At 38.8% G+C, this 285,000-nt stretch overlaps 16 protein-coding genes across 17 annotated transcripts in view; 6 read left to right on the forward strand and 10 right to left on the reverse strand.

Annotated features, from left to right (window-relative positions):
* LOC310937045 (polycomb protein SCMH1-like) overlaps positions 1-3,196 on the reverse strand; it is a gene marked incomplete at its 3' end in the record, with an annotated part of 27,954 nt that extends 24,758 nt beyond the window's left edge. The window contains exon 1 of the mRNA XM_083901237.1: positions 3,127-3,196. The remainder of the gene's footprint in view (positions 1-3,126) is intronic.
* Positions 3,197-10,930: 7,734 nt separating this feature from the next.
* Positions 10,931-56,274, forward strand: cdkl5 (cyclin dependent kinase like 5; the record flags this gene model as incomplete). The annotated part of the gene is made up of 20 exons (XM_083900825.1): positions 10,931-10,973; positions 18,112-18,146; positions 29,178-29,223; positions 29,313-29,449; positions 30,871-30,991; positions 33,245-33,304; positions 34,111-34,201; positions 35,753-35,855; positions 39,151-39,237; positions 41,139-41,219; positions 41,849-42,024; positions 42,840-43,693; positions 45,975-46,324; positions 48,874-48,975; positions 49,322-49,427; positions 50,346-50,481; positions 51,284-51,389; positions 52,164-52,325; positions 53,723-53,971; positions 55,864-56,274. The coding sequence occupies exons 1-20, from the start codon at positions 10,937-10,939 to the stop codon at positions 56,272-56,274; spliced, it is 3,450 nt and encodes a 1,149-aa protein (XP_083756951.1). The 5' UTR covers positions 10,931-10,936.
* A 5,204-nt stretch (positions 56,275-61,478) lies between these two features.
* Positions 61,479-67,545, reverse strand: LOC310936558 (retinoschisin-like; the record flags this gene model as incomplete). Its single annotated transcript, XM_083900631.1, has 6 exons — positions 61,479-61,631; positions 62,743-62,938; positions 63,459-63,600; positions 66,437-66,557; positions 66,735-66,793; positions 67,491-67,545. The coding sequence occupies 6 exons, from the start codon at positions 67,543-67,545 to the stop codon at positions 61,479-61,481; spliced, it is 726 nt and encodes a 241-aa protein (XP_083756757.1).
* Positions 67,546-72,649: 5,104 nt separating this feature from the next.
* On the forward strand, positions 72,650-84,176 carry ppef1 (protein phosphatase, EF-hand calcium binding domain 1; the record flags this gene model as incomplete). Its single annotated transcript, XM_083900632.1, has 17 exons — positions 72,650-72,704; positions 74,477-74,604; positions 74,733-74,793; positions 76,736-76,899; positions 76,976-77,090; positions 77,441-77,487; positions 78,400-78,566; positions 78,663-78,699; positions 78,799-78,948; positions 79,507-79,676; positions 79,763-79,976; positions 80,915-81,100; positions 81,197-81,339; positions 82,700-82,806; positions 82,890-83,053; positions 83,800-83,884; positions 83,983-84,176. The coding sequence occupies 17 exons, from the start codon at positions 72,650-72,652 to the stop codon at positions 84,174-84,176; spliced, it is 2,187 nt and encodes a 728-aa protein (XP_083756758.1).
* Positions 84,177-85,952: 1,776 nt separating this feature from the next.
* LOC310936829 (lysozyme g-like) lies at positions 85,953-87,827 on the reverse strand. The gene is made up of 5 exons (XM_083900985.1): positions 87,776-87,827; positions 86,950-87,027; positions 86,518-86,732; positions 86,256-86,406; positions 85,953-86,176 (listed from the first exon to the last, which is right to left on the reverse strand). Exons 1-5 carry the CDS (start codon positions 87,777-87,779, stop codon positions 86,037-86,039), a joined length of 588 nt encoding a protein of 195 aa, XP_083757111.1. The 5' UTR covers positions 87,780-87,827; the 3' UTR covers positions 85,953-86,036.
* A 3,710-nt stretch (positions 87,828-91,537) lies between these two features.
* On the reverse strand, positions 91,538-113,060 carry LOC310936370 (phosphorylase b kinase regulatory subunit alpha, liver isoform). The gene is made up of 33 exons (XM_083900421.1): positions 112,996-113,060; positions 112,472-112,564; positions 109,045-109,203; positions 108,284-108,331; positions 106,369-106,537; positions 106,191-106,273; positions 105,051-105,131; positions 104,850-104,948; positions 104,615-104,761; positions 104,024-104,077; positions 103,714-103,836; positions 103,518-103,613; positions 102,683-102,790; positions 101,579-101,657; positions 100,805-100,939; positions 100,591-100,700; positions 100,348-100,492; positions 99,258-99,336; positions 98,998-99,149; positions 98,715-98,888; positions 97,954-98,063; positions 97,722-97,858; positions 97,473-97,635; positions 96,894-96,973; positions 96,665-96,743; positions 96,444-96,573; positions 96,252-96,353; positions 95,883-96,001; positions 95,372-95,395; positions 94,612-94,665; positions 92,533-92,766; positions 92,188-92,388; positions 91,538-92,098 (listed from the first exon to the last, which is right to left on the reverse strand). The coding sequence occupies exons 2-33, from the start codon at positions 112,547-112,549 to the stop codon at positions 91,925-91,927; spliced, it is 3,726 nt and encodes a 1,241-aa protein (XP_083756547.1). The 5' UTR covers positions 112,550-112,564; positions 112,996-113,060; the 3' UTR covers positions 91,538-91,924.
* A 1,139-nt stretch (positions 113,061-114,199) lies between these two features.
* Positions 114,200-118,578, forward strand: LOC310936924 (AP-1 complex subunit sigma-2). Its single transcript, XM_083901086.1, has 5 exons — positions 114,200-114,320; positions 115,176-115,354; positions 115,525-115,633; positions 115,757-115,894; positions 116,601-118,578. The coding sequence occupies exons 2-5, from the start codon at positions 115,176-115,178 to the stop codon at positions 116,646-116,648; spliced, it is 474 nt and encodes a 157-aa protein (XP_083757212.1). The 5' UTR covers positions 114,200-114,320; the 3' UTR covers positions 116,649-118,578.
* Positions 118,579-118,875: 297 nt separating this feature from the next.
* zrsr2 (zinc finger (CCCH type), RNA-binding motif and serine/arginine rich 2) lies at positions 118,876-124,987 on the reverse strand (the record flags this gene model as incomplete). Its single annotated transcript, XM_083900633.1, has 11 exons — positions 118,876-120,567; positions 120,653-120,762; positions 121,204-121,259; positions 121,920-122,133; positions 122,643-122,773; positions 123,220-123,258; positions 123,716-123,802; positions 124,131-124,239; positions 124,356-124,437; positions 124,537-124,616; positions 124,947-124,987. 11 exons carry the CDS (start codon positions 124,985-124,987, stop codon positions 119,717-119,719), a joined length of 1,800 nt encoding a protein of 599 aa, XP_083756759.1. The 3' UTR covers positions 118,876-119,716.
* Positions 124,988-126,462: 1,475 nt separating this feature from the next.
* LOC310936774 (transmembrane 6 superfamily member 1-like) lies at positions 126,463-133,485 on the reverse strand (the record flags this gene model as incomplete). The annotated part of the gene is made up of 10 exons (XM_083900916.1): positions 126,463-126,654; positions 128,665-128,784; positions 128,878-128,970; positions 129,063-129,167; positions 130,637-130,755; positions 130,916-130,998; positions 131,899-131,998; positions 132,082-132,183; positions 133,172-133,275; positions 133,394-133,485. The coding sequence occupies 10 exons, from the start codon at positions 133,483-133,485 to the stop codon at positions 126,463-126,465; spliced, it is 1,110 nt and encodes a 369-aa protein (XP_083757042.1).
* A 2,292-nt stretch (positions 133,486-135,777) lies between these two features.
* LOC310937035 (BTB/POZ domain-containing protein 1-like) lies at positions 135,778-141,256 on the forward strand. 2 transcript variants are annotated; one of them, XM_083901225.1, is made up of 8 exons: positions 135,778-136,357; positions 136,826-136,982; positions 138,766-138,871; positions 138,960-139,157; positions 139,345-139,537; positions 139,671-139,758; positions 140,210-140,356; positions 140,455-141,256. In XM_083901225.1, the coding sequence occupies exons 1-8, from the start codon at positions 135,930-135,932 to the stop codon at positions 140,611-140,613; spliced, it is 1,476 nt and encodes a 491-aa protein (XP_083757351.1). In that variant the 5' UTR covers positions 135,778-135,929; the 3' UTR covers positions 140,614-141,256. The 2 variants fall into 2 exon arrangements, with proteins under 2 accessions (XP_083757351.1, XP_083757352.1); XM_083901226.1 differs by having other exon boundaries at positions 139,408-139,537.
* Positions 141,257-151,323: 10,067 nt separating this feature from the next.
* Positions 151,324-154,129, reverse strand: LOC310936784 (RNA guanine-N7 methyltransferase activating subunit-like). Its single transcript, XM_083900930.1, has 3 exons — positions 154,031-154,129; positions 153,706-153,876; positions 151,324-152,833 (listed from the first exon to the last, which is right to left on the reverse strand). The coding sequence occupies exons 2-3, from the start codon at positions 153,873-153,875 to the stop codon at positions 152,632-152,634; spliced, it is 372 nt and encodes a 123-aa protein (XP_083757056.1). The 5' UTR covers position 153,876; positions 154,031-154,129; the 3' UTR covers positions 151,324-152,631.
* Positions 154,130-154,639: 510 nt separating this feature from the next.
* homer2 (homer scaffold protein 2) lies at positions 154,640-203,465 on the forward strand. Its single transcript, XM_083901065.1, has 9 exons — positions 154,640-155,077; positions 170,183-170,339; positions 178,528-178,659; positions 178,837-178,929; positions 179,752-179,891; positions 183,122-183,278; positions 198,267-198,377; positions 199,171-199,251; positions 201,774-203,465. Exons 1-9 carry the CDS (start codon positions 155,073-155,075, stop codon positions 201,960-201,962), a joined length of 1,065 nt encoding a protein of 354 aa, XP_083757191.1. The 5' UTR covers positions 154,640-155,072; the 3' UTR covers positions 201,963-203,465.
* A 6,189-nt stretch (positions 203,466-209,654) lies between these two features.
* Positions 209,655-227,038, reverse strand: whamm (WASP homolog associated with actin, golgi membranes and microtubules). The gene is made up of 11 exons (XM_083900861.1): positions 226,333-227,038; positions 223,003-223,176; positions 221,838-221,988; positions 220,917-221,086; positions 218,075-218,282; positions 215,820-216,007; positions 215,594-215,680; positions 215,420-215,515; positions 214,927-215,326; positions 213,352-213,494; positions 209,655-212,978 (listed from the first exon to the last, which is right to left on the reverse strand). The coding sequence occupies exons 1-11, from the start codon at positions 227,017-227,019 to the stop codon at positions 212,823-212,825; spliced, it is 2,460 nt and encodes an 819-aa protein (XP_083756987.1). The 5' UTR covers positions 227,020-227,038; the 3' UTR covers positions 209,655-212,822.
* A 922-nt stretch (positions 227,039-227,960) lies between these two features.
* fsd2 (fibronectin type III and SPRY domain containing 2) lies at positions 227,961-242,487 on the forward strand. The gene is made up of 13 exons (XM_083900643.1): positions 227,961-228,099; positions 228,672-228,943; positions 229,725-229,820; positions 230,206-230,439; positions 231,685-231,707; positions 232,888-233,009; positions 233,247-233,411; positions 235,539-235,673; positions 237,586-237,739; positions 239,366-239,499; positions 240,510-240,642; positions 240,744-240,920; positions 241,773-242,487. The coding sequence occupies exons 2-13, from the start codon at positions 228,683-228,685 to the stop codon at positions 242,023-242,025; spliced, it is 1,887 nt and encodes a 628-aa protein (XP_083756769.1). The 5' UTR covers positions 227,961-228,099; positions 228,672-228,682; the 3' UTR covers positions 242,026-242,487.
* Positions 242,488-243,255: 768 nt separating this feature from the next.
* On the reverse strand, positions 243,256-251,202 carry LOC310936572 (KH homology domain-containing protein 4-like). The gene is made up of 14 exons (XM_083900645.1): positions 251,061-251,202; positions 249,327-249,603; positions 249,108-249,227; positions 248,956-249,029; positions 248,733-248,785; positions 248,426-248,631; positions 247,863-248,071; positions 247,578-247,638; positions 247,261-247,318; positions 246,173-246,408; positions 245,967-246,071; positions 244,379-244,464; positions 244,149-244,276; positions 243,256-243,683 (listed from the first exon to the last, which is right to left on the reverse strand). The coding sequence occupies exons 1-14, from the start codon at positions 251,087-251,089 to the stop codon at positions 243,553-243,555; spliced, it is 1,773 nt and encodes a 590-aa protein (XP_083756771.1). The 5' UTR covers positions 251,090-251,202; the 3' UTR covers positions 243,256-243,552.
* A 3,379-nt stretch (positions 251,203-254,581) lies between these two features.
* The window catches only part of pde8a (phosphodiesterase 8A), a 78,802-nt gene continuing 48,383 nt past the window's right edge, over positions 254,582-285,000 (reverse strand). Inside the window, exons 3-22 of the mRNA XM_083901215.1 lie at positions 282,955-283,145; positions 280,890-280,946; positions 280,747-280,801; positions 279,468-279,556; positions 277,253-277,331; positions 276,776-276,916; positions 273,514-273,602; positions 273,383-273,434; positions 273,243-273,285; positions 269,600-269,677; positions 268,634-268,704; positions 266,451-266,615; positions 263,585-263,633; positions 263,251-263,386; positions 262,938-263,136; positions 261,186-261,403; positions 258,697-258,829; positions 257,514-257,678; positions 257,270-257,399; positions 254,582-255,339 (exon numbers count right to left, since the gene is read on the reverse strand). Of these exons, the coding sequence (XP_083757341.1) occupies positions 255,233-255,339; positions 257,270-257,399; positions 257,514-257,678; positions 258,697-258,829; positions 261,186-261,403; positions 262,938-263,136; positions 263,251-263,386; positions 263,585-263,633; positions 266,451-266,615; positions 268,634-268,704; positions 269,600-269,677; positions 273,243-273,285; positions 273,383-273,434; positions 273,514-273,602; positions 276,776-276,916; positions 277,253-277,331; positions 279,468-279,556; positions 280,747-280,801; positions 280,890-280,946; positions 282,955-283,145 (2,247 nt within the window). The 3' untranslated portion in view covers positions 254,582-255,232. The remainder of the gene's footprint in view (positions 255,340-257,269; positions 257,400-257,513; positions 257,679-258,696; positions 258,830-261,185; positions 261,404-262,937; positions 263,137-263,250; positions 263,387-263,584; positions 263,634-266,450; positions 266,616-268,633; positions 268,705-269,599; positions 269,678-273,242; positions 273,286-273,382; positions 273,435-273,513; positions 273,603-276,775; positions 276,917-277,252; positions 277,332-279,467; positions 279,557-280,746; positions 280,802-280,889; positions 280,947-282,954; positions 283,146-285,000) is intronic.

Genomic DNA, 285,000 nt, shown 5'->3' on the forward strand with positions numbered 1-285,000 from the left:
CTGCCATAAAAAGCCATTAAGACGTGTGGATGTGGGACATCTGCAGGCCGACATGAAAAGGATTCCTGCTCTGCTTCTCTGGGCTTCAGACTGCCTCAGTGTTTGCTCTGGTCTGTCTGTCTCACTGAAGAGGGTCAGACACAAAAAAAAAACGGCCCGGCCGACGGAGGAAGCACTTAACTTTTACGACCTCCATTTCCACTTACGCAGCCACTGATGTGGGATTAGAATGATGGTCACAAACGTGAGCAGCGAGAGGATCTGCAAAAAAAAAACACCCCGAGACCTGGTTTCAGAGGAACTGGTTACTGTTTGATGTGAGGAGTTACTTTTTAAACCATTTACGTTAAGACAATTAATGATTTAACTAGAGCTGAAACGATTAATCGATGAATCGATTATTAATCGATTACTAAATTAATCGCCAACTATTTTGATAATCGATTAATCGGTTTGAAGCTTTTTTCATTATTAAAACAAGATTTCTGATTCTTTTAGCTTCTTAAATGTGAAAATTTTCTTGGTTTCTTTGCTCCACATAAAAAAGAAATAATTAAAACTGAATAATTTTGGTTTGTGGACAAAACAAGACATTCAAGAACATCGTCATTTCCAGGTTTGACAAACGCTGATCAACTGTTTTTAACATTTTCTGCCATTTTATGAACCAAAAGATTCATCGATTAATCGAGAAAATAATCGACAGATTAATCGATTACGAAAATAATCGTTAGTTGCAGCTCTAGATTTAACTGTACATTTTTTTGTTTTGCTGTTATTATCCTCAAACACATTGGGCTGCGTGTAAATTAGTTTTTATGTCCAAATAAAACCAGATTTACGTTCTGTACAAATCTGTTTAAGCGGAGTCACAACTTTGGGTTCTGTCTGTGAAACATTGGTGTCATTCCATTAACCACGTCATCATTTGATTTGGGGATTTGCACAAACAAATACACATGAAACCAACCAACAACCAACTCGTCAACAAACCAAAACATGAAATTAACAATAAGTAGTTGTCATTAATACTGTATGTGTTCTGGTAAGTGATAAACCAGAGGCAACACATGCTATAATTTGATTTGAGGTTAATATTCAATATATTTTTATTGTCATTATATATGCACACACAATACAGAATTTTGTTTGGTAACTTTCAGCTTTTCAGCTTTGGAACAAACAAAACACTATAAATTGTTGAGATAAATACACAGAACAGTATAAATAGTGAATAATCTGTACAATAAAAATGTATTTAAAAAAAAAAAAAAAGGTCTGTGAGCAGCAATGTTGTTGAAAAACAGACGGCAATAAAACATTAGTAAAAGTTAATCTGTACGCGCCTGTTTTTCTCCAAGGAAAGAACGAAAGAAAGACTAACTATCTCTTCAACAATCCAAAACCATATTTTAGCAGCTTTTATGTTTTAAGACAGTTAAAACAGTTTTATTATTTCATTTTATTGGACAAAGTACTTCTTGTACTTCATACGTAAATCATATGAAGTACTTTAACTGGCTATTTCGGTGTAATCAGGGGTCAAAGTGCCATTTAGGAAATATTTGCCTTTCTTTGAGGTGGTATGAAATGATATATTATAATTTAAATGGACAAATTACTTTTAAACACAAAATAGTATGAAGTTTTTTTAGTGTGTATTTTTGTAAATAATCCAGGGTCAAAGTTCCCTCCGATCTTTTTTTTTTACTGTGATTTTCCTTGAATCTGACTGAATACTTCTTGCACTACTTTTAGAAATACTATGAAGTAATCCAGTCAAAAATGTTTGATTATTATTAAGATTATTTGTCCAGTTTTGAAGTGGGATTAAAACCACAGACTCTTTTAGATTTTACTTTTTACTGCTTGAAAATAAGTACTTAAGTAGGTATTTTGGTGTAATATTGGGTCAAAGTTCCCTTTGAAGTGGTATGAAATGCACAATTCTACTTTTATTAGTTGTTTATAATTTTATTGGACAAATTACTCTAAGCATAAATAGTATGACATTCTTTTCAGTGCGTATTTCTGTAAATAATCCAGTGTCGAGTTTGTGATTTTCATTGAATCAGATTTAATACATCTTGTACAACTTTGAGAAATACTATGAAGTACTCCATCGTAAAAAAGAATCGGTTATTTGTCCAGTTTTGAATTGGGATTTAATCCACAGATATTATTAGATTATATATTGTGGAGGAGACTTTTACTGGGTCATTTTGGAGTAATCCAGGATGAAAATACCCTGTAATGAGATGATTGGTCTATCTCTGAAGTGGTATGAAATCTACACATTTTTTTTATTGCTAGTTTATGATTATCATTTTATTAGATTAAGCCTCGTTTTCACATGGTATTGGATCTATTTCCATATTTTGCAGTAATGTCACCCAGCGTTAATCCCTGCTGTTACTGATGCTGCTGCTGTGAGCGGCTGCAGGCAGGGCGTCACCTCCACGATGACACCGTCATTCACCGTAATTGTATTCACTCACTCATCAGTGTGTGTGTGTGTGTGTGTTTCATAACAAAATACCAGCACTGTAGATGCTTCATGTGACGCAGAGCTGATCACTCAGATTATTTTCGTTCATATTTAATCTCTATCTACATATATATAGAGAGAGATAGTCCAGTTTTTGGTGGTTAAATAAAATAATATAGTAAATAAAAAAAAGCTGATGTGGCAGAAAAAAAAAAAAAACATTGAATGTGGATAAAAGTGCGTGTGACGCATTTTCGTTCGGGTGATGGTCACATTTTGTGGGCGGGACGGCGCCGATTGTTCAGAGGCGACGCGAAAACAACACAACAAGGAGGCAGCGACACAAAGTACACGTCTGTGTGGTAACACTGTAACGTCCTGCAGGGAAACAGGAAACACCGGGAGCAAAACTGCAGAGTTACACGAGCTGCACGGGAGAATTCTCCATAAACACGCTCCTGTTACACACACACACACACACACACACACACATACACAGTGTCTGCGTGGACTGTACACACTCACTCACACATACACACGCAGCAAAAAAAAAAAGGAAGGTGACCACGTTTCATTCCCAGCGTGGAATGAAACACACACTCGAGGATAATAAGAATAAGAAGGAGACATAGACGTACCGAGCACCGCTGCAGCAGGGCTTTGATGGGAGAACCCTCACTTTCTATCAGATGCAGGCCGCCATGTTCGCTGCAGCACCGCGCATGTCCACAACGCAGTGCTGTAATTCATATTTTTACTGAAGGGGAAGAAAAAAAAGGAAAAAAATACACACAATAATAACAAGAGAGTAAAAAAAGCGAGAGGAATAATGAATCAGATCTAAATTATTATTATTATAAAGAGTAAAAACGATACTATATTCGTCTGAGGTTGTCTCTTAATGAATAATTTAAACTAATTTTTGAAAATCAGGACATGATCCATTTGTCCTGATGCACTTTGACAGTGAGCTGACTTTCTTCTCAAAAACAAAAAATATCTCTGAATGACTTGAAATTTACCATCATAATAGTCGGTATGACCCTGAACAAGGATCAGTTGAAAATATTTGCATATCTCTTAAAGGGACACTGTGTAGTATTTATGGGTTTATATAACCCAAAATCCACTTTTTTATACATATTATGTGCTCCTGCATTGTCTAGTCGCTGTATAATAGTTTTGTTTCATTTTCGTAGTGTTTCAAAAAGTCATGTAAAATAACATGACCGCGGACCGCGGTTGCATAGTCACTGTTAGCAGAGAGACGCCATGTTTCTACCGGAGCCTGTAAGGACAAACGCGAGAGAACAAATCAAGCGTCTCTTTACTTGTAGCTGAAGTCCCGCCTCCTCTCTCTCCGCTTCGTCTGCTACGGCCGCGGTAGCTCCGCCCTCTCCCTCGCCTCACGAACCTCATCTGCTGACACGGAGAAAGACGACGAGGACGACATTTGACCAGCTGCGGATACCGTAGCGCTCAGGGAAGGGAGGGGGTGAGCAGAGGAGCAGTTCTTTGTTGTAAATTCCAGCCTCTCCTCTAGATGGCACAATAAACTACTTATTTCCCCTTTAAAGGTACAATATGTAGTATTTATGGGTTTATATGACCCAAAATCCACTTTTTTATACATATTATGTGCTCCTGCATTGTCTAGTCGCTGTATAATAGTTTTTGTTTCATTTTCGTAGTGTTTCAAAAAGTCATGTAAAATAACATGGTCGCGGGGCCACGGTTGCATAGTCACTGTTAGCAGAGAGACACCATGTTTCTACGGGAGCCTGTAAGGACAAACGCGAGAGAACAAATCAAGTGTCGCTTTACTTGTAGCGGAAGTCCCGGAAAAATAACTGACAGAAAATTACACATAGATTTAAAACTGAAGGTAACAAAAATAGATAATCATATATATATATATATATGATTGTCGATTTTGAAGATTAAAGATAAAAAAAACCAAAGTGGGATTAGGAAAAGGGGATTACAAACAGACAGTTTTGATTTAAGGTTAAAGATTACAAAAAACGGAATTAGGAAAACACAGTAAGAAAATCACATATATGTTGATTTTCATTTAAGCTTGAATATAAAAAAAAAAAAAGAAGAAAGATTACAGTTTAATTACAGAGTTCCAAGTTTGCCTACAGTCCCACCCATGTTCACCCACTTTAAGCCTTCATGCCAACTTAAAACCCTTTCCAGGCTACCTGGGTACTGAGAGGACTGAGTGGACATAGCCTTGAAGTGGGTAAGTGATCAATGTCCCATGTGGTTTCAGTGACATGCACTTCCCATGTGGGGCCAACACAGGTGAGGCCACCATGGAAACCATGGACAAACCCACTATGGACCCATATTGTCAGCCTGAAGTCCACACTTATGAGGCCATTCTTACTTAAAGTAACCTGTCATACGATAAGCGTCAAATTACAACAACCCACAGGTTTACAAAATAAAAGCATGACAAACAAATAAGAGAAGATCTTGACCTGTGTTGACCTGGGCGACGTCAAGCAGAAGCTGGTTGGACGACGGCAAAGCTCTGTTGTGTTTGTGAACAGTTAAGATGTCAGTTAAATGGGCTCAAAAACAAGAGTGTCAAAAATGGCGCAGTGTTAAAGCATAACAATTCATAAAGTAGCCCACGAATAAATATTATACCATCAGAAAAGCAGCTTGTATGTTATTTCATCAACATAGTCCAGTACACTGTGTTAACAACACCGAGGAAAAAGGTCGTTCTTGCATATGGAAAATGATATTTACTTAAATGTCATGTCACTAGTGATTTGAATCCGTGGCCTTTACTGTGTGATGTTGCTCCCTTTACTTAAAGACAGTCATTGCAGTTTGATTGACATACTCATGATATCTGAAAGGATGAAGGATAGTTTTTTTTATATATATATAGCTGTACATACTGTACGACAAAGCAGCCGCAGTGATATGGTGTTGAAAGAATGGAGGTCAAACACAGCAGACGTGGCCTCTGGGAGAAAGGCGGCTGTGGGTGATGCATTAAAGGTACAATGAGATGCTTCCAAGTCCTCTTCACTGAGAAGCAAACCCAACTCCACTGAGAATCTAGTGAGTACATACTGTATGGTGAACTCACTCTGATTTTAGATCATGGAAAGAGGTCGATCAATAGTTTTCCATCAGCAGATGATGATCTTTATAGAAATAAGTGCAGCTGATGGCCAACATACAATATGAGGCCACTTACTTTACCTGGTGTTTTAGGGCAGTTTTCTTTTTTTGGGTCAAAATTCATTCATTCATTCATCTACTGCTTTATCCCCCACATGAAGGTCATTCTGGGCACTAATGCCAATCCCAGTTGACATAGGGTGAAAGGTAAGTAAGTAAATAAAACCCTTGTTAGTGTCTTCTCGCACCACTACACCCAGTACAATATATTAATCCTATAAATACTGCCCTAAATGTCACATACTGTATACACACTGTAAACACACAAAAGTAAAATTTAAATTTTGTCAAATGAAGTTTTTAAATGAAAAAAAATACGTTTTAGTGCAAACGTTATTTTTGTTTTATCATTTTATAAACTTAACTTACGCAAATAACAGTAACAATTGACCAACCGAGTAGGTTATAATTCACCTGGATATTTCAAAATAAATCGGTCCAGATGACAATTGCATGAGGCAAAAGCAAATTAAGCTTATTAAGCTGCTTCAGGCAATAGAATGTGGAGGGAAAAAAAACATTTTGTCAGAGAAATCTAGATAAAGCGTTTACATAATTTAAGATAAGATAAGATAGTCCTTTATTCATCCCGCAGTGGGGAAATTCACAGTGTTACAGCAGCAAGACAGTAAAGATAAGGATAATAAACAATAAGCATGCATTAACAAAAATAAAGTACAAAATAAATATATATATAACACTACGACTATATAAAAAAATAAATAGAGTAGAATGTATAGTGTACATAATAATACATTTCCAGATTATATACAGTATGGACTAGATATTTAAATTAGACAGAGATTTAGCATGGGATATGCACATGGGATGAGGAACCTGATTATGTGAGGTCTACTGAGAGCAAGTGCTTGTTGTACAGTCTAACAGCTGCAGTATCTACATCGTGTTGAGCTTTTTTGGTTTCAAAAACCAAAGTCCTGCCTTCTAAGGTTTAAAAACAACAACAGTGACACTGGTTGTAAATAACACAACTATAACTAATGGAATTCATAGCACAACTACATCAATAATAGTCAAGCACTGGCTACCCCAAGGTGGTGTGAGGGGGGAGGGCAAATCAAATTCAGCTTAGGGCCCCATAAAGGCTACGACCGGCCCTGAATAACTCTACCTCTAGCCATGAAAACATTATTATTATTATTATTTTATTTTTTTAAATAGAAATCAGAGAAACAAAGGTAAGTAACAGTATAACATATCTCATTTGGAGAGAAAATGCGTCCATGGTTTCGATTTTACCGAGCAGGACTTTAATGGATTCCACTGAACAAAGTTTGAGTGGATCTCTCTCCTCACATCAGTCCACACACACACATCCATAAAAAAACACCGCTGGATCGCGCCGCCGACGTCCGCGCTCCCATTGGCTGCGCGCAGCGTCGCTCAGGCAGAGAGTTGATGACGGTTTTTGCTGCTATAAGCAGCTGATGCTGTGATGAGCACGGAGCCCGTGAGTGAGTGTGTGTGAGTGAGTGTGTGTGTGTGTGTGAAGGAGCGTTAACGGTACATGGATAACTCCCTCATCAGCGCCGTGCGGGTGGATTCACGCTCATCCTCAAGACTAAAGTGAGTAGGACATTTGCTGGTGTCACGACGCGCACACAGGCCTCCTCCACCGACACTGTCACACCACATGATGCTGCCTCGTCCTCCCATATCATCGTTTTCCACGCATGATGTTTCACGGGCTGAGCTTCCTCCACCATCACATCTGCAGGTAAATAAAAAAATAAAAAAAAATAACGGTGCGTTGGTTTCATGGTGGTCAAGCTGCGACTGGTGTGTGTTTTTTAATCTGTTTCATCTATTTTCTCGCGTGGAATTTTGGGTCCGAATGTGTGTGTGTGTTTGTGGGTAAACGCTGTTGTGCAACCCTGTCATGGACATTGGTCGTGAACTGTGTTGTAATGTGCGTGCATTGGTTGTGCTGTGTAGGCTGAGAAACGCGTGGAAAGCGCTGATGGACTGGTTGGTGTTGGTGGTGTTGGTGTTGGTGTTGGTGTTGGTGGTGGTGGTGGTGGTGCGCTCCGCAACGCAGCGACGATGGAGAGACGCAGTTTCGGTGCAGAGACAGAGCAGCATTACAACCCCTCTCTTTATCACACACACACACACACACACACACACACACATACGCACACACACGAAAACACACTCACACCTCTTGTACACGCGAACGAATGCCCTTGCGCACGCGGACGCACGCACCTGCCTGTTAAATTCAGCCTCCAACACACACATTCCCTGATTTTGACACCAACAGGGGCATTTTACTCCATTCCAGGTCTTAAAACTGTGCTGTTCCCTTCTTCTTTCCATTTACTAGCAGCCTGCAAGGACTGTACCAATAAATTGCCTCTGTGCTGTCCTCATTTTATTATAATAATGCATCCTATAGCTTTCTCCAATCGTGGATGTAATCATACCCCCGCTGTGGCAGCTGCATGATGGTCCTCACATGACTAGCCACGGATAACCTCAACTTCCACCTTACCTCTTCCCCTGGAAAGACTTGGCTGTGTGGAGTGTACACTGCATAGGAAAACGCCCACACAGACACATGAGCCAAATCAACATTAAAGTGTTGTGTGCAAGCTGCTGCTGCTGGAAAAAAAAATAAATAAAAAATCAAGCGTTATAGCAACAAAGTTGGACTGGTAACTGCGAAAAAAGCTTTGACTGTTCCTCTCCAGCAGCGTCCACATCACAGAGGAGGCATTTCATAACTGTGGCTTGTTGTGGATGTGTGACAGGAGGAGATCTGAGCCTTTGGATGCAATTACTCGAGATGTTTGAGCTCCTAAAAACAAGAATACTGAGTTTGTCACGTTTGGGTAAAGCTGCATTGCCCAACTTTTAAACGCAAACAAGTGCATGTTACATTCAAACCGTCGTAAAATGAGCCGATCAATCAGCTCCGCACGACCGTCTTCTGTGTTTTTTCAGTATGGCAGCGTTTCGATCTCGTGTCACCCGGTGACACTCCCATGCTGCGCGCAGGAGGTGGTTTGTTTTATGTCAAGACAGACTGAGGCAACGGCAAACACTGAGCTACTAAAAGCCAGACAGCTGCACACATGCAGAGCTCTCGACTCAGAAGTGAATTCTACTGCTTGACAAACAATTTGGAAGGACAAACACCTCTTGTCTCCACCCGCCCCTGCGCTGCCGGTGTATACGCACAGACGCTCCCTCAGTCTGGTCTGATAGTTTTGCGTGACAGAGCCTGTTTTCGGACGAAGGACACATCGTACAAATACTCATTTCCGTTCACGACGACCAAACGGAGGCAGAGAAATAGCATCAATGACAATCTTCAATGACAGTTTGTTAAATTGCTGTTGTGGCATTTTGCCACAAACCACATAAGTCAGCTTCGCTGCAGGAAAGTCACGGGGTCTCCAAAAATATCAGTAGGACGTAAAAAAGTACGTCCTTTGTGCCAACCCATCTAGGAAATGTTGAGACATTTTACTTTGATTTAATAAAAACTTGAGCAGCTGCTTCAGGTCATCAAAGTTTGGCCGACTTAATCCCATTTCATGAATATGCAATACATTTTACTGCAGTCCGTCCAAGATCTGCTACACGTCACTTTAAATATGTCACCGTCAATGTCAACGATGGAAACTCTGGGTACTTCACTGGTTTATGGCGTATACGGTGTTTTTCAAGTCTCTATGACCACTCAACGCTACTTTACACTACAGATTTTTCACCCATTCACTCACACTCTCATACAACACATTTATGTGTCTATCAGTCGTCAGTCATGTCCATTCACACACTGTCAAACTGGCTTTAAACTTCAAAGTTACCTGGTCCATGACCTGAGCCTCCTCCTCTTCTCCTCTCTCTGTTTGTTTCTCCTTCCTTGTTGCTTATGAATAAGGTTTATGTTCCTCTTTATCTGCTGCGTAATCTCATGCTGCAACACATTAAACCTGGTGGCACAAGATGACGGCCTCCACAAAGCAAGGCCAATTTCCTAAAGTACCTATAATGGCGCTTTTCCACTATACAGTTCCAACACAACTCGGCACAGTACTCGGTTTGGTATGATTTTTTTACGTGGTTGGAGTCACATTGTTGTTTATGCGTGACACGCACAAACTAGTGACCAGTGACTTGTAAAGCAGTTGTTTTCGGTGACATGATTCAGTTGGTTAAAAAAGATTTGTTCACAGAATCGTTCATTACTTCCTGCATGACCGGAGCACTGACACAGTGACTGAACTCGCCGCTTGCAATTCCCTAAATGCAGCAGATTTTAGACATTTCCTATTTGTAAGAGATTAACGCGTGTTTTCAGGATTTTTAAGTCTTTTTAACTGATCTACAGTTAAGCATTGTGCAATTTGATTCCCGTATCAGACGTCACACTCATGACTCTTCCATTGACGACACCCTACGACCAATCAGTGACATTTTAGTATTGGCCCGGAACCTCACCAGAGCAGGTACTAAAAAAAGTACCAGGTACCAGGTTTTATCGCTATTGGAAAAGCAACAAAAAAAACAAATAGTGTCAAGCCGAGTTGTGCTGGAACTCTGTAGTGGAAAAGCACTTTAAAAGGCTACGAATACCAAACAATATTTTCTTTTAACGTGACTATACACTTGTACTTACATTCTTATTGGTGCTGCCATTCCAAAAGTTACACACTGCCCCTTTAATACTGCTGCCTGCCAGTGATGGTCACTCCTGGTTCAATAAGCAGCTCATTGGAATAGAAGGGATACGATGAGTGTTGGGAAATAATGCATAAGTCATCCATGATTTAAACATGTCCTGAAGGAAATGCCTTCCTGTAGATGTACATGTCCTAGATAGCGTCTGTGCCAGGAATACCCCCGGCATGCTGCCGCCTGTGCAAAGAATGATGGGAAGTTGGACCTCTGTGTGAACCTTTGACGGCTCATTTTAACATTTTTGCTTCTTTGTTTTGCTCTTGCAGGCACAACCGTGTTGAGGTTTGGATAGACGTGCCCGTTACACAGCATCAAGACATGGAATGAAGGGAGTTGGAGGAAGATTTTTCAGCGAGGGATAGAGTAGAAGAAGAAGAGGAAGTGAAGATGGAGTGTATCTGGGCCACATTTCTCCTGGACTCTACAGTTTATTCCTTCAGCTGCTGGTCAAACCTGGAGCCTCCACACTAAAATCCGAGGCAGCTCATTTCACCTGCTGGAGGAGATTCCACCCTTGGTGATGTGATGAATAAGTTTGAAGTCCTTGGCATTGTGGGAGAAGGTGGGTGTTTTTTTTTTTGTTTGTTTTTAAGTGCATGTTTGTAGAACATGAGGACAACATGTACAGTTGTTCACCTACTGAGCCTGTGATCACAGCCACTGAGGTCATATCAACTTGCATGGTAATGTGAACGTGGGCGTTTCAGCAGCCCACAGACCAAAGACATGCAGACTGTAGATCAGAATCTTAATTGTCCATAGGTGTGAAGTGTTGTTGAGTGTTGGTCTCTGTATGTTGTGATGATAGGCTGGTGAAATTGTCAGGGTGTATCCTGACAATTTGTACCCCAACTTTCCCCATTCCATACAAGATTATGAATGAATGAATGAATGAATGAGAGAAAGTAATCAGAGATCACAGTTAACAATTCCTGAGTCTGTGTCTTCAATGGATCATAGCTTACAAAAATGTATTCCAAATTTCTTTTACTTTATGAGTTATGCTCCTTACAGAGAGACTGATGCTGTGTTTCCATCATGGTACGGTTTGGAATGGTAATGTCCTGGGTCAGCCTCGCGTTTGATTGAAACCTTTACTTGGTTCAAGATTTAAGAGTTTTATTTGTTGAACAGTTGCTTGTACAACCAAATTTAGATAGCAAGGCCACAAAGGTGCAAAGTATAAAAACAAAATTATTAAGTACAAAAGTAAATAATAACAACAAGGGGAAGGGCTGTGTATAATAGAATAATACTAAGAGGTAGGTGGGAAAATATTGCACATTATGTTGTAGGTATTGGTGTGCGGGGTGTGGGTCATAACAGAGGTCATCCAGCAGCTCTGCTTGTCTCCAAAAGACAAATTCAAGCGCAAGGGAGTGACATTTTTCTGTCGCCCAATCAGCTAACTGTTGGGGGCTCCACCTGCACCATACAATCCCATTTACTCTGCTACCCCAAAGGGAAAGGTACCAAAAATGGAATGGATGGGGCCAGTTATTTTGGTACTATACCCAATGGAAATGCATTAAAAAAAATGCATACCGTATCAAACTATTTCGCTCAACAGACACACGTGTTTATAAACCTTGGCAGATGGTAATGAATCAAAGAATGAGAGATCCATTTTCTGCCACTTTGTCCTCCACGTGAGGGTCACAGGAGCAGCTGGAGGCAATCCCAGCTGACCTGGACAGGCCTTTAGTCCATCACAGGGCAAACGCACAATCGACAAACAACCGTTCACTCTCACATTCACACAAGTTAGAGCGCGTTCAATTAACCTAATCTCATCCTTGTCTTTGGACTGTGGCCAGAAATGCCCTCAGTAAAACCGAACTAGTGACCTTGTTGCTGTGCGGGCACAGTGCTACCCACTGGACCTCTGCATGACCCCAAAGATTGAATGAAAAATACTTCAGTTTGCCATATTGGATGCTTTGTCTATCTGCTCCAACAGAAATGCCAATTTGTCTCTCCAATTTCTTTTCAATTTGATATTTTCGTACAACCATGGTTTTGTGACTGTCAGTGAAATCCCTGAATTGATGTTTCATGTTAAAAAAAAACCCTTTGTGCAGCTCAAAGGGCATGTCCCTCCCTTATCCTGACAGACTATAATCTGCAGGATGTGTCGCACTGTAACTGAACCACATGCAGCAAACCAGCACAGCAGAACGGGACAAAATTAATCAGTGAATTAAGACAGAATTTGGGACACCAGAGTGATGAGTTTGACCGGAATTAGTGCAGTGGAAATGCACATCATCGCAAGCTGCCCAAGCACTGATGACATGAGAGTTTTACACAAGAGAGCACTTCTTATTTCACATTCTGGGTCAAAGGACAGGACACTGTTTGGATTTAATCCTTCATTAAGGCTGCACTTTCTCACCAGAGCTATTTGGTCCACTTTAATCTTTCCTCGGATAGTCCCCTTGGTTTGGGCAGACGTGAGAGCTCATCCGAACTCCCGGTGCCGACCAAACAAGCGAAATCTGGTCCGCCTGAAAAACGTGGATCTTTGTTCGCTTGCACTGAACCCCGGTGCGGAGACGAAGTTAACCCAAGATTGGGAGAGACTGAAACGATTTGTGTCCATGTATGTGGTCGGAAATCTTTTTAATCCTCGCTCGGTGTCTGTGTAACCACAGCAGCACATTGGAGTTTCTGGCTCTCCGCCGTCTTTTTTCGGCACAGCTGCATTAATTCGTCACATGTTCTTCACTGCTGCTCATACCGGGCAGCTTCTTGTGCTAGTTTTCGGGTGAGCAGCTGTTTGGTCCACTTACAAAAGTAAATAAAAAAAAAAAAAAACGAAATGAAAGGGTGAACATTTTTCGGCATTCCCTGTCCAATCAAACCAAGTCTCCCAGACTATCCTGGTATGAAAGCGCCCGAAAATAACCAAATATTTGGTACACATTCTATAATGATTCAACCAGCTGATTGTTATTAGATCAGAAAAGTCAGTTGGTAGATTACTTTGGAGGATATAGATAAGAATATGACTATGACGTGTTTGTATTTTACCTTTATTTACTGTAATTTGTGTTTCTTATTCACATGAAAACATTCACAGAAACTTGTGTTTTGTGCTTCGGGGTAAAAGGTTAGTGCACTTTTCCGGTCAGACAATGAAATAAATTATAATTTAGACGCAAATGACTGTTAGATATTCCACATAAATGTCCGTCACAGATGAAACTGCGTGACCTTTAACTCGTTCAGACAGCAGCGTCGTCATTAGCGGCTGAGAGCAGTGAGCCGCACTGACGTACGATTCTCCGGCTTCACTCTAATGAGAGAAGACAGAGTAACCGAGAGATTTTTGTACGGTTGATAATTCTCACAGACTGTGGTCTAATGTACATCAGCACGTGTCAGGACACAAAACACATATATAGTACATACACAAAGGACTGCGACTAAATCATATGTTTTACCCTACTTTTGCTTTGTGAGACCTGGCTGCCAACAAAACAAATGAATGGTGCTAATTAATAAGCGTTGACAAATTTATCTTAGTGGTTCGCTAACTTTTTTAAATATTGAGCTCTAGAAGTAACACCATTATCACATTAAACTGGTGCTGGGCACGTTAACGGCATTAACGGCGTTACCAGCGTTAACGTTAGCGTATGACGTGTTTCCATGACCGGAAAAAAGCGCATGTGACTCCCAATTGTTAAAATGAGTCTCTAAAACAAGGCCATTCAACTTAAGGCCCACGGGCCAGAACCGGCCCTTCAAACAATTTGGACCGGCCCATTACTATGACGGGGAAGATGAAAGGACTGTGTTCGCGAATGTCGGCTATTGCCCTGAAAATACAGTCCAATACATCAGCTGTCAGCTGACCTAACTGACCTTCTTGTAGGCAGGACGACTCACTGCAAAGGGTCTGTGATTTAAAAGATGAGATTATAACTGTGTGGCATTAAAAACCTAGACAGAGTACTTTTTATTTTGTTTTTGATCTCCTTGTCATCTCTCTGTCAGCATGACATCATCAAAAAATGTCGCAATTGTACCTGAACATTACATTACAACAGTACTGTTACTCATATTTCTGCAAAAAATAGCCTATTGTGGCCATTGCACCTTAATGTTGTTCATATTGTTACCACTTAAATTTTTTGTAAGAGCCAATTGTGACTGTTATACCCAAATGTTGGTGGTACTGTAACTGTGACCTTTTTGCACTATACGCAAATTGTATCTTACCTGAATGTTGGCGGTTTTGTTACTTAAAAACTTGAAAAGCTGGCCCTCTGGAAATTTTAGTTGAATAGTCCTGCTCTAAAGTAAGGCTAAACTTTTAAAACTGAGGTGGTTATTTAGTAGCTGATTTTCATCAGTACCACCAGGAGGAAGCTTGCGTACCACTGGTGGTACACGCACCACAGTTTGAGAACCACTGCTTTATTATGTTAGCTAAAGTCTTTCAAAAGTGACTTAAGGGAAAAAAAATGTAATTGATTTAAGCCACTGGCTTTGCTTTCAGCTCATGATTAGTTGACCTCTCTTCATCCTTAATGCTTATAAACTCAAAATTGTACTTGTAACCTGTGACAAATGCAGTTCCTCATCTGTACATTGATAATTCAACCAGCAGCTCCACATCCGTCCAGGCCGTGAACCGTCACAGCTCCCCATAAATAAGCAGAAAATACTGCAAACTTGTTTTTTCCCCGAATATTTTTGGGAGCCAATTTCAGCCAAAGCTGTGATTTGTGAAACATGTGGTCATTTGTTCTCATTTGTAAAACCATGCACGAGTGTTTACGTGCTGTTCGGCACGCAAATGTGTTGTGCAATTTGCAAAAACAGTGTTTGTGTGAAATTATTCCGCACAGATGTGTGATGGGCTCCCAAATCACCAGTGCACACAGGTCCCTGAATGTGACATTATAAAAAATTGGTTTCCTCGTCCATTTTTCTGAAAAACAATATGTTCTGTATTATGTGATGTTTTTTTTCTATACATAGAGGAAAAAACAAAGATTGTTTTTGCATTTAAATGACACAGCTCCCACTGGTTGTAAGTATTATTTTGAAATTCTGAAAGTGCGTAACTTTTAAAGGCGCCATATGTAAGAATGTGGCCAAAAACGTTTACTACATTCAAATTCAAAATACATAGGCCTTTTAAGTTTGGTTTTCTGACGTAACTGGCAACCCGTGGTAGCTCGGCAGCTGAGACTCTACTGACTGCAATGATTGGTAGACGGCGGTAGGTGGCGCCACATGCCAAAACATGATATCAAAACATAAATATGATTTGCAGTCTGCAAAATATTTTTTTAAATGCAAATATTTTGTCTGTACTGTTGTTGTTGGTGAGTTCAGTTTGTTATATGAACATTATTCCTGAGTCTCTGTGACATATTAGGAGGATTTTATGATTTATTACATAATGAACCTTTAAATATGAGCCTTTACATTCAAACTATTGACAAATGAGTTCACACAGTTGTCGATTAAGTCTCTAAGCTTCGCACCACTCGCCGTGTGTTTCCTCAGTATCGCAGATATCGAGTTACCTGGCAACATTCCCACACTGCACACAGGAAGTGATTTGTTTCACGTCAAGACAGACAGTGTGTTTGTAAAGGGGCTGCACACAGGTTTGTAGTATGACAATCAGTTATTAGTGTGACTAAAATGTGAAGAAGAAACGAGTTCCACTTCGTCATCCAGTAGTTTGACGCTCCCTCTCTCAGTTCTGATAGTATTGCATGACAGAGATGAAGGAGTTATTATACAAATGATGTTACATCACTGTGGTCAAAGCAGGTCGACACCACTGTGCCAAGGTGGCCTCACAAAACATCCTTTTTGGCTTCTTTTCTATGAGTAAACCCCTGTTACATGACTGGACGATGCAATGTGTGAAATTGAGGACGCTGTTGACAAGTGCAATTTAGCATATTCATGAAGAGAATTAGGCACAATTAGATTCTGTTCTTTTTCAGCCCAGTTTGCTCAGTTCCCTTCTCTCATTATTTCAGTACACACGGAGGTGCATCGCTCACTCATTAGGGAAATACGAATGGAGATTACGTGCTGTGCTCCCATTAGAGGCGGGAATCACAGCGTACATCACAATACGATATGTGATACCTGGTCCACGATACTTGTAATATCACGATTCTGTGATAATCGATATATTGAAAGACAACATCAGTCCAGCCGTTCTCACTGATAACATGGCTGCCAGCAGCTACAGAAGGAAAACACATATTTTAGCCCCTGAGAAAAAAGGTTAATTAAATAAAAGCATAAGCATAAGTCTGTTATCTTAAAGGTCACATAGAGTGGTCCTGTTGCACATATATGTGAGTTATGGAGGTCTACTTACATATATTAAGTTGTTTTTATGGTCAAAATCCTCCTAGTTGCTGTAAACGAGCCGATTGAAATCTGTCCTTTTCGAATCGCTTGTCAGTCGAGCTATTTTTAGCCATAAATCTCGCCCGAGAAGACAGAGTGTGTTGTGATTGGCCAGCCAGCGTAGAGCCTTCCCACCTGTGTTGTGATTGGCCAGGTATCTGGAAGTGACGTAATCTATCACGTCAGCTCTCAGAAGCGCAGCTCCCCCCTCTGGAGCGGTGGATGCACTGCTACTCATTATCAAAACATTGTTTAAACAGTGTTTAAAAATAGCTTCTTCACGACTCCCCGCCGCAGTCCCTTTTATCTTTAAACCGGAGTCAGACCCAGAGTCAGAAGACACTGTTGCTCGTGAAACACCTCCACAACGGACGTTATTCTTCTTCTGCGGTTCAATGTACGCAACCGGATGTGCCCGGACTAGTGCCCGGAGCAGGACGATCGGTTGTTCAGGAGAACCGCTGCTTACGTAACGTTAACGGGATTTTCAGTGATCTCGTTGAGCCCCGAGATTACAATAAAACACAACTTTCTCAGCAGTGGCTAAACTGTTTGTTTAGAACCGTCAGGGCTTCATAAACAAGGTAATGACGCAGATACACACCAAAAAAAACAGCGATAATAGGAACTTCCGGTCTAGTTCCGCTTTAAGAATATGCTTCCTACTTTATCTTAGCATTAGACAGCTTTTTCCCCACTGCAAATTTCAGTTTGTCTACAGCTCACTCTCTCACACCAAAGTCCAAAGACCAAATCAGTGGTTTTTTTTTAGCTCAGGGGAACACAACAGTTGGTGGTCTTTGAATGCCTCTTTTCAAAGTGTGTGTCACTTAAAACTGAACCAAGAATTTACAATAACATATTTGAGTTACTGATGGCTGCAACAGTGGATTTCCTCATCTGTGCCGTGATATAAAATTGTTGATTTTCTCTATGGACTTTGGTGCCGGGGTGCTATTTTAAATTCTGTTTCAAGGTTAGGAAATAGAGGGAAACCTATTCTTAAGATATGAGCAGGCAAATGTTGAATTAGATTGAGCTTCTTGTTAAGTGGTTGAAATCTGTTTTTCCCTCTGTCTCTGTCAGCTGCTGTGTTCTCTGTGAGACCAGCTCTCAGATGGGTTTGTGGAAATGACAGTGCCATGTGGTGAAAGTGTCTGAATAATATATTATTTTCCTCATCATTTTAAAAAATGATGAACTATCCCTTGAACTGTTTCAGTGGTGGCTCAATATAGCTTTACATTTTGTTCAAATCTTGGGATTAAAATATGTTTAACATCCTTTTTTCTCTCTGTGTGCAGGAGCATATGGAGTGGTGCTTAAGTGCAGACACAAGGTAAGACTGTGTTTTTCTGTAGATTATAATGTGTATATTCTGTATAATAATTAAATAACTTCATCTTGTGATATGCATTGTGTTCGGGGGTATTTTGATTGAGAGGTTATGGAGATTATGAATCAAAATTTGAATATGTAGACTGTGAAGAAAAGAAGACTTTTTTTTTGAATCATCTCCGAAAAATACAATGACTATGAAGACGTTTGTTACAAAGAAATCACACAACCTGTTTCCTCCCTAAAAGAGTTTACACAACAACAACAACAACAAAACTCTGCTGGCAACCTGTGCGCCCATGTGATATGAACAGCGTTTTATGGTGGTTGGCAGTGGGTGGTGCAACAGAGTTTGTGGCCCACAAAGGAGGATTAAACCCTCTGAAAACCATTGTGATAATCAGGCCGTCTGGATTTATTTTGGTTTTATGGCTGTAGAATTGTCAAAAAATGTTCTTTCTTGGAAATTTGTCTTGGTTAAGTTGTCTCGGTTAACTTGGAAACTTATTTAACCATTTTGGAATCACGCTACTAAGACGCTGACGTCACAAATGTGTGATGTGCTGGTGAATCTCGTCTGTGATTGGACGGTCGTTCCGTGGAAGTCCTGAGGGGCTACCGTAATGACAAGTATATGGGTGCAAAGCTGTATTAGCTATCTATCTATCTATTAGCTTAAAGTTAGCTAAAAAGAAGGCATTGCTAGCCAAGAGAAATACTTGCTATCTATCTATCTATCTATCTATCTATCTATCTATCTATCTATCTATCTATCTATCTATCTATCTATCTATCTATCTATCTATCTATCTATCTATCTATCTATCTATCTATCTATCTTCTACCACTGTATCTTCAAAGACTGTACTGTGCCAATCTCGGGTCACATTGACAGATCGCCAGTCCATATATTTTCTTTTTTAATTTTCTAGATATCGCAAACAGTCTAGGAATGACAGCAATTGGAAGTACGCATGCCAAATCTGTCAGCGATGTCATAAGTGTTAATCCATATGCCATATAATATTCCATTAATATTAACATTAATATTGACACATCATGGTCATTTAATGACTGAATACAATACATTTGTTAAATAACCTGTCCCTCTTCCCTAAAACTGTGAATATTTGAACCAGTGATAATAAGACAAAGCGTTACGAGGGTTTGTTTGCTCAAGATCCAAAATAAATCAAAGTTACCCCAGATACGCCGAGTATAAATAGAGAGAAATATTGCAGTTATTTAAGCGCCATGCCAGAAATGTGCCAAAAACACTTGTACTGTGTATCTGTTTTTCCAATATAAGACTGGAAAAGAAAACTCGATTTAGGCCAGAGCTGAGAGTTCTCTGCATTTTTTTATTCAACAAGTCTCAAAAAGCCGAGTTAAAAATTGCCATTGCAGGTCATTTTAGTTGCCCTTTACTGGGAGGAGAATTGAAAAAATCCTGTTGAAAAGTGAGCTATAAATGAATCATTTATCTGATATCAGTCTAACAGATGATAATCTCAGTCTCATCATCACCATCATATACCAAGGCTTTAAAAATAAGATATCACTGGCATATGTTCAGAATTACTGCAATGTTGCTTGTTTCTGAAATGATACAACATATTTTTTTTTTACCATGCAGTAATTGGTGTGCTAAATTAAATCTTTGAGGTGTTTAGACAACAATGTTTCATGGAAATTATTCTTACACGCTTCTTTTTTTTCTCTACCAGCTGGAGGAGATTGCTCCTCTAATATGCATCCCCCATTATTTTCGGGTCCGTCCTTTACCTGGTTCCCCACCACAACAAGGGGACGCGGAACCAACATTATGTTCCGCTAAGAAAACAAAAGACTAAAGTGATAATAAAAATAATAAAAAACATTATAGACTAAATAACATAATTAAGAAAATTAACAATACAACTTAAACACATAATAATTCAATAACACGTAATGTAAAAATAATATTAATGGTGACAACATAAATTCCACACTTAAAATAATAAACACATAACAACTACACGGTTACACTGCTGTGACGTTGCTTTACAAACACAACAAACCAGTTGTTTTCGGTGTAACTGAATCATTAGAATCAGTTCATTAAAAAGAATCGTTCAGTACTTGACATGACACAGTCACTGAACTGAAATAAGGCTGAGCGGGTTGTGATTGGGGCTCACCTATTTCATCCTATTTTCTTAATTATTTGGACAATATAGAACATTGTAAATGTATATTTTTACTCCATATTATACATTTTACCGACTTTACTGTGCTTCTTTTGTCATGTGGGACCAGTGTGGAACAGGTTGGACGGCCCTAGCGCCCCCTATTGAAGAGCCACCGCTTGTGTCTCACTTAAACAAAAAGGGATAACTCTTAATTGATTTGTGGTCATTATTGTTCTTTTCCACACTCACCAAATGATGTGAAACTGAAATATTCAAACGAATCAGCAGATGAAAGATGAATCGCACAATACAGGTCATGCTTATTCACGACTCTGAATGATTGGCGTTTGTTCTGTTGTGCGTTTTCCTCGCAGGTCCCATTTGTGCACGTTTCTTTCATTTAAGTCCTTTCAGAGCTCTGCTTCATGAAAATTTTAAATGAGCTATAAATTATAGACGGCGAGTGAAAATTCTAAGTATTGCGCGCATTCTGTGGCATTGTAGCCACGAACAAAATGACACGGTAAGCAGAAACACACGTCGGGTAGAAAGGCAGTTGCAGGCTGACATTTCAGCAGCCCGAGAGGCTGACGAAAGCTGAATGAAAAGCTGCAGCGTTTGCGCAGAGGGTAAAATACAAAACGCAGCCGACAGCGAATGTGGAAAATTGTTTGACACCTTACCTTTGTTTCATCTCCCAGAGAACGCGCGATGTCGTGTGAGTGTTTGTGCTCTGACTAAGGTCACTGTTAACAACTGTTCAGCGCTGTGAGACGAACACGTGGAGTCACAATCTTCTGATGTTTGCAGAGTCGACTATTATCTGCCTGAACACGAGACCAATTTGTCTGAACACAAAGACAAAAAGTCAGTGAACCGTTGCCTCAGGTCAGAACAATTCAGGGGAGAAAAAATATCTAATTAGGATTCTTTCTGTGAGATGTTGTAGCAGGATTTGACGTGCAATCACTCAAGTTGCCTTTCTACCATCAATTTAAAATGTGATGGAGCACGAAGTATAACATTAACTAATCTATAGCGTACAGAAAATCCTTTTTTTTATCCATTGACATTAGGATCTATTTTACAAGAGACAATACAAACAAAGACAAAACTGTCACGCACTGTAGAATAAATCAAACTAATTCACAAAGCACAATATTAAGAACGATAACAAAGAAATTTAAAAACCTTTTCTTTGACCTAAACATTTTTTTTTTTTTTTTTTTTTACCTGAAGCCTTTAAGGTTCTACCAACCAAATGGTTGAGTACTCAACCGACTTGTTCTGAATTATGCAAACAAGTTTTATTATGAAGAGACATCTCAACCGTTTGGTAGAGGCCTGTATCTGAAATACTGTAGGGTCTAATTTAAAAAATAAATCAATATTGATTGTCGTTATTGTTATAATAAGTAAAAAAAATAAAACATTAAATCAAAGAAATCATTTTTCCTTTGCTTTTTTCTTGGTGTGTACCTTAAAGGGTTAAAATAAGTTAAGCACTGTTTTAATATTATATCAGGAAACTTAAACACATAAAATGCCTCTTAAAAAAACAAGAAAATATAACCACTATAACACAAAAAATACCTTGAAACAAGTCAAATTATCTTAAGTATCTTCAGCCTTAATAAGTAAATAAATCCAAAATGGTGATACATTAGAATCTAATGTATCACCATATCTAATGATGAGATAAATACACTGAATTCAAGTCAATTAAAGTACACATTAGTACACATGTTTTGCAGTGACATACTATTACAAAAACACATTAACAATAAAGTATAAACCCTTAAATATATGCTGCTTGTCATGATTTGTTTTATCTGTGTGATTCATGATGACACTATGGTGATGCTTTTTGTAAATGATTTCTGTGCAATAACTAAAGAAGATTTTTTTTTTTTTTAAGTAAGAGAGGGAGAGAGAGCGACAAGTGCAAACGACCACTGAGAGACAGAGCGGGCAGGACAGTGAGATTGTTGCTATCGATCGGGCCTTTACTGTTCGGACGTCACACTGTTCTGCTGCTGCATGAAAATGAAAAAACGAAAGACGCAGCAAGGGTAGCCAACAAGTGAAGGGCTACTTAATGTTAAAACACAACAAAAAAAAGGAAGCAGGGATGGTCTTAAAGCTCCAGTGCGTAACTTCTCTTGCCAAAAAACTCTGCCAGTGTCGCTAAATGCACCAGACCTAAACCTCCACCTCCAGAAAAGTCCATATTACGACGGAACAATCGGAACACGGAAATAATCCGATAATAAGCCCCGAAATATATGATTTAGTCTCTGCACGTAATTGTTCAATACTGCTCCATGTCAGTGGGTGGCAGTAGGGAGCGTAGTAATTTGTTAAAACGGCAGAATTAGTGAGTGTGAGTGTGGGTGAGAAGCGCGATAGCAATTGATAGATATTTGAAAATGGAAAAAACGCAGACGTCGAACTGGTTCCTGGTCAGAAATCTAACCCGGTTGAGACGCCGAGTGATGATTTGAAATACGATTGGAGCAGTGTTCAGACCGAGCATTCAGACTTCTGTTTTCTGCAGTCTGAACAAGGCCAAAGACACGTGTCCTGCAGTTTGTGGGGACAATACAGATCTATTCTACTCTGTTCTGTACCATAGGGGTCACCCTGTAGGTTTGGTTTTACGTCTACTGTACTTTCTTAACACTAAAGCCCGATTTATACTCCTGCGTAAAGTGCTCTGCGTAGGTTACGCGGAGTCCTCTGCGTCGACGGAGAGCCTGTCGGAGAGTCTCTGCGTTGTCTCCGACTGCACAAACTACTTTTTAAGTGTCTGTCATTCCGTCAAGGGACAACGGAGGCGGCAAGAGCTGCGATTGGTCCTCAGGACAGGCAGAGATAATGCTGCTCTGTGCCGGCTCACAGTGCGCACCGAGCGTCCACAGAGGGTGGAGCTGATCACCGCCGACAACGTTGCTGCCAAACTATAAATATGTCATATCTTAACACACACAGCACATGTTTAGACTCTAAATGGCTAATTTCTCGTCTCAAATGATTTTAAAACTGCGTTCTGGGACAGAAAAATATTTATTTCAGGTGAGAAACGACCACTGTTTCAATGTTATTCAGCTGCAACAACAACAACAGTCTTTCTCTTTCAGACGCCATTGCTCACTGTAGCCAAAAGCACAACAACCTTGCGTAGCGACCCCTACTGTTCGGGCGGGAAATTGCAGTGCGTATCCGGCACCACGACGGAGAACTATGAAGGCTCGAGGGGTCTCCGTGGTTACGCAGTCGGATAACGCATTACGCAGTTGTAGAAGTATACTGTGGCCTTAAGTGTTTTTGCATGCATGCTTATAGTCAAGACAATTATTTGGTTTTCTTAATGTCATGAAAACAAATCCGACTAGTCCGACTAAAATCGAGCTAGTCTTAGTCGGACTAACAGGGACCGTATCTATGTTCCCCGGGTCCTATGTTCCCCGCTTTGTATGTGACCGGGGAACATAGAACCCTTTCTCTAACCCTAATCCTAACCCTACCCTGTTTCAAAAAAAGGGTAGGACCCGGGGAACATAGGTACGACCCCGGACTAACATACCTGGATAATGCCATTCATAGTCCAATTACTCCGGCAAATTTACAAATATTTCCTCCCCGGTCTTTGACCCGTTAGCAGAAGGAGACGACGTATGGACGTCTTTCATCGTACAACACAGCAGCCACAAGATGACATGCTACATCTAATTTAGCATGGCTAGCACGATTAACATATACAGCAGGTACGAAAACACACAGAACCACAGCGCCATCCATCTCGCTGTTAACCGTTTATTTTCCTGTGACGTAAAGTTCAAACTGTGCATGTGAACGAGTGTTTTGCACTGATTTAATTATTTTTATTTGAACACAGGGTCCGTTTGTCTTATCGTTGAGTCTCATTGCTCGTCGTCCTCAAACAACAGCAACTGTTTTCAACGCACAGCCACTTAAGTGCAGCATGTTTTCAAGCTCATAGCATTAATAAACCTAATGTCCCCCTCAGAGTTACTTGGAAGTGACGCGTGACATGATTCACACTTTACATAACATTGTCTGGGCTTCATTTTAACATGTTGTGTCAGACACTTAGTCCACGGCAATAAAAGCTTTTTAGCTTTGCTGCAAGAGAGCAGTTATTTTTACTTTCCTCAGCTGGAAGCAGGGCAGAGGAGACAAGTGTGGCAGAGTGTGTGTTGTGTGTGATGGGGAGGAAGAGATACAAAGGGAGCTATTGAATATGGAGCCTGTGTTGATGGTAAATGGGTCACCCTGTTAGGAGTCCTGCAGACCTGTAGTTCAGGTAATGAGAGGACGATGAGGCTGGAGCTCCAGGAGGAAACCTGGTCATAAATGTGAATGAAATGTTTCCCATATACATTATGTACACACACACCTCAGTACACGTACGTATACTTTCCAGTGCTGTGTGTGTGTGTGTGTGCGGTGGAAGATTTTTAATTAGCAAAGCAAACGTGTGCCAGCGTTTGTGCAATGTTCTGCCACTTTAAGTGTTGTATTAGCGTATGTGGGTGTGCGCATGGAGGCTTATGTGTTAACTCGAATTTGTGTTTTGGGAGTCACAATAGCACAACCTACACGTCAGCCAGTGTTTCCTATACAGTACATTGTTGCGTGGTATTGTCGTCCTGACGTGACTCGCTAATTAATTATCGCTGTTACTCGTTTGGCAAGGAAAAGTGAGCGGAAGTGACCTGATTTAAGTTTAGACGACGTGCTTAAGCTTGTGACACAAATAATTAGGTAACACTTTATTTTGATAGTAATGCTGAAGGGTTTGTATTTATATTTAGCACTTTTCTAGTCTTGATCTAGTTTTGCCATTCATCCGTTTATACAGTCGTTCCTCTTTCACAGCAACATGGGTTAAGTGTTCTTGCCCAAGGACGCATTGGCATGTAGAATATAGCGGAGCTGGGAATCTAACCCACAAGACCCACATATAGTCTACTGCCAGTAGACTATAGGTTGTTTTAAAGGTCACATATTATACCCTATTTCTCCAAGTCAAACTCATTCCCTGGTGTCCTAATGAACATGTCTGTGACATGCTTTGGCCAAAATACCATCATTATGAAGCACCACAGCAGTTCAATCACAAAATTAAATCCTTATAAAAATGGTTCCTAGTGACGGCAGGATGTTTTTCCGTGTGTATTTTGTTGTCACTTCCTAGGTTTATATTTCATATTTGCTTGTATTTTGTGTTGGTTAGTTTCACTTCCTGACAGTATTGTAGGTCTCTTGACGCTGACCGAAGTTTTCTAATTTCTCGACTCAACTCGAGTGCATGACTTTGACTCGATCATTAACATTCACACTCGGAAGTTGGAGGCGAGGATTCCGCTGTAATATAGCGGTTATATAAGCAGAGACAGGCAAAAATGTGCTTCACTGCTCTCTGCCCAGTAATAAATAATACCCATGCTTCCCATTTCTAAAGTCAGGGCTGATGTTCCCGTGGAGAAAAGTGGAAAAAGTCCAAGCTTTGTTCTTTCGTGTAATGTGACAATCAGGACCTGCTCATTTGAACATAAGCAAGTCTGATGCTATTTTGAGATTTGCGGACTTGGCAGGAACTCAATAGGTAAATCAGTAGAGGTCGGAGATGCCACACATGAGCACAGGCAGCAACTTTGCTGCTGTTACTGCCAAGGAGTTGAAATAGGCTCCATACACACATTCTGTATATTAGGGGTGGGAACCACAGGGTATTTAATGTTACAGGGAGTGGATCCCTCACCTGTGCTTCTCCCTAAGGTTTCTACCCTTTTTTCCTTTTACAAGGGTTTTTTTTGCCTGGTAGTTTTTCCTCACCCTGGTCGAAGGTCTAAGGACAGAGGATGTTACCAACCCTGTGAAGTCCTGTGAGACAAACTATGTTTTGTAAACTGTGGGCTAGACAAATAAAGATTGATTGATTGATTGATTGACAATACACGATACATGGTCCATGATACTAATCATATCACAATACAACGATTCTGTGATAATCAATATATTGCAAGAGAATTATACACTACTGTTCAGAAGTTTGGGGTCACTAAGAAATGTCCTTATTTTTGAACACTTTCATTTTCAATGTATATAACATTAAATAAATCATAAATAAACTCTATACATTGTTAATGTGGTAAACGACTATTCTAGCTGCAAACGTCTGGTTTTTAATGGTATATGTACATAGGTGTATAGAGGCACATTTCAGTGTTCTAATGGTACATTGTGTTTGCTTATCACGTTAGAAGACTATTGGATGATTAGAAAACCCTTGAAAACCCTTGTGCAATGATGTTAGCACAGCTGAAAACAGTTCTGCTGGTTCTCTCATGAAAGAAAAAGTTTGGCTTATCTATATTTTCTATTCATTTTGCAACTCTTTTGATGAATAAAAGTGTGAATTTTAATGGAAAACAAAATAATTGTATAGGTGACCCCAAACTTTTGGACGGTAGTGTATAGCGATACATCACGATATCTGTCTAAATTAAGAAAACAAAAACGTCCATGAAAAGTGCATAAAGTCTGTATTGAACGTGGATGCAGCATCTCTTAACATAGCTTTTCTCCGCCATTATCCCACTGTAAACTTCTCCCTCTTCTTCAGCCAAGGTAACTTCCGCTCAATTTTCCCGACACCCGGCGAGCGAAACTTGCAGGGACTGTTAACTTTACAGCACCTTAATTTCATTAAAATACCGATATTTTCCCTGGCATGTCGATTATTGTATTACACAAGGAAGGACATAAATATAGGAAGTAAATTAAACATCCCCAGTTTGTTATGAGCTACCATATTTTCCTTCATTATAAAGTAAACTCTCAGGATTATGTGCTGCTAAAGCGTGGGTTTCATTGATGCTCATGTGTAAACACACAAAAAGTTGGTAAAAAAAAAAAAAAAACGAGTAGAAAAAAATACCAGCCTAACAATGGGCCGCGTGAGAGAGAGAAGTGAGAGCGCCGCCTGTGACGAGCTGCTCCTCATCGTGTGGCCTCACTTGACACTGAGGCTGCCTCTGTTCTGTCAGCCTCCATGAGGAAAAAGCACAATACAGGAGCAAAATGTGGAGTAGAACAGGCAGAGGCAGTGCAGCAGCAGCAGGGAAGACGAGGTTGGCAATCACCTGGGGCTCCAAGTGGAGGAAAAAAACAAAAAACTGATTACGATAGTCCAGAGTAACTAGAGCAGGGGGTCAGATGTGATCATGTGAAGACTCTCAGGGGTCGATGGTCGTCGTGAGGCAGGTTAGTTTTACCACACTGATGATGTGTTGTTGCCATCTGTGTAACTGAAGAACGAAGTCTTCGTATCGAACAAGGACGGAGCATCTCTTAACGGAGCTTTCTCCGCCATAATACCGATGTAAACTCCCTCTTCTTCTTCTGCCTGGTAACTCCCGCCCCAAGTTTCACTCATTCATCTGAGGGAGAGATATTTTATATTTGCCCATTTGCTTATTTTTAAATGACAATGTAACCAAATAAGCCACGCAGGAGTGAACAAATGGAAAAAAATTCTGCCTTTCTTTAACATCTGGAGTCAGATAACATAATATGAGGTGAATGAATGTACCCGTCTGTCACGGCTGGGTTGCAAACCAAGAACTCCAAGCACAACTCCTTACCAGCTGAGCTAATGGGGGATGACACGACATGTGACCAGGTCCCATTTTCTGTCCCCGTCCATAAATAATACAGTATAAAATCGAAGCTGCGGGTCGTACAAAATCTGACACCAGCGGACCGGACTTTGGACAACATGCCTGAACTGGAGTGCTGTCAGATCCAGCCTCTGACTCTGTAACGCAGTAAAGAGCCACTGGTGCTAATTAACTTAGCCTCGTCGGTGGCACGACAACAATAAATCCAGGCGTCTCTGCTGTGCTGGAGCGGCACTTTCATTGCCAACATGAGAGATCACACACTGTCCATTCCTCTGTTCTGTGGCACAGTTACACAAACTTCTCTCCGTCACTGCTACAAACATCAACACGCCACTAACATCATGTCTCCAAGTGAATAAAAAAAAAATAACTCTGTGCTCGAAAGAGCAATATGACAATAAAACGTAAATCTATCTTCAATGTGACTTTATTTTCTCTGGGAAATCCTCACAAAATAACACACTTTACACTCAAACCACAGTTTCCTCTCATTTATCAAAGTGTATAGACCCACACACTTTAACTCTGTTCATTAAAAAGTCATAAACGGAATGATTTCACCTTTTATTCTTCATTAGTAAATAATAACAACAACAAAAAACATCCACAACATCAAAGAAAGCTTCTACCCGACTGCTATATGTAAAGTATTGTTTCTATATCTGGGAGGTGGCTTGAAAATGATAATATCCATCATTTATACGCACAAATCAATCAACTCTCTGCCTGTTATTTTGATAATAATTCACTTTCTGACTATAGTTAAACACAATCCAGCGTAGTAATAATTTATGGCATATTATAATCATGTTATACATTTTATTCTCACTTAAGGAAGCTCACAATATTTAGCATGTACCATCAACAGCAGCTGCCTGACTATGTTCCAATGACAGCTGCTGCTGTTTCCTTCACCACGCAGCTCCAAATATCCTTGGATACAATCTTTTTTTTTAAAGTGTGAGAGTGGGGAGTGTTGGGGAGGAACAAAACGAGGTCACAGAGACTGCACTGTTTGGGTCATAAATTAGAAAGTGTGCGAGGGGTGACAGAGGCTACACACAAGTGTGTAACGCTGGTGCATTTTGTTTGACTCTTAAGTTGTTTTTCTCTCTTCTGAACTCAAGTCACGTCCTTGTGTCTTCACAGGAAACCAATGAGCTGGTGGCCATTAAGAAGTTCAAAGACAGTGAGGGTGAGTGAACGTTTGAAAGGTTTTCAGGAAAGGGAAGAGACAGAGGAAGAGCCAATCAGCTGTGTTAATGCTTTTTTATTTCTCCACAGAAAATGAGGAGGTCAAGGAGACGACGCTCCGGGAGCTGAAGATGCTCCGGACCCTGAAGCAGGACAACATCGTGGAGCTGAAGGAGGCTTTTCGCAGGAGAGGGAAACTCTACCTTGTCTTTGAATATGTGGAGAGGGTGAGTCGAGTGACGCTTATTATTTCACTGTGCTCTGTGCACATACTGATTTCTTACATTACTATTCTGCTGTATCTAGTTTCAGGATGTTGAGGCTGCTTCAGTTAGACATCACCATGGCAACATATGAACTATGCAGTTGGTGAATAATGGAATTCCCCACTGTGTTGCCAGGGTTTCCAGCCAAGTGTTTATTTCATGATAGGCTTTATTTTCATACTGTGCTCAAGTCATTTAAGTACGGCGTCTCCACTCGCTCTCCTGTCAGGGTAAAAAAGAGCAGGGAGAGGAATTCCCGCACTAAATATCTGTGCTTATCAAAGACGACTCGAAAAAAAGGCTGCACAAAATGAGGAATGAGAAATGGGATTTCATCACATTAATCGCAACCTGATTAAGTGAATAAATGATCAGTAGCAGAAACATTGGAGAGCAGATGGAGTTGGAATCTAGTGATGCTCAGCTGGAGCTCAGTGATTTTACTTAAAAAAAATTAAATCCAAGGAAATAAGGGCATTTCTGCATGGAGTCTGTTGTGTGCATGTTCTCCTTGTGTGTGTGTGTGTGTGTGTGTGGGGGGGGGGGTTCTAAGAGTTCTCAGGTTTCCTCCCACAGTCTAAAAACATGCAGGTTTGGGTATTGGGCAAATTGGACGCTCTAAATTGACAGTAGGTGTGAGAGTGAATGGTTGTTTGTCTCAATGTGGCGACCTGTCCAGGGTGTACCACGCCTTTTACCCTCGGTGAGCCGAGATTGGCACCAGTGTGGAGAATAAAGCGGGAGAAGATGGATGGATGGATGGAAACAACCAACTCCATTTCTCCGCCAAACAGTCTGCAAACAGTGCACAGACGACTGATCCACATACAAAGACAAGTCTGAAAATCCTAGTTTTTGTCTTCATCGGTTTTATCTGGGTCTGGGTCATGGGGACAGCAGTTTGAGCAGGGAAAAGCCAGACAGTCCTCTCTCCTCTTCAACTCCTCCAGGGCAGATACTGAGGCGTTATAAATCCTGCCAAGACATAGAGTCTTTCGAACTTGTCCTGGGTCTGCACCAGAGCCTCTTTCTGCTGAGAACACACTCCCATGGACACATTTGGGACTGTTCCATCTCACCTTTTCCTACTTTTCATTCAGCCTTTCCTCATTTTGACAAATAATTACATGTTAAAGAAAATTAACCTTAATCTAATCAGGTTTATTGTCATTTTTTCCCAGTGCTCTTTTGATGCTCTGATCATCTTCTTCCATCATATTATGAGAGTGAAGTCGTACCAATCGTGACGCTAAACTAAAGTTGATCACTTCAATTCCTCCAATCACCTGGCAACCCCGAGAATTCATCCTGTGACCCTAAATGGTTTTTCCCAAGGTTCTAAAGGTTCTTTAAAAAGTGAATGTGTTGTTGTTTCTTTGCAGAACATGCTGGAGCTTTTGGAGGAACTGCCCAATGGTGCGCCACCCGACAAAGTCCGCAGCTACATCTACCAGCTCATCAAAGCCATCAACTGGTGTCACAAGAATGAGATAGTTCACAGAGGTGAGAGGAGTTGGTTTTAAATACATCATTGTGTTGTTGTTATGGATGTTTGCTCCCACTTTGTTATCCCCTATAACATAAACATCTATTATGGATCCCTAGAGAATCACGTCCTCGTACAGAAAAATGACAATAAACCTGATTAGATTAGATTAGATTAGATTAGATTAGAAGTGTATCCATGTCTCTTCCGCAAAAATATCAATGTCACTTAATGTGGTTTTCAAGCTGACTTCCTGTCTGTTGCTTCCAACTCTCCCTGCTCCCCATCTGTTCTGCAGTTTAAAAAAAAAAAAAAAAAAGATATTAACATATAAATAAATATGTCTACAAGGAGAGTTGGTGTCTACCTGTGAGGAGGTTTTTCTTTTCTCATGCGACCTCCCACCACCGCCGTCTCTGCCTCAGCACAGCGAGACCACCGACTGTTTCACCACAGTCGCCGTCATTATCTCCTGTGTGAGTGTGGCAGGCTGACACACTCACACCTGGAGACCTTTTCATAGTCATGCACGCAGGCCTCCATCGTCAGCCTCACCTCTACTGCTGCTGCAGGAGACACTGTTGTTCCAGACGGAAAACGTGTTTACCATCAGAAAAGGCTGATTTTTTTTCAAATAAAACTGTTGAATTAATTATATCTCTAACATGCAGGTACATGGTGTGCCCTGGATACACTTTAGTTTTCTTACATTTCTTTTATTACAGCTCTGACGGACATTTATTTTAGATTTTTTTTACTTTTTACTTAATTTCATTTGGTTTGATTTTTTTTGAGTAATTATTTCTGTTTTTCTGAATCATTTATTTCCATGGTTGGTTTTTCTGAGTAATCTTTTTCTGATTTACTCAATAATTTAGAGATTATAGAGCATTTGAAACAGTAAAAGCATGAATTCCTTTATTGAGAGCTCGATTAATGTTAACAACATGGACGGCTTGTTTAGTTTAATCAAGTTGTACTTTGATCTGGGTTTAAGACACTGGGAGATAGTTTTTAAGTCACATGGTATTAGTTTGTCAACTTTACGCAGGCATGGGAGTCACTTGCAGGTTGGAGTTTCTCTTAAAAAAATTACTCCGGAAAACGTACTCAGAAAAACAGGAGAAACAATATTCCGAAAACTGAAAAAAATATCTGAAAAACAGGAAAATAATAACTCCGAAAAACAGGAAGAAATTACTCAAAATAAATTCCTTAAAAAAACAGGAAAATTACTCTGAAAAACAGGAAAGTATATATATATGTTTATATATATTTATAAATACTCAGATTTTTTTTTTATGAACGCAATGCGCTGCCATAAAAATTAGAACCCAGAAAAATACAATTAAATTCTAATTGATATCCATCTCTTCTCACAATCACTGAGGATTGGTTTGAGTGTTGTGTGATTCATGAAAAGTTTCCAGAGCTTTTTTGAGTTTTTAAATAAAATACTGACGTAGCTGAACAAGTTGTTCCTTAAAGGGGAATTCCAACATTTCTCAACCTGGACCCTATGTTTATAAATGTGGGCGTGTAAATGAATGGCACTTGTATTATTAGAACAATAGACAGTATCTGCTGCGGCAACATGGAGGCGTTGGCTGCAGAAACTGTTGTTGTGCATAACTTTTAAATATTAACACACCACTTACACAACTACACTGCACACAGGAAGTGATTTGTTAAATTAAGACAAAGGCGTGTCCCACGACAAAAGTTTAACAAGTGACTTCTATTGTTCAAAAAAGTTTTTTGTTTTTTTGAGGATAAATAGACATAGACACAGATTCTCTCCCCAGAGCACACGGAACACAAATAATGTGACAGTGTTTCCGTTGACAAAGACCAAACCGAGGCAGAATACTAACAACAATGACAACAAAAATCACTAAAGGTCACTGTAGCTTTAAGGGGCGACTGCGTCAGTCCACAAAATGTCAACCAAAAGCCAATTAAAGGTTGTTGTTTTTTCCCCCAACAATATTAATATTCTGTTAGTTATTTAAAAAAACTGCAATGTGTGTGTGTGTGTTTTTTTAGTATTACGTATAACAATGAATGTCAGTGCATTGACACATATGAGTATCAACACATTTGTGCCATTTAATGCTATTCTAAAGCCACAATTCTCCCACTGTGTTACACATATTCTTTTATGGTTATATTTTTAGAGGATTTTTGGATTATATAGGATTTTATCGTATGGGCTCATCCCAAAGGTCAAAGGTCTTGTTGATAAACTTGTGTCTGTGTCTTTGTCTCAGATATCAAACCTGAGAATCTCCTCATCAGCTCTGAGGACATTCTCAAACTCTGCGACTTTGGTGAGTTTTTTTTGCTCTGGTGTTATATATATATTTTACAGTTTGAATTGTGAAAATGGAGTTATTCGATCACCTTTTCCAACACTCATCCATATGTGCAGATTACTTCTTATGCAGTGATCTCCTTTTTTTCCCCCGTGTGCCGTTTGCTTGGTTTATTTTTATCAGTGATTTTGTTTTGGCCAGTTTAGTTCTTGGGCTCAGTTCACCGTGAACATTCACACCTTTAATTTGTCACCCTGTAAGTTGTGTAGCAGACAGATCAGTTCTCTCCCAGTGGAGCCAGGACAACACTGTACATGTTTACTCTGTTGACTCTCATCACAACACGAAGACACGGAGACTATATTTCAGGCACGTCAGGTGAATTTATAGGCAGATGTTTACGCAGAAAAACATTAACTTTGCTGAGTGTTAAGTCTACATTTAGATGAGTCTTTGCAACATCACACAGTTATTTAAGTTTATATAGCTGGCCGATGTATGCCCACTGAGTCAGCTGGGGTGAGATTTGTTTATTATTCTCCGAGCCGGATTTCTGTTTGTTGTGATATTTCATGCTTAAAGTGGATTCTCTGTCCACCACAGCAACATAAAGCCGCCAACTTGTAACAAGGACAAATCAATAAAAGTGAACACCATGGGGCGAGTTGCCCTCCCTGTCTTAAGCTGTGCCAGCACATTCGGTCCTTGAATTTAAGGAAATCAATGGTCTTGGAAAGTCCTTGAATTTGATTGTGGGAACCCTGATGTTATTTGTATATTCATCACAGTCTTGGACGTAATTTCATGTTTCGCTGCATCAGGTTTTGCTCGTAACCTGTCTGAAGGAACCGACGCCAACTACACCGAGTATGTGGCCACGAGGTGGTACCGCTCACCTGAGCTGCTGCTGGGGTGAGTCTGCGAGTGTGTGACATTTTTACGGAGTGAGGACATTTTGGTCGGTCCTCACTTTGTTTTCATTGAAATCACTTCCTTAAGTTGCTATAACATGCTATACTCTGTTTGTCAAAAAAAATAAAATAAATAAATTTGGACGACATAGTATATAGTATGACTTTTTTTTCCACATTTTTGACCAAAAATTTTTTTGTCAATTTTTTTTTCAAATTTTGGACCAAACATTTTGGGTCAAATTTTTTTTCAAATTTTGGACCAAACATTTTGGGTAAAAATTTTTTTTTCTAATTTTGGACCAAAAATTTTGCGTCAATTTTTTTTCCACATTTTTGACCAAAAGTGTTTTGTCAATTTTTTTTTCAAATTTTGGACCAAACATTTTGGGTCAAATTTTTTTCTTCAAATTTTGGACCAAACATTTTGGGTCAAATTTTTTTTCAAATTTTGGACCAAAAATTTTGCATAATTTTTTTTTCCACGTTTTTGACCAAAAATTTTGCGGCAAATTTTTTTTCAAATTTTGGACCAAACATTTTGGGTCCAGTTTTTTTTTCAAATTTTAGACCAACAATTTTGCATCAATTTTTTTTCCAATTTTTTTTTCAATTTTTGGACCAAACATTTTGGGTCCAATTTCTTTTCAAATTTTGGACCCAAAATTTTGGGTCCAATTTTTTTTTTTGTCTCGTCTCTAATCTGTAAAATTTGATTATGTATTTATTAATAAAAGCCTTTATAGTTCCATACAATATTTCTGAATAATGAGTGTAATAATCATGTTTTAACTTATCCTCAAACTCTTAACTGATGCACGTTCTATTAAAACAAGCTCTATGTTTTAACACAATCATATTATTGTGCTTTCATTGTCTGCCAAGTTGAGGATTTGATGTGCTTTGCATGTTCATGTGATTCATTCTCATTGTGTGAATTCAGATCAGTGGGTGTAACAGGTGTTTGGCGTTTCCGACCAAAAAAAAAAAAAAAAAGTGTCGATGATTCACCTGCTGCAGACTCTGAGCCCGAGCCTTTGTCTACGCGCCGCGTCCATCCCCGAGATCAAATTAGTTTTTTTGGTCGTCTCCTGTGATGTGCCTGCTGCAGCAAATGTCCACTCCAGCTTGGAGACAGCCGAACGTCATCTAGCTTCGCTCACGCTGCTGTAGCCTGATTTAGTAAATGCCCTGGAACATTTATTGAGACAGCGTTTGAATGCCACCCACTCAAATACTCTCTCTCCCTCCAACGCCACAGCTCCTCTGCTTCTCTGCCGCCAGTTCCTCACCATCTCTCACCAGAACTCCTCAGCTCCGTTTCCCTCAATATTGACCACGTTCCTCAGGAGCTTCTCCATCAGAGACACGCGGCAGCCAGAAATACCGTGTTTTATTCAGGAACATCATCACAGTCGCCATCTTGTTTCCTCTTCGCTCCCATCGTCGCCATTTGTTTTGTTTTCTTCCTTCACCGCAGAGATTAAAGCACAAGGTTGACAGGCAGCGTCATTACACACATTATATTTAATCTCTTTCTGTGTTGTTCTAGGGCTCCCTATGGAAAAGCTGTGGACATGTGGTCTGTGGGATGTATCCTCGGGGAGCTGAGTGATGGGCAGCCCTTGTTTCCAGGGGAGAGTGAGATTGATCAGGTCGGTGGCTCCCAAATAGCTCATTAAGCCGTTGTTAATTCATCATCCAGACGACACACGTTCGTGCAAGTGTACTTTGCGTCACCATAATTACGCGGCGGTTTATGCTATGGGAGGAATTGAGACGGTTTCTGAAAGCTGAGAAGTTGCACGTTAAAGCCAACGTGTGGTTATTACGGTAATTTGACTTGCGCTGTTGCGGGAAGCCGGCAAATCAGAGTCTTTGTCGCCAGAAAGGGATAAAGTGGGAAAGACTTTTCTATTTTTGGGCCTGATTTTGGACACTGAGAGAAAAACAAATGCTATTTAAATAAGTGTTATACTGATCAAATTTCATATTTAGCACGCACATTCCATGTCTCCGTGTTCACGTACCACTACAGTAAAACTATTTGTTTTTCTTGATTTTAAATTGTCAATTCACCATTTTAACATGCAATAACTTGTAAATAACTGCCAGATATTGAAAGTTGTTCTGCAAAATAAAACCTGTAATGGTTAAAATAAGCAAAAACAAAATCCAGAGGGAGATTTTGAGGCTTAGCTGTTAAAGGCTTAAGGGCAGTTTAAGGTATAATATGTGAGATTTCTGCTTTGAAATAGCTAAAATTTGACACTAAAGCTGGGGTGTCCAGTGTTTTTTAAGGGCCAAGATTATAATTATGTCGTATACAAATGCACTGCATTGAAAAAAAAAAAAAAAGATTTACTGCATAACAATGACCTTTGTTTAAATGACTAATTAAATGCAAGCCACTTGCATTTAATGACCTCCCCTCCTCTATGTCCTACTTCATCCAGGAAGTAGTGGGCCCTCCTTTCCTTGGCAACCTTTCTGTTTTTAATTGCAGTGGCGACCATGACACTGCCAAGAGTGAAATAGCAACTTGGACTTCAGTGATTTATTCATTCTGTTAGATCTCTCTGGCAGCTCCTAACAATACATTTAAAAAAAGGGAAAAGTTAAGGGGTCACATAAAGCCTGTCCAAATGCTACGATTGGACTTTGGACACCGGACTAATGTAATATAGTTTTTTAGTTGTGTACTTACGTTAGCCAAAGTCTTTCCAAAAACTCTACAACTTCATAGAAATCAGTATTTCTATTTAGGGAAACAGCATTTCAATGACCACTCTCAGAACAGTGTGTGTTTAATAAATAATTCAAATCAACCCAAAAGGACACATTTTTAAATGCGACTGTCGCTCCACACTTTTAAAGAACTGGCAGCCTTTTCTTAAAAATGATTCTTACATTTTCTGACATTGTCCATTCTTCCGTTTGAGAACGAGCCAATTTGGATTTGATATTTGTTTTTTTTTAGTGTTAAATTCTTATTTTTAAAGGGAACATTTAACAGCGTTTTGTGTCCTTGTGAAGCAAAAATCACACTTGGAACTTTTTTAGACTCGACATCTGCAGACAAGGAGAAATGTGCTTGTTTTGTATGTTGATGGTTTTGATCAAAAGATGTTCGTTTTTGTATTATTATATTATTATATCATATGAAATAAAATGGTCCAGTAAATTTCCTTTATATTTAAGTTTACCTTTATTGTCATTGTGAGACGAATAAAGCACAGCACGTGAATTAAAGAGGCAATATATCTACCTGACGACAAAGTGCAAGACGTTTCTACAGTAAATAAAAAAGCATTAAGCATTTCATACAAATAGAAATTAAGAAAATAAGACAAAACAGCTCATACATTTTGATTCAAATGAGGATTAATACGTCCAATCTTTCATCTTGAACAGTGAAATGTGACATTAATGGAAACAGACTCATTTGTGGTGACATGTTCCCTTTGGCTTACTTCATTATCACCACTTTCCCTGATAAGATAAACTGTCAAAAGAATGAGGAACATATTACCACGTTTTCATAACATTAAATTCCTTTTCCGAAAAAGTCTTTTCATTTCCGTTTGCACTCCCCTGATTTTGTACAATAACGAGAGAAAGAGGTCAGAGTAACACAGATTTTTTAAAATAATCAGATAATCATAATTCATAAAAGAACAAGTCATGATTCGTGCTCTAACAAAATCCATTTTCATCTTTTAAAAGTCCCCTATTGTGCAAAATCAACTTTGTAATCTTTTAGTACTTATATTTGGGACTCAGTGGGCCATACCAGTCCCCAAAATGTGAAAAAACAAGACTCAGTCATGTTTTAGGGGTTCCATAGCCTTCCTAGTTTAACTTGGGTTAATAGGGTATAATATGGGACCTTTAAAACTAGAAGCTCCAGACATTGTAGTTTCCAGGCAGTCGCTAATCCTTACATACTGGATATTAAAATAGATATATATATATATATATATATATATATTAAAAGTTAAAATACAGTGGTGTAAATTTAGGTCGAGCAAAGTCAGCTACGGACTTTTCACAGGAGGCAGATTTATTCCCAATCATCAACCTCTTCTTCCTCACATATACTTCACACACTGCTATAGTGACATTAGGTCAAGATGGAGCGAGAGATAAGCTGACTCTAATTTATTATTATTGACTATATAAATACACTAGTTTCTGATTTTCCTCCCAAGTACCACCAACGGATGCTCACAGGTACCACTGGTGGTACATGCACCACAGTTTGAGAACCATGGACTTATTACAGTCCACATGACAGTGTTTTCACAGCTACAGGATTAGAGTGTATGAGCAGTGGATCGTGTAAAAAAAACAAAACCGAGTCACTGTCGATGACCAAGCACACAGACGTGGTCACTGTGTCGACTCTGTGGAGCATCATTCTCACTGTGGAGCGAGTGTGAGCCAAAACAGAGCTAAAACTGCACTGACATTCACAGGTGGAATGTTTAAGTCATACAGGAGAAGTGAAAGCCTTAAGTATAATAAATACGGTAAAAAAATATATATATAGAAAAATTGCAGTTAATTATTAAAGTTGATCAAAACAGATCACGGTTTTAGTTTTTTTTTCCCCGTGGCTGCTCTGTTGCTTTTGATCACATGGTCCTCATCAGCACGGTTGTCATGGATACAGATGTAGTAGACGATGATCACATTTCACTGCATTTAGCACTTACAGTAAAGGGAACTCTTGTCCACGTGAAGTCTTGATTTCAGGGTTCAGATGCATTTGACAACATCGTCTTTAACCTTGACCTTGAGGTGAGACGACCGTGTCCGAAAAAATGAAATTTCACAGCTCAATATTCATAATTGAAGGAGGAGGTTAGTCATCAATTGTACTAATGGTGCAGCAGGAGTGTCAACCGTCACGGGGTTAACTATGATGGTGCTTTATTTCATCATCAGCTCTTCACCATCCAGAAGGTTCTGGGTCCACTCCCTGCAGAGCAGATGAAACTCTTCTACAACAACCCGAGGTTTCATGGAATCAGGGTAGGAAACGCATATTCCTTTTCTCTCTCGGCTCTTTCTTTATCTACCTCCTCCTCTTTGTTTTCAGTCTCTCTCTCTCTGTCTCTCTCTCGTGGCAGTGTTCCCAGCACCATGACTGAGTGGATTGCTGTGACTCATGAGTTAGGGTGGTTGGCGTTCAGTTTAGTAGAGAAACAATGTCCCGAGAGGCTCAGTAAGACCTTGCATGTGTGCATTATGTGCTTGTGCTCGTGTTTGTTATCTCTGTAGGAACTTCTCCAGGTATAATGAGTGACCTCGTCAGGACCAGTAGTCCTCATCAGTGTGCGAAATACCCATTAACAATCGGGGGGGGTCCCCATCTCCCATTTGTTGCACAACACTAATAAACACAGACCCCCCCCGTATTTCGCACCGTCCTCTTAAGGAATAATTTCAATGAATTTTTGAAAATCAGGACATTATCCATTTGCCCTGATGCACTTTGATAGTGAGCTGACTTTCTTCTCAAAAACAAAAAGTATCTCGGAATGACTTGAAATTTACCATGATAATAGTCGTTATCATCCTGAACATGGATCTGTTGAAAATATTTGCATATCTCTTAAGGAATAATTTTAATGAATTTTTGAAAATCAGGAAATAATCCATTTGCCCTGATACACTTTGACAGTGAGCTGACTTTCTTCTCAAAAACAAAAAGTATCTCAGAATGACTTGAAATTTACCATCATAATAGTCTTTATCGCTCTGAACAAGGATCCGTTGAAAATATTTGCAAATCTCTTAAGGAATAATTTTAATTAATTTTTGAAAAACAGGAAATAATCCATTTACCCTGATACACTTTGACAGAGAGCTGACTTTTCTTCTCAAAAACAAAAAGTATCTCGAATGACTTGAAATTTACCATCATAATAGTCGGCATCACCCTGAACAAGGATCAGTTGAAAATATTTGCATATCTCTTAAGGAATAATTTTAATGAATTTTTGAAAATCAGGAAATGATCCATTTACCCTGATACACTTTGACAGTGAGCTGACTTTCTTCTCAAAAACAAAAAGTATTTTGGAATGACTTGAAATTTACCATGATAATAGTCTTTATCGCCCTGAACAAGGATCTGTTGAAAATATTTGCATATCTATTAAGGAATAATTTTAATGAATTTTTGAAAATTAGGACATTATCCATTTGCCCTAATCCACTTCGACAGTGAGCTGACTTTCTTCTCAAAAACAAAAAGTATCTCGGAATGACTTGAAATTTACCATCATAATAGTCAGTGTTGCCCTGAACATGGATCAGTTGAAAATGTTAGCAAAACTCTTAAGGAATAATTTAAATGAATTTTTGAAAATCAGGAAATAATCCATTTACCCTGATACACTTTGACAGAGAGCTGACTTTTCTTCTCAAAAACAAAAAGTATCTCGGAATGACTTGAAATTTACCATCATAATAGTCGGTATCATCCTGAACAAGGATCCGTTAAAAATATTTGCATATCTCTTAAGGAATAATTTTAATTAATTTTTGAAAATCAGGACATGGTCCATTTGCCCTGATACACTTCACCATGACATTCACCATGATAATAGTCGGTATCGTTTAGACCCCCCTAAAATGTTGCATTTGAGGCTTTCAGGGGGTCTTGAATGTTAATCAGGGGGGTCTAACCCCCCCAGACCCCCCTGTATTTCGCACAGTGGTCCTCATGGAGACCAAAACCTGGTCCTAATGAGGGAGAAGCTAAGTTTAGAGCTAAAGGCTAAGGGTGAATGGTTTGATTCTGCTGTCAAAATGGAAAACTGCGTGTGCGTTTGTTTGTGTTTGTTTTGAAGGAGCCGGTGATAGATTTCCGCATACTATGCATACTATATTGGAAATCCTGTGTGTGTGTGTGTGTGTTTTCTCAGTTTCCCTCAGTTACTCATCCTCAGACTCTGGAGAGAAGGTACCAAGGCATCTTGACTGGTTTGATGTTGGATCTGATGAAGGTAAAATAAAGATATACAAACACAATCTCTCCCTCAAACTAACCGACCCATGCACTGAGGAAACAGAGGAAGCTCATTTCAGGCCCCAGTTATTTTTACATACATTCACAAACTCTGTGTACATTGTGTATGTTTCAACAACGCTGTCAATCAAAAAGTGTTTCCTCCAATCATTATGCACCCACTGATCCCGCCCACTGCTCCATGGACTCCCAGAGACCCCGAGCTTCCCTGGAAGTGATGATTTTGCCGCATTAATCTAATCACCGCCTCGCTCATCACAGGGAAATAAACATTTCCTGTTACGTCTCATTGAGATCAAGGGAAGCTGAGCTTCTACGAGAAGAACGAGTCAGACGATCTGTGATAAACAGCCGATTCTGATTCTTGTCATATTTTCATTATCTTTTTTTACTATGAACTAGGAATATTTGTATTCTGCTGCTCGGTTTTCCTCAGTGTCAATACGCTCTCCATACATGGTTAACAATCATTTGAAAATTCCTGAATCCATATCACCATCATCAATTTGCCATAACCTACATCCAGAAAATTCCACTCAACTCTGTCCCTTACCTTTTTAAGTAGAAGGAAAGACTCCCTTCACGTTCATCTCTTTAAATCCTCAGAATCTACTCCTGCTCAATCCTACCGAGCGGTTTTTGACGGAGCAGAGTTTGAACCATTCCGTCTTCCAGCCTCTGAGGCAGGTGGAGAGAGAGAGGCCGACTCCTGCATCTCCAAACCCGCCGCGATCCTCCAAGAGGAAAACACACCATCACGGAGAGAACACAGTTCCTACAAGGTCAGACCGTCACTTATTATATATCATATTATGGAATTATTGAGCAACATCGTGGGGACATTGTGCATTTAATGAGTGTTGCTTTGACCTTGTTGTAGAAACACTGATACTCCATGTCGTCCATTATCCTGATTCTCTCCTTTAGATTTCCTTTAGCACATGAAAGCCAATTCCAGTTTTACTCTGGTTTCTGAAAGTCTTGTCTGCTCAGTGTTGAGACAAACTAAACTTTTGTTTCTTTGGCATTATCGCACCTTCTGATATTGAGTAATCCCCCTTGCTGTTATTGGCTGGAGGACGTAAACAGGAACATTGACACCTAGAAACGTCCCGACCTGAAGCCAAACAGTGAAGTGGAAACAGCAACTGCCAGCAGAGGGCAGCATATCCGCATATAAAAATAACACCACACACTCCTGGTAGTTTATTTAGGATGACCGACTGGGATTACTAATCTTTACTTTGCTAAGTGTTGGGTCAAACTTGCTGCCATCTGCTTTATTTTGTAGACAATCTCTTGAAATTCCAATATCGGAACACCACTGGCCTCAGTTCTTAACAGCCAGATAAAGATTTGAGGTTGAAACATGTGGGTACATATGTTTTTTGTTTTTTTTAATGGTTTTACAGCAAAGAGTTTTCTATACTTTGATTTTTAGGAAAATGCAGGCAAAGCTTGGACTCAACTTCACTCTGGAAATATTTAGAACATAGACTGTGACTATGAAAAGTACTATGCTGTTCAGGAAAGGTTGAAATGAGTGGAAAACTGATACACTATATAACTTTGAAACACAACATCTGTGCCTCTGCAGGAGTCACAGTAAGAGCTCAAGCCGTCGCACCAACAGCAAAGAGTGTTCGAGCCTGCCTCGACACGGGGACCTCCATCACCTCGGCAACGAGAGCTTCCTCAACGGTAACAAACCCACCCCGTCCAGTTTAAGTCCCACGCTCCATCCCAAGGCCCAGTACATGTCCCAGACCCTCAATCGCTCTGCCTCGTCCAGCAAAGACCTGGCCAACAACAACCTGCCACACCTCCTCAGTCCCAAAGAACCCAAGGGCAAAACAGAGTTTGATTTCAGCATGGGACCGTCTCCAAAGACGTCAGACCATGGGATAAAATATGGCCACAGCAAACCCAGCTCCTCCCGCTCTCAGCAGCAGCAGCAGCAGCAGCAGCAGCAGCAGCAGCAGCAGCAGCAGCAAGGCCGCCACACATTCTTAGAAAACAAGACCAACACACTGCAGTCTGGAGCCGAGAAACAACACGGACGACATTCTCACAGCATGGCCGACTCTGCCCACGGGTCCATGTCCTCGTCTTCTAAGAGTTCGGCCTCCTATCTCAGCCTGTCCAAGAGCCACAGCGCACTGAGCGACGCCAAATCTGTCGGGAACCTGAGCGACGGCCGACTCCACCCGGACGACCCCAACGCCAACGCGACGGCGGGGGTGGGACCCAGCGCCCGCTTCTTCCCCGCCAGCTGTTTAGACCTCAACGCCCCCGCGGGTCCCCAGGTGCCGCCCGGCAGCCCCTCCACCCGACACAGCGACCGATCCGGGCACAGTCCCGCCTCCCGTAGCAGTGGCAACGCCCGGATGGAGAGCAGCACACTGGACTCATCGTCCAGACACAAGTCCAGACATAAACCCTTAACACCAGGTAGGACTCCGTCTGACACTGTGACTGAACTGAAATACCAATGAACGGTTGTGATTCAGGCTCACAATCTTTCAGCAGTGCTGTCGCTAAATACACCAGATATTTTAGACATATCCTTTGATAAATCTTGGAGATTAAAGGGGACATATTATGCAAAATAAACTTTTTAAATCTTATAATACCTATATTTGGGACTCTGGAGGCCCTATGAGTAGGCGAGTGTGAAAAAAGATGACTGATCACTCATGTTTTTGTGGTCCACCTCAGTCTAAGTACAGGAGATGAAACACGCGATGTTGACTTCCGCACTACGTCACAATGATAAATTACTGGAATAGTTGTCTCGCGGAGCTCCGCTTAAGCCCAATTCATACTTCTGCGTAAAGTGCTCTGCGTAGGTTACGCAGAGACTCTGCGTCGACGCAGAGTCTGTCGAAGAGCCTCTACGTCGTCTCCGACTGCACGGAATATTTTTTAAGTGTCCGTCACTCCTTTAAAGGACAACGGAGACGGCAAGAGCTGCGATTGGTCCTCAGGACAGGCCGAGCTAAGCTGCTCTGTTCCGGCTCACAGTGAGCACCGAGCGTCCACAGAGGCGGAGCTGATCCCCGCTGATAACGCCGCTGCCAAACTATAAATACGTCATATCTTAACACACACAGCACATGTTTAGACTCTAAATGGCCAATTTCTCGCCTCAAATTATCTTAAAACTGCGTTCCGTGACACAGAAAAGTGAGAAACGGCCACTGTTTCAACAACAACAGTCTTTTTCTCTCTTTCTTTCTCGGACGCCATTGCTCACTGAAGCCTGAAGCAGAACAACCTTGCGCAGCGACCTCTACTGATCGGGCGGGAAATTGCAGCGCGTGTCCGTCACCACGACGCAGAAGTATAAAGGCTTGAGGCGTCTCCGTGGTGACGCAGACGGATAACGCATACGCAGTCGGAGAAGTATAATGTGGCCTTAAGTCTCTAAAAAATATGTGAGTGCAGACGTGCTGCTTCATCCTTAAGGTATTTTGACCAAAGTATGTCACAGACATGTTCATTAGGACACCAGGGAACTGGGTTAACTTGGAGAAATAGGTTATAATATGAGTCCTCCCTAAAATACCAGTTTTCTGAATGTGATTTATGACATGGACGTTGAAGTAACTGCAGTACAAGTAAGTTATAAACCTCATTAATGTTAATTGGACATCACACGATCTGTTAACACTTTGCACTTTAAGTGCAGTAAATACGGAGGCAGAAGTTAAACAAATCAGATCTTGGACACCACAGATGTGTCACTGATTTGTCAAGTTATAGAAATTTAATTGGCAATTTTCAAACCGTCTGACATGGTTTTTACATGATTTGCGTAAAGAGCACAAACCTCGCTCTTCACACTCTTCCGTCTCGCTAAGGTAAACAACTGTTGTGCCACAAATATCAAGTGTCATCTAAGATGAGGACTTTAAATGCACAACTCAAACACAAAAACAATAATTCAGGCAGAGATAGGTAGGAAAATATGACATGTTTGTTTATACCAAGCCAAAAACCAAAAATGAACAGCACCAGTGACAGTTTCATGCTGTAAGAGATCTATTTTTCCCAAGTATGGACATTATTCCAGACCTGCAGTAACCTGACATCTTTCAACTCTCTGATACATTTTCATTTGTTCTTCTCAAAAGAAAGCTTTAAAATCAGAGCTCTTTAGATGATTAGATTCTGTACCTGATGTTTCGTGGTCGCGGAATCCGTTGTCTGTTGTTTTCCCATCGCTCTGTTGTCACATCCTGTTTGTTTGTCCACCATCTTCACTTTTTATGAAAACAACCAACAAAGAGAGTTTGTCGACATATTATTTTATATAAATACTGCCTGGTATACATGTACTATGTCTGTTGGTTTGTAGAACAGTTGTTTTTTGGTTCCACCGGAGTCAACGAGACACAGGTGAAGCGCATTAGGGAAGGGCAGCTAATCACACGAGTGGGCGTGGTTAAGTGACAGGAAACATAACTAAACAGGAAGTTTCAAAAATAAAACAGGGAATGAGGAAATGAAACTAAAAAAAATACCAAAAAGATTCTTAAAACCTGGAGCTGCATGTAACATCTAATATATTGGGCTATAGTTTACAAATACACTTAATTATATACTTTATATACTAAAATAGGCAACAAAGAGACAAAGTCAGTATTTGTTTGTTTCAAGGCAGTTAACATCTGTAATGTTTCCTCGTCATCTTCCTTTTCTTCTTCTATCTACAAATCAAATCACTCAGAAGATGCCGGTCCTCCAGAGCTCCTGGACCCCGGAGGAGGAGGAGGAGGGATGCCGTCCACTCACACGCTACCTTCTCCTCACGAGTCGTATCACTACGGCCTGGGCTACACCTCGCCCTTCTCCTCTCAGCAACGGCCTCAGCGCCACTCCATGTACGTGAGGAGAGAGCGCCACCGGGCCCACGGCGTGGTGGAGGGCGGGATGGCGGGCTTGCCCCCGCCGGGTCAGGTGATCCCGACGCGAGCCAGTAGCCTGCAGCTCCTCTCGCCGCAGCTGCAGCACCGGACCACGCTCACCGGACACTCAGTCAGCTCCTCAAGAGAGGACTGCACGGATGACATGACCAGGGTCAGTGACTGACAGACACACACACACACACACACACACACACACACACACACACAATGAAACACTGTGATAAATCAAGAGAGTACACACAGCAACATGTTTTTATTTGGGCTTAAGAGAATTATCAGTTTAAATTAAGTAGTTTTGTAAGAGATAAATGAGTTAAATCAACTAATTGCAACACATCATATCTCTGATACTAAAACTCTGAGGTAATGTCATGTGAATAATATTAAAGGTGCATTATGTAATAAATCATAAAATCCTCCTAATATGTCACAGAGACTCAGGAACAATGTTCATATAACAAACTGAACTCACCAACAACAACAGTACAGACAAAATATTTGCATTAAAAAAAAATATTTTGCAGACTGCAAATCATGTTTTTGTTTTGAAATCATGTTTTGGCATGTGGCGCCACCTACCGCCGTCTACCAATCATTGCAGTCAGTAGAGTCTCAGCTGCCGAGCAACCACGGGTTGCCAGTTATGTCAGAAAACAAAACCTAAAAGACCTCGGTATTTTGAATTTGAATGTAGTAACCGTTTTTGGCCACATTCTTACATATGGCACCTTTAAATATCTTTTTAAAAAAAATACATTTTGATGCGGAGAAACTATAATATAATGACTTTAATTAATATAGTAATGCGGGTAATATCTTAGTTTCTAGAAAGGGATTTAGCTTAAAAAGAACTTGAAATATTAAAATTAGTAATGAAAACATTTTATTTTGCTGGCTTGGATAATATATTATTTATTATTATATAATATTTCTCTGAAAATCTGGACGTTGCATTTTAAAACTCTGAAAACTGACTCAAACTCAATATTATATTATATTATATATAACAATATTCTTTCTCTAAGTTTGTCAAGTTGCCAATACACTCTTAAAAAACAGATTTTCTAAGACAACATTAGTGTAGCCAGAGTCAGAGTAAAACTATATATACTATATACTACTATTAAAATGATGAAAAATTTCAACAATTACACAGTTATATCACTTTAAATCAACTGAAGTTGATACATTCACCATATCAAATATTGAAAGGGTGGGTTTCTCTTCCCGGTAACACTTTAGATTAGCGAACACATATTCATCATTAACTATGTGCTTACTAACATAAGTAGCATACGAGCCATTTATTAGTAATCAATAAGCATGTTATTAACACCTTATTCTACATAACCTTATTCTACCTCTATTATGACATGAATTAAGATTTTTCCTACATAAGGTGTTAATACGTGCTTAATACTCATAAAGGGATAGTATGCTACTGTTGTTAGTAAGCACCTAGTTAATGGTGAATGTGTGTTCCCTCATCTAAAGTGTTACCCTTTTTCCTTTACTATATATGTATATATATGTGTGTGTGTGTATTTATATATGTCTGTATATTTGTGTGTGTGTAAGTGAGAATATTGTGTATTTGGCGACATGGTGGATGTGTGCAGGGACTGTATGGAAGTAAATCTGTGCCATCTGAGTTTGAATTTCGAATTTCTAACACTGAATTTTTTTGCATCGAAATTAGACTTTGAATTTTAAAAACCATCAAATTTCAAGCACTGTTTTTTTTTTGCCATTCATTTTTTTTTCAACGTTGAAATAAATTCAGTTTAAAAAAATTTGATGTCTCAAAAAATTCAGTTGCAAAAAATTCGATGTCTCAAAAAATTCAGTGTAAAAAATTAAATGTCTCAAAAAATTCAGTCTCAAAAAATTTGCTTGCAAAAATTCAGTCGCAAAAAATTCACTTGCAAAAATTCACTTGCAAAAACATCAGTTAATATCCGGGTCACCAGAGAGAAGCAATCGATCCCTGTCTCAATTCATCCAAGTATAAGTTAAGTATCTCGAAGCAGAGCCAAGTCTCCTTTCTAAATATGGTCATCCTAATTAAAGTCCAGTAACTTTTATCTGTATAAAACATCATCTTTTTGCTACTGGTTTGTAATATCCTCATTTTTCTGTGCTGTTTGTGATGACAGGGTCGTCAGCATGATGACATTTTGCAGTCAGCCAGGCGCTTATTGCATTTACTCAGTTCGTCTGATAGACAACAAGGAGCAGCCAGTGGTGGCGCCACAAATCAAGTTATGAGGTTTAGTATTAAACTGTAATTCATGTATGGCCAATGGAGCGTACGTTGATTGGTGTTGGATGAATTGAGACAGGGATCGATTGCTTCTCTCTGGTGACCTGGATATTAACTGACGTTTTTGCAAGTGAATTTTTTGAGACTGAATTTTTTGAGACATCGAATTTTTTGCAACTGAATTTTTTGAGACATCAAATTTTTTTACACTGAATTTAATTTCAACGTTGAAAAAAAATCAATGGCAAAAAAAAAAACAGTGCTTGAAATTTGATGGTTTTTAAAATTCAAAGTCTAATTTTGATGCAAAAAAATTCAGTGTTAGAAATTTCGAATTCAAACTCAGATGTCACAGATTTACTTCCATAGGACTGTCTCTGTGTCTCACGTGAGCGTTGCCACTGCTTCATGCTGCGTCTGTCCATCTTCCCCAACAGAGTGAGCAGTCCCCTAAAGACATGAGCCACCCTTGCGCCTCCATCAAAGACTCTACGAGGGACAACACTGCTGCTTTTCACACACAGCGCTCTAAAAACGAGGTCCGAGCCCCTGACTCCACACCCACCTCCGGCAACAAGTTCACAGACGCACACACACAGTAGCTTTGTCTGGTGTCCTTAGGCTTTTTTAAAATAAATAAATAAATAAATACTACTCAGGTCGACAGCTTCACTGCACGCTTGTCGCTGATGTAAATGTTACCTGAGTGAGAAGCTGTAGGACTGTCCTGATTGTCTTGTGATGTGAGACGGTGAGGAGTGTGATAGCTTAGTGAGATTAAGTGGCTTCAGTCGTCAGTCATGACACTCAGGATTCTGAGGCGTCTGTAGTCCCATGTGTCCTGTGTGTGCGCGTCTGCGTCACGCCTGTGTTTGTGTTCCGTAGGTCGGGATGTATCACGACCCTCATGTGGACGACGGAGGAGCGTCCAAGGAGAACAGGATGATCTTCACCGAGTCCATGCCACGGAGAGTAGGCAGCTTCTACAGAGGTGAAAAAAATACATAAAACTGTTTAAAAATGTTTCAAACAAACCGTGATTAAAACTCATTGAGAATGCAAATATCACACAAGCAGCTGTACATAAAGGTTTTAGATCAGACTAAGTTATAACTATTTAAACATACAGAATACAATATGAAAATATAAATAAAATAAACAGTGCTTACCAAGTTTATTAGATCACCACCCAAAGCCACGACTGCCCTAATTTAACAGAATTGGTAATTATCAAAGTCATTTTTTTTTATGTTTCTGTATGTTTCTTTTTTTTATTTCTTTTTTTTATTTTAATGCTAAAAAATTATTATTATTATTATCAGTTTCAAAAAACAGACAAAAAAGTACAATATTTTTCCTAGATTAAGATGTCAAATTATAATCATTTACTTTTACATTCCTGAACAGAAAAGTTTGTTTTAGTGATAAAATGCTACGCTTGATTAATATCTGACTCCTCAGAGAAAAAGCCCAGCGCACCGGCTCAAATTTGGGTATAAAAAGTTTGATTTCAGTTTGTTATTTGCCAAATAAATAGCAATAACCTTTTTAGTTTTAAACAAGTTTAAAAAGACTTCTGAAATATTGATGTTTTCTCTTGACAGGTGGTCTAATACATTTGTTAAATACAATTAAATAATCAACACATTTTCAACAAAATCAATATAACCTTGAGTGTCATGAAAGGCAAAATATAATGAATTATTATAATTATTATTATAAAATGCAATCAGGCAAAGCATCAACTTAAAATGTTATGTTTTACTGAGGAAGAGAATAGTTTTCTTTCTCTTTGTGAAACAGGAAGTTGCAGAGATCCTGAGCTAAAGTCTAAACTGACTGATCTAAATGGATTATGGGAAATGTGAGTGCAGATATTTACCTTATATTTATTTACCTTTATCTTCAGTTCCTTCGCCAAGACCGGACAACTCGTCCTCTTTCCATGACGGGGTCGTGCAGGGTCGAGGGCCGGTCGTACCCGTTGTGCCCGTTGACCCCGTTGTCATGGGCAACCACTCCAAACGCCAGACGGCTTTTGACTGGTGAGAGTTACTTTGTTGTTGTTTGTTTTCTTCAGTGTAACATGAACGTTTTTTTTCTGTTTTGTATAAACGTGGTGTTTAAGACAAAATGTTTCCGAGGCATACCTGAAAAGATTCTGTGTGTGTGTGTGTGTGTGTGTGTGTGTGTGTGTGTGTGTGTGTGTGTGTGTGTTCTTGTACTTGCGGCATACTGAGGACCAGTGAGGGTTTTTAACCAACAAAGTGAGGTCATTTTTACGGAGTGAGGACATTTTGGCCGGTCCTCACTTTGTTTTCACTAAAATCACTTCCTTAGGTTGCTATAACATGCTATACTCAGTTTGTCCAAAAATAAAGACGTCATAGTATGTTTGACGTTTTTGTCAAATTTTGGACAAAAAATTTTGGGTGAAATTTTTTCTTCAAATTTTGGACGACATAGTGTAGTATGACATTTTTGTCAAATTTTGGACCAAACATTTTGGGTACATTTTTTTTTCAAATTTTGGACGACATAACGTTTTAGTCATATTTTGGACCAAAAATGTTGGGTCAAATTTTTTTCTTCAAATTTTGGACGACATAGTATAGTATGACATTTTTGTCAAATTTTGGACGAAACATTTTGGGTAAAAATTTTTTTTCAAATTTTGGACGACATAGTATAGTGGGGCTCCACCTGCAGACATTTTATGGTGCTGCAACCAGTAGATCTTTATAGATGTCATTCATGAAGTAGATATTTGTAATTGTGTTGATTTATAATGTGGAAATGCTGGTGTGTGTGTGTGTGTGTGTGTGTGTGTGTGTGTGTGTTCCAAAGGACCACGGCAGAAGCGATGGTCATGAATCCTCCGGAGCCGACCAAAGAGAAGGAGAAACAAGGCTTCTTCAGGGCCATCAAAAAGAAAAAGAAGAAGACACAGATAGTGAGTTCATTGAAGTCTCCACCTGTTTATTTAACAGAAAAAGTGATAGATCAGGCGTCATATTAATCATTTATTTAAGCCAAAATGTCAATCATTTGCTGAAACTTCTCAAAAATGAGGATTGATATCTTCATTCCTACGTTGACGTCATGTTTACGTGACTCCAGATTATTAAAAGGAGTCTCTAAAGTAACGCTAAACTCATACGCAGAGGACGCTAAAGGAGCTAATGGAGCTAACTGGTAAACGGTGCCTGGACTTCCGGTAAACATGACGTCACGTGCGTCTTGGAAACACACCATGCGCTAATGTGCATTAACCACCGTTAGCGCGTTAACGTGCCCAGCTATAATTGTATTTTTTTATATCCACATTATTGCACCATTGTTGGTTTATTTTGCTATTTTCTAGTATTTTCTAGACAAGTGATGACACTATTTGTTTACGCTGTAATGCAGGGACGTGTCAACTGTGTAGTCACCGTGAGCCGATCATTTTAAATGTCCTCAGCCACTATTTTCTAACACAATATATGACGTGTGAAGAGGAGAATCTCTGCATTTTTGCTTTACACACACTTTAGTCGAACGTTATGATGACGGATATGAAACAGGAATATCCTTTAATGCCCGTCTACCACCAACAAACATTGATTCTTATGTGTCTTTTATACGCTGTGGTCTAAATTGTAGAGGATTTAGTGGCTTTTTTCCTTCAGTTGTTACATGTCTTTGCTGTGCTGAGAGTTGTGGCTGTGCATCTTCTGCTCCACAGACGGACATAGAGGACGGGAGGAACCCCAGCATCAAGAAAAGTCTTTTCCCCCTCTTTAGCTCTAAGAATAGCTTAAAGCACAACTCCGCTGTCAAAGTCCTCCCTGTAGTCGCCTCGCCTATGGTGCAACACCAGCCCAGTGCGGCCTACCCTGCCTCACCAGTAATCTAACCCTCGACACTTCCGGCTGCATGTCAACCTCACACTGCACTCTCCACTCAGAATGGCACGCTTTGAAATCCTCTCAAGCTCTCGTCATGATTTTTAAGTGACAGATTGACCGACGCAGACCCCGAGGACCTTCTCAAAGTTGAAAGGATTTCAAATAACGAATCTAATACCGCACGCACGCCTGTGCATCCATTTTGTCTTGCTGCAATGTTCGTCAAACGCATTCTTGTCGTCGCAGTGTGTTGTTTGTCGGGGGCCGAGACCTCTGCGCGTCGAGGGTTTTTTAATAATAATCACCATCAGCCGATCATTATTATTATTATTAAAAAATGGTAGATGAAAATGTCTCTGCGTAAGTTTAGACATTTTTCTTCTTCTTAGTTTATTTGCCAAAGTTGATCAAATATTATTTGGTCCATGCATTATTTTTCATTTTAAATATATAAGTGCACGTAAGAGCAGACACAAAATGTAGAGAGACGGAACATGGGTGTTCAAAACATGTCTTTTCTTATCTTTAAATAGTTTATCTGTTTTTTTGTAACTGTTTATTCAATCAGACAGAGGGGAGACAACAAAGAAAAAGAACATCATATCAACATTATACACTATTAGAAATAAAAGTGCGAAGTAGAACTATATAAGGTTCTTCGGCTTGTCCTCATAGGAGAACCCTTTTTGGCTTCAGGAAGAACCTTTTTATATAGGTTCCACCAAGAACCCTTTTAAAACCTTTTATTCAGGAAAGGGATTTTAAAGGGTTCTCTGTATCAAAAGGGTTCTTACTGGAACCATTAGTGTTACCAAGAACCCTTTCTTCGGGAAACAGTTTTTCCAGAAGCAAATGGTTCCAGGTAGAACCTCAGCCCTTGTAGAAGCAGGACCCTTTTGGAACCCTGAGTGTATGTCACCTATTGACTGCCTGACCATTTCAGCCTTTAACATAACAAAACTGGTCTCTCGACAGTTAATATGGGAAGAGTGAATAATTGTCAATAAGTGAATTAATACATTATATAAAGAATTTGCCAATTTCGGCATCTCAGAAGTGACTTATTGCTGCTTTCCTTCAATTTAAATGTCATCTATTTTAATGTGTCACGTTGTGATTGGACAAAAGACGCACGTCGGAGACGACAGCTTCACTTAATCGCGGAAAAATGTGATCTAAAAATAAGGCAAAAGAGTGCGACACAGTGAAAAGAACGAGTCGTTGCAGCTTCGCTGTGTATTCTTGTATAAAGTCATCACTAATGTCACCGTTGCTGTGTTTTTGTCTGACGCTGCCAGAGGCCTGCATGAAGAACCTCGTGAGGATTTGATTCAAATGTGTCGTGTGATGTGTTTGGTTTTTGAACTAATCACGTCTACCTGTGTCTATATTTTAGGTCATTGGCATCGGACAAGAACACCTGTCCCTGCAGAGGAGCTCCAAGTCGTCCTCGCACCACAGCAGCAGGCGGAAAAACCGCGAGAGATCCCGCGACAGAGAGCGAGAACGAGAGCGAGAGCAGAGCCGCGACCGCGACAGAGACAGAGAGAGAGAGCGGGAGAGGGAGAGAGAGAGGGAGAGAGGGAGGGAGAGAGAGAGAGTCAGCGACTGGCCACCAGAGAAACCCGTGGATTCACTCTCACAGGTATCTGTGCGAGCCTTCACGTCATCATCTAATATCTGACATTACGTTGATTTTAGTCACTACTGGTGATTTTAAATCATTCCTAAAACTGTAGTCTATAACTAAAATACACTATTTAAAGCGGAACTAGACCAGAAGTTCCTATTATCGCTGTTTTTTTGGTGTGTATCTGCGTCATTAACTTGTTTATGAAGCCTTTATACAAACAAACAGTTCAGCCATTGCTGAGAACGTTGTGTTTTATTGTAATCTCGGGGCTCAACGAGATCACTGAAAATCCCGTAATAGTTACGTAAACAGCATTTCTCCTGAACAGCAGATCCTCCTGCTCCGGGCACTAGTCCGGGCACATCCGGTTGCGTACATTGAACCGCAGAAGAAGAATAACGTCCGTTGTGGAGGTGTTTCACGAGCAACAGTGTCTTCTGACTCTGGCTCTGACTCCGGGTCAAAGGTCGTCAAAGGGACTGCAGCGGGGAGTCGTGAAGAAGCTATTTTTAAACACTGTTAAAACAATGTTTTGATAATGAGGAGCAGTGCATCCTACGTTCCAGAGGGGGGCGCTGCGCTTCTGAGAACGGATGTGCTGGATAGTACTGGCCAATCACAAGACTCTGTCTGCTGGGGGTGAAAGTTCACTCTGAAATCTCGCAGCAGAAAAACACCGTCAGAAAAGAGGATTCCTATCGGCTAGTTCTCAGCAACTAGGAGGTTTTTGACCATGAAAACAAGTTAATATATGTAAGTAGACCTCCATAACTAACATATATGTGCAACAGGACCACTCTATGTCACCTTTAAACAAACCACTGTCAAATTAGTGCACACAGTGTCGATGAAGCCTATCGGGGGATGAAATCAGCATCTTTTAGCAAAATGTCTGTCGCTTTTCCGACCGATACCTTTTGCGTTTCTTATCCAAAACTGTGTCAAAGTCGCCACCGCACACACTGGTGCTCGGGGCGAGTGGCCTGCTAAATTTGAAGACCGTGACGCGAACCTGCTGGACAGTTACGCACGATAGATCGTGGTGTTTTGCATCCAGTGCTGCGCACACAGGAAGTGAAGCAACAGTCAACATTGCACGGGTAAAGCAAGATGGCTGCAAACAGGTCGGAGAACGCATGGCGACACAAAGCAGTGTCCATGAAAAGTTTGAAAAATTAATACTACTGCTCAAAAAAAACCCACTTCCCTACCCACCCCTGCACTGCTGGTGTATACACACACATGCTCCCTCCCTCATTCAGGTGTTATGGTGCATCGTGCTAAGTCCTATTTTTTATTATTATTATTATCCAAATAATACACCTTACATATCTGGTATTAATTTTTAAACTCCATCTAGTGTGTTGAATTTGTCCATTTTATTTTATCTTAACTTTTTGTATCTTTAACTTTTTAATTTGTCCTTTTGTGTGTCTTAACTTAACTTTTGTCTTTACTTTTGATTTATCTTCTCATATTAAGACCTTGTGTTTGAAAGGCACTAAAATGTATTGTTATTATTATTGCTATTATTATTATTATTATTTAATCGGTGCCACCTGAGGACGCTTGCGTACCACAGTTTGAGAACCATGGCATTACATCATTTCAGTTCATATAGAGGCAGAGTAATAGCAACAGCAAAAATCACACCCTGCAGTTTTTCAATAAAAGCCTGGAAGGAAGTTGCTAAATCTATTTGGTGACCCCCCAAAAAACCTGCGTGTTTTTGGGCATAATTGTGTTGGACGATAACAACCAGGCCACATTCCTTACAAGTAGCTGTCTGCAACCATAGCAACAGTGTCCTCAATTCTTCACATGCATTGTTTTTTCAGAAACTGAAATAGTTGCAGAAAAACCTGTAAGAATCACAACACTGGATTTTCTCTTTCTCCTCCCAGAGCCAACCGCTCAAGTCACTGCGCCGACTCCTTCACCTCTCCCCTTCTTCCTCGAGCCAAGGACAGCCTCCTCCTCCTCCTCCTCCTCCTGACCTGCGCTTCCAAGCCCCCCTCTCCAACCCTCCTCAGCCCTCCTCCAAAGCCGGCTACGCCGAGGGTCGAGGGCACCCCGAGAGCAGGGGGCACCCCGGGGTGAGCAGCACCGCCCAGGCCAAGAGCCGCAAGACCAGCTACCCGCTTCCCGGACAGATCGAGTCCAGCTGGCACGTGTCTGCTCTACAGCGGGCGGAGGGCGCTCAGTTCACCCCGGAACAGCTGGGCATCAAACCGGGACAGAATGGACCCACGTTTACCCGAGCGTCCCGCAACAGGATGCCAAACCTCAACGACCTAAAGGAGACGGCGCTTTAAGATAAAACAAAAAAATTAAAATAATAATAACAATATACCCAAACCACACCACCTTCAATATCCTGGTTCTGTCGTAAACGTTTAAGTGAAACTTCAGAGGATCATTCAGAAACGTAAGTAACCCGTCGACGCTCGTGTCTCTGAAAAACCTGCAAACACTGGAAGCTAAACGCAGACAGCAGGGGGCGCTGTCGTTCACAGGAGACGAGGAAAGGGCTCCGTCGCCAGCGCTAAGTCCGTCGTACGTTGTGTCAAATCTCTCTCTCGCGATCAAGGTCAGAACGTCAAGATAAGCTGATCTTTCCTGTCGAGGAGACACTGCCCACATGACGGCACCTTTGCTGCCATCTTGTGCTCACAGGACAACACTACAACACACACACACACACACACACCGAGAACAGCCACTGTCGCAGCGTGGCCGACAAACTGGACGAAAAAAAAAAGTTTTTTCAAGCTCTGATATTTGATAAGAACAAAAGAAAAAAAGTATTTATATCAATATTATTTATTAAATATTTATTTGTTTTAAATTCAAGGATATAAGCTATAAAATGACACAGTATGTAGACTATATGGGAGTATTATAAGGTAACGTAGAATTAAATGTGTAACTGCGAGAGCTTTAGTTTCGACACAGAGAGATGCATAGATATTTATGATGTGTTGATAATACAATATGTCACAAGGAGTATTTAATAATGGTGAATGTCCTTTTTTTCTGTTCAATTTGATATGTTATTAACAGATTTTCATATTGTTAATTATTATTATCATTTATTTTTACCCTTTTTTTCATGATTTCCATCAATATGTAAAAGGAAAATATTGATAAATCGTGGGGGGAAAACATTACATCTATAAGAAGAAACATTTTGCCCGTCATCCTCGTCGTGACGTCATCAACGTGATATCGCTCTGGCCATTTGTCAACAGGGGTTTGGTAGCAGAAGAGCCACAGTGAGACTGTGAGACTTCACACTCAGTCATTTTCACTTCACTCTATGACTCACTCAAAGTGTCATTTCTTTTTAAAAAACGAGCTCCATCCTCAAGTCATTCCGTTCTTTTTTTTGTCCCAGCTCCGTGCTGCCATGTTCCTTTTAAACACCAACCAAGAACTGCAGCCACTCGGGGAAAACACGTCCACTAACTGTAACCCTAATGTTTAAAACACTGATCGGGATCTTTCCATGGCAGTGTTTTCCTAAAGCAGGCCCCAAAACCTAGATGAATTCTAAAAGTTGCAGCTCCTTAATCTTTATAATGTCTGCTTTGCAGTTGTTCGGATGACCACATAGTGTAATGCACTGAAGTCATCGTTGTTTTTGATCAAACAAAAGACAAAATCCTGAGAAAGCACAGATTAGACGATCCAGTCGAGAGGCGGCACCACACACACACACTCATTCAACACACATTTAAGGGAGGAGATTCCAGGGATTTGGGATCTCACATATAGGGCTTTCACACCAGCAGGGCCAGTCCATGCCAGTCCTGGTTCCCAGAACCCAATTTGAATCAGAAAAGACCGAAAAAAAAAACAACAGGTTTGGAACCAGAAAAATTGGTTCTCGAGGAAACCAAGAAATACCTGGTTCTTCCCTGTGAACCGTGACATATTCTAGGTTGTGAAGACGAGCGTAAAGTAGAGGTAGAGTAGCGTGGATTAACCTCCTCCCACTTTGGTTCCTCTTAAACTGCGGTGAACTTGGGCTGGTTTGCCAGTAAGCACCAAGGTTCTCAGACTCCAGAACGGAACCAGAGCCGGAACCAGAACCGCGTCCATCTGAAAGCCCGAACAGAACTTGCGGAGACGATGATGGAGGACTGTTGGCGTTGTCAGTTATTAGCCGTCGTCATCAGTTATTAGCTGTCGCGTGTGCGTCATTGATTTGTGCTGAGAAGACGGAATCAACTTGGCTTGTATCAGTTAGGGTCCTAAACAAAAGTACGCAACAGTGGTTCTGCTCATGCGCCCCAGTCGCTGTTCAGTCGTAAATATCAAACAATATTAAATACGGGAAGATTCTGATGCATCCCTCACACGACACGATAATATACGATAATATGTCCACATTATCTGTCTCAAATCAGCCTAAAATCGGAAGACACCCACGATTGTGCGAGGCAGGATTTAAGTGGCTGTGACTGCAGTTACATGTGTACTTTGCACGACCCCACAGTAGCATTAGCTTCTAGCGGAACATTTTAAAGGTCCAGTGTGTAAGAATTAGTGACATCTAGTGGCTGCAGATAGTAACAAACTACAAACACAGGACTCCTCCCACTCTCTTTCCCAGGAGTGTCAAGGCAACGTCTGCAGCCTTCACATACCAAAGAGGATCTTATTATTTATCTTCATTTGCAGAGTAAGCTTCGGCTGGTTTGTTCTCGCTGGGCTGCCATAGAAGCAAAGCAAGGCTTTTGGCTGTAGTGCATATGAAATGATGGGTTTATTTTATTTTAAAGTGATTACACTATAAATAACCTCCATCTTTTCTGCCTCCTGAATGTTACACATTGGACCTTTAAGTGTTTAAAGACAGTTACGACCTTTTTGCACCTTTAACGAGGGGTTTATATAGTGAGTCACACACACACACACACATACACACACACAGTGGGGAGATGGAAATCACGTCAGTGGTGGAAGAAGTACCAGGTTCTTTAGTTTGAGTGAAAATACTGTTTAACCGTCTCAAAAAAAACGAATGACAAACGATGCGATGTATAAACGTCAGATAATTAAAATACTATGTATCTGCTGCTCACTTCACTGCAATATGAGGTCATTGTTATGCAACATTTTTACAGTAAAAGTGCTCATTTTTCTGATCGAATACCATCAGTAATGGGATTATCTGATCTGTTTCGTCGTAAAAGTGAGGAGTCAAGAGAGGATTAACTGAGAATGAAAGAATTAATTAGAATATTTGTTTTTAGGAGTATAACTTAGAATATCTGGGCTGAAACTTGAATTGACATGAAACATAAAAGTGGTTCTCAAATAATGACTCCTCATCCATCCACATGTGAGAGTTACAGTCACACTGATGTAAAAACCTGAATCTCAACAAATAACTGCTGCTGCTGTCGTGTCCGTGTAGTAGTAGAAGTAGAAAGAATATTTTTAAATGTAAATACTGAAGCAAAGTACGAGCATCTCAAAGTAAACGGTACTTATTCCACCACTGGCTATAAAGAAGGTTGATGAAATAACACCAAGGATGTTCTGTTTACAGTTTTGTGTCATATTAATTTGGTTTTGCATCATATTTTTTAAAATACCAATTTTTCAGGGATGAGTTTACTGAACCTGTGGATGCTTTTGAAAACAAAATGAACCAAACACTTACAGTATAAGGCCTTTTACATCACAAGGAACGAGTATTTTGGACATTGGACGGATTCAAAATTCAGGATTAATGAGATATTTTTGGTCAGAGATTTATTTGTTCCTCATCTGTGTGTGTGTGTGTGTGTGGGGGAAGATGAAAATAAACACACACACACACACACACAAAGAACCAATTGACTGCGTGGCTGATTGACAGCAATAACATTGAGGAGGAGACTCAGACTGATGCAGATTTCCAAATATAGCAGAGTGAAGGAGCTGATGATGATGATTGAGGCAAGATTAGTTTCCACATATATTATGAAAACATCTCAATGCAGTGCATTTCGTTTTATTATTATTCTTATTTTCAGTTATGTATTATGGAAAAATCCTGATTGCCAATGATTGTAAATGCTGTTGAGACAGAGTGGAAAACATAGAGGCTTCAACACAGAGTGAGTCACCGAGACAGGAAGAGAAGACACGGGTTCTTTTGTTCTCAAATATGAATGTGTTTTCATAAAACATCGGTTCTTTTCTCTCACTTTTCTCACCATTCCCCCTCTCCACTTCTTACAGAGTGTAAATAGGAATAATAGAGTGTATCTATACTGACCATTCTACTTTAAAAATGATAGGGTCTCATAATAAAAGTCAACTGTACATTTGTTTGAGCGGCTCATGACTTTATTATTTGGTATAGCACAAACACGTATTTATTTAACCAGGGAAAAAAAAGGCTTAAATACGCAACGAGAAACACGGAACACTCTGTGCTGTGTTCCCAAAGCACCATGGGAAGTCGTTTTAAAATGTTGAGGTGACAAAATCAGGAGGAAACCACCACACAAAACACATAGAAAAAGAGAGTGATATTTAGCAGACGGTGCCTGAGGTACAAATGAACAATTACGAGTGTTTACAAACACTAAAGAAGTGAAATGACTAGAATAATTCAAAGAAAAAGCTCTGGCTTGATTCAACATTCGTTTCAAATCATCAACAAAATCCCATGAAAAGACCCAAAATAAACATTTTCTTTTCTCCACGCGTTCAGGCGTTGGCAATCGGCCCAGACGCCGTTTGTTCAAACTGAGGATGAAAAGCTTTTTAAAAATGACGCACAAAAATAATAATAATAATAATAAAATCATTTCCTGGAGCAGCTGGAGCCAAAAAGCAATCAAACAGGAAGGAGTCAATAGATAATCTGGTAATTTTAGGCTGCAGATAAATACACATCTGAGAGACAGTTGAGTATTTGGGCAAACGCCACAGGATTTGTTGTTATTTATTGACGAGTTGGATCATTTCATGGGATTTGTTTACCGTAAAAAAAAAAAGGGGGGGGGAGTATGATTAGGGGGGAAAAAGACTGTAAATTTGCTGTTTGCTGTTAAGTAGAAACAGAGAGAAACTCATTGACCCGTCACAGGCCAATTGTTTTGAAAGCTGTACTCAACCTCCATAGCAACGCTGCCTCTCCCTCTCCCTCTCCCTCTCCCCTCTGCGCCTAATTATTGCTTTGAATTTATGCCGTTTCATTGAAAACGGTGCAATCTTTTGAGAACTCACCGAATTAAAGCCCCCGGTGACAGAGAGAGAGAGAGAGAGAGAGAGAGAGAGAGAGCTGAAACACAAACAATAGAGAGAGGGCCGAGTGAAAGCTCATTGAGCATATCAAACAGATATTTGAATGAAATCATAGGACGCATTGTTTTGATTTTTAGGTGTAAACTGAATATCTTTTGTTTCAGATCGTGGTTCTTAAATCAGGTTGTACAATTAGACGATGGGGTATTTTTTTTTTTTGGGTGGGGGGTAAAGGTCAGGTTTTGGGGTCATGGCCAGGAGGAGACGCTCAGCTGCATCTGTTCATGCAGAGAAGCAGCTCCAGGCGCAGAGCGATGCGCGTGTGCCATCCGAGGGGGAGGATGCGAATGTAGCGCGCCACGATGGGAGGCCGCAAGAGGTTCTGCACCGACGAGGAGCGGTCAGAGTTTCCATAAAACACCTGAAGACACAGAGACATGAGTTAAATGTCTAAAGCAGATGATAATAGCAATAATAATAATATTGACATTCATGCAAATACATTTTCTTAAGTTGAAGAAAATAAATAAGTACATCTTATTTATGTAGCACCTTTCACAGATATGAAATCACAAATTGTTTCACAAGACAATACAAGTGAAAACAACAATAAAACCCTCGTCTTAAAAAGAAAACTCAGGTTTCAAATTCAAATGACCTCGGGGCCACTGAGTGTCTAGTTCCATCACCAGGGGGCCGGTCAAAATGAAAAATAGTCAACCTTTATGAGGAAAAGACATTGAAATAATATGTAATATTATTATTATGTATAGATTATATTTCACATCATTTCAAAATAAGTGTTTATTTTGATATAAAATGCATTTATAATGCATGACCTCTGCTCTAACGGCTTTTTAAATACATCAACAGCATCTACACAGCAAATGGAAAGTTATTCTTATTGTGAAAGATTCCCATTATTATTATTATTATTATTTTCCAGAAGGTCACTAATCTTCAAACAACTTATTTGGTTTGAAAGCTCAAAAACAACAAAAAAAATAAACAGGAAAAAAAAAAAAAAGCAACAGTAAATATTGTCTTTTGAGAGGCTGGAAAAATCTAATGTTTGGACACTGAATCATAATTGAAATGATCTTTAAATTAACTAATTGCACCAGGATTTGACTTTCAAACAAAAAGTTTACACAGTTCAGTAATATCTAAATAAAAACTGAGCTTTTGTTACAATAATTTACAGCGACAAATGCAGATGTTTGCCAATCATAACTGTAAGGTGAGAAGGGATTTTATTCAAAATACTGAACTTTATTCCAAGTAAGTCAGTTCAGGGACATTCTTGTCAAACCATTTATTGCGATAAATCTAAATGCAGTTAGACTTGGTGCTGATGCTGCTGCTCTTGAGACCAACATGGAGAAAAATGCAAGAAAACAAGTGTGAGACGCTGAATAACAACTTTTGAGCCTGTGATTCTGATCGAAACAGCTTTGAGGCAGCATTGGTGTATCAAGAAATGAGTAATGGTCTGTCTTGGTGTGATGATATGTTGCTGTGTGTCCACTCACCCTGTTGTTTCCAGTCTGGTCTTTGTAGTAGATCCAGTTGAGCGTCTCGTCCGTGCGATATTGAACGCTGTACTTGGTGATCCACTCGTCACCGTCGCAGCGGCCCTGAGTGAGAATCCCTGACACAACCATCACGTCGCGCAGGTCGATCTGCAGCCACTGACTGTTGTCCTGGAACTTTGACAGCCAAGCACACCTGGAAGACACAAAAACACGGACGCGTCGTAAATCCTTACCCTAACCTGAACCATCACAAAGAAGTGCATAACCCTTAAAACAGGTCTTAACCCTGAAAAGGCCCAGCCAAAGAAAATGTTTAACTTGAGTCCAGTGATGATAATTTGATTTTAATAAAAGAGAAAAATATAAATGGTAAAGGTTAAAGGTTTTCTGTGGATAGACTGTGTCTTCCTCAAGACAACCACACTGTAAATAAGATACTTTATGACTTCACTAGACTGTTTATCCTCAACATCTTAAAGATGTATGATGCAGTGGTGTACTGTGTTTATGTATTTGTATTATATCAAATAAAATACTGAACATATAAAGTAATCCACACTCTCTAGTTTCCCACGCACACATAGGAAGACATTTTCTCAGGGCTTTTTCCTGACACAGGTAAGTCAATCACCTGTGTAAACTGAAACTGTCAGTGATTAAATTATTGTTGATATAAAACAGTCGAGTCTCGTGGCCATTGGCCTGGACCTTACCCAAATCCCTGAGCGTTTAGTCGGGCCTTGCTTGGGAGCCATGAGGAAAACCAGCCAGTGTACTGGTCCTGGTTGGAGCAGGTGATCTGCTCGAGACTCACTGATCCGGCCTCAAATCCTAGAGGCTTGTGGTACGGACACTCTGCAGGAAAACATCAGAAACAGACGCTCACATTGTTATTGCAGTTGATAAACAATTGGTATTCAGTGAAAGACTTTGAGGTGAAGATCATCACCCAGAAAAACAAAAACATCTGCCAGAGACATGTGGTCATCACTAATCATCTCTGTGGATTCTCCAGCTCTCTCTCTCTCTTCATCCTCACCTCTGCCAGCTCCCACCATCCCTTTACCCTCCACCCTCTGACAAAGCCCCCACTGATAGCAGATTCTAGATCTGCTCCTGAAAGCCTGCCTGCTGTTTAATTCTCCATAGCATGAGATCAGTTGCATCCTGTAGGAGAGAGCAGGTGGACAGATGGTCACGTTTGTCTTCTCCACAGATTTAGCTCCAGTTTTTATGCTCGTGTTGATGATGATCTGTTTTTCTGCACTCACACTGACAGAGCTGTGCTAAAGTCTCAGGACAGTCAATGGCATTTTTGGATTGGAATGATGTGATCTCACAGAAACTTTAACTCCACTACGTTTCCTCTAACTATCTTTTTTATTCGTTACTACCAAATAAAATCAGAAGAAGAAGAAGAGTTGGTAATGGTCTGTATTTATAATACAGAGATTTTCTAGTCTTGACGAGCTGCTTTATACTATTTTGCCATTCACACGCTTCAAACATGGGGTTAAGTGTCTTGCTCAAGGACACATATAGACTTGCAGAGCCAGGAATTGAACTGACAACCTTCCAGTCAAAAGACCACTCGCCCTACTACTGAGCTACCATGGCTCAATCCTGACTCCTCACTTATTTAATACATTTATTATTTTCTGAAAACATACTTTACCAATAACATTATTTAAAGACTCCACTCCAGGTTCCAGTGCAAGTGTACGTGAAACAATTAAATACAATTTTCTAAATGTTATTTTGATGTTATTTATTTTTCTGTCTGTTTTTGTTATTCACGGATTAATTTTGCCTCATAAAATGGGTTATTTTGTCGGTGAACTATAAATCAAACACAAACACTTTCACTCAATTGCAACAGATAATCTCCTCCTGACTAGACTACAAATTCACTGGCCCCTCCAGGTCATTTTGGGTTTGAGGCCCCTGCTTTAAACTTTTATTTTAAAACTGCAGACGTGTTCCAATAAAGTGATTAAAAAATAATTATGATGAACTTAATTTTTTTCCCCTTAAATTCACAAAAGGGAAAAAAAAACAAAAAAAACATCAGCTGTAGTAGACGAAGCCTGCTGCGCTTTTATTTACTACTGGATTAGGCTCATCTGGCCCAGGGTCACATCCTGTCTAATCCCAGCATTACAACGCAGCACTGTAGCAGCACAGATAAGTGTTTACATAACAGTGATGTGAGCGACTCTGTCGTGTGCTCATGTCTAACATCAAAACATTTCCCAGCTGAAACACAACGCACCACGCTCACATGGCTGCGTTCACAAGAAAACACAGCAGATGAAGTGAGGAGACATAAAGTCTATCTGTCTGTCTGTCTGTCTGTCTGTCTGTCTCGGTCTCATTGTCTCACATCAACACGTCCGTGTGTTCTGGTAATTACTGCTCTTTTAGCCATCACGCGATTGGCACATAGTACAGATTAGATAATGCACTCTAATCTGAGCGTCATGTGCTCAGATAATGAATATCTGCTGCCGTTTTCTGTCCATCACTGGTTCGTCTGTGATCGGACACACGCTGATTCACTGAGGAAATCCCAGCAGACCTGCCTTTTTCTGCTCATTATTCTTTTTTTATCTTCACGTGTGACAACGATTCAAAGTGTGAGGTCTAAAAATATCTCAAGCTGCATGATCTGTTTTTGTGACTGGTGAAGTGCAACATGTTATTTTTCAAATATATATATATATATATTTATATATATATATAAAAAAGCAGATCAAATAGTTTGTGTTTTTGCTTTTAAATCCATGTACAACAGGGACCTCAAAATGAACATCTAGTCTGGAGGGGGGATTTAGGGTTTAGTGATTAGAAATGAAAATGATATCTAAAAGTTTTAGTTTTTTTTTATATTTATGATGCAAAATCAATCCATAAACGACAAAAACAGACTCAGAATCAAAATAACATGAACACAATAGTAATCGAAACACTAGACAAAGCTTTTGACGCTAAATTGCGACCCCTGATGTACAGGATTAACACAGATGACGTCGAGTAAGACGACTGTCCATGTTTTTATGACGCGTATTTTGCATACAGATTACAGATTAGACTCAAACAACATTTTCTCTAACCCTAACAAAGATTACATTGAGAGAAACTGTGGAGCCTCGATGATGCGTTTTTCATGGCTCCATCTGCATCATCCTTCCCTGAGGGCGTCCGGTGGAGCAGAACCGCCCTGCGGCGTCAAATCTGGAGTCTAATCAACTCATGCGTGTGTGTGTGTGTGTGTGTGTGTGAGCATATAAAAGAGAATCTCGCTCTCAGTGTGTTGTTGTTGAATTGTTGTGAATTTAAAACCGTATACATCTGTGTTGTACAGTAGAGCTTAGATTTGTCAGCAAATTAATCAACATGTATATTTATTTTTTCAGGGGAAAGAATCTTTAATGTGCAGATATTAGCTGTAATTATAGTATTGACTTCGGTAGCAGTTTGTGAATGAAATACTGGAATTGATAGGCAATAAGAAATAGAGTTGCAGATTAAATGAGCGGTAAAAAACCTCATATTCCCCATTCCTGAAGCTCCCATCATCACAGTGTATTCCTCATTATCGCTCACTGTTCTCACTTCAGTAGCTACAGAATGATCATGTTCCCTCTCAGAGGAGGTGTGGTGGGTGTTGTGTGTGTGTGTTTGTTTTTACCTGGCATACAGTCCACCCCTCGCACCGTGGAAGAGCCAACAGAGGAAAACTCAGTGGGGGTTTCTCCTCCGTCACAGTCACACTTGCAGGACCTGCTGGTCCATGTCTCTGTCACAGCAGCCTCAAACACACACACACACACACAGTCAAACAACAGTCAAATGAAATAATATTATCAAAGAAAATCAGCAGATTTCAAATCATCTGGCGCGGACAATTGAGAGTTAGCTTGATTCTCAGGCTTAAAAAAAAATGTCTGATGTGAATTTTCATTTTGCATTTTATATAAACGTTTCACCGTGATGTTGTTGTTGTCGAGTCGTCTTTGTACCTCTTGAGCATAAGTGATGACGAGCACTGTCCAGAGGAGAATAGAAGATGGTCCAGACGGAGCAGGATGACAAAAACAAAACAGAAACACAGTATAGTCATCAAATTATAGTAAAGAACGTCTGTGTATTAATCTGTGAGTGTAATGATGTATAAACACTAGAGCTGCAACTAACGATTATTTTCGTAATCGATTAATCTGTCGATTATTTTCTCGATTAATCGATGAATCGTTTGGTCCATAAAATGTCAGAAAATGTTAGAAAAACATTGATCAGTGTTTGTCAAACCTGGAAATGACGATGTTCTTGAACGTCTTGTTTTGTCCACAAACCAAAATGATTCAGTTTTAATGATTTCTTTGTTATGTGGAGCAAAGACTAAGAAAATATTCACATTTAAGAAGCTAAAACAATCAGAAATCTGGTTTTAATCATGAAAAAAGCTTCAAACCGATTAATCGATTATCAAAATAGTTGCCGATTAATTTAGTAATCGATTAATAATCGATTAATCGATTAATCGTTTCAGCTCTAATAAACACAACAAAGAATATAAAATGAAAATACACATTAAACATTAAATACTAATTTGACATCAGTACGAGATGTTTTTCCCCGACATTACGATCTTAATTCCAAAGCCTTCATAACACACAAACACAGCAGATTACAGATCAACACCTACAACAGCAACAAGGGGAACCAGAGTGTGAAGATCGTACCGTTTGCACCCAGGAGCAGCAGGGTCAGCAGGAAACGCTGCACGCCGAGAGCCATCGTCCAACTCTGCCTCGAACCAGAAGAGACCGACCGGAGACTGAGCGACCGGACCACGAGTGATGGAGAGGCTGGATTACAATAATCCACGGGACACTAATGGCCTTGCCTAATCTGACAAAGCCCCTCCTGCAGCTGTTCATGCACCCGCCATCGACACCGTCGCACATCCTGCACATTACTGCACACTCACATGATGGATGTGGGTCACTGTGGTCAGATATGTGACAGATTACAGTGTGTGTGTGTGTGTGTGTGTGTGTGTGTGTGTGTCAGGGTCAGTGAGAGAGAATAAAGGTCAGATGGTGGTGATGGCGAGTGCTGGGCCGTGTGATCCATATGATTGACCAGAAGGTCGATTGTTGGATGAACTGTTCCACACGGTTTGTTAAAAAACAGACAGATACTTTATTGGCCTTATTAGGACATTCGGGTGCAGAAATACTTTAAATTACTTTAAAATGCAGTTGAATTGAGTTAAATACTCTAGTTTTTGTTGTTGTTTTTTATAATCTGTCTTTATCTCTTTAATAAACTTAATAAACTTAATGCCTGGAAATGTTATAAAAAACCATATATCTTGCTTTCTGTCTCTTTTTTTGTACATACAGCTTATATCTGCTGGTGATGTCTTGATAATAATAATAAATAACAGAAACATTTGAATCTACTGAATTCTTTTTCTTTCTGTCAGACTGAGAAATGGAAAAAAAAAATACGATTTTATGAGTTATTTTATTCTTTAATCGTGATTTTAACAGCAGATATAAGATGTACGTACAAAGACTGACAGTTGTAGGTTTTATTATACGGATCACTTTATTTATCCCAACTCCACACATTCATCGAAACACTAATCCAGAGATCATGAGGATATACTATATTGCATTTGAACATAGTCAAAACTATATTAAAAACACAAAAAGGCTAAAAATACATAAATGACTAAAAACTGCCCAGGCTACAAACATAGCGATAATACATTAAAGTGCATGCATAATACATAAATAAGTTCAATAATATTAAATAAATTGATTAAAATGTTAACTATTTATTTATTTTTTATTTTATTTAAAAAACAAAACAGAGATTAATATTTATAACTGAATTAGTAATTAAATTCATGTTAATGGGCCTAAATCTATCTTTATCTCAAACAGCAGAGAGAAGCTGACACAAAAACGGTTGAAGACGTTTGAAAATCTTTTTAAAGGGACAATGTGTAGTATTTATGGGTTTATATAACCCAAAATCCACTTTTTTATACATATTATGTGCTCCTGCATTGTCTAGTCGCTGTATAATAGTTTTTGTTTCATTTTCGTAGTGTTTCAAAAAGTCATGTAAAATAACATGGTCGCGGTTGCATAGCCACTGTTAGCAGCGAGACGCCATGTTTCTACCGGAGCCTGTAAGGACAAACGCGAGAGAACAAATCAAGCGTCTCTTTACTTGTAGCAGAAGTCCCGCCTCCACTCTAGTAGCTCCGCCCTCTCCCTCGCCTCACGAACCTCATCTGCTGACACGGAGAAAGACGACGAGGACGACATTTGACCAGCTAAGGACACCGTAGCGCTCAGGGAAGGTAGGGGGTGAGCAGAGGAGCAGTTCTTTGTTGTAAATATCAGCCTCTCCTCTAGATGGCACTATAAACTACTTACTTACTACTTATTTCACCTTTAAACACAGGTGTGTGAAAGTAATCAAGTCTAACTGAGCCAAGCTGTTTTCAATCAAGTGTGTGATGCTCTCAGTCATAAAAACACTGCTGTGACGTTTGTGTCTATGATGTGCTTTTGTTTTTCCTGACACACACAGACATGAAGGCTCCTGTGCAGACGACACGCAGACGTGCTGCACAAGCAAAGAAGCGGAGTCGAGTTTACTCTTCTCTGCTGTACAGAGCTCGTAAAGAGGTCAGAGCGACAGCAGGAACTCTGTGTGTGTGTGTGTGACTGAAACTTACCTTTCAGTGACTGTTGTGCCGTCCTTTTGGTCTACGTTTGCAGGTCAGTGCAGCTGGGATGAAGGCTCCAGAAGACTTCCTGAGCAGCAGACTCCGTTTGCCCACACCTCTCGTGCTCAGACTGGTGAGCTCCGAGGCCTCGCGTCTGTCCAGGAGCAACAGACTGAAGGTGGTGACCGTGCAGGAGGTCAACGCTGCCGTCGCTCTGGTACAACGGAGGATTGGCACCAAAGCTGCAGCATGAAGAGCTGGACTTAAAAATAATACAATTTTAATGTTTTATTTGACTTTTTTAATCATGGTTCATGTTGCTATGTTGGCAAATAAATATTAAAATACTATATTTTTGCAGCATGTTGTTGATTAATGGAAGACTCTTTGCACAGCAGCCATTTTAGACACGTTTCAGCAGGAGAAGCTCAGGTGTTTCTCATCATGCTAACGATGCTCACATCATGAAAGTCAGGGTCATTAATTTGATTATTTACACCTGTGTTTTTTTTTCTTCTTCTCACTTTGCTGCCATTATCTGATGTGTGATGTGAATGACGGTGATGACGCGGTTATGATTCCTGTGGTTTTTACGTAAATCAATTAATTGGAAAATGTGAATTAAATGGAGCAGAAAGAATCTTGTAGCCTTTCACAGAAATCTACTTTTTCCAACTGGCCTCAGTCAAACAGACTTATGTATACATCTGTCTACACAATACACTACACATTTGGGTCGAAACCAACAAGCATTTTTATTTTTCATCAAAATGCAAAACTTGTTAAAAAATAATATATTTGATTTGCAACTTTTGACGTTTGTGGTTAAGTTACTCCACAGATTTGATGCCTTTCACTGTGTCACAGCGTTCCATAAGTTAACACAACTTTTTTCCTATAGAATGAACTCAGATTACAGTAAAACTTCTTCCTCCTTCTATTGACATGGAATTAACTTCCAAACACATTCATGGACCTTCATGAAAGAAACATGTTTTACATTTAGCTTTTTAGAGGGGTTCAGATTCAGACAGAGGATCTTGTTGGTACAGCCCATAAACTCTAAATTACTTATACATATCTCTCTTTTTTTTACTCCTTTAACTACTAACTTCTGTTGTTGATATCTGTAACTATTTGTGCTGCTGTATCTACTCCCTGGAATAAAGAAAGTCTGTATCTCAATGGGAACTTCCTGGTAAAAAAAAAAAAACATATTTCTATGTGCACATAATTAAAAGTATTTCTTTGCTGTCCACACAAATGTCAAACTAATAAAAGTCAAAAGAAATAGATAAATAGAAATAAGAAAATACAATAAACATCTAATATATACCTTGTAATAGAAAGAGTGAAATATACTGTGCATGTATGCATAATTTGTCTGCATACATGCACAGTATATTTCACTGTACAGTACATTCATTTTATTTGCACATGTGCAAATAAAATGAATAAAAAATACATGCATGCAGTATTTTTCAAAATAAACTTACAAAACTCTTTGAGGTGTAAGTAATCGTAGAGTAAAATTTTTATTATTATTATTATTTATTTATTTTTTAATACAGGGTAAAAGGAGTCTTGAAAACCCTCAATGAAGAAAAGAAAAATTGTCAAAGTAATCCTGGCTCATTCAGAAAATCATGACGGCTGTTACCTGGGAGACGTTTCCGACATGTTGCTCCTCCTCCTCCTCCTCCTCCTCCTCCTCCTCTCTTCCTCTTCCTCCTCCTCTCCTCCTCTCCTCCTCCTCCTCCTCCTCCACTGGCAAACCCTTCACTGCTCCATCACCTTTCACACTCGCGTCTCTCTCAGTGCAGACGTAACGCACTTTGTGTCGGTGTTTACATCCACACTGTGACGGCGAGAAGCTTCAAAAACAACCGCTGCTTTGACTTGAACCGGATGCGCAACGTAACTGCGTCAAAGGATTAAAAAAAAGAAGAAGAAGAAGAAGAAGAGGCTGAAGAAGCGCAGTGAGTAACATTCACCTCTTTATCCCTGACCTGTCAAAATAAAAGCACGGACTGTGACACAGGAGCTGCAGATAATCTGTTCTGACTCGATTCTTATAAACAAAGGTTTATCTCAATTTAATAAAGGCTGTTATTATAACATTGTTAAAGTTCTCTTGAGGACCAACAGCAGCCTCTAATTGTGCAGGTTCTGTGTCATGTGATGCACAATCTTTTTAGATTATAATTTGTCAGTAAGTTGGATTTAGCCTTCAACAAAAGTTTTAATAATATATGTTTTATGTGATATTTGAATAACTTTACTATGTACAAACTGTATAAATATAAATCAGAAACGGCATTTTAGCTGAGTCATGTTGTCGGCCGTTTATTTCTTATTCATGATGGAAGAATATTGGAGAAAGTTGGAGTGTCATGGATTAAAAAAAAAAGGTGCAACATTACTTTAGTAAGTACTTTGTGGCATCGGTTTCAGACACAAAAAAGTGGTATTGTGTCCTCCCCAATCACAATGTCTGACTAATTAAAGAATACAAAACACTAAAAACAAGTTCTCTTCACATCCATGCACCGTTATCCTACTGTCAACTTCTTCAGCTTTAGTTATGTTGAACTTATTCATGTGATAAACGTCAACGGTTCCGGGAAGACTAAAGACTATAAAACGAATTCCATTACAATACAAAACAAAACCTTATTGTGAGTCGAAAACCCCTCTATTTATTTCATTAAAGATTTAGTAACTTAAAGGTCACCAAGTTTGCACCTGAGGTCATTTGCTGGGTGTTTGTCTCCCTCTCTCAGCCCTTTAACGCCATTCTGTCCCATCAAATAAAAGCAAAAATATGTCAAAGTATCTTAAAAGCTAACACACTTTATGTGTTTGTTATGGTTTTTGCCAAGGTTTGGCTACAACCACTGAGAGTTTATATATAAATATACCAATCTATACGTCTATAAACAATTAGATATCGATCAACTTAGTGAGGAAATCTATGTAGAATGCTGTGTTTTGAATTTAAATATCAATATTTGGAGGCGACACACGTTGATAAATGTGTTCTCATTCCTTTCAGGTGCCACGGTGTTGGTCACTGCTGCTGCTGCTGCTGCTGACAGTGTGGGAAACACTGAGTAATGTGAACCGTGGGCTTGTCCTCTGGTCATCATGGGATGTGGCACCTCCATCGCCACGGAAACACAAGGGAAGAAAGTGGAGACAGGTGTGGCTGCTTTACAAGTGCAGTGAGTGCACAACGCCGTCATGTTCCCTCTGGTCCGAGCAGGACTGAGTCATGTGTCCCTCGGCCTCTCAGCTGGGAAGACTTTGACATTTGGACCTGTTGTTTCCAGGGGAAGAACACAAAGTGAAACCAGAGTCAGCATGTTAGGGTTCACGTAACAGTGAGCTCAGCTCAGAGGTGTTGGACGCTAATTGGAGTACAGGCACAATGAGCAAAATGAGGCTTTTAAAAGCTGCTTCTTTAAGATGCCACTAATCACATAAGCCCTGATTTCAAAATCATATGAATACATGAAAACAGGCTGATGGAAAAAGGCCCATCTCGTGGTTTTTCTATATTTCTTATCTCAATTCCAGGGGTCTGCGTTTAAATTGAAGAAAATCTTGTGAGTTTGTCGGCTGTTTTATAGTAAATAAATAAATGACACAATATGAAATCCTAACTTTAAAAGTACGTCTTAACCATGAAAAGAAGTGTTTTTAAAATACAGACGGTGCTTTTCTGTCCTCACAGTCTGTCTTTCTCTCCTCTGTTTCTCCCAAAAGCTTTTCATTTGCTTAGTTTTCCACTCTCACTGTTGCTCATCATGACCTCGACCTCCCCAGTGTCTTATTATTTATTCTGTGTGCACGCGTGTGTGTGTGTGTGTGTGTGTGTGTGTGTGTGTGTGTGTGTGTGTGTGTGTGTGTGTGTGTGTGTGTGTGTGTAGCCTTACATGTTTTAATTGATTTTCACAGCTGTAGTTTTCCCTCTCACAGATGAAGCAGTGGTAAAGACTACTCCAGCTCTGAGTAAGACCCTGCTCGTCTCTACTGATCAAACTCTGACGTATACGAGCTGTGTGTGTGTGTGTGTGTGTGTGTGTGTGTGTGTGTGCATGTGTGTGTGTGCGTGTGTGTGTGTGTGTGACAGAGGTGGAAATACTGCTGAAATATTCTGCTCGAGTAAAAGTACTACTGTTTTTGATAAAAGTAAAAGTAGTGCACTCACGTTAAAGTAAAGAAGAAGCTCGTTTAAAATGTACTCAGAGTAAAAGTTACTTTTTTAACAAGGTTGGGGTTCTTTCTCGTCTGTCCTCGTCATTCACCTGTCCTACGGGACATTATGTCCTCCTTATTTACCTGTCCAACGGGACCTTATGTCTTCATCATTCACCTGTCTGTCCTCCTCATTCACCTGTCCTCTGGGACCTTATGTCCTCCTCATTCACCTGTCTGACCTCCTCATTCACCTGTCTGTCCTCCTCATTCACCCGTCTGTCCTCCTCATTCACCTGTCCTCAGGGACCTTATGTCCTCGTCATTCACCTGTCTGACCTCCTCATTCACCTGTCTGTCCTCCTCATTCACCTGTCCTCAGGGACCTTATGTCCTCGTCATTCACCTGTCTGACCTCCTCATTCACCTGTCTGTCCTCCTCATTCACCTGTCCTCAGGGACCTTATGTCCTCGTCATTCACATGTCTGTCCTCATCATTCACCTGTCCTCTGGGACTTTATGTTCTCATCATTCAACTGTCTGTCCTAGGGGACCTTATGTCCTCATTCACCGGTCTGTCCTCGTCATTCACCTATTCTCGGGGACCTTATGTCCTCATTCAATTGCAGTAACGTGAGTAAATCTAATCCATAACTTTCCACCTCTGGTGTGTACAAACATCCATGTATTTCATGAATGAATGAAACCAATGAAATGAAACCTAACGCTTTCAGCTGAAAATGAATAAAGAACTGCTGACGTTTGTGTTGTAGCTCTGAAGGCAGCTGTGTTGATCCAGCGATGGTACAGACGCTACATGGCTCGTCTTGAGATGAGACGCAGATACACCTGGAACATCTTTCAGTCCATAGAATACGCTGGAGAACAGGACCAGCTACAGGTGAGTGAATACACCAACTGTTGGTGTTTCACACTACTTTTAAATCTAAACACACATGGGGGCGGGGCTTGATTCCAGAAGCTTTGTTATGTATTTTCTTCTATGTCTTTCTTTCTTTCGTTCTTCAGCTCTCCAGTTTTTTCAGTTTCATGCTGGACAACTTTACTCAGCTGAGTGGAAACGGTCCAGGTGAGCAGCAGGATATTTCATTTCAGTCTTTGGTCACATTTAGTTAGTCCTTAAGAAGATATTATTTCATCTGCCCTTTGGATGTTCTGACATATTTTGCATAATTTGAGGAACTCATGGTAGAGATACATTTACAATAAATATAATATATTAGTTAAGAGCATAATATTTAATAAATAAAACCCTGTTAAACAGAGTTAAAAACCAAGTATTGTGTTTAATAAGAAAGAGTTAAACTGCAAGAATGAGAACTTAAAGTTATGAACTGTTTAAAACTGAAATTTCTAAAATTGCCTTGAACATAGAACAAGAAATCAGAAAAAGAAGAGTTTCAAATCACAAATCAGATTGAATAATAAGTAACTGTCACACATCCTGTGCGTCTCAGACATGATGAAAGATTATTGTGTCAAATTTGAATTGTGTCCATGTTTTATGTAACACATACTCACAGTTGATGGTTCTATCACGGAAACCTGAAAAAGCAAAGATGAAGAAAAACCACGATTAGCCGTTTAATCGTTTGTTTGTTTAAAAACACAGAGACAGTTTATTTGTTGACACGTATTTTACACCAAGCGTTAGTCACGGCACTTTGTTTTGGTCAGGATTAGGAAGCCCGTTGCGTAAAAAACCCCGTTACTTAGCAACTGCTGTGGATGTGGAGGCCGGTGTGTGTGTGTGTGTGTGTGTGTGTGTGTGTGTGTGTGTGTTGCACTGACACAGCTACTGCTTAAGTGTGGAGTGACCCACTCATCCAGCTAAAAAGCATAATGTTCCATTGATAAGCCAGTCCTTAGGTCAGCCCTCATCACAGCATCTGCTGTACGTCCTCTTACGTACGTGGAGTCTGTTTAATATTTACAGCGTGTGTGTTTGTGCGAGAGCTGGAATTAAGGACATTTTTATTCGACATTTAAGTGGAAATAGACAAAAGACTGACACAACAGATATGAGTCCGTTTGTGTCATTTGTGTGCATAAATTAGAGGTCATTAATTGGTATTAGCATACTGGAGTGTTGTTGTTTTTTCCAGTGAGCTCATGCTGAGCTGGATGTGGTGTCGTGTCAATCCCTTATTACAAAAATTTAAATGTAAATATGTTTTTTGTTGAGTGGGTAAAGCCTTGTAGTTTATCCCAAACATACAGTTGTGTAATGCATGGTGTACATGTGAGTTGCAATGTATAATCAGTATTTATTTTAATAGACATAGAGGACACTTAATAGAATGACATTCAGTGTGGCCACTATTTTCTCTCTTTTTGTGAACTTTCTTTCTAAACCCTTAAAGATTTGTTAAAAACAACCCACTTAGATCACCATTTCTTTCCCTCCATTCAAATGTTCAGCTCAAACTTCAGCAGCTTGTCTTCACGCCTCATTGTATTGAGTTGTTGCCACATAACATATTTGCAATAATAGTCTAACAGGTCTCAAACCTAACAGTGAACCTAAATGTGAGTGTATATCAACATTTAGGTGTCACAGTTGGTGACGCAGGACAGCTCAGGGGTGGGTGCAGGTAAAAAAAAATGTGTTTGATGTATGAAACAAACGGCACATAAAGGCAAATAAAACAAGAACAAAGCAAAAGGACACAGGGGAAAAGTAAAAAAAAAAACGACAACTTACAAGGATCAAAACTGCAGGGAAACAGCAACACAACGGAGAATCTGACAGAGAACAGAGGGAGAGACAAAGAGACACAGGTGAAACTAATTGGGGCGAGTCAGGTCATCTGAAAGGTGGGGAGAGCAGACAAAGAGCAGGGCGTGAAACAGGATGTGTCAAAATAAAACAGGAAGTCCACAAAAAAAACGACAAAAACAACAGTAACTGAGTCAAAAAAATTAAAACTCCAACCAAATCAGGCAACTGAAAGTCCACATAAATGAAAACACCGGAAATAAATCCAAGGTTGTACTCTCTGCATCTCCAGACTTGATTTCCCAGCTGCTGGACCCAGTGGTCGACCCCTGGTTAGAGAGAGAGACCTGCTACAGCCTGATCTCTGTCCCAGAGTCGTACACCGGACCTCGCTTATCGTTTCCTCTCTCTGTCGCCGACATGAACGATCTGCTCAGCGCGTTTAAAGAGCAGCAGGTACCAAATACGTCAAACTCCTCCCCCTTTTTCCTCCCCTTTTCCTGTCTAATATTGTATTTTGTACTCCACACAGACTCTGCACGCCAGATATTTTCTGCAGCTGCTGTACGAGACCAAAAAACTGCTCAAGCAGATGCCCAACATCATCCACCTGTCGACATCCTACATCCATGAGATCACCATATGTGGTGCGTGACCTTGGTTTCAATTTTGCAGTTTAAGATGTGTGTGCACCTGCTTCATACGGAGACAGTGCAGTGAGTCACTGATCAAATGAGCAAGTGCTCATCGCTCAAACGACCACAAACGTGTTGTAAATACAGTTGACTGTTGCTTAATAACATACTTCCAAGAGAGAGGCTCTTGCCTATTTGCACACTGATAAGCCACTTCACACCTCTTCCACGGCTACTTCCTCCTGCCGGAGTCGCATCTCATTAAACTCAAGCATACTTGAGTCTAAGAGGAAAACAAACAAAAAAAACACCCACAGAAGTATTTGTTTGCTGGCTTCTATGATATTCTCATTTTGGTGCAGGTGATTTGCATGGACGGCTGGATGACTTACTGTTAATATTTTATAAGGTAAGACAACACATTTGATTTCTCTGTACTTGTTTTTTCATCCATCACTACATATCTTATAAGAATATGTTGACGTCTTCTCACTGTCAGACAGACTTTTCCAACACTCACCAAATCCCATTAAGAAAATCAGTGATTTTGAAGGCGCCATATGTAAGAATGTGGCCAAAAACAGTTACTACATTCAAATTCAAAATACCGAGGTCTTTTAGGTTTCGTTTTCTGACGTAACTGGCAACCCGTGGTTGCTCGGCAGCTAAGACTCTATTAACTGCAATGATTGGTAGACGGCGGTAGGTGGCGCCACATGACAAAACATGATTTGCAGTCTGCAAAATATTTTTTTTTAATGCAAATATTTTGTCTGTACTGTTGTTGTTGGTGAGTTCAGTTTGTTATATGAACATTATTCCTGAGTCTCTGTGACATATTTGGAGGATTTTATCATTTATTACATAATGCACCTTTAACATCACGCGTGAGTGGTCGATCCACTGCTGCCTCCAACAGTAAGTTCAAATGTCTTATTTTGTAAAATTCTCCTTTTGAAAACTTCAGTTTAGATTAACATCAATGACACAAACTGACCACACGAGGCAGCAGTAGACCAGCAGCTCCTGTGTCCCCCGCAAGCTAAAATCACTGATTTTCTCAATGGACTTTGGTGTGGGAGAGTGAGTGGTTTACAAGCTTCAGTTTCCTGTTGGAAAAGTCTGACTAACCGTGAGATAAAGACGTGAACGTGTTCTTAAGATAACGTAGAAAACTGTTTTTCATGTGTTTCTGTACAACTATCCTTTAACCCTTTTTAAGTCTAAGACTGTTTGTGAAAAGTCACATAATCTACAGCTACAGGTCTGTTTTTGTGTTGTTGCGTTGTTGATTTTTTTATGGGATGTCACTGTTCTTCAGAACGGCCTGCCCTCCGCGGACACGCCGTACGTTTTCAACGGGGACTTTGTGGACCGTGGGAAAAAGTCAATCGAAGTGGTCATCGTCCTGTTCGCCTATCTTTTGCTGTACCCCGACTACGTGCACTTGAACCGTGGAAACCACGAAGACCACATCATGAACCTCAGGTGGAGGAAAAAAAAAAGAAAGAAGATATTAGTTTATTACAATTTATACAGAAAAAAAAAACATGTCTTTGTGATGTTGTTATGCTGTTGTTTCAGATATGGCTTCACCAAAGAAGTCATGCAGAAGTACAAGGTACAGCTAAGTCCAGATTTATTCTACTTTTAACTAAAGGTTAAAAATCGGTATAAGAAATTCTTCTCTTTTTTTTACGTCGTCTGTGACCGTGTGCAGACTCATGGACGTGAGATCCTCCGGCTGTTCCAGGACATTTTCAGCCTCCTGCCACTCGCAACGGTTATTGATGGGAAGATCCTGATTGTGCACGGAGGGATATCGGACCAGACTGACTTGGACTTCCTCGGCTCCATAGAGAGGCACAAGGTCAGTGAGAGCATCAGTGTGCCTGCCATCGCTCACTTCAACACTGCAATAATCAGTTTAGGCCACTTGATGTCACCAAAAATTAAAGATGACACATTTAAAGAACACCCATATAGAGTATATGTTATCATATTGATGTCTTTCTATCTCTGTTTAGTGGTCTCCAATAAGTGAAAATCTGAGTAAAAGAGTAATATGGATTTATTGTGCTTTCTAATAATGTTGCCTAATAGAAGAGTATAGGTCCAAGCATTGAGCCTTGAGGAACACCAGTGAAGACATTTCTACTTAAATTGTCTAATTTTGTAATTATTAATTCACATTTAGTTGTACAGGCCAAAGATTGAATCACCAAATTGCCTTTACAACCTGTAAAACAGTTTCAATTTCGGGAAATATGTCCTGTTCTCGTGAGATAGTAGAATGTAGAATGGTAATCCACAAGGGAGGGATCCCTGGCTATTTCAGTCAAAGTCCCAGTGTCTCCTTGCAAGACTGTTAACAATACAACAACAACACAGACCATTTCATTTGTTACCTTTTCTCTTCCGTTTCCAGGTGAAATCTGCCTTGAGGTTTCCCAGACGCAGTTTGGACGATCTAGACCTCGGTCAGTCCTACAGGAAAGCAAAAAGAATGAGATCGGCAGGCGGTTCTCGTCCCAGCAGCAGTCGCAGCCAGAGCAAGAACCAAAAAACGCCGAGTCTGAGGTCTGACAGATGTTACATGTACATTTAAGAATGAACCAGAATTAGACTCTTTCTTTCTAAACCATCCCTTTTTTTTCTAAAAGGAAGAGGCGACACGGCGTCAGACATCCAGTCAGCTCCTGTTCTCCCTCATCGTCCTCGTCCTCGTCCACCTCTTCGCTCTGCTCTCCCCGAACTCCGTCGCGCCTCTCACCTCTTCCGTGCCCTTCTCCTCCCAGCGATCCTTACACTATCAATGTTCTCCAAGTGCCTTTTCTGGACTCTCTGTCCTCCGTCCCGCACCCCTCACCTCCACAACATGAACAGGAATGGAAACAGGTCGGACGAGCAGAATTTCACCGTTCTTTTATCTTGTTTTTAATGCGACATGTACGCTATCGATCAAAAGTGTGGGGTCACCTCTACAATTTTTTGTGTGTTTTCCATTAAAACTCACACTTTAATTCATCAAAAGAGTTGCAAAATGAATAGAAAATATAGTCATTGACAAGATTATAAATAATTATTTTTATTAAAAATAATCATTTTGCCCTTTCGTCAAAGAACTAGCAAAACTGTTTTCAGCTGTGCTAACATCATTGTAAGATAAGATAGTCCTTTAAGATAAGAATAATAAATAATAAACATGCATTACCAAAAAGAAATCGAATATATAAAGTACAATATATAAAGATATTAACACTGACTATAAAAATAGGTTTAAAAATAGAATATAGAATGTACATTATAACCGGTCTGCAGAATATACACAGTATGCACATGGTATTTACAGTGTAAGGAAACAAGGCTGAGCTATTAAATAAGGATATTAAATAAGGATATGGATATTGCACTGATGAGAAAACTACAGTATAAAAAATTTGACAGTATGAAAAATGACAATATATTGCAGTTAAAAAATTTACATTGTGAAAAAATATACAGTATATTACAGCAATGAAAAATTAACTGTAATAGTACAAGGGTTTTCTAATCATCCAATAGTCTTCTGACGCCATTAGCAAACACAATGTACCATTAGAACACTGGAAATGGGCCTCTATACACCTATGTACATATTCCATAAAAAACCAGACGTTTGCAGCTAGAATAGTCGTTTACCACATTAACAATGTATAGAGTGTATTTCTGATTCATTTAATGTTATATTCATTGAACAATTAAGTGCTTTTCCTTCAAAAATAAGGACATTTCTAAGTGACCCCCAAACTTAGTAGTTTGAACGGTAGTGTATTTGCTTCCTCCTCCCTTTGCAGATTGTGGATATATTATGGAGTGACCCTAAAACCCAAGACGGATGCAGCCCCAACACATTCAGAGGTGGAGGCTGTTACTTTGGCCCCGACACCACGCAGAGACTGCTGCTGCAGCACGGACTCCAGCTGCTCATCAGGTCCCACGAGTGCAAACAGGAGGGATATGAGCTTTGTCACGGTGGACAGGTAGACGAGAAGCAACGAAGCATTCAGTTAAAAACATTTCCCCCGTGTGTTAAACAAACAAACAAAAAAACCGTGTGCCTGTTTTTTTTGCAATAGGTGATCACTATTTTCTCAGCATCTAACTATTATGAGGAGGGAAGCAACCGCGGAGCCTACATCAAACTGGGCAGAGAACTGGTTCCGCGCTTCTACCAGTACCAAGTCAGCCGCACAACACGCAAACTCACCCTGACACAGAGGTACAGCGTGTGATCTCTCCGCATTAAAGGTTATACATCACTGATTTGCATTAAGCTTCGTTTGACTAGAATAATGGTAGAATTTTTTGAAAAATTGTGCTTCCCAACCTCATTTTCCCCTGAGAAACCTGATCCTGTTAGCGTAACTGTTAGCAAAGATGGCGGACATGGTTTACATTCTGGGAATGGGGTCCTGTCCCCCTATGGGTGGGTCTAAATTGTGCAGAATTAGCGTTGCAGTTACAAGCCTCGGAACAAGGCTCGGACAAAGGGCCAATTCCAATTCCTATCTTAACCCTCAAGCTCAACCCTTAATCTTAACTGGTCCTCAAAACCAAGTGTTGAGGGTTATTTTGTCTCTTAGAAATGGGACACCCCTTAAATGCAGATACGTCTACAGACTGTAGGGGGCAGAATAACGCGAAAGCTGCGTCCAGTCTGTCAACTCCAAAAAAGAAGAAGAAGAAGAACACATTTACGTCAGGATTATTTATTACGATCCGTTTGTCAGTTAAGTTATTAGGTTGTCAGTTAGTTATAAGATGATACTCATACAAATATTCAGCTGACAGTTACCACACACCACGACTTATTGAAAAGTAAACGATCGCTTGTCCGCACCGGCCGACTATTGATAAAAGATCGTAAAATAAAAATAAATGTTACTCAACAATGACGTCAGTAATCCATAATATGGGCCTAAACTAAGATAATACAATGGTTTTCATCTTTTTTATATCTCTATTAACAAAGAAAATGCTTCATTTGTATCGCACTCGTTTCGCTGCTTTCGGCGCCATCTTTGTTATGTGAAAACACGCAATGCATTCTGGGTAGCCCTTGCTCCCAAGGGTGGTCTCGGAAAATCTCAATATTGAGGGCGATACAGCCCTTAAACTCGACCCTCAACTTAATTTTTCTGAGAATCAGGACAGAACTTGCACTAGAGGGAATGTGCATTTTTCAAAAAAGACTCCCCCTATATCTAGTAATACAAAGCTAAATGCAAATTGGTGAAGTATTCCTTTAAGATAATTCCAGTGGTCCAGTGTGTAGTTTCAGAGATCAGAGATGGACCTTTACGAGGTTGTGGCTTTTATTTTCCGTTCCTTTCTGGCGTGTGAGGGCCACCGTAGTTACCTGATGTGCTTGTGTAAGGAAGAGGTTTCTCTGCAGTCCAACATTTAGACGTAATATAACGTGATATTTAAAGTAGCATCAGCTAATTCCAGGCACTCCAGTGTTTGCATTTTTCTTGTATTTGTTGAATGTCTTCAAAATCACGAGGCTCTGTTTGCAGGAGACAATAACTCACAGACTAATTATTAACAACAACGGTCGTATGTCTTTGTCAAAGCAGAGTACGAGCTGCTGAAGGTTCTGCTTTCAGGGCTTTGAAGGAGAAACTGTTCTCTCACCGCTCTGAGCTGATGGCAGGCTTCCAGCAGCACGACCAGAATAACACAGGTGACCTTTGACCCTCACGCTGTCACCTCACAGCCTGACTTTTAGAGTTGTTAATGTCAACAACATACGTGATCTTCTTTCAGGTTGTGTGTCGCTCAGCAAATGGGCTCAGGTGCTGGAGTCGGTGCTGAGACTGGACCTGCCCTGGAGGACGCTCCGTCCACAATTAACTCGTCTGACACCAGGTGGCGATGTGGAGTACGAGTCCTGCTTCGAAGACATGGGACCAGGGATTTCTCTGCCTCAGGTCAGATTAAATTCATAGATGTGATACTTAAATGGTTTAATTATTATCTCAAAGGTCTGGTGTGTAACATTCAGGAGGATTATTTAAATATACCACTCAGGAATGAATGTTTTTGTAGCCTTAGAATAGGTTTTTTTTTTGTGATGAGGGCAAAAGGCCAGAGCCTGTATTAAAATAAGAATAATGTTGTACTTTCGGGCCACCGTATCAGCAGTTAAAGGTCAGAAATGATGGTTGCAGAGGTTGAAAAATAAGAATTTGGTTTTTCGACCTTTATTATTCATATTAAAGGTGCCATATGTAAGAATGTGGCCAAAAACGGTTACTACATTCAAATTCAAAATACCGAGATCTTTTAGGTTTCGTTGTCTGACGTAACTGGCAACCCGTGGTTGCTCGGCAGCTGAGACTCTGCTGACTGCAATGATTGGTAGACGGCGGTAGGTGGCGCCACATGCCAAAACATGATTTGCAGTCTGTAAAAGATTTTTTTTAAATGCAAATATTTTGTCTGTACTGTTGTTGTTGGTGAGTTCAGTTTGTTATATGAACATTATTCCTGAGTCTCTGTGACATATTAGGAGGATTTTATGGCCAGTTGATTTAGATTTATTACATAATGCACCTTTAAATCAGCCCCATTCAGTTTGTTGAGTGGAACTTGGCTCTTTTAGAAAAACAACACATCTCAACTGAACTACTGTATATAAACCCATAGTTTTATATCTGCTCTCTTTTGTCTGCAGGTCACTCCAAACTTGGCTGAAACTCTGTTCAGATACAGAACAGACATCGAGATCATATTCAACATTATAGACAAAGACCATTCAGGTAACTGCACGTCTTTGAGGACGTTTCACAAATACATAACATATAAATGAATATAAGAAATGCATTTTTCATTACCTTTTTGTTGTTGTTGTTCTCAGGTCTGATCTCCACCGAGGAGTTCCGTCAAACCTGGCGTCTGTTCAGCGCACACCTGGGCGTCGACATCGACGACAGAGCCATCGACGACCTGGCGCGAAGTATCGACTTCAACAAGGACGGCAGCATAGACTTCACAGAGTTCCTGGAGGCCTTCAGAGTGGTGCACAAGCTGGACAGCAAGGACAAGTGTTAAACCGCTGCTTATTTCACATGGTTTGTTTTCTTAATGAAGATGTTTTACTTTACTCATAACAGTTTATGTTATAATTTACACAGAGAAAAGCAGTGTAAGGCTTTTATTTTCTTTGAAGAAAGTGACATTGACGTTTGCTTGTAGTCAATTTTATTTAGAAAAAAATTCGATCACATGACACATTTATCTCTGAAAATCACGTTTGTAGTTGCTTATCAACCTTTGTAAACCTGTAAAATAAATACTGGGGGAGAAATCCAAGTTTGTACGTTTATAGAAAATAAATATTTGTACTGTAAAAAATGTTAATGTGTAGAAAGGCTTTTTTATTTATTTGTTAAAAATCTGAAAATGTGTGGGGGGGGAAATGATAAAAGCAGTGAAGTTACATAAGGAGAAAAGGAGGTGGACTTCTCTGTGTAGATGCAAAGAGGAAATAAAGTGCATAAAAGGAGCTACAATCTTCTAAAATGTGCAAGTTGCAATGCATATAAAATGCTAATTATGATGTGTGTTGAGTGTTATGATATGCAGAACCAAAGGAGACAAAGTATTTGTCAGGGAATGTGTTTATGTGTGTGTGTGTGTGTGTGTGTGTGTGTGTCCAGTAACATGAAATACCTGGACATACACATCATAACATATAATATGTCTGATGATGATGATGATGATGATGGAGTTGCAGCTGTTTATTAAAATGGCTTTTTAAAAACCCTGTTAAATATGTGTTATTTTTGCAATAGCTTTGTGTGTGTGTGTGTACTGTCAGCAGGGGGACTTTGGTGTCGTTACATACCCACAAACCGGGGACTCACGTTGAACAGGGGACATTTCTCAGGTCCAGCTCTCTTTGTCGTGCTTTAAAATCAAGGTAGAATCTTGTTAATATTAAGTGGGGACTTGCAAGTGTGTGAGTGTTAAAACCCATAGTCAGCAATGCCCCTGCTGGCTGGAGGTGGTATTTTAACACTTCATTCACATGTTGTTTCTTAACCCTGTAACACCCCTTGTAAAACTACAACGTTACCTTCGCAAAAAACATTCTGTTAAATTATTTTTTTTATTATTTTTTAACACATTTACATAGTCATTGGGTTCTAAAGTTCAGTCTCACGATGCTAGTGGATGGTACATAAAGTACCGTTTTATGGCCATGAACTCACACAACCTCTCAAGGTTTCCATTGAACACACATCTCTTTGTTTCATTGGACTGGATTCATCAAATTCAAGTAAGTCAAATGTCTTTTACATTGTTTCTGGTTGCTATTACAATGTCTATATTATGTACATATTTTGTTATTGTCTATGGCTCCTCCCATTCAGACAAGGGAGGAGCCATAGACTCCTCCCTTGTCTGAATGGCTCGCAGCCCCAGACAGTCTTTCAGATAGTAGTAAAGCTATTCATCAAACTACTTAGTGAAGAAACAGTCTATTGAATCACAATTTGATGTGTTTTTTTCTGCGTTAGAGCAAAAGGCAACGCAGTAATTTGATTGTTTTTGTTACTCCCAACACTGTTTATGTTACAGAGCATTCTGCGATAATGGCATGTCATTGAACCAGACAGACAGAACCAACAACTGTGTAGGTATGTAGGTCGGTATGAGATTTTGGTTATGTGGTTAAAATCAGTTTGGTCTCTGCTTGCATTAATCATTCCAGTTCTCTGGCTATGCACTGTTTTTTTATTAGACTTAAGTTGACACATCAAGCATTTTATTTATGTTTTGCTGGACACATTTGCATGTTCTACAACTTGAAATATAGCAGGTCTTCATACGTCATCATTCATGATTTGCAGATACTTTCGGTGGAATGAAGGATTTCCAACACAAATGTAACAAAAACACGTTTCTTTAGCCGCTGTAGCCGTTGTTTTTGTACCACTGAGCTCTGGCAACAACATCGTTGGAGTAGTCTTTCCCCGTTGTGCTTTGGTCCACATTTTCATAGGAGTGGACATTTCCATCCCCCATGTTGTAGGCTGCAATCGCTCCTGTAGAGACAAATATGTCGTATTTGAGGACATAACACAGAACGCAGAATGCAGAGAGTCGCCTCAAAGAGAAACAAACCTTTCAGCTGCTGCTCTCCGCTCCAGCTTGGAAATTTATTACGGATTCGGCCAATGAAATAAACCAAGATCTCGGCGCCTTGGCTGATGTGTTCCTCGCTGTCCCAGTCACCGCGAGCAGTGTGTCCACCTCCACTTGGATTGACATCAACCTACAGAAACGTGAATGAAACTAGATTAAATTAAAACGCTTTAATGTTACTGGATTGTGATTTAAGGCTATAGCAAGAGATTGCGAGTGAAATGATAGTTTCCGTTCTAACCTGCATCAGTCCCCAGGCGTTAAACGCCCCTCTGCTTGGATTCCAGTCTCCCCAGCCATTTTGGAGAGCATTGCCGGCCCTGGTCTCTCTGGAGATGATGCCAGCAATGAGAGCAGACTCTATTCCATATTTGCGTCCCACATTTTCAATTTTTGTCTTGAACCGACTCATTCTGTCAAAGTCAGTCTTCGCCATGGCGCGTGATGCGTCCACCCCTTATCGAGGAAAAACAGGGAACTCTTATTTTATTGATTAACTTATTATTACTAGAGATAGTTAAATGATTCTTTGATAAATAAAGTGTATTTCTATTGCAAGATTTCTTCACAGAACCAAGCTAAATGAAAGATATAACACAGTGAGTGAGAGAAATGATATCAATTAGAGATTAAAGTGTAATTTCATTAAATGTATTTACTCTGTAGTGTTTACCTGAGCATCCCAACCTGTCCTGCTGAGCAGTTTGCCATGACGCTCCAGAGGTTTCAATATTCATGATGCTTCCGTAACCTGCAAACGTTCGATCTTATTAGATTGTTGTGTTCACTGAGAGTTGAAGTTTGAAGTTTAAATCAATGTTGGAAATGTTAAGGATCATCTGAATATACAAGCTGGCAAAATATCAAACATAAGTTCAGGTTTTAATACAGAATAAATGTCAAAATAAAATAGATGTGGTGAAGTACACTTCAAAAGTTTGGGGTCACCTATACAATTTTGTTGTGTTTTCCATTAAAACTCACACTTTTATTCATCAAAAGAGTTGCGAAATGAACAGAAAATATAGTCAAGACATTGACAGGATTAGAAATATTGATTTTTATTCAAAATAATAGGTTTGTGCTTCAAACTTTGCTTAATTTAATGTTATAATAATTGAAAAAAAGTGCTTTTCCTAAAATAAATAAATACATTTATAAGTGACCCCAAACTTGGTGTATTTTTTCCCCCCATTTCACATACTGGTCAGTTCCAAAACAACAATATATAATTTTTATTGACAATAAATGCCAGTAGTTCATAAGTAAATGCATCTACAACACTTTCTGTTTTAGACAAGTTTCTATGTTCTCACATTATTATAAGATGAGTGTTCACACAAACCCATCTAAGCTCCTTCGCTCGAAGTAGCTGCGGTTTTTCAAATAATGTTTTACTTTTCCACAAAGGAGTGAAGGTGAAAGACCTGGTTGTAGCTCGTGCCGCGTGCATTAAAGGTAAAGTTATACTGTATATCATCAATAAAACAATAACTCACTCATTGTTCTGTTGTCTTGTGGTCGCGTGTCTTTCTTCAAAAGTGGAGAGAGGGAACTTCTGGACACAGATGCCGTCAAGTTAGTGGGTGCGCGAGGCAGATGCAGTCAGGCCAGCTGTGTGTGTGTGTGTGTGTGTGCTTTCACTTTCACTGAGCCTTCTAACAGCTATTCCCTTTTCCGCCTGTAGGGGGCTTTAAGCTCACTGGTTAAGAAAGCAGCTGATTTAAAGGAAATGGCCTGTGTGTGTGTGTGTGTGTGTGTGTGTGTGTGTGTGTGTGTGTGTGTGTGTGTGTGTGTGTGTGTGTGTGTGTGTGTGTGTGTGTGTGTGTGTGTGTGTGTGTGTGTGTGTGTGTGTGTGTGTGTGTGTGTGTGTGTGTGTGTGTGTGAGCTCCTGAGGCTGACAGGATGCCTGTGTGTGTTAAACTGCTTTCACCATTTGATAATTATAGTTTGCAGGATGCCAGGGAGTGATATGGACACACACACACACACACATTTTTTGTCCAGCTATCTTGGTGAGGACACTTACAGTCAATGCATTGACCTATGAATAAATAGCTGCAGCAGCTTGTGTGTACTTGTTTGTGTATCTTTATGTGGACAAATAAACCTATGACCTCAGGACATTTTGGCTGGTTATCACATTCCATCCTAGACCTATAGTTTAAGGTCGATGGTTTAGAATTAGATTGGATATAGTTTGGTAATATTTTTGTGATTTGTTAATTTAATGCATTTAGTCATATAGACGTGGTCAAGACGACCTGCTGAAGGGAACACAAGGAGAAAGAAAGGTGATTTAAATGACTTTGAGATCAAGGTTGAATCTTCCAGATTGGCTGGCTGAGTATTTCATAAACTGCAGATCTACTAGGATTTTACAGTTTACAGAGATTGGTCCCAAAAAGAAGGGAGAAAATATCAAGTGAGCAGCAGTTCTCTGGTCTAAAAATGTGTTGCTGATGCCAGAGGAGAATGAGCAGACGTACTTAAATATCCAGTCATTAAAACAATGGAGACAATTTCTGAACTTACATGTAAAACATTAAAGCAGATGGAAAACTTAATAGGTGTCCAGTGTACCCAATAAAGTGGCTGGTAAGTGCTATTGCTAGGTTATCCAACTTTTTACAATCCATAAAACACAGAGCCACTATCAGCTGTGGACTGTCACTTGGCATGTGTTTTCTTGCCTACATGTCACAAAAGTCCCAGTTACTGATATGAAATGTGTTTAAATGTATGAAAAGTAGATGAAAAAAATAGAAAGAAATAAAAACATGGCTTTCACTGTGTTTTTTGTTGTCTTTCTCAGATATAGATGAATGTGCTGTGAATCATGGGACTGGACCATGTACGGATCAGTGTCACAATTCACCAGGATCCTAGAGTGTGAAGGTAGGGGAAAGAAAGTTAAAACCCAACAGTATACAGATATTTTCTCCATCAATTAAAAAACATATGAGGCTGCTGGGTTTTTTTTTTTTGTCCACAGATATAAACGAGTGTTTGGAGGAAAAGTGTGAGTGGCAGTGTGTCGACCTTCCAGGCTCTTTCAGCTGTATTTGTCCCAGAGGACACTCACTACACAGAGATGGACACCAGTGCAAGGGTCAGTGGCTTCACGCACACTCATACATGTTCACTAAAGCTGCAGTGATTTCTCTGGAGGACCTGAGCTTACGTCGTCTTTTAAAAAGTGAATCCATATCTGACATCTGCATTTACACAGTTTTTTTTACCCCTCCACAACTCCAAAGAAACCACAATAGTTTTTATAATTTAAAAACAAACGAAATACCTGCTCGCACTATGATGGTGAATGGTAGTGAGGGAAATCCACTGCAGCTGAGAGAACCTGGCCTTTTTGACTGAAACCTCCTGTGTTAGACCAATCAGCTCACAGCATCCACCTGCACACAATTGATCAACTAATCAAGCACACACGCACACACACACACACACACATTCTTGTACTTGCTGCATACTGAGGACCAGCATTTCCACTTTATAAATCAACACAATTACAAATATCTACTTCATGAATGACATCTATAAAGAACTACTGGTTGCAGCACCATAACATGTCTGCAGGTGGAGCCCCAGAGCAAAAAGAGCTGGAAAACTTGTCAAAATTGCACAAAAACGTCATACTATACTATGTCGTCCAAAATTTGTACCCAAAATTTTTACCCAAAATTTTTGTTCCAAAAAAAACAAAACAAAACAACGTCTTACTATACTATGTCGACCAAAAAAAATAAAAAATTTTAACCAAAAGTTTTTGGTCCAAAATTTTAACCAAAAGTTTTTGGTCCAAAATTAAAAAAATAAAAAAAAAGAATTTTAACCAAAATTTTTGGTTAAAATTTTGGACCAAACATTTTTGGTTAAAATTTTAACCAAAAATTTTTGGTCCAAAATTTTAACCAAAAATTTTTGGTCCAAAATTTTAACCAAAAATGTTTGGTCCAAAATTTTAACCAAAAATTTTGGTTAAATTTTTTTTTAAAAATTGGTTTTTTTAACCAAACATTTTGGACCAAAATTTTAACAAAAAATTTTTGGTCCAACATTTTAACAAAAAATTTTTGGTCCAACATTTTAACCAAAAATTTTTGGTCCAACATTTTAACCAAAAATTTTTGGTCCAACATTTTAACCAAACATTTTTGGTCCAAAATTTGACAAAAACGTCCTACTATACAAGGTCGTCCAACTTTTTTTTTTTTTTTAAATTACCCATAATTTTTGTTCCAAAATTAAAAAAAAAAAAAAACAAAACCGTAGTACTACACTGTCGTCCAACATTTTAAAAACATTTTTTAACCAAAAATGTTTGCTCCAAAATTTGACAAAAATGTCACACTATACTATGTTTTAAAATTTAAAAGAACATTTTTTACCAAAAATCTGACAAAAACGTCAAACTATACTATGTCGTCCAAATTTAAAAAGAAAAAATTACCCAACATTTTTGGTCCAAAATTTTACAAAAATGTTATACTATACTATATCGTCCAAATGTTTTTTGTTTTTTTTTACAAATTGAGCATGTTATAGCAACCAAAGGAAGTGATTTCAATGAAAACAAAGTGAGGACCGGCCAAAATGTCCTCACTCCGAACCAGAAGGGAGGATATAAATGTGGCTGTCCGTCATCCCATCGCCTCTCACCCTACAGCTGGAAGAAATGTTTACCGAGAACAACAGCGCACCCTGCTGGGTCATCTGGAAAGTGGCGTAAAAGAAAATATATATTTTTTTTTTTTTTATTATTATTTCTTTCTAAGTTCTCTATGTATGTGTTCGTAAAATAAAAAGTGAAGTGGTCCAATTTAAAGCCACACTGAGTCAGTTTGATTATTTTTCTATGAACATTGTTTGAAAATGTCATAAAATAAATGTACTTTTCTGTATTATATTATAACAATAAAATAGCTTTTAATGTTAGATAGTTGATCGGGTTAATGTTTTATAATAGTAGACTTACAAATCTAAACAAAACTAAAACTAACTAGGTAAATAGTTTTCTTGATAGAAATAAACACAATAGTAACAGAGAGAAAACTCTTATGTTGTGTCATATATTTTTATTGTTCCCACATGCTAAGATCATCTGTTAAAACTATGGAATAAATTACATTCGTAAAACCTGACTAAACAAAAAGAATCGGAAGGCAGAAATAAAATAGACTTATTTTTTGGGGAAACAAAATTAAAGAATATGAACTCTAATAAGTAACTGCTGGGGCATAATAAAATGAGCTGTACGAGATATTAAATTCAAGACGAGTGGTTTATAGAACATCCTCACAAGTAACACTGAGCACACTGGAAAGAACAGTAGATAAAAGTAACTCTTTGCAAGGTTTAGCTTAAATAAAATGTGTGTTAATGTCCCATGAGCATGCGTCTTTAAGAGAAGAGCATGTTTAAGTCATAAATAAGATGAGTCTGGACCCTGAAATAAAAACACATTTGTACACAGTGGTTTGCAGTCAGCTGCCATGGATGCATTAGTGGAAGAGAGTAAAACACTAAAATAACATCAGTGCCGATCACGAGATAATTGGTTTACTTTAGTAGTTTTCTTCAAGTGGTTCCAGTCTTTTCATGGACAGAAAGACACCATGTATTTTTGTTTTTTACTGCATTAGGCAGCTGGAACTCGGGAGGAAGTCCTGAACGTACGTGACCACCGCCTTGGACAGATAGGTCATGGTTCCGTAGCTACCACTGGGGGCGCTATCATAGAAAAAGTTGCAGATCCCAGTCGCTGGATCCTTCTCAAGGAAATAATCACCGGCACTGTGAGATTTCTGGGAAATAACAGAGAGAGAGAGAGAAAAGAAGGTGAACAAACATAAACCTAGAAAACTCTCACTGTTTCTTTCTCTAGATGTCGTACTTGGTCGTTGAGGAAGAGGTCGTTGGCCAAATGCAGGATGCGGTCCACGTAGATGATGCCACCAATGTTGTCCACCTCCACGTCAGCTACCAAACCCAGAACCATAACAGTCTCCACCAGCAGCTGCCGGTATTCTGGCTGAGGGACGTGGTTCAAGACGGACTCCACCTGCACCGCAAACTTGATCTCACCCTCTGTCATCTACAGAGAGAACAGAATTGAAGTGCTAGCTGTTCGTCTTTGGACACTGTCCAAGACAACCTAGACAGAACCTCATAAATCAGGTACTCCCTCACTTGTTGACTACAGGTCCAGACAAAGTCAAGACAACGTGTGAATGGCTACCTCTCTTGTGGTCGAAGAAGGCAGCACGTATCCATCGATGGACAGGCCATGGCATTTCTGCAGGATCTTCCACACCTTCTGGTAGAAACCCATCGGTACCCTGTTGATTGCACCATCCAGCCTCCGTCTCCTCAGCCACTGGCCTTGTGTTGTCTCCCATTGTAGATGTCCGTCACTTGGACCAGGGCCCACTGGGGACAGCATCCCACTGGGGGTGGACGGGCTGCTACAGCGCTGTGGTGCGAGAACAGAGAGAACTGAAAACATTTGATTTATTCATTCTAAATCCTCACAAATGCACCAGGAAACCAGGAAGTTGTTTCCTTCAGAACAAACAAATCAATGTCTTATTCAGCTCTTTTTCAATTCCCCAATAAAAGGTCCAGTGTGTAAATGCTTAATGGCAGGAATCGAACGTGTCTTGCTTTGTTTCTACAGAGGCCTGAACTGATAATTACAAATAATTAATGCATGTTTATTTGGATGGGAGTGTGCGTATTAATGATCATCCAATAAGCTTCAGCCAGATGTAGCACATTGTTAATTTCCATCCGTAGTCCCAGATATAAAAACATATAACAAAAAAACAGTGTTATACAATAAATAATGCAAATTTAGAATTAAAACAATGGCTAGTGCTTCTGCATCTTTTTTTTTTCTTTTTTTTCATGTGGTGTATTATATTGTATGTGGTGAATAAAGTTATATAGAGAAAGTATGTACAAAATATACAGAGAAAGGATGTACAGATAGAGTAAGATGTATAAGACATGGGTTCCCAAGAATACAAAGCAAAAATAATAAATATAAACATAGGATAGTAAATCATAAATAAAGTACAAATAGCCATTGGCAATGTATTTCAGCTTGTGCCTCCTTTGACTGATAAAACACTTTGTGCAAAAGTGGATTTTCTGAACTGTAAGTTCACAGTTCCCCCCTGGAGGAGTTTCACTTTTTGGCTAAAAATCACCCAGGGCTGATGGGGCCATTCCATTCCTTGATTTATAAATAAGACAAAATCAGCCAGACGATGTGTTCTGCATATTGAAACAGCAGCACATTACACACTCGGAGAAGACAAAAAGCTACCGTAGTTTTGTCACAAGGCTGAGAGAGAGAAGCACTTTCATATTTACACACTGGACCTTTAAGAGAATAACTTGCAAACTAAACTAAACTAGCTAATGGCACAGAGCTCGAGCTGTACACGGCCAGTTATTAAATTCAAATTGGTTCTCACATAATTATCATTGCTGTGGTCTAATACAATCAGCAGTTCCCGGGGGGGCCCCTTCTCTCCTTGAGGCCCCAGATAATTGCATGCTTTACCTACCTTTCAGGTTCCATACACCTGACTGTCAAATCAGGCAGTGGAGGAAGTGAACGTTAAGGTTTTTAAAAAGAAACTGACACACGAGTGATAGCATAGACAGGTTTGCCTGTCTATGCTATCACTCGTGTCTTTGTCTGTGCAACTTTCAAGAAACACTTGTCTGTGCATGCAATCACCCATGCTGTGTCATGTCCATGACAGGATACTTAAACAGAGGACAAGGCTGGTGTTATTATGTGTGTCCACATAAAAAAGGAGGAATTCTACTGCAAAGTTTGACAAATGGCTCCATTTCATTCATCTAGTCCCAAAGACGATCACTTGTTCTCTTACAAGCTGTGTCAGCACATTCGGTCCTTAAATTTGAGGGAACTGGTAACTGGAATATCCTTGAAAAGTCATTGATGTAGATTTGATGTGAACCAATGTGTGGGAACCTTGTTATGAACTGGATAGAGCCATAGTTAATGTGATTAGTATCACACATGCTCTTCCCAAAAATGTGTCAAAATGGCTGCTGTGCAAAACTGACATTTAATATTGGTTTGGGCCTCCAGCCTCAACAACAACAATAATAATAATGATAATGATAATACAATAATACCACCAGCTTTCTCCTCGAATGCAAAAAGAACCACATAATCAATGGTGATAAAATTCAAAATCTTGAGTGAATGAATGCCTGTGGGTCTATGCAGGATGAAAAGGAGGATTTGAAGCGGATGGGGTGAAGGTGGTTTTACCGTGGAGCGAGGAGAGGTGACATTGCTACCTAGGGAAAGACCACCGCTGACGATCTACACATGGATATGGATGACAGGTGACAGAGAAGAGTTTGAGATGGGTCACATGGTTTTCATTTTGTCAGCTGTGACGACGCTGCAGCCACACAGAGCAAACTGTTACTGTTATGATCTGTGAAGTGAAAAGTGTCCGTTCATCTCCACTGATCACAACCACAGATCGTTGAACTCTCCATGAATTGGGATGACTCCATGAGCCTTTTCTGGTGTTTGATATGATACTGATTTCAATCTGATATACTCAGCTATAACTTAGCTGTTAGCATTTACATCATATTTAGTGTTTGTTTATGGATCATAGCCGACTCTAATTTTCCAATATATAATCCAGTAAGCCCGTATCAGACAAATACCGATACTGTTTATCGGATAAGCTCATCCCAGTTTGTGAAGAAATGCTTTCATAGAATACAAAAGGCGCATGGATTAAAAGCAGCTTAATTAAAAGGTCTAGATATTTTCAATATGACTACTCTACTACAAAATAAAACTTTTATTGTGTGAGACTGAGAACCGCAGCAAAGCATGTTGTCCTACTGATGAGCCATGAGATGGAAGATGTTCCAGCTATGGAGGGCGCTGCTGCGCCAAAAAAATAAATATATATAATGAGCAGTACATGAGCAGAAATAAGCCAGCAGTCAGTCTGAGACTGAGGTTAGAAACAGTCACATGCTAGAGGTTATCAAATCCAACCCACACTGAGAGGCCGAGAGTCATCCCGCTGCAAGTAAAAGCAACAACACTGTTATTCTGTTCTTATAGGAAGACCGTAGGCAGGTAGGTAGGAAGGTAAAAGTAAGTTAGTAGATAAGTAGGTAAAGGTAGGTACATATATGGTAAGGTAGATGGGTAGGTATGTAGGTAGATAGTTGGAAAAACAGTAAAAACGTAGGTAGGTAGCAAGAAAAACAGTAAGGTAGGTAGGTGAGTAGGTAAGAAAGCAAGAAAAACAGTAAAAACGTAGGTAGGTAGGTAGGTAGGTAGGTAGGTAGGTAGGTAGGTAGGTAGCAAGAAAAACAGTAAGAAGGTTGGTAAGTAGGTAGGTAGGTAGGTAGCAAGAAAAACAGTAAGGTAGGAAGCAAAAAAACAGTAAGATAGGTAGGTAGGTAGTTAGGTACATACGCTAGTAGGTAGGTATAAGTAAGTAATCTCTAAGTAGGAGGGTAGATGCCACACTACTTAACCAGATTTCTGCTTGTGCTCCTCACCTGTTTCATCTCACTCTTTAGTTTGTGTATTCCCACACGTTCTGTCTTGGTGACACCAGCGTGGCCTAACTCATGGATGGAGATGGCAGGACTCGTGGCCGTTGACTGGACTGGACGCACTGAGGAAAAGAGACACAATTGTCACTTCTGAAGGGCTAAAATAATTTCTCTGGTCTCAACCACAGCTATTGAAGGAACACTGAAACTGTACATCTCTTTCATCCTCTCAACAATTATTTCTCAGTCTCTTAAACCTCTTAATCAAAACTGAAGTAACAACACACGGCCATGATTGGACACTGATACTTACTGTTCATGTACAGTGAACTAAACACACACACAGAGAAAAGAGGAAAATAAACAACTTACTACTTCTTTCCACCCCAAACTCTTTCCCACTGAGGATGTGATGCAGGAGGCTCTTCATGTCAAATGGACTCAGGCTCATCAAACTCTCAGACGCCTCCTCCCCTACAAAGGGCGGGAGGAAATGGTTTAGTTCCCGTGTGTCTGTCGTCCACATTTGTGTGTATTTTTGTCAGCACGCTTTATTTCTCCCACCAGAGCAGTGCAGGCTACGAGCCAGCTCTGTGGCCATCACTTGCATGATGAGTCCTATCCTGAGTCGCAGCATGTCCCCGAATAGAGCAGGCTGCGAGCGGACGTACATAGCTAAATAGACCATGATCTCCTGTAGGAGTGACAAACACAGAGATGTTAGATGTTACACAGCATCTGAGGAAAAAAGTCATGTGAGCAGTTCAAAGGCTGAGGAGACTGACCTGAGTGAGCACAGCTATACTGATGTCTTGACCACTGGCTTCATAGATGAGAGTGTTCAACTCCTCTGGAGGAAGAGGCCTGAGAAGAAGCAGTGACAAAGTAGACTTTAAAATATGTTTTTTTTCATGGGTTTTCTCATTTAAATAAAAAAAATTGACCCGAGGAGAGCACTGTTGTCCCTCCCAAAGTCGATGCTTACATCTAAGGACATGTGTTTCTATGACTTACACTGTGATCACTCTCTCCCTGGGTTCAGGAGGTAAACCCACAGTCAGCTGCTTGTGATGGGAAATAAGGTCTGTGCAGGCCTGAAGAACGAATGAATACACATGGAATAAACATATCAAAAGAAACTTAGCAGAATCAGAATTGCTTTTGTTGTCTTTTTGTATGAACTAATCTAAGCCACAGTGTTTTTGCTACCAAAGAAGTGGGTCAAACTGGTCTTTGTCAACTCACATTGAACCTTGTTTATCCAGACTAAGCTCAAAAACCAGATGGTGAAGGAGAGGATGCACACAGACACGGTATGTTTGATGTGTTCATTCATTCAGTGAGGCTTGTCGTCTCAGCAGCCCCAAGGCATTATTTGCCTAGTAACCACAGATGCGACAGGACCACAATCCTTAAAGGTTGCACCAGTTTCAAGGGGCTCGAAAGCCGCGTTTCCATCATGGTAAAATCACAGTTTGGAATGTTAAAGCCCTCAGTCGGGCTTGGATTTCGACTGAGAACAGTAGCTTTACTTGGTAGGCGGGGTGTGTGCTGTGCCCGATGGCCAGCTGTATATTACTCAAACTCACTAACCTCAGCGAGGACCTCCACTCTTTTGCGTAGCATTCCAGAGATATATCTGATGAGACCCCACTCTTTACTGGCTCCAGCTTGTACATAGAGCTCCTCCAACAGAGAACGCACGCTGACTCCACCCTGGCCAGGACCTGAGAGCTCCACCACCCAATCAGCTCCTCTGGGCATCAAGAGGGAAAATCAAAATGTTAATTGTGCCAAAGCTGCAAATAATGCGCTCGTATGTAGTTGTCTCAATGTTCGTACTTCATTAAGTAGAGAATGTAGAGGATGTCGGCCTGGTCCTGCAGAGTGGAACACTCTTTCAGCTGCCTCACTAACTCTGCAAAGTCTGTGTTTCCCTGAGAGTCTCGAGGCAGGTGCAGATCAGCAGAACTGTGGGGCTTGTGAGGGATGACGGTGTAAAAAAAAAAAAAAATCAAATATCACAATCACGACAGAAACAAAGTTGCTGGTGGAAGGATGAGCTGGCCTCTACCTTGTGCTGCTTTGCGTGTGAACTGGGCTGAGAATGAGGGACTTCCAGGAGGTTGAGAGACCTGCGGTGTTTGCTCATGACAGGAGTCACAGGCAGATACATGGATGACTCTGAAACAAACACATGCGTGTCCACTTTTGTCATTTTGACTGGCCTTAAACCACCACTAGTCTGCTCTAATGCTGCAGTGCCATATACAGTATATTTATCTATTTCATTTCAGAGATTTTAAACAGATCCGACGACAGTCCTTGCAAATCACACCCATCTTATAACACTGTAACAGTGTAGAAAACTGTCTAAAAAAACTCTTGTAAATGCATTTCCTTTTGGACTAGTGGCATTTATTGATGTGGTTTTGGAACTGACCAGTATGTGAAATGGGAAAAAAATAGACTAATCTATTTATTTGGACATTTATTCCGTATTAAAACAATTAAGAAATGGACTTGTGTTTCATATTTTGCCAACATGTATATTCAGATTATCCTTAACATTTCCAACAATGATTTAAAGTGCAAAGTCCATTTTATTTAGTGTCCTGTTGCTATGCTGTTACTCCAGCACACAGAAGGAAGTGAATATTACAAAACATTAGCGAAACACTATAATAATCAATATTTTTCTTATTATTATTATTATTATTTCAACTTCGTCCTTAAAAGGTTGCCTCAAATCATCAGCTTTATAGATGTTTTCTTGTTTAAATGATGTTAAAATAGTAAAATTGAACACATTGCATTATATTAATGATAACTCACTTGGTATGTTCAGGCCCTGGACCTGAGCCATGAAAGACAGGATGTCTCTTGTTGTGTGTTCGGCACTAAAGACGTGGTCATGCTGCCCCTTCTGGATGGGAGGGAGGTGGCTCTTGGTGCTGGTGCTGTGGAGCAGCTGCGTGAGGTACTTATCAAAGACGTCCTCCGAGTCCTCTGGAGTTCAATAAAAAACAATACACACTTACTTACTTACTGTTCAGTATAAGTAATCAAGTATGACTGAGAGACACAACCATACACACACTTTGTTCAAAAACTATACCTGAGGGTCCACATTGGTTATATTCTCCATATTCATAATCCTCATCCTCGTCTTCGTCGTCGAGCAAGCTGCCGTCGTTCCCGTCGTCCAGGAAGCTGAGGCGAGTGTGGAAGGACGTGGTCTGGACACTGGACAGGTCTGACATTTGAACCCTGTCGAAACGTCCACACAGAGTGACACACGTCAACATTTCCTTTTCACAAGAAATCCTTCATGCATTCAAATATCAGTGACGATCTACATTACAGAGGGAATCAGACCTCGCTCCAGCAAAATAGCCATCCTGTAGTTTCCTGAGGGTTGCTAGGATACAAGGATCAATGGCAGCTCCGTCTTCAACTGGATGAAAAAACAAACACATTTTAATTGTAGGTTAGTCATTTGACAACATGACAATGTGGAAATGAGCTACAATCACAGATCTCCACATATCTTCATCTCCACACTAGAGAAGATGCAGTCGTGTTCTGATTTTCACTGTTTTGGCCTTTTTTAAAAAAGGACACCTCAAATTCTTCCTGAAATAATGATTAATCTATTTGTAAACACGTAACTGACACCGTAAATGATTCCATTGTGGGACAAATAAGGTCTATCTTGTGTAACCTTAAAGATTGCGACAGGGCAACTTTTTTTCATTTTTCATTTATAAACTATTTTAATCATAAAACAGCTTTAAAAAAAGGCCAAATAATAACACTTTTGGTTTTGTTTCAAAGTTAAATTCACAGTATAACAGCAGCAGTGAGGGAGCGCTAATGATTGTTTGTATTCATGAATGATTTCCTGACACATTTTCTGCTCCGTCGCATCGCTTCACTGTTGATCGATTGATTTTTCGATCACAAAAAGTGAGCGGGAAATGAAACAAATTGTTAAGTAGGACAGCTTGGTCCAACAGGAAATAAGTGTTATATTGAAAATTGTTGATAAGGAATAAAGCATAAAAAGAAAAAAAAATACAACATGGTGCCAGGACTTTCCTATTATGTCAAAACTTTGTTCTTGTTGCAAAAGAGACCTCATTTGGATGAGGAGGTGGAACTAGAGAATAAGTGAGGAGGTGACCTTGAGGAGATCATTGTACAGGACATCCATGGTCAATCACTACAGCCATGCCCTAAACATTCCCTTGTTCATCATCAACTTTCATAGTCATACCATGGGCCTCACAAAGTGGAATCAAAGCAATAAACCAGAAAATAGTTTGCGCAATATCCATTATTATTATTCCTACAATGCAACAATGATTGACCTCTAAGAAAATAATAAAACAAAATCATTTTTTGTGATATCAACAGTGGAAACTGTGTACAAAAGATGTTTGCTTTAGGTTGAGAGCGTCATTACCCAGCATGCTCCGGGTGATGGGGAAAGTAAGCGTGGGTCGTCCGGTCATCCTCCAGCAGGAGGAGAGATACGCCAGCTCTGTCCGGAGCATCTCCACAATCATCTGGTTGTCCAGTGCCAGGTAGAAATGGTGCTGATCCAGAAACTGCACAGTCAGCATAGCGAAAAAGGAAGGAATCAAACGGTGAGAAAACAAGAGAATTCATTTTTGTTTTGATTTTGAACATCTAAAACTAGTTTTACCTGAGGGCTAAATATATAGGGGCGACTTCTGATCTCGTAGAATTTGGATGTTCCTAGAACTCCGATGTGTCTGTGGGGCCTCCCGCTCAAACTCAGTTTCTTGCAATTTCCTGGGGCAATGACACAAAATGTCACTCACTACACACATGCACACACACACACACACACACATGTACCTGTGCACTTAAGGAAAATAGTGTATTTCCTTATTTACCCAGTTTGACATAGACATGGCTCAGGATGCGAGCAGGCATGACCCGGATCGGCAGAACCTCTGCCATCGTCTGGACCGTTATCTCATGACGATTTAACAACTGCTGGATCTCCTCAGACTCGGCAAGAACACAGACTGATGCACAGACGTAGAAAGAAATACATCAGCGTCGAGGACTAACGATCGAGCAATAACATTTTACACCCAAACCATCAAAGATCAACATTTTTCTCCCATGTACACTACCGTTCAAAAATTTGGGGTCACTTAGAAATGTCCTTATTTTTGAAGGAAACACGCTTTTCCTTCAAAAATAAGGACATTTCACATTTCATTTTTTTTCAACGGATATAACATTAAATGAATCAGAAATACACTGTTTACATTGTTAATGTGGTAAACGACTATTCTAGCTGCAAACGTATAGAGGCCCATTTCCAGCAAACCATCTCTCCTGTTTTCTAATGGTATATTGCGTTTGCTACTCGCGTTAGAAGGCTATTGGATGATTAGAAAACCCTTGAAGAACCATATTTCTAATATTGTCAATGTCTTGATTATATTTTCTATTCATTTTACAACTCTTTTGATGACTAAAAGTGTGACTTTTAATGGAAACACACACAAAAAAACATATAGGTGACCCCAAACTTTTGAACAGTAGTGTAGGTCAAAAGAAGGTGAAAACTTCACAATGAAATACTATAAATAGAAAATGATCCAAGTATAAAATGAGTTAAATTAGAAAAATATAAAGATTCACTGGTGACCAACCTTGTACCACAACATCTGGTTTGAACTGTGTTGAAAATCTCCTGTTGAGCGGATCGATCTCTCCTGGTGCTAAAAAACCCTGACAGAAGAACGAAAAAGAGAGGATACAAAAAGTACATTAGCAGTGGTTTCATTTATTCTATTTTTTTAGGAAAGAGAATGTCTATTGTGTGGTAGAAATGCCTTTTTGCCTCATATTTCCAACATGAAACCCACATTATTCCTGATATGTCACGATCACACTGACAAGATTTGTTCTGCACAATAGAAATGCAGCGTGGGACCCACTTTTCTACCCAAACCCAACTCAGCATTGGAGAATTAAAGGTGAAGTAAGTAGTTTATAGTGCCATCTAGAGGAGAGGCTGAAATTTACAACAAAGAACTGCTCCTCTGCTCACCCCCTCCCTTCCCTGAGCGCTACGGTATCCTCAGCTGGTCAAATGTCGTCCTCGTCCTCTTTCTCCGTGTCAGCAGATGAGGTTTGTGAGGCGAGGGAGAGGGCGGAGCTACCGCGGCCGTAGCAGACGAAGCGGAGAGAGAGGAGGCGGGACTTCAGCTACAAGTAAAGAGACGCTTGATTTGTTCTCTCGCGTTTGTCCTTACAGGCTCCGGTAGAAACATGGCATCTCACTGCTAACAGTGGCTATGCAACCGCGGCCCGCGACCATGTTATTTTACATGACTTTTTGAAACACTACGAAAATGAAACAAAAACTATTATACAGCGACTAGACAATGCAGGAGCACATGATATGTATAAAAAAAGTGGATTTTGGGTTATATAAACCCATAAATACTACACATTGTCCCTTTAAGACACGTCCTGTATTTTTTTGCCTGAGCCAAACACAGTTTGTTGTTGAAATATACTCAGTGGTTTCGGTTTACGGCAATACACACAATCCCCACACCTAGTACACCTCTGTAAATAACCCAACCATTGTGGTTTATTTTCAGCAGTTACTGAGGAAAATGATTACATCCATCATGGAGTAGACCCCAGTTCTAAACAAAAACCCTAGGGCAATCGCTATATTAATTGCTCACACCAGTATTTTCCTGCCGTATCCGTGCTGTAGTGTATAAATACCCAGTGAATACCTCAGCCAAGAGACAACCGAGAATGTAGAGCGACTGTCCCCACATGTGCGGCAGCTGCCCCATTGCCGCTCTGTCCACTGTGTGAGGATTCCTGTACTCCTCGTCCACCTGGAAGATGTGAAAAAAACATTTTAGTTTGACGTTTTCTGATGCTGTTTAATGGCTGACAGAGCTGCAGATTATCCGGTCGAATAGAGGAAATACAGTGGATGTTTTTACAGCATCAGAGAGCGTGCTTGCGTGCAGAATTTTGAAAAAGTAAAGAAGATCAAGAACCCTTTACGGGTTGACGGTCCATAGCATGTGCCAACACACAGAGATAAACAATTCACACTTATGCACACGTCTATATTTAACCCCAGTCTACATGCCTCTGGACCGTGTCAGGAGTATTCAGAGAGAACTCACACATACATGGGAAAACTTGCACGCATACTCAAACATTCATTTGTTTAATTTTCCAGATCGTCATCAAAACTGAATCATTTCTTCATTGGGAAAAACTAATTAAATCCCTCAGAAAACTACTTCACGAAAGAACTGCAAAATATAAAAACATTTAATCTCATATTTCGTGACAAGAAATGTGCACTTATACGGCAGAAATGTGACCCTTTGAAATCGAATATAACTGAATAATAAATAGAATATGTGCGTGAAATGTAAGTACATTACCGCAGAGGGTTTCTAAGTGCTCATTGTTATAATGATTATTTCATTATTTTTAAATTACTTGACCTCAGTAATTATGTATTTATTGTAATAATAATTATTATTATTATGTGGCTACAACTGACAGCTAACCTGCTACATCCATCTTAAAAGAGTGTGATACCTTGTCACGTGGTACAGAATACAGTTCCGGCACCAGTTTGATGCCGTTCTTCCCTCGGATCAAAATGCCTTCCAGGGCCTCTCGGTACTCCTGCACCTGGAAACAACACGCAATAACAATAACATGAACATACACATCAAGTAAATCTTCTGCAGAAATAGTGAAAATCACATATGGATCTTTTTTTTTTTTTTACCTGCACAAGGTCTTCAGCAAAGATACCGTCCAGGATGAGGTAGGTCCAGAAAACAGGCCATTCACATTCAATATTCTCAAACAGTTTGAGCTCTGCGGGATCGTAGTGCAGTCGACTTGGATCCTAGTGAAACAGCAGCAGGAATCATGAACCTCCTGTTCAAATTATATACATACTCCACATGACAAACTTCTCAGATTCTTTCAGAAATGCATAGTTCTGAATCAGTAGGAGCTGGACTTATATTTTCTGTACAGTGACTTCTGGAAAACTTTGACCTTTTTTACGCAGACATCATACAGTACTTTACCTCTTTAGGACAACGATAACCATCCCTGATGAAGCGGCAGCAGCCATAACGACCCTGAATGAGAAAATGGGTAATCAAATGAAAAAAATACAAATAAAAGACAAATAAATCTTAAACATTACAACAAAATAAAGCAAATCACAGAAAAAGAAGTAGGAAAGAAGTGTGAACTTATCTAGCCCAGTCCCTTCTTTACATTTTTCTGTCTTAAGACTTAAATGTTGACAAATAATCGTCTAGCTTTTCACTTCAGTTACCATATTCATATAAACTACTCAAACATTCCCTCACTCATTCATTTTCTACCACTTTATCCTCCACACGAGGGCGAGCTGGAGCCATTCCCAGCTGAAGGGCGGGTTCACACTAGGACAGTTCTCCAGTTCATCGCAGGGCAAGCGCACAGAGAGACAAACAACCATTCACTCTCACACTCACACCTACGTCAGTTTAGAGTGACCAATTAACCTGTGTATGTTTTTGGACTGTGGGAGGAAACCAGAGAAGCCCGAGAAAAGCCAAGCACACACAGGGAGAACAGAACTCCACAGTTTGTGTGTATCGTCCACCCTCCTCCACCTTTGACTGTACCTGCAGTTTGTTTATGATCTCAGACTTTGTGATGGCGACCAGGTCGGCGTCCTCAACAGCAAACGCAGGGTAGGAAATGACGGACAGAAGGCCGGCGTCTATTTCCTTTGAAGTGGAAGCTCTTGGCAGCATGGAGCACAGGATGGACTGAGGGAAAACACACACAAATGCCGAGTGAGCAGGGAAAGAAAGGAGGAGCAGAGAGTGAACTAAGAGGGGAAAAAACCAGGAGTACCTGACAATGTTCCACGTCATCAGGTAAAACGTGGATGACTGACTTTGGTCCTCCATGGACACCAAAAAGATCCAGCTCATCTATGGCCTCCAGAGCTGCCTGTAAATCCCCACAGCAACATATACGTACTTTAATACTTTAAGGTATTTGCATTATAAACGCAGACAATAATAAACGGCATCTGTTGCTCTGGTGCTGTACCTTTGCCATTCCTACAGAGCTGGCGTTGAGCTCAGGTATTCCCTGGTTGGTTTTGTCACCTCGCTCCCACATCCCATAATCCTATGGGGGGAACAAATCACTGTATAAATTCCGACCACCATTCTCCAGTCTCCAAACCATAAACCCACTAATTTATCTTTGACGATCAGATTCATGAAAGTAAATCGATTTAAATAAATGAAGCAGATCCACAGAAATTCAGACAGCAGCTGTTTCACACAAGCAGAATTAAGAAATTCAGGATTACACAGAGAGAGCGAGAGAGAGAGAGAGAGAGAGATCTGAGTTTTATACTTTTCACATAGGCCAAGCCCAGATTTGGAGGTGCAGCTTTGCCAAGTTAGGATTAATGTCCATTCACACCTTTCTTTATCAGAATGTTACAGATTATTTTATTTTTTTTAATGATCAAGAGGCAATTTCCACAAATAACATTTTTAAATCTGCATTTACTCTTTCTAATCTACACTAATGTGCCTCTTTATATCTGTGGCATGAAATCTTCAGTTGGCAGTAGAAGCACGTTTTATCTGTATATTAAGGTTTGAACACATGTGTATTAACATTATTATTACCATTATTGTTTTATGGACATACTCTGAAATACATGTTTGTTTTTGGCTTTTCTTTATTTACATAATAAAACAGACCTAAAAATACATAATAACATGGAATGAGTATGATTTTCTAATCAGATTGACAGATTGATCAGAAACCGGGATTACCTAAACCTGGCTTGTAGACTGGTCTACAGCAGGGTTTCTCAATCCTTGTCCTGGAGGCCCACTGCCCTACATGTTTTAGATTTTTAGTTTAATTTGTTTTTCGGTTTTAGTTTCCTTGGTCCAACACACCTGATTCAAATCGTCAGCTCATCAACAAGCACTGCGGAAGCCTGATAAAGACCCATATATTTGAATCAGGTGTGTTGGAGTGAGGAAACTTCTAAAACATGGAAGGGCAGGGCAGTGGGTCCCCAGGACCAGGATTGAGAAAACCACATTACCCACAAGATAACTGCACCACCTACAATTCTACATGATATTTGGGTGTGTTAAGATTTGGTTTTACTGCGATTCTGGAAGTCAACTTCTAGAAACCTCGTGAAATTGAACTCACCGCCACTTTGTAGGCAGCTTCGATGTAGAAGACCATGTTCTGGATAAAGGCGACCTCGTCCAGGTTTGAGATGATACGAAGACCTGCGGGAAAACATAACAAGCTCAGTGACCGACTCAAGCTCAGTGTTGTTTTTGTTGCATTCTGATGATGGCGGTTAAGCAGCGGTGCTCAGTACCTGAGGCCGTCATCTCTGCCAGCATCAGCAGGTAAATGGATGTGGCGTCCACCTGTAGATGTCCCCACTGGTTGTCCCCGACCACAGTGGCGCAGGTAGGTGTATCATATTTGGCGTGTAAGCAATCCTGTGTGCTCTGGGTGTGTTTGAACTTCTCCACCTTGGCCACCTGTAAATGCATGAGCATACCAAAAGGGCACATTATACGTAGGCTACACATTTTGTTGTCTGGATTTGCATTTGTGTTGTTTGTGCAGCACTAAAGGTTCTGTATGTAAGATATTGATCAAATTAAGACAGCTCGTAGCACTTCGACAACAAGCAGAGATCAGCTGTCAAATACCAATCGAAGCTTGATTGAATGATTCCGGACCTAAAAAGCCTCGGTATCCCTCCCAAAAACGACCAGAGGAGAAGAAACACTTCTTACAGGAAGTGCAAGACTTGCACTGAAAATGTGTTAATATGAAGTGAAGTTGACGACAGACAACGACAGACAAGCCGGTGTGGATACTTTTCTCATGGAAAAGGAGGCACAATCTCAAAGAACATGTTTAACACCATTACAGCTTAGTAAATACAGATGCACAATATTATCGGCTCCACATTGGTATTGCGTAATCAACAGATACCGTCTTTAAAATATATTATTGGTATATGGAGATAAAAACGTACAAATATAGTAACACATATTTACCATTAACTAGGTGCTTACTAGCATGCATTTAAGTAGCATATTAGCCCTTTATTAGTAGGAAAAATCTTAATCCGTGCCATAAAAGAGGTAGAATAAGGTCATGAGGAATAAGGTGTTTATACATGCTTAATGATAACTAATAAAGGGGTAGTAGGCTACTTATATATGTTAATAAGTGCTTAGCTAATGGTGAATATGTGTTCCCTAATTTAAAGTGTTACCACAAATATTATTTATAATACATATTGGCAACATACACGTCTCAGCAGCAGAGAACAGAGCCTGTTTGTTTGATGGCTCCCTCAGCGCTGCAGCATTTTAATGCTCAGCTTCATCTTTAATTCAACTAATGGAAAGTAAGAGGGGAAAAACAGTGCAAAGTTGAACTACAGTCTGGCTCTCACTCTCACTTTCTCCTCCACATGTGGATCACAAATCTTACAGTCTTTGCTCACTCTTGACTGATTGATAATCTGATCTTCTTCCGCCTATGACTTTGTGATGACCAGAGTGACAAGAGCTCAACCTGATCATGCAATTGGCCTTTAAATATGCTCAGCTCAGCCACTTCCACCCACTGATTTTATTTTCTGCCTTCCTGTTTGTTCCTCACGTGGGTTATTATGTTTTCCTCTGTCAAGACTCGCCTGCTGCGATTCCCTGAACTCTGCTCCCTGTGCTGTTTGCTCAAATCTCCCTGCTCTCACAGATTCCTCTCTTCTGGATCGAGCTCGCTCTCATTCTGGACAAACCTACTTGTGCTCCTTTTCTGCGTCTTTCTGGAAATCACCACATGCAGCAGGATCTAAAGTTGTCCAGCTCGATCACCCGCTAAGGGATTTTAAAGTTAGTCTTAGTTTCAAACTTAATTAAGAACATTAGTGTGGGACTCTTTAGAATCCTGTGTTTATCTGCTTCTACTTGACACTAATATTAAGTCTGTCTGTATGAGAATGTTGTCTCTAGTTTTCAATTACATCAAATATATAAATAAACATAGAAAAATAAGCAGCTTTTTCTTAACTGCTGATGCTGACCTATAACAGATATTCAGTATTTGTTTTCGGAATTCTTCTATTTCCCGATTAGCTACCAACAAGTCTAGAAACTGATGGTAGCCAGAAATTAGGAGTTGCACATGACAGGAGTAATCTGTTTAGACGCCACAGATTTTTCATTTCATTTTTCCTGCTGCGAGCATGTGAACACAAACCTTACCTGTCTCATCATGCACTGCAGAAGCCCCTGCATCAGCTTCACCACACTCTGTCAAACAAACAAACAAACAAACAACAACCAAACCTCATTAGTAAATAAAGCAATTAGAACGTCACTATGATCTAAACTGCTCTCTGTGTTGTAAAAGTCTATTACAATCCTTTATGGCTTTGTTTATTCTCACCATTTCATTCAGATTTCATGTATGAGCAGTGTGGCTTCTGTGTTTACTTATACTTATACAGGATAATCAGCTGAATCTTTAAGAAAACTTTGATCAAACAAATAATAATAACAAGATGATGATGAAACCTCACTGCATAGCCAACTGCACATCTCTTTTTAGAGATGGTTGTGCTGGTCAGTATTTTTGTTTATTGCTGGACACAGGGAAAAAAAAGTATAAGCCAAAAAGTGGAAAACAACAAAAAAAACAACCAAAAATAAGCTGAGTAAATCTGAGGAAGTGAGAAGCAAAATACACTATTTACTTATGGTTTTTCAAGACAATAATAACATTTAAGTATGACATGGCTAATAAATAATTCAGAAAGATTATATGACCAAATACAAATCTACAAATAAATCTATAAAATTACTCAAAGCTGAATTAAAAAGTAATACATTAACACATCAACCAGCTTATTTGTGTTAGTTTATGTTTTAGCACCGTTTTCAACCAAGACCAAAATATTCAAGCCAACATTAACCTCTCGTGCTCTGTGTGTGTGTGTGTGTGTGTGAATGTGTCTCAAACACACCTGCTCCAGTTCATAAGCTTTGGCCTTGTCTTCGTCGCGGTCTGCATTCTTGCGATAGGCCATGCCCAGCCCCCACACAGCCAGGACACTGTACACATTGTCCCTCACCCAGGCGTCCTTCTTCTGGGCACTGGCAGGCAGGAGTCCTGTGACTGGGTTCTGAAACATAGAAACACACATGTTTGAGTAGTCAATAAATAGACTTTATGCACTTTGTTCTCTGTGTTGTGAACAAACACAGAAATCCTACACTTTTAACTGTTCTCTGACATTTGTTTTTCTTCAGCTGGACAGATATCTTGATGTAGCACTATATGACATTTTTGAGAGGGGTACCAAGGCTTTCAATATATCGATTATCACAGAATGGTTTGTATCATGATATTATTGGTATCGTGGACCATGTATAACGTATCGTGAGGTACCCTGGTAAGTAGGTAGGTAGGTAGGTAGGTAGGTAGGTAGGTAGGTAGGTAGGTAGGTAGGTAGGTAGGTAGGTAGGACCAACATGCTAAGCACAAATTCCAGAGCTGAAAGATATACTGTGCCTTTATTAGATCAACAGTCACAAATTCAGATACTGAAGATGACAACAGTTCACTGAGTCTTCCCTCCTCTGAAATTAAACCACCCACATGCTTTGAATGGGAAACTTGCACTATTTTCTCTGTGCTGTGGAAAGTGCGGGTCACAGTTAAAGCGAGCTGGTGACTCCGCCTCAGTGTGAACTCAAGCGTTGATAGATAAAGGTGCATAGTTTCCTGGTCCTCATTCTATTCCGGGGGCTGAACTTTGGACACGTCTTGTTTTCGTTTGTGCAGCACAGTCTAGGGGGTGAAACTCCCATTACCAATATACAGTAGCTTCTGCAAGAGAAGGGGAAGGTTTAAAAAATACAAAATGGATGGACATTTGTTTTATGTGCTCACGTGATTTGAGACACTTGTTGTGTGTGTGTCCAGTTCTGGTGAAGTCCAGCGCTGCAGACATGGAATCTGGTTGAGCTTTACCAGTGACACAGTTTAGACGTCCAACAGCTTTAATCCAGGATTGATTTAGCATTTAAATAGGTTTAAAAATGATTCTAATTATTAATAGGTTAAAAATGATTCATTATTACCTCTATATAACTCTGTGTTCCTCTATGTTCAGAACTCAGGAGCAACACTGTGCCAGTAAAGTGAGACAGCAGCAAATAGGTGTTGTTTTTGCTGCTGATGTTTATTATTATTTTGCCTCCGTTTGGTCTTTGTGAACCAAAGTGTTTGTTTGGTTGATACAGCGGCAGAACAAGTTCAGGCAGAGGAAAATAAGTGTTTCTGTTGCATGGATCCAGTGGATCACAATTTCAAAACATCAGGAGCTGGTTATGTAAAACCCAGGTGACAAAGCGTTAAAGTATTAACGGAGGTGTGAGCTCTTGTTATAATGATGTAACACCTGGAGCTTGTGTGTGCACATGGGTATGTGTGTGTGTGTGTGTGCGTGTGTGTGTGTGTGTGTATTACTTATGTTGTGGGGACCTACATCTGTTTACACAGTCACATTATGGGGAATTATCCTTGTGGGGACAAAAAGCAAGTCCCCATAATGTAAATGACTACATTGTAAGATGAAGACGTGTTTAAGGTTAAGTTGAGGTTAGGTCAGGGTCATGTTTAGGATTAGGTCAGTAGTAATTATGGTTAAGGTTAGAGTAAGAGTAAGTCTCCGGGAAATTATAGTAAGTCAATGCAATGTCCTCTGAAGGGTTAGGGTTAAGTATTGCCTGTACAGACTCCGCAAGAACAGAGAAACGTGTTCTTTTTCATACTTCACGAGAAACTCCAGTGCAGAACTCCTGGGAACTGACTGATGTGTCAAGAACAAGCTGCAACAACATGATGACGTCATTCTTTTCTTGCAGCCGTGGGAGAGAGAACAAATGTCTCTGTTCTTGTGGAGATACGTACAGTAACTAGAAATCTATTGTGTGATGTAGATATCCCAGAGGGAACTTCCCAAAGGGGAAAAATAAACTTTCTTATCTAATCTAATGTAGTATTTTTTGACTGAAAATGCCATGTTTATTCTGGCATTTATTCTGGCATTTTATCTATAGTTATTTGTCATTTATAGATGAAAGCATGCGTCAGATAGTGTAAATAATGCTGGGTGCAGCTGAATAATTCCTTTGAGAGTCTCCAGTAGAAGCTTTTTCTTCTGACACGGAGTCTTTATTTTCCACAGTGACTGAGCGTCCACTCACTCTGTGAAACAGCCTCCCTGAGGAAAGCCGTTTTTCTTTGAGACACATGTTAAGATGCTTCATTTCTTAAAGCACTCTGGATTTGATACCACCTAAAACTTTTTAATGTTTTTTATGGTGCAATGTTTGGTGTTATTTTACTGCTTTTATTGTCTGCCTGTTTTTTGTTCTGTTGGGGTACTGCAAGTTTCCCTAGTTAATTAGTTAGTAGTGGCATTTAACAGCATATGGCTGCGACTAGCAGTAACTTTCATAATCGATTAATCTGTCAATTATTTTCTCGATTAATCCAGTAACTGTTTGGTCCATAAAATGTCAGAAAATGTTAATAGGTGTTTCTCAAACCTGGTTATAATGATGTTCTCAAATATTATCATTATTTCAATGATTTCTTTCTTATTATGGAGCAAAGGAAATTGTTCTCATTCTTAAAAAACACTCAAACCAATTAATTGATTATTAAAATAAAGTATTAATTCAGTACTCAACTCATAACGGAATAATGGAGTAATTGTTTCAGCCCTAATTTGTACTGTTTTATGTCTTCATTTGAAACTGTGTTCTGTGTTAGATTGGTCCACTATTATTAGTTTTATTATTATTATTATTATTATTGTTATTATTAGGGCTGTTCACCTCTTTTTAACTATTTAGCTGTTAATAAGACATTTGTGCTGAAGTACATTACCACAGGACTACAACCAGCCATTTAATTAGCATCCTTGTCACATGACAGTGGTGGAGAACATCTCTCTTTACAGCATTTACCATTTTGAAAGGTTTGTTTTCACTGTATAGAAGAACAATCTATCGCACGTGTTTAAATCTTTGTAACAAGTGTAGTTTTTGGTTTCAACATAATAAAGTCAATATATGAATAAATATATGTTGTGACTATCAAAAAAACATTCTAGTATATTTTAGTTACTGAAACAATGTCAGTCTAGTGTTTAATGATTTCATAATACCGACTGTTACATTTACTATTGTTGTTGTTATGAGAGACAGGAGGGGATGCGGATGCCACGCTTCACTGCAGAATGGTTTTAACATAATTAGGGATTCATAAAATTATGTAAATCCCTATTGCAAGGCTCTGTGGGCATCTCTTTTTTTTTTACATGCCCTGGTTGGGGTTAGTAATCTGTGAATCCTCATATATGCATGGACTGGACTCACCTGGTGGCACAGGATTGTCTCTTGGACCAGTCTGGCATATCCATCCAGCCTCACTCCTGAGTTACTGCGGCTCCTCATCCTCACTGGTGATCACTGAAAAACACACACACACACACACACACACACATAAACACATACACACAGAGGGAGAGAGAGAGAACAGATTATGGCTGTTCACGTGTGCAGCACGTCTATACATGTATAATGACAGATTATATGCTTAATCCCTAAGGTTACCATGCAAAGAGCCACAGCTTCCTGTTGTCCTGGAGCACCTCGACTATCTCTCTCTCTCTCTCCCCGTGTCCCTGTGTCCCTCTCTCTGTCCTCTCTCTCTCGGCTAAAGCCCGTTAGCTTACTTAGCTACGTTTGACAACATGTAACGTCAAAGCCACAGCCGGTGTGTGTGTGTGTGCCCCCCCACACACAACAGAGAGAGAGATACACGCACACCCACACACACACACACGGACACACACACACACGGACACACACACACGCGTTCACGACGCTCGGTGACTTACAGGTGAAGTTCCGCGAGGTGGTACCACAGTAACAACATCCATTCTGTCGAACGTATAGACTCTGTCCCTGCTGTTCACATATTTGAAGACAGGGGGCGCCAAAGCTCCGCCACACAGAGTCTGTCATTGATTGTAATTCACCTAGAGGGCAGTCGCGAGCTCGTCCTCATTAAGTGGAGTGAATGTATTACAGATAAACAATGTATTACACCTGCTTATATAGACTATATAAATACAGCAGGTGTTAGTATTAATGCACCATTAACCATAAATCAAACCATTATGACTGTTTTGTCCTTGTGTTTAGTTTTATTGTCAGGGTGTAGATATCTTTAAATGATTATATAACAGATTTATTATACCATCACCCAAAGCCACAGCTGCCCTAATTTAACTGAAAATGATATGAAATTTGATCATGATATTTTTTAATGCTACAATATAATTATCATTGCCACCATGAATGTTCAAATTTACTGTTTTACAATAAAATAGGAAATACTATTATTTATTGATTAAGATTTCAAAATATAGTTATTTACTTGCATTCCTGAAGTGTTTGATCGTCATCCCGTCGAGATAAAAACCTCTTCTCCAAGGGACACCTGACCAAAGTTACACAATTAAAGCACATAAATAAAAACAATGACAAATGTAGAAATAAGGTATGATTAAAAAACAACAACTAACACTTACAAGTGGGTTACTAAAGTACAAGTAACAAGTACATGGAATCAGCCTCAAAATAAGTCAATGAAATCAAACAGTAATAGAGCAAAAATTTACCTTTACGTTCATTTTAAACTGTGATGAAGAGCGTCGAACTGTAGAGGGCAGCATTACACCTGTCAATATACAGCCTGCCGGAAATCATTAGAAGAAGAAAACTTGCTTTACGTTTTCTATTAAAAAGTGAAAGCAGTACTCTCAGTATAGCAGGGTGCCATCTTTACACAAATGTCCATATACTTCGTTCGTCTTTGAACAAGTTAAAGAAATCTTGTTTTCGAAAAATCACACGTAGAGAATCGACAGCAGCCATGTCTCTCTGTCTGTCAGGAAAACCCGTCACGAATAACGGAATCTCTCAGCCAATCACTTACCCCCGCTGGAGCTTTTGCAGCCAATCACAGCTCTGCTCTGCTCATCGGTTGTTTCATCAGCAACCAGCATCCGCTCCGCTAGTTAGCATCTCGGTGGGGGGAGAAGCTAACCCCTCGGAGACACACGTACAACTGTCCGCCCCTCTCGGTTTATGTTTGTATCACTTGATTTTTACTGGAGTTAAAATCGCCTGAGAGACTAAAGCGAGGAACCGGTGTAAGGTAAATAAAAGGGTTTACTTCTCGTTTACGGTGTGGCTAGCTAAGCGCCGCGGGAGGAGCCGCAAATGTCACAAATGATGGGTTGTTGATGTTCATATTTGTCTGTTCAGCACGGTTAGCTAACACAAGCTAATGGAACTTTGGAACGTGAAAAGCGCCTGCGGGAGATTGAATTAACCCAGGTTTAAACACGGGTGGATCTCGCTGCCACGGTTAATAATGCATGCGTCTACATTTCTTCTTTTGCCGGCTTTCATTAAAATCATAACATTTTGAGGGAGTCACGTTGAAATAGGCATTGGACGAGTTTCCCCATCACGATTATAATAGCCGTTCACGATGTTATTGCGATGACTGGAGAAGTATGTTTTGATATATGTTTTTAGGTTAATAAACATAAAAGGGTGTGCGTTGACTGTGGTCGGGGACAACACGATAGGATAAAATAAGGAATTTAAAATAAGATCATAAATCATGTGGCTCTCCATTCATTACAATAAATGAATAACTAGGATCAAAATATCAAACGTCTAAAAGAAGAATTAAAAGTTGTGTACATAGTCATTTGGATTATTTAAAAAAATACAATTTTAATTTCAAAAAGTAATATTCTACAAAAATTCACATGATTCATTCATATAAATTGCATTAACGTACAAGATCATTTCCGAATTGTAAACACAATGTGAAGCAAAGCAATCATCACATTGCAAAGACTGCAGTTCAGTCATTATAGTTAGATTGTTCTATGTTGAATGCCAATGTAAGATAGATGTAGTGGTTAAACATTGTTTTCATGGAAACACGTATTTAATGTTTACCAAGAATCACATTGGCCTGAATTTCCTCCCTCAGATGCAGTTCATGCTGCTTTTCAGCCGTCAGGGCAAGCTGCGGCTGCAGAAATGGTATGTGCCTCTGTCCGATAAGGAGAGGAAGAAGATCTCCAGAGACCTGGTCCAGACCATACTGGCTAGGAAACCCAAGATGTGCAGCTTCTTGGAGTGGAGGGATCTCAAGATTGTGTACAAGAGGTATGTAAATCAAAACAATTTTTTAAAATGCTGAAATGTCGAGCTGTGGTCTTTGCAGTCCATCACTTGGCCTGTCTCAGGTTCACAGTCTACATGGTATGTTTTCCTTTTGTTAGATATTGTATTGATGATGATGATGTTTATAATCATCTGCTGTCTTTATATCGCAGATATGCAAGTCTGTATTTCTGCTGTGCAGTAGAGGATCAGGACAACGAGCTGATCACTTTGGAGATCATCCACAGATATGTGGAGCTACTGGATAAATATTTTGGCAGTGTGAGTTTCTCTGATGTCATACCAGTCACACGCTGAATGCTTATTTAAATGGGGGAAGTAAACAAGGCTGTAACTCGTCTGATCTGCTTCTCTTTACGGATGATGTTGTTGTCTGCTTCACAGGTGTGTGAGCTGGATATTATCTTCAACTTTGAGAAGGCCTACTTTATCTTGGACGAGTTCCTGCTGGGCGGAGAGGCTCAGGAGACGTCAAAGAAGAACGTGTTGAAGGCCATCGAGCAGGCTGACCTGCTGCAGGAGGTACGTACAGATACCACCTGACACGAGGGTGAACGGGTTCAAGTTTGTCTGCAACTGACTGACATCAACAATGATTAAAAAAAAAATAATACAGCAACATATATAAGCTAACAATTAAATTCTATTTGTATAGCACTGATTCACAACAAACATTATCTCAGGACACTTAACACGGTAAGGTCACGACCTTACACTTGTGTCGTATCTGTTAAATATAAATGTTAAGTCTCATCAATTATTAAAATAAATTTTCCAATGCTGGAATAACCAATGGCAGCTTTAACTCGAGGTAAATAGAGACCATGTTTCTCCTTCTACCTTTCCACCATCTGCACCTGCCACCACAATTATTTTAAGCCTGCAGCACTTGATGATGATAAATGCTGCCTTGTCTCTAACTTGTGCCAGTGAGCACGTTTGCATTGCCGTGTGGCTTTTAGTCATCTTCAGTGGACAGAATCAGTACTCTGTATTTTATTTTTAGCAAAGGCCAATAACAATAGTGCACAGCACACAGCACCCAAGAGTCGATCATACGTGACAAAAGAGTTGCAGAAATGTCATCTCGCCAGCCTGCTAACACCAGAAATAGAGTTATAGATGGATAAATATACTGTATAATACCAGAAATGTAATGATTTAAATAGCATTGTGTTAATAAACAAAACCGTATGACTCCAAATAATTACCTTTTCTTTATCTGCAGGAGGCCGAGGCACCGCGGAGCGTCTTGGAAGAAATTGGACTGACATAAATCTTCACTCTGTAGCGTCAAGTTCTTTCTTCCAACTTTGGTCTGGCAACCTCCACCACTCTACCCTCCCCATCTTCTCCCGTTCACTGTGTCAGTGTTGTACGTATATAATCACCACCTCCACGTACTGTATTACTCTGTACTGTATTATGCTGTAATGTCCTTTTTAAATGTGGTGCCAACTGTGGTTTTTTTGATGTGTTTCCGTATTGTACCCGTTTCCCCTTTCGCTGTATTCTGCTGAGCTATAAGCAGACACCGTCTTAACAGCTCTACAGAGAGATAAGAAATGTAGCAACAACATAAAATCTTTAGCCTTATATTAACATCGTTCATAGTCACCGATCGACGCGTTGTTTGTGCTCGTTTGGCTTCAAAGTATTTGTTTAAGGTGCTGCAGTTGGTTCTTTCATATGTACAAGTATTCATGACGTCACAGAGCTAATAGTTAAACTTGTGGAAAAACAACAACCCAGATTGTCAAATATCACCTACAGCAGTTTATCCAATAAGAAAAGAACTTCAAACTTCAGCCTAAAGGAAAAGCTAAAGGAAGCTAATAAATGAAATAAAATAAGTTCTTACGGGTTTATGAAACAAACAAAATCAAGTGAATAAACCACACACAAACTTGGGAGTGCACGTACAGAAAGCAAGCATGGCTTTGACACTTACTCTTAAAGCTGATAATGTGATTTAAACATAGCAGACATTCCCTGTGTTATAACTTATGAAACGTACAACAAGAAACTTGTTAAACCAGATATTCAGCCAGGAGCTGAATTTTAGCTGTGTGAGAGTCACAAAACACTGTTTCTACCTTCCTCTGTGTCTATGAAACAGTATTTTAGACTGTACTTTATTTTGTACTCAAAATAAAAGCCTGAGTAACACAGGTTTCATTATCAGATTGAAAACTTGCCCCCTGTATTTCCACAACTGTTTTTAGATTGTGGAAGTGAGGTTAGGTTGTAGAAGTAGCTTGTTTAGCCATAGAGCCGTCACTGTTCTTGCGATATCTCTTGCATTTCTTATCCAAACCATGTCAAAGTCGGCACTGCACTCAGTGAGTCACCTGCCAAATGTGTTGTGTTATGTTTAGTATGTTAAGCGACCCAATGGACAGTTGCGCGATTGAGAGACAGACAGACGTTATAGAGATGGAGTGAAGTGATGTGCTAATTTACTAGCTTGGGTGAGGAAATTTAAAAACAGTATTAGGTGTTTTTCAAAGATCTACTGTTAAGCTCTGTGGCTCAATCATTGTTACCATTCGTGGCTTCCGTTATGAGAAACACAGACACTGTTACAGTCACTTCTACATGGTTAAATTCACTTCAGCAATTCAATGAAATTAAACAAACAAAAAATCAGGATCATGTCAGTTTGATTCCTTTGTGTGTAATTGGTATCAGTTTAGTGTCAAATGTGTTCTGCGTTTTATTTTTCTGTCAAAGAAATCGAAGTTTGAGGATACATCTTCTGGGGACGTTGGTCAAAATTGCATAGTGACGCAAATAAAAGATGCTTTTTATGTATTATGACACTTTGGCTTGAAGACTTAACATATGACCAAAGAACACTGTGTTTTACCTTCTTGAAGGTGTACTGAAGGCTAACGTGGCAGAACAAAAGGGATTGCAAGATGTTTGACAAAAGAAAAAAAAAAAAGGATGTGGGGTTGATTTGGCCAGATTATTATCAGTATTATGTAATAATTACAGTCCATTAAAAGCTGGGCGTATCCTGAGTTTCTGTGGAACAGGAGGATGAACTGCACATATCAGGGTACATCATTAATATTCACCACTGTGGACTGCACTCTGCACTCTTTCAAAACCATGTGTTTCTGTTGAGCATTTTATGAGCAATTATTGGACAGTCATCTTTGATTTGTGCAAAAAAAAAAAGGAAATCAGTTACTTTTGTATTGAACACTGCCAACATGTTTGCCGACATTTGAAAGATAAATAAATGTATTCAAAAAGGAAACGTGCATAGATCTTGTTTTTCTGTTTTGTTTTACTCAATCATGTGCTGCCACAGATCCAGTTCAAACATTTTCTCAGACCAAATTATTCAGATGTCCATGTATTTTTTAATAATTTCTCGGACACTTATTTACTCGTTCATACACAGTACACAGGGTTCCAACACCTTGGTTGACATTAAATTCAAGGACTTTTAAGGACCAATTTCTTCAAATTCAAGGACTGAATGTGCTGACGCAGCTTAATATGGGAGGGAAACTTGTAAGAGCTGTTTTGCCCATGGCGTCCACTTTTATTGATTTGCAGCATGCTCTGCATCTGGACAAATCATTGTCCTTGGGATCTCAGGCAAGCCAGTTTTACTTAGTTTACTCTCTCTTGATTTAAGATCCTGTAAAGCAAATTCAGCATTAAATCGCTCACAACACTTCTCCCAATTTCTGTAAAATATCATCACAGATATCATTATTGCATTATCATAATTGAATAAACCTACTAAACAGTTCTTTCTCTTGCTTTAAGATCCTGTAAAAAAAATGTGTCAACAAAATAACATGTAAAGAGTTAAAACTGAAAATGGTTTCTCTCCAGTGGTCTTTGCAATATTCTGTACAAACATTGACTTTGGAGTGGGCAGAGCAGAATGGTGTGTTTGTGTAATGGCTGTAATGGCCACGCCTCCATCATCTCATAAGCATGATTTAAAACCTAATTTTTAGCCACTCAAATTTGGAAAGGTGCTTACTAACATATTTTCCCGTGGGATGACGAAGTCAGAAGTGGTATTTTTTGACTTAATATGAATTTTAACGTTATTCACTCATTGTTCTGCATGGAATCTGTGAGGGTGGAGAGAGACCGTGCACAGTGTCCACAAAACTTAAAGTACTGATGACTCAACTTTGCTCTGTGTAGCCCTAGTCTAACTACATCAAGTTAGGCTGATATTAAGTAAACTTCTCCCTTGTTTGTTAGGACATTTACCTAAATATCAGCTTAACTTCTTCCTTGCACGAAATTCAAGCACTTTCAATGATCCATGTCTATTTACAAAAACTTTCATAGGCCTTGAAATGTCTACGTCGCAGTTTCTGGCTGACTTGTTAGTATTTCAGGTTTCAACTGTTCACTCTGGACTGAATCTGTATCGAGGTTTAAATCTACATCACCATTTTCAGCAACTGGCTCTGCTTGGTTTGTCTGTCCACTGGGACTTGTTGCAGGACAGGTCTCGGTCTCTTCCTCGGACTCCTTGTCTGATTCTCCCGATGAAGCGGACGCTTCCGACAGATGGTTTTTCTTCTTATGCTTCTTCTTGCTCTTTTTCTTGTTCTTCTTGGAGCGTTTGTGACGAGAGTGTTTGCTGCTTTTCTCTGGCGGCTTGGGACTTGGTTCTCTACTTTTCTCTGGTCTACTTTCCCTCTCTGTACTCGCGCTCCTTGACCGTTTTCTCGATTCTCTGCGAGCGACTTCATCTTTGTCTCGACTGTCTCTACACTTGGACTCCCTGTCTTTGTCTCTACTTCTGCGCCTCTGCTCTCTGTCTCGACTTCTGCTCCGGTCTCTGTCTCTACTGCCCAAATACCTGTCGTTTCTCCGCTCACTGTGTCTGGATCTGGACGACCACCTCTCCTCCCTCTCCCAGAGAGAGCCCCTCCTCTCTCGACTCCTGCTCCTCTTCCTGTCGTCCTCTCGCCTGCTGTGAGATCTCTCTGATCCCGGTGGGCTTCTGCTGCCGCGACGCTGTCTCCACGATCGGTCTCCGTATCGCTCCGAGAGTGCCCCGTCTCTGCGACTTCCCCTGACACTGCGGTCAGGTGACAAGTGCAGGTCCCTGTCAGCGTCTCGGAATTCATTGTCAGGGTTTCGGAACACATGAAGGAAGTTGCAGTGCTTCCCTTTGGGGCACGTCCGTCTGTCAAACAAACCTGAGGCGCAAAAAAAGATTGGAAAACAGTGAACGAATTGTGCATCTTTGCTGCAAAAACCCTATTTTGGACGAACATTACTCACCACATATAGCATTCTTCCATCGTGTGACAGGACATATCTCACAGTGAAGCTGGCGGCCTGAGTACCACCTCCCATTGAATTTGATGAAAGCATCTTTACACTGCTCCTCTCTACACAGACAAGAGGATAAGACTTTTTAATGTCCACTCAGACCTGCTCAGGGACCCTAACCCATCCTTTTCAAGGACATTTTCAGCTGCTTCAGTAGAACAGAGAAAACTTAGGTTAGACTAACATACAAATTATAGGTTATAGCCAAGTCAAATATAGTCAAATATTAGAATAATAGCAACAATATTAGTATGGACAAGTGTTTTAAAGCCATATTTTCAGTCTGGCTTTTATACTGTGCCTAACGGTCTATTATAAATGTTTGGTTCACTCGTTTTTTTTCCACTTTATTTGTTCTGCATGAGCTATATTTTATTGCTTATAAATATAAATATTTGTATTTAATCATTAAATCTTATTGTTAAACTGCTTTTGGGTAAATATAATTAGACCTAGTTGTTATCTTTTATACATTATCTTTTATTATTCAAGTTACTTACGTGTCAAACTGAACGTAAACATTTCCTCTCAGGTGTGGCTCATGATTACAGCTGACCTAAAACAAAATAATGAAAATATAATAAAAAATATAATAACATTTAATAACATAAAACAACACACAATTACCATTTCATATATATATATATATGCGTGGGTGTATGTATATATACAGTGGAATGCAAAAGTCCGGGCACCCCTGTAAATTGTCATGATTTTCCTTTATAAATTATTGGTTGTTTGGATAAGAAATTTCAGTTAAATATATCATATAGGAGACAAGCACGGTGATATTTGAGAAGTGAAATAAAGTTTATATGATTTACAGAAAGTGTGCAAGAATTATTTAAACAAAATTAGACATGTGTGTTTAGAAACATTTTGTGCATCCGCCTTTTGCAGAAATAACAGCCTCTAAACGCTTCCTATAGCTTCCAATTAGAGTCTGGATTCTGGCGGGAGGTATTTTGGACCAATCTTCTTTACAAAACATCTTCAGTTCAGTCAGGTTTGATGGTTTCCGAGCATGGACAGTCTGCTTTAAATCACACCACAAATGTTCAATAATATTCAGGTCTGGGGACTGAGATGGCCATTCCAGAACGTTGTATTCGTTCCTCTGAATGCCTATATCCATATATATCTATATCCATATATGACACATACATAATGATGTGTATGTCCATCGGCTTGTCCAATCGTTGTGATCTCAGTTTACCTTGAACTGAATCACCTTGCCGACGGTCCTCAACTCTGGCAGGACATCTTCGTAGAACTCGAGGAAAGACTCGTGCAGGTCTTCCTCACTGTGCTCCAAATAGGCATCAATGTCATAATCGTCACGGCACGACTCCTCCATGCCGAACGTCGTAAACATGCCACGGATCATCAGGGTCGGGCTTGCTGTGGGATACACGTGCTTCCGAGAACATCTGGACACACCAGAAGAGACAGAAGATAAAGATTTGTTAGGAAAACTTATCTGGACATGCATTCAAACGAGAGCTGAAACGATTAATCGATGAATCGATTATTAATTGATTACTAAATTAATCACCAACTATTTTGATAATCGATTAATCGGTTTGAAGATTTTTTTCATGATTTAAACAAGATTTCTGATTGTTTCAGCTTCTTAAATGTGAATATTTTATTAGTCTTTGCTCCACATAACAAAGAAATCATTAAAACTAAATCATTTTGGTTTGTGGACAAAACAAGACATTCAAGAACATCGTCATTTCCAGATTTGACAAACACTGATCAATGTTTTTTTAACATTTTCTGACATTTTATGGACCAAACGATTCATCGATTAATCGAGAAAATAATCGGCAGATTAATCGATTCGAAAAATAATCGTTAGTTGCAGCTCTAATTCAAACACCATTCAAAATTGCATATTATGAATCAAACACAGCAAATCAGTTGAGAAAAGCACCTGTCTCCAAATCGACACGCTCCAGTCTTGAGGAAGAATGGACAGTTGGCTACATCGCGCTCCGTTCCAAAGTTTTCCGTGTTTTCTTTCACTGGAGCCTCAGGATTCATCCATGGTCGTCCTTCTTCAAGCTTAAGTCAGGTCACAAACAAAAACAGTATTTATAGCAGATAGGTTTGACTTTAAACTTGAAGGAGATGTGCAACCATTGTCCACAATGTTTTAGTGCAGTGGTTAAGGTATAAGTTACGGCTAAAAACACAAGATTCCAAGGTGGCTGACTATTAATTGCACTTCTGTCACTTATGGATGAATTTCACATTTTGAAGCTGAAGCTTACTTCTGCTTCAATAATTAGAATTTCCACAAACATGTGAAAGGGGTGAATGGATGCAATCTGCACTCCCACCATTAGATGTCACTATGTCTTAAACACTACCCCTTCACATACCTCCTGGGGAAACCCTAAAAATCTATGTTTTATCAATACAAAAATGTATTATTGCAGCGTTTTACCCATGTATCATACCAAATGTGAGGAAGTCAGTGTAAAAATCCCACTCATGGGTGTTTGTACCTGAGTTTCAGCTTCATCCAACATTTTCTGAACAGCCTCCTACAAATGGTGTAAAGACACGGCTGGTGAAAATGTGTACAGGTCAACATTCTGCAGCATGTCTGTTTCTGTGGGTTAAGACCGCGTTCATGTGAACTCGTAGACACAAAACATAAAATCGCATTTAACAGGAACATTATTTTTTGAACTATTGCAAGAAATTTGTCACACAAAGTAAAAGATACGTCCTTGCTGTGAAGGCTGAAGGTCCTGTAATGGTTACTTAAGGAATATGATGGTTCCTTGTGCCACTCAGTCAAGGAAAAGTTTTTAAAGAACCACACACAAAGCAACACATTTCACAAATGATAACTCTCCACCGACAAGACACTATTGTATTATTATTACACTATTGAATATTGTTCATCTTCACATTCAAATGCCCAATATATATTCTCATGATTAAGTAGAAGAGGATATGTTTCTTTTTTTTCTATCCTCCAAGGGCCTGTTTCACCTCTTTGTCTCGTTTCTCCTGCTGTTTCTGCTCTTTTTCTTCTTGTTCTCTCTTCTGCTGAGCCTCCCATTCCTCCTTTATCAGTCGCTGTGGAAAAAAACAAGTAGAAAAAAAGTGAGTTAGTGTGGGCATATTTTAATTATAATTAATATAATCATTTGTCAAAAAAAGGCCCAATGACCACAGTGACAAACCAGGGAATAAATGTCTATGAAAGTGAAGAAAAAGCTGCATAAAAAATACATGTAAGATACTGTTTTCATCATAAAGCTCATACATAATCATGATTGACTTCACAGAGGAAACAGCAACACTCAATTTTTCATAACCAGTCTATGGTTCTGATCGGATATCTTTCATAAGAAATTTTTAAAAAGCTACCAGTACACATTAGTTTGAACTTGCTGTAGATTACCTCCTCGTCCTCTTTTCTTTTCCTTGCACTCTCCTCCTTCTCGAACTTCAGCCTGAACTCCTCCTGAGCAACCCTCTCTCTTTCCAGCCACTCCTCATGTAGCCGCAGTCTAAGAAAACACAGACACAGGCAGAGATAAATAAAAATCTGAGCGATCAAGGTTCCTGTGCCGTTCATCACTGAATGTGTAGCTGCAGGAGAGCAGTGACATTAGGGTTGACCTGCCTTTCCTCCTCAGCCAAATCATTCTCCTCATCTCCATCACCAAGTCCGTCTTCAGGTGTAGAGCTTCCTCCATTTTTTAATCCTTCAAAACAGGAAATGTTGGTACTCCTCTGGAAAATGTGGACAGATAATCATCACATTTCATAACACAATCAGTTTAACAGTTGCTGCAACACAATACCACATTCACCGGCTTGGGCAAGAGCTTGACGTTTCCGTTTTCTTTTCTCCTTCCTCTTTGCAGCTCGATGTTGCTTTCGACTACGATGAAAAGAGATGTTTACAATCTGACCACATTTACATGGACTGCAAGATTCTGATTTTTAACCTTAACCAGTAATATGGCAGATAAGCACGTGTAGTGTATTCAGATTTTTGGCCATATTATGTAGACATTTATACATCTTGACTTGACTTAGACATCTGTCATAATCACATTAAGCTCTGTAATGTGTACACAGCAACATGGATGGAATATTTATCTCATGTATTACACTTGTGAAATGACTATTGCTGCTTCTCTGTTACTGTTATCTTCCCGTTTTACACGTGTAATCTGATTAACAGAGAGAGAGGAACAGACAAACAAACCTTCGCACGGGAACTGACATCACTGGAGCGGTCTCTGCCATCACTGCTAACGTCAGCTAGCAAGCTACCACGACCACGTTTATTTCTCTTCTAAAGGTAATAATTTCCAGCACACTGTAGGCTCCAAAATGTTCACTAATAGCACACTACATTTGCCACACGTGGACCGATTCGCCAAAGTTCTGTGAGAACAAGATACTCTAAAGCGGCTGTGTTAAACGCGAGTTAGCTAAATGCCGAGATGCCTGCGGTATTGACATGGTTTTGTTTGCAAGCGGAAGTAGTTGAGTTTAGCAAAACGACTTCCGGTTTAACCGACTTAAAAAAGACTATCATCAACCATCAAACTGTTCACACCATGAATGTATTACGATAAAGTGACTCTAATTATTATTATTAATATATATTATTTATAATAATAATAATAATAATAATAATAATAATAATAATAATAATAATAAAAACAGTATATATATATACATATATAATGTTTATTTTATTTTTATTTATTTTTAAATACAAATTTAAAAATATATATTTGTTTCATTTTATACGTACTCTGTCCCAATTTCTGCTCCACTCCAATCGCATATCCTGATTCTGTCTAAAAACGCACCTCTTCAGACAGGTTTATTCACACTCATAGACCTGGTTTATATTTCATATACTTTATATTCTTGTCTTCAACATTTGGCTGTGTTTTTGTGTTGTTTCTTGTATCTTATGTGACATTTGCATTTTGTGCTGTCTTTATACTTTGAACGATGCCCTTGAATGTCCTGAAAGGCACCTATAAATAAAATATATTTTTATTATTTTTATATCCACATGCAGTATTTCTGATTTTCCACCCGAGCAAGCTTGCGTGGCACAGGTGGTACACGTACCACAGTTTGAGACCCCTGATCTAGACCATGGACTAGACACCAACTCAGGTCACAATTTCCTTCTACATTCAACCGATATCACTGATACATACAGTACATCACAAGGTTATGAATACTCATTATTTCATTAGTTTCCATTTGAAATGAACTGAAAGTCCACGTCTAGTTCACTGATGTGTGATGAAAATCTGTCTTTGTACATAACTATTGCATTAAAGAGACGCAAAGACATTTTAATTATTTATTATTATTATTTGACAAACCACTGCACTATAAACAGGTTTTGGAAAAGTTTGTTAAGAAAATAAGAGCAATAAGTAATGCTCAGGTAGTTTGAAACCCATACCCAGGTCTATCATCTGTGCTCTGACACTGCATCATTATTGTTTCTGCAAAAACAAAACAAATGATGACAGATGACATAATCTTTGCCAGAGTATTTTTGTCCACTTTCCAATACTGTCCACTTAGCCCCCACTATATTTATATGAGGGGGCACTGTTTCCAAAAATAGCAACTGCCAATAACAGAAGCAACACTCTAGCAGTTCAGCCTTTCAATCGAATCCTCCACATCGCTGGCATTCTTTCTTTCTTTTCTTTCCTCTCCCCTCGCTGACACTCATTCAGTCAATCGCTTTTCTTCTCGGTCGTCGTCCTGAGGAAGAAGACGGGCCTGTTGCAGCAGCGGTAGCACAGAGCCTGAGGCACCAGAGCGTACAGGACATTGATGAACAAGAAGAGCAGCTGGTTGTCAGCAGGCACTCTGTAGGAGAACGGCGTCCGCGTGTGCAGCGACGCACCGATGTGAGAGAACTGGGCCTGTGGAGTCCACACAAAACCACAGCAGTGACTAAGCAACGTTTCACAGTTAGTATAAAGATAACTACTAATATATGAACACAAACAACAACATTATAGCACTTTCTCATATCAGTTTCACACACTGTAGTGACATGATCTGTCCTATTTTATTTTGTTATATCAGTGCTTACACACGGCCATAGCCATAATAAGATACATTAGATAAGATTAGACTTTATTGATTGCACACTGGGTAAATTCACACGTTGGAGCAGTTAAAAGACAGAAAATAGAAAGACAACACAATTGAATAGAAATAGAACAAAAAAACAGAATAAATTAGAACAAAAAAAATGCAGCGAAAAGTACAAAACTAGAAAGACAAGAATAATAAAACAATATAATTTCTATTTACATATTTAAATGTAGTAGAAACACAAACAAACGCACATTTAAAAACAGTCCCAAGAGTGCAAGGTTAGGCTTAGGTTAGGGTGTGTAACCACAACCACAAATCAGTTAATAAACTTATTTTATAATTTATTTATTTTTATCATTAAACTTGCACTTTTTCTGTCACACCTTTTTTCTGAGAAAAACCAAGACGTTCCGTTTGAATTTAGCACTGATCCACCCTCACTAAGTCCTTATTGTGCTTCCACATTGAGAGAACCCATTGTTATAAACAAAGCCATAATTATATAAATGTTCATTATGATCCGTAATGAAGGAAAACCTATCAGATATTCCACTAAGTTTGTTTATTAATATTTACATGTTTCCAGTATCACCCCGTCCCTAATTTAAAATGTATTTTGTCATAGAGCCACTTTGTATTCTGGTCTAATGAGATCATATTTGAGAGGCGGTGAGATTAAAAGGACATTCTTTGGATGCTTCCTGTTCTTCTGATGTCAAATAATTTGCAAAGTTTAACTTCAACAGTTCCTACAGATGAAAGAAAAAAGGAAAACACAAGGCAAAAATACAATACAAAACCAAATCCTTAAACATTTCCAACATTAGACCTTTACCAATCGAAGAAAAAACACTGAAAAGAGACACACGGAGTGTCTCATAGCAACCACACCTGTCAGAGCATCTACGTTCCTATTTATAACCAGGTCTGAACAGCTGACATTTACATGAATACCACCGTTGCTCCTGGTCTGAAGTCAGCGTCTGCCGGTGAGTGAGGCCACAGCCTGCAGCTCAGAAACACAATGGCTGCTTTGTGTTCAGCACTATTAGCTGTTCCCACCACTCTGCAGAGCTTCCACCTTTATGTGTAAACAGATCTCACGGGTGCTGTTGATTCAGACAATAGACGCTGGTGTTTGACGGCACAGAGAGAAGTGACCTGAACACACCAAATATGCAACCACTTCAGAGGAGAAAGTTAGGAAGGTGCATCGACTTGTCCTGATGGTAACTTTATCTAATCTACCCGAAATAATGGTGTTGAGATTTTGCACAATACTTTTCTAGAAGATGAAACCCCATAAAAGGCCCGATGACCACAGCAATTGTTCCACAGATTAACAGATTAAAGACTAGATCAATCATTTTCAGCTTCTTAAATGTGTATATTTTCCAGTTTCTTTGCTCCATATAACAAAGAAATCCTTAAAACTGAATCATTTTTGGATTACGGGCAAAACAAGACATTTGACAACATCATTGTTTCCAGGTTTGAGAATCAGTTTTCGACATTTTACAGACCAAACAAGTACTCAATTAATCGAGTAAATAATCGATAGATTAAGCAATGAAAATAGTAATTAGTTGCAGCCCTATTATTGTTTCTTAGTTTAAATATAAATGCATGTAGATGAATTTTGTATTTTAGGAAAGATGATATATGAATATACTGTATAATGTTTTTCTTATTATTTTCCTTACTGGAAACAATAATAATAAGGATCCGACAACAAAATAGCAGTGATTTTTATATGCCACTTTTGAGGTTATATTTTATGAGTGTACCTAATAAAGTGGGTCCATAGGAACGACCAGCAGCGTACGTACCTGTGCCAGTGCTCCAGAGTGTATAAGCGTCAGGTCCGTCATCCACTCACATCCTGGGACCAACAGCCCATAGAGAGAAATGATGTAATATGGGCCAGAGTACAACATACTCGCCAGCATCTGACAAAACATGAACACATGTTTCTGCTTCAATGATTTGTTCAATTACAATGTGAGGGTGAACCTTTGGTTGGTTTAATGTCATAGAGTTACCTGGATTTTAGGGTAGGCTGAAGGATCTTTCAGGTAAGGCTCGTACATTTGTGTGTAGTCTTGACAGTATTTGCTGGAACAGTCTAGAACAACCTGAACAAAAACAGAGATGCCTGAATTAGAGATGTCAAATGACTGTGTGTGTGTGTGTGTGTAGAGCAGTAGATCATCTGAGGGTTTCTTACCAGGCCTCTGAAGGTGCTGAAAGCCAACGCAGGGATGAGGTACAGGACAAAGAGTAAGTCCAGAGGTCTGTTGAGTAAACTCTGTCTTTGAGCCTCCTGGATGTTCTGACAGAAGGAAAACAAGGAGTGAGATGTTCAAGCTGTGCTCTCTATCAGATTCATCCCAGGCTCTGTCACACAATGACAGGTGCGCGACAAACACATCACACCAAGATGTTCAGAATTTAAACCACAGGTGAAACATCTTCAACTCAACTCAAGAAGTCCAGTCACCTACAGCCAACTACTGAATTAGACTATGAGTTGGATGACCAAGGTTCCCACACCTTGGTTGCCATCAAATTCAAGGACTTTTCAAGGACCTTCCAGGACCATCCATCCCATCCATCCATTATCTACCGCTTTTTCCTCCACCAGAGGGTCACGGGGGGTGCTGTGCCTATCTAAGCAGACATTGGGCGATAGGCGGGGTACACCCTGGACAGTTCGCCAGTCCATCACAGGGCCACATATAGAGACAAACAACTATTCACTCACACACTCACACCTACGGTTAATTTAGAGTGACCAATTCACCTAATCCCCATATCGCATGTTTTTGGACTGTGGGAGGAAGCCGGAGAACCCGGAGAAAACCCACGCACACACGGGGAGAACATTCAAACTCCTTGCAGAAAGGCCCTTGTTCCGAAGTTGTTCCAAACGGGGCTCCAACCCAGGAACCCGGGTCTTCTTGCTGCAAAGGCAAGAGTGCTAACCACTACACCAACCGTGGGCCCCCCTTCCAGGACCAGTTCCCTTAAATTCAAGAACTGAATGTCTGGACAATTGATTGTCCTTGGGATCTTGGTCAAAGTCATCCATCCATCCATCCATTATCTACCACTTTATCCTCCACCAGAGGGTCGCGGGGGTGCTGTGCCTATCTCAACTGACATTGGGCGATAGGCGGGGTACACCCTTGACAGTTCGCCAGTCCATCGCAGGGAGTGACCAATTCACCTAATCTCAAAATCACACTTGGACCCGGAGAAAACCCACGCACAGAACATGCAAACTCCTTGCAGAAAGGCTCTTGTTCCAAAGTTGTTCCGAGCAGGGCTCGAACCCAGGAACCCGGGTCTTCTTGCTGCAAAGGCAAGAGTGCTAACCACTACAGCAACAGATTTTGACATTTGCATTCCCCAGGCCTCACATTGTCATTTGCTCTCTTGCTTAACTTCACTCGCTCATTGTTATGCATGGAATCTCACGTCAATGGCGAGAGAGAGAGACAGTGGACAGTGTCCACAAAACCACAAGTAATTAAGACTTGATGTTTGTCCTGCGTAGACCTAGTCTATGTACATCAAGCTATGCAGGGCATGAGGCAGTAGGTGGCGTCGTAATAAACAAGGGAGAAGGGACAATTTACCTAAATATCAACTTCAAGCACTTTCAGTGACCACGTGTCTATTTAAGGTGACTTCACGGACCCGTGGGAACCGTGACAATATTTGAAAACTGCGATGTTCTTATGTAAAATTAACTTTAATACAAGGGCAAACGATAAATAATCACCAATCATGACTTACATTCACCTGAACGTCTTGTGATTGTGGCTGACTGAAGACTCGGAAACAGGCCCACACAGCCACTAAGATATACAGCATGTGGAGGAAAAAGAGAGGACTGACATGGGTCCCATATTTCCCTGTGAAAGCAAGAATAGAACAATATTAAACTTTACTGTGGGAAAAAAAAAAACACAGAGCAAAAACCAAAACATTGTGATTGTCAGAGGGAGTGTACATGGGTGACCCTACATAATATGTGTCATCTAAAATCATCCCCGTTATTTTTAGTGTACTCACCCACAGCATTCCCAAGAATGTAGACTATGGCACGCATGAGAAAAGATCCCACCCAGTAGAGTCCAATGGCTCGGTAACTGTCCCTGTGCCATTGTCAAAGCCACATGAATACATTACACTTACAAAGACAAATACACAGTATTAGCTTAAACTTAAGTCACCCGATAGATAGAAAACTCTTCCTCTTTTTCAGTCATGGAATGATTATGAGGAAGTACAACTTAAAAAGGTACAGTGTGTAAACTTTAGCAACATTCTGCTTTTTTAGAGAAGTTGCAGGTTGCAACTGAACTGATTATTCCTCACCTCAACCTTCTCTGTTGGAGAACTTTCAGTTTTAATCAAAACTGAAACAATTTGTCCATTGCGGGCCACTGTCAAATATATAAATAAGAAATATGACAGGCTCATTCTGGGGTGAAGTTTTTTTATACCAAGTTTGCACCCCAACAGTATTATTGTAATGTTTGAAGAGGTAGTGTGAATAAAATTAATTAATTAATTCATTCATTCATTCATTCATACCACTGAGAAAATATTGAGTTCTTGAAGTAACACCATTGTCACCAACGTTAAATTGCAGTGGTGTAAATTTAGGTCGAGCACCACCAGAGTACTCGAACCACAGTTTGAAAACCATGGATCTATACAATCATGTGAATGTGCAAAAAAGTTTTTTTTATAATTATCTTCAATTTCTGCCAAATTGAAATAATTTCAGGGGCCACACGGCGACGTAGTGGCTCCTGCTGTTGCCTTACAGCAAAAAGGCTGGGGTTCGTACCCTGTTTTTCAGCTGAGGGCTTTTTCAATGCGGGGTTTGTTTGCATGTTTTCCCAGTATGTGTGTGGGTTTTCTCCAGGGTTTTTTCCGGTTTCGGTTTAGGTGTGAATGTGAGAGTGAATGGTTGTTGTTTGACTCTCTGTGTTTTGCCCTGCAATGGACTGACTAGAAATGAATGTGGTACATAATTCTGGACTCACCCCCAAGTAATGGCAGCAATCATGAGCAGATACATGAGATAGTGCACACAGCCGTCCCAGTAAGAGATCATGTGCCCGTGTGCCGTGTTAATATGTGGATCTGCCTGAAACACAGCATCACGTTATCAGTAAAAGTGTTTGGAGGAGGACGCCGGTCACTCATACGACACATGACAACAACACTTGCCTCTTTGAGGTAAAACGTCACAAATCCATCGATGATGTTGTCCTGCTCCAGCCCGATGATCAGGTTGACCACGCTGAGGAATGCAAACACAGCGTACACTGCACAGAGAGATGCATGCATCAGTGTTGTAATGTAACAAAGTACAAATACTTGGCCACTATAGTTGAGTACACAATGCACATATCTGTACTTTACTTTGTTATTTCTATTTCTAAACTTTGACTTTTCCTACACCTCACATTTCCTCTAACTATCTTTGTTACTCGCTACTACCAAATAAAATCAGAAGAAGAAGAGTTGGTATTATAGTCTGTATTAATATATAGCTTTTCTAGTGTTGATGAGCTGCTTTACACTATAGTTTTGCCATTCAACATGGGTTTAAGTGTCTTGCTCAAGGGCAGACTAGCAGAGCCAGTAATTGAACCCACAATCTTCTGTTTGAAAGACAACTCACCCTACCCACTCCTCACTTTTTTAATACTTTTACTTCTAAAACTTAAGTACATTTCATATCAGAAAATTATCTTTGATACTTAAGTACAGTAAATGTCTGAGACAGACACCATGCCAATAAAATATTGATATAAATATACAGATATTTCTTGACATGTTTTCATTATAGGGTAACATTATTCCAAGACTGCAAAAAATAATAACAATAATTTGGTTACCACAGGTAAGATCATTTAACATAAGATAAGTAAATCTGCATTGATAAAGCCATTATTAATCTATTCAATTTATCTATTGTGATAATCTATTTATTTTTTCTTTTCAATAACTAAAATATTTTTTTTAATTTAATGAAAATATTTTCTGGTTCCCTTTCTCCATTTGACAACTAAATCATTAAGACTGAATCATTTTGGTTTGTGGACAAACAGTGACATTTGAGAACGTCATTAATCTGAGTTTTATGAAAACATTATGACACTTTCTGGACCAAACAACGAATAAATGAATCGAGAAAACAATCTACAACATGTATGTGCAGCCCTAAAGATACATAAGCTCTCCACATAAACATATGTTGCAGCAGACAGGTTCAGACAAATGCAGAGAAATGCACCTGTGAATTCCTACCATAGAACAGAGGATCTACTGGAGCCTTCTTCTTAATCATGAAACGTGTTGAAACTGCCAGGATGAGGAGTGACGTGCATCCAGCGAAGAACAGAGCATCAGCACTGAATGTAAAGTAATGTAGGATACTTTTATATATTTAAAATTAAAATCTGATCAAAATGTATTCATTTAAGGACTAAACATTGAAAATGAACGAGGAGTTGGCTCATTCTGACTCACCTGCTGTTGTGTATGAAGGAATTGAACAGATAACAAATGGGTATGGACATCAACGAGAGCACGAACACTCCTGTCCCTGAAGACGCGCTCATTGTGCTGTACAAGTCTCTTTAAATAAATAAAAAATCAATTAAAAAGGTAAGGTTTTCCAAAGGTTTGGAGTAAAAAATAAAATAAAATCACAAAAATAATGTTATGTCATATTTGTAAAAAAACAAACAAAAAAAAGGTAAATCCGTCGATGTAAACAAGGTGCAGACTTGTCTTGTCAGCTACAGTCGTACAGCAAACAGCAGCAGTATGCATGCTCATGTTCTGACTGCTGAACCCCTCCCTCTCTCTCTCTCTCTCTCTCTCTGACACACACACACACACACACACACACACACACACACACACACACACACACACACCAACAACCATAACCAGTTCATTCTTAACCTTTAACCTAAGCTTCAATTCAAACAAGTTCTTCAGAAATCAGCTTCTGCTTCATTAGGACCAGGTTTTCGTGTCCATGAGTACTACTGGTGCTGACAAGGTCAATGTTTATGCCAGAAAAAAGTCCTAAAGGGGTCACAAAAACAAATACTCACACATGTTCAGGCAGGCCATACCCAGTTAATGCCCAACCTGCAACCTAACCACAGCTCAAATATTAGCCCCAAACTCAACAAGTTCTTCCTCATTAGGACCAGGTTTTTGGTCTCCATGAGGATAACTGGTCCTGACAAGGTCAATGTTTATGCCAGAAAAGGTCCTAAAGAGGAACTATAAAAAGCCACAATTCAAATATTAACCATAAACAAGTTCTTCAGAATTAGTTTCTGCCTCATTAAGTCCAGGTTCTCAGTCCTTAGGTTGGTGTTTATGCCAGAAAAGGTTCTAAAGAGGACACAAAAACAAGTACTCATACCTAACTTAAACCTCAAAAAGCCCTTTAAATGTGTGACAGAACATGAGGACCAGCCAAAATGTCCCCACAAAGATACCCATACAAGAAGACACACAGACACTTGTTTTTCTATCTCCGTTAGGAAACATCATTGACATAATGCATTCCCTAGCCCCTTACTCTAACATTAACATCACTACTAATACAGCTAAATGCTTAACCTTAACCCTGAAAAGCCATTTAACCTCATGGGGACTAGACTAAATGTCCATACGTGGTCAAAATGACCCACGGAGATAGGCTTGTACAGGTTCTTTTAGTCCTCATGAGGATAGAAAAACATGTACGCACAGAAAGTAATGTATGTACAAGTGCACATGCTGACACCTAGCAGTCAATTGATGTTTACAATATTAGTTTTAAAGGTGCATTATGTAATAAATCTAAATCAACTGGCCATAAAATCCTCCTAATATGTCACAGAGACTCAGGAATAATGTTCATATAACAAACTGAACTCACCAACAACAACAGTACAGACAAAATATTCGCATTAAAAAAAAAATATTTTGCAGACTGAAAATCATGTTTATGTTTTGAAATCATGTTTTGGCATGTGGCGCCACCTACCGCCATCTACAAATCATTGCAGTCAGTAGAGTCTCAGCTGCTGAGCAACCATGGGTTGCCAGTTATGTCTGAGCTCGGTATTTTGAATTTGAGTGTAGTAACCGTTTTTGGCCACATTCTTACATGAGGCACCTTTATAAGTACATCCTTCTGCCGATGTCTTTTTACTTCAAAAACTACGGAGTATTCTTCTAAGACTTTTACTTGTATAATATTGTATATATAACTTTTAGGAAATAAGTAGTTTATAGTGCCATCTAGAGGAGAGGCTGAAATTACAACAAAGAACTGCTCCTCTGCTCACCCCCTCCCTTCCCTGAGCGCTACGGTATCCTCAGCTGGTCAAATGTCGTCCTCGTCGTCTTTCTCCGTGTCAGCAGATGAGGTTCGTGAGGCGAGGGAGAGGGCGGAGCTACAGCGGCCGTAGCAGACGAAGCGGAGAGAGAGGAGGCGGGACTTCAGCTACAAGTAAAGAGACGCTTGTTTTGTTCTCTCGCGTTTTTCCTTACAGGCTCCGGTAGAAACATGGCGTCTCGCTGCTAACAGTGGCTATGCAACCGCGGCCCGCGACCATGTTATTTAACATGACTTTTTGAAACACTACGAAAATGAAACAAAAACTATTATACAGCGACTAGACAATGCAGGAGCACATAATATGTATAAAAAGTGGATTTTGGGTTATATAAACCCATAAATACTACATATTGTACCTTTAAGACTGATAGTAGTAGTAGTAGTAGTAGTATATTGTGATCTGTCTTCTTGTCCAGTAGGGGTCAGTAATATGCCGCCATGAAACGATTTGTTGTTTTGAAGGAAGTGAATTTACGTCACATCCGGGGAGACGCGGCAGCAAGCTAACACACAAACAGGTAACTACAGGATCGGGGCGATGATGGCGTCCACGGCGGTGGATACGACGTAAATAAACAACACCAGTCTCGTGCATGTTTATGTGTCAGTAACGGTCCACTGTGGCGGGAGATTAAATTAAACAAGTGTGTCATAATGGCGACCGGGAGCGGCGGCGGCGGCGGCTTGGTGTCGAACCATGGCCGTCAGGAAGCCCCGTCCAACGCTGTTCAGTCCGGAGCCGCGGTAGCGGCAGCGATGTGCAACGCGCCAGTCTCCGGTTGTGCTGCTCCACCGGGCTCCCCGCCTGTCCTCGGCCTCCACCGGGAGCCCGTGTACAACTGGCAGGCGACGAAGAGCTCCCTGAAGGAGCGCTTCGCGTTTCTGTTCAACAACGAGCTGCTCAGCGACGTCAGGTTCATCGTGGGGAAAGGCAGACAGGCCCAGAGGATACCCTCCCACAAGTTCGTCCTGGCCGCCGGCAGCGCCGTGTTCGATGCCATGTTCAACGGGGGGATGGCCACCACTTCGGCCGAAATCGAGCTGCCGGACGTGGAGCCCGCAGCCTTCCTCGCTCTTCTCAGGTAAGAAGGAGGAAGCTCAGGTGCTCACTGGTGGTTTGTTTTGCTGCACACTGGGAATAATGGAAGAATGAGATGACAGTTTTAAATTGAACAGCGTCGCTACAGCAGAGTGGTTCTTCCAGAGCAGCCATTTTGACAAGAAAATAACAGGTGTAAATGCTCTTGATTTGTATTGTATTTTTAATATGTTTGGATGAGTCGATGACTTATTCACTTCCTGTTTATTGGTCCTGTTCTAATGAAAGTCATTGCATTGAGTACCTGAAAAAGAAAAATTCTATAAAATATGGATCAGGAAAACCTGCAAATGTTCACACACTATTTTTTATTATTACAAAAATACCCACATTTCTTAATGGATTATTTGAAATTGGTCCTGGAAAATCCTTGAAAAGTCCTTCAATTTGACATCACAAGTTGTGGAAACCCTGGCCAATCTAGTGTCTTGTTTCTTTCTCCTGTGTGTAGGTTCCTGTATTCCGACGAGATCCACATTGGTCCAGAGACTGTGATGACGACTCTGTACACGGCGAAGAAGTACGCGGTTCCTGCTCTTGAGGGTCACTGCGTGGAGTTCCTCACCAAGCACCTCAGAGCTGACAACGCCTTCATGCTCCTCACTCAGGTTATTCTCGCTTATATCTGCTGCTATGGAGTTTTGATTTCTTGTTTATATTGATAAATGCATCAGATGGGTAGCAAACACACACACACACACATGCAGATACTTCTGGTTTTCATGTGCATGGGATTTGAATTATTCATCTGAGAGATTTCTGAATTTAATTTGACAGCGACATGTCTTTCCAGAAATGAATGTGAAAATGACAGATTTTCGAAGAAATTAGGTCCATGAAAACATATTTTTGTGTTCAGTTTTTCATAGAAAATAGAAAGGTTAATAGAAAGTTGAGAAATTCTATCTAGTTTATAAAGTGAATCCATTAGAGCTGCAACTAACGATTATTTTCGTAAATGATTAATCTGTCGATTATTTTCTCGATTAATCGATGAATCGTTTGGTCCATAAAATGTTAAAAAACGTTGATCAGTGTTCATTAAACCTGGAAATGACGATGTTCTTGAACGTCTTGTTTTGTCCACAAACCAAAATTATTCAGTTTTAATGATCTCTTTGTTATGTAGAGCAAAGAAACCAAGAAAATATTAACATTTAAGAAGCTAAAACAATCAGAAATCTTGTTTAAATCATGAAAAAAGCTTCAAAACGATTATCGATTATCAAAATTGTTGACGATTAATCTAGAAATCGATTAATAATCGATTCATCGCTTCAGCTCTAGAACCCATCCTTTTAGACACAAGGCACCAAACTATGAAAATCTAAGGCAGGTTAGAAATGTAAAGTTTCAATAAAAGCTCATGTAATTTCGATTTTCCCTGTGGTATTATACAAAATAATCTAATAGCAGGTTTACATTGTTCTTTCCTTCTGCTCCAAAGTATGTAACAGCAGCATTTAAAATACAGGACAAAGTCATTTTCCCTCTGTGTCCACATCAGATCATCTCGCAGCCATCATTTCATTTAGCTGATGCATTTTTAGATTACAAGGCAACATTTCTCCTTAACACGGCAACACCGCTGTCATTACACTCAGTAATTCTGGTGACTGTGAGCGAGTAGGAACACTAAGAACAGTGTGTACTGCCAGAAACGGCCAATGACTGAACTGTTCAGGGAGTTAGACTAAAAACTAAACTGACGCCAGACAAATAAATTCAGCCATCATCAATCATTGTGCCGTGTTACAGCCACAGCATGTGCTTTAAGTCTCAGACTTTCCAAATCTAATGATGTAACATATAATTAATTCAAGCTATAACTAACATTTACTGCCCACCAAACTGTCTTGGACTGATGTGTGGAACTTTTAAATATGAAGAAATGAAATGTGTTACAGTCAAACCATTGTCAAATGAGCTCGTACAGTGTCGATTAAGCCTCTGAGCTCTACACACCTTTTGTGATTTTAGATATTTTGTTGCTCGACAACATTCCTGCACTGTTCGCTAGAGTTCATTTGTTTTTATGTCAAAACAGACAACGGTAACATTGTGTTCGTGATGTGAGACAGCTGCAAACAGGTTGGAGTATGATTGAAAACACTCAGGAAAATCCATGAAAAAAGCTCATAAAACCCCAGATTGTTCAGTATTTTTAATGAGAAAAACATTTCTAGTCACCACCCGTCCCTGCACTGCTGCTGTATACACACAAACACTCCCTCAGGCTGGTTTTCAGATGAAGGATGCAGCACACAAATAATGTTCGATCGTTTCTGTCCACAAAGATGTTGATTTTCTTGTTTCGTACTGTTTTTTTTTTTGTTGGTACATAATATCAATGAACAGTGTTGATTCATGGTCACTGTTCTTTGATTACAGGCGAGGTTATTTGACGAGCCTCAACTTGCCAGTCTCTGCTTGGACACCATAGACAAAAGCACTGCAGATGCAATAAACGCAGAGGGATTTACAGATATTGATCTCGGTATGTGAGCCTCGCCGACCTTTATATTCTCGCTCTCCGCAACCCCCTGTGTACCCCGTGAAATGACGAATGTTTACTCTGTGCGTAGACACCTTGTGTGCAGTGCTAGAAAGAGACACGCTGAGCATCAGGGAGAACCGTCTGTTCGGGGCAGTGGTGCGCTGGGCAGAGGCCGAGTGTTACAGACAACAGCTTAACCCGACCTCAGAGAACAAACAGAAGGTTTTGGGGAAAGCGCTCCCGCTCATCCGCTTCCCACTCATGACTGTTGAGGAGTTTGCTGCAGGTAAGCAAATCACAAAAATAAACACAGCAATGGTCTTTAATTCTTTTGGACCCCGCTGTGTATATGCGTTTGTGTGCACTGAATACTGCAATGCTACACTCACCAGTTACACATTTGTCATGTTCCTGCTGTGTCCAAACCAAGTCAAACCACAGAAACCAGTTTCATATTCTTTCTTGTGCAACAGGGCCTGCCCAGTCTGGAATATTGTTCGATCGGGAGGTGGTAAATCTGTTTTTACACTTTACAGTAAACCCCAAACCACGAGTCGACTACAATGACAGACCCCGCTGTTGCCTCAGGGGGGAGGAGTGCAGCATTAATAGGTTCCAGCAGGTTGAGAGTCGATGGGGGTACAGTGGTACCAGTGACAGAATCAGGTGAGATGAGGATGATGAGGATGATGGACAGTGATCTTCAGTGAGCAGCGATTTTTTTTTTCCTCCTTCCTAAAGGATTCAAAGTCACATTATTTATCTGTCCCCCCCCCTCTTTGTCTTTCTCCTTTTAAAGATTCAATGTAAACAAAAGGATTTCCATTGTGGGTTTTGGCTTATATGGTTCAATTCATGGACCCACTGACTATCAGGTCAACATACAGGTAACTTCATATAGTGATAAGGAAGTTAAAACTCATATTTTCATTGCATTTGTGATGGTTAGATTTTTTTGGTTGCACTGTTCATTTGTTTTTTTGTGCTTTTGCGCTTTTGCAAGTGTCATTTTTTTATGTTGTCGTTTTCCTTTCTGTTATTTGTCTACCATGTATAAATCGATTGTTAGTGGATTACTAAATTGACCGTCAAGTATTTGTTTTTGAAACAAGCTCCCTGATTTTTCAGCTTCTTGAATGTGAATATTTTCTAGGTTTATTTTGGGCCATATAATAAAGAAATCCTAAAACTGAATGATTTAGATCTATAGACAAAACAATATATATACACTTGTCATCATTTCAAGGTTTTGGTAAAAACCAGTCATCATTTGAGGACATTGTGTGGCTTGTGCCTCATCCTCCGTCCATTTAAAAAAGACTCTTTGTCCTTGCGCAGATCTTAGAGAGCGACAAACGCATCACTCTGGGCCAGAACGATACTGGTTTCAGCTGCGACGGCACGGCAAGCACATTCAGAGTGATGTTCAAAGAGCCTATTGAAATCCTTCCCAACGTCAGCTACACTGCGTGTGCCACCTTGAAGGTCAGTCCAACGTTGGTATATTTAGTCTTTTAAATAAATATGAGTGAACGTGATCTTTTTAACCCAAGATCTTTTTTTTTTTAAACATCACATCTCAGGGCTCAGACTCCCATTATGGCACAAAAGGGCTGAAGAAAGTGACACAGGAGTTGGCAACCGGTACCAAAACGACATTTTTGTTTGTTAGCTCACCCGGAAACAACAATGGTACGTCGGTGGAGGACGGGCAGATACCGGAGATCATTTACTACAACTAGACTTGACGTGGCGGTATGCAGGTACACTGAAACCGGTGAGACCTCAGACTGCTGTGAAAACTGGCTTTTGCTGAACACATACACGGACGTAGTGCCTCATGAACCTTTTGGAATAAAGAGTGTGTGTGTTTCTGTGTGTGTGTGTGTGTATGTGTGTATGTCTGTAGAATAGACATGTACAGACATGATTAGTAACACGCAGTCAGACCGCAGCTCTGGTCTGATCAAACACTTATTGGGCATGAACTGTATCCCCCGTTTTGTTTTTTTTCTTATTCTTTTTTTTTTTTTTTTACCTCATTGAGATTCTGTTGTCCTTTCTACGTGGTGTTAGCAATAAGCTGCCAGAAACAGAAATGAAAGGGACAGCTTCCATTTTTTTGGTCGATTCTTTTTATCGAGAAGTTTAATATCTGCTTATTTTTTTATGGTACACTGTCGTTGTCATTCATGAAACAGGTGTACTATGTTTGTGCACTGTGTTAAGACTCCATGTGTGTTGTGTATCTTTGCCAGTGGTACATGCTGTAATTTTCTCACGTCACGTTTGCTTAGCACTTATTTCAAATGTTAAAAAAAACAACAACACGGTAATAAAATGAGTCAAAAAGAAATAAATGAAGCATTTTTTAGCAATAAAATGTGGCCGGCCATTGTACTGTTGCATTTTGTCATGGGTAAATCTTATATCCTTTGATTCCACTTTTTGTCACTAGAGGCTGCTAGAGACTCGGCACACTATCAATGAAGTAGATGGTGAGACGTTATGTAACAGTTTCTGCTGCACAGGCATTTATATCAAAAACGAATAGGAAGTGATTTATTTTTGGTTGAACTTCTGGAGTTACAGCTGTGGTGGAAGATCATTTGTTTATTTCTGTCAAAGTATTAATGCAACCACATGATATTTCGGTGTTTAGAAGCCTACTAGTTCAGCAGATTAATGTCGACAGTAATGTCAGAGTAGATTCATCGTCACATGCTAGTTTTGACAACTTCACCTGCCCACAGTTGAGTCTAGTGTTTCCAAACTAAGATGTCTGTTTCACTTGAGTTCGGTAAGATCATACAATCTGTGTTGATGTAAAGTCTTAAATATATCTAAAAGAAATTAGTAACTGTAGCTCTAAAATAAAATAAAAAAGGTTTTCCGTGTAAAATGTGGTCGATATAAATTACCAGTTAATTGAAGTACTACAGCAAAAGTAGCCCAGTTCAAAAGTGAGCAGAAATACAGTTGTTAAATGGTCTTTGTAATGTTCTATAATCATGTTGAACCACATGAGTATTATTACATAAATACCATTGAATCATAAATAAAATTAGGCAAAACTCAAGTCAAGATTTGTGATTAAAAAAAATATGAATATGTAAAATGCATACAGTCAGAGCTGATACAAAGCAAATACAGAAGGATTAAAGGTACAGTGTGTAAGAATTAGTGACACCAGGATCCCATGGGTCCTTGAAATCCTTGAAAGTTTGTGAATTTGAAAAATAAAATGTTCAAGTGTCCTTGAAAGTTTAAGCAAATTGCCTTAATCAGACATGGGTCATTGAAAGTGCTTGAATTGTGTGCAAGAAAGTAGTGGTGTTGTGGACACTGTCCACTTCTCTCTCCGACCTTTGAGGTGAGATTGCGTGCAGAACAATGAGCGGGTAAAGTTAAGCAAGAGAGAGCAAATGATGATGTGATGCCTGGGAAATGAAAATCCCAAGATCTGTCTCACCAAAGAAAATTTCCAAGACTGACTTTGACCAAGATCCAGATGCAGAGTGTGCTACAAATCAATAAAAGTGGACGCCATGGGTGAAGCGGCTCTTACAAACTGCCCTCCCATCTTAAGCTGTGTCAGTGCTTTAATGTCCTTGAATTGGACGATATTGGTCCTGGAAAGTTCTTGAATTTGATGTCAACCAAGGTGTGTGAACCCTGGTGACATCTAGTGGTGAGACTGCAGATTGCAGAACTAATCAGGGAATTCTTCTGTGGTGGCCTTGGCGTAGTGTACCAGAAAAGATGCAAATACTCTTTCACTCCTCTTTGACATTTACGCCTTCATGTTCTTTGTTGATTTGTGTGTTCTCTAGTTTCCTCCCACAGTCCATAAACATGCAGATTGGGTTATTTGGACAAATTGACCGTAGGTGTTTGACTCTGTATGTTGGCGCATCGTGCCTTTCACTCCATGTCGGCTGGAATTAGCTCCAGCCCCCCCGTCAATTATCTATAATTGAATTGAGATTTTTCAGCTTCGCAAAAGAAACAAATCATTAAAACTGACACTTGTGGTGTGTAGACAATATTTTCATTTGAAGGTTTTAATCCAATCACATTTTATGCACCAAACAAAGTAATCGACATTTTGAAAATAAGTGTTATTTGCCCCCGTAAAGAAATGAAATCATCGCCGTTGTTTTCTGCTTCCCTGTGTTTCTCTTCTTATCCTTTTTTAAAAAAATGTTTTGCTCATATCTGTTCTCTGTGAAACACAAATGGCTCTGCAGTGTCTGGATGAAATGCATAATGTGAACATGAATATGAGACAGGCAGTGGCAACAAGGTCACTTAAGCTGTCTGTGACTGAGTGACTGAATGAGTGAGTGAGTGAGTGAGTGAGTGGGCTTTGACAAGGAGAGTGAGGCCGGTGAGTCACCAGGAACCTGAGAGTCTCTCCTGCTGACTGCCCACTTACACAACCCATACAAGAAAAAAAAAAACAACAACAACATGAAAATGGATGAAAGAATGATTTTAACCACCCACGAGGCTGTGGATGCTCCAAAGACAGGAGGACAAATAAGACCTGTCTCTGTCCTCATCTGTGATAATACACTGTAAAATACATTACCAGGTTTAAAGTGTCAATAAGAGCTCATTGTAGGCATGAGCTGATCGGTAACAATTTAAACCGTCCTTCTGAAGATACTCACCGGTGATTTGATTGTGGATGCGTGCATTTTTTTCTATGGTTTTGAAGATAAGTTTTGGTCCGAGGACCTTTTCGATGTCTGTTTCAAATTAAAAAATACCTTTAAAGGTACAATATGTAGTATTTATGGGTTTATATAACCCAAAATCCACTTTTTTATACATATTATGTGCTCCTGCATTGTCTAGTCGCTGTATAATAGTTTTTGTTTCATTTTCGTAGTGTTTCAAAAAGTCATGTAAAATAACATGGTCGCGGGCCGCGGTTGCATAGCCACTGTTAGCAGAGAGACGCCATGTTTCTACCGGAGCCTGTAAGGACAAACGCGAGAGAACAAATCAAGCGTCTCTTTACTTGTAGCTGAAGTCCCGCCTCCTCTCTCTCCGCTTCGTCTGCTACGGCCGCGGTAGCTCCGCCCTCTCCCTCGCCTCACGAACCTCATCTGCTGACATGGAGAAAGACGACGAGGACGACATTTGACCGGCTGCGGATACCGTAGCGCTCAGGGAAGGGAGGGGGTGAGCAGAGGAGCAGTTCTTTGTTGTTAATTTCAGCCTCTCCTCTAGATGGCACTATAAACTACTTATTTCCCCTTTAAAGGTGAAAAAGCCTTGTTTTTTTAAATTAACGTTGGGTTTGTGATAAGTGTTGTGATAATTAGGGTTCTTCTTTTACACTTCACTCATTGAATCCATCCTCATAACATTTCATCCTGGTACAGCTCTATCTATCTATCTATCTATCTATCTATCTATCTATCTATCTATCTATCTATCTATCTATCTATCTATCTATCTATCTATCTATCTATCTTTTAGCTAGCAAGCTATCATTATAGCTAGCAATAATTTTAGCTAGCAATCTATCATTTTTGCTAGCAAGCTATCATTTTAGCTAGCAATAATTTTAGCTAGAAATCTATCTATCTTTTAGCTAGAAAGCTATCATTTTAGCTAGCAATAATTGTATCTATCTATCTATCTAGCTATCTTTTAGCTAGCAAGCTATCTATCTATCTAAAATAATAATACAATAATAATAATAATACATTTTATTTATACAGCATGTTTAAAGTTCTCAAAGACGTGTCACACATATTTAAAGATCACAAATGAATATGAAGGAGCTCAGTACAGTATTGGTCCTTTGTGTAGTGGAGCGATGGCTGGTGTCAGATGAACAGAGGCTTGTTGAGCAGGTGTGTGATGATGGAGCAGGTCAGTGAGGTGATGATGGTTATGAAGGGCTTTGTGGGTCAGGAGAAGGATTTTAAAAGTGCTTGTGTTGTCAGACTGGAGAAGTGCTGGTTAATTTTAGGTTCAGTGGAATGGTGAATGCATTATGTGTGTGAGTGTCCTCACTAAGGACGATGTACTAAAATATGCGTATGTGTGTGTGTGTACCTGGTATTCCTCATGTTGTGAGGACCTAAATCTGTTTACACTGTCACATTATTGGTTTTAAAGTGAAGACATGTTTTAAAGTTAGGTTAATATCAAGGTCAGGGTTAAGATTATTCCAGGGTCCGTTTCACAAAGCAGGTTTAGTCTGTTAACCCTGAAATGAGGGAAACTCTGAGTTTTCCGTTTGACAAAGGGAGGTAAGTCAAAGCAGAGAAAGAGGAGTTAACTCTAGCCTGTTTCACAGAGAGAGGTAACTTAAGCTCTCGGTCAGTTACCATGGTAACATGCTCTTTGAAACTAACCTTGAGTTTCTCTCTGTCTCCGCCCTCTTTCAGACACACACGGTATTTGATTTCCTCATTCATTCAGTCAGCAGAGTTTTAGCGTAGTATAGTTCTGCGTCTGTTCTGCGTTTACATTACAAGTTATATAAGGTGGAGACTATTTTCACTACCATGTCCGTGGATGATGGTGCAGCATTACTGCGTAGAGAATTAAATATTCGTCTGGAGATGATTATCAGACCTCATATATGTTCTTACATTTACACACACTTTTCTTTTTGAGCAGAACTGTTTCTTATTGGGGTCCCGTCCCCAAATTGGGTCGCGAGATGCTTTCTGGGGGTCGCCAAATCATTTTGGAACAATATATTTTAAAAAAAAAGTCATTTTTTTATATATATATATTTTTCATCATCATAGAAGAAAAAAAAAAATGTTAAAAAAAAAAAAAAAAAAAATTAAAATGTTTTTTTTTTTTAATTTTTTAATTTTTTAATTTTTTAATTTTTTACATTTTTAATTTTTTTCCAAAATGATTTGGCGAACCCCCAGAAGTCATCTCGCGACCTTCTAAAAACTTGCTCAAATTCACGCATTAATATTTTCCAACTCCAGTGGGTGAATAACGTCACCCTCCACTTCCTCGTTGTCATGGTGACTCGTTGAAACGGGGCTCCATTCATGCTGTCTTTTTATACTTGTGGCGCACGCGCTTAACTCGAGGTGAAACTACTCCGAGTTGAACAAACTAACTCAAATCAGCTGTTTTGAAACCGAAAACTCAGAGTTTCCTTTCTCAGAGTAGATCAACTCAGAGTTCAGGGTTAGACTCAGAGTTTGTTGAAACTGCTTTGTGAAACAGGCCCCAGGGGTAGTTAGGAAATGAATATAAGTCAATGCAATGTCCTTAGAATTGATGGAAACCAGTGTGTGTGTGTGCGTGTGTGTGTGTGTGTATTCTTGCACTTGCAGCATACTGAGGACCAGTGAGGGTTTTTAACCGACAAAGTGAGGCAATTTTTACGAAGTGAGGACATTTTGGCCGGTCCTCACTTTGTTGTCATTGAAATCACTTCCTTAGGTTGCTATAACATGCTATACTCAATTTGTCAAAAAAAATAAAAAAAATCACATTTTGGACTACATAGTATAGTATGACGTTTTTTTTCTTCAAATTTTGGACCAACAGTTTTTTTGTCAATTTTTTTTACATTTTGGACGACAGAGTATAGTATGACGTTTTTGTCAAATTTTGGACCAAAAATGTTGATTCCAATTTTTTTTCAAATTTTGGACGACATAGTATAGTATGATGTTTTTGTCAAAATTTTGGACCAAAAATTGAAAAAAAAAAGAAAAAGTTTTCCAGCCCTTTTTGCTCTGGGGCTCCACCTGCAGACATGTTATGGTCCTGCAACCAGTAGTTCTATACAGATGTCATTCATGAAGTAGATATTTGTAATTGTGTTGATTTATAAAGTTGAAATGCTGGTCCTCAGTATGCAGCAAGTACAAGAATGTGTGTGTGTGTGTGTGTGTGTGTGTGTGTGTGTGTGTGTGTGTGTGTGTGTGTGTGTGTGTGTGTGTGTGTGTGTGTGTGTGTGTGTGTGTCTAGAACACTTGACAACAGCATCCACCAACAAGGCTGAGAGAGAGAGGAGTGAGAGTCCAGCTGGTGGGAGTACTGCATGCTGGGTAATTACTACATATATGAGGGACCGTCTTCTGTGCCACAAAAATCAGGGGGTGTCGAGCTTTGTTCACGTCAAACGAACCTGCTAATTTGTAACTTCTCTGATTTTAAAGTTGAGGAGAAGAATGAGCAGAGGATCATTGTTTTCTCTGTCTCTGCAGGAAGCAGAGGTTTCACAGGAGGAGATGGTAGAAGGTTTGCTAGATTGCAGCTTCATGTATATTATTTAAAACACGTACACACACAGTCGCCACAAGGCTTAAGCAAAAACAATTTGAACATACTGAAAATATCTTGATATCCTTCTATATATGTAGATGTCTTAATAGTGTTGAGCTTAAGTTGTTTGTTTATATTTTGGCGTTGATGATTTGCAAATCTGTTAAAAGTATTAAACTGTCATTGAACTGCCTTATAACTCCAGTTCAGTGTCACCACAAGTATACAAAAAAATTGGAAATTAATACGAGGCCAAAAAAACAACAACCCAGGAGTGACAATAATTAGTTATAGTTATTATTGCATTGTAAAAGTAAACAGTAAGCAGGGAAAATAACTATTGTGTTACTTTTTCTAAACGTTTAAACATGTCAAAGAATTTGACAAAAAAACATTGCGCACTAATCTACACTATTTTAATGTTGCAGTGGGACAATGTGAGATAAGACACCTATCAAATGCGATATATTATAACAGATGTTGTCATTTGTCATACAGACATTTGTGTCCATGTGTCCCTGTGATGGACTGGCGACCTGTCCAGTGTGACCCCGTCTTTCGCCCTATGTCAGCTGAGATTGGCACAGGGGCCACCCTGCGACCCCTGCGATCCCTGCGACCCCTGCGACCCTCATGTGGAGGATAAAGCGGTAGAAGATGAGTGAGTGACACAGACTACAGCACTGCTATACCCACATGTGACAATGGAGGAAAAAAAAAAACAGATTTAATCAGGCAACACGTAAACAACATCAACAAGAGTCCACTCTGTCTTCACATGAATGACCAGAGTGACTTCATTATTAACTTATACAACGTACAGTTGGATGAGCAGACGCTGAGCAATAGTAATTATACGGTATACTATTCTTTTACATAAGAGTGCCTGGTTAGGTTCATGTGCAGATTGTACCTAACAAACCTGGAACACTTTCACTTCAGCAGAGAGTGCATAACATGAGTCCACACACCATTCACACACATGTCACATGTTGCATTAACAGTCTGCTGGAGGCTGTGTGGCTGGTCTGGACCCAGCTCTGCAACACCAGATGTAGGTCGCTCAGTGCTGCAGGGGCCGGAGGAGGATGTGGTGTCTGTGTGTGCGCGTTTTTGTGCATATATGTATGCACTCGGAGGAGGGGAGGGTTTATAATCACGGTTGTAGTGGATGAGTTCATTGTCAAGGACATGGCCTCCAGCACACTGTCTCCATCGCTGTCACATTACATTGTCACAAACAGTCCACATGAAGCCTGACAGCGTGGCAGACCAGAGCCAGGAGACTCTCGCTCTCACTGGACGCCCACTCTGTCTCACACTGTTGTTTTACACACACACTCACTGAGAGACACACTGTGTATTAACAGATTATTAATGAAAGCATTATAATCTGGAATGGGCTGGACCGTGACTGACCCCTGAGGTCTGATTCAGCAAGGAACTGAATTCACACTTTCTTAATTTAACTGATAAGACAAGAAAAGACAAAATAAGACAAGATAAGATAATCAAAGATAAGATTATATTAGATAACAAAAGAATAGAAAAGATACTCTAATAAAAACAAGATTAGGTACAATGACTCAAATCAAGATTAAATAAAATCAAATAATTCAAGTCAAGATTAAGTAAGATAAGATAATACAAGTCAAGATTGAATAAGATAGGATAACACAAGTCAAGATTAAGTAAGATAAGATTATACAAGTCAAGATAGAATAAGATAGGATAACACAAGTCAAGATTAAATAAGATAAGATAAAACAAGTCAAGATTAAATAAGATAGGATAAGACAAGATTAAATAAGATAGGATAACACAAGTCAAGATTATAAAATGATAAGATAATAGAAGTCAAGATTATATAAAATAGGATATCACAAGATTAAATAAGATAGGATAACACAAATCAAGATTAAATAAAATAGGATAAAACAAGTCAAGATTAAATAAAATCAGATAATCTAAGTTATATTGTTATTGCCGTGGGTTTATCTATAAGTTTGTCCTTCTGTTCTTTCTTTCTGTCGACAGTTTTTGACAAATGGATCTGAATGTTGTCTCCTGTGTGACATTGGTCTGAATGTCACAGACACACCAGGGCGTAAATGTCCGTAAATAAGTCAGGTAAATGAGAGTTCTCCTCTAAAAACAGCTGGAGGACGTTTCTTAAAATTGTTCAACTATTTATTTACACACAAAACAATAAATTTGTGTTTGTTTCCTAGAAACTAATCTACGCCATCAATTATTCTCCCTGGAGTGCAACAGTTTAACTCTGAGTGTCATTCACCCCCCTCTTCTTCCTCTTCTTCCTCTTCTTCTCGGGTGAAGTTTGTCTCATCTCAAGTGATTGCAGCTTTTCCTGCTGTGAGCCACTTTCATTTTCACCACATCCCCCACACACACACACACACACACACTTTCTCCCTCCTTCTCTTATCATCACAGCTGATTGCACCGCTGACTGAGGCAGACCCAAATTAACTGTTAACCCCCGTCTTCACCGCCGCCCAGAAATAGAAACCACACACTGACAACCGACCGACGCGGTGACGAAACAATGCTGAGGGTCTGTTTCTGTGTTTCTGTGTTTCTGGGTCGTGTTGTGGGCTCGTGGGGCCCCAACGTCACCATGTGTTACTTAACTGAGGCTATGGGGCTGCGTGTGCCACAGATGTGTGAGGCAATCATATATTAATGATGCACATGAATATTTTAGTTGCTTTTCCAAAATGTGATCCATTGGCCTGCGTGGTGCTTATCCTGAGTAATTTACTGTGAATTCACTGCTTTCCCTTCACACAAGACAGTAGCATCCATTAAAACCCAATGAAATGTGGCTCCGATAAATGGTTGACTTATGACTTGGGGATCATTTTGAAACAATATCAATTTTAAATAGCAGTTTTTGATTGAAAACCAACACATTTAATATTTGTTACAGATGAAAATGAACATCCATGACAGACGGCAAGCTTAAAGATGAAGTAAGTAGTTTATAGTGCCATAGAATTGATGAATTGACTCATCAAATATGACTCCGGTGAGGAGCAGACGATGGACGTGAACTACATGGACAATTTTAACATTATTTTAATAACGGCGTTGGTCCCTTTTGCAGCTATACTGTAGCTATAGCTTCCACACTTCTTTGCAGACTTTACTCAAGACTCATTCTGTAGAGCACTGATGAGGTCAGACATTGGTGTGGAGACGAGAAGGCCTGGCTCACAATCTCTGTTCCAGTTCATCCCAAAGATGCTTGACGGGGTTAAAGGTCAGGGCTCTGTGTGGGTCAGTCCAGTTCTTCCACACCAAACTCATCAAACTATGTCTTTATAGACCTTACTTTGTGTGTCTGAGTCTCAATGGCAGTTTTGGATTGAACGAGGACAGAGGAGGAGCTTTTTTTGACACATTTAATATGTGTTACAGTTGAACATGAACATGCATGACAGAGGCTGAAAGTTTAAATGTATGATTTGAGCCATTTTTAATAGCATGTAGAATATTTATTGCTATGCAAACCATAAAAGCCTATAATGGCATCTTTAGGACTGAATGTCGTGTTAGCAGCAGAAAATGAATGTATGAACAAACTAAAGGTCATTTATGATCAGACACAATACATTTGCTCATGAAATTTTAAAAGCTTCTTAACATGATTTCCTCTTGTAGGATTGCAATCCAACATTTTGGCTTCTAACTTGTCAGAACAAACTATTGTCAACTGAACTCGCAATCCTGTTCGTGGCAAGTTGTGAAAATGTTTGTTTTTTTTCACTAACAGGATTTTTTTTAGAGGCCTGAGCAAGACAGAAAGTACATGTTTCCTTCTGGCCAAAGGCAAGAGGAAAAAAGAAAGAAAGAAAACAGCTAATAACATTCTACTTATTAAGACTTTTTAACATCTCAGAGCTAATAAAGCCTGAGATGTAGCAGTTGGAACTTTTCTCTCCGATGATTAAAAAACAAAAACAAGGTCGATCAGCAGCCTCACATATAACACATAACAGAACAGAGACAGTGATGAAGAAACTTTATATCATGGTTGACACGTGTATCCACATCAAATCTGCTTGAAAACTGTTGTGTGAACCCAATAACTTGACAAACCCGAAGCCACTCGCTAAGAAAATACACATTTATTGATGGTTCAATTATATCCTCGTGAAACGGTGACAGATACAGCTGTAATTCAAATAGATTTCCTCAGGTGATTCACTGTTTACAACAATCTGCGTAACAATATCATATCAAACCAAAGGTCTAAGCAGACAAATGTGGACAACAACAACAATGTGATACTGGGATTTTATTAAAAAATAGTTCACAAATCTGAAATACTGCCGTCATTTTTAGCATCATTTTCAAATTAATGTTGGACAAATCCCACAAATGGCATTAAAAAAAATAACATAATTCAAAGTGTGAGCAATAACGTGTGATGTAATATGAAGACAAAAAAAGGACACCAACACAATTAAAGAAATGAAAGTCATTTTTCTCTCACTATTTTTCTAGAAGTCATTCTGATCTTTTTTTCATTCCGACGATAAAAAGTGTGTCAACTTAAGGATTTAGATTTTGAGAGACTTCTTTGAAACAACATAAGTAGCAAATGGCAAAAGCTGCTGTAGTTTATGTGATATGAATCATATCTGACTTTTAAAATTTTAAGTCAGATATGACGTTTTTTTAGTAAAACGATATAGATTTAGGTTTTCTGTAAAATACATGTGGTAATGTTATGTACCATTTTATTTCCATTATGAAACTTCACTTAATATCTCAAGGAAAGTCAAATTACAAATCATTCATTTTTAATGAGCTGCTTTCCAAGAAGTCGTCTGTGTGGTCGGGGTTTGACGTCAGGAAAGACTTTTCAATTTTGGAGCTAATCCAATTGCTCTAATCTGAGTTTATAGGTTGAAAGACGGTGACTATCCATCCACCTACTAATGGATCTGCTCCAGAAGTGGATGGGTTCCTCCCAAGTGGCAAAAGGTTTTGATGTCACATATAAGAATCCACTTTAAAGCCTCAAGATTTGGGACTTTTTATATTTTGAACATAATTTCACCTGTAACCAGGAGCTCCTATTGGACGTTCCCAGCTGTTGTGCTTTATCATGAACCTTTTCTTGAAAAGGAGAACATAAAGTTACAAACTCAAGATAATGTTCTACTGAAAACAGTGATTTAAATCTATGGTTCACCAAACACCACCTTTAGTTTCAAGAAAAATGGTCAGGTAGTTTTTGCATAATCCCACTAAAACACACACACACAGAGATAGAGAGCACTAAAGACTTAGCTTCCTTATGTTGGAGGTAATTATTCTGCTGAAATATTCCTTATTATTATTATTACAGATACTTTGCTCATTCCTTATGAGATGGTTGTAATCAGACAAACAAACAGTTGCACATTGCAGTGTGGACACCATAAATACTGACAACACTTGAGAGATAACGGAGATCAGTAAGGGTTATAACGTGGCCTCTGGTGATTGGAGTTATATCCCTGATTGGAGCTCGGAGGGCCTGACTGATACCCACTTCCATGTCCCCAGGACCGGTCTCTGTCCCGCCAGTGCTGCTGCTCACGATGTCCCCCTCTCCAGCCGCGGTCTCCTCCCCATCCACCACCACCACCTCTGTGGCCATGGCGGTCCTGGTACCTAAACAGAGACAGATATAAATGAATGATTTTTCTTCAACAACAGGTGATAATGCATGAATTGTATGGTATATGGAAAAAGGTTTTTGATTATTGAAACCAGTTAACTGTGCTGTTTTTTTTGTTTGTCTATAAAGAAAACCAACCATTTATTCTCAGAATCCCTGGCAAAACATTCAAGGTGAAAATAATATTGATATACATTGATCTTTTGTATACTGCTGTATACATCCAGCTATCTAATCAGCAACTTGATGCTTTTAAACATGTAGACGTTGTCAAGATGAGCTGCTGAAGTTCACGCTGAGGATCAGAATAAGGAAGTTAGATTAGATAAGACTTTATTGATTGACTTGTGGTCAGAGATAGACAACTATGAATAGAATCAACAATAGGGCAAATAAAAACAACAACAACAAGATAAGGATATGAAAGTACAAATTAAAAAAACAATTGGACCAAGTTGTTTCGTTCTTAAGCATCAAATCAAATGTCCCAGTTGCTATTGATTCTGAACTTTTGTAGAATATATGGTAATAGAACATAGCTTCTGTGGATTTTATTCTATTTTTGATACCCTGTGATTCCCACCCCTACTATTTACAAGTGCTACTTCAAGAGCTCTTTTTTTCTCTCAGGTGGTACCTGGTTTAAAAAGTTTGAGAAATAGATACTTGAGTAAAGCCATCCAAGAAGTGTGGAAGCTGCAAAAAAGGGGACCAACTTACTATTAAAGTGCTAAATGTGTAATTAAATTCGTCATTACAGTCTCTGTTGGTGTAACGGTCAGACGTCTGAATACTTTTGTCCATATAGTGTATGATAATTCCAAGTGTCTCCGGTCACTGACGTTACTCTCATTATTATGATTACCTGTTGTCTCTGCCTCTCTGGTTCCAACCACCTCGACGCGACCAGTCCTCGACTATAGGTGGAGGGTCAGCCGGTCGGTTCACGTACTGCTGATAATCCTGGTCCTCGGATGAAAACCTGTGGGCAAACATCTCTTCGTACTTCTGCACGGTCTCCGTGCTCTCTGTCATTCTGCACAAAGGGAAGCCATTCACTTGACACAACAACAACAACGAAAAACTCCCAGTTGTCCCACAGAAGTGACGCTGTTCATGATTTAAGGACAAAAACAACTAATAAACACACACACACGGGCCCTTTTAACGCTTGAGTAGAACGGACGTACCTGGAAAAACACGTATACGACGACAAATTGATCTGTAAAGCGGATCAAACGCGTCTTATACGACAGAAATCCTAGTAGCAGCCGGTACGTCGCTCAAATGCTTCCCCCGGCGATCACATAAACACTGTGAAATGGTTCCGAGCGCGCGCGCACCTGCCGCTGATTGCTAGCCACTTAGAAACAGCAGCAGTTAATATGAAATGAATGTAACCAGCGTCGACGTAACAAAGTTACCGAGACGTACATTGAGTTGAAGATACGTGTTCGTGACTTATGAATTTAAAATTTGGTTAAATTAAGGAGAAAAAGACAACTGCTGGGAGCTTTAAACATGTAAGTGTACCCGACATTAGAAACGATTTCGTCATTTCTTGTCGTTGTTTTTTATGGGATGAGTTCATGACACAATTTATTATTGTAAATAAATAAATAAGAGTGACTAAGAGTGAAAGCGCAGATACCGTGGGGTTAAATTAAATGAGTGGGTGGCTCTGGTGGAGGCGTGGGCAGGTGGAAGCCGCGCCGTGTCGCTGCTGCTGCCGTTGCCGTTGCTGCTGCCTTCATGTAACACACACGCACACACACACACACACACACATACACCGATCCCGCTGGGGAGGAAGAAACTGCACGGCGAGCAAAGCAGGGAAAAATGCAAACATCAACTTAATTCATCTGCGCCGATTGTTTGTAGACCGCGAGGAGGGAGGATCCGTTCAGAAGTGGGATTTATTCTGTCGCGTGTGTTGAAGAGGAAAAAACAAACGGGCGAAGAGAGAAAAACTTCCAGAAATGACCGGGGCTCGGTCTGCACCGTCTGATGTGACACTCAGCTTGTGACAGCCCGGTGAATCGAGTTTGCCAAGAAGTGCTCGCTCATATTTCAGCTGTCTGTCAGTCTGTCAAGGAGCTGGTGCACGGGGAGTGAACTCTGTGTGGACTTTTGACTGCGTCTTTATAAACATTATTTCTTCCTTTTGATCCATTCACTGTCTGTGAAAGCGACACATTTACAGGGATTTGTTCCTCGGGCTCCGCGGAAATGGGGTGAGTAACATCAAAGTCCTTAAAGTCTAATTAAATCAATGGAAATGAAAATAGAAAGCGTTTTCCCTGCAGATTCTCTCATGACACCTGCACTGACTGACATGTCGTATCTGTGCGCGCGCGTGTGTGTGTTTGTGCGCGTGTGTGTGTGTGTGTTTAAAATACAGCAAAAAATACCTCTAGTTCACTTAAAGCACATGTTAATTGAAACCAAGAAAGATCACAATTTACTACTTTATTGCCAGGCACGAAACGATATTCAATTTTCCTGGCAAAAATAATATTAATTCGTGATATTATTGTGATGCTTTTTTTTTATTTTTATAGTTTAGATTTATTAATGACAAGCAAAAGTGTCCCTTGTCTTTAACACAAAAATGTCTTAATAGGTTTGCAGAAGCTTACAGATGCAGAGGAAGCAGATTTACACTTTTATTTAGTTTCATTGAACATTCAAAAATAAAGAACTAACGTATGCAGTATGTATGGAATTTTTTTTTTGCCATAATGGTAAAATATGCTTTATAGTTTTAAAGCATAGATTCTTTAACCTAAAAGCTCTGTCCATGAACTGAAAATCTATACAATTTTCTTCAATGTTCTAGAGCATTGGTTCTCAAAGTGCGGCCCGGGGGCCAATGGCGGCCCGCAGAAACATTTCTGGCGGCCCCGCAATGAATTACAGTTGATAGTTTTAATCCAGGAGCTACTAAGCTTGTCAAATGTTTATTGGACATTACTGGATACAGACCAATAAGTGTAAACAAAAATACTGGGTATTTACCTGGTTTCTATATGGTGAATTTTAGTGTATTATTGTGTTATAAGCTGGTAATAAGCAGGTAGCTACAGCCCCCAATTACTAGCTATTTACCCAGTAAATATATGGTAACAGAAATGTGTTACTTGGTATTAACCTGTAATTAGAAGGTAAGAACAATGGCCAAAATACTGGGTAATTACCCAGTAAATTATAAAGCTTTATTATATTAATGCTTAAATGACATTATATTAACGCTTATATTACTTAACGCTAAACTGTAGAACTGCAATCTGGTCATGAAAATTATAACAAATGGGATTTATTTCTGTTTTTTTCCTTTGGCGGCCCTCAGTCCAATGTTAGGTTCCTAAATTGTCCCTCAGGTATCAGAACTTTGAGAACCCCTGATTTAAAGTGAAAATGAAAGATCCTTTGAATTAGGCTTGGGAGGATATTACCATGTTGTCTTTTCCTAATTTATAGGATTATTGTAATAATTTCAAAGTTAAGCTTTTGTGTTTTGGAGACTCCCCCTTGTGGTGCTGCAAAAATAATAATAACCATGTTGTTAACTAGACAGCATTTACAAATCTATATTGTTTTATGGCCGGATTTGTTTGGAAATTCCGGTGCCTCTGATTTCACGTGTGGTATGACACGTTCTAAATAGGTTATTATTAACATTGCTCGCCTTGGCAGTCTTTATGAATATGGCCTTGAGAGGGTTATGGTATGAAAGTGTCGGTCAACACCACTGACTGATAAGAAGAGAAGGTGCTTGTAATGTGTGTATTTTACTGTGGTGTGTGTGTGTGTGTGTGTGTGTGTGCTGCGCTGCCTACAAGGCAGGAGGTAGTGGTGTGTACTCCCACAGTTGTTTACAGGGTGCAGAATGTTATTTTGCCTGCATAATCTATGGTGTGAATGTTGATTCTGTGGCTCAGCACCACATGCAATCACGAGTTTCTACAAATGTGTCTGCGTTTTCTCTCTAAAGTTGCTGTTTGTATGACTTTTATTTGACTTGGAAATCACAGCAGTGACGGCTCCGTGTAAATACATTCTTACGCAATCTAAAACCTATGTAATCCTTATGAAGGGTTATACATTATTTTGTGAAATATGCAGCCAAGTCGGAGTAATAGGCTGCTTGATGTCCGGTGATTAAGGAGACACTACCACAGTGTCTGTTTTCCCTGAGCGGACATGTTTTCTCTTTTTGTAATATATTGTGTAACAAACCAGTCTGACAGTCCTGACAGCTCCTCAAGAGTTTGGCGTGGTCACCCAGCAGGTTTATAACTGTCAGTAGTGTTTCATTAGACGTGGCTGGTAGACGAGCAGCAGCAGCAGCAGCAGCAGCAGCAGCAGCAGCAGCAGCAGCAGCAGCAGCAGCAGCAGCAGCAGCATGGCAACTGTAGTCCAATTAAACACAGGAGGTCACACCTATACTACCACAGAAAAAAATGCGACGAGTTCATAGTTTCAGTCGGTGACAAACGCCTGGTTAGTTGATGGTTTCACCGTCACTTGATTGCGATGAAATCTTCACACTGGATCATTGTCTGACCAATCCAAAACTCGATCCAAGACGCGTGTCTTGTCCTTAGTGACTAGTCTGTACAGATGAGCGTCTCTGACTTTATTGTGGAAAATTATAGATCGTTTTTAGTCGGTGGATTTGTGTGTCGCTTTGTCCCTAAAGCACTTGGCTTCTAAATAGGGTTATAGATTAACTACACGTCACTGGATTGACCTCCATTCATTTGGACAGCCCAAACAAAGCCTTATCTCTAAACCATAACTAGTTAATCTCTATCCCTGACTTTAAAGGTGCATTACGTAATAAATCCAAAGCAACTGGCCGTTAAAATCCTCCTAATATGTCACAGAGACTCAGGAATAATGTTCATATAACAAACTGAACTCACCAACAACAACAGTACAGACAAAATATTTGCTTTGATATTTTGCATACTGCAAATCATGTTTTGGCATGTGGCGCCACCTACCACCGTCTACCAATCATTGCAGTCAGTAGAGTCTCAGCTAGAGTCTCAGTAGAGTCTCGTAACTGGCAACCAAAAACCAAACCTAAAAGAATTGAATTTGAATGTAGTAACTGTTTTGGCCACATTCTTACATATGGCACCTTTAACCTCAACCCCAGACCAGGTTTTGTCACGTGCTGTCACTTTCCCATCATATCTCTGATAATGTGATCTATCGTTGCCCTTTTGTCCTTATTGACATTATCCACCGTCTCATTTACGCATGATTTTTAACTTCCAATCCTGCACACATCTGGCCATGTTATTATACCATTGTATGTGTGCCTGGTAAATCAAACGTCTATTTCAAGATTTCTGAATTTAAAGAGGTTCTGATTATAACTGTAGCAAAGAAAGCGATGGTAATTTTTTTTTTGTACAGTTTCACAGCTGAAGTGCTGCATCTCCAAAATAAAGCTCAGATTGCCCTGAAAGCCCCACGTCTCACAGAGACAGCAATGCAATCAGCGTACTACTATTTAAAGTAAGCCGTGCTGGGAGAAGTCCTAACACATGAATAGATGATAATCTCCTGTTTAGGCAGAGGAGAGTGACGGCTAAAGGCTTAATACTCATTGATTAGGTTGTGTGACACGTAACGTCCGTGAGTCTCTTGGCTGCCCAGGATGTGTACTGTGATCTGTACTGTGATCTGTGAGCCTAATCCACATGCAGCTAAAAATCAGAGTGGACGGTTGTGGTGTTGTTGTAGTAGAACAGTAGAAGCAGGTCTCACTCTTAAAGAATCATGTGTAAATGAAAGGGGGGACAGACTCGTGGTGGATTGGACGTCTCCATACCAGATGGTTGAGGCCTAGGAGGCCATCTGCTTCCATGCTGTGCTTCTGAGGTGACTTCCTCGCTTCCTTTTTCCTCTGAGCTCTCAGATTAAACCGGGCTCCATATATTCTATCACCTCTGTGTGATGGAGGAGGACCTGATGTAGCTGCTGGTTTCAATCTGGCTCGCTGCCTTTGTTGCACAGGATATAGTAGCTTTCGCCCGTTTTAATGAGCTGCACTGGCATCAAGCACTGTGCACTGTGCACTGCCAAAACACTGAGGCAATATTAAGGTCATCTTCAGTGATGGCAGTTAAAGCAGACACAAATCAAACGTATACAAACAATATCATTTGAAACAAAAACTGCTAATATTACAGGCATTCTGTTATCTGATCAGCTAACTGTGGGTGGAGCCGGTTACTCTGGTACCCCAAGGGAAATGTACCAAAGAATGGATGGGCCAATATTCCTAATAGATTGATTGATTGATTGATTTGTTTATTCAAGTGTCAAACACCATGGTGCTCAGCCCTCATGGGCCTATTAGACACTACAATCATTTCTCAGTTATTTCCAGATACGTGCTGTGACGTAACACAAAACCCAACATGACATAACTAAACCAATACAAATAAGTACACATACTACAAATAAAGATGGCTTGTCATATGGGTTACAAAATACTTTGCAGCAGATACCAGGACTTTTCTATAAATTTTGCCAAAGCAAAAACATCATTTTCAAACAGCCAGCGCAAAATCCCTCCTTCATATTTCCAAAATATATCAGGATTTTTTTAACTGAATTGATTCAAAAAGAGAGTTCCTTAAATCACAATATAAAGGACAATAAAAAACAAGGGTGAAATTCATCTTCCACAACCTGGAGATCACAAAATTCACACAGAGGTAAATGTTCAGGTGTACCTTTAAATGGACCCACCTCCACTGTCAGAGGTAAGGTACTAGTTCTCAATTGTGCACAGAGGGACCTCTGCCTTCTCTTTAGATTGAGAGAAATATAAGGTTCTGTAACATAATCATTCTTAAATTGAACATAATTTCTAAGTTTTGGCTTTTTCCATATATCCTGTTTCCCTTGATCTTCATATTTACTTGACAATCTTTAGAATAGAAACGCAAAATCATATGTACCATACTGAAACCAAATGGTTCCACTTGGTGGAAAAGCAGCATTAGACGATCTAATCCAGGTTTTTGCTAGCTGGCAAATATGTTGTTCCAGTTCTGACCTCTAAACGTCATTAGTAGAGCAGTGCATATATTGCAATAGAGGCCCAGGTGATATTGTAGTAATGAGTAGTAATGAGTTTTCCCTCTCCTGTGGTACATACCACTCTCTAATAATACAGCTCTGCTCTGCAGGTTAGATACAAACATGAGCATTCACCTGACTTCTGAACATTACCACCCTAGATCGTTTCACCTTGTGACCACAAAGATATGAGTTTTTCATAGTTTCCACAGAGAAGCCGATGGTAACTTGTCGTTGGCACCGACTTGAAAAGTAAGGAAGCGCAGGTGGTCAGAGAAAAAGGGAATAAACTTTATCACTGGACATTTATTCATTTAGGCAAATAGAGCTGGAGTTGGCCAAAAAAAAGTAACACGTTTTAAATCAGCCAATTATTAATTAAGTATCACGATGAAATGTCACAGGTTAAAGATTTTTGTTAAAAACAGAAACATTTCACTAATCTGAAGTGAAACATTCATCTCACAGTGTGTTTGCATGGTGCATTAACATAATATTGACATACACTGACCGAACCGATTGAACCCTAACTGTGACGCTGTGTTGCATTTATAGCAGAACTGGGAGTTATGTCACCTTATTCAGGCGAGACATTGTTAGAAATACCAGTCGATATTAACGCTCTGGGGGGTCAGTATTCTGCACACACAAACACAAGTGTAGCATCACTGATTAAAATGTAACAGTTCTATATGTACAACTGACTAATGAACAAATACAACCTAAGTACAGTTAAAGTAGCAGAGTGTTTTAATTATTTACAGCCATCTTAGAAACCTATGTCGAGGTTTGTGAGGTTTCCCAGAGGGAACTAGGAACTAGGAAAGTAGGAAATCTTCCTACGACAACTGGAACACACCCACGTTCATTTAAATAATAATTGTAGCCCAATGATGGTCCTGCCTTGATGAAGACCTGACGTTCTCAATCTGACACAAGTCAGTTATGTAACGTGTGCATTGCCTGCACATTATGCACTGCAGAATGCTTAAGGCTAACTCCCAAAGCTGCTCTCTTTTGTTAAGTTTTTCACCTCTGCATGAACAGGCCGGTGACCCAGTGTCGTCCTATTGGCAGAGAGATGCTGCCTCATCTCAAAAATAATAATAAAAAAAAGATCCTATTATAGTGTAACTAGCCCATTCGCATCACTGTGCCTGTGGCTCTGCACCCAGCTGTACCTGGATATGCAGTTGATGGGCTTATTTGTCCCCGGCTCATTTTTCTCTCCAAATATGGTATAAAACCCAGACTTTGTGTGTTGATGATATCTCTCTGCTGTCCCATTTAGAGGGGGACATGACACCACGCTGGAAACAATGACAAAGACAGGATTTTGCAGCAGAAAGTTGCCAGTTTATACAAAAAAGAAATAGTGTACGTAAGCATATGTTTGCTTGCATGTATTATATTTTCTAGCTCTACTGCATATGAACCAGCACAGTACTTGTGTATATTATAGATAAATATGTTCGCTAACGCGTAAAATGGTAAATGTAGTTTGACTTTTGGAGCTTCTATGCTGCATGAGAACATGCAGCATAGAAGCATGAAGAATGTTGCTGATTTCTGTGAAACGGACAACAAAAACAGTCTGAGTTTTGACATTAAAGCTGACCTAGACCTGAAGTTCCAATTAACGCCGTTTTTTAGTGTGTATCTGTGTCAATACCTTGTTTATGAAGCCCTGAAGGTTCAAAACAAACAGTTCAGCCACTGCTGAGAACGCTGTGTTTTATTATAATCTCGGGCTCAGCGAGATCCCGCTCCGAACCCGGTCCGGTTACGTAAACGGCGGTTCTCCGGAACAACATCCTCCTGCTCCGGGCACTAGTCCGGGCACATCCGGTTGCGTACATTGAACCGCAGAAGAAGAATAACGTCCGTTGTGGAGGTGTTTCACGAGCGACAGTGTCTTCTGACTCTGGGTCTGACTCCGGGTCAAAGGTCGTCAAAGGGACTGAGGCGGGGAGTCGTGAAGAAGCTATTTTTAAACACTGTTAAAACAATGTTTTGATAATGAGGAGCAGTGCATCCACCATTCCAGAGGGGGGAGCTGCGCTTCTGAGAGCTGGTGTGCTGAATATGTCACTTCCGGGGTACTGGCCAATCAAAACACAGTCTGTCTTCTCGGGCGAGATTTATGTCTGAAATAGCGCGGCTGACAAGTGCTTCAAAAAGGACAGATTTCTATCGGCTTGTTTACAGCAACTAGGAGGTTTTTGAGCATAAAAACAAGTTAATGTATGTAAGTAGACCTCCATAACTAACACATATGTGCAACAGGACCACTCTATGTGACCTTTAAATGTTTGACCTTGACTCCTGACTCTGATATCCAAACCACTGAAACCACTGCCACAAGGTAGATGACTGGCTGCTGAGAGAGACTGGAGAGGACTCAGGAATGTGGAAAGAGCTGTTTTTTTTTTCCATTTGCTTTACACACATACCTATATGCTACAGGTGTAGCAGAGCACAGATGCAAAGTGACAGCAAGCCCTTGCATTAAAAATCACTATGCACACTGGCTGTTAATGACAGCTGTTGGTCGTGGTGTTGTCAGTCATCTTGAAACATCTTCTTTACGCAGCAGGGGTATTCCCTCTCTGAGCAAATTTCACTCTGTGGTGAAATAAATCGTAGGTAATGACCAGCCAGACATTTTAAAGGATTAGTCGTGGATCAATCACAATTTTGCTACTCTATATTCCTCTGAGGCTGAGTGGTAGTTGTCAGTAGTGTTTTGCTTTGTTCTAAAATCAAGATGTTTTTGCGATGCAGGTTCCTTTTATTTAGGTTTATTTTTTTTAAAGTTTAACACAGAGCTTTCTCAACATATTCCACAACACCAATGCTGAATCGTGAGCGTGCATGGCCCTGAAGTGGACGTGTAGGTGTGCGTAGGCACTGTGAAGACAAACTGGAACCTGCTCCTCCACACAGAAACACACACCTGTGAATAATTTAAAGCACCAGATGGGGACAGAGTGGCCCCAACAGTACACGGTACAAACAACTCGCATCAGAGGTCCCGAATAGCTCCTCGCTTTTTAAAATTTTTTAAATCCACTAAAACCAATCAACCTAATGTTTCCTTTATCTCACAAAAGCAGATCAGCGTAGTGCGGGTGCATCTGTGTGTGTTCAGCAGTGTGTGTGTGTGTGTGCTGGCTCCAGACACTGCAGAGGTCAGCATGTGTGTGTTAATGTGCATGTACAGTATGTGAAGCGACAACCGTGATCTGTGTGATGGGTTTTGTTGCTCCCAAAAGCAGATGAAGACTGAGATTAGGCTTAAAATGGTACAGTGAATTTATTAGGCTTTCATTTCTGTTAGAAACATAATCCCAAGGGAGGTAAAAGCTTTATTAGCTCGTGAATTTTTGCTCCCTACTGCAAGCCTGTCTCTCCGACATTATTTTAACTGGGACGTCATAGTGCTTTACAGTAATAGTGAACTGACTGTTGTGTGACAACTCCTTTTTTGTAAAACACTGTTAAGCATAAGAGCAGCAGTTGCACCATCTGTACCAGGATCATAAAAACCTCTGATTTTGCTATATGGAGATGTTTCTGCTAGTTGCACAAGACATTTAATTTGACCGAGTTGTTGGGAATATGCCCTCAGAAGTTTGAATCTTGGCTTATTGTGCAGCATAAGTACATTCATGTTTGCATGGATGATTTCTTGCTCTTGTGCAGTGTTTCCCAAACTTTCTCGATGAGGACCCACTTTTTTAATTGATGGAAAACTACTCGTGTGACCTAAATCGCAGTAGAAATCGTGACAAGATAAGATTAGTAGTGAATTTACAGGCATATCTGTGACGCCAATATCCATCCATCCATCCGTTATCTACGCTTATCCTCCACTGGAGGGTCGCGGCGGTGCTGTGCCTATCTCACGTGTAGAGACAAACAATCATTCACTCACACTCTCATGCCGACGGTCAATTTAGAGTGTCCAGTTTAACTTATCCCCATATTAGATGTTTTTGGACTGTGGGAGAACCCGGAGAAAACCCACGCACACACGGGGAGAACATGCAAACTCCATGCAGAAAGGCTCTTGTTCCAACCAGGGCTAAAACCGGGGGAATAACGCCAATATCATTTTGAATAATGTAAATTAATAATATCCAAGAGATGTTTGGTCAATAAGAAACCGTGGGTCCCAACGCAGTCTTTGGGAATTACTGCACTGTTTTTTTTTTCCTGTGAAGTCCATCAGGAAGTAAGAATATATTCAATAGCCACCGGATGTTGACTCTGCTAGTTGCAAAGAAGAACTCGGCTTGAGTGAAAGTCAAGCTACTTCTCACTTGATTTATAAGACTAGTCAACATTTTCCTGAGTAGTAATTTCAGGTCTTCTTTGATAGAACATGAAGCCAATTTCAGAAATTGTGATTCAATTTAGAGGAGTTGACCATGTGATTGACAGCTGATATCCTCCAAAAGGTGCCTGGTTGAAGGTGACGCCTCTGAACGTCCAGTTTGGAAAACATGGCATCGACCTAACCGTGATTCTAGAGGCTTCAAATCAGTGGTTCTTATGGGTGACGTTACGAGACGAATGGGACACGGTTGATATATTTTAGGTTGCTTTTGCCAAATAGGACTGGGATCTTCTTATTGCAGTAAAAAATATTTATGGGCATAAAACAAAAAACAATATTTGTTAGACAGAAACACAGTTTGCAAAGTATAAAAATGATATTATGATATACATTGTTATTGAATTAAAATCCAGCCCAATTTACAACTAAATTAGCAGCTTATCTACCTTTTTACTTTAGGTTTATTAAATAATGCAAACATAATGTGAAGTTGTGAATCATTTATCAGGCAAGTTTACCTATTCAAAATAATAGTAGTGTACAATATGAATCCTGTCCTGATTTATATTTTGAATTGGGTCGCGATAGTTTGTCATCTTTAAAAAAAAAAAAAAAAAAAAAAAAAAGTGGGTCCTTTTTTATATAAAAAGTTCTGCTCTAGAAAATTAGCTGTATGTGCTGATATCTAGCTCAACACTATTGAACCAACTTTTTTTTTTTCTTTCTAACCTGTCATTTCATGAAAGTAAATGTCAACTCAGACTACGAAGGGGAAGCAAATGTAGAAAAAAAAAGAGAAAGGATACGGCTTTCATAAGGTGTGTAACAGAAAATGGGTGTTGTAAGAGTTTTGCCAAAGGCAAATCCTCCTCAGTGCATGTGTGTAAACATGTGTGTAAACATGTGAGACGTCTGTGTGGAGTGGAAAGAAACAGTCTGTGAGTGAACCAAAGCAGCATACAAGTATACAATTGCATCAGAAGAGGATCTAGACTAAGGTTATTTCAAAAGTCTTTCTACCATCAGTACATGGATGCACATATTGATTATTTCCATAACCAATTAATTAGTTGTTTGGTCCACAAAATGTCAGAAAATGGCCTCAAGTGATGTTTTCATTGTTATTCTGAGCAAAGAAAACTGAACATATTCATATTTAAGAACCTGAACAATCAGGGACCTTGTATTCATTGTATTTTTTTATTATTATTATACAACTGATGATGAATTCAGTAACTGACTGATTGTTGCAACCTATTTTGTCTGCAGACCTTATGAGGTTAGATTAACTCGGGTCTCTAAATTGCCTGCAGGTGTGAATGCTAGTGTGAATGTCTGTTGGACCTGCAGATCGTCTGATGACAAATCAATAAAAGTTTAATTTCAGAGAGTAAAAGATAAGCGAAACTTGGACAGAACAACACAGCTGATGCGTCAACATTTATAAGTTTAAATTGGTGAAGGCCAAGCTTAGACCAAGCAGTGAAACTTTGCCCTGATCAAATAAAACATTCATTCACATTTTGATGACTATGAGAAAGTACTTGACATCCTTTTTCTGCATGTTCTTCATCTACATTGGTAACGAAAGCATCCTCTTATCCCTTTTATTCAGCCACTCCACTTAGTGTAATTGTTCCTCGCTCTTTACAGACTTTACAAAAGAGCAGGGCAACCACTTACTTGCCTTTTGAAACTAAACCTTCCTGTTGGTGATTTAAACCTGCTGCGTCCAGACCTTTACTATTGAGACACTACAGTTAAAGGGAAATGCAAATGTTTTTTTGTTTTGTTTTTTCCAGCAGTGGAGCACTGCCAGTGTTGGTGCGTGTACAGTTTAAACAGGACTGAGAATACAAGTTAGCCACACGTGCTACACTCGCCTCAAATCATCCATATCTACAAGTAAATTGCATCGGATTACTTTTTTTTTATGTGAACACTACTGTTCAATCTGAAATGGCAACTCTCCTCTGCTGTTTGTTGGCTTCTGGTGCAAGTCAGTGACAAGAATACTGTGTGTGTGGAGTTCTGGACGTCAAGCGACTCAGTTTGGTTGCTCCTCCAGCATTGGTAGGAAAAACTGTCAGAGCCGTCAGAGTTCACTGCGCACTTGAAATTCACAGACATCAAGGAAAATATCGCTGAACCTGACAGTGAATATATCCAACCCTTATAAATGCCCCTGCATGCTGTTGAATTGACCAGAGTGGACATTATTCCAGACCTGCATTTACCCAACATCTCCATTCAATTCTCTGGTAAATTTTCTCTCATTCCTGTTCTGGAGAATGTTTATACATCGCAATGAAAGCACAATATATTAAATTTAATTAGGGTTGGACTACACAACTCAAGTGGTATCTGTTGGATTTCCATCACTTTGAACGTGTTTTGTGGTCCAACTCCTTCACAATCTGTTGAAATGCCATTCTGTCATCTGTCATCCACCATCTTCACCTTTTTACGGATAGAGCCAGTGAAGCGACACGATGCCTCCTAGCATATTGCCTGTTTTTCATGCTGCTGGTGGACTTGTGTGTTTTGTTTGACTGTTGCATGACCGGCATTGCGTGATGGCAGCTTGGCAGCTACTGTGACGTTAGGAGCTCTACAGATAAACACAACCTGCATGTATTTGCTTACATCCAATCTAAGACCACGTACTGATGACTAATGTTAGAATCATAATTGATGATCAGATCAGCTAAAAAAAACATGAGTGACGTCAGCCTGGTAATGTGAATGTAGCCAAAACTATGAAATGTGCAAGCAGAAATTTTGAAAAGAAAAATGACATGGAAAACAAACATAGTTTGAGCAAATGAATCTATCTGATGCTCAATAAATGTGTATATATAGTGTTTTTTGGATTGGTTTTCGGAGGCTTCCTAAAGAAATCTCTTTATCAATACATTCCTGTCACTACCACCACAGTTTGTGACAGTCTGGGTTCATTGAGTTACATCCTGCCCCAGCAGAAATCCCAAAACTGCAGATTAGACCGTGTTTTTCCTTTCACTCCTCAGGTTTTTTGAGTCCACTGCAGCCTCAGATCTCCGTTACTGGCTGACAGCAGTGAAACTTGATGTCGTCTGACTCAAAGTTCAATATATGTTACTGCATACGGAGTTGCTTTACCACTCCCCAGAGCTACTTTCCCTGTTTCAATGTTTATGGCAAGATCTGGATCTGCTGTTGAGCACGCACAAGTGTGTATTTGTACATGTCACATTCTTGGTTTTGTACGTGCATACTTAATATTTCTTACTTGGCAAAAGCAATCTCTCTCAGCACTGACTGTCCCTGTAATCACATCACTAGATGGACCAGCTACAGGCTGTACTGTGGGAACTGTCACAAATATTGACTGCATCAAGAGAAGTCACTGCTCTATAAAAAAGTATTATTTTGGACACATTTTCTTTTTGGTTAGTATTTGCTCAGTGTTGCCACCTATACAACATACTTTATCAGCAAAACAAAGTATGCACATACAAACACACTGGCTCAACAATGTGGCACAAAGGTGAACACATAGGATCAGCATGACATTAGGCTCTGTATTTGAGTGATTGTGTCATTTACAGATGTTCCTAATAAAGTGTTTGGTGAAGGTATTTCACGATCACTGTCTATTGACAGCACTTGTAAGGATGCCACTAAGATTATAAGCATTGTCTCCACTGTATTTGTCAGGCCAATCTTCCTCGTTTGGAAGATTGGAAGAATGGGGTTTATCCCCACGATGATTCTGAATCACACAGGCTGCTCATAACTGGGAGACGCTTCACCCTCTCCAAGACACATGGTCTAATTTGGAACCTTTGCCCATCACCGTCTTCATTGTTGAGCTGTTTTTATAGCCCCTTCTATTTTGGGTTTAGCTCAATTTTGTTAAAATACACTGAATTTTAGTTAAAACCATCCCCTAGACCAGGGGTCTGCAACCTGCGGCTCTAGAGCCACATGTGGCTCTTCGACCACTCTGCAGTGGCTCCTTGTAGCTTTAGAGAACAAGGCGACAAATAAAAGTGTGTGCGTCACATCCAACGTCGACGTAAAATGCAATATTAAGCACACATTTGGATGTCCTGTCCATCTTCAAAGTGGGTTCATTTTGATTTTAATCCTTTGTCACAAAGAATGAAACAATGGAAGAACCAGGTCTACGTCAATATGGGCTTTATTTTTGCTCCACCTTATAAGAGGTTGGATATAAACTGTCTGAACATTTTGTAGTTCTTAACGTTCGTAAATGAAAAAAAAAGATTGTTTTTTATGTATTATATCTGCATAAACACGTTTATTCGTGTTATTATCTTATTATTTTGTGGGTTGTTTTGCGGCTCCAAATGAATTTTATTTGGGTGGAGAGGCGACAAAAATGGCTCTTTTCATCCTAAAGGTTGCAGGACCGCTGCCCTAGACAGAGGGATTTCAAAACAATTTCCTTTTACCAAGACAGTGAGGCAACCTGAAATCCTACCACTGTCACGATGGATGAAAGTCACGTTAACGTGAAGATTCCCAGTACAGTTGCATTTCCCTCTGTAAAGATGAGGCTCCCTGTTAGTTAGAACGTTAGAATGTTCAGTAGTGTAGGCAAAGACAGAGACTCTTTGATCAGAAAGTTAGTGTGTTGTGACAAAGTGTAGGTGCAGAAAGCTGCAGCCTCAGCCTACACCTTTTCAAACAAGCAAGATCATCAACAATGAATGTGTGCACACAGCTACATCTTCACTGCTGATGATTGTTTGTTTATCTGGATTTATTTAACTTATTCTCTGTACTACCTTTCCATTTTTGTAATGCTGTCTTTATCGTATCTAGTTTCTTTTATCTTAATAATAAGTAAAATACATGTATCTATCTACATCTATCTATCGTCAGTGTTTTCTTTTTTTTTGCATTGTTCTCGTACCTGGTTTTGTACCAAAATACTGTATATTGCAGTATTTAATTCTTAGTTACGGTTTTACTGGTATGAAATATTTTTTAATCAGCGTCAAATTATATTTATGTCAGGAAACTATGTTTACTGTATTGTGTCATCACTAATAAGTATTTTTAACTAGAGCTGAAACGATTAATCGATGAATCGATTATTAATCGATTACTAAATTAATCGCCAACTGTTTTGATAATCGGTTTGAAGCTTTTTTCATGATTAAAACCAGATTTCTGATTGTTTTACCTTCTTAAATGTGAATATTTTCTTGGTTTCTTTGCTCCACATAAACAAAGAAATCATTGAAACTGAATCATTTTGGTTTGTGGACAAAACAAGACGTTCAAGAACATCGTCATTTCCAGGTTTGACAAACACTGATCAACGTTTTTTAACATTTTCTGACATTTTATGGACCAAATGATTCATCGATTAATCGAGAAAATAATCGAAGGATTAATCGATTACGAAAATAATCGTTAGTTGCAGCTCTATTTTTAACAAAAACTTGAATTTAAAGATGTTTTTTTGTTGTTTTTTTGCTCCAAGGAGTCCGTGAGTCTTGTTTGATTTATGTTATTGTCAGTGTTTGGTGCTCAGGGGAAATCTTCCATCAAACAACAGATACATAGAATTGTCTCACACAAACAAGAGATACATGTTACTGTCACCTATGAGAAGACAGAGAGGGTGTTGATGTGCTAATAGCTTTGGGTCGCTGTGAGGGTTTATGGTTTGTGTAACTTTATCAAGTGCTGTCCATGCTGAGACTCTGAGGACCCCGATTCTTTGAAGACGCACCAGCTGTAATGTGATAAAGGGGCATTAAGAACATGGTATACATAAAGCGTGAACATGAATGCAAACGTGGCCGATTGATCAGTTGCTTCAATATCACGTACCCGCGTCTCTTAACCTCGTTTGTCCTCCGCTCTCCAGGGAACAGCCGATCTACACCACCAGGGCCCACGTCTTCCAAATCGACCCGACCACCAAGAAGAACTGGGTTCCTGCCAGCAAGCAGGCCGTCACCGTCTCCTATTTTTACGACAGCACACGCAACAGCTATCGCATTATCAGCGTGGATGGATCCAAGGTATGTGGGACCTGAGAGGGGTTTGGGTTTCAAAAGCAGGTGACTGGAATCCGTTCAACGTAGGATCTCTTAAAAGTTTTCAATTTACTGCTCTTGCCGCAAGAAAAACACACAATTATTTTTGTTTTACTGAATGAATCGTGAAACCGACACAATTTCACATTTGTGAATCTAAATCTGGAATCACTGTCAATTTATTTTTGATTGATTAATCAACTTTTATTTTCAATGACAATGAATTCAAAAGACCTTTCGTCCTTTCTTGCATCAACACAGACTGTTTGTGATAACCCTAACCCAGTTGTTAGTAGATTACTAACATCAGTTACTCGAATCAATTACCAGATTTGTTTTCAGCTTCTTAAATGTTCCGTTAGCAGACATAGTAAGACCTTTGAGACTGGTTTAGAAAACACTGATCAACATTTTCTTCATTGACCAACAATTATTTGATTAATCAACTTAATAATCAAGAATAGGGCTGAAACAGTTACTCAATTATTTTTTTCAGTAATGAAAGCTTTTCAGCTTCTTAAATGTGAATATTTTTCTGGTTTCTTTGCTCCATACAACAAATAAATCATTAAAACTGTATCATTTTGTTTTGTAAGCAAAACAAGACATTTGAGAGCATCATCATTTCCGGGTTTGAGAAACACTGATCGTCATTTTTTAACATGTTCTGGACCAAAGGTTTAATCCATTAATCGATAAAATAATCAACAGATTAATTGATTATGATAAATAATGAGTTAGGTAGTCAATTGCAGCCCTAATCAAAAGAGTAATTGATATTAAATGATCATTAGTTGCTGTCCTAGATACATCTGCTCCATGCATCAGCAAACAACTCAAGCCGTATAAATAACAGACACAGTGTCAGAATTATTTGTTGATTTGTTTACATCACGGCAAAGTGCCTTGAGTACAACAGTCACTCAGACATGAGATAGTAAGTCAACACTCGTGTTACTGTTGACAAAATGAGAACTCCATCTTTGTGCAGACCTTTAATTTATGTGATGAAGTGACACCTGCGTTGAGCTCATATTTCATGGTCCCACGTTTGTTTCAAGGTCTTACAAATGGACGAGTTTCATCAACAAGCCCTCTAACAATAAGACGCCCGTCGAGTTCCTGTTATAATCATTATCTGTAATTTCCTGTCATCAACAAACAGTTGACAGTAATCACACATCGAGGACTGTAGAGCTTTTAAATGCTGGTCCCTGTGGATCAGCGTTCACTCTCTCAGTCAGATCTAATAGATTTCCCTTTGAATTCTTTTTCACCTAAGTGTGTGACGGAATGATGGACAGCTTCAGTGTAGAATATGTAGTGCTTGTGAACATTTGTTCAAGTGATTTTGAGTTGTCATGAAAACAGAGTGAGGTTGTTTAAATCATCCACGTGTTAATAGAAACCACACGAAATATGCCGATTATATACCGTACCTGACGTCTTCTTCCTCCGCTAAGTGTAAGAGTAGATTATGTGTTTCCATGGCGATCAGAGTCTCTTTGTCTGTGTGAAAACTGTAGGAGAGTTATGATGGTGGCATCCCTCTGTTGGCAGGCAATCACCTCTCCACACTCTCAAATCGGATTTACCTGCAGAGACTCCTCAGAGGGTTATTAGCAGGTTGGCGTTTGCTCACGTCTGCTTTTGTCCTGGTGTTTTGGTCCTTTATTCCGCACACATCTCTGTTTAAGTGTTAGGATTAGCGACCCAGCTGCTGAACAGTGGGTATTAACTCAACAGAGATATGGTCCTGACTGTGTACGCGCTGTGTTTGCCCTACAAGCTTTTTCTGCTGTTGTTAGGAAGACCATCCCTCCATCTTCTACCACTTTATCCTCCACATGAGGGTCACGGGAGATGCTAGTGCCAATGGAGAAATAAAGACAAACAATCACCCACTCACACCTATGGTCAATCTATGAGTTATGTGGAAAACAGACCAGTGTTATTTTGTGAAAAAAGACTATTGCTAGCATGCATAACACAATGGGGGTCTGTATGTGTGTTTAATTGCCAAATTTTGGCAATTTTGTGTTGGCCTTGCAATGCAAAAAGTCTGCTTGATTGTTGGTAGTGTAAAAGCTGACAGACACATACGTGAGGGAGGTGCAGCTAAAATTCTTCAACTCTTGTCGAACTGCATTTTTTGGGCGCTTGACTTCGCTGGTGCTGCGTACGGCAAAATGTTGAGAAATATTCAACTTTCCATGCAGCAGGATGACGGCTAGCCGTTAATATCATGTTGTGCAAATACAACACGGGCGCTAGCCAGTCATCAAGTGTATGCTTAGGTCATTGGTTCCTAACCCTTTTTCCTTAATGTCATCCCAACCTGAACCCCTGTCCCCAACACACGCCAAAAGATTTAGATTTTAGAAAACCACAATGCTTTGCTCTCCTGTTCACGTCGAGTCAAGCTCAGTTGGCTTCAAAACATCTTACATCCCACAATGATAGTAAAGGCATGTTTTCTCTTTCAATTCCCCTGTCTCAAAAATAATAATCTGTTTTCTTTATCAGATATGAGATTGGAAATCTACTTCCAGTCGTTTGTGTTTTATGGTGCTGTCATCGTCAAGGCCAGGATTCCTCCCTCTGCTGTTCTGTCTCTTTACTCTCTGGCAACCTTGAGACAGAATTTGTCATTAAATCTCTGCAGGCAGCAACACCACTGAGATATGATGATTTAAAAAAACAATTCATATATTCTAAAAATGTTTAAAGACTACGAGTGAGGAAATGTTGAGTAACAAATGACATGTTAACAGCACTGGATGGGCCCTGGAAATGGAGAATGCACATCGGGGCGTGAATCGGCTTTAAATGTTAAGTTCTCTTCTTATGAATCTTATCAATTCAAATCAGATTTTCACGACTCCTGACTCCTTTAAAGGGTTTGGTGAGTTTTTGAATAATACGTTAGGGCAAGTAAGCGATTCATTTGGAGACGAACGTGATGACGAGAAACGAGATAAAGAAAAGAATAATCAGCACTTCAGTTTCAGTATAGGTTCTTGCACCACTTTCTGTGCTCGGGTGCTAAATATAGTCTGTAGTTTGTACACTGGCTGTGGGAGATGTCTAGGAGAATAGGTCTGTGTCTAGGAGTCTGTGCTGCTGTGCACACTAACTATGAGATTACTGTCAGGTTATATTCATCAGTCTGGTGGTTTGGTGAATCGCTGATGGTGACACAATTAGTAGAGGAGCGTATCAGCACTTTTGACTCTTACTCTTTCTTAACAGTGTGAACCAACTTTTTCATCTCGTGTGAAATGATTGAAGAAAATCCTATTTTCTCTTTTTGTTTGGAATATTATTTTTTACGATTTGCCTCATATGTCTCTTATTTGTCACAGCCATCGTTATTATATCGGCTTGTTGTGCTATAAACTTGCTGCTGCACCTTTGTACCCAAACGTTGCCTTGCTTATGCGTCATACTCTTTTGTTGCCACCAGTAGGAAAAAGAATGTCTACTGGGGGACGTGTTTGCTTTGCTGTTCACCAACGACACGCTTGTGTTGTGTTTTTGGGTGAATTAATAAAACAAAGCTAAGTCGAGTACTTTATTGTATACTCAGCTGTCATGATGAGTGAATGCGCAGGGTTGACACAGGTCCCAAAACAATTATTTATATGGATTATAGTGTATTCACTCCAAAGCTGCTGTGAGCTACTGTGAAACTCCAATATGAGGAAAATCAGTTTAGAAGAACAGCACATTCAGCACTGCAATGCTGCATTGTACTATTATGTCAGGGGAAAAAAAACAGACTGTTACAATGATAAACAAACAAGATGGAAACGTGATCTGTTAACTTTAACCTCAACCAACGCATCTTAAAAAAGGCCAAAACTGTCGAGACTTTCCTTAATCTGTTGTTTTCTTTAATTTGACTTTAATTCAAAATGTATTTACAAGACATTCTTGTTTTTTGGCTCCCTAAAAACTGAGACTTGTTACGTTTTGTCAAACGCTTCTGCCTGCTTCCAGCTTTGCCAAAATCTTCCGGCATTTGCTGCTGTTTTGACAAGTGATCACAGCTCTCCCCATCCCATAAACTCCTCCCCCCATGTCCTGCCTCTGATTGTGCTGAACTATCTCTGTGGATTCAGCGCACTTTATCTGCAGACACGTAATCAGCTGGGGGAGAAGTTCCTAAGTGACCATCGGGGTCTGTTGGCCAGCAGGGATTCATTCTGCACCTCCTGTGCCACTTGATCCTCATGCCCAGCTCACCACCACCACCACCACCACAGCTGCCAGCATCACTCTGCTCACCCACCCCCCACTGTCACACCCTCCCACTCTCTCTGAGTCATACACTCATGTTTGCCAGCACACACGGTCACAAAGATTAGGGCAACCTGATAATATTAATTTACACACCATTACTTTTGAGTCCGCATTTGTCGGCACCTGTTTCTTCCCACGTCTCTCTAATAATTCAGGATCACAAATGAGTGATGCGGTTGAATTCAGTTGTGCAGCACTGATATTGATCGACTGTCTTGATTAACTTTTAGGTCAAAAGAAACGTGGGACATATCTTTAAAAAGATGCACAGTTTGGATTGCATTTTTACGTCACAACAAAGAAAAGCAGCAAATCAAAGCTGTAATTGCAGAATTGTTGCCAGTCTTGCTTGAATGTTGTTGCAGCGATCAGTAAACCTACAATCCTACCTTAACACTTTGTCTCTCAGAGTCGGTTACATATTCACTCAACTGCTCAAGGTGTGACATGCAAGAATTGTTCAGGCTTTGCTTTGGTTCCTCTCTGGGGAAAATAGGTCACCTTTGTTTTGATGAAGCCCCCTGAACGAATGATAATTCTTAAACTGGATCACAGAGACCTTGGTTAACTGCCGCGCTCCAAATAAACCCCGAGTTGCAGCAATTCAGCCTGATGAGTGTGTGGCTGTAATCTTTCCCCTTTTGTCTGTCCATTGATATCCCTTTAGGGGCCATTAGCAGCAGTCTTCTGAATGAGACGCAAATCTGTGAGCGTGTCTTGATTGCGTACTTATCTGCTGATTTGTTTAGCCCAGCCTTTGCTTTCGTCTGTGTCCAGTGATAATGTGGTGCAAAGTGCAAAGTGAACGGGAAGATGGGAGAGGGAGACGTGGGGGTGTAGAGAAGGACGCCAGTCTGTCATCAGTTTGAATTCTTGAATTCTGTGTTCGGAGCCACGTTGCTACGAAACAAAGGCTGCACTGTTATTAAACTGTCTTCTGTTGTTCTTGATTGTTGCTAATTTGCATGCGCTGTTCAAGCTCTCATATCTTGGTATTATGTGAACATGTGCACTTGTAGCAGCTTGTGTTTACATGCACATGTGGTTGTTATGTTTCTTTTAGGATGAGACACATTTGAGCTTTAAAAATGTACTGGTTTTTACTGACGCCATCTGATGCACGAGGCACAGATTTAGACGACGGCAAATGTGTTTCTGACAGCTGATTGACTGCACAGCTACAACAGGTGAATGGACTGAAGCAAACAGGAGACGGTAATTTGATTACTAAGAGGTCAATGGGTCAGCGGTCAAAACTACATAGTCTGCATGCCAGAATGTTTTTTTTTTTCTTAAAATATATCTTTTGCAGTTGGTTAAGAAAGATTATGACCAAAAATAATCTAATTAATTTGTTTCAAAGTAGTTCTAGTATAATAAAGTTTGGTTTTTTGATTAAAAAAAATTTCATCCAGCCCTAATATCCATGTGCTACCATCCCATGGTTTTCACCCGGGGTTAAATTTGGTTTTATGAGGAGGGAAAACTTGTTTTGACCTACACTACTTTCATATCATCTCTATTGAATCTTATTTTATTAGCATCTCACACCCTTAGTTATTCGCTGTATTTGTTTGGACTGAGTGGGCAGGCTATGTGTGCATGTACACCAATATATTTTCACATCTTACAGGGTCCTTGAAATCCTTAAAAGTTTCTGAATTTGGCCCTTTTGAAAAGTCCTTGAATTTGATGTCAATCGAGGTTTGACATCTTTTAAATTAGCCTCAAGAGTATGTTTCTCCTGTTTTGCCCCAAACAGGCTACGTTTTTGTTAACTTCCAGAACAGTAATGGTGGAAGCTGACGATACGAGGCGCTGTAAGTGGTTTAACTACAAACAACAGTGTTTATAGCAGAGCGTCGTGTTTTGCATTCAGCTGTTCATACAGCAACAGTGTTGGCTGCACGGGGCAGTGAAATGATAATCCAGGTCAGAAACTTGACTCCAACCAAGGATGCCCTCACACAAACCAGCAGAATGTTAATTTGGGTCAGATTTGTTGTGTTGATGTAACAAATGGGCTTAGGTAATTTATCCAGATTACAAAATACAATTTTGTGTCTGACCCATGTGTGTAATATTATTTTAACCACGGCAGCAATTTTACTTTTGGAAACTAAATGTGGAAATAGCTCGTCTTGTCCGTCTCTCTCTCGTTATAACTTCACTGGTTGGGGTGAATGCTCAGGTCACTGCTAAATGTCCTGAAGCCTTGTTTTAAACTGGACTAATTCATTTTGACCTGGTTTAATCCTTGGGTTTTACAGGGTTAAGCCCCCTAACTCCCTACTTCACCTATGAAATACTGTGTATTCTAGATTTACTGTCCGAGCTCTGTGACTGGACAAACACTTTAGGTCACCGATCACTGTCAGAATACCGAGCAATTAACATGTATTTCAGCGACAGCAGCTTCAATCATTTCTTTTACTTTTAAAATAGAAGGTATATTGCTGTTTTTCTTCAGATGGTTGCGGCGTGTGTCATTGTGTAACATTTAATCTTATTTGTAATACGAAACGTGCCTTTGTATTTGACTGTTGTGACATAGTTGTCAGTGTGGGCATCATGAAACACATGGACAGTGTGTTACAACTTTGCTTTGGTATCAGTGGAGCCACAATAGACGATTGTCCTTCACTGTCTCAATAGGACTATTCATGACGTGAAAGCAGCTGCTGGACGTCCTTCTCTAATGTAACTTTGGTGAATATGACATGTAGTTTAAACTAGTAGCTGATATGAACTGACAGCATATGAAGTTGCTAAGACCTACACTCATCATCACTGACCTTTTTTAGGTACACGGGGAAACCCAATTATGTAGCTGGAGTGGCACACAAAGTGCTTCTCTGCTGCTGTAGCTCTTTTACATATTGAAGTTGTAGAAAAGTCTCCATTTGAGTTACTGTTGCCGTTCTATGGTCTCAAACCAGCGTCGACAACAAGCCATTTAAGCCAAGAGAAAAGCTGCTCACTGGATATGTTGTTCTGGTCATTCTTTGTAAACCCTAGAGATGATTATGTATAGCCGTGTTTCCATTGAGTAGAACGGTTCAGTTACAGGTACAGTACTGGTTTCCATTAGGAATAGTACCTAAAATAACCAGCCCATACCGTTCCATATTCGTCACCCTTCCCTTGTGGTACCAGAGTACAATGGTACGGTCAGGTTGGAACGAGACTGATTGGGCGACAGAAAAACGTCACATAGGAATCGCGATTCTAATCATCCTCGATTCTGAATTGATTCATAAACTTTTATTTTTAATTATTTTTTTAAATATATATATTTTTTTAAGTTTCTATTTGATGATTTATGCAAGTTATTTTTTTGTACAGTAAGTAAGTTTTTATTTGTTTTGAATGAATAAATGTTAACTTTTGTCTTAAGTTTGCCTTTGTGTGATCACATGATCACATTATCTTATACAAACTGTATTGTTTTGATGCCATAATTTGCCTTAACACACTATGCATTGTATCAATTTTTGAATCGGGAATCGTATGAATCGAATCCGTTGAATCCAGAATCGATTTTGAATCGAATCTTGACCCTAAGAATCTCAATCGAATCGAATCGTGAGCCACCCAAAGATTCACATCCCTACTAGAATGAAAACAGAGCATATGAACATCCTAATAGATCAGCAGTTTCTAAAATACTCCGTTGCCTGTCCAGTCACTTGTTGTCCATGCCTACATGCTTTGGGTTTCTGCTACATGATTGCCTGAGTAGTTATTTGTTTTAATGAGCAGTTGAAGAGGTGTACGTAAAACAAGGTGCCAGAATAGCACATTTCCAGCGCCATTTTCAGTAAGGCTCGAAACGAGTGATAATAATAATAAAGTTTCATCCTAACAGGTGATCATCAACAGCACCATCACGCCCAACATGACGTTCACCAAGACATCGCAGAAGTTTGGTCAGTGGGCAGACAGCAGGGCCAACACTGTGTTTGGACTGGGCTTTGCTTCAGAGCAGCAGCTGTCTAAGGTAAGACGAGCACATTCACGTTGCTTGTCCTAAAACTCAAGTGTGACGGTTAATAGCCAATTATTTCTGTGATCGCCCAAATTGTTTTAAGAAGAGCCGAGCTGTGAATGACACATCAGCTCGTACTGTCGGCAACTCATGACTGCAGCTTGTTCACCTCTCTTTAAATATTTCCAGTTTGCTGAGAAGTTCCAGGAGGTAAAGGAAGCCGCCAAGCTAGCGAGGGACAAGTCTCAGGAGAAGGTGGAGACACTGAGTAATCACTCCCAGGTAAATGACATCTCTAAGATTCTGATTGAGTACTTTTTTCCCTTCAGTGACTGTGGACGTCTACATTAGAGCGCACAGAAATTCACCCGGTTCAGTTTAACCTCACTTCTCTTCACACGCATGAGATGATTCAAACACCAGATTCTGTGTCTGTGAGACAGCTTCTGGCGAGACTGAGTCATTATGAGTGAGAGGTTGATAGTCATTCTTAGTCAATAGCTGCCTGGCAGGCACCGCAGCGATCGATGACAAAGCAAATGAGAATAATAATGTAAAAATAATAGAAACAACAATCTGCTGGCGAGTAAACCCGATTCGATTTCCAGTTCTTGTGGTTTGGTAATCGTCTGTCAGGTCAGCTCTCTGCCTGCTCAGCCTCCAGATGGCAAGAATCAGACTCACAGACCTTCCGGGCCTCACTCCTCCGCTGTCATCGCCGACGTGTCCAGATTTTTTTTTTGTACAGCGTTTCATTGAAAGAAGCACACGGCCTCTTTTCACACTGGGCTGCATCAACACTACTCTTTTTCTGTTTAAAAACACACACATTCTTCGTCCGATGTGAGAGGAACGCCCGGGCTGCATTTTACTATAGACGAGCAAAAAGGAAATGATGACGATCGCTTCTCATCAGCTGTGAACATAAAGCTTCTTCAGTATGGATGTGGATGACTTCTTAAACGGAGCTAATATAAGTATCTGGAAGCAGGTAGTTTTGACTAAAAGTTTGTTTTCAAATGGAAATGAAGTCATGTGGATGTAGCCTTGGAAAACTCAGAATCAACTTTGAGTCATAACAAGTGTCCCACTGTCTCCTGCCAGGAGTCTGGACGTGACACGCCCTCCACCAACCAGGCGTCCAGCATTAATGGCACAGACGATGAGAAAATCTCGCACGTCGGTCCAGAGGACGTTCTTCTGCAGACGGAGAACGAACAGCTCAAGAGTGCAGTAGAACTGAGGTAAGGCCTTAAAAGTGCACATCATGTTCGTGTTTTTTTCCCCCATATTCATTTGGTGCACCACTGCTGCTAGAACTTCAGCCCATCTTTAATAACAATGTGCCAATAATAATAATGTTAAAATACAAAAGACAAAATATACAACAGTGATTTTGACAAAAAAAAGTCATACTATACTATGTCGTCCAAAATTTGAAAAAAAAAAAAAAAATTTAAACATTTGGTCCAAAATTTGGCAAGAATGTCATACTATACTATGTCGTTGAAATTTTTTTTTGGTTCAAAAACTAACAAAAAAGTCATACTATACTACGTCATCCGAAATGTGACAAAAAAGTAATACTTTAGTATGTGGTCCAAAATTTGACAAAAAAAAAGTTGTAGTATAATATGAGGTCCAAAATTGTACAATTTTTTTTAAAAAACATTTTTTGGTCCAAAATTTGACAAAAACTTCATTATACCATGTCGTCGAAAAAATTTACAATTTCTTTGAACATTTTTTTTTGGTCCAAAATTTGACAAAAAAAAGTCATACTATACTATGTCGTCAAAAATTAAAAATAAAATTTGGTCCAAAATTTGACAAGAATGTCATACTATACTATGTCGTCCAAAATGTGAAAACATTTTTTTTAAAACATTTGGTCCAAAATTTGACAAGAATGTCATACTATACTATGTCGTTGAAAATTTGACAATTTCTTTGAACTTTTTTTTGGTCCAAAAACTAACAAAAAATTCATACTATACTACGTCGTCCGAAATGTGACAAAAAAGTAATACTTTAGTATGTGGTCCAACATTTGACAAAAAAAAGTTGTAGTATAGTATGAGGTCCAAAATTTGACAATTTTGTTGAAAAAAAAAATTTTGGTCCAAAATTTGACAAAAACGTCATTATACCATGTCATCGAAAATTTACAATTTCTTTGAACATTTTTTTTGGTCCAAAATTTGACAAAAAAATAGTCATACTATACTATGTCGTCCAAAATTAAAAAAAAAATTTGGTCCAAAATTTTTAACCGTTTTGACTGAACAAATGTGTTGTGACATTCTTATGAACACTGGAGGAAACACTGCATGTATGAAACGGATAAACACAGAAAAATACATAGACTTTGGGATGGATTATTTTAACGTACACCAAGTGGAGTAGATCACTGAGTGTATGGCAAGAACTCAGTATATTAACAATCGTATCGATTCATTCAGAGTTATCCAAATTGTACAGTATCCAAAAAAGGCCTCTTGATCTGGCCAGAGTGGCTCTTCATCTCTTTTACATCTCATTTGTTGTCTTGGCTCCATGTTTTGCTCAAATATTCTCCCACTTCACCTCAGTGTTGCTGTGAGGATCCAAACATCTCAGAAATCATTTCATCAAATGTCCATCAAACGTGGCCTTTATAGTCCAGGCTCTGACGGTATTAATTAGAAATTGCATAAAGCACCAGATGTAATTCCTGATGGGATTAAAATGACCCTGTGACATCAGAGCAGTATAAAACTGCCAGGAGTTGAATTACCCAGATTTAGTACTGGATCACAAAATAATTGTATTTAATTCAGGCCAAAGACCAATTAGCAGAACCAGCAAATACATAAGTCTTAGTGCACACAAGAAAATATGAATTAATGAACATATGAATTAATGAACATCTGCTTGGGTTGGTAACACTTAGTCTTCCAAGTCTATTTGTTTTACGCATTTGTTGCTTTTAATAAATAGATAATATAATATAGATAATAGTATAATTTCATTTGGTACTAATTTTACTTTTTTTTTTTTTTTTTAACTGCTAATTGAATTACTTCTTTATCGTTGTCTAAATTGAAATTGAATTGTATCTTTTTTTCTGAAGATTTTGAGAGATTTAATACATCCACAATCTATCCACCTAATTCTGTTAAGAAAATAAATTAGTAGATTTTAAGACAATGCATGGTCACTGTAAATATGTATCGTGTCAATGTATTGTAAATACTGTTGATTTTTCAGGATACTGTATATGTGTGTATACAGTACTGACGTGTGTATACGTTATGTAATGGGTATACTGTATATCTCCCTTTTTCTACTATTAGCTGGTTCTTTAAGTATCTACATTTATTTTTATTTTTTTTTATATCACCTTATTAAAAATAAATGTCTATAGTTACTAAATTAATCGTCAACTATTTTGATAATCAGTTTAGGTGTTTTTTTTTAAAGAATTAAAAACAAGTTTTCAGATTTTTCAGCTTCTTAAATGTGAATATTTGACAAAAAGTCATACTATACTATGTCGTCCAAAATTTGAAAAAACTTTTTTTTTTTTAAAACATTTGGTCCAAAATTTGCCAAGAATGTCATACTATACTATGTCATTTAAATTTTTTTTTGGTCCAAAAACTAACAAAAAGTCTTACTATACTACGTTGTCCGAAATGTGACAAAAAAGTAAAACTTTAGTATGTGGTCCAAAATTTGACTTTTTTTTTTTTTTTTTAAATCACCTTATTAAAAAAATCCTCTATAGTTACTAAATTAATCGTCAACTATTTTGATAATCGGTTAAGGTGTTTTTTTTGTTTTTTTTTAAAGAATTAAAAACAAGTTTTCAGATTTTTCAGCTTCTTAAATGTGAATATTTTCTGGAAATCATTGAAAGTCTTTTGGAAAACTCGTCATCATTTCCAGGTAAAGAACTCTCGATTGCATAAAAATAATCCCGAGCAGCAGCTCTGTTCTCAAGGTTTGTCTGAGAATCTTACAGTTGTTTGTCGTCACTCCTGCCTTTGACCTTTTTTTAATACCTTCACTCTGCATTTGGATTTCCTTTTCCTTGAAATGTGTCAGAGTTGTGATACTGTGGTGGCGAACCGCAGAATGCTACCGTGCAAGTCTGTCCACATTTGACAGAGTAGCACACTTAACCTCAGCCATGCATAAGGAAGGGGGCAGTGATGCATGCTAAAGATACATCCAAACCTCTCCAGCCATATTGATATGACGGAAACAAACTCTGTGCTCTGACAGACCTTTGAGACTTTGCCCACTTATTCTTTTCCTTTTTTTTAACACAGCTTGACAGTTTGATGTACATTTCATTAAATAGTTATGGAATATGTAGCATTATGTGTCATGTTTGTGCGCACAAGCTGCAGGCGTTTCAGCACTAACCATCCATTAATAACACTCCTTCTGGATCTCTCTCTCTCTCTCTGCGTCTCCTGTCTGATAGCAACACCAACGCCAAAAAGTGGGAAACGGAGCTGCAGACTTTAAGAGAAAATAACGCCAGGCTGGTGGACGCACTCCAGGAGTCTTCATCTAATGTAGAGAGCTGGAAGAAACAAGTCGGTGTCTGCAAGGCAGAAAGTGACACGCTCAGGGAAAAGGTAAATCTGCTGTTCATGTCCTCGGGGGGGGGGGGGTTAAATGATGGACATGAAACCATTGATCCTGCTTGGTGAAAAGGTGACAGTTCAGAAAAACAGGTGCCTCCTTTTATTAAAAACAACTAAAGAAAACTGCACCATGAGCCAGGCCTATGCAATATTGTGTAAAGTAGTGAATATAGAGCTTGTGCTTGTTTTTCCTGGCCAAGAACTTACCATAAAAGTAGATATTTGTTTTTATTTCATCATTTTCTCCCAATATGACGGCATAGCACACTTTATACCCAACACCGTAAAACTCCCTGCTCAGCAGAGAAATAAATAAGGAATTGTTTGACACCTGCAATCAGATCCAATTGCAGTTGGATTTAATTTGTGTTTTTTTATTGGTTTTTAAAGCTCTTGATGGTCTTGGTTCTTATGTTTTCTGATTTACTTTCAGCCTCTCAACCCCTCGAGCGACCACAGATCTCCTGATAGGGTTTTTTTCATTTTTTGTGAAGTCGTAACAAAAAGCCACATTGAGTCATTTATTTGTTGTAACTGCCCACATTATGTCAAACAGCTTTCAATAACATCAGAGTGTTGATATGTTTTCAAAGCAGGTGGAGGACTTTTAACTCAAGCTTTATTTTTTGATTTATTTAGTTGTCAGTTGTCAGTTGAAGCCAGTTTAACTCTTGAGTATTTCACCATTTCATTTAGTTTGATTTTATCTTTGATACTTACAACATACTTAAGTAAATCATGGTTTTATTAATTTTAAAATTTCTTTGAACATTTTTTTGGTCCAAAATTTGACAAAAACGTCAATATACCATGTTGTCGAAAATGTACAATTTCTTTGAACATTTTTTTTTTTGTCCAAAATTGGACAAAAAAAGTCAAACTATACTGTCGTCCAAAAGTAAAAAAAAAATTTGGTCCAAAATTTGACAAGAATGTCATACTATACTATGTCGTTGAAAATTTGACAATTTCTTTGAACTTTTTTTTTTGGTCCAAAATTTGACAAAAAAAAGTCATACTATACTATGTCGTCCGAAATGTGACAAAAAAGTAATAATTTCGTATGTGGTCCAAAATTTGACAAAAAAAAGTTGTAGTATATTATGAGGTCCAAAATTTGTCAATTATTGGGAAAAAACATTTTTTGGTCCAAAATTTGACAAAAACGTCACTATACCAAAATGTTATCTTTTTTTTTTGTTGATCCAAAATTTGACAAAAACGTCATACTATACTATCTCGTCGAAAATTTACAATTTCTTTGAACATTTTTTTTTGGTCCAAAATTTGACAAAAAAAAGTCATACTATACTATGTCGTCCAAAATTAAAAAAAAAAATTTGGTCCAAAATTTGACAAGAATGTCATACTATACTATGTCGTTGAAAATTTGACAATTTCTTTGAACTTTTTTTTTGGTCCAAAATTTGACAAAAAAAAGTCATACTATACTATGTCGTCCAAAATTAAAAAAAAAAAAATTTGGTCTAAAATTTGACAAGAATGTCATACCATACTATGTCGTTGAAAATTTGACAATTTCTTTGAACTTTTTTTTTTGGTCCAAAATTTGACAAAAAAAAGTCATACTATACTATGTCGTCCAAAATTAAAAAAAAAAATTTGGTCTAAAATTTGACAAGAATGTCATACTATACTATGTCGTTGAAAATTTGACAATTTCTTTGAACTTTTTTTTGGTCCAAAAACTAACAAAAAAGTCATACTATACTGCGTCATCCGAAATGTGACAAAAAAGTAATACTTTAGTATGTGGTCCAAAATTTGACGAAAAAAAGTTGTAGTATAGTATGAGGTCCAAAATTTGACCATTTTTTTTGACAACAAAAACGTCACTATACTGTCGTCCAAAATGTTGTCTTTTTTTTGTTTGTCCAAAATTTGACAAAAACGTCATTATACCATGTCGTCGAAAATTTACAAATTCTTTGAACATTTTTTTTTGGTCCAAAATTTGACAAAAAGTCATACTATACTATGTCGTTGAAAATTTGACAATTTCTTTGAACTTTTTTTTTTGGTCCAAAATTTGATAAAAAAGTCATACTATACTATGTCGTCCAAAATTAAAAAAACAAAAATTTGGTCTAAAATTTGACAAGAATGTCATACTATACTATGTCGTCAAAAATGTGAAAAAAATAATTTTTTTAATAAACATTTGGTCCAAAATTTGACAAGAATGTCATACTATACTATGTCGTTGAAAATTTGACAATTTCTTTGAACTTTTTTTTTTGGTCCAAAATTTGACAAAAAAAAGTCATACTATACTATGTCGTTGAAAATTTGACAATTTCTTTGAACTTTTTTTTTTGGTCCAAAATTTGACAAAAAAAAGTCATACTATACTATGTCGTTGAAAATTTGACAATTTCTTTGAACTTTTTTTTGGTCCAAAAACTAACAAAAAAGTCATACTATACTACGTCATCCGAAATGTGACAAAAAAGTAATACTTTCGTATGTGGTCCAAAATTTGACAAAAAAAAGTTGTAGTATAGTATGAGGTCCAAAATTTGACAAAAAAAAGTTGTAGTATAGTATGAGGTCCAAAATTTGACAATTTTTGAGAAAAAACATTTTTTGGTCCAAAATTTGACAAAAACGTCACTGTACTGTCGTCCAAAATGTTATCTTTTTTTTTTGTTGATCCAAAATTTGACAAAAACGTCATTATACCATGTCGTCGAAAATTTACAATTTCTTTGAACATTTTTTTTTGGTCCAAAATTTGACAAAAAAAAAGTCATACTATACTATGTCGTCCAAAATTAAAAAAAAAATTTGGTCCAAAATTTGACAAGAATGTCATACTATACTATGTCGTTGAAAATTTGACAATTTCTTTGAACTTTTTTTTTTGGTCCAAAATTTGACAAAAAAAAGTCATACTATACTATGTCGTCCAAAATTAAAAAAAAAAATTTGGTCCAAAATTTGACAAGAATGTCATACTATACTATGTCGTTGAAAATTTGACAATTTCTTTGAACTTTTTTTTGGTCCAAAAACTAACAAAAAAGTCATACTATACTACGTCATCCGAAATGTGACAAAAAAGTAATACTTTAGTATGTGGTCCAAAATTTGACGAAAAAAAGTTGTAGTATAGTATGAGGTCCAAAATTTGACCATTTTTTTTGACAACAAAAACGTCACTATACTGTCGTCCAAAATGTTGTCTTTTTTTTGTTTGGTCCAAAATTTGACAAAAACGTCATTATACCATGTCGTCGAAAATTTACAAATTCTTTGAACATTTTTTTTTGGTCCAAAATTTGACAAGAATGTCATACTTTACTATGTCGTCCAAAATTTAAAAAAAATGTGGTCCAAAATTTGACAAGAATGTCATACTATACTATGTCGTTGAAAATTTGACAATTTCTTTGAACTTTTTTTTTTGGTCCAAAATTTGACAAAAAAAGTCATACTATACTATGTCGTCCAAAATTAAAAAAAAAAATTTGGTCCAAAATTTGACAAGAATGTCATACTATACTATGTCGTTGAAAATTTGACAATTTCTTTGAACTTTTTTTTTTGGTCCAAAATTTGACAAAAAAAAGTCACACTATACTATGTCGTCCAAAATTAAAAAAAAAATTTGGTCCAAAATTTGACAAGAATGTCATACTATACTATGTCGTTGAAAATTTGACAATTTCTTTGAACTTTTTTTTTGGTCCAAAATTTGACAAAAAAAAGTCATACTATACTATGTCGTCCAAAATTTAAAAAAAAAGTTGGTCCAAAATTTGACAAGAATGTCATACTATACTATGTCGTTGAAAATTTGACAATTTCTTTGAACTTTTTTTTTGGGTCCAAAATTTGACAAAAAAAAGTCATACTATACTATGTCGTCCAAAATTTAAAAAAAAAAATTGGTCCAAAATTTGACAAGAATGTCATACTATACTATGTCGTTGAAAATTTGACAATTTCTTTGAACTTTTTTTTTTGGTTCAAAATTTGACAAAAAAAAGTCATACTATACTATGTCGTCCAAAATTTTAAAAAAAATTTGGTCCAAAATTTGACAAGAATGTCATACTATACTATGTCGTTGAAAATTTACAAATTCTTTGAACATTTTTTTTTTGGGTCCAAAATTTGACAAAAAGTCATACTATACTATGTCGTCCAAAATTTGAAAAAAAAAATACATTTAAAAACATTTGGTCCAAAATTTGACAAGAATGTCATACTATACTATGTCGTCGCAAATGTACAATTTCTTTGAACATTTTTTTTTGGTCCAAAATTTGACAAAAAAAAAGTCATACTATACTATGTCGTCCAAAATTAAAAAAAAACAATTGGTCCAAAATTTGACAAGAATGTCATACTATACTATGTCGTTGAAAATTTGACAATTTCTTTGAACTTTTTTTTTTGGTCCAAAATTTGACAAAAAAAAGTCATACTATACTATGTCGTCCAAAATTAAAAAAAAAAAATTTGGTCTAAAATTTGACAAGAATGTCATACTATACTATGTCGTTGAAAATTTGACAATTTCTTTGAACTTTTTTTTGGTCCAAAATTTGACAAGAAAAAGTCATACTATACTATGTCGTTGAAAATTTGACAATTTCTTTGAACTTTTTTTTGGTCCAAAATTTGACAAGAAAAAGTCATACTATACTATGTCATCAAAAATTAAAAAAAAAATTTGGTCCAAAATTTGAAAAGAATGTCATACTATTCTATGTCGTTGAAAATTTGACAATTTCTTTGAACTTTTTTTTTTGGTCCAAAATTTGACAAAAAAAAGTCATACTATACTATGTCGTCCAAAATTAAAAAAAAAAATTTGGTCCAAAATTTGACAAGAATGTCATTACTATACTATGTCGTTGAAAATTTGACAATTTCTTTGAACTTATTTTTGGTCCAAAAACTAACAAAAAAGTCATACTATACTACGTCATCCGAAATGTGACAAAAAAGTAATACTTTAGTATATGGTCCAAAATTTGACGAAAAAAAGTTGTAGTATAGTATGAGGTCCAAAATTTTACCTTTTTTTTTGACAACAAAAACGTCACTATACTGTCGTCCAAAATGTTGTCTTTTTTTTTTTTTTGGTCCAAAATTTGACAAAAAAAAGTCATACTATACTTTGTCGTCCAAAATTAAAAAAAAAAATTTGGTCTAAAATTTGACAAGAATGTCATACTATACTATGTCGTTGAAAATTTGACAATTTCTTTGAACTTTTTTTTGGTCCAAAATTTGACAAGAAAAAGTCATACTATACTATGTCGTCAAAAATTAAAAAAAAAATTTGGTCCAAAATTTGAAAAGAATGTCATACTATACTATGTCGTTGAAAATTTGACAATTTCTTTGAACTTTTTTTTTTGGTCCAAAATTTGACAAAAAAAAGTCATACTATACTATGTCGTCCAAAATTAAAAAAAAAAATTTGGTCCAAAATTTGACAAGAATGTCATTACTATACTATGTCGTTGAAAATTTGACAATTTCTTTGAACTTATTTTTGGTCCAAAAACTAACAAAAAAGTCATACTATACTACGTCATCCGAAATGTGACAAAAAAGTAATACTTTAGTATATGGTCCAAAATTTGACGAAAAAAAGTTGTAGTATAGTATGAGGTCCAAAATTTTACCTTTTTTTTTGACAACAAAAACGTCACTATACTGTCGTCCAAAATGTTGTCTTTTTTTTTTGTCCGGTCCAAAATTTGACAAAAACGTCATAATACCATGTCGTCGAAAATTTACAAATTCTTTGAAAAAATTTTTTTTGGTCCAAAATTTGACAAAAAGTCATACTATACTATGTCGTCCAAAATTTGAAAAAAAAAATACATTTAAAAACATTTGGTCCAAAATTTGAAAAGAATGTCATACTATACTATGTCGTCGAAAATTTACAATTTCTTTGAACATTTTTTTTTGGTCCAAAATTTGACAAAAAAAAGTCATACTATACTATGTCGTCCAAAATTTTTAAAAAAAAGTCATACTATACTATGTCGTCCAAAATTTAAAAAAAAATTTGGTCCAAAATTTGACAAGAATGTCATACTATACTATGTCGTTGAAAATTTGACAATTTCTTTGAACTTTTTTTTTGGGTCCAAAATTTGACAAAAAAAAGTCATACTATACTATGTCGTCCAAAATTAAAAAAAAAAATTTGGTCCAAAATTTGACAAGAATGTCATACTATACTATGTCGTTGAAAATTTGACAATTTCTTTGAACTTTTTTTTTTGGTTCAAAATTTGACAAAAAAAAGTCATACTATACTATGTCGTCCAAAATTAAAAAAAAAAATTTGGTCCAAAATTTGACAAGAATGTCATACTATACTATGTCGTTGAAAATTTGACAATTTCTTTGAACTTTTTTTTGGTCCAAAAACTAACAAAAAAGTCATACTATACTACGTCATCCGAAATGTGACAAAAAAGTAACACTTTAGTATGTGGTCCAAAATTTGACAAAAAAAAGTTGTAGTATAGTATGAGGTCCAAAATTTGACCATTTTTTTAAAAAAACATTTTTTGGTCCAAAATTTGACAAAAACGTCATTATACCATGTCGTTGAAAATTTGACAATTTCTTTGAACTTTTTTTTTGGGTCCAAAATTTGACAAAAAAAAGTCATACTATACTATGTCGTCCAAAATTTTAAAAAAAAATTTGGTCCAAAATTTGACAAGAATGTCATACTATACTATGTCGTTGAAAATTTGACAATTTCTTTGAACTTTTTTTTTTGGTTCAAAATTTGACAAAAAAAAGTCATACTATACTATGTCGTCCAAAATTTAAAAAAAATTTGGTCCAAAATTTGACAAGAATGTCATACTATACTATGTCGTTGAAAATTTGACAATTTCTTTGAACTTTTTTTTTTGGTTCAAAATTTGACAAAAAAAAGTCATACTATACTATGTCGTCCAAAATTTAAAAAAAAAATTGGTCCAAAATTTGACAAGAATGTCATACTATACTATGTCGTTGAAAATTTACAATTTCTTTGAACTTTTTTTTTTGTCCAAAATTTGACAAAAAAAAGTCATACTCTTCTATGTCGTCCAAAATTTAAAAAAAAATTTGGTCCAAAATTTGACAAGAATGTCATACTATACTATGTCGTTGAAAATTTGACAATTTCTTTGAACTTTTTTTTTTGGTCCAAAATTTGACAAAAAAAAGTCATACTATACTATGTCGTCCAAAATTTAAAAAACAAAATTTGGTCCAAAATTTGACAAGAATGTCATACTATACTATGTCGTTGAAAATTTGACAATTTCTTTGAACTTTTTTTTTTGGTCCAAAATTTGACAAAAAAAAGTCACACTATACTATGTCGTCCAAAATTAAAAAAAAAAATTTGGTCCAAAATTTGACAAGAATGTCATACTATACTATGTCGTTGAAAATTTGACAATTTCTTTGAACTTTTTTTTTTGGTCCAAAATTTGACAAAAAGTCATACTATACTGTCGTCCAAAATTTGACAAAAAAAAAGTCATACTATGTCGTCCAAAATTAAAAAAAAAAATTGGTCCAAAATTTGACAAGAATGTCATACTATACTATGTCGTTGAAAATTTGACAATTTCTTTGAACTTTTTTTTTTGGTCAAAAATTTGACAAAAAAAAGTCTTACTATACTATGTCGTCCAAAATTTAAAAAAAAAATTTGGTCCAAAATTTGACAAGAATGTCATACTATACTATGTCGTTGAAAATTTGACAATTTCTTTGAACTTTTTTTTTTGGTCCAAAATTTGACAAAAAAAAGTCATACTATACTATGTCGTCCAAAATTTGAAAAAAAAAATACATTTAAAAACATTTGGTCCAAAATTTGACAAGAATGTCATACTATACTATGTCGTCGAAAATTTACAATTTCTTTGAACATTTTTTTTTGGTCCAAAATTTGACAAAAAAAAGTCATACTATACTATGTCGTCCAAAATTTTAAAAAACATTTGGTCCAAAATTTGACAAGAATGTCATACTATACTATGTCGTCGAAAATTTACAATTTCTTTGAACATTTTTTTTTGGTCCAAAATTTGACAAAAAAATGTCATACTATACTATGTCGTTGAAAATTTGACAATTTCTTTGAACTTTTTTTTTTGGTCCAAAATTTGACAAAAAAAAAGTCATACTATACTATGTCGTCCAAAATTTAAAAAAAAATTTGGTCCAAAATTTGACAAGAATGTCATACTATACTATGTCGTTGAAAATTTGACAATTTCTTTGAACTTTTTTTTTTGGTTCAAAATTTGACAAAAAAAAGTCATACTATACTATGTCGTCCAAAATTTAAAAAAAAAATTGGTCCAAAATTTGACAAGAATGTCATACTATACTATGTCGTTGAAAATTTACAATTTCTTTGAACTTTTTTTTTTGGTCCAAAATTTGACAAAAAAAAGTCATACTATACTATGTCGTCCAAAATTTACAAAAAAATTTGGTCCAAAATTTGACAAGAATGTCATACTATACTATGTCGTTGAAAATTTGACAATTTCTTTGAACTTTTTTTTTTGGTCCAAAATTTGACAAAAAAAAGTCACACTATACTATGTCGTCCAAAATTAAAAAAAAAATTTGGTCCAAAATTTGACAAGAATGTCATACTATACTATGTCGTTGAAAATTTGACAATTTCTTTGAACTTTTTTTTTGGTCCAAAATTTGACAAAAAAAGTCATACTATACTATGTCGTCCAAAATTTAAAAAAAAATTTGGTCCAAAATTTGACAAGAATGTCATACTATACTATGTCGTTGAAAATTTGACAATTTCTTTGAACATTTTTTTTTTGGTCCAAAATTTGACAAAAAGTCATACTATACTATGTCGTCCAAAATTTGAAAAAAAAAATACATTTAAAAACATTTGGTCCAAAATTTGACAAGAATGTCATACAATACTATGTCGTCGAAAATGTACAATTTCTTTGAACATTTTTTTTTGGTCCAAAATTTGACAAAAAAAAAGTCATACTATACTATGTCGTCCAAAATTAAAAAAAAAAATTTGGTCCAAAATTTGACAAGAATGTCATACTATACTATGTCGTTGAAAATTTGACAATTTCTTTGAACTTTTTTTTTTGGTCCAAAATTTGACAAAAAAAAGTCTTACTATACTATGTCGTCCAAAATTAAAAAAAAAAATTTGGTCCAAAATTTGACAAGAATGTCATACTATACTATGTCGTTGAAAATTTGACAATATCTTTGAACTTTTTTTTGGTCCAAAATTTGACAAGAAAAAGTCATACTATACTATGTCGTCCAAAATTAAAAAAAAAAATTTGGTCCAAAATTTGACAAGAATGTCATACTATACTATGTCGTTGAAAATTTGACAATTTCTTTGAACTTTTTTTTTGGTCCAAAATTTGACAAAAAAAAGTCATACTATACTATGTCGTCCAAAATTAAAAAAAAAATTTGGTCCAAAATTTGACAAGAATGTCATACTATACTATGTCGTTGAAAATTTGACAATTTCTTTGAACTTTTTTTTTTGGTTCAAAATTTGACAAAAAAAAGTCATACTATACTATGTCGTCCAACATTTAAAAAAAAATTTGGTCCAAAATTTGACAAGAATGTCATACTATACTATGTCGTTGAAAATTTACAAATTCTTTGAACATTTTTTTTTTGGTCCAAAATTTGACAAAAAGTCATACTATACTATGTCGTCCAAAATTTGAAAAAAAAAATACATTTAAAAACATTTGGTCCAAAATTTGACAAGAATGTCATACTATACTATGTCGTCGAAAATGTACAATTTCTTTGAACATTTTTTTTTGGTCCAAAATTTGACAAAAAAAAAGTCATACTATACTATGTCGTCCAAAATTTAAAAAAAAAATTGGTCCAAAATTTGACAAGAATGTCATACTATACTATGTCGTTGAAAATTTGACAATTTCTTTGAACTTTTTTTTTGGTCCAAAATTTGACAAAAAAAAGTCATACTATACTATGTCGTCCAAAATTTAAAAAAAAATTTGGTCCAAAATTTGACAAGAATGTCATACTATACTATGTCGTTGAAAATTTGACAATTTCTTTGAACTTTTTTTTTTGGTCCAAAATTTGACAAAAGAAAGTCATACTATACTATGTCGTCCAAAATTTGACAAGAATGTCATACTATACTATGTCGTTGAAAATTTACAAATTCTTTGAATATTTTTTTTTTGGTCCAAAATTTGACAAAAAGTCATACTATACTATGTCGTCCAAAATTTGAAAAAAAAAATACATTTAAAAACATTTGGTCCAAAATTTGACAAGAATGTCATACTATACTATGTCGTCGAAAATTTACAATTTCTTTGAAAAAAATTTTTTGGTCCAAAATTTGACAAAAGAAAAGTCATACTATACTATGTCGTCCAAAATTTGAAAAAAAAAATACATTTAAAAACATTTGGTCCAAAATTTGACAAGAATGTCATACTATACTATGTCGTCGAAAATTTACAATTTCTTTCAACATTTTTTTTTGGTCCAAAATTTGACAAAAAAAAAGTCATACTATACTATGTCGTCCAAAATTAAAAAAAAAAATTTGGTCCAAAATTTGACAAGAATGTCATACTATACTATGTCGTTGAAAATTTGACAATTTCTTTGAACTTTTTTTTTTGGTCCAAAATTTGACAAAAAAAAGTCTTACTATACTATGTCGTCCAAAATTAAAAAAAAAAATTTGGTCCAAAATTTGACAAGAATGTCATACTATACTATGTCGTTGAAAATTTGACAATATCTTTGAACTTTTTTTTGGTCCAAAATTTGACAAGAAAAAGTCATACTATACTATGTCGTCCAAAATTAAAAAAAAAATTTGGTCCAAAATTTGACAAGAATGTCATACTATACTATGTCGTTGAAAATTTGACAATTTCTTTGAACTATTTTTTTTGGGTCCAAAATTTGACAAAAAAAAGTCATACTATACTATGTCGTCCAAAATTAAAAAAAAAGAATTTGGTCCAAAATTTGACAAGAATGTCATACTATACTATGTCGTTGAAAATTTGACAATTTCTTTGAACTTTTTTTTTTGGTTCAAAATTTGACAAAAAAAAGTCATACTATACTATGTCGTCCAACATTTAAAAAAAAATTTGGTCCAAAATTTGACAAGAATGTCATACTATACTATGTCGTTGAAAATTTACAAATTCTTTGAACATTTTTTTTTTGGTCCAAAATTTGACAAAAAGTCATACTATACTATGTTGTCCAAAATTTGAAAAAAAAAATACATTTAAAAACATTTGGTCCAAAATTTGACAAGAATGTCAAACTATACTATGTCGTCGAAAATGTACAATTTCTTTGAACATTTTTTTTTGGTCCAAAATTTGACAAAAAAAAAGTCATACTATACTATGTCGTCCAAAATTTAAAAAAAAAATTGGTCGAAAATTTGACAAGAATGTCATACTATACTATGTCGTTGAAAATTTGACAATTTCTTTGAACTTTTTTTTTTGGTCCAAAATTTGACAAAAGAAAGTCATACTATACTATGTCGTCCAAAATTTGACAAGAATGTCATACTATACTATGTCGTTGAAAATTTACAAATTCTTTGAATATTTTTTTTTTGGTCCAAAATTTGACAAAAAGTCATACTATACTATGTCGTCCAAAATTTGAAAAAAAAAATACATTTAAAAACATTTGGTCCAAAATTTGACAAGAATGTCATACTATACTATGTCGTCGAAAATTTACAATTTCTTTGAAAAAAAATTTTTGGTCCAAAATTTGACAAAAGAAAAGTCATACTATACTATGTCGTCCAAAATTTGAAAAAAAAAATACATTTAAAAACATTTGGTCCAAAATTTGACAAGAATGTCATACTATACTATGTCGTCGAAAATTTACAATTTCTTTCAACATTTTTTTTTGGTCCAAAATTTGACAAAAAAAAAGTCATACTATACTATGTCGTCCAAAATTTTAAAAAAAAATTGGTCCGAAATTTGACAAGAATGTCATACTATACTATGTCGTTGAAAATTTGACAATTTCTTTGAACTTTTTTTTTTGGTCCAAAATTTGACAAAAAAAAGTCATACTATACTATGTTGTCCAAAATTCTAAAAAAAAATTTGGTCTAAAATTTGACAAGAATGTCATACTATACTATGTCGTCAAAAATTTGAAAAAAAAAAATTTTTTAATAAACATTTGGTCCAAAATTTGACAAGAATGTCATACTATACTATGTCGTTGAAAATTTGACAATTTCTTTGAACTTTTTTTTTTGGTCCAAAATTTGACAAAAAAAAGTCATACTATACTATGTCGTCCAAAATTTAAAAAAAAAATTTGGTCTAAAATTTGACAAGAATGTCATACTATACTATGTCGTCAAAAATTTGAAAAAAAAATTTTTTTTAATAAACATTTGGTCCAAAATTTGACAAGAATGTCATACTATACTATGTCGTTGAAAATTTGACAATTTCTTTGAACTTTTTTTTTGGTCCAAAATTTGACAAAAAAAAGTCATACTATACTATGTCGTCCAAAATTAAAAAAAAAAATTGGTCCAAAATTTGACAAGAATGTCATACTATACTATGTCGTTGAAAATTTGACAATTTCTTTGAACTTTTTTTTGGTCCAAAAACTAACAAAAAAGTCATACTATACTACGTCATCCGAAATGTGACAAAAAAGTAATACTTTAGTATGTGGTCCAAAATTTGACAAAAAAAGTTGTAGTATAGTATGAGGTCCAAAATTTGACCATTTTTTTGAAAAAACATTTTTTGGTCCAAAATTTGACAAAAACGTCATTATACCATGTCATCGAAAATTTACAAATTCTTTGAACATTTTTTTTTTGGTCCAAAATTTGACAAAAAGTCATACTATACTATGTCGTCCAAAATTTGAAAAAAAAAATACATTTAAAAACATTTGGTCCAAAATTTGACAAGAATGTCATACTATACTATGTCGTCGAAAATTTACAATTTCTTTCAACATTTTTTTTTGGTCCAAAATTTGACAAAAAAAAAGTCATACTATACTATGTCGTCCAAAATTTAAAAAAAAAATTGGTCCAAAATTTGACAAGAATGTCATACTATACTATGTCGTTGAAAATTTGACAATTTCTTTGAACTTTTTTTTTTGGTCCAAAATTTGACAAAAAAAAGTCATACTATACTATGTCGTCCAAAATTTAAAAAAAAAATTTGGTCTAAAATTTGACAAGAATGTCATACTATACTATGTCGTCAAAAATTTGAAAAAAAAATTTTTTTTAATAAACATTTGGTCCAAAATTTGACAAGAATGTCATACTATACTATGTCGTTGAAAATTTGACAATTTCTTTGAGCTTTTTTTTTTGGTCCAAAATTTGACAAAAAAAAGTCATACTATACTATGTCGTCCAAAATTAAAAAAAAAATTTGGTCCAAAATTTGACAAGAATGTCATACTATACTATGTCGTTGAAAATTTGACAATTTCTTTGAACTTTTTTTTTGGTCCAAAATTTGACAAAAAAAAGTCATACTATACTATGTCGTCCAAAATTAAAAAAAAAATTTGGTCCAAAATTTGACAAGAATGTCATACTATACTATGTCGTTGAAAATTTGACAATTTCTTTGAACTTTTTTTTTGGTCCAAAATTTGACAAAAAAAAGTCATACTATACTATGTCGTCCAAAATTAAAAAAAAAATTTGGTCCAAAATTTGACAAGAATGTCATACTATACTATGTCGTTGAAAATTTGACAATTTCTTTGAACTTTTTTTTTTGGTCCAAAATTTGACAAAAAAAAGTCATACTATACTATGTCGTCCAAAATTAAAAAAAAAAATTTGGTCTAAAATTTGACAAGAATGTCATACTATACTATGTCGTCCAAAATTTGAATTTTTCTTTTTTTTTTTATAAACATTTGGTCCAAAATTTGACAAGAATGTCATACTATACTATGTCGTTGAAAATTTGACAATTTCTTTGAACTCTTTTTTTTTGGTCCAAAATTTGACAAAAAAAAGTCACACTATACTATGTCGTCCAAAATTAAAAAAAAAAATTGGTCCAAAATTTGACAAGAATGTCATACTATACTATGTCGTTGAAAATTTGACAATTTCTTTGAACTTTTTTTTGGTCCAAAAACTAACAAAAAAGTCATACTATACTACGTCATCCGAAATGTGACAAAAAAGTAATACTTTAGTATGTGGTCCAAAATTTGACAAAAAAAGTTGTAGTATAGTATGAGGTCCAAAATTTGACCATTTTTTTGAAAAAACATTTTTTGGTCCAAAATTTGACAAAAACGTCACTATGCTGTCGTCCAAAATGTTATCTTCTCTTTTTTTTGGTCCAAAATTTGACAAAAATGTCATACTATGCTATGTTGTCCAAAATTTGACATTATTTTGAAAAAAAATTTGGGCCAAAATTTGACAAAAACGTTGTTGTCGTTGAAAACTTGACAATTTGTTTGAGCATTTTTTTTGGTCCAAAATTTTTACAAAAGAAGTAATGGTTTAGTATGTCGTCTAAAATGTGACAAAAATGTCATACTATACTATGTTTACTATGTTAAATTTCTTCTTTCTTTTCTTTTTGGCTTGTGGACAAAATTGACAACATCATTTTGAGGTTTAGGACACACTGATTAACATTTTATGGACCTAATAACTAATCACTTAATCATGAAAATAAAAGAAAGATGAATTAGTTATGAAAATAACCACTTTACAGCCCTAATGGTGTGTGTTATACATTATGTGTGTATGAAAAGTGCTATGTAAATGAAGTTTGACTGTTAATATTCAGAATGAACACATTTATTAAGTGTCAACATTTTTCTAAAAGCAGTTCCTTTTCTTTACGTTGTCAGATTGCAGAACTAGAATCAGAGTGTAATCAAGTTGAACAGGACAAGAAGAAAAACGCCCAACTGAGCGCGCGAGTGAAGGAGCTGGAGGCTGAGTTGCGCGACAAAGAGCAGGTGAGACTTTGTCATCACGGTAAAAATATTTATGTTCAAACAAATAAATGTCAGTTTTCAGGTTAGTTAGGTCTTTGTTCAGATGAACTTCTCTTCACTTTTTGGCCTCTTTGCAGTGGTGCTTATTTTTTCTTATTTTTCAGCTTCTTAAATGTTGATGATTAAGAAATCATTAAAAGTGAAAATATTTGGTCTAGCATGAACCAGGCCTAAGACTCTAGTCTCTGGGGGTCTGCAGTGTTTTCTACAGTCCACACATTCTAATGTGATACTGCAAACAGTGACCATCAGCTCCTGCAGGATACCAAGCGTCATTGTTTGCAGAGAATCGACACAACAGACGACCCACAGAGACTCATCTGCCCAGTGACTCACCTTCTTCTAGAAGATGCACACACACACACACACACACATGCTCCATTCTTCCAATTAAAAAAAACACAAGTGCCTATGAATTATTAAGCGATCATCGTGTCCAGGACCAAACAGGAACTGAGCAATTAACAAAGCTGCTGCAGGTGACTCGGAAAAAGTCAAGTGCTTATAAGAGTGACAGGATTTATTGAGGAAAGCACAAAATAATAACAATAGAAAAACAAGAGTCGAGGCTAAAACGTCATTTCAGTCTGTGGCGATTTTCTTTTTAATGTGTCGTCATCTGCTTTGCACTGTACATTTGTTGATAGTATAGAAGAATAATCAACCATTCATTTCTTTTACTCTTTTACTTTAGAAAACTTAGTTTTAAAAAACCATCTGTTTATTTTCCTTGGTTTGAATTCCTTCCTTTTAGGAGCTGGAGAACTTGAGGAAGCAGGCAGAGATAATCCCTCAGCTGATGGGCGAGTGTGAGAGCATCACAACAAAACTGCAGGTATGTGGAAAAACGCGCAGAAACGCCAAACGTTCCTGTCGGCGGTGATTTACACGAGGTCCGTCGCAGCGAGCAAACGCTCGAGGCTCCGAGGCAAAAGCAAACACTTGCCACACTTCATATTCATGTGTCTGCCTGAAGGCCGATGACACAACGTTCCTGCCACGTGTCGCGTAAACACGCGCCACGGTTATTGTATCTGTGGATAAAGGTCCGTTCCCTGCACAATACTGTGAGTGGATTTACTGCCTCTTTTCAAAAGGTTTTCCCTTCCCTCGTCCATGTCGCTCACAGACGTTTCCCTTCAGCAGCTGATGGATTCCTATACGTGACAACAGCAGCAGAGTTTGTTTAAAGAGAAAGTTTCACGGTTAAGTGAAAGTGTGACAATGACAGTCTGAGTCCTCTCTCTCTCTCTCTCTCTCTCTCTCTCTCTCTCTCTCTTCAAAGTCTTAATCTGTCACACGTGTCACAAATAAAACCCGTCCTGTAGCAGCGCTAAAGCATTTCTGGTCCGTTTCCATTCATTTTTTAACAACAAGGCTTTTATTTTGAAATAATGTGCAGGACCAACGAAAAAGAGGATTATTTAGACCTTATTAACAACGGTGATTAGTTTAAATTAAACCACATGTAGAACATTGCAGCTGCCAATTATGTTATTAAAAGGTGATAAATGGAATAGTCTGGATTTAAACACCATCACATGCACCTAAACACACACGTTGGGTGTGACGTTGTGTTGTTGCCAGCACATCATGGAGTCACACACCCATTTTAAGGCTGGTCTCATTGAGTAATCTCAGACTTTGATCAAAAGCAGACGTGCAGAACACGGTGAATGACTGCACACATTAGTCAGTGCCAGGTCTGACATGAAGAGCACTGACGGTGACGCTCGTCTCTGCTCCGACTCACTCAGAGCAGGGTTTTATCATCTAAGCTGTCATGCATGTGCTGAGCAGAGGGAGGAATAAAACCAACATGTACATGCCTGGAGTTCCTGAGCAAAGCTCTGTCTACAAAAGCTGGATGAATGTCTGTGTAGACTGAAGCAGGAGTTTATTTAACCGGCTGTTTTCAGACTGAGGATGAGGAGGATTTATCAAATACTTCTGTGTCTGAGCATCTGAGCATGAAACCAAAAATATTCAGTGTCATTCTCAGGTTATTAAAACACATATCAAATGAAGCTCCTGTTTACAAATCATGTGTTTTTCCCCCAATGTTGTCTTTAAAAAAAAAATTTAAATTAGCCCAACTACGTCCACCTCTGTGTTCATGTTCGTCGCTCCACGCTATTTAAAGCAGACGCCCCCGTGTGGAGATCAGGTTACAGACGTCAGCTGGAGGATACAGTCATGCAGGCGCAACACCTATTTAGCACTCCTATTTTAAACCCCTCCCTTCAATGGTATCTTTGGTATTAATGTGTCACTCCTGACGCCTACAAGTCTGACACACTCTCTGTCCTCACATACATAACATTAAAAAACATCTCTCGTCTCCTAAAGGTAGAGGCATTTTTCTTTGATTGAAGTGAAAATGCTGTTTGAATCAAATGGATTAAGGACATCAGTAGTGATGCTGATTCACAAGATCCTGATTAGATTATATTTTTGAAATTTTGAAATATTTTTAAGAAAGAGATTTTCAAAGATCGAGGGCTGCAAACTGTACAAAATAAATAAATGAATAAATAAACTTCACATGGGGAAAAAACTTTAAGTAGAAATATGAATGCACTTTATATTATAGGATCATTTCAAATCTTAACATAAAAAAACAGTTCACGTTCAAAAATATCCAGCCGTATAAATGCATCAGAAATTTTAAAGTAAATAACAGGTTGTCCAGCAGAGGGTGCTGTAAGCGTAGCATGCTATCTTTGCTCTTCAGAAGAAGACAACGGTGACAAATATGGAGCCTGTAATTAAACTTGAGAAAAGACCTGTTGGAGTCATTTATAAGACTAAAACCTAGTGTTTATATTTGATAGTATACAGACGTGTTTCTAGCGATTATCATTCATTTTAACATTTTAAATTAGGTTTCGAGGTAATTGTGGCTGATAATTCTGGGTTATTCAATTAATTATACAGATTAGACTAAAATAAGCTTTGAGCTTCAGCCTGTTCCTTGTTCAGTTATTGATTTTATGTTAAGATTCACTCATTCATTCATTCATTCATGTTCTGGAGGTTTTTCTGGTAGTAAAGAACAAACCTGTGGACTCAGATGTTTGTTTCTCAGCTCATAAAAGTCTCATAGTTGGTGCAGAGGATACAGGAAAGGATTATATGAATTGGTATCAGAGCATCAAAATAAAAATAAAATTCAATATGAAACTGGAAACATTTTCCTCTTTGAAACTGGCCCTTGAGCCGTGTTTTTGTTTCCAAAGGTCAGAAAGAGCAGGAGTTTTCAGATCTGTGCTTTTCTAAACAAATAATGAGAAAGATTTACATCTGAAGCTTTTAGTTTTACGTCCCTGTGATCTAATGTCGTCCGTCCGTCCACAGACTGCAGAGACAAAGAACAAGGAGCTGGACGGGAGGCTCGGCGGCCTCCAGATGGACCTGGACGACAGTCGACAGAAGCAGGGCAACATGAAGGGCGAGCTGAAGCGCTTCATGGACGTTCTGGACGGAAAGATCGACGAGCTCCACGAGGTCAGGCAGGGTCTGTCCAAGCTGGGCGTGGATAACTGAGGGGGAAGTGGCACAGAGCTGACGGGGGTCAGAGGTCGGCGTACGAGAGCTTCACTACAGAGCGTCTTCACGGCAGAAAACTATGTGGCACCTTCTCCCCCCACCCCTCCCTCCCTAACCCCCACCCCTCCCTAATAAACACGACCATGCGAGGAAAGAAGAGGGAAAAACTGGTGACGTCCACCCAACGGTTCCACTTTGTGTGCTGGTGTAGAAACTAAATCAAGAGTGACACTCTGAGCTTATCTGTGTGTGTGAGGGTGAGGGTGAGGGTGAGGGGTGAGCGGTGGAGGGTTCTTAGATTCTGTCCATCTGTCTGGTTTCTTCTGAAGGCTGCAGCGCTGCTTTCTACACTGAGCTCAGAGTAAGGGAAGGTTAAAAAAAAGGGCTAAAATGAACAAGACACAAAGCATCGCTCACTGTAATAATTGGTGTTAATTGTCGTGACTCCGCCCCCTCTTTCTTCTGCCCGTCCTCGCTGCTGTTGCCTCTCGTCTATCTCAGGTGTGTTCAAAGAGGATTTGTACTCGTTTTCGATTTATTATGCACATAACGCGACGACGGCCATGACACAAAGTGCCTCCAGGTGAGTCTGCCACGTCCACCTGGCGAGGAGAACTGGCCAAGTGACGACATCACCATAACAACAACAATAATGTTAAACAATAATAATAATTTTTTTTTCGGGGGGGGGGACTGAATGAAATCTGAATTTCCTGACGAATAAAACGAGTGAGAAGAAAAGGGCGAGTTCTGACGAGGGCGTGAGTCGTTAAAGGAGGAAGTGAAGAGGAAATGAAAAGGACAAAAACAAGGAAACTCTTTCAAAAACATCCACAATTATTAACAATAATAATGATGATGATATAAAGCCTGTGTTGTAGTGAACTGTGTGTGTGTGTGTGTGTGGAACAAAGATGTTTGTCTGCCAGGTTTTTGAAGAGCGTCTTTCACTCTGGTGTTTGTTGTGGTGGAGGTTGATTTGAAGGTGACGGGACGTTAAAGCTACTCGACCGGGTGAATTATTGTTATTCTTATTATTATGTGACACTGATCTTTTCACCCTAATCCTTTTTGTCATTTATTTATTATTTTTGTTTGGTGCTTCTCTGCTTCTGTTTCTAGAACCATGTTACCTTTCCTTCACCCTAATCATCTCAATCTCAACTGTACAATATTCTAATAAAACTGTCGACGGTCACATGTTTTTTACGGTGAAGTTTTGAGTCCATTTTGAGAATCAAAGGAGAAGAAGCTGCTGTAAACTGCATATTTACTCGGTGAGAACTGAAATGTTATGAGTCGATGTTTTACCATCACTGTTTTTGAACTTTGTCATGAGATCAAGGGACTTTTATTTTCTTCTTCTTTTCTCTTTATTTGTTCATTTTTCACCAGAAACCTAACGATGTATGAACCTTCATTTTGAACCAATGCCTCTGTGCACTTTTGTGACTCCTGTTCAATATTGTACAATAGAAATGACACTTGTTTAAATTTAGTTTAATTACAAGAATGGATCACTGTGTGTGTTTATTTACTTCATTTTAGTTTTTTTTAAGAAGCAGGTAAGGACTCAAAGTAATCCCACTAATCCGGATTTAGTTGTGATGCAGTTAACTAAACTGTGATGGCATTAAGTCGGTGTTAAAGACAGAGAAATGAACCTGCAGCACCAGAGCTGCTGCTGTTGCTCATCGTCTCTCCCTCTTATGAGTTCATTTAAATAAAGCACTAAATTTAGCCGTAATCCTGACAGAAACCACAGCAAAATGAGGTGGGATTTAATCACCGTCGTGGATCCAAAACTGTTTTTTGGGGGTTTTTATTCCTTTGAGATTACAACAAATGCGACAGCGTGAGCTCGTCTTGTGTGAAGGACTAAAGGCACGAATGCAGATCTGTGAATCCGAGGACACGTTGCCTTGGCAACTTAATCCCACTCAGGTATTTTCTTCTTGGTAAGTAACCGTAGGGAACTAAGGTGGACTAAGAGGAGTGTGGCGCCACCTGACATCAGTTAATCTGTTAAATCACAGGTACAGGTTCATCAGTATTATTGGTTATTGTCTGATTAAATTAGTTGTTTGAAAGTATAATCTATAATCTGCAGGTTAGTTTGTTAATCACTGATCAAACTTGTTGTGATACTTCTCTCTCTCTCCCTACAGCGGATCACTGATTTAAAAAAAACATTAAGAGCCACAGGATGTTTGACTTTATCTTTTATTAACTTTACTCGCTCATTGTTCTGCACGTAATCTCACGTCAACAGCAGAGAGAGAGACAGTGGACAAGAGGTTCTTTCCTGCATATAATTCTCTGCCTCCTGTCTCTCTCCACTATACTATCCATTAAAAAGGCAAAAATGCCCAAAGAAAAATGTTGCTCAATTTTGGTATAGTATGACATTTTGGTCCAATTTCAGACCAGAATTTGGATGAAATAGTCTATTATGACATTGCGGTCAACATCATAGTATAGTATGACGCTTTGGTCACATTTTGGGGTAAAAAAAATGTTTTAAAAAAATTTGTCCGCTTTTGGACGACATAGTTTAGTATGACATTTTTGTCAAATTTTGGACCAAAACTTTTTTCAGATTTTGGATGAAATAGTGAAGTATGACATTGAGGTCGATGACATACTATAGTATGACGTTTTGTCACATTTTGGGCTAAAAATAAATGTAAATTTTTTTCCCCCCATTTTGGACGACATAGTTTAGTATGACGTTTTTGGGAAATTTTGGACCAACATTTTTTATTCAAAAAAATGGTCAGATTTTGGACAAAATAGTGTAGTATGACATTGAGGTCGATGACAGTATGGTATGAGGTTTTGGTCACATTTTGGGCTAAAAAATAAAATTCAAAAAAATTATCAGATTTTGGACGACATAGTATAGTATGACGTTTTTGTCAAATTTTGGACCAAACTTGTTTTTTTCCAAAAAATTGTCAAATTTTGGACGAGATAGTATAGTATGACATTTTTGTGAAATTTTGGACCAACATTTTTTATTCAAAAAAATGGTCAGATTTTGGACAAATTAGTGTAGTATGACATTGAGGTCGATGACAGTATGGTATGTCGTTTTGTCACATTTTTGGCAAAAAAATAAAATTCAAAAAAATTGTCAGATTTTGGACGACATAGTATAGTATGACGTTTTTGTCAAATTTTGGACCAAACTTGTTTTCCCAAAAAATTGTCAGATTTTGGAAGACATAGTATAGTAGGACTTTTTTCTCAAATTTTGGACCAAATTTTTTTTCTTCAAAATAATGGTCAGATTTTGGACGAAATAGTGTAGTATGACGTTTTTGTGAAATTTTGGACCAACATTTTTTATTCAAAAAAATGGTCAGATTTTTGACAAATTAGTGTAGTATGACATTGAGGTCGATGACAGTATGGTATGACGTTTTGTCACATTTTTGGCAAAAAAATAAAATTCAAAAAAATTGTCAGATTTTGGACGACAGTATAGTATGACGTTTTTGTCAAATTTTGGACCAAACTTGTTTTCCCAAAAAATTGTCAGATTTTGGAAGACATAGTATAGTAGGACTTTTTTCTCAAATTTTGGACCAAACTTGTTTTCTTCAAAATAATGGTCAGATTTTGGACGAGATAGTATAGTATGACGTCTTTGTGAAATTTTGGACCAACATTTTTTATTCAAAAAAATTGTCAGATTTTTGACAAATTAGTGTAGTATGACATTGAGGTCGATGACAGTATGGTATGACGTTTTGTCACATTTTTGGCAAAAAAATAAAATTCAAAAAAATTGTCAGATTTTGGACGACATAGTATAGTATGACGTTTTTGTCAAATTTTGGACCAACATTTTTTATTCAAAAAAATTGTCAGATTTTGGACAAATTAGTGTAGTATGACATTGAGGTCGATGACAGTATGGTATGACGTTTTGTCACATTTTTGGCAAAAAAATAAAATTCAAAAAAATTGTACGATTTTGGACGACATAGTATAGTATGACGTTTTTGTCAAATTTTGGACCAAACTTGTTTTCCCAAAAAATTGTCAGATTTTGGAAGACATAGTATAGTAGGACTTTTTTCTCAAATTTTGGACCAAATTTTTTTTCTTCAAAATAATGGTCAGATTTTGGACGAAATAGTGTAGTATGACGTTTTTGTGAAATTTTGGACCAACATTTTTTATTCAAAAAAATGGTCAGATTTTGGACAAATTAGTGAAGTATGACATTGAGGTCGATGACAGTATGGTATGACGTTTTGTCACATTTTTGTCAAAAAAATAAAATTCAAAAAAATTGTACGATTTTGGACGACATAGTATAGTATGACGTTTTTGTCAAATTTTGGACCAAACTTGTTTTCCCAAAAAATTGTCAGATTTTGGAAGACATAGTATAGTAGGACTTTTTTCTCAAATTTTGGACCAAATTTTTTTTCTTCAAAATAATGGTCAGATTTTGGACGAAATAGTGTAGTATGACGTTTTTGTGAAATTTTGGACCAACATTTTTTATTCAAAAAAATTGTCAGATTTTGGACAAATTAGTGTAGTATGACATTGAGGTCGATGACAGTATGGTATGACGTTTTGTCACATTTTTGGCAAAAAAATAAAATTCAAAAAAATTGTACGATTTTGGACGACATAGTATAGTATGACGTTTTTGTCAAATTTTGGACCAACATTTTTTATTCAAAAAAATTGTCAGATTTTGGACAAATTAGTGTAGTATGACATTGAGGTCGATGACAGTATGGTATGACGTTTTGTCACATTTTTGGCAAAAAAATAAAATTCAAAAAAATTGTACGATTTTGGACGACATAGTATAGTATGACGTTTTTGTCAAATTTTGGACCAAACTTGTTTTCCCAAAAAATTGTCAGATTTTGGAAGACATAGTATAGTAGGACTTTTTTCTCAAATTTTGGACCAAATTTTTTTTCTTCAAAATAATGGTCAGATTTTGGACGAAATAGTGTAGTATGACGTTTTTGTGAAATTTTGGACCAACATTTTTTATTCAAAAAAATGGTCAGATTTTGGACAAATTAGTGAAGTATGACATTGAGGTTGATGACAGTATGGTATGACGTTTTGTCACATTTTTGTCAAAAAAATAAAATTCAAAAAAATTGTACGATTTTGGACGACATAGTATAGTATGACGTTTTTGTCAAATTTTGGACCAAACTTGTTTTCCCAAAAAATTGTCAGATTTTGGAAGACATAGTATAGTAGGACTTTTTTCTCAAATTTTGGACCAAATTTTTTTTCTTCAAAATAATGGTCAGATTTTGGACGAAATAGTGTAGTATGACGTTTTTGTGAAATTTTGGACCAACATTTTTTATTCAAAAAAATGGTCAGATTTTTGACAAATTAGTGTAGTATGACATTGAGGTCGATGACAGTATGGTATGACGTTTTGTCACATTTTTGGCAAAAAAATAAAATTCAAAAAAATTGTCCGATTTTGGACGACATAGTATAGTATGACGTTTTTGTCAAATTTTGGACCAAACTTGTTTTCCCAAAAAATTGTCAGATTTTGGAAGACATAGTATAGTAGGACTTTTTTCTCATATTTTGGACCAAATTTTTTTTCTTCAAAATAATGGTCAGCTTTTGGACGAAATAGTGTAGTATGACGTTTTTGTGAAATTTTGGACCAACATTTTTTATTCAAAAAAATGGTCAGATTTTGGACAAATTAGTGTAGTATGACATTGAGGTCGATGACAGTATGGTATGACGTTTTGTCACATTTTTGGCAAAAAAATAAAATTCAAAAAAAATTTCAGATTTTGGACGACATAGTATAGTATGACGTTTTTGTCAAATTTTGGACCAACATTTTTTATTCAAAAAAATTGTCAGATTTTGGACAAATTAGTGTAGTATGACATTGAGGTCGATGACAGTATGGTATGACGTTTTGTCACATTTTTGGCAAAAAAATAAAATTCAAAAAAATTGTCAGATTTTGGACGACATAGTATAGTATGACGTTTTTGTCAAATTTTGGACCAAACTTGTTTTCCCAAAAAATTGTCAGATTTTGGAAGACATATTATAGTAGGACTTTTTTCTCAAATTTTGGACCAAATTTTTTTTCTTCAAAATAATGGTCAGATTTTGGACGAAATAGTGTAGTATGACGTATTTGTGAAATTTTGGACCAACATTTCTTTTTCAAAAAAATGGTCAGATTTTGGACAAATTAGTGTAGTATGACATTGAGGTCGATGACAGTATGGTATGACGTTTTGTCACATTTTTGGCAAAAAAATAAAATTCAAAAAAATTGTCAGATTTTGGACGACATAGTATAGTATGACGTTTTTGTCAAATTTTGGACCAAACTTGTTTTCCCAAAAAATTGTCAGATTTTGGACGACATAGTATAGTATGACGTTTTTGTCAAATTTTGGACCAAACTTGTTTTCCCAAAAAATTGTCAGATTTTGGACGAAATAGTGTAGTATGACATTGAGGTCGACGATATAGTCTAGCATGACAATTTGGTCACATTTTGGGCAAAAAAAAGGCCTAGTCTACGTACATCAAGCAATGCAAGGCATGAAACAGCAGGTGGCGTCGTAACAAACAAGGGAGACATTTACCCAAATATCAACTTCTTTCTTGGACAAAATTCCAGCACTTCCAATTACCCTTTTCAAAAACTTTCCAGGGCCTTGGCATTTAAAAAAAATAAAATAAAATAATAATAAATAAATAAAATCACAAACTCAAGGATTTCAAGGACCCGTGGGACGCCTTTAAGGCAGATTGGCGGCGATAGACCTTAAAAATCAACGTAACTTCTTTCTTGCAGCGAATTCAAGCACTTTCAATGACCTGTGTCAATGTAGAGCAGTTTTCGAAAACTTTCAAGGACTTTGACTTTTTTTTCCCAAGGATTTCAAGGACCCATCCATATCCTGTTATTCATTATAGTTTGGAGTTTTAAAAAAAATCCAGTGTTGCCTCTGGCTCTGCTCAGTTTTGCATCTTTTTTTCCTTCTTAAATACTAAATGATGATTGAGTTAAAATGACAGAGTGAAAGTGTGAGATGATGAATGTGTCTGCTGTTCATCACTGTCCCTCACTGGTCTTTAGTGACTATGAGAGACTGTTGAGAGAGAGAGAGAGAGAGATGGCACTGCAAGCCACTACCACTGAGACTACCTGTTACCATAGTAACAGGCTGTGGAATTTCATGTTGATTCTCGACAGGCAGGTTTGTCTAAAAACCCGCCGTCACCGCCGCGCGCCTTCCCTGAAGGTGTATGAACATTTGAACGATCACCGGGTCGTCTGTGAACACTTGGAGCTCAGGGAAGTGTAAGAGTGAAGGAGGTGACGGTGATTTAAGAGCAGGTGGGGGAAGAGGAGAACAACAGCAGCAGCAGCAGCAGCAGCAACTGCACGGATGATGGAAATGAAAAATATGAGTCATCAGCGTCATCACGTGGGCGCTACGAGTCGCCTCAGCCTCGCTCAGCGCTCCTCAGCTCCCAGACTGAAGCCATGTGACTCATTTAACAGTGAAGGTAGAGACAGACAGAGACAGAGATCATGTGGAGGTTCAAAGATTCCACAAACAACACTTTCACACATTCTCTCTCTTTTTGAATGAAAGTAAGAAAGAAACTGCCACAGATCATTTTTCCATCATTTATTAATAAAAACACAGCAGTACACGTGTGTTTCAGCTCGTCTGAAAAACACCGGCGTGGAATCAAGTTCCACATTTACAGAAGAGGATTAGGGCCACATGAGAGAGACGTTCAATGATTTCAAATCTGACTTCTGAAGATCTCCAGGGGATCGGGCAAATTGAACGCTCTAAATTGATGGTAAGTGAGAGAGTGGACTTTGGCCTCATGTCAGCTGGGATTGGCACCTGCGAGCCTCATGTTGAGGATAAAGCATGAATGACTTATTTCATTTTGTTTCCAAACAACAGACATGTGGCTCTAATCGTCTTCTGTCCACATCTTTTCAGAATAAGAGTTTTTTTTAAGAATAAGTGCACAGATTTTTTAACTTCTTCCTCCCACCTGGTCCTGTTTGCTACACACGCGTAGTGTTTGTTCATGATTAGGGCTGCAACCAAATCAGCCGATTATTTCCCTATTAATCACTTTAATAAGTGAGTTGAGTTTAAAACAAGTTTCTCAGATTGTTTAGCTTCTTAAAAATCATTAAAAAAATATTTTCTGGACCAACCCAGTAATTATTCCAGATGAATTGATAATAATTGAAAATAACCGTTAGTCGCAGCCTTATTCATGACAGATACAGTATAAACAGGTTCATGTAAGTCACGTTCAGAGATTGTGGCCAAAAGAACAAACATTAAGCCGTCACATCATGCTTTTTAAAAGCATTTCCATCGTTAGAAGAAAAAAGAAGTCAGAATTCTCTCTGTGTTCTGGCATTAGAGAGAGAAAAGAAATAACTATCGTTTCATAAATTGCATTTTCTCACACAGAAATGACGACAGGGACAAAAAGGGGAAAGTGCATCGAACGACGACCTCGGATACAAACAATCACGACAGATTTGGACGCGTCACGTGTGCGTATTTAACATTTAACACTGAAGCTGAACTTTTCACCACAAAAGAACTCCAGAACTCACACAAGTCGACCAAAAAAACCAATCCATTATCGGCCGTTATGAGACCACATATCTTCAAAAAAAATCACTGGAGCAGATATCGGAAAAAGAAAATGACAAAAGTATTTTAGCACAAATGTTCATTTCACTTCTTTATAGTTTAAAATTACGATATCAGACTGATTTTGGGAACGGTAGATGCTCGAAGTTGTGATATCGATAGAGCCGCAATATGGCCTTTTTAAAGCCAAAACGTGTGTCAAATTAACCATTTTAGATGAAATATTGTCCCGACGTGCACACGTCATACTCCACAGAAACTTTGTTTCTCACAGATCTGCACTAACATCACACAGCAATCATTTTATATGTTATTCAAATGAAAATGAGACTCGTATCACAATCACAATTTCAGTCAAAAATAATCGCAATTAGATATTTTCAAAATTGTTCAGCCCGAGACATCAGGCACAAAAAAGTGATTATCGTAATTAAATTTTTAAAATAAAAATTGTTGTTGGGTTTAGACCAGGGCTGCCCAACATGAGGCTTGTGGGCCAAAATCAGCCCGTCATAAGTTTTAATTTGAACCGTGATATGAAAAAAAGTCTGAATATACACGACTGTTCAAAAGTGTGGGCTCACCTATACAATTTTTTGTGTTTTCCATTAAAAGTCACGCTTTTATTCATCAAAAGAGTTGAAAAATTAATAGAAAATATAGTCATTGACAAGATTAGAAATAATGATTTTTATTAAAAATAATCATTTTGCCCTTTCGTCAAAGAATCAGCAAAACTGTTTTCAGCTGTGATAACATCATTGCACAAGGGTTTTCAAATCATCCAATAGTCTTCTAACACCATTAGCAAACACAATGTACCATTAGAACACTGGAAATAGGCCTCTATACACCTATGTACATATTCTATTAAAAACCAGACGTTTGCAGCTAGAATAGTCGTTTACCACATTAACAATGTATAAAGTGTATTTATGATTCATTTAATGTTATATTCATTGAAAAAAAGAGCTTTTCCTTCAAAAATAAGGACATTTCTAAGTGACCCCAAACTTTTGAACGGCAGTGTAACATCACAATTGATGTTCTGTTGTTGTGAGGTGTATACATTCTCCTTGTACTTGTAAACGTGTACTTGAGAAGCTTATGTCAAAGTCATGGAGGCACCATATAAAAATATAAGGTTTTGTGGCAGAAAAAGTTGCGTAAAGTTGTCATTTAATTATTTTAATGCTAAAAGAATATTCAGTAAAGGATCCCAGTGTAGATTATGTTGGGCTTCCCTGGTTTAGACACACGAGTATTTGAGTATTTGTGACGGTGGACACAAACTTGTGTTTATATCTTAGTGAGGACTCATCATGCATTTCCCTTAAACCTCCCCTTACCTTAACCTTAAGCCCTTTAAAGCGTCCTCACAAAGATATAAATACAAATAAACACAGAGAGCTCATTTCCACTACAGAGTCTGTACAATCACAAGGCCTTTTCTCCTGAGTAAGTGCTTTCTACATCCTGATACCTTTTTAAAATGTAAAACATTTTCTACATACATTTTCATCACCGTTTGTGACGATGGAAGAGGAGCACTCAGGTAAAACTTGGCAGCGACACATGCTCGATAAAAGAGGAAGTGTAAAAACCTGGAGCACAGTGGATGCGTGTGCCAGCGTGACTGCGTCAAACGACACCTTTAGTTTTCATTTAGGCCTAAATGTAATCAGATTACATCGGATTCCACTGTGTTTTGCAGCAAAAAATAGAGACGGAAAATTCGAACCCCTTTCAAATTAAAAGCCCTTTGCTGTTTCATTTCCCACACTCCATTCTTTCTTTTCAACAAAGTTCTTACAAAAACGTGCAAGTGCAGAAGAAAATGTAGAGTATTTAAAAATGCATTATTTTATTGTAATTTTAGTAACTGATAGCAGCAGCTCCACAGCTTCCTGTGTGAAACGTGTAGGAAGAAGAAGGTTGATTGGCTGATATTGTTTATGCTCCACATACGTATTGTTTAAAATAAAAACTATTTGTCATCTTAGAAAAAGCCTTTAAAAGTGTTTTAGGCAAAAGTCTTATTATTGCACAATGGCGGCCGTATTCTACAGCAGCCGTCGTTACACTGCACACGCATCCATTGTGTGTGTGTGTGTGTGTGTGTGCGTGTGTGTGTGTGTGTGTGTGTGTGTGTGTGTGCTCAGCTGTCCCACTCTGTGCTCTGCGTCTCCTCGTCTCCTCTGTCCTCGTCATCAGAGTCGGCTGCTACGTTCTTCATCCTCATCATGGCGGCTTTGATGCTTCGCTCCAGCTCGTTGTCTCCGCTGCCCGGGGCCTCGGCTCGAGAAGGAACCACCTACAGAAGACCACGTGAGTCAGTTCACCACAAGTTACATGGATGAATGATGGTACATTAATATGGCACTGAAGAATCCCCAAAACTTTGTTGTTATATTCAATTACTGATTTGGAAGAAGTGACACTTGTTGACATGAGAGACACTGAGTGGAAAGAGTCCTTCACTTCTACTCTCTCTGACTCTGACTAAACAGAAAAACACGTGGCTAAATATCAAACACAGTGTATTTCTGATTGTGTAGGACCACATAGTGAAGTGACAAAAGTCTGATTTAAATGACACTGACTCAGCCTGTGAGACTCAGCTGAGGGCTGTGTGTGTGTGTGTGTGTGTGTGTGTGTGTGTGTGTGTGTGTGTGACGTGTTCTCACCTTCTTCAGAGTGACACCCTGACGTATGGCAGTCATCAGGTTGCTCCTCGGGTCCTCGGCAGGAGACGCTGTCCAGTGAGTGGGGACCTTTCTCAGCTGAATCTGTCCGCGCTGCAGCGAGGCCAACACTTCGTCCATGGTTCCTGCAGAAAAAAAGGAAATTTAATGGTGAACAAAGTGATGAAAACTCAATCTCTTTATCTTTGCAATGCTCCTCTTAAAGGTGAAGTAAGTAGTTTATAGTGCCATCTAGAGGAGAGGCTGAAAAAAACCAGAACAACATGTCCTTGTCATGTGTGTGTGTGTGTGTGTGTGTCTGTGTGTGTGTGTGTGTGTGTTCTTGTACTTGCTGCATACTGAGGACCAGTGAGGGTTTTTAACCAACAAAGTGAGGTCATTTTTACGGAGTGAGGACATTTTGGTCGGTCCTCACTTTGTTTTCATTGAAATCACTTCCTTGGGTTGCTATAACATGCTATACTCAATTTGTCAAAAAAAAAAAAAAAAAATCAATTTTGGACGACAGTATAGTATGACGTTTTTGGAAAATGTTGGACCAAAAATTTTGGGTCAAATTTTTTTTTTTTCAAATTTTGGACGACATAGTATAGTTTGACATTTTTGTCAAATTTTGAACCAAGAATTTTGGGGTAAATTTTTTTTTCAAATTTTTTCGATGACTATAGTATGACGTATTTGTCAATTTTTGAAGCAAACATTTTTGGTCAAAATTTTGTTTTAATTTTGGTCGACATAGTAAAGTATGAAGTTTTTAATCACATTTTGGACCAAAAATTTTGGGTCAAATTTTTTTTTCACATTTTGGACTACATATAGTGTATTACGTTTTTGTCAAATTTTGAATTTTTGAATTTTATTTTCATTTTGAATTTTGTTTTCATTTTGGTCAACATAGTAAAGTATGAAGTTTTTAATCAAATTTTGGACCAAAAATTTTGGGTCAAATTTTTGTTTTCAAATTCTGGATGACATAGTATAGTATGACGTTTTTGTCAAATTTTGAACCAAATATTTTGGGTAAAAAATTTTTTTTTTAAATTTTGGAAGACAGTATAGTTTGACGTTTTTGAACCAAAAATTTTGGGTAAACATTTTGTCTTAATTTTGGTCGACATAGTAAAGTATAAGGTTTTTTGTCAAATTTTGAACCAAAAATTTTTTTTTGTCAAAGATTTTTTCAAATTTTTGACGTCTTAGTATGGTATGAAGATTTTTTAAAAATTTGGACGACATAGTATAGTATCACGTTTTTGTCTAATTTTGGACCAAAAAAAAACAAAAAAAACAAAAACAAAAAAGTTTTCCAGCCCTTTCTGCTCTGGGGCTCCACCTGCAGACATTTTGTGGTACTGCAACCAGTAGTTCTGAAGGAGATATTTGTAATTGTGGAAATGCTGGTCCTCACTTTGTCAGCAACCCAGTCCTCAGTATGCAGCAAGTACTAGAATGTGTGTGTGTGTGTGTGGGGGGGGGGGGGGGGGGGGTGTGTGTGTGTGTGTGTGTCCTTTGTTGTGAAACTATCACAGAACCAAATGTGCTGTATTTCCCTCTCACCTGTGTTTTGTTTGAGCATGTTCTTGGCAGGGAAAGGAGGCTCCTCTTTTTCACTGAGAGCCTTCGGTGCGTCCTCTTGGACCGGAGGAAGAGGAGGAGGAGGAGGAGGAGGGACAGCAGGGGGCAGTGGAGGTGGAGGTGGAGGGGGTGGCAGAAGAGGTGCAGGAGGGTATTTAGGAGGTGGAGGTGGAGTTGCAGCGTAGATGTGGACAGGGATGTCTTCACACTGACGCTTCTTGGTTGCTTTTTTGTGTCTGGGTTCAGGACGGACAAAGAGCGAGGGATCTACGGAGGATGGAGGAGGAGGAGGCCCGAGGCTGATGATGGACAGCGGCTGGGAGGGACACGGGACTTCTGACCTGGAGTGAGGAGTCTTCAGGATGTACTGACCCTGACGCTTCTGGAACACCCGTGAGAAATAAAGACAAAAACAACATCAGAAACCATGATTCTCAAATCCTCACAACAGAGACACTGAGAGAGTGATCCTCACCTGTCTGAAGGAGCGTAATCTGCTCAGAGTCTTCTCTCGCTCCTGGTCCACCCAGTCTTTCCTCCTCTGATCCTCCTCTTTCTTCTTCTCTCGTCTCTGCAGACGACAGAGAGAGGGAGACAGTGAGAGACTCACCTGGATTCTGTTCTCGATGTTGTCGTCGCTGTTACGTACCAGGTGAACCTGATGATGCTGGGTGTAGGTGTCTGTGCTCTGCTTGGCTGCCACGTGCTTCTGCTCCTGGGCATCCATGCACTGATCCTACACACACACACACACATGGAAAGACACAATTACAGTTTGTCACATTTGCCCTTGAAATTGTTGCTCTAAGTCATTTTTAATTGGGCAGTAAATGTTGTGCTATAAATAGCCGTCTCTGTGCGACCCCTGAGCTCACCTTTTTGTTGCGTAGATAAGCTCGTCGGGCACAGATGTTTCCTCTCTTGGCCTCCAGGTTGCGCAGGCGTTTTTTGAGATGACTGACAGTAGGAGAGTCGGTGTTGTGATGGACACTGGTGTGGACCAGACTCTGCAGCTCCTCTGCATCCTCACACACGTCGTAGTAAACCACCTCCTCCTTCAGCTCTGGGACACAAACACAGTCACAACTCTGTTGTGGTGTGACTCAGGTCTCACCCTGATGTCAACTAACAATCATTTTCATAATCGATTCATCTGTCTGTTATTTTCTCGATGAATCAAGGACTTGTTTGGTTTCGTAAAATGTCGCAAAATTTTGATCAGTGTTTCTCAAACTTGGAAATGATAGTGTTCTCGAATGACTGATGATGCTGATGATGATTCAATTTGAATGATTTCTTTGTTATTATGGAGCAAAGACACCAGAAAATATTCACATTTAAGAAGCTGAAAGATCAGAGAGCATTGTTTTGATTATTACAAAAACAACAATTCAATCATCCAAATAGTTTACGATTAATTTAGTAATTGCTGCAACTCTACAAATATAATCTTTAGTTAATAAGTTATTGTGAGATTAATACATTTTTTAATCAATTTATAACAGACTTTTTTCAGTATGACATGGCATTAAAAAAAGAATTATAGTGTAAATTAGACTAAAACTAGACTTTTGAAAAACAGACAGAGTTAAAAGTGAGAATTCTGAGAATAAAGTCTTAATTTCCGAGTTTTAAAGTGAGAATTCCGAGTTTCAAAGCCAGAATTCTGAGTTTTAAAGCCAGAATTCTGAGAATAAAGTCAGAATTCTCAGAATAAAGTCAAAATTCCAAGTATTAAAGTCGGAATTCTGAAATTAAAGTGAGAATTCTGAGAATTAAGTCAGAATTCTGAGAATAAAGTCAGAAAACGTCCAATTTCTCAAAATCAAAAACCAGATTAGACTATATTAGATTGGTTTGATTCAATTTCATCATTACATTTGCATCCAACCAGAAGTGCTTTAACCAGCGATAAATAGCACATGCTACAATATGTACAGGGTGGTATATTAAAAGAAAAGAAAAATGACTATTGTTATGAATATATACAGGCTATGAACAGGCTATAACACAGAAGATTATACAGAATACAGAGAATGTATGGTAGTGCAATGATAATGCAAAATAGATAGTTGGCGTTTGTGACCACAGCAGAGCAGACTCACTTCATTCAATAAATCCATATAATCCCACTAGTGTCTGTACACATGAATAAGGACAGGAGTCCAGGTGAACAGTGTAAGTCGAGCTACGTCTGTGACCGTTTCTCACAGCTAACATTAAAAGGTTCTTGTCCACTGAAGAGCATTTTATTATTCTCAGCCCTTCAGACTGTGCTCCTCTCAAACCTGGCATGTGAAATATGTCATAAACTCAAGAGTGGCCTCTCACTTCATTCATACGGTCTCTGCTTCTTTTTCTTTTTTTGTCCTGCACTTTCCTTCACTGCTGGAGGACGACACCTTCTCTCTTTTTGGCTTGGAGATAAACCTGACACAAGTCAGTGTGAGTGTGAGGATGCACACACACACACACACTCCACAAAATGCACCATAGCAAGTGCACGCTCACACTCACACTCACACACTCACACTTGAGAGCAAACATACCACATCCCAGGAGGAGCAATTAGGGAAATATTTACATGAACAAAATATTCCCCCAAAGTAAAACCCTGTGCACAACAAACTGAGTGACCAGGAAAACATCATCTCCTGTACACAGTGTAATTCAATATGACACCCTGGTAGTAAATATGTGTGTAAATGTTTATTAGGCTCTGCTCTAATAAAGTTTTTTTTGTACTTCTGCTTAACTGAAGGAGCAGTTCACCAAATTTAAAAACTGAAATGTACTATTATGAAGGCTTGCTCTTGTATGTCGTACCCTTACATAGGTTTTACAGGTCATACCAAGGATACTTGTGCAAGTTCAGCTTAAATAAACAGCTTTAGAGTAGATCCTCAAATTAGCGGAATCGGACATCATTTTTTTAATCGAATCGTGAGATTCTGAAAGATTCACACCTCTAACATCAATGGATACATTTTAAACATGAATCTGGTGCTCCCCAAAATCTGAAAACACTACAGCCTGGATGTATGTATGCTTCCATCATCCAATGAAGTGGTATTATGTGGAATTACGACGACTGCAGTGTTCCAAATAGTATCCTAGTATAAAAACGTACCTTTGATCTGCCGTCGCACTGTGCCGATCTGTGCCAAGAGCAGCTGCTCCTCGTTCTTTAAGATCTCAAACTTGGCGTCGTACAGTTCCAGTTGGGTTTCGTAGAAGCGCAGCTCCAGCCGGTCCACCGTGTCCGTCTGCTCTCCGTCCTCAGACGTAGACCAGGCGTCGGGTCTCTGGTGGCTCTGGTCTGTGGACAGTCCACTCAGCTGCACCATAACAACACAACAGTGAGTTATTATCTACATACTTTAGGTGTTTATTCTAGAAATCATATACGTCATCTGTCAACAACTGGTCTCCATTTATTGCTGTTATTCCACTATGGTGCATCTTTCATCTGAAAACAAGGCTCTGTCAAGCAAAACTATCAGACCTGACTGAGGGAGCGTTCGTGTGTCTACATCTGCAGTGATTATACTGTCAAACCTCAGGTTTTTTGAGCAGCAGAAATCACTTCTGGGCTCTTCTTTGTGTTTTCAGTCATATTCCATCCGGTTTGTCGTGGTCTCACTTTAGTAGCTTAATGTTGCTGTTGCCTCCATTTGTCTTGACATAAAATAAGGGCCTGTCCCAATTCAAACCCTAGCCCTGGCGAGTGGGTAGGGTGTCCCAATATATTAAGGAGCAAAGGGGAAGTGCCTATTCTCCCCTAAAAATACCCCTCGCTACGAAATCAGCTCTGGACCAGGCTTGCAGGCAAAGGAGTATCCCATGATGCTTTGCACAAGCAGCCAGCGGCGATTTTCGATTACAATATGGCAGCTACCAGTGCAAATGACTATATGCAAACGGATATATTCGCAAATACGCCTGTAAAAAATCTGAAACGTGTTGGAATGTGTTAGTTAGATGTATATGCAATGGACTGTTAAGTTATAGTAAGAAAATCCATGAGCGGGGTGTGTGTCCCGGTGTATACATGTGGATGTTTTCGTGCTTATCCTGAAACATCCCGACTATTGCGAGCATACGGCGAACGCGTCTTCTGTTTCGCATATTTCTTCTCCGTTGATTTATCAAACGAAGATAAATCAACATTGCCCACACAACAGGCAGGAGCTCCGTTGGAACCAACATTTTCAAACGTGAATGAAAAACCTTCTTCTCTCTGGTGGTATTGCAGTTCACAGGAAATGTGTATCACTGCCATCTACTGGACTGGGGTGAAATCAGACACGTCGATGATGTGCGTGATCTAGGGAACACGTTCGCTACACTAATTTGCATACTAGTCGAGTCCCATTTCTTCTTGCACTTTCCTCATTGAGGGGAATTTACTGTAGAGGGAACTCATAGCAAGTGTTCTCAGAGCAAGTGAGAGAATTGGGACTGGGCCTATGTCACTTCTTGTCCAGTGTTCTGTGTGGAAATGTCACCGGGCAACTGACCCTACATACATAACCAGCAGCACTGCATGAAGTCATTTGGCAAAAGCTATGGATTTATCTACCAACTTTTAGAGTGAGGTATTTGCATGATGAGACTTTGTTTATACATCTGATGATGAGATTGTCGACTACATAAGTGTCCTTGGTGCTTTTCATAGTGTCAGAGAGCTACAGTGACCTTCTAGCTGCTTCCACTTCTACATGTGACACATAAACTCAGCTGGTTTGTCTGTTACACGTTCAGGTGCTGCAGAAACATGGCGATGGTGGCCTCCCTTGCTGTCCCCGACTGCCCAAGTGTAAATCGTGGGTAAAATTTGGCAAAAAAAAAGTCAATGTGAATGCTGTACTTTTTAAATGCTAACCCCAGTATCTGGAGGAAAAAGTTTAGTAAACAATCCCCAATTTCATCAACACCGTGAAGAGAAGAGACACAGATTTGACAAATAAAATCTGGCATTAAATACAGCAACAATGTCAAACACTATGTAAAACCAACCATTGCTTTTGGGAATGTGATGAAATGAGCTGAAACCAAGAGCTACCTGCAAGTTGGGGGTGCAGTGATGTGAAATAGGCTTGATATGAAGCTAATAAGCTGACAGTCATAGGCTATGACGTGTCCTTAAACACACGGGTCATAAATATTTTTCAACATAAAAGCAGCATAGATTGGATTAACTCGAGATTATTCACAGGTCCTTTCAACACATACACACGCGCGCGCGCACACACACACACTAAATGTAAGAAGTGTGACATCTGCAGCGACGCTGCCACACTCAGCAGACAGAGACATGCTGCTGCTGCAAGAATCTGAGTGGGTGCAGTTTACCGGTCTCATCATAAATGCTCACGCTGCTGTTCTCAGTGCTGCTCTTGAGGATTTCACAGTGGCAGCACCCTGAAACCTGATTTCTTTTTCCTTGAGCATAATCAGATGAATAATGCAGCCGTGTGAAGGTGCTGGAGGTGTTCTCTCTCTCTCTCTCTCCTCCACATCTGAAAAGCTAAAATGCTCAGTATGACACCCCCATTATATTAGTAATGTGCGCCTCTGTAGTGTACATGTGTATGTAGAAGGCTTGGACCGTTTGAGAGTGCACACAAACACCGAGACACTCACTTATTCATGCATGTAGGTTTTGGGGGTGTATCGAGGGGATTCTCTGTGTTTTTTTAGAAGAGGATTTATAAATAGATCAAAGGACTACAGCAGCTTCAGATTCACAACACAAAGTCACAAAAAAAAAGAAAGAAAAGAAAACTCCGGCTTGCAGGCACTGTGCCACATCTCTTCATGTGTTTGTGTTGGCAGTGAGTGACGGCTACAGCCTGAGACGGCCAATACAACAACATGGGATTAGTTCATTTCAGAACTGTGAGAAAACCCGCTGTTTGTGCTAATCAAAACAAAGTGGGAGACGGAGACACGCACACACGCACACACACCTTTTCTCTGATGCTGTCTTTCTTTCGGTTGAGGCACATCTCCGTCGCTCTCATGTGCTGCAGCGTTTCTTTGGCCAACAGGAAGCGTAGTTTCTCCAGTCGGGGAACTGCAGACGCCCAGGCGGACGCTCCAAAACGACATTTATCCTCCTCCATCTCCTTCAACATACCTGCACACACACACATACACAAGAGGCTGTTATGTAGTGTCATGGTTAGAGGGAAACTGATTGATTGGTTAGGCTGACTAATCAGGCAGTATCATCCGAATTCTCACAAATTACGCTTTTTTTTTTTAATCTCGGATTTCTGACTTTAAAATTCAGACTTTTTCTTAGTATTTTGACATTAATCTCAGAATTCTGACTTCAATCTCAGATTTAGAACTTTAAAATTCAGACTTTCTATTAGAGTTCTGATCAGATTTCGGACTGTAGAATTCATATTTTTCTCTTATAATTCTGACTTTCTCTTAGAATTTTGGCTTTAAACTCAGAATTCCAACTATAATCTCAGAATTCAGATTCAAGAATTTTGTTTTCAAAGTAAAATCACTTGTTTTGATTCTGATGAAAAAGCCAGAATATTGCAACATTTTATACATTTGTAATTTTAAATTAAAGATACAATCACTGTCAATCAAGAGTAAATCATGATAAATAGTGGCTGAAAAGTCACTTTACTTTAGCTGTAAAGTCGCTCAGAGAGCAGAGTCGCAGTCGTTGCTTTATGAAATTAATTAAATAAAGCAATTATGAGGTCGTTTTGTAAATTATTTAATTATTTTCAATTTCTTAAAAGAATCGTGTATATGTTGCTGACTGGAGCAGCAAAACAACTTTACAGAAGTTTGTTTTTAATGTGAGACGAGTAAAAAAAATCCCTGATTAATTCATACACACAAACACAGCAGCTTCATACCGGCCAGAGCCTTAGAAGTCTGCGCAAAGTAGTTGACGGTGATGTCCTGAATGGAGGCGACTGCGTCTCCTGCTTTCGTTCTCCACTCCTCCGCTTCCTTCTCCAGGGCTGCAATTCTCTTAGGACCCAAGTCCTCAAATTCTAAAGACTTCTGCAAGGACCAAAACAGAGAGAAACAAGTTCACACAAAAGTATACGTCAAGTTCCCGCACATTAAATATTCAAACATCATCTCAAGGGACTTTTAAAATTAGCATTTGTGACAAACGTCCATGTGTTATATCTGTCCCCTTCAAAGTGATTTAAACACACACACAAACAGTGTCTCACTTCACCATGTGTATACGTTTCTAGAGCAAAGTTGGAGACATGAATCACACCTTTGATTATTGTACATTGGCCCACAGGTGATCACTCAAAGAAAATATGCAGGTGTTGAGTTAGAGGTTATCAATTAAATCAGTCAATCAAATTTTATTGGTCCGGTCCATATTTACACCCTTTATCCCTGTGAGCAGGGGGGAACAAAACAATCAATCAATCAAAGTGCAGAATATGAGAACAATTGATTATTACTAGATTACTAAATGAATAACTATTTTAATGTTGTTGTTTTTTTTTTTTTAAAGTTACATGATTTTTTGAGCTTTTAAAATGTGAATATTTTCCGTTTTCTCTTACAAAGAAATCATGAAAATGGAATAATTTTAGTTTGTAGACAAAAGAAAACAGATGAGAACATCATCATTTTGAGGTTTGGGAAACACTGATCAACATTTTGAGACACCCTCTGACTTTTTATGGACCAAAATGGACAAAATAACTCAAGAAAACTGCCCTGTGAACTGCCCGGTCACTGTCTCTGGAATGGACCAGATTACTCTCAGAGTCCAGAGGACCACAAATATCTAGTTTATATATCTGTCTCTCTGAAATCAAATGATTTACTCTTTGTTGATCAATAATGGCCAAAAAAAAAAACAACAGAAAAACATTCTGCCTACCGCAGCTTTAACAGTGACTATATAATAAAATAAATGGTTTCTGGTTGAAGATGTGTAGTTACTGTACTTAAAAGAGGCAACCTCCCTCTTTGGTGAATGATGAATTTATCACCTCCTACAAAAGCCCACACAGCTGCTAAATATGACTGCATTTTATTTACCAGGATCTCCATCTTGTAGAGGCAGGCCAGCTCTCTCATGTCCCTGAAAGGCTGCAGCAGATAGTGGAAGAAGTTGGTGGCCACAGAGACCAGGTCCTGGTAAACCATGTCCTCGTCTTCATAGAGACGCAGCAGCGCCACCATTCTGTCGGCGCTGTCATGGCTCTGCAGCAACTGTGAGGGACAGAGAAGAGAGAAAGACACATTAAGAACTAAATAAAGCAAAATGTGACCATGAAATTATGTATGTGCAATTCCACCAGAGTGCAATAAGTCAAGGGGCCACGTGCAACTGAGCAGTGTGCTATAATATCATTATGTAACAGAGCACTTTATTTATTTTTTTTACTGGGAAATTGTGCAATAATTGACCTGTATTTGTGCATTAAGCACTTTAATATCATCTGATGACGCTGGCACTTTATTTATTTACTCTGGATAATAACCCCCAGCTTTCCTCTTTGTGTAACTGTTGTATTTCTGTGATGTTTTGCATGTTACTTTAGTTTTTTTTCGCTTGTAACCTCAGGATAAAACCTGCCATATTTATATTCTAATGTTTATTATTATGCATTGCCCCTTTCCTTGAAGGTGCATTATGTAATAAATCTAAATCAACTGGCCATAAAATCCTCCTAATATGTCACAGAGACTCAGGAATAATGTTCATATAACAAACTGAACTCACCAACGACAACAGTACAGACAAAATATTTGCATTAAAAAAAATCTTTTGCAGACTGCAAATCATGTTCATGTTTTGAAATCATGTTGTGGCATGTGGCGCCACCTACCGCCATCTACCAATCATTGCAGTCAGTAGCGTCTGAGAGTGCCAAGCAACCACGGGTTGCCAGTTACGTCTGAGCTCGGTATTTTGAATTTGAGTGTAGTAACCGTTTTGGGCCACATTCTTACATATGGCGCCTTTAAATAAATACATAAATATAATAAACATAAAAAGACAGACATGACAAAATGTTTCAACATTTCTTGGTGATGTAAATAATGCATTTTTTAACAATATTGGCAACTTTTCCAAAAATGCTAATTTTCTGAACAAAGTAATACATTTTTTTTTACAGTTATAACAATAATACAAAGAATTGCAATCACTTTGGCCGCGATAATCGCACATGGAATTTCATCCCATTGTTCCACGCCCGATTCAAATCGCTTAAATTCACGTGGACGACAAAAGGCAGGAAAAACTTTGCAGTGGAAAAACTGACCTCAGAGCTGGTGATGTTGCAACATCAGCAGCAGAGAGAGAGTTTTCAGAGACAAAGAATCTCCTCACACCACCTTAGTTTAATGTTTGTCTTTTTTTATTTCCTTGCTTCCAGACACTTGAGTGAAGAGCCTGATAAACCACTTCACAGAACTTAATAATAATAAAACTTATTCATTGAAGACAGTTATGAGTTTCTGACTCAAGCAAAAGACTTGCTGCTAACCAATGTAATAACTGATATATGTGTTCACTTTCAGTCAACGACCCTCCACTGAAACCTTTAAAAGCCCCTTTAAAAACCATTCGTCTCATGCAGTGATTCACCACAGATTTGCTGAGTCATGGTAGGCTCTGCTTTCAGATTAGTAACGCCACTGTGTGGTGCTAATCCAGCATGGTAACACGGATGAGATCCCAGAGGATTCCATAACTTTAAGAAAACACAAACAATTCCTTTGTTTTAGTTAAAAAATAAAATGTTGTACATGTTCTATGACAACATAACGCTTGCATTAACTTATTAAACATTATTAATGAGTTGTAAACACTAAACCATTGTGATTCTGGTCCAAATTTCAAATGACAACTTTGATCATTTACAGTTATGCCAACTTTGACTTCTAGAGGAAGAGGAAGAAAGAAGCAGTACTGCACCATTATGTATGTCAACTGCCATTAAACACAAGAAGAAGTCAAAATTCTTGCCATGAAAAGTACTTTTACTTGAGTGCTGCTGAGTATTAATTTGATGTATTCTGTATGATACCAATGTGTGGCCTTTGACAGTGATCCCTGAATGATACTTTTCACTATACCAATTTTTTAAATAGGTTTGATATTGATACAAAATTTGATAAACAATGACAGACGTGCCCTGATGATAACACAAAAGACCAAAAGTTTGCTACCCAGACCAATGTTCGCTCAGTAACACCAAAGTATTGAAATGCGATACCTGAGCCCCACATTCAGTCAAGTATTGAAGTTCAGAAACTGGGCTGAAGTTGGGTCAATATCACAAATGTCCCAAAGTTTCAAATGTAACCCAGAGTTTGTTCAACACCATAAAAATACTGAAGTTAAATACCCGGCCCAAAGTTTGTCAATACTACAAAGTATTAACGTTTTATACCCGGCTGAGTTTGAGGTTCAGTTGATATCATATTGAAGTACTGACGTTCAACGCTGAGCCAAAAGTTTGATCAAAACCACTAAAATATTGGTGTTCGATAACCATCCTTAAGCTCGACTATACAACAAAGACTGGTTGAACTTTGATAACCAGCCTGAACTTTGGCCGATATGCCATCATTATTTAAGTTTGATGATTAGCCTGAATTTGGTCGATTTTACAGAAATATTGAACTTCGATAACCAGACTAAAGTTCATTCGATATGACATAATTATTGAAGTTCGATAATTCTCCTGAATTTGGTCGATGAGACAGAATTATTAAACTTCAATAGCCAGACTGAAGTTCAGTCAATATGTCATAGTTATTGAAGTTCGATAAGCAGACTGAATTTGGTTGATGTGACATAATTATTGAAGTTCTTAAAAGGTACCGTATGTAAGAATGTGGCCAAAAACGGTTACTACATTCAAATTCAAAATACCGAGGTCTTTTAGGTTTAAGTTTTCTGACGTAACTGGAAATACTGACTGCAATGATTGGTAGACGGCGGTAGGTGGCGCCACACGCCAAAACATGATTTCAAAACATAAACATGATTTGCAGTCTGCAAAATATTTTTTTTAATGCAAATATTTTGTCTGTACTGTTGTTGTTGGTGAGTTCAGTTTGTTATATGAACATTATTCCTGAGTCTCTGTGACATATTAGGAGGATTTTATGGCCAGTTGCTTTAGATTTATTACATAATATGGGACACGCCCTTCACGCTTCTCCCCCAGAGAGATAACTCACTCATGTTTCAAAGAACTGGGGTTAATTTCTTAACCTAAAGTTCGATAACTAGCCTATACTTCAGTCAATACCACAAAAAGTGCTTTAGTTTAATAGCTAACCCTCGAGTAGAAAGTTTAAATACTCTTTCCAACTCTGAAGTGGGCTGTGTTTACACGCGTGGCTCACCTGTCGCAGTTGACCTTTGACCCTGCTCATCTCCTCCTGCATGGTCTTCCTCTTGAACTCCTGCATGTTCTCGAAGTACTCCTCGACGTCTCTCTCGTCCTGCTGCGGGAACAACGTGTCGAGAACAATCTTGCGGCCGCAGGTGTCGATGGCCGTGCTGAAGTACTTCTCCAGCCTCCGGCACGGCGCGTCAAAATCCCTGCCATCGTCCTCCGGCGCTGACCACGTCCGGCTCAGGAGCAGCAAATCCCAGATGTTTCCCTCCTCGAACTCGGACAGGTCCGGGAAGCAGACGGTCAGCACGTCTGCCACGCACGAGAACTGCTGGTGGACGTGTCTCAGGTCGTTGACGGAGAAGAGTCCGGCCCAGCTCAGCTGAGGGTCACCGCCGCTCACGGCGACCTCGGCTCTGCGTTTGAGCCGCTGTAACGTCCGGTTGTGGCAGGTGACGGCGAACTTCGACTCGATGACGCTCCACTGGACGATGAAGCCCAACTTGAACGTCTCTGGCTCCTCGAATATGTTGCTCTTCACCGCCACCCAGCCCTCCAGACTGTCCAAACGCTCACACTCGACGCTGCTCATCCTAAAAAGTGACGTTTCACTGCGGCCGAAGAGAAACGGCTGCCTCTGTTTACAACGTCCGCCATTTGCATGACGTATGCCGCGTTCAGGTGCCGCTGACATGGTCGGAAAGTCCAACTGTCGCTTTTGACGAGGAAGTGGACTTCTCTTGTTCTTTACTTCATCACTAAACTTTATCAATATGTCTGTTTTCATTTGTATGGAAGCCCGTTTCTATGTCTATATACGTTGTGTAATAAAACAAGAAAAACACTGAATTTAATATTATCAGTTGTTTGTATCATTGCTTGATTTTCTCTTTAAATTTTTATTTTTTATTTTTTTCACCCTCACATTTTATATCAATATGAATATTCAGAACGAACTTTAAAATTATGTTTCTCCTTTATATGCAATTCTTTATAAAGTGAGTATTTTTGTGAGCTCTCATGTCCTTAAGTTTGTGCTTCCTTTGTATATGAAAGGAATTGTTAGGAATTATAATTGTTTATTTATTATGTGGTGTTGTTGATGGTTGTGTTTTTGTGTTCATATATTGTATAAATTAATTATTAGTACTTATAAAAACAAAACAATTGGGTCCATTATTTGTTACCAAAGACACACGCTTGAATTACGTTGTTGTCACATTAAATTAAAATGAATTCAGAGACATGTAAGACCATTTGTGCCATGTAGATGTATATTAATTATTTAAACTAATTCTACCGTGCGCTGAAATGAGGGTTATTGGAGTGAAGTCAAGGTCACTTTTCAAGTAAATATTAGTTCAAAAGACTTTGAAGGGTTGAGTTTGGGCTTTACGAGGCGCACCTAAACGCACCGTTAGTTCAACTTTAACCTTTGAATCACATGCTCGGGGTTTTCCAGCTTCTAATATCAGAGCAGACTGGATTTCATATTTTAAAAAAAATGAAAGATGAAACTTTTTCTTACAAAGTGAACAAAAATTTGACGTTCAATCGACATCATTATGTGATTTATTCAATAAATCAATAATTTGGTGCCTGGATGTTTGACATGCCTGTGAAATGTGAGTCATCTGAGGCTCATCTATTTCTGTCTCAGCTCCAGAGTGAAGAGGGTCTCACTGTCTCTCTGTTGTTGACCGGTGGGACAGAAACTGTGGGACGGACATGGTTGTTTAGAAGAGAAGAGACTGGATCACTGAATTTACTCCAGGTAAACTTGCTTTGATTTGATATATTCTATTTCAATCATGTGTGTCCCCTTCAAACACGGTGTTTTGTCTTATATATGTAAACATGCTATTGAATGTATAGAAAGGGGGAAATAATAAGTCTACCCTTATCATAGCCTACCTTACATTCCCTTTTCATATGCAAAATAAACACCAAAAATTGTACACCCTTAAATTGCAAAGTTTTGTCAAGATGCTCCTTCATTTTATGGTCTAAAAAAACCACACAACAAATGAATTCCTTTCAGTTAAATAATGCAGTTTACTTCATGCAAACTGCATTATTTTTGGTTTGGTTATTGCAAATTGATTATTGTGGGTTTAGTTTTGTTTTAAATATACATCATAATTTCTACAACACCTGGTGCCTGTAAAAAAGTGCTTCCTCATTCATATACTTAGCGATTTCTTTAAAATAAAAGGTTTTAAACTGCTATTATAATTTAATTAACATTTTAATCTGCTTGGTTCAGGTGTGATGTTTTTAAATCTCACACATGCGTAGAGTCTTTGGTGATTATTTTTGTGGTGATCACCTCCTGTGCTCCCTCAGACCTTCTCCTCATGGACCTGTATGAGCTCAGACTGGGTGTGATTGCAGAGGAAGCCGAGCACCATGACTCGCCGTCCTCCACCATGAATCCCCATCACATGGGTCCAGACGGAGGAGGACGGCCGACCAGAGACGTCTCCGACCTCCAGAGGTTCTCTGTCGGCACCAACGAGTCCCTTCGGTTTCAGCCCTGCGAGAGCAGCACTCCCTCGACCACTGGAGCAGACGATGGACTGGATGATGATGATGTGTTTAAGGAGGGAGAAACCGAGGTTTTTACTTTACATATATATATTATACGACTAGAAATATCAAGAAATGCAAGATGTGATAAAACAGGCTATTGAAAAGGTCCTGAAAGATCTATTCACACCAAAGTCCATTGAGAAAATCAACAATTTCACACCATGGCTCACAGGAGTATAGTTGATCCACTGTGAGTTAAAATGTGTGACTGTGTGACTTCAGTGTTTGGAATCCTTTGTTCAGATTAACGTGAGAGATTTTAAGTACACAAACTCACCAAAGCAGCAGAAGAAGACAGCAGCTCCTTGTGTCCTTGTGTGAGCTAAAAATGTGTTTTCTCTTCGGAGTTTGGTGTGGGAGAGTGAGTGCTTCACAAAGTTCAGATTCCAGCTGGAAAATGGCTCTGAAAACTCTGAAGAACAAAGTTGTGGATAATGATTACAGATTGTTGACTTAAAAGTCTAGTGCGTAAGAAACAGTGACATCTAATGGTGAGAATACAGATTGTCACAAATGGAGGGATCTCTCTATAAAGCAAGGCCCTTTCCTATAAAAGGCTTATTTAAAGTCACCGTGCACTTATACAAACATACATATGTGTAGTATATTACTACATATATACAGTATGTGTAAAAAAAAATCAGGGTATTAATATTTTTCTTTTCTTTTGTAAAATAACTTTGACTGACGTTACACTTATAAGAAATGTGTCATATCTAGAATGTCTATAATTTGAACATAACTCATAATAACCCAGCACATCCTGGATAATGGACCAAAAAAAGAGTGATTTTCATGTTTTTCCAGAGAGAAATCGACAACACCAGGAATCTTTTGCAAGGAAAGGTCGCTGAGATGGAGAACTTTGCAGGTCATCTGGAGGAAATCTTTCTGACTGTGGAGGTAGACGTCACATTTCAAAGTCTACATTGTTGTAATCGAGTGGTTTAGGCAATTTTGGGTGTTTATGTTTTGTTGTTTTGATTTGTTTTGTTCTTCTCAAACACAGTCTTGTATAAAGTACCTTTAAGGGATACTTGAGTAAAAGTACAAGTATCTTACCAGAAAATGACTTTGGTAGAAGTTAAAGTGACTTTTTTTCATCATATTACTTCAGTAAAAGTCTTACAGTACATGACATTTACTGTATTTAACTGAGGAGTTAGGATTGAGCCATGGTGGCTCAGTGGTAGGGCGAGTTTTCTTTCCTTTTTTTTTGCTTAATTCATCACAAATGTCTCACCCTCTAAGTGCAACACCGTGATCACGCAAACATTTTGTGCGACAGGAGAATTTTGGCCGTCAGGAGCAGAACCTGGAGCAGCACTACAACGACGTGCTGCAGACGCTGTCGCAGAGATACGACGAGAGGACGTCCGCACTGGAGGAGGAGAAGAAGAGCAAGCTGGAGGCTCTGTACAAGCAGCTGCTGTCCTGTGGTCAAGCACTGGACTCCTCCAAGGAGCTCATCGAGACGGCGCAGGAGATCTACCGCAGCCAGGACAAGAGGCTGTTTCTCAAGGTGAGTGAGTGTAAGACTTGTCCAGACCTGCAGAGACCAAAACAGTTAATGGGTAAAATGTGAATGTCTTGACTAGGTTAAGGTTCTGTTAGGTTAGTGCATGCACTCATGATTGTGCAGATTACAGATTATAATTGTATACATTCATTTAAGACAGGCATGTCCAAAGTCCGGCCCGGGGGCCAATGACGGCCCTCAGTCAGATTTTGTACGGCCCGCAGCTTCAGTTCTATACTGTATTATTTATGGCCCAGGAGGGACTGGGGCAGAAAATCGGCCTCAATGGCATGTCATTTCCTGTTCCATTATTATGTTATTATGATATCTCTGACTCCAGATGTGAAAGAAATGCAGAATTGTATCATTTGTTCACTCAAGGACAATAACATTATTATAAAACATGGCCTTTGTGTGTAAATTTGGCCCCCAGAAATCTTTACATTATCAAATTTGGCCCTCGTTAGAACAAGTTTGGACACCCCTGATTTAAGAGGTTAACCTAATTGGCTAATATGTTTTGGCTTTTTTAAGGTCAATATATTTGGCCGTTTATCTTGTTTTTCGAACCTCCATCTAATAAAATAGAACAGTTTCATCATCAAAAATGACGTAAATCAAAGTCCGGCGCGTACGAATTAGTGACATCTAATGGTGAGACTGCAGATTGCAACAAATCATCCGCTCACCTTTACTATGCGTGTCAGGGATCTACAGTGTCTGTCAAATACCTGAGAGAATGTTGTTCTTCTTTGTTTGTATATAAGGTTTTTGCTTCAAAGTGTGAAATCGTCCTCCTGCTGCTTTGTGCCAATAAACCCTCCTCAATGTTACACACTGGACCTGTTTATGGTCTGTCTCCCAATATACATTATGTACAGTGGCTTGCAAAAGTATTCACCCCCATTGGATGTGTACCTATTTTGTAATATTATTATAATAATAATAAATAAAACAAAAATATTCAAAGTTGTTGGCATATTCTGTAAATTAAATGATGCAAATCCTCAAACAATCCATGTTAATTCCAGATTGTGAGGCAGCAAAAGACGAAAAATGCCAAGGGGGTGAATACTTTTGCAAGGCACCGTATCTGCACTGTAATGAACTTATATTTATTTAAACATGTATAAACTTAAAATAATTCATGAAACAGACACAACTTAAGACTGCAACTTTGTCACCTTTAAGCAGCAAGTTCAATATTGACTCTGTTGTTTATGTGTTTAATTTGACCTTTGTTGACAGGCAGTCACGCCCGCCATTAAAAGGTAAACCATGACGCTGCTCAGTGAGTATGACACATGCACTGTGACTAATCACTAACGATATATACGACTGCTATATTGCTTTATCATTTCGAAAGAAATAGAAATCTGCCTTAACGACAACTGAGCACATTTGTTTACCTGGAAAAATGTGGTTAAAAGGTCGAGAAGCTGTTAAGTTGATTTTTAAGTCAGAGTAAAGTGATACGTGTACATGCAAACTTGTTTTTCATATCTCAGAGGACACATCATTGACGGTTTGCGCCTTTACCTAACACTAAGCATCACAACTAACCCTACGTGCCTCACCTTCTCCCAATATTACACACATATACTGTATATATTTACTGTACATTAGTATAATACAGAACACTCTGGTAACACCTGAGGCGTGCACAAACTGTCAGCTTGTTTAAATCAGGGTTAAACACATTATTGTTTACTGCAGCTTTCTAATATTACCAATTTTAACCACTTTAACTTTCCTTTTTAATGATTTTAATAATTTTAAAATAATGATTTTAGATTGCATTTTTTTGCATGATTTTAAGTTGTTAAATGTTTTAACTTGTTGATCTTAAATTGTTTAATGTTTTTAATTGTTTTAATTTCATAATTGATTTTGGAATTTATTGTGCTTGAATTTCAAATGATTTTATATTACACTCATTTCTGCTTGATTTTAAATTGTTTGATGTTTTAAATGGTTTTAATTACTTTACTTGATTTTTTAATTGATTGTGTTTTAATTTCAAATGTATTTCCTGCCTGTAAAGCACTATGAATTGCCTTGTGTAAGAATGGCGCTATACAAATAAACTTGCCTTGCCTTGCCTATCAAAGCAGCTGTTAAACAAACATGGCCCTGCTCTCTGTCTCCCTCTTCCTCTATCAGCGGTACTGCAGCCTCACAGCAGGAGTCGTCTCTTCCTCCCGTTCATTTTCTCTACTTTATTTTCTCAATTTTTTAGAATTTGAAACAGTTGCAGAGTTTTTTGTGTGTTTTCCTATTGGGGGTGAGACTCATTTTCAGGACAAAGACATCTCAGCTAGCTCACCAAATCAAGGTGTAATCTATCAAGCCATATATTTTTAGTCCCACCTAAAGAAAATCTTTTTCATCCATAATTCTCGACTCCATTGACGTGATTACGAGCTTGTGCTCCTTGTGATCCTCCTCTAGAATCCAGGAGTTTGCCAAAGAGGAGACTGACCTGTCGCTGTCGACGACTCTGGACTTCCACACGCCACCGTCTGATCTGTCAGATGTGAAGACCATGATGGACACCATCAATGTTGTCCCAGGTCTGATTCACAAAGAGATGAAGGTTCATTTTAGTTCGCTTTACATCCTTTGTGGTGTGTGAAGGCCACCGTAGTTCCCTTATGCACTTGGGAAAGGGACAGGGATGAGGAGGAGGAGGAGGAGTCATCATCCATTAGATGTTGCTAATTCTCTCACAAAAAGTTGCAATTTATTGCTGTACGTATTTGAACGGTAAATTAAATGATAATGTCATTTTTTATCCACTCTATAAACAGCTCCGTCTGCGCCCGTCATCAACCCCCAGATGCCCAACTCCGCCTCTCAGACGTCCCTGCGTGTTTGCTGGAGCTTATTCTCTGACGACACCGTGGAGTATTACGAGCTTTATTACCGACCAGTGCTGGAGGACACACCAGCAGACAGCACCAGTACACCATATGGTATAACACACACACACACACACACACTTTATTAAGTACAGAGGAAATCTAATAAAGTTTCTCACTGGGTGTTCCACACCTTGCAAACATGAAAATGAAAAATCACTCACCACTTTAGAGGACACCTGGTAAACCTTAGCTGTGCCTTCAAAAAAGTTACGTTAACACACCTAGAACACCAAATGGTGCACGTGAAAGTACACAGCTATAAAAATAGTATACATTTATATATATATATATATTTTTTTTTCTTTTTAGGTTTTAGACCAACATCTGCTCTTTCCATACATATAAAATATTCAAATATGTTTTTTATTTTTAACCCTTAAATGTCCATGTTTATTCATGATGCACCTTGATTTTATGATCAAAAAAACACAAAATTTTTAATATTTTCAATATACTTAATGCAAACCGGATTTTTATTTTTTGGATTATTGCAGCCTGGTATATGTAAAAGATTAGCAGAAGCATTTTTTTTTTTGCATTATTATTTTTTGTGTAATGTCAAATGGCCTGAAATCCTAGCACTTTTACACCTAGCACACCAAATGGTGCGCATGAAAGTACACAGCTATAAAAATAGTATACATTTATATATATTTTTTTTTTTTTCTTTTTAGGTTTTAGACCAACATCTGCTCTTTCCATACATGTAAAATATTCATATATGTTTTTTTATTTTTAACCCTTAAATGTCCATGTTTATTCATGATGCACCTTGATTTTATGATCAAAAAAACACAAAAAATTTAATATTTTCAATATACTTAATGCAAATTGGATTTTTATTTTTTGATTATTGCAGCCTGGTATATGTAAAAGATTAGCAGAAGCATTTTTTTTTGCATTATTATTTTTTTGTGTAATGTCAAATGGCCTGAAATCCTAGAACTTTTACACCTAGCACACCAAATGGTGCGCATGAAAGTACACAGCTATAAAAATAGTATACATTTATATATATATATTTTTTTTCTTTTTAGGTTTTAGACCAACATCTGCTCTTTCCATACATGTAAAATATTCATATATGTTTTTTTATTTTTAACCCTTAAATGTCCATGTTTATTCATGATGCACCTTGATTTTATGATCAAAAAAACACAAAAAATTTAATATTTTCAATATACTTAATGCAAACCGGATTTTTATTTTTTGGATTATTGCAGCCTGGTATATGTAAAAGATTAGCAGAAGCATTTTTTTTTTTGCATTATTATTTTTTGTGTAATGTCAAATGGCCTGAAATCCTAGCACTTTTACACCTAGCATACCAAATGGTGCGCATGAAAGTACACAGCTATAAAAATAGTATACATTTATATATATATTTTTTTTTCTTTTTAGGTTTTAGACCAACATCTGCTCTTTCCATACATATAAAATATTCATATATGTTTTTTATTTTTAACCCTTAAATGTCCATGTTTATTAATGATGCACCTTGATTTTATGATCAAAAAAACACAAAAAATTTAATATTTTCAATATACTTAATGCAAACCGGATTTTTATTTTTTTGATTATTGCAGCCTGGTATATGTAAAAGATGAGCAGAGGCATTTTTTTTGCATTATTATTTTTTGTGTAATGTCAAATGGCCTGAAAAACTAGCACTTTTACACCTAGCACACCAAATGTTGCGCATGAAAGTACATAGCTATAAAAATAGTTAGTATACATTTGTTTTTTTGTTTGTTTTTTTTTAGGTTTTAGACATGTTCTTTCCATACAAAATGTATATATTTTTTTTATTTTTAACCCTTAAATTGCCAGGTTTAGTCATGATCTAAAAAACACAAAAAATGAAATATTTTCAATATACTTTCTAGAATTCAGAGATGGTCTTCTGCATACTTTGGTTTTAATGAGTGGTTTGGTTGGGTAACTGTTGCCAGTTTTATCATCTCAAACCAGTCAGGTCATTCTCCTCTGACCTCTGGCATCAGAAAAGCATTTTCTCCCAAAGAACTGCTGCTAAACTAGATGTGTTCTCCCTTTTTTGGATCATTCTCTGTAAACACTAGAGCAGCTACTGAAATACACCACGTTCAAACTCACCTCTGTTCCCTGTTCTGTTCACGGATTTATCTGAGTTCTGACCTCCTGTGTCTCTTTTTACAGTAAGCAAAGTAAAAGTGAAGGAGACCCACTGCACTGTGACAGATCTTCTGCCCAACGCTCAGTACGAGCTGTGGGTGACGGCCACCAACACAACGGGCATCAGCCCAGCCAGCGAGAAGGCCTTATACATGACAGGTGAGAGATTACAGCTGAAACTAGAAAATTCCGCCGGCGTAATTTCGATGGTGCCTGCAGCTTCCGGCATGTCGATTTTTCGGGCAACGTCCGAGTTCAGGGAAGTTCCCTCGTCACATCTGTCAAGTTTCGTGCAGATCGGACAATGTTAGACTTTACTTCCTGTTTCGGGTGTTGCACTTCCTGTAGGGAGGTCACCTTTTCTAGACATGTTCAAAACGGATGCCTGGTCTCATATATCCTCTTTCGTGCACACCGGTCAATTTACAGCAAAGTTAGTGGGCACTTCCTGTTTAAAATGGCTGACTTCCCGTTGGGTCAAGGGCGTGTCCCTAAACATGTTCAGGACGGGTCCCTTGTCTCACATACGATGTTTCGTGCAGATCGGTCAATGTATGGCAAAGTTACAATAAACTTCCTGTTTCGGGTGTTCCACTTCCTGTAGTGAGGTCACCTTCGGCAGACATTTTCAGGACGGGTCTCTGGTGTCACATATAAAGTTTCAGGTCTCTACATTAAAGTATTTCGACACTGTGAGGTTCTAAAGAGGACTTGGTCCTGATCATGTTGTTGACCATTTCCCATGCATGTGTATGTGGAAATGGTTGCACAGTTTTTGGGGATTTTTGTCGCCATGGTTACTCGAAACACTTAGAAAAGTCATAGCACACCTTTCCCGATCAAACCGTACGTTTTGATATAGGATGTGTGGGGTTTTTCCCAAAACTGTGGGAGGAGTTGAGTGTCAAAGTTTGTGGTGGAGAAGTACATTTAGATAGTTGGAGACTGACAAGCCCCCCCTAGCCCCTCCCCCTCCTCCTCCTCCTTACCTCACGCACACACGCACCTGTGTCTCTGTCGAAAACCTCAGACAACAGAGAAAACAGGCTCTTTTAAAGTTGTCATATCTCATGAACGGTAAATGATAGAGCTAAAATTCTTGGTTTGTGAGCGCCACAAGGCTCTGAGCAGCGTCCACATTTAATTTCGTAAGAAACGGGTGAGAATTGACCGAGTAATCACAGTTTTAAAATGTCCTGAACTTGACTTTTCAAAAAGTCCAAATCTAAATTTTTAACATGGCAGTCGATGGGGACCTTGACCGGAACTCTCTGCGCAATTAGGTGATTTGAAGAAAAACCGCAAATCGTATTAAAATAAAAACAACACACAGGGTTAGCCAACAACCATAGCAACATATTGATATAAAAAATGTCTGTTTAAGTTGGAAATTGTGGGCAGGAGAGGAGTTTGTTTGGAGATTTTAAGTGAATAATGTTCTACTTCTCACTACAGTGTACACTCTAGCTACCGCCCACGCACGCAATACACACCCATTATAAAAATTAAAAACGTAACATTTTTTTGCAAAACTTAAACTGCGATTGTGGAAAAACCGTAATATGTATCGAAACCGTGACTTAGGTGATAAAAGTCCCAAGTCTTGTGACCCGTTTAAAGTTAAAATCACGTTTCTACGTTAAAGTATGACGACACTGTGAGGCTCCAAAGCGGGCTTGGTTTGTCGACTTTTGCCGTCCGTTTCCCATTCATGTCTATGTGGAACTCGTTAAGGGTTTTTCGCGATTTTTGTCGCCATGGTTACGCGAAACCCTTATAAAAGTCATAGCACACCATTCCCGATCAAACCGCACGTTTTGATATAACTTGTGTCAGGGTTTTCTCAAAGCTGCGGGACGAGTTACGCGGCGAAAAACGGGAGGAAGAGGAATAATTTCAAGCGGAATAAACGCGTAGGATTATAAGAGATGCTTGCTCCGCAATGCATTTAGGCCTCAACTCTAGTTCTACTAGAGTTGAGGCCCTAAATGCATTGCGGTGCAGGCACCTAATAATGTTGATGTGGAGAATAATGATGAAAAAAAACTTTTATTTCCTCACCCTCCTCCAGTGCCTTCACCTCCAGTGATTAAACAGCGGGAGTGTAGCAGCTGTCCAGAGGCTGCCATGATCCGCTGGGAGTCAGGGAACTCCAATCCTGTCGACTCTTACACCGTGGAGCTGAGCGAGGTGGGAACTGATGGCACAGAGAGCGGCGTCACAGAGTAAGAAGTGTTATCGTCATACACTTGACACAGAAACAAATAAATAAGGAGTTGCTGACCCACTGTTGTCTGCATCAACAAGTTCTAACGTCTTGCAGAGTCATAAAAACATACAAACTGAGGCTGGAGACCTTCAATTACTGTGTTCTGTGTACTGTGCACTTTCCAGACTGTGAGAAAAAGTGAAATATATACATATATATATAAATAAATAAATATATAGACTGTAGACAGAGGGACTAAGACTAGACTAGACTAAGGTCTAGTGTGTAAGAGAAACTGACTCCTCTGCTCAGTCCTACCTTTACCAAACTCATAAGGGCTCGACAGGAGGCAGATTTATTCCCAATAAGATTATTTGATCATTTCAGACGCTGGTATAACCAAATGAGATAAAGATGGAGTGGCCAGAATCAGCAGAATAGGATGAATTTATGAAAATTGTACATGATTAGAATCTAATTATAATGTGAAATACAACATTTTACCTGTGACTAAATGTTTTGTGCCTTTGTAGATCCACAGTGATCTATAAGTTGTAAGTAATGCACAATTAGAGCTGTAAAGTGTAAATGGTACATTCTGGTATTATATTGTTGAAATTGCACTTATTTTTCCGCAAGAAAGGTCAGGTTGTGCCATTTTAATGTTTTGTAAAAAAAGAAAAATACGTCATTAAATAGAATAAAGAGCAAATAAAGAGAATATCCTTGTTGTTTATAGGTTATATGATATTATTTTACTGGTCCGGCCCACTTGAGATCAGATTACTAAAATCATTTTCTCAAATGATATATTTTTTGTTATTAGTTAAATTTTCTACACACTCTCACAACTCAAAACTCCTCAGCTCCACTCCGATCACATACCCTAGTATATACAGTCGAACAGTATTTCCGATTTTCCTCACCAGAGGAAGCTCACGTACCACTGGCGGTACACGTACCACAGTTTGAGAACCATGGGCTTATTCAATGGCAACAAAAAACAACTAAAGCATCGTAAATTTGGTCTGATCCATTTATACTCACACAGTTATGGGCAGTGAATTAAATGTGAGCCAATAAAGGCTTATTGTTTGTTTCCTGAGAGTCGTCGTGTTGTTTTAAGAGCTGACACGGGTGAAGTAAAAGTAACATCATTAAAACAGGAACGCTCCACTGGATCTGCAATTACACAAACGCAGTAGCCAACAACGTTAGTTCTTACTGGGCTGTTCATATTGGGTTTTTTTTGCTTCAATACACCCATAAACAAAAAGCCTGTGTTAGTGCTTTCTTGGGATATTCTTTCTTTTTTTTTTTTTTCAGTCCCGTGGTTCAAAGAGCTGCTGAATCATGATACTCTCTGTCCCAGAAAAACCATCTATTCTTAGCTTCAGCTCCTGCAGCTCTGTTTGGCCTCAGTCACAATCCTGCTCTAGTGTTCGGGGTCATGAGTCACGTCAGAGAAACGTCAAACGCATTCATACGAAAGATCTCAAATTAATCCACTGAAACGGCTACAGGGTCCAAATACGCTGCGGTTCTCAGTCGACCGCTCTGTGTTACATCAGTGCGGTCGTCATTATAGAGTTGATATTTTCTTATATTGTTCCCTGTGACTCATGGGTTTTTCACCCTCCAGGTCGATCGTCGCCGTTCCCGCCTGTCAGTGTCTGATCCAGCTGCAGAACGGACGCCGTTACCTCATCTCTGTGAGGGCGGTCAACATCGGCGGCCCGAGCGTCAGGAGCGACGTCATCACCGTCTCCACAACAGGTGAGAGGCGTCAGGGGTCGACCTGTGCACAAGAACAACAATGAAATCCCAGCAGTCACATTTTTACTTTAACTACTGAAATATTAGAAAGAATATTATATTATATAACTAGGTGCTTACTAACATGCATATAAGTAACAAACGTACCCATTATTAGTCAAAATTAAGCACGTATTAACACCTTATCTTTATGAAAAATCTTAATTCATATTGTAATATAGGTAGAATAATAGGTTATGTAGAATAAGGTGTTAATAACATGCTTAATGATTACTAATAAAGGGCTCGTATGCTACTTATGTGAGTAAGCACAGTTTATGGTGAATATGTGTTCCCTAATGTAAAGTGTTACCCTTTATTCTATATATATCTTATTAGATCATTAATTTCTGCCATAATGTGGACTTGAAATCCCATCAGTTCACCTAAATTTGAATATGGTGAGTCCTGAAAATATCAAACAGTACATTTTAAATACAGAAATTGACCCTGGTTTAATGAATTGTGAAAATAAAAGGCAAAGTAAGCTTCTGAAGTAAATATTAATTTACTGATTATAACAGTTATAATCTTTATTTTCATAGGACATTTTTAAAAGGGATCCAAAGTCGTTTACGACAGTCGTTCTCAGACTTTGTTTTGGTTGTTGCTTAATGAAAACACTGGGTCTGTGGTGAGTAATGTATCACATCTCTTTGAAATATCTCTTCAAATATTGTAGAAATTATGACGTGAATTTGGTTCTTTAAAAGGTGGGTCCCCAATAGAAAAAGTTTGGGAAATACTGTTTTAGACGGTACAAATAGGCAAATAAAAGCATGTGGAAGAGGCAGGTTGTTCCAAAGTGACGAGGTCCGGTCACCCTCAGACCTTTTATACCCATTATATGTTATATGTATATATATATATATATATTTAGAGATGTTTTAAAAGAGTCTTTAAAGTTAACATAGTCTTAGTAAGACTTTACATTTATTTTAGCAGTTCTCACTAACATTTGACCTCTGCAGGGACTTTCTTCCACCTCCTGGAGGACACTGCTCACCCTTGCTTGTCCATCTCTGGAGACGGCTTCACCATGTTTTATGGAGACGAGGAGTTGCCCATCAGTGCCATGGCCTTCGATCACAGCACCTTCACCAGGTAACGAACATCTGATCTGGCTGATCACGAGAACACTGAAGATCCTCCTCCGGAATGAACGTAAACACAGTATGTGCCACACGTGTGTGTGTACTCTACAGGTGTGTCGCTGTCCTGGGAGACCTGATCGCAGTGCGGTGCAGACATTACTGGGAGGTCGAGGTAGACGACGGGACCGAGTTCAGGATTGGAGTCGCATACGAGGACGCGGAGAGGAACTCGTACCTGGGAGCCAACAACAGCTCCTGGTGTATGAGACACATTCTCACTCCAACCAGGTAACGGTGCACAATCTGTTAAAACAGTTCTCACAGATGTCACAAAATTCATTATCTCAAGGCTCTTTACACCGTAAGGCAGAGACCATGTTGAAGAAAGAGAACGGCAACAGATTACATGAGCAATCGCGTAACGTCAGGGGAGAGAAATATTGGGCAGAACCAGACTCAAACTGGTGCAGACATCGGCCTAAGAATTGTAGATATATAATTTTGCCATTATTATGATGACACTACTTAAAACAAAAAGGAGGAAAAAGGTATGTTTCTTTGTCTGTGAATGATCCTTCACTGTCCACCTGTAAATTGCACTTTATACGACATAAATAAAATACCTTAATTATGCATCCAAGCTGGACAATCTATAAATGTAAATCTAAAAAGTACTTTGTATAATTCTGTTATTTTTTTCATTCATTTTGTCTTATTTTATTTAAAATTTGCACTCATCACTCAACTAGCCCTGACCTTTTTTTTCCTGTTGTAACAAGTGAATTTTCCCAATGTGGGATCAATCGAATCTCATCATCAAGAACTAGGGTCATCTTTTAGGAGCGTTTACTCCAACTGTGTAATCTTAGCCTGAGAAAAACATACTTGCTTTATGGAGGTGGCCATTTTGCACAAAGACAGAGCCCATAATACTTTTTAAATGCTCAGTACTTATAGCGTTGTAATGCTTTAAATGGCATTTTCAATATTTGTCATCTCCAAAGTCTGTGGCAACGGTCAGAACACTGGCAACTGATAAGAGGGTAAAAGGTCAACACAGTCGTTTGGCATCAGAGAAGGAATATTATCCCAAAAGAGTAAGAGAAACAAATATATCCTTTCTATTTTCTTTCCCGTTAGACACAGATATGAGTTCCTACACAACGGTTGGAGTCCCGATTTGAGGATTACGGTGAACCCGTTGCGGATCGGAGTGGCTCTGGACTATGAGAGGGAGACTCTGTCCTTCTTTAACGTAGACCTGGAACAACACCTACACACCTTTTTCCACTGCCACTTCCAAAGTTATGTCTACCCTTGTTTTAGCCTGGACAACACAGGAGCGCTGACTGTGCACAACAGCATCGAGGCTCCAGAGTACACCTTTATGTGACACCAGCAATCACTACTAGTATTACCATGAAATAAAGGCATATTATTTATTTAAGCAAGAATAATATTTATTCATTTGAAGACCCGGACGCGTTTATTTGTATGTAGATCAAATTCAGCGTTAAAAGAAAAACAACTGATACAGAATAAAGGGTTTTCTGTTGTTTTTATTATTATAATATTCCATGGGAACAGGCATACACCATTTTCCAAGATAAGAAAAACTTTTAAGTGAATTTTACAATATGTACTTAGGCCATCATCAGTCACTGCAGCAGACCAAGAGTTGAGGGGAAACAAAGGAAATAGGGGGCTTGTTTTTGATAAAACAGGATTTCTTTTTATGTACGAGCTCAGTTAAGACGTGTTATCTCTTCAGGTGGGGGAGTAAAATGATCGTCCCTGCAGTTACTTCTTCAGCTAAGCCCTTAGCATGTGTGTTGTTTTTCCATATACCGGTTGGGGTACACAGAAAAAAATGATATAAAGATAAATAAATACCAATTGTCTGGTATAACGCCCAGCACTAATGTCATCTTTGAAAATGAATCCATCCTGAATATTTCCACACTGTTCAAAACTAGCTACCAATGACGTTTGTAACTTTCCTGGACCTGTTTTTTAATTAAATGGAGGTGATTATTTGTCTAGAACTGCTAAAATACAACAACACCACAAACAAAAGAGACAAAGTAATGAAATCAAAAAAATAAGAAGAACCACATCCTCAAAAGTTAGGCCACTGTGTTTGCATTTAAACTGGTTTGGCGACAAACAAATACACGTTAGCAGGTGCAGATTTTACATGTGCCATGTAGGTGGATGAACATTAAAGAAGGCCCAACATTTAGACTAAAAGCATTATTTTCACACCAAGTGTGTGGGAGAGATTAAAATAATAATGGATAAGTGGGACGAAAACAAGGACATAAATAAAAACCCTTCATTAGAGTCCAGGAAAGCAGCAAAGATCAAAAAACTGCGATTACTTTGAGACTTTTCCATGTGATAATTATGAGTGAGCTATGTAATCCAGGACTGTTGTGAAGATGTTAAAGTGATGAGAAAGTAAAGCCCTCAGAACCCTAAACTACTGATCAGTGACTGGTTTGTCAAATACATACAATGACAAATGTCCAAGCCCAGTTACTGCAGTGTGTTAATCTGGTAAAGTCACTCTCACACCTTTGAGTCTGTCTTATTAGAATGTCTTTGGACTGCGGAAGGAAGCCAGCGTACCTGAAAAAGCCAACGCAAACTCACAAAGGAGAACATGCAAGCTTGACACACGGAAAAGTCCTGGTCAGCCTGGGATTCAAACTGGGCACTATTTTATTGTGAGCAACCACTGTAGCATTGTGAAGCCTGTAATAACAGTTGGTATAAACACTGGTATTGTCCTAAAACTGGAAGATAACTCAACAGGTGGATTTTTTTCTTTCTTTTATAAAGGTTTGAGTTTCAGGATCTGAATCAAGAATGTGGGCCTGTGAGTGTCCTGGACAGTGTGGGATGATCAGGGCAGGGGTTAGGAGTTATCTGTCTTACTGCTGTGCGTCCTCTCCTCCTCTTCATCGGAGGAATCTCCTCCGTAGGGCACAAGCCCAGATGCGTCTTCGACCACTTTAAACTTCCTCTTGCACACATCCTCTTGAACACCTGTAAGGGCACAATAAAATGTAGAGAGAGAGAGAGAGAGAAGAAGCAGAAAAGGAGGTTGGGGACATGTGAGAGACAAGGGCAGTGAAGAGAGACAAAGCAATCGGACAAAACAAAAAGGAAACCCATTGAGGAGCCCCGTGTTAGCGGTGGTTTTTGGGTTCGTTTGATCCACAGCCAGGAAGGGGGGGAGATATCAAATCAAACGGCAGCACAGCACACATCCATAACAGGCAGGTCCGGGGACACATGTTGAGAGAGAAAACAAGGGAAAGACAAGAAACATATACAAGAAGACTGTGTTAGTGGGTTCTACCAGCAGAGACATTCACACAGGTCTCCCCACTCTTCCCCCATTCCTCCACCGGCGGGGGAAGACGCCATTTCATGCAACCAACTACTCCACAGAAGTAATGTCTGAGGAATCAGGCTCTCAGAATATTAGGGAAAAGAGGAAATGCATACCCATCGACACGGCGTCTCTGCTCACACCGGCTGGGTCGTCCGCCGCCGCCACCGCTTCTCTCTGCCTTTTGCGTGAAACGGGAGCAGGAGCCGCGAAGAGGGGAGGAGGTGGAGGGGGCATCAGAGTCCTGAAGAGAGAGAGAGAGAGAGAGACGACGACGGTCAGCATCAACACCAACACAACATTCATAAAGAACAACACACAGAGGAAATGAGATCTATTAACAGACCTTTCTACGGCCTTTTCCGGCCCGACACTGGCGACAGGAAGTGCAGACTCCTGATGAGCAGGGGCTTCTGGAGAACAGCTGGTCGGCTAAAAGCGGAAAAAGATCATTCGAATTTGAACATTTAATAAATGCTTTATCTTCAAAAGGAAGGATATTTTTAGCATGTGGAAATCTGCTCATGTTTAAGGCTACATATGCTTTTATTTTTAAGGTCTGGACAGTTCATTCATTTATTGAAAAATCCAGCTTAAAGTGGTGGAGCACAAAATAGAGGGGTAGTTTTGATGCGACTTAACAGCAGCGTGACCAGCATATCATTTACACTCTATGGTTTCATTAGAAATTTGATGAAAACCATATTCTCAGTTGTCCGTGCTACATGTATCCCCATAATTAAGCATGGAGACAAAAAAGTAATGAAAGAGTAAGAACAGACCATTCCTTTCTTTTTTTCAGATATACATTAAAGCCATGAATCCTGCAAATACTTAAATACAGAACATGTGACCGTTATCTGCCCGATGCAGTTAAATGTGGACATCATTATCTTATTATATTTTAAGCAGACATGTCAGCCTATGTTAAACACAGACGAGCAGCAGAGTCTGCTACGGCTACATTTATGTGCAAAGTCAAATTAAAAACATTCTGAAGGGGCCCAAATTTAAAGGACTTTGACAGAAAGCTCTTCAGGCTGCAATCAAGTCTTTGAAAGCTTCATAGTTGTTGTCCATCTTGGTAAATTCTAAATCTATTTTCAGACCAACAATGACAGCTTAAATCCACGCTTGTGAAAGAAGTTTTTGTACAAGTGGAAAGAAACCTTGGTCTCTAGGGACCCCAGCTCTACCAACTGAGCTATCCAACACAAATATTTGTTTTTGTTTGCACATTATCTTAACCTTAGAGAGAACAATAGACCGAACGGTTCACATATTAAAAGGACAGTAACTAAAACAGCGTAAGACAAACATTAGTGTGAGAGGAAGGTAAATAAATAGCAGTTCAAAGCTTCGTAATATAAAAGATGTAAAAAAAACTGTATCAGGCTGGTATCGGTAGATACCGTGTTGTATGACTACATGTCCAGTCACTCTGGAATTGTCACGATACCAAAATGAGTAACCACGTTACGATACCAGACAAAGTATCACGGTTTCAGCCCTATTACATACAGTTAAAATTGGAGCCACAATAATGTGTAATGTGTAGCTAACCCGTCTAAAGAACTCTTTCTACCCCACTGCCATCAGAATCCTGAACAGCTGAGCAGGACTACAATTGACACTTTAAACCTGACACATGTCACTTTAAATCTGTTGCACATCTTGCACAACCAGTGTGCACTTTATGTACAGTTTTTCTTAGTCATGCACATTTATACTTATTTCATGCATATATATTATTTTAGTTTTTTTGGTAATATTTATTTACTATTTTTTCTTATGTATATTATACTTTTTAAAACATTTCTTCTACTTTATGCTGGTATTTTTGAGTGGACAGCAAAGTAAGAATTTCATTGTACAGGGAAACGTGTTTCTTTACTGTGCATATGACAATAAACACTTTGAATCTTGAATCTAACCTGCTCCTCATTTGGCTCCTCGAGGAACTGTCGTTTGGGACTTCCCGAGTCAGGCGAGGTGCTTACAGTACCTTCAGATTCTGCTGTGTCACTGCTGCTATGGTCCTAGGATGAATCAAAACAGACATATAGTAGTATAAATATATAGTTAAAAAAATATTTGGGCTATACGTGTAAAGATTCCAACTGCGGTGTTTGTCGATTACCTGGACGAGATATGGATGTGGTTTCCTGGGACACACTGGATACTGAACCATTGCCTGAGAAGATGGAGGGTTTGTCGACATGTTAGAATGACTTGGTGGACCATTTGCATTACTCCAATAACCACGGTCTCCTGGATACGCTGAATAGCCACCAGCATAACCATTTGCTGAGTAGTTATACCAGGATCCCTGGCAAGAGTAATTGCTATTAGGTGGAAATCCTTGTGCTGGGTATGCTGAAATGAAAGTACAGAATGTGGAGTTAATAGCATATTTCACATAGGCCAATGACAGGGTGTAGTGACAATTTTGACCTACTCTTCAATAGGGGTGTCACGATTCTCCAAATCCTTGGTTCAATTAGATTTTCAATCCTCTTTTTTCTCTCATTTAGCACAGATGGGCCTGCCATTTTTAGACTTCTCTAGTTGGTTTTATGTCACGATAAGTCATTGTATTCAAATTTAAATAGTTTGACAATCTGAATAACCATTCAATTGGAAACTAAGGTTTTCCACTACTGAATAAGGTTGCATGCCTGATGCTACAAACACACCTATAGCGCTAGTCATCACTTAGCACAAGTTGAATTTTGAAGAAGTTTTGCTCCAAATGAGGACAGCGGAGTTGCCCGTGTTAATGTAGTCGTTTTCGTAGTAAAGTCTACGTCCTTGTGATGCATGTAGAGATGCCCTGTGCTTTGCAGAACATAGTTTACACACCGTGGTTTTCTCATCAACAATGCGAACGTCGTTGATAAAACTCGCAGAAAACTCAAAATATTTCCACACCAGTGATTTATGTTTGGTCGCCATGTGGCCCAATCTGGCACGTCTGCAGGACGCCACTGCGGGGGTGATTAAATCCTCGATTCCAATACTGCTTCCGAAAGATAAAGATCGTGGCGTTGTTCCACTCAATATTTGATTGACAACCAAGATTGTGACACCCCTATTACTCAACCTATTGTCGAGCTACTACAGACATCAAACTGATTCATTGGCGCGAGAAGAGCGGGGTCAGCTAGGGCATTTGGTCGCTCGGTTGGAATTTGATTGTTTAGTTACAGGTTGTAAAATAATACTCACGTTGTGTCGAGCCTGTGGCCGTGTACACCGTCACCATTCTGGCATGGTCAGCTCTCACCTGAGAGAAAATAAAAACTATGAAAACCTGGATACAAATACAGAAAGGCTGTGATTTACATGTGAAGTGATTTATTTTCAACAATTATATTGTGGGTAGGTGCAGAGCACACAAAAACCTATCACTTGAGATCAAGTGGTTCACACTACCGCTTTCAATATCGGAGGTGGGTATCGGTGGAAACTACACGCTTTAATAGTTTCACCTTCTTATACCTCCTTATATTTTTTATTTTACAACAACAGTAACGTGAACTTACGGTTTCCAGGAGACTCTCTGTGAGTTTCTTCGCTGCCTCCAATCCAGCAGAATTTGGATGGCTATCAGACAAAAGTTAAAATAGGAAGGAACATTTAGGAGAGGTCCAACTGAGAACACAACAGAAAACCTTCACAACACAAACTTTACAAAATGATTAAATGAATGATGCTGAATGTTCAACAGTTACCTTACTAATAAAAATATCTTCTCACAAACAGTAGTATCGGCACTAGTTCAGAATAACTTAATTTGGAAAAGACAGAGTATTTAAACATGAACATACCTGATGTAAACATAAAGAGGCTCAAAAGACTCTCGCTTTGAAGCTTGTTCGATGTAGCCAGAACCTTTTCCCCTGAGGAAGACCCGAGAACCCGTCTCCGTCTGGATGTGACTCAAGTAAGTACCACTCGGACCTTCGATCTTTTCCTTCACGTTAAATGAAGGCAACGCCTGGTCCAGACCCACAAAAATCTTTGTGTGCACAAAACTCTGGAGGATAAGAAAGATGTGATTCAATATCATACTAGTTGCACATTTAAGCAAAAATAAGGCTGACTAGTGGTAGATTTGTAAGCAGATGCAGTAATCCCAGGCTTCTCACTTTAGACCAGAGATGTTCTCACTGCTTCTTAATATAGGAGGTGGGTATCAGTGAAGGCAACATGGTCTTCACTCACCTCACTTTCTTAACCTCCATTTGTAAGAATTTGTTATATTGTTTCCTTATCAAGTGTGTTGTGGTAATATATACACTTTGACAAACTGTCAACTCTTCAATAAAATGTGACTATGTGTTATGCAAAGTAATTAATGGGGTCCAACGTGAACATCATGACGTCTTACCCCAGAATGAGGAGCTGCAGGTCGATGCCCGTGACTCGGCGTTGAGTTGGCGTTTGACATCCGTGGAGCAGGAGTGGAGATGACAGGCCGAGGGGGTTGAGGGTAGAGAGTGAGTGGAGGCATGATGGGTACCTGCTGTCCTCCTGAGGCCGCTGATGCTCTCAGCACCTCCTCAGAGATAACTTCCTTTATCCTAATCACAGCCTCTGATGTGGAGGAAAAAGTCAACATGGTTGTCAGCTACATTCAGTCCTTTCATCAACAGCCTTTGCATAATGAGCATATTTTGTATAAATGTGCAACTTACTATTAACCTGCTCCTGTGTCTTTGCCCGCACATGCAAGTACAATGGTCTTTGTCTAAAAGAGAGCAAATCATAAAGGTCATGGACAACAGAGCATGTCAACACTCTAAACTGATAAAGTAATTGGAGAGTTATTTTTATACAATAAGCAACTACAACAATCCAAATAAATCAAATTGTCCTTGTTTAATGTGTAGTGAGGTGAAATGTTGATACAATACATACCCCCCTTTGTCTTTGTCCAAATCGGCCATGTAATGACCTTTTGTTGTAACGATTGCACCAGTGCACTGTCGGATCTAAGAGTGACCAGAAAATTAATTAAGACATTGGAATATTTTGTCCATACATAAGATATTTCCATTCTTTACACTCACATCTTCCTGTGTTTTGCCTTTCGTAAGAAGGTCCCTGCAGTTTAGTGGTACATCATTAATGTCGACTTCTGTGATGACCATCTCCTCTGTGGTGATTGGCACAGGCACAGTCGGGGGAATCTAAAATATGTGAAATGACAGGGAAAAGTGTAAGTCCTCTAATGGCTGCATAAACACCGAAACTAAATTATGTTTATAATAATGTGCAAAAATACTTACCTTTGCAAGTAATGGGGGAGGAGTCAACAGCTTTCCCTTTGCCATTAACATGGCATTAATTTTAGCAGCCATGGCTGCAGCCATCTCAACACCTCCCTGAGGTGCAGGCATTTCTGTTCTCGCTTGTTGGGGTTGGGAGAGTGTACTGTTTGAACCAGCAGGGTTGACGACTCCTGCTAAAGAGACAGGGTGGGCTTCACTTCCACTGCTCCTCTGTTGCCTCACATCCACGCTCTCTTTTGGTTGGGTTCGCTGATCCCATCGGCTGCTTAGGCATCTGACGATAAAGCAAAGAGTGAAATCAGACGAGCAACTGTGACTAAATAATTCAAGAAATAAGACATACGTACGGACTCATAGTCCAGTAAAGAAAAATAATGCACACAGAAACAGCACAAACCACCTGTAGTCTCTGCATACTACATTCCCTATGGTTAGTCCACAGGTATACAGTACACATTCATGTCTACAACATGCTTTAAACTGATATACATTCACAGCATACACTTACTAAACCTGCGTGCAAGAATGTTTGTTTGAGCAAACGACTTGTAAACATCATAAAAGCTTACTTAGCTCTGTTGAGACATTCCACATCGTTAAAGAGATCAAGATCATTACCACCCAATTAGAGAACTATAAATGTTCTGATCTTCTTTGGTGCAACAGATCATAACAGGATTTTTATTTGCATTGTATTGATGAGGTTTTAGGCCCCATAAACAAAACAAGTTGGCAGCCGCTGGAAACCAACCCTACTGGAAAACAAAGTCACCTGTATACAAAAGGTGGTTCACTAAATTGTTAGATTAGTGTATACAATGTTCCAGGCTTAACACTGTTTGGATCAGTCAACATAACATTGCAACATGAATGAAAATGTGAAAGGCCACAGAAGACAGAGGCTGAGTTGTTGGATCACAAGTGAGAGGGACAAAACTTTCTGTGAAATAGTTCTGTGATTCTCAAAAATGTTATACCAACTACTACCCGAGGAAGGAAATGTTGAGCAGATATTCGCGTTAACTTGTGCAACATGTGAAGTCTCCGGCTGAGAATGTGAACCAACCAGGAACCGCGCGTTTTTAGTCACGTATTTATAAAGTCGTTTTATTTCAGGTTTATTTGAAAAACGTTTCTATTCCACAAATAGGTGTACAAAAACAAGAAAAAAGTGCGATGGGGCACTCTCAATTACTGAAATATAAGGAGTAACGCTCTTTTTCACATGCGTAACGCACCCAAATGTACATACTGCGTTCGCCGGATGGAGATGGTAATCAGTGGAAACTCGAAGCTTTTTGTAGTTCAACTATGAAATCTTTCTAGTCGTTTAAGCAATCGCCTATATTTGTTTTAAATAAATATACTCACTTGTGGCTAAGATTTCGTTCTATTAAACTAAGCCCGAGTTAGCTGGAGCTAACCAAAAGCTAAGGCTACAGTTGCTAACTTGTCGAGTAAACATCCAATTTAAAGAAGTTCATATTCGCACAGAACCAGTGAAAGACCCGAATTTGTTTCCCGTTTTAAATAACGACACACGCCCAGATTACTACTCGAATCAGCTCGGAAGTGTACAATAGACATAAACCTGCAGGCTAACGTGGGTAAACCAGGCCCAGACCATGTACGCTCGCGGGCGGTAAACTGTTAGCTTAGCCGAGCCACTTGACGCTAAACATGGCGATACCAATTCATTTAAGAACATTTAAGCCCAACACGGACACTTACGGTGTTTGCCCGGTCATCCCCGAAGACATAGCACCACTCCACCAGATCTACACTCGCTGGAAAATAGTGTTTTAATGTAGTTGACGATGGAGGACGGTAGCCATCGGTTTCTCTGAAGCGCCGGCGACTTCCTGTGACGAGCTGTCGCAAAGTGTGACGAGCTGTCGCAAAGTGTGACTCGGCGGAAGTGAAGCCTTCTTATGTAAGAGGATCACAGCAGCTACTTGTTGTGTGCGGCGAGTCGTTTCAAAGTTATTACAGATGTATCCGTTATTTAAATTAATATTTCACACGTCCATAGTGACGTTCTTCCTGGGATAAATGACGTTGTTTTATTGGCGTACGTAGTGTGTACGCAAATGGATTAAAGGGGCGCCTCAAAGCCCCAAATCCTACTTGGTATTTTAGACAATGTTTTCAGAAAACTGTGCAGTTGCATATATTTCCTTTACACTAGTGCAGGGGTCTGCAACCTTTAGAATGAAAAGAGCCATTTTTGTCCTCTCTCCACCCAAATAAAATTAATCTGGAGCCGCAAAAACCTATTTGATCCTTAAAATGAAGATAAAATGTAAAGTTACATAAATACATACTCTATTTAAAGAACAACAGTTTGTTGCAAGTTGATACCCAGCCTATAAAGTGTAGGTAAACAGCTTTAAAATAAAATAAAACAATTTCATGTAGTAATTTAATAGCTTTTGGGGGAGGTTTTACAACTGGATGTGACAGATAATATATCAAAACATTTTTATTTATGCCTTTATCTTGACAAAAGGTGTGAAAAATATGAATAGTTTTTTCTTCAAAGCTAGATGGAGCCGCTACAGAGAGGCTGAAGAGCCACATGAGGCTCTAGAGCCGCAGGTTGCAGACCCCTGCACTAGTGCCTTCAGTGTCTTTAAACTTCCCTTATGTTGTGTACATTTTTACCAGCAGACTCTCGTGACTTTACGCTATTCTCATATTTGCCCCTCATAAAACTGTTTTATGGAATAATGAAGCGATGACAATAAGAAACAAACTTGCATTCAAGCAGAAATAGGGGAATTAGTTGTGCAAATAATCTCTTTGATGCCTGTGGTACATTAATAACTAATGAGCATTTCCTTCATCTCAAATATTTAAGTATGAGAATTAAACTCCGATGATTAAGACTATTTCCGAAGGCCATCTTCAGTTCCAAGAGTCACTGAGATTTGAAAATCTTTCGATGACAAATGACACCGATAATACACTAAATGTACACTATAAATGTTTTATTTATACCAGGGGTCTCAAACTGGTGGGCCCCCCCACTTAATAGCATGTTGTAATGAAAACATGGCCCACAACAGTCTTTTAAACACAGTGTGTAGCTGAGGCACAGCTGCCAGCGAGGTGATAGAATATAATACACGTTTCCTAGCAATGTTTATTATAACAGTAATAATAGGACATTTGGTCATAATTATGATTGGCAGTGGCCAAAACAGTTCCTGGCACGAATTTTAATTACCGTTGTCCACACTATTATTTATGTATGTTTTTGATATTAATACATTAATTTTGCATCATAAATAGTATTATTAAGTATACATGTGATGTCATGATGATGCAATATTGTGAACACTTGTTTTAGGTTTAGCCGGCCCCCTCTTGACCACAATAGATGCACATTGGCCCCCAGGTCATTTGAGTTTGAGAGCCCTGATTTATACAGTGTTTGGGTCTCAAGAGGTAGTTTTAAAAGCATCATTTGCCTCAACTCAATAAAGAAAATGGATTTAATCTACTCGTTAAACTCTGTAGGTTAAAACAGTGTTTTTCAACCTTTTTTGAGCTAAGGTACATTTTTTTCATTGAAAAAAATCACGAGGCACACCACCAAACAAAAATGTTTAAAAAATGATACTCTGTAGACTATATTAACAATTTAGTCATTCTTATCAAAGTGTCTTGAATAGTTATATCCATATTATTTGCAGATAATTAATTATTTGTTTTCAAAAAATGTTTTTAGACAATTAGGTGAAATTGGATAATTTCCCACTAGGTACACTGGTTGAAAAACACTGGGTTAAAATATGTGGAGGAAAGACACAGAATCATTGCAGTAGCCTGCAAAGTTATAATTGACAATATTTTATTTTTCATTGAATAGTTTCTAATTTTTCTCCGTGCCTTCAGACCAAGGTGTGAACCAGAAGGAACAAACAAATCCCCTGATTGAGTGTACAATTCTGTCATAAAGAGAGAAACAAAGATAACCATGGTCAATACAGCTTGTTAACCATCATTTTCTTAGCTGTTATGGCATTTATATACTGTTTAATGAGGAAATATTCTTAATAAGCAACAATCTTTAACATATATTAGTATCCTAATCTGAAATCAACCTTGAACAAAAAGCTGTTTCCCTGGGTCTGTGCGTCAGGGTGCTGGACAAGTGGCCGAAGCAGAATGGCGTTTGATCAAAAAACCAATGCAAGCTGGCGTCTGGGAGGCCGCTTAAAGACAGTGATAGACAACTCTGCCATCCACATCCTTTCCTAACCATTCAGTTCTCTGTGTACATGCTCTGCGTGACCTTCCAATTTCACAGGTATTCTCGATCGCTAGAGCGGCTGATCTCGTTTGCTGCAAATCCAGTGTAAAATTCTTTGTCTATAAAAATATTGAGATTTTTACGTGAACATAACCTTTTCTGACTAAGTTATAATAAAAACTCCAGATGTCTGTTGCGGTTGCACAGTGGGATGTACTGTATAAATATTGTATAAAATAAGGCAGTCTTTTTCAGTAGGATAAACCAGATACAAAAATTTCTGGGAGAAAAAATGTTTTCAAGTCCAAAATGTTTTTCACATATTTCTGCTGTTGTCAAATGTCAAGCGGTTTACAGCATTAAACCAAGAGTAAGGGATTGTTGCAACAATGAATGCACCCACACACCCACACACCCACTCCCACACCCACATACACACACACACTCACACTCACACACACACACACACCACCACAAACTCCTGATGATCAACGATAACAGCTTATTCTCCAATGCAACATCCCATCCCTGGACAAATCACTGAGACGTAGACATTTCTAATATTGTTTACAGTGCAATACAAAAGTGTTCATTCAAACTGGTACTGTACTTTTGATAAGAAAATAAACATGTGTAATATGGTAATGCTTCATATGAATAATAATTTTTTGAGCGTTATAGTAGTATTTGTCGTCATTAACTTTGGCTTCTCGTTTTTTGAATTTGATTTTTGTTCTTATGTATCAACTAATTCACCTGTGATTTCTTTATTATTTAATATAGAAAATATGGAACATCTAAAGAAAAATTAACATACCAAATCATCTGTAATTAGTTACCTATGATCATGATATTGAGGTTTGTGTCTATCAGCAGTGGCCTAAAGTAAAGATCCACTTCCTGACCCCCAAAAAAGAACCCCCCCGCCGCCCACCCACCCCCCATGTCTGTCATGACAGCTACATGTCAACTTAGATGTGTTTCTGAAGGACACATGAAACTATTGCCAGAAAAAAAAAATAAAAAAAAGCAGTGGAGTGTTCTTTCATGGTGTGGCCTCCAGGGGCAGAAGGAGCAGTCCTGCCCTGCCGTGAACACAGGCGTGGAGACCAAAATGAGTTCATGTGGCCCTGACGAGGATTGGACCTTCGTACGCGGACCGCACTTCCATCCACTCCTCCATTCTCCTTTCGGTAAACGAGCAGTTTTCACTAAACAGCAACTTCACAGGCAAACAGGAGAGCCCACGTGGTCAGCGGTGGGACGGACGCTTTGCCACGAGCCGTGCAAGGACACTCTCTCAGTTCTGATCACTCGACCAGTTACACCGTAAATGCCTGTGAGGCACAAGAGGTTCATAAGGATGCTGTTTTGTGTCCTCGTCTGCTTTCGGGTTTCTCATCCGACGGGCGTCGTAGAGCCGGCAGCTTTTACGGCCACGCAACTGCCCCGTCAGGACGTCCTTCTGTGGTTTCTGCATCAATGGATGTGTGGACGCTTCGGCGTGCTACAGAAAGCAGGAGAGTGAAGGCGAGGAGAGGCCCTTCGGCTGGCTGGGCTGACGGGGGGGGGGGGGAGAGGAGACGTTCCCCCCCCAGCAGGAGAGAGGACGGAAGCATAGTCCCAGGGCCGATGGCTGAGGCGCCTACTCTGGAGGCGGTCGCAGACTGTGCAGCTTCCTCTCGTCCAGGCCTTTCCAGTACTTGAAGTTGTTGTCCAAGTGCTGCATCAGATTGGGGAGGTCTGCGAAAGCTGGGGAGAATATCAAAGTTAATTTGAATTTGAATTTGAATTTGAATTACTTTATTCCTCCCCCGGGAACAGCTCAATTAAGGCGACAAGAGGTGCAGAAATGTGCAAGGGCATAATAAGTAAGAAGAAAGACAACGTAAAGATAAGAGTAAAAATAGGGTAGAAAATAAAATACAACATGGTAAACAAATCACACTCTAAATATAAGTAAGACTCTAATAAAATAAAATACATTAAGGTAAAAATATGCTCTAATATAAGTAAAAAGAAGTAAAATGTAAGATAGAGTAAGAAATAGAATAAAATAAAATACAATATGCTCGAATATAAGTAAAAAGAAGTAAAATGTAAGATAAGAGTAAAAAATAGAATAAAAATAAAATGCAATATGGTAAAAAAAAAAAAAAAAAATTAAATTAAATTACACACTCTAATGTAGGGTAAGTAATTCAGTAGAGATAAGAATAAAAATAAGACAAGAGTGCACAATATCCAAGTAGTACACACAGTGTAGAAAGGAACTAAACCGAGATGTGCACTCAGTACAGAAGAGAAATCCTGAATAAAGAAACTGAATTTGAATTTTACACCATAAGCAGAGGTAAGTATGTAAATGGAAGGACATTTAAAACGAGGAGTTAAATATCCGAACAGCAGTGGGGATGAAGGACTTTCGGTAGCGGTAAAGTCAATATTAGATACCACTACTGTCCGATTTATAACCCCTTCACTCAGGATATCTGTTGATACTGGGGTAAGGATTATTGATCTTTCCAGTATCACAAATCTGTTTACCTTCCTGTCTGAAATTTGCTTTAATCCCTGGATTCATGTTAATGGGAGGATTGAGCTGCTGGTCCACTGTGGCTGATAGTGTGAACAATATACTGGCTATTAATACTCGTCACATTTGCAGAGTCAGTATTTGTAGCAAATACCAGTTTGACTTTGATATTTGACTTTTATTTAAAAAAGATCCTGAGAGTACTGAGTCTACTTCCTCCTTGAGAGGATCATAGAAACAGACATTCAGTTTGTGTACGCTACACATTTTTAAAATGAATCAATCAATTAATTAATTAATTCTGCTAATGATGATAAACCATTCACAAACCAAATCACTATTTCTGTGAGATTGTTATTATTTTTTTCCTAAAAAGAAAAATAACGTGGCAAGCGACTTTTGCAATGTAAAAAATAACCTAATTTTTAGAAAAGAAGATCTAACTTTGTCTTAACAAACAATGGTTTGCAAAAAATCCCAAACTGCAAATTCAGTTTGATCAAGTAAAGGAAGAAGTTTTTTTTTTTTTTAAATAGTTTTAAAGGTCCCATATTATGCAAAATCAACTTTTTTATTATTTAAATCCTTATATCTGGGACTCTGGAGGTCCTATGAGTAGGCAAAGATGACTGACTCATGTTTTTGTGGTCCTCCTCAGTCTAAGTACAGGAGAGGAAACACGCAATGTTGACTTCCGCACTCATTGGGACGTCACAATGCGCTAAATTCCTGGATTTGTCGTCTCGCGGAGCTCCGATTTGTCCGTAAAAAAACCGCAAGAGTGCTGGCGAGGGCGACGGTATCTGAAAACCGGAAGTCTGTGAAAAGTTCTATTCTCCACAGTGCAGCACAGAGTTCTACACAAACTTCCAGCCTCAAAGGATTTATCTGTCCACTGGATACATGTAATATATGACGACAATGTGCCTGCTAGAGCCTGCCAATGATCACTTTTCCAAATGCTAACTGCTGTTAGCTCCCAGTAGCCTCTGTGGCTGATGTCATTTTCAGGCCCTTAACTTTTTTGACCAAAGCGTGTCACAATATGGGACCTTTAAGGCATAATACAATCTGAAAGTGACGAGATTTACACACGTTTGTGTAACGTGGCACTAATAACAACTAATATATGTGGCGTTGACTTACCGTCCCATGCATCAAACATGTCCGTAATGAAGTAGTCTATGAAGGAAATCTGGGACTTGGGGATGCTACAAGTGTTTCTGTCAAACACAGGCATAACCACGGGGAGACCTTGTCTCTTCTCCTCGTCCGTCTGAAACGTCCAGAAACAGAGTGATCGAGTGCACAAGAAAAAGACACGATTTACAAGAAAAAAAACAACAAAAACACACAGTGCAGCTGCAGGATCACATCATCTTCTCCGTACCTGTGCAAAATACTCCTCTGAGATGCGTCCAGCCCATTCTATACACAGCTCCTGAGGCCTGCACGGGTTGGAGATGTCCGCACACTTGATCAGCATCCGCTTGACAAGGATGCGATTCTCAGGGGACGTCAGAATGCTTTTGACAGATTCCTCTTCACCGTTTGCCTTCATAAAAAAACAACAACAAAAATAAGACTATACATTCTTTCATGAATTAATTTTACACTTAATATGCAATTACACTGACTGGGTTTCAAAGATTACTGTCGTTAATGCAACGATATAGGGGGAAGAAAATCAGCATTTAGTCAATTTATTTATCTTCATTCCTGCCTTTAAAAGGCAAGCGGCCATTTAAATGTCTGTGTCTGTGCATTCCACACAGAGATGAGAAAGATGGTACCGAGTTGTAAAATTCTCTCCTGACAAAGATAATCTGTGCCCAGGCAACAACAGGCCACAAGTCTCCAGGAGCACCAGGATCATCAACTCAGGAGCTCTTTAAAGGTCCAGTTAGGCAGAAACTAAGAATATTACCCATATATATAATATATATTGTAAATAATGGCTTTGACATTATTAAAAATCCCTTAGTTTTCATAGCCTTAGAATAAACTCTTACATGTACGTTAGCCTTACAAGTGTCTTTCATTACAGAGGCAGACCCAGAGACATGTGCTGCGTTCCGTTTGTAGTCGGAACTTGGAATTTCTGAGGTCACAGAAAGGTCACGGGGTCTGTGCGCTCGCTCAATGCAATATTGGAGCAACTGTCGAAAACACTTAACGGCAAAACGACCCAGTTTAAGCAAGTGAATAACTTTATTGACGAAATACAACAGAAGGTTGAAAGGTTAATGAACAAAATGTGATTTTGCCAGAATACGTTAATTATTTGTCAAAGGACCCAGTGAAAGTGCTTTTAAATAAACAATATCCCCGTTAATGCTTTGAAATAGAGACATTTCTATATTTTATGATAAGTTTCTTTTCCTTTGCGACCACTTTCTGTCCTTTTCTTTGTTTTTCGTGCACACACTGCGTCTGTTTCCTAAATACTGATTTAACTATTGTCATTTGATGAAAACATCTGGTTTTTTTTGTATTTGTTTTAAAACTCCGATCGGATGGATAATTGTGTTTATGTGAAGTCTGAACGCTCCTGTGTCAAATTTGAATCTCACCCCATTCTCCTCCAGAGCAGCCAGTGGCTTGTTGATGCTGTTGACAAATTTGTTGACATGTTCGAAGTGTTTCGTCATCTCGGTCGCGAGCACCATGTCAATGATGGCCTGTCGGAGTGTTCGAAATTCATTCCTGAGAGAGAGAGGGAGATCAGATGGGAGGAGGAGGAGGAGGAGGAGGAGGAGGAGGAGGAGGAGGAGGGGAAGGCATGAGAGAGAAGAACAAGAGAACAGAGGGAGTGAGATGACAGTGTGGTAAACAGCACAGAAACCCGTGTGAACACTTTCTCTCCGACTGCCACGACAGTGGTGAAGAATGGATGCTTTGTTAATGTTCCCTCTGTGAGGCGACCAGCACATGTGAGACATTCTGCTTTGGGACACAAATCACATTAACACACGCACACACACACACACACACACAGTAAACTTGCTTTCATTCATACATAATATGCAGAATTAATTTGTCCACACAATATTTCTGAGAACAGCTTTTTTTTCTAGCACATACAACGCACTGATTTGACCGTCAATTAATGACATGAAAACTATTGCAGCAAGAAGTATTTCTGGTTTATGAGAATCCACAAAAGTTTTGTATATTCTTTCACCATCAAACAAAACAAATAGGTAAAACTTAGTTAGCCTTGATAATATCCTCAAAGTCTTTTATGAGATAAAAAGCCATAACTATGAGATTAAAAAAGTCGAAAATTATGAGATAAAAATTCTAAAATATGAGATAAAAAAGTTGAAATTATGAGATAAAAAAGTTGAAATTATGAGATAAAAAAGTTGAAATTATGAGATAAAGTCATAATGACGAGATTAAAAAAGTCGAAAATTATGAGATAAAAATTCTAAAATATGAGATAAAAAAAGTTGAAATTATGAGATAAAATTCAAAATTATGAGATTAAAAAAGTCGAAAATTATGAGATAAAAATTCTAAAATATGAGATAAAGTTAAAATTATGAGATAAAAAAGTTGAAATTATGAAAAAAAAATCAAAATTATGAGATTAAAAAAGTCGAAATTATGAAATAAGAAGTTGAAATTATGAGATGAAAAGTTGAAATACCCTAACCCAGCCCATAGAGGCCTGGCATGTTCACTACACCTGTATATGAAGACATTTCTTGAAATTATGTGTTTACAGAAAACATTTTAAGACTGAAAAACAAAAACAGTTGTGTGTTTCCGTGTGGACAAGGCCTTAAAAAACGTTTTAAAAACAAATTTGGCTGTTGAACAAAATTCAATCTTATTGTGTTTGTCATGAACCTACGGCGTTGTTTGACGGACGGAACTAAATGAATGTACGAAGACTTCATATTGGGCTCGTTCATCACAACCTTTTTGACATTTCTCTGGCTCATCGGTCAATAAACCAAATAAATCTGCGAATGAATTGATTCTGAACCTGCGTGTTAGGTTGCACTGCACACACACAGTTAAATATTTGTCTTTTGAGCACACAGTACCACACTTGAGATCTTGGCAGATATTTGTTTCAGAGACGCTGCTGCAGCCTTGTACATCCTGAAACTCTCTCACTGGTTTGGGACAGAGATTCTTATAACCAGGAAACCAGAGACAAATGTTAAATGTGACATATTTATTTTATCTGTATTATTCTTATTCATTCAGTAATTTCCTTGGTATTTTGTTGTGCCCATTTGTTTCTCAATTTCTCTCTAGTTAACAGCATTAAACATTTTTTTTTGATGTCCCACTTAAAGGTGAAGTAAGTAGTTTATAGTGCCATCTAGAGGAGAGGCTGAAATTTACAACAAAGACCTGCTCCTCTGCTCACCCCCTCCCTTCCCTGAGCGCTACGGTGTCCTCAGCAGGTCAAATGTCGTCCTCGACGTCTTTCTCCGTGTGTCAGCAGATGAGGTTCGTGAGGCGAGGGAGAGGGCGGAGCTACTAGAGAGGAGGCGGGACTTCAGCTACAAGTAAAGAGACGCTTGATTTGTTCTCTCGCGTTTGTCCTTACAGGCTCCTGTAGAAACATGGCGTCTCTCTGCTAACAGTGGCTATGCAACCGCGGCCCGCGACCATGTTATTTTACATAACTTTTTGAAACACTACGAAAATGAAACAAAAACTATTATACAGCGACTAGACAATGCAGGAGCACATAATATGTATAAAAAAGTGGATTTTGGGTTATATAAACCCATAAATACTACATATTGTCCCTTTAAACTAACATGTTTTTTTCTTCTATTTATTTTAAAACTGATGAAATGATCACTGCAGCATGGCAAACAAGCTTTACTCACTCACGTCATGGCCACATGAAGATTTACAGCATGTGTTTAGTGAAACAAATGTGTAATATTTTGGATTTTAGGATTCTATAAGATTAAAAATATCCAGGGGGACCCTTCAAGTCATTTCTTTGGGATAATTCAGTATACAAGTAAAATTTTAATGGATGAATCGAGAGACTTAACCTCAACAGAGACGTTTCCCCCCTCACCTTTCTATGTTCTTAAAGATGTTGCACTTGTCGTCACGCGTGGTGATCTGGAAGGCCAGCGCCGCGTGGTGGCTCTCCAGCACGGCCGTGTCGTTGTAGAGGATGGCCAGCTCGCTGCCCGCGTTGCACAGGAAGCTGTTGGTGCGGCCCGGGTGGTCCACGTCGTGGACGGTGGCGGCGATCAGCGCGGCCACCTCGTCGATGGGATCCAAACTTTGCTGTCGGCGCACAAAGACGAAACGGTGAGGATGGAATTTTTACATTTGCTGTGATATTTTACAACCCTGTCTTTGTATTTATCAGGCACATACAGCTCCACTAATAACTTGAATTTGTCGAGCGGCGAGATTAAGATGAAGATTAGAGTAGATTCTTTATTGTCATTGTACATCGCTTTAAGGTGCATGCATTCATTCATTCATCATACACATTTAAAGAAAGTCATAAAATAAGTGTAATTATTAAACATTACAAAAAGAAGAATTTTCCATAAAATAAAATGTGACAAAGAATTATACACAAAGAGATAAAATGTGTATATTTAAAATGTCACACCGGATAATGGGTGCTACCGATATACAGCGACAATTGGGCAAATATATATTATAATATATTATATTATAAATATAATATTTATTTTTATAATAGTTGTTGTTAGTATTACTACTCTTACTTCCATTATTGTTGTTATTAATAGTATTTCTACTATTGTCATACTTATTAGTTATCATATTATAGTTATCTTTACTGCTCATTGACACACACATACACACACTTGTCTTAAATCTTAAATCTCTGTCTGTTTATTTGTGCTTCCACACTTGCACTTGCCAATGTGACCAACAGAGGCCGCCAGAGGCTTGTTGCGTAAATTGGGTGAAGTCTTCCATCTCTGCTTTGATGTTATTTCTTTAATAAATGACACACAAAAACAAAAATATTTCCTTGTGGAGAACTGTGTAAAAATATTATTTTGTAATTCTTTAAAAAAAAAAAAATGTATAGGCTTTTCTCCACGTGTAAATATCTTAATAGTAGAAAGAAATAATGTAGAAAAAAAAACTATGTCTTGGTTTTGAAAAAGTATGTTCTGGTGAGTGCAGAGTTCCAGGAATTCATTAACCTTGGGTGATGTAACTCTGCAGTTGGCTAAACCATTGAAGGATCCTCTCCACTGGGATCACAAATAGACAGTTTGTTAATGAGCTTAGCTGGTGCTCATCACCGTCAACCCACGGTTGCTGAGCCACTGACACACTTGGGAGAAAACCCACAACTCTCTAGGAAAAACTAAAGTCGGCTTAGACAGGACGGACGACACCTGACAGTCAAGAGTGAGCAAAGACGAGAGCAAAGACCAGAGCCAGTGACAGTGGACGGCGGAGGAACTTCCACAGTTTTAACATTCATGAAAATTGAAAAACAAAAAGACGGCAGCCTTAAAACAAGTCAATAAAGTGATTTTCAGTGACTGTGCTGAAACATATAGAGCATCTTCATCAGCTTGCCTTGTTTGAAAATCAAAATATCCCTAATTATTATTATAGCAATAAATAGCTTGGATAATTAAAATGTCAGGAAAAGTGATTAGAAACCCAAGGTTAAGTGTTTAAATTGCCTGTTTTGTCTGATTAAATATCAAATAAGACAAAAACAGACACTATTATTAATGATGTTTACACCTAAGCAGGTTTTACATCCATTTTAAAGACTGCACGCCGTATTATGAGTAACGCCTGTTTGCTCATTCACCTTGACCCTCTCCTTGCAGAGGAAATAAGCCGTTGCGTGCAGGACATCAGCTGCGTGGCTGGAGTTGTGGTACGAGTTAGTGGAGTGGTAGTTTGCTTCAATCACTTGTAGCCAGGACCGCAAGGTCGCCTCGGGGCAGCTGAGGAAGTCGCAGACCCCAAAGCGGGAGAAGATCTTCAGGCCCAAGTAGGTCAAAGGCCTGTGGGGAGGATTCAACATGGTGCGCTTTTTAAAGAGAAACTCTCTTTTACAACACAAAATAAAATTAGACACGGTGCCTCGAGTTGCCCATAACCCCCCGTCGCTGCCTCACCGCTTCATGGTCGCGGACTCCAAGTTGACGATGTCAAAGTCCCACGAGTCCTCATTCTCCATGGTCTCGGCGATATGAGGGGGGATGTCGTTTAACGACAGCGGGGTCGTCAGGTGACTGGGGATGTGGTGAGGCTCTGTGAGCAGAGGAAGAGAGGAGTCATTCACAGACCAGAGATAGAGAGAGAGAGAGGAGGAGGTGAAGAAAAAAAGAGTGCAGCAGCACAGGGTTTATACAGAAAAAAAGAGTGAGACATGCAACTCTTCGAAAACAGTCAGAAAAGTTGAAAAACATGTCACGTCACGTCATCCTGTACGCGTTTGTGTCAACTCACGTTTTGTGGAAAGTATGTATTCATTTCCTGACAATCTGCGTAAACCATCCTGTGAACATGAAAGACAGCGAGTGAGTGACTGAGGAAGCAAGAGCACAAAAACCTTGACTGAATACGTACAGTTCACAAAGTCATTCATGTCAGCGTTGGCAAGTAAAAAAAGGAGAGACATTCAAAACATCACCCGGTCAGGTGATCGTCAATGACCGTCTGTGGATTCAATAAAGACCTACAGTACATTAAAGATTTGTGTTTGTGTGTTAACAAATAGAAAAATGTGCACAAAATGTACATTGTGGCAGCTTTATTGACACCCAGTGTCTTTTCTCAGGCACTTTACCGAATAAAGCACTTTTTATCCATAAAGGTGGATTTGAGGAGCTGCACAGAAACATTTAAAAACAACTAGAGCTGCAAAAAGGAGATTATTTTCTCATGAACTCAACTATTCCTAGATTAATTGAGTGAAAATTATTCATGGAGCAAAGAAATCAGGAAAAATTCACATTTAATAAGCTGAAAAATCTGAAAATTAATTTGGATTATTTTTTTAATTTAATCAAACATTAATAATCGATAAATCGAACGAGTGTTTCAGCCAGAATTGAAAGAAATCAATACAAAGTTGACCAACATTTTTTTAAATTCAAACAACATAATAAAAGACATCGACAAATTAATGAGAATAAAACCATTAAAAAGGGTTCAAGGGAATAAATAAACAGTTAAAGGAAGTCATTGAAAATGTAAAATTAGTGCAAATTAATATAAAAATACAGCTTATTAGTGAAGCAGTTAAAAACAGTAATGAATATTTTTTTAGTATTATCCGTGTATGACACACAACCATATTAAGAATATTAAAAGAAAAGATGAACCGAGTGCAACTTCACCTTCTCTTCTCGTGTCAAACCAGGTCATGCGACATCATCGTGTGACACTTTTTTTTATTTAATGTCAGGCTCATTAATCAATGTCGGCATGTTAACAATGACGAACATGTTGAGCTGCAGTAAGACGTTGTGCGTCTGATGTGCGTCTGCTGTACGGCGGCGTGGCTGCATTCCTCACTGTGACGTCAGCGAGAACGAGAACAAATGTCGCAGATCTGGTCTGGATTCATTTCATTTCATCGAATGCAAAAAAAAAATATGACGTTTCGGACCACTAGATGGTGCCAAGTGTGCGCTCTCACTGGAGCTGCTGTGTAAGATTATCGCAATAAACGATCGTGCAAATACTCAACAAATAGTATTTTGCGATGTCATGATCCACTTGACGTTTAATCTTTACCTCCATCGAGTGGGAGTGAAGTATTGTTTTTAGTGGCTCTGTGTGTCTGTCTGTCTGTGTTTCCGCACTTGCCAAAATGACCAACAGAGGCCGCCAGAGGCTTGTTGCGTGAATGGGGTGAAGGCTACCGTGTCTGATTGCCTTCTTCAGGTCAAGTTGGACTCCTGTTTTCACGTTCTTTTATTTTATAAAACTTGAGTTAAGATGAGTTGAGAAATATCGTATCTTGGCTTAAATATCGCAATAATATCGCGTGGTGGTCTCTGGTGATTCTCAGCCCTAAAAAAGTCTTTAGACTTCGTCTCGAGTGGATGTCACTTAAAAAAAACAGATTTTAATCTAATTTTAATGACCCTATGTCAAAACGTAAGCGTTAAAAATGAATAAATTGACGTTTCAGTCCACTAGATGGTGCCAAGTGCTCACTTTCATATCGCAATATACGACTATGTGATAATACCAGCACGATAAAAACCTACTTTTTCTCCTTGACCTTTAATTCAGATTGAGTTGGACTCATGTATATACATATATAGAGTTGAGATGAGTTGAGAAATATCGCACAGTGACTTAAATATCACATCGTGACTTAAATATCGCGATAAAATGGTACGGTTGGTGTCTCTGGTGACCCCTAAAAAAGTCAAACTGTGACAAGAATTGACTTTGTCTTGACTTGATGTCACTTGTAAGAAAGATTTTAATGTCATTTTAATTAAATAGGACGCCATGTCACTGCTATGATACAGAGAAAACAGGATTAAACACATTTTAAATAGTATTTTTACCACTTCATACAAATCATACAGCCCATGTATATTTTTGGGTGTGATGATTACAGCGGGTGTGTGTGTGTGTGTGTGTGTGTGTGTGTGTGTGTGTCGCTCGCAGAGTGAAATGTTTACTTCACAAGTGAAAAAAAAAAAAGGAAATGGAGTCTGGCTCATCTTTGACCCGAGCATTGTCTCATGGTGGCGCTGCCTCTGTACACACTGACTATTTTAAGACTATCTCCCCAGAAAGATGACAGCTCTTCTCTTAATGTCGACTCTGAGTTCACACCCGGGACACGGCGTCACCGTCACACGCCGGGAATTTACAAAGCCCGAGAAAACACCAACGCAAACGGGTTCGGAGGCGCGTCACGAACCGACACCCTCGTGGGTTTCCAGTTTCATGTGTTCTGCCAGTGCGGGGACAAAATGACATGTGACACAAGCGCAAATGTATAAGTAAAGCCGTGCGTATTCATCTGATCCAAAGAACAGGATGTTTCCAGGCCCGCGGAGTCGAGAGGAAGAGGTTCATGTGAGTGTGACTATGTGCAGGGAGGGAGGGGGAGATAGAGAGAGAGGGTGGGGTGGGCTTTCCTCTCCAGCCTACAGGAGCACAAAGGACAATCTAACACTTCCTTTGGGGTTGTTGCCAAGACTGCCAACTTGGCACTCTCTCTACTTCTGTACTTCACCGTTGCTGTCTGTTAATCCGTCTCCGTGTCTAGAAATTCCGCTAAACGATAAGTTGACCGATTAACGTCAGAAGCCATTTTTGAACCATATAGTTCTGCCCTCACCGTCATGAGCCCCCCCACCAGGTCATTGGTATGGGGGTCTTCGTCCTTGGTGCCCAGCTGCGGGGAGTAGAGCTCAGTGGTCCTCAGGATCTCCAGTACCCGGTCCAAGGCTTCTGCCACAGGCATGGGACTGCTCTCCTGTGCTGCATTGATGATGTTGATTACCTGGAAGACAAAAACAGAGAAATACATTTAAAAAAAGCGTCCAGTGTACAACATTTAAAGGAAGGTTTATTGGCAGGAACTGGAATATTAGGCACATTAGGCACTTACCAACTGACCCGGAGTATTTTAAGTGCCAGAATGTTACATTTACTGCGCTTTTTCTTTTACTGAGTTCGGATCGGCACGGTTTCAGTATCAGACACGTCATTTTCCATTACTCATCATGGGCAGGGTCGCCATAGCACGGCTGTACGTAACTGCAGTGAGCGACCGACGTCCTTTCGTATGCGAGACGTACAAACTAGCGACGGGCAAAACAGGTCTTTTCAAATCATTACAATGAGCGAATGAAATGAAATGTTTATTTTGTTGTCGTTATACAACCGAAATTAGAACTGTCCTTGCTAAATGTGGGAGATTAATGCACATTTTTCAAGATTTCATGACTCATACTCACTAGGTACCAGGTACTATTGCTAATGGAAAAGCATACAAAAGGACAGCGTTGAGCTGAGTTGTGCTAGAACTGTATAATGGAAAAGTGCCATTAAGAGGGTTTGCTGAAATCAAATTTGTTGTTTTGGTTTTTGAAGCCTATAGTCGAGGACACACACTGTCCTGATGATTGACTGTAAGAATAACACCATCAGATATTGTCAGTATTGGGTGATTCGTTATCTAGTCTGATATTGTCATTTTACACGTTTTAAGGTACGATGCTGTTAACGACACATTTTGCGCTGATGCATTTATCACCAACAGCCATTTCAAGCAATTTCTAAAACTTATTCTCCAGCTATGCTCCATTAGAGGAAATAAACAGCCGACCATTACTATATAAGCTAAATCCTGTTGTTGATTCTTATTCTTATTTATTTTTACAGTCTGTACACAGTGAAGCAAGTAGAGCTGAAACGATTAATCGATTATTAATCGATTACTAAATTAATCGCCAACTTTTTTGATAAATGATAATCGGTTTGAAGCTTTTTTTTATTATTAAAACAAGATTTCTGATTGTTTTAGCTTCTTATGTTTCTTTGCTCCACATAACAAAGAAATCATTAAAAATGAATCATTTTGGTTTGTGAACAAAATAAGACTTTCGAGAACATCATAATTCGCAGCTTTGACAAACACTGATCAACGTTTTTTTAACATTTTCGGACATTTTATGGACCAAACGAATCATCGATTAATCGAGAAAATAATCGACAGATTAATCGATTACGAAAATAATCGTTAGTTGCAGCTCTAGAAGCAAGCACTATATACAGTGTATGTATTTATATGTACATATATATGTTTAAATAGCTGTTTAACTCCAATGTCCAGTGCTTCACTGACCTCTGCAGCTGCTGCATACTGATTCATATAGAATGGAATTGGATTTAAAAGAAGCAGTAGTTACAAATGTGAAGGAAAGGAAAAGCATATAAGATGCACTCTGTGTCTCTCAAAGGAAAAAAAAAAAAGGGTATATTTTCTCTGACAATGGCCACCTGTGGCGACTTGAGCAAACATGTGCCAGAACACAAGCCATATCTCACGGATTTGAACACAAACATGTGCAGTACGAGCAGTTCTATTAGCGCCTTTATTCTGGTGAAGACGATGCCTTCAGGGACCGACTGACACAGTCAAATGATACAACAGAGGAACTGCAGTGTGTCATCTGACCCACCACCCCCCCCCCCCCCCACACACACCCCCCCGGGGGACTTTCTCTGTTTCCAACTATCCGGGCTGCAGAATGACATAAACCACAGAAACAGCTGGTCATTCTGGTCCAGCAATGCTTTCCTGTCTTGTGCGTGAAATGTGACATTCTAATCGGGGCCTATCTCCGCTTGACATGGTCCATGCATGGCCCCAGACTCTGGTCACTGTAAAGGAAGAGCTGGTGGTGGACGTGGCAGCTTTATAACCCAAAGAGTTGGATCATGAGATACAAGAACATCATCCTCTACAAGTGTACAAGGCTCTTATCATGTGATACGGAAGGAACATGAACCCACCTTGGTGATGGGAGCTTCGATAGTCATGGAGTGGATGCGGGCCATCGAGGAGTGTCTTCGCTGTGAGCTCCCTGAAAACAAAGACAAAGACGAAGTTTGTAACGTTTGTTAATTGTCAAATGAGTTGACTAAGCCCATCAGCTCCTCATGACTCTCAATATAGCAACACATGTCACGATACAACCATTCTGTCATCATCGATATGTTGCAAGACAATCATACCTCACAATATCCGTCTAAATGAAGGAGAAAAAAACGTCTATGAAAAGTTGAAAGTGCAGGATTTCTCTATTTATTCACAGCATAGAGAACAAATTACATTAAGTCTATGTATTGACAGTGGATGGAGCATCTCTTAATGTGGCTTTCTCCGCCATTATCCCGCTGTAAACTCCCCTCTTCTTCTCCAGGTAGCTTTCATTTCATTCATTTCAAACTGGGCATGAACTGTTTACTCTAGAGCACCTTAATTTGTTCATTAAAACATCTAATTTGCAAGATTATCTCATTGCAAGAGGAAGACGATACATCACCAAATCGATATTTTGACCCTAACCCTAAACAACGTTGTGAAAGTAAAGAGATGTGGCTGCAAACCGGTTGAAGTGTGACTGAAAACACGAATAAGCGCCCATGAAGAGTGAAACTTCTAGTCCAGACTTCAGTTAGGTCTGGTAGTCTTGCTTCACAGAGGACGCAGCATATAAATAATATTACCTCATTTCTGTTCAGGACGACCAAACAGAAGCAGAATAACAACATCAACAGCAAAATAAACGACCTAAAGTTTACGCAACTTTGACACAAAACTCAAAAACAAGTTAGCCAGCGTTTTCCTCGACAACTTTCTAACGAGCTTGTTTGTCCAATCAGCATGTAAACGCAAACAGTCAACAAGGAAAGGTGTCATGAGCTGTCGAGGAACACAACAGAGAATTTCCACCCGCCATCTCCCTTCACTCTCACCATCGCTCCCCCGAGACGTCGTGGATCTGACGTCCAAAGAGCCTTTCCTGCGGTCTTTGTGCTTACTGGATTGGACGTCTGGGGAGAAGAAAACACCTCGCGTTAACACATTCACACATACGTGCGCACACACTTTCACACAAACACAGCTGGAGTTTGAAGTGACGCGACTGACTTTGGCCCCAGTTTTCCGTGTCCTTGACAGATAGGATAGCAAGTGCCTTGAAGCCGTAGAGTGTGATCTTTTCAACGTAAACAAACGCGTCTATCATTCAGGCCGCCGTCGTACGACTTCACACGATGCTGATTCGGCGTATCGGTGCGCACTGCACACACGGAAGAACCCAAGAAAGTTTTCAGGAGTGAATATTACTGCTCAAATTATCTGCTCGCAAGACAAGACAAGTCAATACAAGTAATGTTACTTTTAGTGCTTCAACGTTTGGCAACGCATGGCACGTTTCCACGACGACTGACCACAAAAAGACACGTGTGACGTCACGCTTAAGGCCACATTATACTAACCCCGACTGCGTAATGCGTTATCCGTCTGCGTCACCACGTGGACCACTCGAGCCTTTATACTTCTGCGTCGTGGTGACGGATAGGCGCTGCAATTTCCCGCCCGATCAGTAGGGGTCGCTGCGCAAGGTTGTTGTGCTTCTGGCTACAGTGAGCAATGGCGTCCGAGAAAGAAAGAGAGAGAAAGACTGTTGTTGTTGAAACAGCGCCCGTTTCTCACTTTTCTGTGTCCCGGAACGCAGTTTTAAGATAATTTGAGGCGAGAAATTGGCCATTTAGAGTCTAAACATGTGCTGTGTGTGTTAAGATATGACGTATTTATAGTTTGGCAGTGACGTTATCGGCGGGGATCAGCTCCATGTCTGTGGACGCTCGGTGCTCACTGTGAGCCGGCACAGAGCAGCTTAGCTCGGCCTGTCCTGAGGACCAATCGCAGCCCTTGCCGTCTCCGTTGTCCCTTGACGGAGTGACGGAGACTTAAAAAATATTTTGTGTCGACAGGCTCTACGTCGACGCCGAGTCTCTGTGTAACCTACGCAGAGCACTTTACGCAGAAGTATAAATTGGGCTTTACTCGACTCCCGATTGTTAAAATGAGTCTCTAAAGTAATGCTAAACTTTAAAAACAGAGGCACACGTACGCAGGTATGCCGGTTATTTGTAGCGCTGCTCTTTTCGTTTAATAAACAGACCGCTGTCGGCGCGCTAGCGGCACTAAAGGAGATAACGCAGCTAACAGAGCTAACTGTAAAATGGTGCCTGGACTCCGGTGCCGCGGCACAAAAAACTGCGTTTCGAGACTCATTTTAACAACACGCGTCTTTCTCCGGTCAGTCTTCATGGGAACAAGTTAACATCGACGGCGTTGACGTCTATAACCTGCCCAGCACTAGCTACTTTGTTTTTGTTCATGAAGACACAACACAGGACATGACGGAACAACAAAAATCTCCAAAAGTCACACACTGCAGCTTTAAACAGGCCGCGTCAATGTATAACCTTCATTATTAGCGCTGTGGTTGCTCACAAGATTCAAATCACGCAGTAATAATTGGCCAAACGTGGGAAGAGAAAGTGCACGAGTGAGACTGAAATACGGTAATCTAATTAAACACATCAATATTAAACATCCTGCAAAATAAAGAGGCAACTGGCGGCGCTCCACTGCTGCTGGAGAAATATTGAAAGAGTAATTCAAAACCGTGGACAGATTAAAAAATACAGTCTAGTTATTAGACGGTATTTCATTTCTACTACGGGATGTGTATTTTAAAAGGATTAAACAGGTGTTTTAATACATTTTCAAAATAATATGTAATCATAAATTCTTGGCTGCACTAGATGCTACACAGTATTTAAGTAGAAAATGACAGACAAGTCTCTCGAGCCATAATCATCCTTTAGAGACGCTAAAAAGATCTAGAGGATGTGACCTCTGTGTCGCCAAAGAGTTGCCGTGAATTTGTTCTGTGCTCCGAAGCTTTCTTCATAAACCAATAACAGCATCACAAAGTCACTGCTTTTCACCGAGCTGTTGACAGAACACACACAAAACCCAGGAGAATTTGACATGATCCACGTTTTGTTTGTCTGTCAAAACCGTGGCTGCTGCTGCTGCTGCTGCTGCTGCTGCATTTTCAAAATCACAAGCTTAAAACACAGTCGCGAACAATGGAGGAAACAACAGAAAGATTTCATTCGTATGAAAATGTGTCTCGAACAGATAAAGCAGGACCATCCATCCAAGAGGCTGACGGCGTCACATTTTGGGTCGTGACTATGGTACCCAACAAATATTTGATGTTATTTAAGTATTAGTAAAAATGAGGACTGTGTATTAACTTGGAAATCATCTGAAACTGTGTATAATTTAAAGACCTGCACTCACACTGATATTTTCAGTTCAGTTTTCTACTACTAGTGGACTATATTCATGAGAAAACTGCAGTAAAATGATCAGTTTTAAAGGGGTAGTTCAGGTTTTTCTGAAGAGGTGTTGCATGAGGTATCGACTCATTATCACTGTGCCGTTTGCACGGATCCACCAGGAAACACAGATTATAGTCTCTTGACTGACGTCTCGCTGACTAAAATCTACATCTGGTTAAATCTACAATGTCTCATGAACATGTTCAACACTTTCTGTCACTGTTAAACAGCCGTTTGTTCACCGTGCTCCCACTGCACCAAAGTCCATAGAGAAAATGAGCAATTTTATATTAACCGACTGCTGCCTCCATCACTAAATCACGAAAGGCAGTTAGAAGCGTTATCTTGGACTCGGTTTGGCACAAACAACGAGTTCTCTTTGGTGCGCGAGAGTAATCAGTTCATAAACGACAGTTTTCGTGCAGAAGAAAAAGAAGCAAAGCTATTCTTAAATGTAAAATACTGTAGACTTAAGCGGACGTGGAGTTTATTTGGCGAGTTAAGTAGATAAAACCTGAGTGTTGATGATATGACAGTTACCAGAGGTGGAGAGTAACGAAATACATTTACTCAAGTTACTGTATTGATTACTTTTTTGTGTATTTTGTATTTTTTAAGTACAATTTAAAATCAGGATTTTGTATTTTACTTGAGTACGTATTGACTCAAGTATTGTACTTTTATAAATCCTATCCGTTACTGAGTAAAAATAAAAATTCAGCACAATGAAGACCTACAGGGAGAAAATATACACCAGAACCAGACCAATGATGATGTGATTATCACCAGCACTGACGTGTGAACATAGAGGGCGTGGCCAAAAGTGACGTAATATCCTGTGAGCTCCAAAATAGTTTTGGATTTCTGACCCTTGTCATATTTCTACTACCCTCACACTCCACGCAAAGTAACTAAGTAACCTTTACCTAAAGGACATTTCAAATGAACTACTTTTTACTTCTACTTGATCAAAGTATTGGTACTTTTACTTGAGTACAATATTTTAGTACTTTTTCCACCTCTGGACAGTGCCACACACATAACCACTATTCCTCTAATCTATAATCCAACCTGCTTGATCTTCACAGTTGTTCAGGTAGAATTTTGTCCCAATAAATCAACTATAATGTTGCTCAGAGTTCAGTGTTGTGTTATTTTCAGAGACACAAAGAGACTTTCAGGTGGATCTTACCTGTCTGAGACTCTGCCTGCACACGTTCAGTGGCTTTATCAGTCTGCACGGACACAGAAGAGAAGCACATTTGAACAAACGCAGGCCAAAATAAAAACTCCTCCTCCTGTCACTCATCATTAAACTTCAACTCATCTCACCTTATTATTATCATTTAAAGGCCTGTTGATAGACACATAGTGTCTGATTTTTCTGCAAATGACAAAACATTATTATTATTATTATTATTATTATTAGGCACCGGTGAGTTATTTAGCTGTCGCTCACTCACCCTCCCTGTCCAATCACAGGTGTGATCTTCACATTTTGCTGAATGCTGTCTCCATTCTTCTTTTTGGCATAATAAATCCCCTGCCACTCCTGAAACATAACAAACCAGAGCCAAGAGACAGAGAGGGAATGAATCAAAGACTTTATGTAAAAACATTAGCAAACATTTAATGACATTTGCCCACCAGCAACATCAGAAACTAAAAAAAACTGGCTTTTTATTTCACTATGTAAAGCATCTTCTTTTTTTTATATATATATTTAATTCATTATATAAATAAACAGAAAATCGGACAACTGTGCATGAAATTTGCTTAATGTAGATTATTACAGGGCTGCTGAGCAATAATTCAATGAATATATAGACACATAACACACAATTGATAATCGATGTTCTGCTTCGGATTCGCTTCCTCTCTTTGTTTAACAGGCGTGTTTTTGTCCATACAGATTTTTAACATCAATGGATCGGATATCGGACAAAACAAAAATGTAAAAACAGCTCTGTAAAAATGTTAATAAAAAGTCAGCAAAAGCATGTTAGCTGAGTCATGTTTGGGCTGTTTATTACTTCCTTTTTAAGGAGAACAATATATGACACAAGTGGAGAATTATGTCTTTGACATGACGGCACAAATGTGTCATTCACGGCTTCATACGTTCATAAATGGTCTAAAATGACCGGTAACGGTAATACTCAAGTTTGAGGTATCAGACACAAAAAAGACGAAGAAGTTGTCATTATAACATTTTTTTGTCATTAATAATTATCCTTTAGTTCACAATTTTACAAACTATACACTACTGTTCAAAAGTTTGGGCTCACCTATAATTGTTGTGTTTTCCATTAAAAGTCACACTTTTATTCATCAAAAGAGTTGCAAAATGAATAGAAAATATAGTCAAGATCATTGACAAGATTAGAAAATAATGATTTTTTTTCAAAATAATCATTTTGACGACTGTTTTCAGCTGTGCTAACATCATTGCACAAGGGTTTTCTAGGGTTTTCTAATCATCCAATAGGCTTCTAACGCGATTAGAAAACACAATGTACCATTAGAACACTGGAAATGGGCCTCTATACACCTATGTACATATTACATTAAAAACCAGCCGTATAGCAATAGTATAGTAATAGTCGTTTACCACATTAACAATGTATAGAGTGTATTTCTGATTTATTTAATGTTAGATTCATTGAAAAAAGTGCTTTTCCTTCAAAAATAAGGACATTTCTAAGTGAGCCCAAACTTTTGAACGGTAGTGACGGACAGTAAAAAACGTGGGTGTGGACTGAGTAGAGCATGGAGACGCCTGTGGTAAAGTTTGAGTATTTGAGAGCAGAAAGCTGCTTTAATAGTTTGGGGGGGGGGGGGGGCTCTCCTGGAGTCCAGCAGGCTCTTTTCATGTCCCACCGACTGCTGTGGTGGCTAAAAAAAGGACCGTCCTGCTGTTTGGCCCGACTGCGACTGACCTTCGCTCTCTGTGTAGTAAGATTACAGCACGGCCATCAACCGCTGTTCTTATTCACATGAAACAGAGCTTTACTGGCCAGTGGTGGTGCAGACTCATGGGTGCACACACACAGAAACAAAGGCAGATATTTCCATGATGCTTTTCAAGGCAAATCTGGCTGCTCTGAAGACACGGTCAGTGACATTCGATTCAATTGCATTTGTATGGCGCCCAATTCACAACATACCATAATCTCAAGATAATGGTAATACATGCCAAGGTCAAGACCTTACAATTATTATAGAGAAACCCAACACGGACACAATGAGTATACACTTGGCAACAGTGGAGAAAGAAAACCTCCCTTTTAAACAGGACACAATCTCTGACGGAACCAGATTCAGATCTGCCTCGACAGGTTGGGGTAGAAGAGAGGAAAGGGCAGTCTGGTATAAAGTACCAGTAAGTATTTTTCCAGAAAATGGCTTTGGTAGAAGTTGAAGTCACTTTTTTATAATATTACTTACATAAAAGTCTTAAAGTATATGATATTTACTGTACTTCAGTATCAAAAGTCATTGTCTGATATAAAATGTACTTAAGTTTTAGAAGAAAAAGTATTTAAAAAGTGAGGAGTAGGGGCGAGTTGTCTTTCAACTGGAAGGCTGTGGGTTCAATTCCTGGCGGTGCTAGTCTATACGTGTCCTTGAGCATAGACACATGACCAGCGTGTGAATGGCTAACACTATAGTGTAAAGCAGCTCATCAAGACTAGAAAAGCTCTATATAAACATAGACCGTTACCAACGAGCAACAAAGACAGTTACAGGAAATGCAGCCGAGTAAAAGTAAACGTTGCTAGAAATATAAATAACAAAGTAAAGTACAGATAAATGTGAATATTGCACTTAAGTGGAAACGAGAGAAGAAGACAGAGACGTGGAACGGTTGTGTAACAAGTGTATCCCAAGAATCAATAACATTATAATAACAATTATCATCATCATCATCACTATGACCTTTTATCATTATCTGGTCCAGGGTGTGACATGCCTCTGTTTGAACAATGTCTAAAAAAGTCTACAATTTATTTCCAGTGTTCTGTGAGGTGTGGTTGTTGTGTGGTATTGACACATTATTAGCACCGACGCTGCGAAGTGTGCCGTCATTTCCACGAACCAAACACTCGCGCAATCTGTGATAACACGGCCGCACAGAAGGACACACAGATTTTTTATCCTGCTGACTGAGCTAAGCTGAGCGAGCTAAACTGCTCACTCTCCTGCAACCAAAGTCCATCGGTAAAATCTTCGTTTTTTAGCTCACGGGGACGCAGGAGTTTACTCGTCTGCTGCTGCTGCCTTGTTTGATAACTTCAAATCACTTTGGTGAATCTGAACAAAGGACGTCAAAAGCCGAAGTCACGGGATAACAAATTCAAATTTAGAATCACTGACGGAGGCAGCAGTAGATGTAAAATCGCTGATTTTCTCTATGGACTTTGGCACAGGAAGAGAGCAGTTTACAAACTTCCCAGTTTCCGGCTAGAAAAGGTCGTCTAACAGAGACAAAAATTCAGCAAACACAGGCTGATTCACAAAAGCCGTCAAATGCTCGGTGAAGCGAGAGTTGATAATGTGTCAGTACCTCATGCAACCACACGTACAAAGTTCCTTGATTATGGACAAGGATGACTGGTTTTAATGACGTGGCAGAGCAGTGTAGAGACTTCATTCATTCAAAACTCAACTTAAACTCAATTATTCCTCAAAGTGCAGACACTGAAATGATTTAACGAGTCTTACCTTTCCTTTCCGTATGCAGGAGTTTATTGTTTCAAGGAGATCAGGCTTATTCTTCTCACTTTTAGGCACTTCTATTATTTCCTTCCCTATTAGCTCGCCTTGTTGGTAGCCCATTATGGAGGCGTAGGCGGGGTTCACGTACTGCGAAGGAGAAGTAACAAGAATCACAGTCTAAACACAGGCAGCGCTATGATCGTGACCCCTTACCGCACACAAGAAAAACTAATTAGAAGAGACATTTCGGAGAACATTTCATTTTCTACATAAAAACACAGGCTCCAGCGTTTTTGATGTGAACAACAGAAGCCATTCAGACGGACAGAGACTGAAGATATCGCTACTGAGATCTGGGGTCACAAGACACCAAGAGGCACTTAGCGAGGAGACAGAGAGACAGAGGGAAAGAGAGAGAGACACAGATAAAGAGATGAGTCACATTAAAATAACTGTAATCTTTACAGTCGATTAGAAACTCACTTGAATTACTTGATCTTCTGATGTGATCTCTATGGCCTCCTGGCTTTGTTCTAGGGCTGTGAAAATAGCATTTCCAGCCCTTGTGCATGTGGAAAGACAACAGAATCATTGTTAAAATCTTCAACAAACAGTGTAGAAATATCTGTTCATCCATCAACTGTACGTGGTAAAAAGCTGCGGTAAACGATCCCCGTGCTGTTCAAACCCACAGACATACACGACATAATGGTGCTTTTCCATAATACAGTTCTAACACAACTGGAGTCTTCTCGACTCATGGTGATTTGGGTGTGCGGCACATTGTTTTTTACGTTATTTCAGCACCTCCAAAAGGTGCACATGGTCGTCACAGCTCCGCTGCATGAAACCACCAGGTTTATAAAGGATTATTGTCTGCCAACACCCCGCAGAAGACAATCCAGACTATTTTCATGTCCCGTTCCACGCGCTACCAGAACAGGGCGGGGGGGGGGGACTGACTCTATCAGTCCATGTTTCCCATCTCTTGGATTTCTTTCCACAGGAATGTCTGCACCCCCACCAACGGACCACGGTGCAGCTTTGCGGACATGTGTGCTAGCAGGTTTGATTCTCGCGTCGGACGTCGCGATCGTGACTCTTCCAATGACGATGCTCTCTATAACTAAGCGGTGACCGGCTGCAGTCTGTATTTTAGTAGCGGCTCAGCTAGCTTGACAACCTCACCAGCTGAGCAGTGCTAGAACCGTACAATGGAAAAGCCACATAACTGATAGCATAAAGCATATACCAGGCTACTTCACCAGCTGTGTTCATAAAAATGTAGATGGTGAAGTAGCCATAGTTTCCCGAGAGGACAAAACAGTTGTGGATAGAGAAGGTGAAGAACCCAAGAGATGGACGAGGGTTTTTTTACGTGCTTTAATTGTGATTCGTACGCGTTCTCTACAGTCGGATGAGGGAATGTTCCAATACTGCATGTCAACTTCTCTATAATCGTCCCCCACTTGAAAAGGATAGATTTTCTAACCAAAGAAAAAACTTTAGTTTAGAGCACACGTGGTGAAACACACTATCATGTGTCAAACTCAAGGCCCGGGGGCCAGATGTGGCCCGCGAGTGATTAATTGGTCTTAAAATCTGTGTTAAAATAGTTTTATGCTGCTTTAAGGCGTGCGTTGACCATAAACTACATTTCCCACAATGCATGGCAATTGCGTTACCTGCAAAGTGACGGCACCGCCACTAGATAACAGTGTATCATGGTATATGCATCATGCAACGAGTGAAATTGCATAAGTATTAAATACAGAAAGTTATTTAGCAATATGTTACAGAGTAATTACCCTTATTTTACGTTATATTTGGTTACATTTAGTATCATTTATTCTCTATGACAGTTACATCTGACCCTTTGAGGGTAACCATTATGCTGATGTGGCCCTCAGTGAAAATGAGTTTGACACCCCTGATTTAGAGGATAAAGATTATTTAATCATTTATTTTCAACAAAGGAAAATGAATGACTAAAAAGCAGTGATAAGATCAATATTGCTTAATGTGTACATGGACATTGATCTCAACTAAACACCTTTAGCTTAATTCCTTCCGATCGGCCATCGACGGACAAAACAGCAGAGAGGCAAATGTACTGGAATGTCTGAGGACTGAAATTTGGAAGAGAATAAAAATAAAATAAAAAGAGGATCATAAAAGTGTTTTTTCCGAGCGTAGAGAATCAATCATTTTCAAGTGGGGAACGTTGCACAATCATATATAACCCGAGAGTGAAAAACCAGCTGCCTCTTCAGATTTGCAGAGAATCACACGTTTACACAAACCGTGATCTTTGGATCACTGGGATCTGCTCACCTCCACCAGTAAACAGCAGCCGCAGTCGGAAATAAATATTTATGCCTTAAATTAGTTGGAAAACAATATATAAATCAACAATTTTTATTTTTATTTGATGGCAAAACCTCCAGTTGGATTTGACACTGCAGGAATCTGGAATTATGTCAACTGCAGCTGTTTCCATTCTGGTGGAAATCATCCCAGGACATTATGAGGGTCAGGTATATTCACGTTCCGTGATATGTTGCTTTATCTGAACTCTTTTCCTGCCACCATGGCGGCGTAAACAAACTCTACACACACACAGTGTGCACTATCTTTGGGTTCTATGTAACTAATCTTGAATTTAAACACGGCCGCTCGCTGATAAAGCACCACTCACCTTAGTTTGAACTGCGCCCTCACCTCACCGTGCTCCAACTGTAGCAGCTCATTGTAGCAGGCCATCATATTGGCATTCTCCACATATCTCTATGTCGGGGTCAGACGGCAAAACCAAGCATCACGGGTCAGTCAAAGATGAAGAAAACTACTCGGTACATTTCCAAGCTGCTATATTTTGATGCATCGCTATGTAAATAGTCTTGATTATCACAGTATCGTGGACCATGTATCGTGTAACCTATCACGATACCCAGTGATTCCCACCCTTAAGTCATAGACCAACGTACGCTGGTTGGTAACAGGAATAAAATAAAGAAGAAATAAACAGTTTAGTTTGAGGCATTTATGGTAAACTAAAGGTTTTTTGGGTCATACTGGAGTTTGTTTTTCCTTTTTTCCGATATCTGATCCATTGATTCTGGTCTAACTATAGCAATACTGTGCATACTTTCATTTCAACTGTAGTTGTTACCATGGTCATGTGTCTGTGTAACTTTTTTCTTACTCTTTTGTGAAATGGCTTCTTCTACTATTTCTGTGACGTGTGTGAGACATAATTTGACTCCCAAACCCCTTGTTCTGGATGTGTTAGACTGACTTTGACTGATTTTATTTCATACAGTTTCACTCATGTGTTAACTAGTATTTTAAAAGTCCAGTTTTAGACTAACACAACACTTTTACAGTACTTTTCTGATGTCATGTAAATGCACTAAGTGCCATTTTCTGATACCATGACTAACAATGATTCAGTGTTGAGAAAATAACAAACTTTTTTTTTATCATTACTGATATGCAGCTGGAATATTTATGTTAGTTGTCCTTTGTGATAAATACAGATGTGTGGATATACTCATGTATGTATATATAGGAAGCTTTGTAAGTGTATGAAAGTGTTTCCTTTCTATTCTATTTTGTAGAATTTGGATTTAGACCAGAATTTATTTGAATTTTCTTTCTTAAATGAACTTTACCCCATTTAGTCTGACTGTGTGTATATGAGCATGTATGTGCAGTGTGTGTGTGTGTAGCTGTCTGAATATACGCATACATGAAACTCGTACTTCCTTCATTCATTTAGTTTTTACTTATTTTATTATTACTTTTCTCCAGGGCCAAATCTGATTACACTCATTAAGTGGTCAATGTGTTTCCTGTGTTCGTGCCTTAAAAAAGGGATGTGAACAAACTTTGATGTAAACCATGTAGTGTATCTGCAATAAAAACATTTTTTATCATAATAATAAAAAAAAAAAAGAACACACAGTGTTGCTCACCCTATTAAAGCCAGCATTGATCAGGGGCATCACAGAGGCTTCTTCTCTGTCTGGCCTTTAAAAGAAGGAGAATGTTATTACCTCAGTAATGACATGATGAACATCAGCAGGTTTAAATTCTAACAATAGTCATCACAACGTACCTTTTCACAACGGCGACTATCACAGTGTTTTCTGAAGAGTTGGCCGCTCTAATTGACCTGAATGTAAACAGAGGGAGTCTTTTAGCCAGCGAGCAGCCACCGGTGGAAAAAACCCATGGCATCAAATCAATGTATTTTGCAGTTTTTCACGCTCCGATTCTCCTCGGCAGGCAGAGCCCAGTGGTGGAGCTCTGCGAGGAGGCCTAGACCTCTGAAAGAATGCTGTGTACAGAGCCACTCATCCGCCTGTGGTTTCCCCCCCAGCCAGTGGTCATAAAGGGCCTTTAGTTCGCCTCGCCCCCCCACCCCCCCCCCCCCCCATCTGAGCTCCAGCGTGTACATTGAACATATGGATTGGCCAAAATGAATGGGGTTAACATTACACACAGGGCAGGGCAAATGAATGTTTGTAAATGTGTTCTTGGTTTTTGAAGCCGGGGCTAAAGATAGAGCGCCATGGGCAGCAGGCACCGCTCATTTCTTCTTGCCGTGACTCGGGCACTGATGTGAGCGAGGACGTCTGTGCCCACGCACAGTCCTAATCACACGTGTGACCAAATGTAACATTACACAGGGAAAAAAGGAGGTTCTATAATTGGTCCTGTCAAGATCATGTGCTTCGGATTATGTCACTGGCCTTTAATAACAGTCAACAGTCCAAATTAAAATTAACTTCCAACTGTGTCCACTACAGCAGGGATGCCTGACCGCGGGGGGCTTTTTTCTTCTTCTTTTTCTTCTTAGAACAAATAAAGCATTCAATTCACCTCACTCAAAAACAATGTTTTACAGCTTTACAAAATAATAAATGAAATAGTTTAAGCTAAATGTAGATTAAAATATTGGGTAACGCTTTCTTTTACAGTCCCCTAATTACCTGGTGTTTAGCTAGTAAATTCATGGTAACACTAAAGTGTTGCTAGGTAATTACCAAGGGTAATAAGATAAGTAAATACAGTGAAACCGTTGCCAAAATACTGGGTAATGCACGGTAATGTACTCGGTAAGTAAAGTAAAACTGTACTGTAAAAGAAAGCCAAGCTTGTTTCCATGTAATTACACACATTTTTAGGGTTAGGTTTGTTAGATTACCCCTTGGGTAAATAGCTAGTAATTAGGGGACTGTAGGTACCTGCTTATTACCAGTTTATAACCCAATAATACACTTACATTTACCATAGTTTTGCCATAGTTTAGCTGTACATACCTTCTTATTAACAGCAGTAATAACACGCTATAATTAACTATATAGTTACCAGGTAAATGCCCAGTATTTTGGCAACAGTTTCACTGTATTTACTTTCTTATTACCATTGGTAATTACCTAGTAACACTTTGGTGTTACCATGAATTTACCAGGTAAATACCTGGTAATTAGGGGACTGTAAAAGAAAGCGTTACCAAATATTGATTTATTTATTTATTCATATTTTAAAGATATACAGTGACATGTTTTTTATCCACTCATTACTTTAACTATATTTGTCTAGCAGACAACTGTGTGTCATTAAACGTAGAATATAAAGAGCAATAGTTCAACATAACATCTAAAAGAGTGTGGTAAAGTTAAACTAGTTAAAAGGACTTGTTAAATGGCTGAAATGATCAGATAACAGATACGGTTAATCCTGGTTGGAAGCACGATTGGAAATTTGCCCATACTGATACTTACAACACAGTTATGATAATAACAACATGACATAACAACTTTATTTATAAAGACATTTTCTAAAAGAAAAATGTCACAAATTAAACCAAGTTTGTCAAATACAAACAAAGTGCTTAAAAAGATGCAATGATAATTCATGAAATTGAATAAATAATTGAAAACTATTTTTTAAAAGGGCATAAATGGTGAATGATAAATATGATTTTCCCCCAAAAATGATAGTTCAACAGTTTGGAAAACACATTTCCCCAAAATAAACTTCATTTATTCAGAAGTGTTAAATCACATTTAGATTCAAATAAGCTAAAATCTGCACGTTTTGAAGCAGATAAAGTGATTTAAATCAGACAAAGACACAGAGTCAAAGGTACAGCGGTGATGTGAGAGCAGACTTACCGGCACAGTGCTTCAGCGTCAAAGTGTCTGGAATGTCTGTGGTCGATGATGACAAGGTCGTGATGCTTCTCCAAGAAGCATTCGAGAGCCGACTCTGGTGTCCGCGCCATGCTGCACCTGAAGTTGGCCTTCTCACATGCCCAGTAGAAGCCATTACTCTGACTGTCCTCTTTGGCAAAAACTAAAAGTACCTGCAGAGACAGGAAGAGAGGAATAAAGATTATACAAGTCATCTATGGCCGATGCTGGTCTTTAATATATAGCATTGCAGATTCCTGACTTTTAAAAGGGAGTGACTATAATAAGCTTCATTGATGTAATTCCCCAAAAACACACATTTGAATAATTCAGACACTAAATATAAACCCTTTGGAACATGCACTATCCATATAATATATGGATTCAATATTATTGAATAGGGTCCAGAGTCGAGGTCGACCAATTAATGAGTTTGGATGATTAATCATTGAAGATTTTTTATTCATTGGTCAGAGAATTATTATAAATTACACTCAGAAAATGTAGAAATATTTTCAGTTAAGTCAAATATTACTAATATTTAACTTATTATATTATCTGTATTGAAAAAACTGTGTACTGCAGTTCAAGCATGAATTGTAAATTGGAGAGACAGAACATTTAGTGATTTTATTATGGGCTGTGACTGCACTTCAGAGCTGGTGAACCAGACCATGCCTTTAATAGACGATTATTTACCGGCCTAAGGGCATCGAATCCACATATTTTAACTGAATTATTCTAAACTAGTGTTTTAAAATGCTGCTATGTTGGCAGAAAAAAAAGACCCAGGTCAGAACAAGGGTCTTTCTGCATGGAGTTTGCATGTTTTCTCCAGATTCTCTGGTTTCTTGTTTGGGGGTCTTTATTTCTTATCTTGTCAATGTCTTGACTATATTTACTATTCATTTTGCAACTCTTTTGATGAATAAAAGTTCAACTTTTAATGGAAAACAAATTGTATAGGTGACGAGATCCCCAAACGAGATAAGGCTTGCTGAATTAGTGTCTTCTTTTAAATCACTTCTTAAAGCTCACATAGAGTGGTCCTGTTGCACATGTATGTTAGTTATGGAGGTCTACTTACATACATTCACTTGTTTTTATGCTCAAAAACCTCCAAGTTGCTGTAAATGAGCCGATAGAAATCTGACTTTTCTGACGCTGTGCTCAGCCGCGATATTTCAGACATAAATCTCACACCCAGAAGACAGACTGTGTTGTGATTGGCCGGCCAGCGTAGAGCCTTCCCAACTGTCTTGTGATTGGCCAGTAGCCGGAAGTGACATATTCAGCACACCCGCTCTCAGAAGCACAGCGCCCCCCTCTGGAAAAGTGGATGCACTGCTCCTCATTATCAAAACATTGTTTTAACAGTGTTTAAAAATAGCTTCTTCACGACTCCCCGCCTCAGTCCCTTTGACGACCTTTGACCCGGAGTCAGACCCAGAGTCAGAAGACACTGTTGCTCGTGAAACACCTCCACAACGGACGTTATTCTTCTTCTGCGGTTCAATGTACGCAACCGGATGTGCCCGGACTAGTGCCCGGAGCAGGAGGATCTGCTGTTCAGGAGAACCGGTGTTTACGTAACCGGACCGGGTTTTTTCAGAGATCTCGCTGAGCCTGAGATTACAATAAAACACAGCGTTCTCAGCAGTGACTGAACTGATTGTTTAGAACCTTCAGGGCTTCATAAACAAGGTAATGACGCAGATACACACTAAAAAACAGGGTTAATTGGAACTTCAGGTCTAGGTCCACTTTAAAACTCATTTTTATAGACTGGCCTTAATGTGATGCCGTCTTTTATGTCTTTTTTTATCCTTTTATTGTTTTTTATCCCTTTATCTAATTTCTCTTTCTTTGTCCGCACCTCAAATCAATTTAATATTTATTTTATTTATACTGTTTATGTGTGTGTATGTAGTGTTATGTAATGTAAAAGCACTGTAAACTGTTATTTTTAAAGGTGCTACACAAATAAAGGTAACAGTACCTGTACCTATTTAACAGTTAGGCAAGAGA

The sequence above is a fragment of the Microchirus variegatus genome (genome assembly GCF_963457635.1).
Source record: "Microchirus variegatus genome assembly, chromosome: 14".
Classification (NCBI taxonomy): Eukaryota; Metazoa; Chordata; class Actinopteri; order Pleuronectiformes; family Soleidae; genus Microchirus; species Microchirus variegatus.

Excerpts from the sequence above, each read along its gene's own strand:
- LOC310936829 (XM_083900985.1), bottom strand. Across the intron at positions 86,733-86,949 it reads GGACAGGTTGGGATGCTCAG|GGGTGGACGCATCACGCGCC; the intron begins GTAAACACTACA and ends TTCCTCGATAAG. Across the intron at positions 86,407-86,517 it reads ACGCCTGGGGACTGATGCAG|GTTGATGTCAATCCAAGTGG; the intron begins GTTAGAACGGAA and ends ACGTTTCTGTAG.
- LOC310936370 (XM_083900421.1), bottom strand. The coding sequence starts at position 112,549 with ATGAGGAGCCGCAGTAACTCAGGAGTGAGGCTGGATGGATATGCCAGA. Across the intron at positions 100,701-100,804 it reads CCATGTCTATGTCAAACTGG|GAAATTGCAAGAAACTGAGT; the intron begins GTAAATAAGGAA and ends TCATTGCCCCAG. Across the intron at positions 96,002-96,251 it reads GTTTGGGGTGGAAAGAAGTA|TGCGTCCAGTCCAGTCAACG; the intron begins GTAAGTTGTTTA and ends TCTTTTCCTCAG.
- LOC310936924 (XM_083901086.1), top strand. The coding sequence starts at position 115,176 with ATGCAGTTCATGCTGCTTTTCAGCCGTCAGGGCAAGCTGCGGCTGCAG. Across the intron at positions 115,355-115,524 it reads CTCAAGATTGTGTACAAGAG|ATATGCAAGTCTGTATTTCT; the intron begins GTATGTAAATCA and ends TTTATATCGCAG. Across the intron at positions 115,634-115,756 it reads TGGATAAATATTTTGGCAGT|GTGTGTGAGCTGGATATTAT; the intron begins GTGAGTTTCTCT and ends TCTGCTTCACAG.
- LOC310937035 (XM_083901225.1), top strand. The coding sequence starts at position 135,930 with ATGGCGACCGGGAGCGGCGGCGGCGGCGGCTTGGTGTCGAACCATGGC. Across the intron at positions 138,872-138,959 it reads ATTTACAGATATTGATCTCG|ACACCTTGTGTGCAGTGCTA; the intron begins GTATGTGAGCCT and ends CTCTGTGCGTAG. Across the intron at positions 140,357-140,454 it reads CTGCGTGTGCCACCTTGAAG|GGCTCAGACTCCCATTATGG; the intron begins GTCAGTCCAACG and ends ATCACATCTCAG.
- LOC310936784 (XM_083900930.1), bottom strand. The coding sequence starts at position 153,875 with ATGACAGAGAGCACGGAGACCGTGCAGAAGTACGAAGAGATGTTTGCC. Across the intron at positions 152,834-153,705 it reads CAGAGAGGCAGAGACAACAG|GTACCAGGACCGCCATGGCC; the intron begins GTAATCATAATA and ends GTCTCTGTTTAG.
- homer2 (XM_083901065.1), top strand. Across the intron at positions 170,340-178,527 it reads TCAGCGTGGATGGATCCAAG|GTGATCATCAACAGCACCAT; the intron begins GTATGTGGGACC and ends TCATCCTAACAG. Across the intron at positions 178,660-178,836 it reads CAGAGCAGCAGCTGTCTAAG|TTTGCTGAGAAGTTCCAGGA; the intron begins GTAAGACGAGCA and ends AAATATTTCCAG.
- whamm (XM_083900861.1), bottom strand. The coding sequence starts at position 227,019 with ATGTCAGCGGCACCTGAACGCGGCATACGTCATGCAAATGGCGGACGT. Across the intron at positions 221,087-221,837 it reads GACTTCTAAGGCTCTGGCCG|GTATGTTGAAGGAGATGGAG; the intron begins GTATGAAGCTGC and ends GTGTGTGTGCAG. Across the intron at positions 215,516-215,593 it reads AGCATCATCAGGTTCACCTG|AGACGAGAGAAGAAGAAAGA; the intron begins GTACGTAACAGC and ends TGTCGTCTGCAG.
- fsd2 (XM_083900643.1), top strand. The coding sequence starts at position 228,683 with ATGGACCTGTATGAGCTCAGACTGGGTGTGATTGCAGAGGAAGCCGAG. Across the intron at positions 228,944-229,724 it reads TTAAGGAGGGAGAAACCGAG|AGAGAAATCGACAACACCAG; the intron begins GTTTTTACTTTA and ends ATGTTTTTCCAG. Across the intron at positions 233,412-235,538 it reads CAGCACCAGTACACCATATG|TAAGCAAAGTAAAAGTGAAG; the intron begins GTATAACACACA and ends CTCTTTTTACAG.
- LOC310936572 (XM_083900645.1), bottom strand. The coding sequence starts at position 251,089 with ATGTCTTCGGGGATGACCGGGCAAACACC. Across the intron at positions 248,786-248,955 it reads TTGGACAAAGACAAAGGGGG|ACAAAGACCATTGTACTTGC; the intron begins GTATGTATTGTA and ends GCTCTCTTTTAG. Across the intron at positions 244,465-245,966 it reads AGGAGCCAAATGAGGAGCAG|CCGACCAGCTGTTCTCCAGA; the intron begins GTTAGATTCAAG and ends TTCCGCTTTTAG.